The sequence below is a fragment of the Falco biarmicus genome, chromosome W, assembly GCF_023638135.1.
Source record: "Falco biarmicus isolate bFalBia1 chromosome W, bFalBia1.pri, whole genome shotgun sequence".
Classification (NCBI taxonomy): Eukaryota; Metazoa; Chordata; class Aves; order Falconiformes; family Falconidae; genus Falco; species Falco biarmicus.
The window spans coordinates 9,239,308-9,443,064 of record NC_079310.1 but is presented as its reverse complement, the minus strand read 5'-3'; the positions used below and the strand labels follow the sequence as shown (position 1 = coordinate 9,443,064).

The 203,757-nt window shown below is 39.4% G+C and overlaps 1 protein-coding gene and 1 long non-coding RNA gene across 2 annotated transcripts; one reads left to right on the top strand and one right to left on the bottom strand.

Annotated features, from left to right (window-relative positions):
• Positions 1-19,856: 19,856 nt before the first annotated feature.
• LOC130141940 (protein mono-ADP-ribosyltransferase PARP8-like) lies at positions 19,857-179,983 on the bottom strand. The gene is made up of 26 exons (XM_056323237.1): positions 179,704-179,983; positions 178,732-178,786; positions 98,114-98,151; positions 91,735-91,824; positions 90,355-90,425; positions 87,902-87,979; positions 83,338-83,432; positions 75,951-76,011; positions 74,795-74,885; positions 71,771-71,837; positions 69,917-70,042; positions 67,252-67,816; positions 64,726-64,779; positions 64,527-64,622; positions 40,104-40,196; positions 35,423-35,548; positions 33,835-33,900; positions 32,442-32,509; positions 32,041-32,089; positions 30,684-30,796; positions 30,462-30,534; positions 27,330-27,399; positions 24,322-24,398; positions 23,326-23,395; positions 21,411-21,495; positions 19,857-20,241 (listed from the first exon to the last, which is right to left on the bottom strand). Exons 1-26 carry the CDS (start codon positions 179,978-179,980, stop codon positions 20,139-20,141), a joined length of 2,757 nt encoding a protein of 918 aa, XP_056179212.1. The 5' UTR covers positions 179,981-179,983; the 3' UTR covers positions 19,857-20,138.
• LOC130141953 (uncharacterized) lies at positions 124,015-129,489 on the top strand. The gene is made up of 2 exons (XR_008819229.1): positions 124,015-124,856; positions 129,007-129,489. It is a non-coding gene; the product is annotated as an uncharacterized LOC130141953 (long non-coding RNA).
• Positions 179,984-203,757: the final 23,774 nt, after the last annotated feature.

Below are 203,757 nucleotides of genomic sequence, written 5' to 3'. Positions count from 1 at the left end.
ATTAGCAATCTAGAAGCAATGTGTGTGCTTTGTGCTAGTGTATAAATTGCTGTGTATCCCTTAATAAAGTGGCACTAACTTGATCACATTGGTCTTATAAATTGTGTCCGAGCCTTCCGCGTCAACAGAGCCGGAATCCACTTTGGTCCCGAATCTGTAATGATACACATATAACCTCTGCCGGTTAATTATACTTCTGCTGGACTTGTCCACTGACCAGTTTTTAGATCTTTATACATTACTTTGACTCGTTTAGTATTTAGTGTTGATAAATCACTGCTTAATGCTTTTCCGTGAACAACTATGGGTGGATTTTCTGCTGTACCTGCTATGCACAAAAAATTAATGACATATAAAACTTTCCAAATATGTTCTTGGAGGGATAGACCCATTTCCCCCCTTTTTTGTTTTGCGAAAAAGCTTTTTAAAACTTGCTGTGCACGTTCAATGATGGTCTGACCAATAGGTGAATTTGGAATACCTGATTGATGTCGGACACCCCAAAGTCGACAAAATTGAGCAAAGGAATGTGAAACATATGCTGGACCATTATCCGTTTTAATACACTGTGGAACATCCATAACTGCGAAACATCTGCGTAGATGTTTTTAACATGTTTTGCTGTCTCACCTGTGAGAGAAGTGGCCCATATAAGGGAAGAAAAGGTATCAACTGTGACATGCACATATTTTAGTCTGCCGAATTCTGCAATGTGAGTGACATCCATTTGCCACAATTGCGATGGTTGTAAACCACGTGGATTTACTCCAAGGCCAATTCTAAAACCAAATTGCTGACAGTCAGGACAGCATTGTACAATATCTGTGGCATCTGAATGCGTTATGTCAAATTGATGCAACAGCATTTTTGCACTCTGGTGAAAAATTGCATGTGATTGCCGTGCTTGTTCAAAGCAGTTCACTGGGGGGCCACTCCACACAGGGGTTGCTAGCATGTCAGCTCGATCATTGCCTTCTGCTAAACCCGATGTAATTCCAGAATGACTCCTGATATGTGTAATAAAATACTCACAGGTACGTTGATTTAACAGCATTAACAAATTCTGAAATAAAGCAGAGAAAACAACATTATTTAGTTCCTTTAATACTGCATGTTCCAATCGCTGTACTGCTCCAACAACATATAGGGAATCAGAAACAATGTTTAAAGCAGTGGTAGGCCAATGAGAAAAAAACCCAGACTATAGCTCTCAGTTCTAATGTCTGTAAAGAGTCCGATGATGTTCCAGGAATCATGTGGTATTTCCAGGTGTCACCCTCTTTCCATGTAATAGCTGTACACTTGCTGTTTTTACCAGCATCTGTGAAAACTGTAAGTCCTTTGGTACTTCAGATCGTACAGGGATGTTTTCAAGTAGGTTACCATGCAAAAAGGAAAAAAACTTATGTGGAGGATAAGTGTTTATAATCTGACCAGCATAACCTTGTAAAGCTAATTGCAAATCTATGGAATGCCGTATAGCCCATTCAAAATATGCTTGGACTAAAGGAATTATTATAATCTGTGGCTCTATACCAGAAATTTCTACTAGTCTGGAGTACCTTTCATAATAAGTTGAGCAATTAACTCCATTTGAGCCCACTTTTTGGGCCGAAATGATAAAAATATCCATTCCAAGATTTTTAAAAGGCTGTTACAATTTTTATCCCATTGAGCCAAAAGAGCAAAAGGGTGATTACTATTTTTTTCTCCATTTACTATGATTAATTGTATTTGCAAATCAGGATCATAACAAGTTGCTACTGAATTAACTATTTTCTGTCCAATATGATCTAAAGCTTTTTGTTGAATTTCTGTTAATTTTCTACTTTCCTCAGCATTTGTACTAGTTGACAATAATGGCAACAATGGTGTCAAATCTTCATTTGAAATTCCACAAAGATTTCTAATCCACTGGATATCCCCAATCAGTTTTTGAGCATCTGCTTTTATTGCAATCTTTTGGTGTTTTATTTGAGCTGAGGCAATAATCCAACCCAAGTAATTCCAAGGTTTTGTTTTTTGAACCTTTTCTGGGGCTATTTTAAGACCAGAATTGTCCAGATAAAATTTTAATTCTGATAAAATTGTTGTAGTGGACATATTGTTACCAGCTATCAAGATATCATCCATATTGTGATAAATTAACAATTCTGGATAGTTCATTCTAATCATTCATTTTAAAGCCCAAGCCACGTATAATTGACACAATGTTGCCACATCCACTCTGGCACTTCCTGCAGAGGGGACACAGTCCAAACACCCTACATTTGTGTCTGTGCGTGCTGGGTTCCTATGCTGTGCTGGAAGTTTCCAAGAGCTTGTCCAGCAATACTGAACTGTGACTGGCATTCTCGCAGCCCCAGTACCGTCCCATGGGTCCCGGTGCTGTGGCAGTGGCGGGGGGCACACGCACTCTGAGGGGACACACCCACTCCACGCCGCCCGGGGGGGGCACCAGTTGTCAGTTGTCCGGGGGATGGGGGGGGGGGCACAGACTGTCAAAAGGATACAGGTTGCTTCTGACTAATCGCTTCTAATTTTTCTAGGTTTTCTTTCAGTTGTCATACTTGATCTTCTAAACCAGGGTTTTACAAACTGTAAATACTAGTATATAAAAACCAAATTTGTAAAAAGGAAGTTAACAGCTTCAGGTTTTCAGATGTTTGCTAGGCTTGTATAATTAAAAAATGCAACTGAGCTACTTAATGAATAAGACCAGGGGTCCTCAAACTAAGGCCCGCGGGCCGGATATGGCCCCCCCAGGGTCCTCAATCCGGCCCCCAGTATTTACAGAACCCCCCCGCCCCCCCTCGCCGGGGGTTGGGGGGGAAACCAAGCAGCTGCAGATGACTGCCTGCCACTTCATCCGCGCAGGCCTCCGCAGCCCCCATGCACAGTCGGCAGCCTCTGCACTGCGAGGTCCAGCCAACTCGGGCGAATCGGCAGAGCCCTGGCGCAGCAAAGTCCCTTCAGTCCCTTCTGGCCACCCTGTCCGGACTGTGTGGCCGGGCTGAGGAGGGGGGGTGGCAGCATCAGCGAGGGGAGAGGCTCCCCCGTCTCTCCCTCCCTCCCTCCAGCTCCCAGGCAGGACAAGCAAGCCAGCACCAGTGGGAAGCGCGCACACCATCATGTCAAAAAAAAGAACAATTGACTCCGAGTGTGGGGTATTCCAAGAAAAATGGACTTCTGATTATTTTTTTCACGGAGTACAAAGACCGAGCTGTTTGTCTGATATGCCAAGAATTCAGTGTCTGTGTTCAAGGAATACAATTTGCGTCGACACTACAAACACAACATAAATATGATTCTTTGGTCGGACAAGTGAGAAAAGATAAAATATTAAGACTGAAACATGGATTGGCAACTCAGCAAAATACTTCTGTGAAGCAAAAGCAGCTCAATATATCATCACTTCGAGCGAGCTATCAAGTTGCCAAGCTCATAGATAGCACGCACTGGCAGAGCATTCATAGAGGGAGAATTTGTTAAAGAAAGCCTTCTTTCTGTGGCCAAAGAGATGTGTCCAGAGAAGGCGGATTTATTTAGTACAGTGAGTCTTTCAGGACCTACAATTACACGAAGGATTGAAGAAATGGGGGAAAATTTGAATCGGCAGTTGCAAAACTCCTCAAAAAACTGCTATTTCTCATTGGCACTCAACGTAAGCCATGATGTTTGTGATTCTGCCCAACTTCTAATTTTCATTTGTGGACAAATGATTCTTTTGAAGTCACAGAGGAGCTTGCTGCACTGAAAAGCATCAAAGGAACAACTACAGGAGAGGATATCTATGAGAAAGTTTGCCAAACTATGAACGATTTGGAGCTGGACTGGGGTAAACTATTCAGTGTGACAACTGATGGTGCTCCTAGCATGGTGGGAGCCGTGAAAGGAGTGGTTGCACGCATTAACAAAGAGATGGACAAACGCAACCATTCACATCCAATAGCCATACACCACATCAATCCACCAACAAGCCCTGTGTTGTAAGTCACTGAAGCTGGACTCTGTCATGAAAACTGTGGTTTCTTGTGTTAACTTCATTAGAGCTCATGCACTAAACCACAGACAGCGTCAGGAATTTCTGTCTGAGCTAAATGTTGCCTATGAAGATACTCTGTACCACACAGAAGTCCGTTGGCTGAGTCGAGGGGGAGTTTTGAAACTATTTTATGACTGACTTCCACAGGTTTATGATTTTGTGCTTTCTAAAAACAAAGAAGTACGAGAGCTCAAAGATGCAGAATGGAAATGGCACCTTGCGTTCCTGACAGATGTAACAGAGCTACTCAACAATTTCAATGTCCAGCTTCAAGGAAAGGGGAAGCTCATCTGTGATACGTATTCACATGTGAAAGCATTTCAAGTCAAATTAGACCTGCTCATTAACCAAGTAAAGGAGGAAAACTTCTGCCATCTCCCCACAACTCAAAACCTGTCTGCAGAAAAACCAGCAGTTGCATTCCCAAACAAAACATGTATGGATGTACTAGAAATGTTGCAAAAGGAGTTTCAAATCAGATTTAAAGAGCTTTGTCTCCATGAACAGGACATACAGCTTTTCTGGAACCCATTTTCTGTTGACATTGAAACTGTTGATCCGATTTACCAAATGGAATTGGCCAAACTACAGACTTGTGACTCGCTGAAAGATGCATTCAAATCAAGCAGCCTTACTAATTTTTATGCATCTCTCCCCTCAGAGACATGTCATAATCTCAGGAACCATGCACTCCAAATTGCAACCATCTTTGGCAGCACCTGTCTGTGAGCAGACTTTTTCCCGAATGAAACATCTGAAATCTCCAGTCAGATCCAGACTAACTGATGAACACTTGCATCACTTGCTACGACTGGCAGTGACAAATATGGAACCTAACATTGACCATCTCATTAGCCAAAAGCAGGCCCATAGTTCACATTGAAATATTATTTGTTTTTGTTGATTACAATTGTTCTTCATTTTAAATATTGCATTCTTTTTCCTGTTTTTTTGTGCACTACTACAAATAAAATATGTGCAGTGTGCATAGGAATTCATTCATTTTTTTCCAAACTATAGTCCGGCCCCCGACAGTGTCTGAGGGACAGTGAACCGGCCCCCTGTTTAAAAAGTTTGAGGACCCCTGTTCTAAACAATCTGTCTTATTACTGTTTTTATCTGGTGTAGGTGGTGTTGCTTGCAGTAAAGGAGGATACAAAGACAACACTGCACCACCAGTCATCTTGATATCCTTCTCTGCCACCCTTCTTCTCTAATTGGATTACAGAGTCTGGCGGTGGGGGTGGTGGAGACAGAGTCTTTGGAGACAGAGTCTTTTCTGCCATCTTATTTTCATGCAATAATTTTGCAGGCTCAATAGTCTTATTTTCATGCAATAATTTTGCAGGCTCTACAGTCTTAGGGTTACATGTGGAGGGTTGGTGCCCTGTCAGTTTGTATGCAGTAGCAGGCAAGAATTGTTCCAGTCCTTGCAGAGCAACTGCTGGTGCCGGTGAAGGCGGATCTACAGCATCAAAAATACTAAATCCTCCACTTGCAGTTTTTGGATGATCTCCAGTATTTGGAGACAAGGCAACAAAGGCCGATGAGGCAGCAGTTCTTTCTGCCTTCATTTCTTGCAAGGTCAATGTAACTTACTTCCAGAGGGTAGCTAACCCTTTTACCTCCTTAGACCCGTCACTGATCTTATCCCACAAAGCAGCTCCAATTGCTTCCCAAGAACATAGTTCAAAAGCCGTTCCTACTCCAGTTAATAAATTTCTTTCTTTACTCCATTCAAGTAGTCGCTTTAAGCAAGATTCATCATAATTAATTGCTCTCTTAGAGAGAATATGGAGGAGTTTCACAATCACTTCTTCTTCTTTACTCAAATTATTTCCCATTTCTCTTTTCTCCTCCCCCCCAACTGCTCACCTCGCTGGGTGATCCACTGCAGCAACTTTCTCCGAGCTGTCCTCCGACTCCCCCATACCAGTCCAGCTGGTTGGTCCTCCTGCGTCCTTGCTTGCAATGCAAGCTCGTTTTCGATGCGAAAATGTAAAGCCACGTTCAGGCACCAATTGCAGGAGCAAAATCACGACTCAACGACATATCAATATGATCCTAGTTGAAGCCACTTAAGTTTCTGCAAACTTATATACAATATTAATATTCATACACACGTCACACCTTAATTCTATTGGTTACATACACTGTTCACACGCTGCTATACAGATACTAATTGGTTAAAAACATACAAGCAGTTAGTCTCATCATTAAAATTGTTGACATTCTTGCGGTCATCAATTCCCAGCTCATCTCCTGTTTTTCTGCCTGCTTAACTGCCAAAGATCCTGTTTTCTTCGTTCTGGGTCTTTCTCACATGACTGTGAGGCCTTGCTGAGCAGATAAAACTTTCAATCATATCAAGCTGCTAAAGCAAGAGTGACTTTTGATAGGCCACATGTCCCTTTTCTTCCAAATACATTGCCACATTGTCCCACAGACTTCATCTGTTAAAAGAAAAAAAAAAAAAGACTCGGTCCCAAAGGAACCGGAATCGAATCAACATTAATAGGATGGGAAAATCCATCTTGTATTAATTTTGTGTCCTTTCTCATGGGCATTTCTTGCCTTCCAGGTGTACCTGTTCATGGAAGCTTCAAGTACCAATGGTACAGTTCTAATGGTGGGTAATTTTACCAACACTGTTTGGCCTGGGGAGTGAGAGGGATTCTGGGGATGGTCAGAGCCATTGAGATTTGGGATTAGGTTTGGGGTCTTTGAGCAGAATGCCGTAATCTTAGGGCATCCATTTACACCCCATTGATTGTTCACATGAGTGACTGAGTCCCATAATTGCTCTGACCACCCTGTTTCATAGGGTTTCAGGTCATAAGACCATTTGTTCTTTCCACTGTCTCATTTGCTTGTGGATAACAGGGTGTGTGGAAAACCCATACAATCCCTTCTCCCACAGCCCAGTCCTGAACTACTTTGGCTGTGAAATGGGAGCCATTATCTGACTGAATGGAATGCGGTTTGGGGAACAAAGCTAAACCACATTTTCAAGACCTTCACCATGCTCTCCCCCTTAGCTTGTGCAAATGCCACAGATTGAACTAGGCCTGATACTACCTCTACCCCCACTAAGACACAGTGTTTTCCCTCTGATTTTTGAAAAGGGCCAATATAATCTACCTGCCAGGCCTCCCAGAGCCTTTTCTCCGGTCTCAAATGTAGGAGAGCCTCTTCCAAAGGATGTCTGTCTAAATGACTGCAGCACTGATCACAGGCAGAGATGCCAGTGCAACAAGTTTCTCAAGTAACCAGCCAGCCTATAGTTTGAGCTTCTCAATAAAGATCTTTGGCTCCACTGTGTCCCCTTTTGATGTGTAACCATTCTAACAATCTCTCCTAGTCTTCCGATTCAAGATAGCTTTGTAGGGGAGCCAGCCTAGCTTACTCATCTGCCCTACCATTCCAATGACTGACTGGAGTTTCATCCTTTTGGTGGGAAGCTACCCATGCTACTGTAAAATGTCCCTGTTTCACAATGGCCAATATGTCTTGCCATTTTTCCTTTTGCCATTCAGGTACTCGATTGACTTCCCACCCATTCTGTTCCGAGAATGGGAGCCATTCAGTACATCCCTTGAAGACAACGAAAGAGTCAGTATAGATATAGACAGGAGAAGGAGAATGTGCCTCATACTGGAAAACACTCCATACTGCTATCATTTCTCCTACTTGGGCGCTTTTTTTCCATTCACAGGTGCTTTGTCCCAACCATACCACTACCAATTCTCCCACTTGAGTGTTACCTTCCCCCTTCAGTGATTTTTTTTTTTATTTGGTTTTTATTTGCAAGGCAGCAGCTCAATATTTCCATATATTACCCTCTCATTTAGCAGTGGCATCTGTAAACCAAATATTCTGGAAACAGGGGGGCAACTTGCACCACAGGGGAAATTGTACTGTTTTCAGTTTTCAAGGCAGCTTCTTCCTGAATAGCCAAGGTCTTGGCAGCACCCTCTGAAACCTCAAAAACATTGCAGTAATGTTCTATCTGAGCATACCATTTCCTCACCAAGGCTCATTGTGCCACCCTGTCAGGGGGTGGTGTCCCAGTCAATACAGGTTTTATCACCTTAAAAGGACCTCTGAGCGCTATTGGTTGTTTATGTATGGTGTATTTGGCCTCTTTCAGGGCTAAGCTGACCATAAACAAATCTTTTTCCCAGATGGAGTACTGTTTCTCAGAAACCTTAAAGCTGCAAGAGTAGAACCCAATAGGTCAAGTGGGTCCTTCAGGGCCCTTTTGCCAAAAGTGTATCAATAAGCTCGACTGGGCAAATCCCCATTCAATTTGGACTGGGTCAGAAGGGTGGACTGGGCCAAGAGCCTGATGCTTAGCAGCCTTAAACACTAACAACTGCAGGGCTTCTTCATGGAGTAGGGTCCAGTATCACTAAACTCCTTTCCATAACATAAGGCCATATAAAGGCCTTGCGATGATAGAAAAATCAGGAATATGCTTTCTCCAAAATATGAGCAATCCCAATGCATGTTGTAACTCTTTGTTTTGGGTATTTTCATCTGGTCTAGGGTGGAAAGAGTATCTTGAGGAATGCACATCATTCCTCCCTTCCACCAGATCCCCCAAAACTTTATTTCATTCGCTGGTACCTGAACTTTCTCAAGTGGGATTTTTAACCCCAAGCTTTCCAGGTTTTTAATAATTTTATCCTGCATTGCTTGAACCCTATCTACCTGACTTCCTCCTATAAGCACATCATCAATATATTGGTAAATTTTAACCCCTTCCTCCAAAGGAATTAATTCTAATTCTCACGCTAAAGCATGGTGAGCTAGGGTAGGGGGATGCTTATATCCTTGAGGAAGTCAGGTGAAGGTGAACTGTTGTCCTCCCCACGTAAATGCGAAGCATTCTTGGTCCTCAGATTGCAAGGGGACCATGAAAAACACGTCTTTGATGTCAACAGTTGCCATAATGGGATGAGCTTATTCCTGGATAGATGCTATAAGCTCGGCAATGTTTGGCACAGCAGCTGTTAACAGGCCTGATGTTAAGGCATTAAGCCTTCGATGGCCTATGGTTAGTCTCCATTTTCCATTTTGTTTATGAACAGGCCATACTGGGGCGTTAACAGGAGAGTGGGCTGGCACTACAATTCTCTGTTCCTTTAACTTCTCCAATACTGGGGTTATCCCTTCCCATGCCTCTAAGGGTAACAGATATGGTTTGACATTCATCAGTCGTGAGGGAGGGAGCAATGGTGCAGCGTGTAACAGCCTTATATGTATAGATGGGGTGCCAAATGTCCAATTCCTCCCCTTATCATCAACCTACACCTTACCTTTCAGAACATCAAGTCTTAAAAGATTAAGTGAAAATGGTCCCACAATCATCGTTACTGAAGTGGCTGTATCCTCCCCGGGTAATTGCAAAACAACAGCAGCCAATGTTTGCACTTGAATATTACCAAAAGCATCTGCAACAAACATATGCCGCTTAGACAAAGTTATGCTGCTTTGTGCTGCATCTTCAGTTTTAATAGCCGAAATTTGGGCTCCAGTATCTACCAGGAATGTTATTGGTACCAACTTAGGTTCCACAAAACAAGTAATTAATAAATCACCTCAGTGATTTTCAGTGAGCTGCCTAATGTGAAGCCACCCTTCACTGCCCTGCTCACTACAAGGGGGCGAAGGCATTAGTTTCCCATTGGCCTAGGGGATGTGGTTGGCTTCAGTAAGGGGGCACTAGGAACAGGATTCTCATTCTTAACCAGTGGACTTTCAGGCCATCCTAACACCAGCTTCTCCAATTTGTCAGTCAGCAACCCATTCATAAGATCTTGGGGAATACCTTTCCACCACCCCATGGTCCACAGACCCTTTTGTCTGTGTCCTTTCTCTCTCCCACTTGGTGATGCTACAGGAGACATCCTTTTATTGTTAGCTGTTTGTGGGGAAAGTTTCAATTCTGTGCACCTTAACCCTTTTGGGTCCATTTTGGTGGATGGAGTGGTGACAGCCGTATTTACATTCATAATTTATTAATTCTTGAGCAACTTCTCCCCAAGTCCACATTTTCTTTTCCTGGGGTTTGTGATTAGGGGTCACTATCCCTTCTAATGCAGTGATAGTCCTTTTACCCTGGGACATCACCTCTATTTTCCCCTGTAATTCAATACCAATTGCTTTTAAGGAGTCAGGGAAGCCCCTTATGCGAAAAGTCATTCATTCTGGGTCGACCTGTATCATTGGGGATTCCTGCTTAGGTCTAAGCTCCTGGTCATACATCATTTGCAGACATGCTGCCTTCTGTACGTTTTCTACTAGTTGGTCAACTGTCCCCATAATAGCAAGGGCATCCCCCCTTTTCCAAAGGGTTATGACCCCCAGCCCAACAGGCTGATCTTTGGGTCAGGGACCAGGGTGCACAGTAGTTGCCAGTGGTTAGGAACACTCCTGGCCCCCAATAGCCCTTGGCTTCCTTTTTGCTCAACAATATCTGATCCCCCCCAGACAACGACACTCTCCAAACATATTCCATCTCTGACTCCTTAGGAGTCCAGCTGAACTCTTTTTTCAATTTAGCCAATTCAGTAGCAGAATATGGAGCTTCTTTAGTAGTAGTTCGAGGAAATTCATGGGCATCATCCTCATATTTAAATTCAGTCTTGACCAAGGGCTGCAGAGAACAGGTGGGGACATCCAGTTTGTCCAACTTTGATTTTGCTTCCTCTAATTTATTACTGGGATATTCAATATTTTTTTCAGGGAGCGGAGAACTGCCCTCACCTGTGAGGAATTGCTCTTTCAAAGCAGATTGTAAATAATTTGCTGGGTTCTTTCCTCTTTCAGTTGTCCCTTTAAGTTCTCTACTTGCCCTTGCAAGGACTGGACCAGGTCTTGTAAAGACTGGATGATTTGGGATTCTACTATGCGTTGTTGTTCTCTGGCCTACACAGCAGTGACTAGGCTAGCACCCAATACAGCACGAATAATTGTTTTTCCTTTTCCATACCGAAGCCTTGCATCCTTTTGGAAAGCACTGATTCAGTCGGTCACACTTTGCAAATTATACCAATTTTTCTGTGCCCAGTCTGTGCCCAGCACAGAGGGGCAAGCATTATGTTTCTCTAAGAAGTTGTACAACACATCTTTGCCTTCGGGGACAGTCTTTTTGTCATTCATATCTAAAAGGCAGAGTGGTCGTCTCAGGGAGGCAACTCGTTAGTTTCTACAAACTCCAACTCTTAAATTCCTGTGAGGTGCACACTTGAGTCAAAACAAGTAAAATTCAGTACTCGTACTTCAGGGTGGTCATCTCAGGGAGGCAACTTGGCTATTTCAACAAAATAGCATTTACATCATGCTGCATTTTCCAATACAACCTCACTAACAACCATCACCCTTCCTATCCTTTTATATAGTACACAGATATCATTCCCCTAGTCTATGGACCACCCCTGTAAAAATATCCACAAATGTCCACAAAATGTCTATTGAGTTCATTTAGTCCATGAACATGATCTCTTATGGTGGTCACTCAGGATAAGAGAGGTTGTGTGTTGTATGGGGTTAAATTTAAATATATCTCTATGTACATCTAAATATATATTTAAAATTACCTTGGATTCTGACTCCTCTTATCCTCAAAATTCTTCATACTAAATTAACCTTGGTAGACGATTATGGGCTGAAATCCTCCCAACCCCCAAGCTATTTGTCTAGGAGAGAAGGAGGGAATAATTTTTTTTTTCTTAAACAGTCAGAAAAACTGTTCAACAGCTCACATGGGAAGAATAATTTGATCAGAGTTGAAAACCAGCAAGGAAAATATCAACCACCTATTCCCTTTCTGGACTGTTTTACCTGTACAGACTCCATCAGAATATGTAATTAAATATGAGACAGGTGTGAGAGAAGAGGATGGAGACTGTCTGATCGTTACCAATGGGAAGTAAGAAAACAGCTGGGTCTTATGAAGGAAGAAAGAAAGAAAAACATGTTTATCTGGCCAAAAGGTCTTTGCCTGTTTATAACCATATATGGCTATGTAACTGCATGAACAGCTTCTGCCCTGAGCCTGGTGTAACATACAGCTGGAATTTGTATCCAGGCTCAGAGATAGAAATATGACCTTCTTTGCACAAGAAAACATCTCTGGTTGCACCACAACCTGAGTCCGTGCCTTCATACGCCGCAACATGCTCCAAGGAAATGTTGGCTAAGTGATCCATTCTTCATTCTGCCCAAGAGCTGTAAGAAAGTTGCTAATGCTTTAAGTAAGCCTGCTACATGCAAGTATAGTGGGATATTGCCCCAAGCATGCTGTGAGACTGAGCTATACAGCTACAGGACAGCAAGTTGAAGAAAAATAACTTTTTTTCCCCTTGTTTCTCCCAAACAATGGAAAGCTTTCTCTTTAAAAGTTACAAATTTAAATTGCTTTGCTGATGATAAGCTCTGGCTTTTAATGAGCAAATCTTAAGCCAGAAGATCCTGTATCTTTTTCCAGACATGATCTATTGAGACTTGTGCTGCTTGTGCTTCTGCAGCAGTCTCTCTTCCTGCCACTAGTGTTATTCCCACTACTTCAGCAATTTGCAAAAGGACAGTTTTCTGGCTGAAATCCAATAGCTGACACCTTGTACAGGGGCTTGCTATATTCAATGCTGCTACTGAAAGGGTCTTATGTCCAGAGGCTTCAATTTCCTTGTGTTGAATTACACTTCTCTCCCTCAAATGTGAATGGAAAATGTTTGCCACATTTAAGAAAATCATCCCGAGGGAGCTATTATGTGGGCTAATAAAAAAAGCCAATTTAAAAACTACTGTGGTGGGTTTTTTTTTTCACATGCTGTTCCTCTTTTTCACCTCTTTTGACACTAAGCTTTTGCAAGGCACTGAGCCCTAAAGTAAGCTTTTGTTATACTCTTTAAGATTTCTTCTCACTAGTAACTAAAGAGCTTGCACTGTGCTGAGAGCTGGGACATAGCAAAGTTGTGGCCTCAGCTACTATTGGCTTCATTCATTTACTGCAGCTATTTTTAAGCAGCCTCACTATATTTCAGGTGGACAGATTTCCCTTGGAGGGGGCCTCAGCTGTGTGACCTGTGCAAAATTATTTGCTGCAATCTGCACTGCACAGTAATTAGCAAAAAAGATGTTGGCCAAGTGTGAAAACACAGTTTAATGAATACAGCATGTACTCTTTCCAATGGCTATAAGATCTTTTCTTAGCAGATTTTCTGTTCTTCCTCCTGTGAAAAAGGCAATGTGTGCATTTGAAAGCAGCTCTGGTCCATTCCAATAATTTTGTATTGCTGTCAATTAACATTTGGATTATTAATCTCTTGGGTCCCACATTGAACTGTTCAATAGGTGAATACAATATGCCATAAAGCTTCTCAATGGAAAATTGACTATTGATGCATATTCAGAGAGCTTGCAATGCAGCAATTTGGAAATGGAGTAGCAGTTAAGCCAAAGCTGGTACAAATTCTGTCCCTCCTGCTATCTATGAGTACTGATTTCAGTGGAATGAGATTTCACCACTGATTCAACTCTTGGCTTGCAAGCTTAGAAGTTGCTATTTCTTCCAACCTTAGGGTCTCCAAATATATGGAATCTCTCTTCCATTATAGAATTCAAGCTCCAGCTTGTAGACTCCAATCAAAGGCAAATTATTAGTCATTTAGGGTAGCAACCATGCATTTTTTCCTCTCTCCTATAGTTATATTTGTGTAAAATACTTAACAGCATTCAAAATAATAGTATCACTTTTCCAATCCAAAATCTGCAGTAAACAATACATTTTAAAAAACAAAAGCTAAAACTTTCAAAAGATACAAGTTAATATCGACCCATATAATTAAAATGTGCTCATAGGCAGTAAAAAAAATAGTATACTCACTGAATAACCAGTCCCACAAATGTCTGCATATTTTATGAGCTGCAGATATGCATACCCATATTAAAGTATGACATGGTTCTTCATATATTTACTATGTTTTCATAATAAAACAAATTCTACAGAAAAAGAGACAGAGGACTTTTTTTTTAAAAGCAATTATAAAATGCATCTTGAAACATTCTTATGCATTTTATATGATACTGTACTTGCAAAATACTGCTTTCATTCCAGTATCTCTGTTTCAAACTAGTCATGTAACCCATTCAGATAAAAACAGCATGGAAATCTGGTTTTACAGTTCATCTAAGTATTTTTAAAAAGATCACTGCAGAAAAAAATTACTCCAGTAATATGTGTAAAAGCAAGTCATAACCTTTACATGTTGTTGAGATTAGCAAAAATCAAGAAACTGCTTCAGACTCAGTTTAATTCTTAGATGACTGTTTTAACTTCGAACAGAGTTCTCAAAATACTGCCCAAATGCACAGTATTTGTTGAAAAAAATCTGATTTATTGAAAGTAAATATTTACATTGGCTACAACCTTATAACTGTTACAAAGTTGGATAAAAGAGGCTTAAATAGCAATAGAAAGCAAGTGCAGTAAAAAGTGAATAGAGAAAATATTTGGCCTTAGTGACCTTCTGGCAGTATTTACATTATGTATATTTTGTTAAGTATTTGTAATAACTCTAAGGCACTATAGGCAAAATAGCAGGTTGCTATTTGTCCTGTGCACAATAAATAAATAAATTTATTTGGAGGAAAAAAGGCTGTAGAGTTAAAAGAAACAGGCATCTTATGTTTTTACATAAAGGAATGGCTACTTTTTAAAATTCAAAGATACAATACGTACTGGGTAAATTTAAAATATATTTTTAGAACATTAAATTATATTGAATGTCTGTGTATAAGGACTATTTTTACTGACTTGCTGGTAAATGTTTAATGTAATTTATTCTTAAACAGGATATGGTCATCTAAAAACTACTTGAATTCTTTTTTTTTCCTTACAAAAGTCTTACCTAGTATGACATACTGTATACAAAATCCCAATGCAAAGTGCAATGGGTAGTAATTTACATCATAGCTATTCTGTGGCAGACAAAAACTTAACAGGAACACACAATCAAATATTAAGTTTGTTACACAAAACAGCAGTTCAATGTATTTTATTCCATCTTCTATTTTCTGTGGCTGTTGCTTCAGCCTGTGAGCAGAGTAAGAAACTGCCATCCAAGGAAAGACAAAGGAGCTCAGCACTTTCAGACCTAAAGTTTCCAAAACCAAATCTGGAAATTCAAAGTACTGGTGACATTCTTGTGCATTTTATATGACACTGTGCTTGCAGAACACTGCTTTGTTTCAAGTAAATCTTCCCAATTTTATCCCATTCTGAAGCACAAGTTTCCCCCCACTCCTGATTGCTTTAATGAACAAATTTGATTATTATTACAGCCTGGTCTGACTAGACTCATACATTTTGAACAACTTTCAGCCCTACACATATTTTAACCTCTCTCTAAACAAGAAACCTTGCTTAGTTTAGTCAACAGGCTCATCTTTCACCTTGAGGTAGAGTTTTTAATGATTAAATTGTACAGGACACCAAATTAACAACTCAGTTCTGAAAATAAAGCATCGCAGAACCCTATGTGCCCCAAGAGACAAGTGGAAATGCAGCCAGTGCTAGCCAGGTCACTGCACTGCAGTGTTCCTGGCATGCTGCCCAGTGGCAGTAGCCGGTGGAGGGGCTGTGTGATGGGTGGAGGGGTTGCGTGATGCCTGCAGGAGCGTGGCAAGGCTAGGCCCAGTCTTCCAGGCCCCTTCCAGCCCCGGGGGTCCTCCCAGACCCTTCTCCCCCTCACCTTCACTACCATAGCTGCTGTTCCACCCTCATGCAACCAAGCAGCTCAGTTTTGCTAGATCCTGCCCAGGCTTACAGGCCAGGCAATGCACAGGAGTCTGTACACTAATCCCATCTGCAATAGGCCTTTGCATCAGAGGCTTTTAAAAAACTTACCATGAGAGTGAGGAATGACTAGTACCAAAAAACACTTAATGTTTGTTCAAGGGCCTAACCCTCAGCACCTCCAATGGGTGTTCAGCACAACACAGGATCAGACCCAAACCTATATGTTGTGAAAATGCTGATTACAGAGTGCTTTTGCTCCTGTAGTTACTTCCCTGCCAGTCATGACAAGTATTCTTTGTATTTGACTTACATTTTCCAGAGCCAAAAAGAAATCCATCTAAATTAATATAATGCTTAGGTAACTAGATAATGTGTTTATATTTGTTTAGGGGTTTTTTTTAGTGTTTCTTTTTAAATCATGAATCTCTTCATTCAGTTGTCCCTTTTTTTTTGTACTTTGTACTCATCCATGTTGGAAATATGCTAATTATTTCCGCAGTAGGAAGTGGTTTGTAAGCAAAGTATAATTGACTGAAGCACAAAGTCTTCATTTGGAGTGATCTTACATTTGTATTAACAAAAGCATAATCTTAGCATTATTCTTCAGATGTATTTTTAGAACCAACAGCTATAATATTAAAATTATACAGCGTCAATAACAGTTTTTCAAGGACTTTATAGAAAAATACAAGCATAAACCATACCGGTGCAATTGACTAGCTCCTGTTAAACAGAATATTACACAAACTGGCCATTTTATGGTAAGTAATACAGAGCCAAAGACTCAGTGTAGTAGTACAGCAGTGTAGCACTGCTGAAGAAAAGAGCTATGCTGATTCATAACATAGAAGATAACTCAAATTGTTTAACCCCTTGAATGCTTAATATCTGCCTGAATTTCAAGAAAGGTTTAAAAGCATCTTTTTTGATTCCTTTCTCAATGTTTAAAGTAGTCATAGAAATATAAAAATGGCAATTTATAATTAGGGTACAATATTAAGATATTAACATAATTTTTCCATCAAAACTTCCCCATTTGAGGGCTTGTAATTTGTTGTGGGATGTAGGAAGAAGTTAGAAAGTTCTTTCCCAAGAATTCTCTCGGTTGCTCTGTGCTGGACATGGTCACAGCTAGATATCTATGGCTTCATGGAGATTTCTACCAAGAAAGGTAGTAGAGCCTGGGGCTCTATTTTCTCTCTGTGATTAAAAGCTGTTTGTGAAAAGCCTACATCTTTACTGCAGGAGTTATAAAGATTGCTCTCTCACCAATGTGTGGATGATAACAGAGGAATGGAAATGCAAGGGCTTTACGGATAACACAGGGCCTTTGCTCAGATGAGCCTGGCTTTTTATTTTTCATGCCCTGGAATCCATGCAACTATAACTATTTGGAAGAATTTGGCAATATACAACTTCTACCCTTGTAAAAAACCACTAGGGAAAAATCCTTCAAAGAAAATCTCCTTCTCAGGCTTTTTCATTCCAGTTCTTGGTGATAAAGTCTTTGCTTCAATTTTGAAGTTTGCTATAAAAGGGCTATTTATTTTTGAGTAACAGACCCCCAAAGAACCTCCCTCTTTCCCTTCACCTTTTAAAAATTATGAGAACCAATACTTTATTAAAGGAATGATCTTAAAACTCATGCTCACCTGCAGATAATATAACAACTTAGAAGAAGTTTCCTGTTACTATTTTGGCTAAAGAAAAAAGGTGACTGAGTTACTGTGTAGCAAGTGAATTTTGGTTTAATTCCATTTCTGTTTCTGTGTAACTCTGGGCTTGTGTCCTTGCACTGTCCCCTACACCATAACACCTCCTCAGGTGGCTCAGTTGCCCCAGACACGGTGCTGCCAATGTGCTGTGCTCTCCCCACACTGCAGCTTTGTTCTCCCACTCCTTTTTCCTGCCATGCACTGGGTGGGACCTGAAGTGAGCACCTTACAACAGCAAGGCCTCCTCAGAGCCCTGCTTTCCTTCACATCGTCCCTTACTTCTGCTCATCCATTTAAACCAATCCTTGGAGCAATCTTAAAATTTGGCAGAGTTGTATTTTCCCTCCTATTTCCAGTGGTTGTACTTATGATGGCACCATGCATGGCCAGTATCATGACACCACTGTGCAAACAAAGCCTGACTTGCTGCCATAGATACATTCCAGGTTTTTTCCTACAAGGTGTTCACTTGTGACCCTGCTGCAGCTTGAGGAGACAGGGAAGATGACTGATAACTTGGCTTCTCCAGTTCACTCATAGTCATCTTTCATTTCTCCTAGTTTTTTGAGGAAGCCTCCCAGAGTGGTGGACTATCAGCCAAGCAATTTAATGTAAGATATCTTTGTGGCCTTGCTTCCTAGTTTCTTTCTGTTCTGCAAAACATAGTGATTCAGACACATAAGGCAGGACAAATTATGGAGACATGATCGTTACAGGGTTTCAGCTCCACTTCTGAATTATGCTGATTTTGTGCAGTTATACAACCTAAGGCAGTCCTTACATAGATAAATTACAGGAATCTTCTTTGTTTCAAGAAGTTAACCTGTGTCCCAACACAAAAGATAACAATTACAGTGGTACGCAAGTTAGGGGTCCACCAAATGGGGGTGAAAGTCAACATAAATTCAATAGCAAAATTGGGATTCGCAAACAGGATAGGGTTTACAAGTCAATGTAAAAAACTGAGGTCTCCACCAAATAAGTCTGGAATGCTAAAATAAATCTCCAAGTATGTGCTCCTGGACCCAATAACACTATTTTACTTGCAGGGTACTTTAATTACAGTAAGGAATAAGGGAGTGCAGAAAGAAGGAATCACCCATTATTGCATATCTAATGCAGTTCTGTTTAAAAGAAACAAACACCAGCCTGTGCTCTGTTGTACTGTTATTTGGCTCTTCAGTATCTTTATTATGAAAATAACATAATAGAGGTTTCAATCTATTTTTACTTTCTGAGGTGGCCTGTAATAATTGCACAGATGTGTAAGTTGAAATCCTTTCCATATTTGTGTGATTTATGCCTTGGAGACTGGTGTTGCCATCATGCTCACTTGGAAAAAAGTTGTTAAAGGACAGAAAGATAAGATTTGATTTGATTTGTTTTGTTTTCCCTTAGGAATAAATTTTTAAAAATATTTCACCAAGAGAAAAATCAGCAAAATGTTGCATTTGTTTGCATTTTCTGATGTATGAAAAATCAGTCATGTAAAAGCCCTAATTCAGCAGGTACTTTTAAATATGTGGCTAAATTTAACCAGAGAAGTCTCACTGAAGTTAAGATGAAAACATTAAAGAACCTTGTTGATCTGAAGAAACTGTAAATTCTAGTATATAAAAACCAAATTTGTAAAAAGGAAGTTAACAGCTTCAGGTTTTCAGATGTTTGCTAGGCTTGTATAATTAAAAAATGCAACTGAGCTACTTAATGGATAAAACCAGGGGTCCTCAAACTACGGCCTGCGGGCCGGATACGGCCCCCCAGGGTCCTCAATCCGGCCCCCGGTATTTACAGAACCCCTCTGCCGCCCCCCCCCCTCCCGCCAGGGGTTGGGGGGGAAACCAAGCAGCCACAGATGACTGCCTGCCACTTCATCCACACAGGCCCCCTGGTTAAAAAGTTTGAGGACCCCTGGATAAGACAGTTTTTCCAGAGAAGATAAAGAAAACTAAACATACACCATCAGTCATTACTTTTTGCTTTGTTTCACTCATTGCATCAAAAATGTACTGTTATTTTAACCTTTGATTCTAAATCCTAGCTGCATCTGTGTAAAAAAATCAAAGATATCTGCAGGTAACCAATCTCTTTAATTTGACATGTTCCAGATAACCTCTTATTGTGTTTAAATATGAAATAGTTACTTATTGCAAAGTATCATGCATGATACAGGTGCTCCGCTATAAAATCTTCTCTCTTGCTTATAATTAAGTCATTCTAAACTTAAAATACTAGTGTACAGTACTAAAACCTCCAATTGAAGTTTAATATAAAAATAACAGCAGAAAGCTCCTTTTTAAAGTCTGTTTATTGTGAACAATCCAAATGCCTGTTTAATTATTATTAGTGTAGTATATTAATAGACTTTGCACCCCTACAGTTGCTAATTCATACCATCTCAGGTATTTTGATGAGATAAGAAATACCAAGTAAGAAAGCATTAAGTATTCAAAGGGTTAATTTGCTTAGAATAATAACAATAAATTAGTTTTTGCATCTTCTTCAGTTCAAAATCCAGCTTTGAGACAGAGGAAGGCTTCGAATTCACATCAATTAAATAAGAGTGGCCTTTTTAACCAGTAGCAGTTTGATTGCCAATGACTCGAAGAATCTCTTTATGAATGCTTGGTTCCTGTGTATTTATACTTGTATCACCCACTTGACCATCTTCATAACTAAAAAAAAAGTACAGAAAATCAAATTAGTGTTTTATTAAACACATCCAAAACTGTTTCATTCAATAATCAAGAGTGTTTATTCCATATGTTAACATTTTCTATTAAAATGCTCTGTTGCACTTCACTGTTATATGCAGATCCTAAAATCTAGAGTGAAGGGTGGTAGGGCTGCCATTGTCATCAAAACCCTGAGGTTGAATAACTCACTAGGACCCAAAGGGGACTTCTGCCAGCACCTGGCCCACCAAGGCATGTTAGCAGCTTCCCTCTTACTGGAGATATAAAGGAAAAGGCTGTTTCTGCAGCTGCTCCCAGACCACCCTATGTGAGGCTGGTGCCAAAGCATGCACAATGTATCACAATGCCTGCAGCACCCAAACTGTCACAAGTGGGCCTCCACTTAGTGGTGACACCACAACAACCTCCAGGGGTTTTCTCCTTATGAGAAATCACCTGTATTAAGGATTTGCATGGATAAAACAGTCCTGAGCACTGAAAACCCCAGTGCTGGTCAATCTGAAGTCAGCATGCTCCTCCAACTGGTCTGCATGATTCTCTTTGCAGGGATGAAATCTATGCTGATATATAATTACAAGTCATAGGTGAGAGGGGAAATGCTCACATCATAGACAGGAAGCCTTTAACAAATACCTCAGCTTTAAAACATACATCCAAATAGAAGAGATTTTTTACAATATATGGATAGACTTACTGTAATGCTATTGAGTGGGAAAAATCAGTAACTCTCCATTAATTTATTCTATAACTAAACATCTACTAAAACTTTGTCACTAACTTATACATGTATTTCTTAACAAAAATACAGAGATATATAAAAAATGAAGTGATACTTTAAAGCAGGGGTCCTCAAACTTTTTAACCAGGGGGCCAGCGTGGATGAAGTGGCAGGCAGTCATCTGCGGCTGCTTGGTTCCCCCCCTCCAAACCCCGGCAGGGGGCGCGGGGGGGTTCTGTAAATACCAGGGGCTGGATTGAGGACCCTGGGGGGCCGTATCTGGCCCACGGGCCGTAGTTTGAGGACCCCTGCTTTAAAGAATTAGGAAGAAACATCTTTTATCTACTTAATTTACAGCTATTGGAAGGAACATGGGGAAAAAGGCTTAGAATGGACAGATGTTGAATGTTAAAAGCAGCTTTGTACTCACACAAAGAAAAATCTTGTACACACATGATCCGTATTGGGAACTACCCATATCTCTCCATGCTTGTGCAGATCGGATGAAGTTATCACTATCAGGGAAAGAATAAATTTCATAGTGATGAAAACACGCCTGGAAAATACTGTTTTAAAATATTTGGTTTTTTAAACACTTTAAATAGGCTTCTGGGAATGTGTAATTTTCCAGTGCATGTTTGTGGCATGGCATAGACTCCAAGTTGGCTGCTAGTACAAACAGGGAGATGAACTTGATTCTTGTTTCCAAAATATATTTTCCAGAAAACACAGATATATGGGAGCCAGTTCTTCACTGGAATGAAAAATTAAAAAGTATATTTATTAAAAACCAATTTTAAATGGCCATAGGGCTGCTAAGGAGCATATGAGTCAACTAATCAGACTTTGGAACAGAAATATTTGTGTTTGATGATGGCTGAGACAAAAATAAGATATGAAGGATAAAGCCTGAAACTGAGATACCACAAATTTGAGATTTGCAATAATACCAAATATTAAAAAAAAAGAAGTATAGCAATTATGACTCAAGGAGATCACAAAGCCTGTGAAAACTTGTTCAACATTTAGAAAACAACAATGTATCTGATGATAGGTTATTTACCAACAGAATTAGGACAACACGGGAAATAAACCTTTTTATTGCTAGGTAGAATCATTACTATCAATCTGTATTTGAAAAGATTTTTATAAATGCATTTAAACACTGCTATGAATAAAAGCATATTCAATTTTTATACCATATCTTCCATGAATTGTAATTTTTAACAAACATTTTTCTCTTGTAATTAATTTTAAAATCTATATTAGCCACCTCCCCTAAACACTTATTTTCACAGAAAAATGAAGTGAATATGAATGTCATAAAATATATTTTACATTTATTTAAAATTCACCCTTATAAGATCCATGATCTGTTAATAAATTTGAGGAAAGAATGACATAGATGAAAGTCCTTAGGAAAGACGTAATTTATATTTAGAAAGGCCAAGTAAATTCTAGTAAATCCTAGATTAATTTCATATCTTCTTCTGAAAGTTTTAGAACTTATGTATTTTTCTGTTCAGATCAAATTGTATTTTCATGTTAAATGACATCTTAATCATATTAAATATTTCACTTGAACATTCTCAAAAATATATTAAAAAGCAGCATATATAGCTTAAAGCTTCCGTTTTGAAATAACATCTTTTCCACTGTCTGTCTGAATTTTTACTTTTAAAAAAACCCTGAATTTAATTTATTTTCTTTTTGTTTGGCCAGTAAGACTACTTACCAATTACTGGTATAATTCTTATTCACATTTTATAATTTGTTGTTCTCAAAATCTGCTGAGGTTTCATTATAACTAAATAAAAGTATAGCCAAGTCTTTCAAGAACTACCATACTCATATGCACTGGATTTTAACTTCACAAAATTTCTGAAGCCATCAGAGAGAACAGACTGGTTACCAGACGAACAGTATATTTGCCTGAGAAGTGAAATATTATTTGGAAATTCAATAGGAAAGCTGTTTTTTCTGACTTGTAGGTGTTTAATGCGTTTGTCAAGAGCTTGCAAGAAGTCACCTTTTAAAATAAAGACCATGACTTGGGTTATATTGATGGCTTAGGAATATGATCACATTTGAAAGACAGACCAGATGAGTCGTCAGTACGTGCATATTATTATTTCTTGAAAATTCAGCATGTGTTACAAATTTTGTTTGAAGAGGGAAACATTCTGAACTGAAATATAAAGGTCAGCTATTAAACAAGTACTGGTATGCCTACCAGTAGTCTCTTAGCTAAAACCAACCAGTACTGGAACTAAAGGTCTCACTGATTTGCATCCAGTAACACCACGTCCATGACTAAAACAGTTTTTCAAGGGCTTTCAGCTTACCTTCACATAAGGCTATGCATTTTAAGTTACGGCTTTGCAAAAATTGTGACTGTTGTCCTTTCTTCTGTGTCTGAGATGTAAAAACATGAGAAAACTTAATTAGTGCAGTAAGACAAACTGAGTGAAAAAGTAACAAAGGAGAGGGCTGCTATTTTCAGTGGTTTGTTAATGAACAGAGATAGAGGCAGTCTTTCTAAAACATTTCTATTTTATTTCTAAATGTAATAGAATTTCTAAATACATTTATATTATTTTTCTGGATTATTGTAGGAGGGATTTGAACTCCTTTATCCAGAAAGAAAAGTCCCTATTATTACAGAATGAATAATATTATTGGAACTATCAGACAGCAGAAAAAAATAATTACAAGGTGAATTTGATCATCAATTCTTTGGCCACTACCCTGATATTTTACTGGTCTTCTCATATCTGAGGGCTTCTGCTGTTACATACCAATCTCTCTCCAAAGCAAGATTATTCTGTAGTTTTTACATGTTAACGATGGAGACAGATGTAATATTTCTTTCTCAAAATTTATCCCTACACATAAATGCTATGTTTGCTTTAGATAAAGCAGAATTCTAATGGTTTAATATCTTAAAACTACGACAAAGAAAAACTGACTTGCTATCAATGAAATGCTACTCCTTTCTCAGCAATAACCACTCTCAACTCCTTTTGCATGGTTCTTCTGCAAGTCTAGAACTCAGAAAGCAAGGGCTTGCTAAGGGTAATAATGCAATCTGTACTTTGTTTTCTTTCTCTTCCCAAATACAACTACTTGAAAAAGAATGGCACAGGTACCTGCAGTACACTTTGTAAATTGTTACTAAAAGCAGTTGGGCTGTATTTGATGGTTGCAGTCTCTGAAGTTCTTGATTGCATTCAATGAAATAAAACTTTTAACTTTCACAAAGGGAATACTGCCTCTTTTTCAGCTACCAAGTTCCCAAACGTAAAACCACAAATCTTCCAGAGATAGTTAATGTACTGTACCTGTGATGTATTACTGCCCTTACTGCCTGAAGCTGGTTCATCTTTAGCTGACACTTTCTGCTGCTTCTTGTTCATCCCTAAGAATATTAAAATCATGTAAGATACCCTGGCGTATAAATACTTTCACAAGCAAAGTATGGAGAATGAAACAGGTAGCACAGTGGGAATCACAATCCTCTGCATGGCAGTCAAAAAGCTAGTTAATTTTGTCATAGAATATTTAGATTTAATCCTGCAAATTGCCAACACATCTGCATGTGTTGCAAAGACCTTAGGAAAGTCAAATTAACATTAAGCAGATGCAAAAACAGATAAACATGAGCTTAAATGCCACTGAATTCAGCTCTTAGGTGGTTGCTTAAGAGTTGCATGTCAGCATGTCTTGAGTTTAACTGACCCTATTCAGGTTGAAATAACAGTCTGATTTACAGTGGGTAGAACAGTAAAATCATGAGAGAAAAGACTTTAAATATTAATCTTTAACACTTTAGACTTATTAAAAGTCTAAATTTTTAGGAGTAATTAATTTATTTAAAGGCAGTTTAAAAGTCTACCTTGGTTTAATTAATTTATCTACAGGTAAAAGTATTAAATTATTTGTCACCCACCTTTGATCCAATTTCCATCTCAGAAATCTAAACACCTACATTCATGCCTTACATTTCTCTTATAGTCTACACGTTAATTTATATAAAATTCCTGTATTGTATGCTATTACAGGCTTCCTTGCTTTTCCAGTATCCCATATTTCTTGATAGCTTGCACACACAGACTGAATTACAGAGAAGTTTAAGTCTATGAAGTAACAGGGAGTGTAGGACTCCTCTGTGGTTTTTAATGGCATCAAATATTATATACTTCATGGGAATATAGGCCTCCTTTCTGGAGGAAACTGGGTGGAAAGGACCAAAAAAAAGATAGAGATGAGAAAAAACACATTGAAGCTTACAAAGCAACATTGTCCAAAAGGAAGGGCATTTTGTGACATAATGATACTGCAACCTGCATTTTTAGTGAGTCCTAAAGAGCTTCCTTACTTGTGTAATCTTTGAAAAGCTAAAAGGGCATTTAGAGATTACTGACACCGAAATTCAGTAAATACTAGTAAAAAATACTGAACTCTAAAAATTAATTGTGACATTACCTAAAAACACTGAAAATCAGAAAACATAACTAAAACTCTCAGAATTAAATTTACCTACATGCACAAAAACACACATTCAACTATACCAACACTTTAATATTTGAAGAAACATAGACATTGATTTGATGGATGGACCACTTGGTGGATAAGGAATTGGCTGGATGGTCACACTCAAAGAGTTGTGATCAACAGCTTGATGTCCAAGTGGAGACCAGTGATGAGTGGTGTCCCTCAGGGGTCCATATTGGGACCAGTATTATTTAACATCTTTGTCAGGGACACAGACAGTGGGATTGAGTGCACCCTCAGCAAGTTTGCAGATGACACCAAGCTGAGTGATGTGGTTCATACTCTAGAGGGAAGGGATGCCATAGAGAGGGACCTAGACAGGCTAGAGAAGTGGGTCTGTGCAAACCTCATGAAGTTCAACAAGGCCAAGTGCAAAGTCCTGCACCTGAGTTGGGGCAATCCCAAACACAAGAACAGGCTGGGCAGAGAATGGATTGAGAGCAGCCCTGAGGAGAAAGACTTGGGGGTGTTGGTTGGCAAGAAGCTCAACATGGCCCAGCAATGTGCGTTTGCAGACCAGAAAGCCAATTGCATCCTTGGCTGCATCAAAAGAAGCGTGACCAGCAGGTCAAGGGAGGGGATTCTGCCCCTCTACTCCACTCTCATGAGACCCCACCTGGAGTACTGCATCCAGCTCTGGGGCTCCCAACATAAGGAGGACATGGACCTGCTGGAGCGAGTCCAGAGGAGAGCCACAAAGATGATCAGAGGGCTGGATCACCTCTCGCATGAAGACAGGCTGAGAGAGTTGGGATTGTTCATCCTGGAGAAGAGAAGGCTCCACGGAGACCTTATAGCAGTCTTCCAATACCTAAAGGGGGCCTACAAGAAAGCTGGAGAGGGACTTTGTACAAGGGCATGCAGTGATAGGACAAAGGGTAATGGCTTTAAACAGAAAGAGGGTAGACTTAGATTAGATATTAGGAAGCAATTCTTTACTGTGAGGGTGGTGAGGCACTGGAACAGGTTACCCAGAGAAGTTGTGGATGCGCCCTCCCTGGAAGTGTTCAAGGCCAGGTTGGATGGGGCTTTGAGCAAGCTAATCTAGTGGAAGGTGTCCCTGCCCATGGCAGGGGGTTGGGACTAGATGATCTTTAAGGTCCTTTCCAACCCAAACCATTCTATGAAACTGCAAATACAACATAACTAAAGGAAAAAAAATCACTGTAATTTAAAATCTCTATGAAAGTTTCTTAATATACACATTGGTGTATCATGTTTCTATTTTGCTTCTATTTTTTATTATTTTTTATTTTATTCTTACATGGAAAACTCTGCAACACTCACTCATGGATTTATTAGTGGGACAAATTAGGTTCCCTCCCCTTCTCATGCTAAAATAAACACACTGTCCTGTACTTTCTATGTAACCTTGACATGGTGATACTTGAAAATATTTTTAAACATATACAGTTGAACACGTATATTGATGAATTATTTATTTTGTCAGATCAGGTCCTAAAAGCCCATGAATTCATGACAGACATTGACAAAAAAATCACAAACCCGAAGTTGGATTTCTACTGCATAATCAGGACCTGCTCCATTACACACAGCAGCCATTATTAGCTACTACTTACTTAACGCACAGTATCAATATACTCAGTACCTTGGAAAATGAGGACAGTTATTAAATAAGGGAACTTCAATTTTTTTATTTTTTAAATAAATTAAATCTTGGCCTACAAAGATAAGATTTACTAAAGTGTTGTAAACAGTGAAGCTGGTAAGAAAAGCAGTAGACTAAGATACTCCCCTATATTTCTCCAACTTTAGAGTGATTTATAAATATCACCTGAGTAACCAAATGATATGCTTGACAATGGACTAAGGTAGATTCCACTTCCAAACATTGCACCATGGAGCTGAAAAAGAGCGGAGTGATTGTTTAACATTAATTTGGTTATCTGGAAAAAATAATAGTGATAGGCACAAGTCCTAATGTAGATAAGCATCTGCCTCACTGCACTAATTTATTGTCCAGTGTTCAAAGAAGTCTTTAAAAATAATCATGCTGTGAATATAAAATTAAACGTATATTCTGGAAACCATGTCCAAATACCCAAAGATAATTTTACATCAGATTTATATTAAAAAATTGCATTTTCTGTTTTTAAATCTAATATTACCATGGAGGATGCTTCTGTAGGTGGTCAAATACACTTCAGACTTAACAAGGATGAGCAAGCTCAGCATATCTCACATAAAAACCTTGGCAGGAACCACAACCTAAGCCACCCTTTGTGAATTGCCATCAACAACAGCTACTTTTCTTTAAGGTAACAAATGAAGACACAGTGATAACACTGCACATATACTATAGAAAAATTCAGTCACTAGTTCAGCCTGAGTACTAAAGGAATGGGTTCAATCAAGCTTTTGCCTGAGCCAATTCAGACATGCATATCCCATTACTACTGGACTGTGCTTTACCCACAAAGCTACCAGATGTCTGAAAAGAAGAAAGGAATGGAAAGGGAAGACTCTTCAACATCACTTTTCTGCATCACAGAGCTTGGTCTAAGCAACAAAACAGCACTTTTTATTAGTGCTGTGGCCATTTCCTTGTCTGGAATGGGGGGAAAGCATGGGTTTCACATCTCCAGGGACTGACTGCTTTATGTGGAAAAGTCTTTAAAGAAAACACACAAAGTAGTTGTTGGAGCACAAACGAGAATCCAGAGTACCTCCTACCCAAGTAGATATTATGACCACTGGGCTTTAGAGTCATGCTCACACTTACGTCTTTCCTCTGACCCAATGACACATTGTCTCTGCAACGTGGCAGAAGTCCAATAGGAATGTGCAATCATGCTCTCACCCCTTCAGATCCTACAGTGCTGTATAGGATCCTTGGTGAGTAGATATTTTTTCCCTGACTGGTTCTATATTGGGTTTGTGTGGCAAAGTTCTGGTAGCATGGGGGCTATAGGGGTTACTTCTGTGAGAAAATGCCAGAAGCTGTCCACATATCCAATAGAGACAGTGCCAGCTGGCTCCAAGATGGACCCACCTCTGGCCAAAGTCAAGCCAATCAGAGACAGTGGTAGTGCCTCTGTGATAACATATTTAAGAATGGGGAAAAAACCTGTACAACAAACTGCAGCCAGAAGAGAGGAGTGAGACTATGTGAGAGCAGCAACTCCACAGACACCAAAGTCTGTGAAGGAGGGGGAGGAGGCGCTCCAGGTGCCAGAGCAAAGATTCCCCTGCAGCCCATGGTAAAGATCATGGGGAGGCAGGCTGTCCCCCTGCAGCCCATGGAGGTTAATGGTAGAGCAGACATCCACCTGCAGCCCATGGAGAACCCCATACTGGAGCAGGTGGATGTGCCTGAAGGAGGCTGTGACCTTGTGGGAAGCCTGTACTGGAGCAGGGTCCTGGCAGGACCTGTGGACCCATGGAGAGAGGAGCCCAGGATCAGGTTTGCTGGCAGGACTTGTGACCCCGTGGGGCACCCATGATGGAGCAGTCTGTTCCTGAAGGACTGCACCCTGTGGAAGGGACTCATGCTGGAGCAGTTCATTAAGAACTGGATCCTGTGGGAAGGACTCACATAGGAGAGCTACCTCCCATGGGAGGGACCCTATGCTGGAGTAGGGGATGAGTGTAAGGAGTCCTCCCCCTGAGGAGAAAGGGGCAGCAGAGATAATTTGAAATTAACTGACCACAATCCCCATGACCCATCCCGGTGCGCTGCTCAGGGGGGAGAAGGTAGAGAAATAAAGGGTGAAGTTGAGCCTGGGAAGAAGGGAAGGGGGGGGGGGGGGGGGGGGGGGAAGGTGTTTGTAAGTTTTGGTTTTATTTCTTGTTATCCTACTCTGATCTCAGTGTCAATAAATGAAACTAGTTTCCTCAAGTTGAATTTGTTTTGCCTGTGATAGTAATTGGTGAGTGATCTCCCTGTCCTTATCTTGACCCATGATATTTCTGTTATATTGTCTGTCCCCTGTCTGGTTAAGAAGGGGAGCAATAGAGTGTCTTCGGTGGGCACCTGGTATTCAGCCAAGGTCAACCCACCACGGGCTTGTACTGTGGTAAGCAGAATGAACTGGGCTCAGGATATGTCCTAGTTGTGTAAGAGATTTAAAGATGTTAACTTGTGCAAAAGTCTTTACTGCTTCCTCCTCTTCCCAGTATCTCAACTCTAAAACCCTTTGTTCATGCTTACTTTTTTGTCTACTTTGGTGACTTTTGGTGTGTAAATCCTGCTTTTTGGGGAAAAAAAAACAACTTACAAAGATGCCAATAGAGACAGCCAAACCATTAAGAGGAACAGCAGATATTTCTATTCCCTTTTTTCATTTTTTCCTATTCCCCAATCCTTAGTAAGCAGTCTAGGATCCTCCTTCAATGTCTCGTTGACTCAGCTCCAGGGAATGACCTGTCAAAACCCTGATGCTAAAATACTCAGAATTACAGCTCCCCAGTCCCTCTGATACTGCCTACTTTGCTCTGCAATAGCGTCTCCTGATGATTCAGTCTGAAAAACTGAAGTTTGCAATAGCTCCCTCCTGGCCAGTACACTCATATCCCCTTCCCAAAGAAACCAGAGGAGAATAGAAGATGCTGTAAACCCAGCTTCTGTAAGCCTAGTATGCTCTTGGGTCCTATAACAGGCATAGATTACATAGCTCTAAGTTTTAATTCCTGAGACTGCTTTTAAGCAGTATGGAGCTAAGGCTCCTGGAGGTGCTTCTGTGTAATGTAAAATTGAAACACTGATTCCACCAATGGTATTTTAGCAGACACATTGTTTTATTTTAATTGCTTCAGAAATTTTTCCAGGAAACAAGGGTATTTGAAGTCACCCCTTTTTGCCATCTGTAAGGCTACCAGAACCAAATCCCTTGAAAACTCACCTAAGCTTAATATGTAACCAAACATGCACAAGTTAGCTAAAGTCTATAAGTAGTCTGCTATTTACCTGCAGCCTTGTATTGGAAGCAACAACTAAACCGTTCCTCAGGATGGAATGCCAATTTTCAATGTGTGAACCACTGAAAGAGTTAAATGTGTTAAAATGTACAGTACAAAATGAAATCAGTAATCCTTTAAAACAATAGATTCCCAGCTGTAAACATCAAATTGTGAGAACAAAAATATAGCATTTTAGTAACCTTTAATTAATATGAATGTATGTACTCACTGAAATGCAAAGGTACTTCCATAGAGATTTTTAGCAGCTCGGAAATTGGATTCTTTGGCTGGTGGACTACTGAGAAGTAGGAACTGGTGGGGAGTGTGCATAAACTTGAGTTGCTGTAAAATATAGTAGCGTAAAGTTGATTAACACAAAAGCATTGTATTTCCATAATGATAGTTCTTAAGATGCCATACTATTTCACACAATATATGACTGCATTTAAATAACTACATGAACAAAGTTGAAGTTGGTCTCATTTACTGTCGGATTTCAGGTAAAAACTATGGTAAAGTGCCCTTCAATTTATGAAACATATAGAGGTTTCTGAAGCATACTTCAGCTTAATATGGCTCTAGTAAAGTAATTAAATTGAACAATTTCATTATAGTATTCTGATCAGAGCAGGCTTTGAATTAAGATATGAAAGGCTGCAGATTACTACACCTTTATTCAGAAGATCAGCGGCACACATACTCAGAAATTAATCTCAGCACCATCCCTCTAAAGTTCTAGAGCTATATTCTTTGTACAGCATACTCTTATGCAGATCTCCTGATACATCATGCTTGTATACTGCTTTTTGTACACTTCATCTAATATTCTATGGGGTAACAAAACAAATAGTGATGTTCTTCTCAGATAGCTGTTATAGCACTATCAAAACTAGCCAGTTGCAACAAGGCTTTTACCATCCCATACCAGGTTAACTTCAATAAGTAGTTCCCAAGCCTTGCCCCAGCACAGCTACCAATCCCCCACAAGGTTTCAGAAGTTCATTTACTGTCCATGCTGTTTCTTCAGGCCAGACCACCCTGCTTCTTCCCTCTCTGGGCTCTTCTTTCAACCAGCCTCTCCTCATCCAGGCCCCCTGCTTCTCCTTGGGCCTCTCCTTATCTCACCTACATCCCAAGCACCTTCTTCCAGGTTTCTCTCCATCCACAGCTCCCCTCCCATACCCCTTACAGCTATTTAACTACTTAGCAGGAACTAGCCACAGCTGCACATTATCCACATCAGCCAACCCACTGCCACTGAGGCCAGCCCACAGCTGTATATTATCAATGCTAATTAACCCAGCTTCATTCCTCTGTAATTCCTCTACAGATGACTATAAGGTAGACACTTTCATTTGAGCTACTCATCTCAAAGAGGCTTTTTCTGAGCATTATTCCTTTGACCTATTTTAGATATTCACAACATGGTTCTATGAGTTATGACCTGAAACTGCCTATTTCTCTCCCCTGTCTATTAATGGAGCCCATGTGATTAATTTGAATGTAGACACATTTGGACAAGAGAGTCCCACCTAAAATACTAATATGTGCCATGAGAAAATAATAAAGAACCTACAGACACTTACCCTATTCACTGGTAGCTTCACAATATGTGATCTATTACTAGAAATAACCCTAAAATAAGAAACAGTTAGATGTATTAGACATAATAACCAAAGAAAACTTTTCTTCTTAAGCATGTGTTATGAATGGCCACCACAAATTACCCAGCTGCAGGTCTTTGAACCTATCAATTGAAAGCAGTCCAAAACTTGACTACAAATCAGATCTGAGGCCATACAAATAAGCTGGAGTCTTTCCAGTGTTTTCAGAGGGCCCAGATGAGGTCCAGAAACAAATGCAGTTGCAAATGTCAACCCTGACATTAATTCTTAGGGTGAGTTTATACCAAATTAAACTGGTGAAGTGATTATTCATTCAACTTGGTACTTTAATAATTATCATCTCATGTGAGTCAGTTTTATACCACTGTAGAAGAGGATGTGCAAGCGGGTCTTGTTTATCCATCTGCTTCTTTATTTCCAAGTAAGGTGCCTAGAAAAGAGTAATTACACTCTTTATTTCTAGTTGAAATCATAAGGTTAGATTTTATATGTTATATTGCCCATGATTTCATCTATTAAAATGAATCCATGGGACTCATTATTAGGCTTAAATCACAGTTTTACTGATATTTAGCATTGTACAGTTATAAATGTGTTTTGACAACAAGAATTAATATAGCAATTATTTTCCATGGAGTAAAATATTAAGCATATAATTAGCATAAAAATGAGTATATTATAGCAAACATTGGTGATCTCAGGGAGAACAGCAGAAGATGTCTATTTATGTTTGGCTCTTAGAATAAGAAATTGGACTGAAATTTCACAAAATTAAGTCTCTCAAAATACCCAAAGATAATCCACTCCAATTTGTTAACTGTTTTATGGTATAAACTGGTAAAATACTGTATCAGTTTATAATCCCTTTGAAAACCTGTCTTGATTTCAATCACAGTGAAAAGCAACCCTTTAAAAATTTTCAGTCCAAGAATTATTTTAACATTAAAAAAAGGCCAAATGGTGGTTATTTTTCTTTTTAAAAGGCATTATATTAGGTAACAGAAATACCTGATTTTTAAAATTTTTACAAGATGTTACATTAAGTAACAAAATATCTGAGTTTTAATTTTCAATGTATTTTACTGCTCTCTATACACATCATTCTTCATTCCAGAATGCCAAAGTACTTTACGAATACATATAGAGTAAGATTTATAAACTCTTGTGAGGTTACATTTATATAACAGTTGGAAAAGCAAGGTACGTGGGAGAGGTTTCAATAATCACTTATAATCAGCTGGGCTGTTTGGGAAGTGTAACAATAAACATAAGTACAGCTATCACGTTCTGTCCCACTTGTGAATATTGAGAAATCGTATGGTAGTAATCCCAAGAGATTCAACCTTCCAAGTCCCCAACCATACTTAGCTGATCTAGTGCTTTGTTATAATAGAAATAAAGCTATCATTCAGAAAACTATCACAAAATCAATTTCTTTTGCTTTGGAAATAAAAGACCCAGTTTAATATTTCCAGAAATGCAGCAGTTGGTGATTATCTCGTTGCAATGTCCCATTTTGCTGTTATTATCTCTTATTTAAACTTCAAATGATCTGAGTTCTATTTCAACACTTATATTTGACTGCCATTATGGATTCTATAGGTTTGTTATTTTTAACACACATTTAAATATTATTACAGCTCTATAGGAAAGAGATGATACTATTCACTTCCCCACTCATCATAGGCAAGCAATAAAAACATCTTCCTAGTTCTAAAAATAGTGATTAAGTTATGTATAGATTTTTAAACTCACCTGTGTCATCTCTCTAATAGAAGTGATACTATCCAATGCTTTCATGACTCGTTCATAATTCTTCTTCTGATGTAGCATAAAATAAGCAAATAAATTAAAAGTATATTGGTCTTTGGCTCTACAAAAACCTGAATTCTTTGAGTGTATATAAAACCAAAGTTAGGATGAATGTTCAGCAAACCAATCCTTTCAAACATTTCTAACCATTAGCTTCCTTCCACTTTATACACGGACTCTCATTCATATTCCAGGAAAATTCCCTGAAAAAATATTATCATGATGTTTTTTCTTTGAATTTCACTGGAACCCCCAACACACAACAGTGTGACTTACTTTAAAAATTAGGTCTTTTTTTAAACAAATATTTGTAACTAAACACAGGCTCTGCCAGTTATTTGGACAATATGCCATTAAGTTAAATAATATAGTGAACAAATAGATTTTAAATAAAATGCTAAACAAGCAGATGTGTTTACTTTGCTAACAGGTCCTTCAGTTGTCCCTCTGCCTCACCCTGACCTTTGTCTACCTTCTGACTGGGAACCACTACCAGAGGGTTCCACCTTTTCTGAGAGGATGAAATTAACAGTTCATCCTTCACCAGCTCCACATGCCATGTTGCCTTCAGGAGCCTCATTGTTCTCCATCTTTGGGTCTTGCCAACTTCTGCCCATGGGCTTTCACCTCACCCATGCTGGCAAGAAGCTGGGAGGAGATGGTGTGGGTCCTATCAGCCCAGGGCCTCTCTCCACTACTCTTCTAGTGTGACCACTTTTCACAGTCCCTCATCTGCTTCAAACCCCCACCCTAGCCGCCAGACTAGCTGTCTCCTTATCAGTCCCTTTCCAAGCACCTCCGGGCAAGTCCTCCTTCCCATACACTACAGAATACACTCGTCCCGTCCCTTCCTCTGAGAAAGACCATCTCTAACTGGCCTTTGTTCAGAAAAAGTGAAATGCATCACAATGCAGGGCATCCAAAGTTCTTGTTTACACCCTTGAGGATGTCTCAAGTGAGCTGTAATAGTTCACAACTTCCCCAGGGCTTCCCTGAGAGGCAGCATTTGCAGCCTGAGGAGCAAGTAGTGCAAACACAATTCTTCAAAATTTGATGCTTGTATAAAACTCGACTGTTATGTCCAACATTTGATAAAATTAAGTTTAAGGCCATAACTGTTTGCAATGATAAAATGAGATGATAGCAGTAACCACTTTAAGAATAAAAAGATGGACAAGAAATCCCCCAGTCTACATCGTCTACACCTCCCAAAGGCCATCTTTCTCTTTGTGTCCAATGTGTACACTGAGAGAAAGACACTAAGAATATACAATTTTGCACCTATAATTTGTACCCTAAAAGAAGGTCTTGGCTTCAACATAACTTTGAATGCAATTTACAGTTTATTCACAAATACCTTCTCAGAGACAATTAAAAAACCTACAAAGTTCCAAAAATAGTCACACACTTGTGCTATATTCTGGAGCTGTATCTCTTACAGTAAAGGAGACTCCTCCAGAAGAAGGCTTTGCTTTGAAATCTAACACATGACTGAAATCAAGCTATGACATAATGAAAGATAACTACTTACCCTGGGATTAAAGGCCAGCATCTGAGGATCATTAGGATCAACTACAGAAGGATATGGCTCAAAAATGACAACTTTCCTAGGTGACTCTAACGCAGACCGACACATGGATACTAATAGATCAACCACCTAGGGATAAAGAAAATAATTATTTATTTTATGTACTTTCATACTGTGTCATCCAGTCTGCTTTTTTTAAACATTACAGTAATACCATATTTAATTGTTATCTATATTACCCAAACCATGTTATCCACAGGACATAGTTTAGGACTGAAAATTTTCCATTGACCTCAACAGGCTTTGGGTCCAGCCCTGGTACATTATTCCAGGTTCATAAGTAGGACCAGTATCCGGTCCAAAATATATTAGCATGTCAAATACATTGCTTGCAGTCCTGCTTTCTCTTGTGTACATGTGCTAATTCCTGGATGAAATTAATTCTTTAGGGAAATGAAGTTATGCTGAATCTGTGTATCTTTCTGCAGTAGATGCCAGTGAAAAATGTTGCTCAAGAAAGAGGAAGGGATTGTCAATCTGTACCACTGCCTGCTGTTCTCCTGAAGATTGTAATCATGGAAACACTAGGAAACATTGCTTCTGCTAAAGCCAGAACAGTGCAGTGATTTAACGGTCATTTACATGGCTCACACTGGGAGATCCTCTTCCTTCCTTCCTGTTGTACAAAATTATGACATGGTTTTGAATATCTATGATTTCCGAGGTTTCACTGTAAGATCATGCATGTAATGTGTACACAGGCATGTATTTACATATGTGCACATAGACACATATTCAACTTAGCAACAGATTTCTGTATAATTGTTTCAAAATTTGTAACTCGGAGGTTAAAAATAGACTACAGCAATCACAAAACAGAGAGAATGCAGCTTTTTGGCAACTGTGAAACCAGCTCATAATGAAATCCAAAGTTGCTTGCTGCATAAAAATGTAGCTGCAAATTATCTCATTTCCCCCTGGTTTCTCTGTGCCTTCTGACAACATTCCTGTGTGAAAATAGACTTTTCCATGACAGAAAGGAAAAGCTGAGATGAGCCGTACTTACTAGGCATCCCTGGTTCCTCCTACAGTTCCGCATAGATCAGATCTCATCTCACAGCTCAAGCTGTTCTAGAATTTATCATATATTTGACATTGTATCTGATCATTTGGAGTAAAAAAAAAAATGATGGTCCTTTAGAGAAGCAGAATGAAAATAAGAGCCGTGATGAAAGGGAAAAGGAACTGCACTGCAGTGAGTGATACTGTTGCCATTCTCCTCTGCTCCTTTGGCATAAATGGACAATTTTCTCCATCAGTTTAAAAATATTCTGTTAGCTTCAGTCACTAAATCTCTCACATATATTGAAAAATGAAAATTTTAAAATAATGGTTCCTTCATCCATGGTGCTCTGAATTCTTTCCAGTTTATAATACCAACAAGTATGATGAATGTTTCAAAATAGGGCATCCACATTAGCATTTGCAAAGGAGACCAGGAGTCTGCATATACAGTCAGGTCAGGCAACAGGCCTGCAAGTGTGTAAATGTATCACTACGAAATTGAGCCTGAGTTCTACATCCTGCTTCTCAGAAGCACTTCTTAGCCTCCAGCTGCAAAACACTACTAGGGAAGAGTTGTTTGAGTCCCCAAACCTCTTAATACAGTGACCCAAAGTTGTCTTGCTTTATGATTTGCACAACGGGACTATGTCTTAAAATTGGCACAGTTCTTAGAACACCATACCAAGGCCCTCCTTTAAAGCAACTGTTGACTCCTATATTGTTTCTTACCATAATACCAACATATTGTTCTGACATGGGGGAAAACATGTACAGATGAGGCTTAATTAAACCATTGATTTCACCTGAGATCATTGTTTTGAGTTGAGAGAATGCAGAGCAACTTAAACTGGGAGGTAAGTCTAATACAAGCATTATAATACAAACTTGCGTATGCATTCCTTGGTAATAGGAAGTGCTGTGAATCTAGTAAATGTCCTTATAGTTGGGCCTGAACTTCTCCTTAACAGTAGGTACTGAAGTTCATAAATTAGGATTTAAATATTTTCAAGGAGGACAAGATGACACTTGCTGATGACAATTCTCTTATGACATCAATCTCTTAGTGCCTCTCTCTCTCTCTCCAGAGGCTCGCTACAGGGTGTCTGAACTATCAACAAATCAGACATTTAATTTTCAGGCATTTTGACTATGTGACTGAAATAAGGCAAGTAGAGTTCAGGACTGAAAGTTTTAGAAAGTGCTATCTCTCACTATTAAGAAGGAGCCATCAGAATATTGGGAGTGACAAAGTAGGGGTATATACCTTAGGAAACTATCTGAAAGCACAGCTGAAAGAACAGAATGTGATTTGTAATAACGGGAACCTATATTTAGGCTCTTTCGCTACACAAAATGGTTCAAAGGAAGATTCATCTGACAAAATTTAGAGATTCGCAATGCAAACACCTACCTCTTACTAGTCAGCCTAAGCTCTTTATAATCAATGGAGAAAATAACCACTGTGCTGATAGTCTATGATGTGAGTCACACCATCCTAAACTAATATCATACCCTAAAAGTGTTAATTTATTTCTGCAAACAGGAACAGGATCTTGACCAGATAAGATATAGTGAGCTGAGTGCAATGCTATCACTAGAGTGAGACTTAGCAAGATTTAGTCATCTAGGTCCAGTGGAACAATCCACAAAACCTCTTATCTAACTCTTTTAAGTACCATTAAGGTTGTAATCACTTCAGTACCCTGCAGCAAAGCTCTGTAGATGTAGAGGTACTCTAGAGATCTTGGGCAAGCTCCCCATATGCCTGCAACCCTGCAACATTGATACCTATGTAGAACACGAGTGCTAATCAAAACCATCTCTCCTGTCAGCTGTATTTAAAAAGAGAAGTGAGAGCTACTTGTTTGTACCTAAATACCATGTAAGTGCCTACATTCAAAAAATAAAACTCTAGCTTCACAGAAACACATAGCTGAGGTGTCCAGAGGACTTCAGGCTGGGGAAGAGGTGGGGCTTCATCAGCACACCTCTCTAAATTTCTTACAAGCCTGCACAGGTATCCCAATGTTTGGCATGCTAGATGTTGCAAATATAGCCATCTGTCTTCAGACATCAGATGAGCTGATGTTCACATCCTGCAGTTATATACTCAAGTGAAGAAGCTGGTGCACACTGCTGCAAGTTTCTTCCTTTGAGGATATGCCCGTAGGTGGTGTTCAGGCACTTAGCCAAATAGTTTATTTCCAGTGGCTAGACTTACTAGTGCTAGTTAAAGTTAACTTAACTGAACATTTGGTCTTCTAAAACCCATGTTGCTTACTACATAAGTGCACAGTGAGTGACATGTTTAGGAAATTGGAGAAAAATGCACTTTTCCGTGAGATGTGTAAATTTTTAACTTAAGATCTTAAAAAGATCTTAAACATAAGTTCTTTTAATTTTTTTAATTTACAAAGTCCTGTAACTATTGCAATCTAAGGTTAAATGTGATTTGGAAACATAGTTTAAAATACTTTGTTTTAGGCACATACACAAATTATGAAAGAAAACAATGATATGGTTATAAATACATTAATGACTGAAATTAGAGTCAGGAAGCAAGCTTTCATTAAATTCCTGATCCTTGAGAAAAGAGAAAAAACCCTATGTAGCAAAATCGGTAAGGACTTTCCCATTGTTATTTAATGATCAAAACAACAGATACTCAGTGGATAGCTGCATCCTAACACCATGAACAGGAAGTAGCTTATTAATTGCATGAGAGTAGTAATGGCTCATTAGGTGAATGTTAAAGAAAATGTATTTTGAATTAAGAAGTTTTAAGTGCTGAAGCTGCTAAATGGCAGAACCAGGCCTTGGCCCTTGTATAGTCCTAATCCAAGGCTGGTTTAAAACCCAGTCAAGTTAATCAGTAGGAGAATAGAGAAACAATAGATGATCAATTTGTATACACAGCTGCTCTCAAAAATGCAGGTGTTTTTAGAAAAAAATAGTATATGTGAATAGGAATTGCTTGCTCAAAGACTAAGTGTGCTTGAAGGATTGTGTGAGTTAAAGCAGTCAGAAAGAAGATCATGATCCAAGGAGGACCTTGGAACTGAGGCAGAGACTGGAACCGAATAGATGAATCAGCTGGGACAGGGTCAGGTGATGGATTCGCAGAACTGACAAGACCAAAGGAAACTTCTAAAAATTTCAGACACTGACTAATGATTTGATAAGTGTATATAAATTGTGCTGTATCCCTTTGTTCTCTGCCACTCACTGAGGTGGTGGCCCAACTCTGAGTTGTGATTAAAGCAAGCCTAGTGGTACCCATGTCTGTGTAAATTTTTCCTTTAACAGTGAAAATAAATGGGAATTATCTCCAAATGACAATGTCTGCCTTTATTAACAACCCAGGTGACCTAATTGAATACAACAGAACAAGAAAACAGTTACTTTAATAACATGGAAGTAAAAACGGAAGCACCTCATTAGAACTGTTTGAAAATGCCATGCATAAAATAATGTATTTACAGGTATAGTATAAGAGTGGAAAAATACTTACCAAAGAGTATTCATAATGGGTATACATGTTAATAAATACTAGGAGAAATTGAGAAGACTAAGTATACTATAAAAAATCAGGCATGTAATAAGCATTAGATAATTCTACCTGAGCCCCAGTTGCAATTTCATCAGCAGCTTCATTCATGACTCCTAATGTTTGGAAAGCAAATACACAGAGCTCCCGTTCACAAACAGTGGGCTACACAGAGAAAGTAAGTTAATTATATTTTTGTTCTAGTTTTGGGTTATTGGTTTTATTATGCAATACCTACAAGAAAAAACAAACACATTTTATTTGAATTTTTTCTTCTGACATGAAGTGCAACATAAATTTCATATTATGAATACACGTAAATTATTGAGGAAAATACATTAGAGAAGCATTTTAATAATCTAAAGAACAAGTGTTAAGAACTCTGAAACTAATAAGTATTCACAGAGGCTAAACTTAAAAGAAATCTAAACAGATTACAAAATCAAAATTATATTCATAGTACCCAAGTGTCCTTAACACTGTCCTATCAGACTCTGAAAACTTCCTACATATTTAAAATTAATAGAGAACAAATCCAGATACTAATGGGGGCACCCTCCTTTCATAAATGAAGGTTTGTTCTTCAGAGAATGTTATTCTGCTGTTGAGAACACACATGAAAATATAACCCAGAAGACAAATTTCTTGAAGAAGCCACTTTTAATTTAATTTTTAACTAATTGTATTGGGTTTGTGTGGCAAAGTTCTGGTAGCATGGGGGCTATAGGGGTTACTTCTGTGAGAAAATGCCAGAAGCTGTCCACATATCCAATAGAGACAGTGCCAGCTGGCTCCAAGATGGACCCACCTCTGGCCAAAGTCAAGCCAATCAGAGACAGTGGTAGTGCCTCTGTGATAACATATTTAAGAATGGGGAAAAAACCTGTACAACAAACTGCAGCCAGAAGAGAGGAGTGAGACTATGTGAGAGCAGCAACTCCACAGACACCAAAGTCTGTGAAGGAGGGGGAGGAGGCGCTCCAGGTGCCAGAGCAAAGATTCCCCTGCAGCCCATGGTAAAGATCATGGGGAGGCAGGCTGTCCCCCTGCAGCCCATGGAGGTTAATGGTAGAGCAGACATCCACCTGCAGCCCATGGAGAACCCCATACTGGAGCAGGTGGATGTGCCTGAAGGAGGCTGTGACCTTGTGGGAAGCCTGTACTGGAGCAGGGTCCTGGCAGGACCTGTGGACCCATGGAGAGAGGAGCCCAGGATCAGGTTTGCTGGCAGGACTTGTGACCCCGTGGGGCACCCATGATGGAGCAGTCTGTTCCTGAAGGACTGCACCCTGTGGAAGGGACTCATGCTGGAGCCATTCATGAACTGCAGCCCATGAGAAGGACCCACATTGAAGCAGAGGAAGAGTGAGGAAGGAACAGCAGAGACATGTGATGAACTGACCGCAACCCCTGTTTCCTGTCCCCCTGTGCTGCTGGGGAGGAGGAGGTAGAGAAACTGAGACTGAAGTTGAGCCTGGGAAAAAGGGAGGGGTGGGGGAAGGTTTTTATAAGATTTGATTTTTATTTCTCATTATCCTACTCTGACTTGTGATTGGCAATAAATTAAATTCATTTCCTCACGATCACTCTGTTTTGCCTGTGATAGTAATTGGTGAGTGATCTCCCTGTCCTTATCTTGACCCATGAGCTGCTCTTTTTATTTTTTCTCCTCTGTCCAGTTGAAGAGGGGGAATGATAGATCGGCTTGGTGGGCACCTAGCATCCAGCCAAGATCAACCCACCACATTAATTTAACAATTTATTTGTAAATTTAAGAAAATGCATTATATTTTTATAGAATAAACACTGTATTTCGGAAGACCACATGCACATGCGTGCACCCTTTTTTTGGATATATATAAAAAAAAAAAGAAAATAACCTTGCTTTTGAACCATTTTTTGCCTATCTTTTTGAAAAATTTAATTCACAGTTGCCATCACAGTGATCAAATAAAGCAACATATTTAAACTTCTGTATATTGAGTGAGAATTGAGTGTTCTACCTTCATAAAGTAAAAAAAAGCAGAAACAAAAAAGAACACAGCTTAAGTAAAGAGAATAGGCATGTCTTCATAAGCTTCCTAATTGCTTACACACAACTTACAGCAACTCCATGCTTATTTACCAAAATATATATATATACTGAAAATTCTGAGTCTAGCTGCCATGATAATCACTAAAGCATTCATAGCAGTACGCTTTGAAGCTCAAGTCAATGTCTCCAGGAAGCACTTGCAGAAATGAAGAAAAATATTGAGCACACAAAGAAAACATTAAATTTAGTTGAATTCCATTTCAGGCAACAGCTTTGTCAGTAATAAGCATACTGCTGTATTTTTAATCACTTGTTTCATATGCATTTGTTGGGTTTCAAATATTCTAGACTTAATAAAATTCTGAAATTTACTGCATTGACATATTCTCACATCAGTTGCTTTACAAGAGCTATCATCTTTCAAGTCTAATTGAGTATTTTGATTTATTTTATCCGCAATGTTACATTGCATTAGGCAGCATACGAAGCCTCACATGATCCAATCCACTGTGCCATGGCACACTAGACAAAAAATATTTTTTATTGTCATTATTCTTAGGTTTTCCACATTCAGAAGGTGGCTAAATCACTTGCTTAGTTGGGAAAGTATGGTGGGACTACCACCTTGACTATCATAATCAACAGTATACTGGATAGCAGAGCAACCTAAGTTTAACCATGCTTGCAATGAAGAAAAGCATTAAGAAAATACTTATTGTTGTCATTTTGTTTATAACCTCAACAAAGTAAGTTACCCTGAAAATTAAGGATGGAAAATGGAATATTTTTTAGAATAAAGACTTCACAAGACAAGACAATGTTGATAAAATAACATTTTAAGCAATGGAAAGAGTGATGGATCACTACATTTCCAAATTACAATCTAGTATCAATTTTAATATTCAGACAATACATGTACAGAAAATACCTTGAAATTGAACACAAAATCATTCAAGAACTCCAAAAACATTCACTAGAACCTCACATTCTAGTAAGCATGATATAATAAACAATAAATGATGTGATAATAAAAACAGAGGAACTCCTTTGCTATCTTTGTCTACCTCATTCAAAACGCAAGAAAAAAAAACTTTTCCCAGTAATGGGAATGAGTTTCACCAAACCAATTTCTATTTGAGAAACAACATACTTCAGGAAGCCACATAGTTTTGCTGCACAAAATTCTAGTAAATAATAAACACCATTTCCAGATTATTTTGTCAAATTTTTAAACTTGCTATAAAAGAATTTCAGGTATCTCTACTCTGAATTTTTCTCCCTTGGTTCAATACATCTTTAAAGCATTTCTATGGTAGATTCTGTCTAATTTCAGGAATCATTAAATCCCTGTTTGAAGTGGCATTGGTTAAAGAGAAAACAGAACAACACAACAAATTGAACTCTATACAATGTCTACATTCTACATACTCTCTTCAACTAAAAATTGAAGCAAATACATAGTTTTGCATTTGATGAAAACGTATGGGTTCTGCCAGTCTAATGGGGAATATAACCCAAATCCAGACACTTCAATAGCCTGCCTTCATATATCCACCCTGGATGCCTTCTTGAACTCCAGCCATTTTAAGAGCACTTTTGGATCTTTGTTCTGAAATTTGTCCCAGTTTAACCAAGTCAGAAGCTTTTAACTTTAATTTCCCACAAGTGTTAGTAGAGTGTTCCAAGACATATTGGTATGGCCATTTCACTGTGCTCTACTCCAGTCATTAGTTAGGTTCAAGCATTTAAACTCATCTCTTTCCCTCCAAAATCAAAAGATTGGCTTACAATTAAGAAGCAAACGTTTGGAGGGCTTTTGTTTGTCACATGATGGTGACTTTTCTATTCAGTGTCACATTTCTGTATTTTGGTTTTGTCTGCAACATTGCATGCTAGAACCAATGAAGACATGAAAACTAAGTTAATAAATCAATTCTAGAAGACAGATCCTAAAGAAAATCACAAGCTTTATGGTATGGGATTTATGGGATTCAAGGCCACTCTTACACTGTTGCTAGTGTTTTGCATACTGCCAGTGTGTTTCCCTTTGTCATCCATTTGTCTCTTCTCTTATAATAGGATGTGAGCCACTGGGACTGGAGCAGTCTTGTTCTGACTTCATATCATAAATATGAGAAATTTCCCTAGCCATAGTAAACAAAACAAGAACAATAACAGTAACACATTTATAAATGTTAAGTTGTTCCAATGTCATTTCTGGATGCTCTTATTTTGATTCAAGTCTATATACTATTCATCAAGCTGAAGTATCTGAGAACTTTTGTGTATGTACATGAAAGTATAGACATGTTCTTACCACTGTGGATCAATATCCAGAAAGGTACACAATAGCCAACTTCTATTAGATTACTAGTTTTTATTGTTTTCAATACATGACTAAATAGGATATATACATTTAAGTATACGTTTCTGGATGCAAACCTCATCTTAGATGGACGCAGAATTTTATAGATTACAACCATCACCTTGAAGGCACGCAGAGCTGATTAGCTGGACAACTTTGTTCCCAACTACTTGTAGAGGGCAGCTATAACTCCCCTTTAACAACAGCAGCCAGTGGTCTCATATATACTTTGGTTTTAACTTGAAAGGAGAAAATCAACATACGATCATTGGCTTCAGCAAAACTATTAGCTAAGTAAAGATCATTGGTGCTGAAAGACTTTTTAGAAGGATAATTATTCCAGTGTGGAAAAGCCAGAAGAAAATAAGAGCTGGACAGTTAACCAGTGTCCACAAATGCTCGGAAGCAGAAGGCACTGACAGAAGCAGAAATCATTTTTTGAGCAGAGTAAGGTTTTTGGAGGTTTTATTTAGCCACCCCCATTATTTGCATGCTCAGTAGCACCCACCTAACCATTGCTGTGACAAAAAAGCACTCAATCAGAGTTTTCTGCATGTGACAATGCAAGTGTCACTTCTTACAACAGTGACTGTGAATGGCAGACAGGCAAACCACTTTGCTACTATGACATATTCTGTTTCCTGGACTCATGTATTACTTGAAAAAGTTTCCAGACATTCTTTCAATTTGAAAAAATTGAAACTTTCATAGTCAATATTGATCTATCTTGCTACTTGCTAATGTGTGCTGCAGCTGTGCTCAGAGGAGCAATGTGACACCCTCTCCCATATCATGAGGGATGTCACACAGACACTAATGAGGCTGCAACATGACTGACACACATAAAAACTCTTGATCTAAAAGGAGAACCTCAGGGAAGGCTCATAGCTTGACTTACAGAATATGTAACAAATGATAAAAGTAAAACCATTAGTGATAATCTCACTTCTAATGAAAGCAACAGGCAGTGGAGGTTAAACATATCTTCAAATCCCTGTTCTGTTTCCTACTTTCAACCATGGTAACTGTCAGTTTTTCCATAGGAAAAACTTCTCTCTTTCTGTTCATTATACTCACCAGAAGGATGAGGATATAACACAGCAGCAATAATATTGAAAATGTGGATGGGGGGGAAGTAAGTGAGAGAGAGGGAATGGAGAGAGGAAAAGAGTCTGGTAGGTAAAGTTTTATTTTGCAAGGGAGCTTTCAAGTTTTTGAGGTTTATTTCACAGTTTGTGTCAGTTATGGATTTTTTAGATAAATGTCTGTCTTAGCTATATTTGTAAGAAAAGGCAAAATAAGATTGGTTGCCAATTCTCTACCACCTGAATCCATATTACCTGAAGGGTCAATTATATTTGGACCAATAAGGATAGCATTACCACATCTGAAACAGAATCCGGAGCTGTAAGAAAGGCTCTCTTCTGGCTGTCTCATATCTTACATGTGTTAGTCATGCTTTTAGATGAATTAACAAATGCTACAGAAACTTCTGTTGTATCTACAGATCAGACATATGAGGTAAAAACAGTATTTGGAAGGCAGGCACTAGCGAGGTGCTTGTATACTTTCTACCAGGGCTACTTTAATGTCATACATAAAATTGTTATTCTTTGTAAGATGACTAGAGCAAAGCATGTTTATGAGTTTAAGTTTTTTACATTTCCTATAGTATAACACAAGGGTCATTTCAATTCAAAACTGATAAAATAAAAAGTATTAGATAATGTGTATCTTAGAACACACTCCCACAGAATTACAAGATAAAGATTTAAGAGTCAAAAGTGTATGATTTGTGTACTTAAATCACTACTGAAACCATCAGAGCTACCATTTACTGTAACATAAGGTTCATCAAGCTTCAAAGTTTAATAAATTTTTAATTATTAATGATCAAGATTATTTTGAAAGGCAAGTTAAATGCACATCTGCCTACTCTGCCATGTTTTATACTTCTGAATGAAGCATCTGGCACTTACCAAGAAGTATACCTGTGTCTTGAATTTTCAAATGAAGTTAAACTACTGACTCAAGTTCTATATGGGTATACACACTGCCAGAGAGCAGGAATAATTTATTTAATAACCTGTCTTGCTATAAATCTGTAAGGTAAGGTGTCTGAACAATCTTACAATATTCATGTGATATGTGGAACACACTGTTGAAAGACATGGGAGATACCACTTGTTCTGTTTGGTTTTATTTTGGCTGATCCAGATTTTATTTTCTACTTTTCATTTTTTCTACATTCTTGGACAATTTAAACACTTTTAAAAAATTATCTTCACTTGTCAGATATATAAATAGATGGCAAATAAGCATTATGGAGTGCTAGCTGGGCAAGGCAAGATTTAGTAAGATCTTGGCAACAGAACAAGCTATACTGCAGCCATTTTACTCTCAGTAATCATTAAAGTGATTGAAGTCCATTCTACTAAAGTACTGATTGTAACTGCAGAGGGTTTGGGGTTTTTTTATAAAAAAGAGATAAAACCAGGTTATATTGTGGACTAAGGATAAGAAGGATTATGGCATTATTCCACAAGAATCTTGGAATTCCACAAGCATCTTGGCTAAACTCCAGTTTGGCTAAATATATTTGTACAACTACACTTTTCTCCATAGTTCAATGATGTTTACTGTACTCCAAAAACCTCCCACCCCCAAGTGGTGCACTGTTTCTGGACATCATTGCTACTGTGTTTCAATGGTGGTTAAGAAACATATTCAAAGGACAGAGAAATCCAAGAATTATTCAAGTCAGCAGGAACTCAATAAGGCCAAGATTTCACCCATAATGAATAAATCATAACTGAGCACTTTGGGATGAAAAACATACTAAAAGTGTAAGGTTACTAATATAAGTACACATATACCAGAATTACAATATTGTACTTATTTTTACAGCTAAATACAAATAACAGGCATTTCAAATATTGTTTTACAGTATTTTACCATTCATATTTTATGGGAAAAACTTTAAACAGCAGAGATGTCTGTACCAGGGTACAAATTTCAAAGAAACTAGCTCCAATATTTAGTTTTGCTTTTTTTTTTTTTTTTTTTTACTATTTCCTGCTTTGTTCTAAAGATGCCTCAGTGAGGTTTCAACACAAGATGGCACTCTAAATAGACTTCTTGACTGACAGAAAAACTACACCCAGAGGGGTTTTTTTATCAACTTAGTGAATACATTTTGAGAATTTTTTGTTCTGTATAATGCAGGAGGGGGCCTGGAAATCAGGACCATGGGTGGCAATCAGTTAGCTGAAAGGAATATGCTCGAGCTTGTAGGCCACAAACCCTGGGAGGACAAGGAATGTGAATAGATAAAAATTAACAGGATGAGTCATGCTGAGAGAGGATAGGGGAGTGGGGAATGGATGGTGCCAAGAAGTAACAGGTTGCTGTTAATTGATAACTGTAAACACTTACTTAAATTGTCCTTTGTTTGTAGTTAACCACCAATCAGGGATTGCCTAGTATGTAATGCTTAGCTTAAAGAACCAATCTGTTTAAAGCGCCCAGCTTCTGAAAACATATATAAACTTGTGATTGTGTACAAAAAATTGACATTTACTTGCATCAAGCAGTGTCCTGTCTCTCCATTGCAGAAGTATAATTGTTTCACAGGTCTTTAAAATCCATTCAATGTTGATGTTTTACCAATGGCTTTAGTATTTGTAAATGATGAATTCAGGAAGGTATACAGACAGTAAGATAGTCATCGACTACACAAATTATACTATGTAAAAGCTGAATAAGATCACAGAATTACAGAATGATTGAGGTTGGAAGGGACCTCCGGAGGTCATCTTATCCAACACCCAAGCTCAAGCAGGCTCACCTGGAGCCAGTTGCCCAGCACCATGTCCAAATGGCTTCTGAATATCTCCATAGATAGAAACTCCACAGCCTCCTGGGCAACCTGTTCCCATGTTCAGTCACCCTCAGAAAAGGTAAAAGTTTTCCTGATGTTCAGATGGAACCTCCCGTGTTTCAGTTTGTGCCCATTGCCTTTGGTCCTGTGTAAGGAACCAATATATTGATAATTGCCTTAATCATTGCTTAGTGCACAAATTCAAGCAGAACTGGTGCAAAGCTGTTCTGCTCAAATTGGAGAGGAACCGATACAAGCTGCTGCTGCAAAGTGAGCTGCTGTTGCCTAACTTGGTAACCACAAGTTGGTATAGGATGTAAAGGCTTTAGGTCTCGTAAAGGTGAGATCTAGCTAGTGCTTCCTGGAAGAAATTCTGTGGTAACATAAGGCAACTGCTCATGTGCACAGCAGGGGTTGCCTAAACCCCTCATGACCACCAATGAGGACACCCTGTGATCACTGCTCATACATTGAGCTCGTGCAGACACAGACTACACCCACCCTCACTTTGTATGTAAATGAGGGGGCATCCTTTCAAGAGCATAAAACCCAAATCGATGAAAGCTCAGGTGGGATCCCCACCACCAAGACACCTAGAGTGAAGAGGACCAACAAGATGCTGTGACGTTCACGCTGTTGTTTGGAGAAAAACAACAAAGAAGAAGTGTGCTGAAGAAGGGAAACAGCCATTGAAGCCATAAACAGAGGAGCAGGACTGGGTATAAGATGGGTAGTTTCTCCTTTCTGAGGCTCTCAATCCATACTGTTCATATGTGATGACACTGCCTCGCTCACACCCTCCGTCTCAAAGGGAACAAAGCCCAAAGATAAAAATTATCTATCAGCCAAGGGGGAGCACACATACAGTGTTGCAACATCTCCATGTTTTGTCTAAACAGATAAAAAAGGCTTGCCTATCAAAGTTAAACATACGAAAAGCCTACATGACTGTAAGGGTATAAAATCTCAAGTCGGAGAGTGCTCTATGGAGCTCCCTCTCAGCTGGCCTGAGATCCCTTATCATGCAGTACTTTCCTTCTGAGCAGGTTGTGTGTCTATTTACTTTTTCCACTTGTAGCTTACTATAATGTGTTGTTCAACTTTGTAGTCTATTTCTTTACCTTTCCGTGTGTTGTTTATTATAATACTATGAAGGGTGGCCAACATATGATCACTACCTCCATTATATCAACAGGGATAGTGGTTTGCTTGTGAGTATTGATGTATGGTGTTTGTTAAAGTAATCATTAATCACACGGTGAGTCCTAGTGTTTGTTTGCACTGCCTAGGTCTATAACTGGTGAAGTGGATTGTAGAGAGCTTTATGGCAAGTGCTGGATGCCATGATGCCTGTGAAGGACCTTGAAGGCTGAATGCCCAGAAAGTAAGATAAGGCTGGCTGAACGCCCAGAAGAGAAACGGGATATGAAGCAAGGCTGGAGCGGATGTGTGATGCCACGTCAGCGGCTGGATGAGAACATGAAAGACACAGAGATAAGAAGGAAGAGAGAAAAAAAATGCAAGAAGTTCAGTATGTTTGTAGCTTAGTAATTAACCAATTATATATAGCTAAGAAGTGTGTGAACAGTATTGATTAACCACTGATATTTTAGTATGGTGCACGTGAACAGCGAACAAGGATATATAAGCATGGGTTTTGGACTAATAAAAGGTCTTCTGGTCGGATTCAGGAGTCCGTGTCTTCATCTCCTCAAATGGTGACCCTGACGGAGGAGTTCCAAGACTTTGGAAGGATAAGGACAGAACTGGGCGAAAAAGACAACAGCTTGCGGAAGGGGGCTGTGTTCCGGAGGAGACATCTTGGCTGATCGATTGTCCTGACGGCTGGACCAGGTGGACAACCCAGACCCTGGGGGCTAAGGAAATAATGCCTGTACGCATCGAGACAGGTGAGTAGCTTAAAAACTAGAAACTGTAAGAAATTTTAAGAATGGGTTCAAATATGTCTGCAGAAGAAAAAAGTATATTAAGGATGTTTCAGCATATTTTGCAAAAAAGAGGAGTTGTATATGAAAAAAGTAATCTGGGACTGTTGCTAGCCTGGTTAGAGACCCAAGGCACCCCAGCAACCTCTACACAAATATTTGATGTTAAAATGTGGGAGTCAGCAGGAGACCAAATTTTGGAAAAGGCATCTCGAGGGGACTTTGACACTAGCCAAATTATGACTACTTGGAGATTAGTGATTGAGACATTGAAAGAGATGTGTGCAGAAAAACAGCTTGCAGGAATTGCTAAGGAGGCTTGGTCGGAGACTGAGAAGGGGCAGGAAGCCAGTGTAACAACAAAACAAGATGTTGCTCAGCAGACGGAGCCGAGTGAGAGCGAGGCTGAAACTGAGCATGTTTCTGATGAACTAGAAAGAGCAGAGTCAGAGGATTCAGATGAGGATGGACAAGGTGAAAATCTTAAATTTACGATTGGAGGATTTGCAGTTAAAAAAGGAACAGTCAAAAGTAAGGAAGAAGCAACTGGTGCGGCAGAGCAGTAATAAGGGAAGCAGCAATGACGAAAATTATATCAGGAGACAGGTTAAAGAGGAGTGGAGGAGAGTGCACTTGGAAAGTTTGAAAGAGGGAGTGCACGTGTTTCCCGTGATATTACAAGATAGACACCCAGGTCAATATCGGCTGTTTCACTGGGAAATGATTAAAGAACTACGGAAAACTGTAATGTAAAATGGACTATATTGTTCTTTTACACAAACTTTATTAGGGAATGTGATGACAGGACGATTAATAACACCATATGATTCTATGCAATTAGCAACAATGATTTTAACACTGACACAAAGGTTGTTGTGGAAGGACAAATTTGCTGAGCTTTGGGAAATAGCCGCAGTTAGCAGTTTGGATCGGCCAGTTGCTGACCCCCTCTGTAGGGTTGAGACTTCACATTTGCTTGGAACAGGTCCCTTTGCCACCCCTGAGATTCAAGCACGGATGGCTCCGGACATTTTGCAGGAATCCACAAGGCTGGCACTGTGAGCATTTGCAATGCTGCCAGAGTCAGGGAAGCGATTAGAGTGATAGTGAAAAATTTGCATTTTCAGTGCCAACCAAAAATAAGGGAGTGCCAATGCAGTGGTATCAGTGGACTGTATTGCCCCAGGGAATGAAAAATTCTCCCACAATATGCCAGCTATATGTCAATAGGGCGCTGAGGCAATTTCGACAAAATTATAAAGACTTGTTGATATATCATTATATGAATGACATTTTAATTGCAAGACCTGACAACACTGAGCAATATTTGGTAGAACTGTGTTGTGGTTTAGAAGCATATGGTCTAAACATTGCACCTGAAAAGGTGCAGAGGGAAGCATCATGGAATTATTTGGAATGGAAAATTTTGCAGTGATGTACTGAACAGCAGAAATTAAAAATCAGAATGGATGTACAGACACTGAGTGATGTGCAAAAGTTGTTGGGCGATATAAATTGGATAAGAACAATTATAGGAATTGATTATCAGACATTACAGCCGTTATTTGATCTCTTGAAAACGGATAGTGACTTGAGTGCCCCAAGACGATTAACATCAGAAGCAGAAGGAGCTTTAAATTCTGTTGAGGCATGTTTAAATAAAAGGTAAGCACATCATGCAGTGATGGGACAATCTATACAGCTGTTGATAATTAACAATGAATTCCAGAAAAAAAAAACTCAACAAAAAAAAAACAAAAAAAAAAACAAAACAATGAGTTTCAACCTCTGGCATTGATCATGCAATGGCTGGAAGGAGAAGCTGAACCACTGATCATTTTAGAATTGTAATTTTTGTCAAATCAACCACATAAAACATTGATGACAAGGGTAGAGATGTTTGCTGATGTTGTTATAAAGGGAAGGCACAGAATTGTTGACATGTTGGGCAAAGAGCCAGAGACTATTGTTATTCCACTAACAGAGCAATATTTGCAGTGGGCAATGCAGAATAGCATACCATTGCAAAAAGCTTTAGCTGCATTTGATGGACAAATTTGTATGCATCATCCAGGACACAAGTTGTTGACATTTGTTCAACAAGAAAGGTTAGAGAAAAGATCACTGTGTTCAGAAAGACCTCTGTCAGCATTGACAGTGTTTACTGATGGGAGTGGAAGGACAGGAAAAGCTGCAATTACTTGGAAAGAAAATGACCAGTGGCAAAGTCACGTAGTATAAATCATGGGATCACCACAAATAGTGGAATTGCAAGCATTATTGAGGTGTTTGTAAAGTGGAGAATTGTGGCCATCAATGTAGTTGCAGACTTTGCCTATGTGGTGGGTATAGTCACTAGATTGGAAAGGTCATTCTTAAAACATGTCAACAATGAGTTATTGTTTAACAAACTGAAAACCTTGTGGGTCTTATTGAATAACTGAGAAGAAATGTATTATATCTGTCATTATCATAGTCATACCAATTTACCAGGATTTTGTGCACAGGGAAATGCTGAAGCTGATCGACTCACACAACCTGTGTTTGTTTCACCAGTTCCTAATTTGTGGCAACAGGCTAGGCTATCACATGAGTTTTTTCACCAGACCACAAAAGTGTTGCAGAAGCAGTTTAAAATTTCAATTTCAGAAGCAAAAGCCATTGTGCAGGCTTGTCCAGGTTGTCAGTGTGTAGTGAAAGGACCTACCGCAGAGGTAAACCCAAGGGGCCTAGCAGCGCTCCAGTTGTGGCAGACTGATGTTACTTATGTAGCAGAATTTGGGAGACTCAAATATGTTCATGTATCAGTAGACACCTTTTCTATGGCAATGTGTGCAACTGCATTGTCTGGTGAAACTGCAAGACGTGCAAACACACTTTAGACATGCGTTTGCCACCTTAGGGGTACCAAAACAAGTTAAGACTGATAATGGGTCTGCATACATTGCAGGATCTACCAAACGATTTTTTGAACTTTGGGGAGTGATGCATATCACGGGTATTCCACATTCACCTACAGGTCAAACAATTATTGAACGCACCCATTTGGTGTTGAAACAATATCTGGCTAAACAAAAACAGGGGGAGCTGCGAGAGTCACTGGGGAACAGATTGATGAAGGTTCAATATGTAATGAACTTTTTACGTTTGACAGGGGACAATGTAGTACCACCAATTGTAAAACATATGCAGACTATGTTGTCTGGAATAATGTAGCACAAGGAACAAGTGAAAGTAATGGTGAAAAATTATGAGAGAAAATGGGAAGGACCATTTTTGTTATTAACCTGGGGACGAGGGTATGCTTGTGTACTTACAGATTCAGGAACAAGATGGGCACCAGCAAAATGGGTCAAACTGGCACTGGATCAAGATCTTCCAGAAGATGGAACATGACAGTGAAGATTTTAATGGTGACAATCATTTAGAGTCTGGGGAGCTGTGACTTGTGGAAAGTAGTGCTGAGAAGAAATATGTGGGTGACATGCAATTTTGACAGAACAAGATTCAATGTGTTTGTCTTTAGTGACCCCAGAGGACCCCTTTAGGACGTTTGGTAGGAGTAGGATTAAAAGATGGACAGAATTTGAAAGCAATTTTTGTAGAACTGCTATTAAGACAATTATTGAAGCCCTAAATAGAACAAGTTTAGAACCAGAAGAATTGGATTTATTTGTTACAGGTGGAAACCAGAGTTGTGTTACATTTATGAAAGACCAAAAGAAAACAACGGGTGCCGCAGGCGCGCTCGCCACACTTTTAATACAGCTTGTTGGAGAGGAAAGAGTGAGGCCTCGGCTCAACGATGCAGATATGCAGAGGATAAATCCAGAGAATAATGCATATAAAAGTACCACTTGGTGGTGTGGGTCGCCAATGGTAGCACCATCAGCAGTGGTGGCCACAAATGTCAATCAATCACCAAAGGTTCTGCCCCCGGGAATACTTTTAATCTGTGGAGACAGGGCCTGGCCAGGTATCCCATCTCGACCAGTAGGGGGACCATGCACGCTAGGCAGATTGACAATGTTTGTACCCAAGATGGCAGAGCTGTTAAATTACACTAGAAGTAAGAAAGATCAAAAGCGACGAGATCTAGGGGTGTATACAAATGTCCTGGTTTCAGCTAGGATGGAGTTAATTTTCTTCTTAGTAGCTAGTACAGTGCTGTGTTTTGGCTATGACGTGAGAAAAATGTTGATAACCACACTAATGTTTTTAGGTGTTGCTAGGTAATGTTTATACTAAGTCAAGGACTTTGGTTTCTTGGGCCTTGTCAGCCAGAATGTTGGGGGGGCACAAGAGACTGGGAGGGGACACCACCAGGTCAGCTGACCTGAACCAGCCAAAGAGGTATTCCATACCATAGGGCATCATGCTTGGTATATAACTTGGAGGGTTGGCTGGGGGGGAATTGTTGCTCAGGGACTTGGCTGGGCATCGGTCAGCAGGTGGTGAGCAGTTGTACTGTGCATCACTTGTTGGGGTTTTTTTTCCTTTTCCCTTTCTTTGGATTTTACCCTTTTTTCCCCATCGTTCCATCCTAATTGTTATTATTATTGTTATTGTTATGACTGTTATTCTTATCTTTTTATTCTGTTTATTCTGTTTAGATTATTAATTTTTTCTTATCTCAACCCTCGAGTTTTACATTCCTTTCTGATTCTCCTCCCCACCCCTCTGGGTGAGGGGGGAGTGAAAAAGTGGCTGCATGGTGCTTGGTTGCCGGCCGGGGTTAAATCACGACAACAAAAAACTGCAAATCAAAAGTACAGACTTGGGAAGAAGCCTCACGAGTGTTAGCAGCCATGTTTATCCCCAATGTTGCAATATGTAAAGCATTAGGAGACATAGATAAAATAGCATGCTATATGGCAAAGCAAACTAACTTGACAGCAAATATGATCTTGCAATTAACCGTAGATGTAGGATCAATAAGACATGCAACGCTTCAAAATAGAGCAGAAATAGATTTTTTATTATTAGCACAGGGACATGGGTGTGAGGATATTGAAGGAATGTGTTGTCCTTTCGGACCATTTGGAGTTGATTCACAGTCAATTACAAAAACTGAAGGACATGTGAAAGGACTTTACAGCATGAACTATTGGGAGATTGGTTGCGGAATCTTTTTATGTCATGGGGAATCACCGGATAGCTGCAGGAGCTTACAATACGCGGAGGAATGTTGTTATTGGTAATTGTGGTTATATTGATGATTATTCCCTGTATGTTGAATTGTATAAGATCTATGATTCAAAAGCAGTTTAACCTGTATATTGTTTCTGTTCAAAATAAAGAAGGGAGAATTGTAGAGAATTTTATGGCAAGTGCTGGAGGCCATGATGCCTGTGAAGGACCTTGAAGGCTGAATGCCCAGAAAGTAAGATAAGGTTGGCTGAACGCCCAGAAGAGAAATGGAATAGGAAGCAAGGCTGGAGCAGATGCACGATGCCACGTTGATGGCTGGCTGAGAACATGAAACACACAGAGATAAGAAGGAAGAGTGAAAAAATGCAAGAAGTTCAGTGTGTTTGTAGCTTAGTAATTAACCGATTATATGTAGCTAAGAAGCACATGAACAGTATTGATTAACCACTGATATTTTAGTATGGTGCGCGTGAACAGCAAATAAGAATATATAAGAGTGAGTTTTGGACTAATGAAAGGTCTTCTGGTGGGATTCAGGAGTCCATGTCTTCATCTCCTCAGTGGATTCCCTGCTCTGGGTAGCAGGAGGGAAGTCTGTCAAGTCACGACAGATGCTACTGGATCCATGGGTGGTGATATCGCCTTCTCTTCCCCCCCCCCCCCCTTTCTTTTTATTGAATAGTGACCAAATCTAAGTAACAACGTGTGGCACAGGACTTATCCAGTTAATCACCATTGAGCTATCGTATCTAACCACGTCTTGTATTTTGTATTAATAAATCATAGAACTGGTTAGTTGGTGTCGTTTCACCTTAATTCAGTCCAAGGGTATTACAAACTTGGTCATTGGTCCCAAAGGGAGGGAGGTCATCCTAAACAACTCCTTTCGGGTCATGACAGTCCTGTCACTGGGCATCACTGAAAAGAGCCAAGCTCCATTTTCTTTGTACCCTCCCTTCAGGTGTTTATATATATTAATACGATCCTGCCTTCTCTTCTCCAGGCTACACAGTCACAGCTCTCTAAGATTTTCCTCCTATGTGAGATGCTTCAGTCCCTTAATCATCTTAGTGGCCCTTTGCTGGGCTTTATCCAGCATGTCCACAACTCTCTTGTACTGAGGAGCCCAGAACTGGACACAGTACTCCAGGTGTGGCCTCACTAGTGCTGGGTAGAGGGGAAAGATCAATTCCCTCCATCTGCTGGCAATTTTATTGTGTAATGCAGTCGAGCATACTATTAGCCTTCTTTGCTGCAAGGGCACATTGCTGGCTCATGTTCAACTTGGTGTCCACCAGGACCCCTAGGGTCTTTTCTGAAAAGCCTCTTTCCAGCTGGGTGGCCCCCAGCATATATTAGTGCCTGGTGTTGTTCCTCCCTAGGTGCAGGACTTTGCACTTCTTGTTGAACTCTATGAGACACCTGTCAGCCCATTTGTCCATCCTGTCAAGGTCCCTCTGAATGGCAGCACAACCCTCTGGAGTATCACCCACTTCTCCCAGTTTTGCATCATCTGCAAACTTGCCAAGGGTACACTCTGCTCCATCATTCAGATCATTAATGAAGATATTAAACAGGACTGGACCCAGTATTGACCCCTGGGGTACACTACTAGTTACTGGCTTCCAACTAGACTTTGTGCCACTGATCATCACCCTCTGAGGCCATCCATTCATCCAGTATTCAGTCCAACTCACTGTCTGCTCATCCAGTCCATGCATCAACAGTTTGTCTATGAGGATCTTATGAGAGACAGTGTTAAAAGCCTTACTGAAGTTTAGGTAGACAATATCCACTGCTCTCCCCTCATCTACTAGGCTAGTCAATTCATCATAGAAATTTATCAAGTTGGTCAAGCATGATTTCCCTCGGTGAAGCCACACTGACTACTCCTGATGATTTTCTTGTCCTTAATGTGCCTGGAAATGGTTTCCTGGCTTAGCTGTTCCATCACTTTCCCAGGGATTAAGGTGAAGGTGACCAGCCTGTAGTTCCCTGAGTCCTCCTTCTTGCCATTCTTGAAGACAGGAGTGACATTTGCTTTCTTCCAGTCTTCAAATATGATAATATATGATAATATATTTTTGTTATACTTAATCAGATCTTAAATATAATAACCACTTTTATTAATGACTCATGATTTCATTATATTTAAATGTTTATAATAAAAGTTCTGTTATCACATGGTGAATTTCTAAAACAAGATATCTCTCTACTAATATAGCAGCCAAACTGTTGCATTATTAAAATGCAACATAGTCCTTCCCTAGAATATTATTACCAGCTCTAAAGTAACAGGAAGAATTTCATATGGCATTAAAAAAATGTTAATAGTCTTTTAATATAGAACCAAATAATTTTGAAGTTTCTTTAGTACATTATTATATCTGCTTTGCAAAATACATTTTTTAGCTAGATGAACCAAATTATATAGTTTAGAAAGACCTTTGGAAGTCAGTTTGTCCTTTTATTCTGTCATACAGGACTAGCTTTATCAAAACTTTATCTTAAAGTTTTATATAAAGTTAAAATTAACTTTCTCTAATGCTTTATCAAGCACTGGAACAGGTTGCCCAGAGAGGTTGTGGAGTCTCTACATTTGGAGATATTCAAAAGCCAGTGAAAAGCAGTGGATGAAACAAGCTCCAGTTTCAGGGGCTTTTCACTAGATATACCTGCCCCATGGGAGAATATCTTAGTACTTCAGAATGGGATTTGTGGAGGTCAAAATTTCCTAAGTTTACCTCTAATATTTAATCTGGTAGTTTGACAGAAATCAGGATAATCTATTTAACTATTTTAACAACACATGTGAATGAGATACCAACTGTTTGAAAATGTCAGAGAAAAGCATTTTGAAATATGTTTTTGAAACAATTCAAATCTAGCCATTAATTGCAAACAAATAATAGTCCATGTTTCACTCATCTAAACAACTTCTCTGTTGAGAACAAATTCAAAGACAGTAACACGAGGTGCTGTCTAACGATTCAAATGAGCAGACTCTTACTGTTTTCAGTAGGTTTACCAGGTCTGCCTTCTCCATCTCTCCTCAGCACAAAACCTTGTACTTCCCACTGTTTTTCAAAGTTGAGCTACTTCAGAAGACTGATGACAGAGCTCCTGAGAACTGTGCAGCACAGATCACCTTGCAGGAGGATGCAGCCTCTTTCTCTGTGATTTACACGAGAAACAGGAACGGTTTGGATATAAAGGCTGCAGTCCCAACACTTGCTAATGTTTTCAAAGCTGTTTCTTAATCCTTTTATGAAAAGTGAAATATGTAGGATTCTGATCACTGTTAGGAATAACTGCATGAAATACTATAGTCTATGCTATTCAAGAGGTTAAATAATACTTTTTCTTCTTAGTATCCATGTTTTCATTTAATTTTGTCTGTGCTTTGCAGAAAGACTGCATATCATGCCATGCAGTGATTTCAGGGGATTTGCAGTTTTCAGTGGCATTCTATGTAAGTATGTATCTCTAAACATCCAATTTAGCTTTTATAACTTTGGGTGCACTGTAAATAGTCATTAGATCTCACTGTGCTCTTGAAATAAATACTAAAGGAACATGCTATGATGAGAAATTACATTCATCCTCATATCATACAGGAAAGGTGTGAATACCTACAGGAATGCGTCACCTACTTTACTGGCTTTTTTAAAAAGAGGATGGAATGAAGTAATGGATCATGGACCTTTATAAAAAGAAGTGTATTACGGTACTTTTCTAAGACTCCTTCTTCCATTCCAGAGAACCTTTGTCCTTCCCCTTCACAGTAATACATCTGTAGTTCCTTATGAAAGCATGAAGTTTGTGTTTTGAAGTTACCCCATCTACACAATGTGTTTTTATCTACACATGCACTTGGAGAGTACACGTAGGGACTGTATCTGTAATTCTGGTCTTCTGTATTTCAGGGAACTTCTGGATCTCAAAAGAAAACTAGTTGTCCTGAAAGATCCATACTTTGTTCTGTAAAGAAATTCCCAAGAGAAATCTAAGAATTTTGTCTTTATGCATCTTCAGTAAGTAATTAAGAGAGCCTCTTTATTTACCCTCAATAAGTGACTAAGCTGTGGGAAAATCACCTTGAGGGGGGGAATTAGAGAAAAATTGGATCCTAATAGAAGCATAGTATTACAGAAAGCTTTTTAGGGTAAAATACAGCTATCGCCTTCAGGATGGTCGGCATGCACGAAATCTGCTTTACCATGGCTCCCTAAGTAACACGTCCTACCAGCTCAGCACATGCTGATAGGAGTGACAGAGGATGGAGCTGAGTGGAGACCCTGCGGCAATGCTCTGTCGTACTCCCTGCAGTAAGGGGAACTTAATGGCACCACACAGCTGATAAGCTGCATACCAGTTGTCACATGAAGAATCCATGGGTTGTCCATGGCTGAGCCAATTGTGGTGAAATGACTTTCCTCAGATGAAATAATCTCATTGTAATACTAACACACACCTCCCTCCCAAAGTTACCTGCCTCCAAGGTACTACTACACCTCACTGGGCACACAATACCAGTTAGTAACAACAATATGTATGACTAGAGTCACTCAAGCTCCACCTAAATGTGATGGAAATGGGCTAGTCCTGGACTGAAATAAGTCCAAAGGGCAGTGGGAACTGTTGTCTAAACTCCTGGATTACCCAACTCTGATTTAGTGTTCACAAGGCTAGGTCAAGCTGACTCACTCTAAAATTGTTATGAATGAAGGGACTTTAATCAAGGGAGTCAGCCTTGGGGAGCATGAGAACAGACAGTGAAAAGAACACCATTATCTAAGTTATGCAGAAAGAAGCCTTCAAGTGAGGAAAGTTCAGGCTATGAGAGGAAACAGGATGATAAGATGTTGCAATCCACTGACATCAATAGAAAATTAGTTGAAAATAGGACAAAGATAATAGTGGTAGTGGGAGATCATGACCTCCAACTCAAATAGCCCCCCCAAAAGAGGGCAAAACCCTGCTTGAGGAGCATGCGTAGTTAGCAGAGAATTTCAATAGTGCTATCTGAGGATGCGTACTGATTTGCATTAAAGTGAGAAACTTGTAACCAGTCCTGTGTATGATGAATTAATATGCAATGTACGATGAAGTATAAAAAGTGGACAGATGAGGGGAGAAGTTAGGGGAAGATTCCATCATAACTTCTAGGATCATTTGATGGGCTGAACCTGTCTTCTCCCCCATAGGGATGCCTATTGGGTAAGAACTTTGACTTATGCATGCTAAATAACTAACTCATTCTAGCTGTCATTAGTAATTAAGGTTTTGGTTGTATATAGTTAGGTTGTGTATCATTTCAAGCTTGTTTTTGCAGACAGTCCCTATCACTGGCAATTACGAATCTTAACTTGTCACGATTTCATAATAAAGAGTGTTATGCCGTAAACTGTTAGTGTGAGTCCTTTGTGGGCACTAAGTTGCCAGCAGCAGGTAACACATTTAAACAAAGTGGGAAGACCCACTGAGGGGTCCCCCTGATGCTGTTGGCTTGTCTCCCTGAACAAGGCAGTCAAATTGCCCTCTGATCCAGTGGGACTGTTCAGTGAAGGATCCCTGTAACGGGACGCTGACAGACTGGTCAGGCACAAGGGTCTCGGCTTTCCTGGGGTGCTAATAGACAGATAAAACACCTGGGGTTGAGAGGATTTCCCCCCTCCCCCTTTTCATGTGACAATAGCCTAACAACATCCAAAGATTCCAGTGTACAATAGGATCCCTGAACCAACAAGGAACATTTCATTGTAGGGCGGTTGGATTAGATGACCTATAAACATCCCTTCCAACCCACACTATTCTATGATTTGCATGATTATATTAGTACCATGGGCTCTGGAGAAAGACAGGCATCCAAGAGCATAAAGCCAAACATATGTAATTGTGTTATGAAGCTGTTCTGCAACAGACATCTTCCATACAATGGTATGTCTGTCATATGGATCTAGTGTCTAAATTAAGTTATACAAAAAGACACATCTTCTTGTCAAGTTGCTCTTATCTTATTAGAAAGAAGATGTCAAGTTTTTAAGAAAGCAAAGCAAATTGAAATAGATATTAAAACCAGACCACACAATACTGAGAAGAAAGCTTGTGCTGAAAGAGACTGATTTAAAGATATTGCATAACTAAGATAAAAACATAGCCTGTAGAGCAAATCTGCAGAAAGGAAAAACTATCTCACAGTTTCACTTGCTATCTTCAGCTGTCCTGAGGATGAGACATAAGGATTATGGAAGTCATTAATAACCAGCACAAAAAGTTATACCCAGTTATGGGAGTTTACAGTATTAAAATAATGTAATTATTGTGTGATGGCAATTGTTAAATTTTTTAAACTGCATTTCAAGACAATTAAACTACGCTATAGTTCATGAAAGGTGTCAGGCTGACATACTGGAGAATTACAGAATCAAATTCCTTACTGGCATCAATGAATATGGCTTCTTTTTAATTGCGTAAAACTCCATTAAATACCAGAAAATCAAGACTAAATACATTTAAAAAGAACTTCTCAAGCAATAAATTTTCTATGGTTTTATAAATTCATATGCTTTCTTTGTTGTTGAAAAAAGGTCCAGAAGGTAGAAGGGAAACTCATCATTAAGGATACACATATCCAGACAGTACCCTGTGTGCATCTGTGTGGAGGAGCTATTCTTTAACAGAAGAGACTGTTGAACCATCCAGAACTATTTAGTCTGTGGCATCTCTTGTGATACAACCAACTACAGTTAGAGCCTAAGTAATGCCTTTGAGATATGGATATCTGTATAAAACAGGATCAAAACACGGAATCTAAAAATATAAGCAGATCATAGCAAGTTTCTGATCATTATGAAATCTGATGAAGTTACTGTGGTATCGAAATCATGAACACTCTAAAGCTCTTTATGAAGGCTAGGGGTACATCATATGGGATCCATTAAGTGACACAAGGCTAGATTGCATGTAGCATTACCTTAAATGAAAGCACCTTGCATTCTGCTTAATAAAGTACTGTATTTCTGAGATCTGCTGTTGCAGCAGTATTAAACATAAAGTGCTTTTTCAGTTGGGTCATTCTTTATTCCCTTTACGTACATTATATATGTATGTATGTATGTATGTGTATGTGTGTGTGCAGCCGAAGCATGTAAACAAACCCTACAATTAACTACTTTAGGCTGCCTCTGCCAGAGCTCTCAGTAGAATAAAGCATAAACTTCCTTAAGACCCTTTGGCAAACTCATGCTATATTCAAACTGAGATCCTTCCTCATCTTCTACAGAACTGCAAACTCATTAATGGATATATGTTGCTTATTAAGTCATTCAAGCATACACAGAGCATGCTAGATTTCTTCCTGCTATCTCCTTCTCCCTGGGTTATATAAGGACACCCTTTCATTTTTGCAAAGCTTGCTAGGTTATGCTGCTTGCAAAGGCACTGATGAATATGTGTTTAGTGGCAAACATGTTTACACTTTCCTCTGTTTGAAGCACTGGAAGACTCTCAAGCAGATGGCTAAAATGACCCCTCTTTAAGCTGAAGACAGAGAAAAGTCATTCTGAGGGATTTTGCTCTAAGGTGGGAAAAAAAAGAAGAATTAGATTATTTTTTGAATTTAGAGCAGATTACTTTCCATTCTGTTTTCCTTTAATAGTTCATCACATGAACAGGAATAAATCCTACTGTTTGCTTTGTCCTATGGACAACAGATAAACCCCAATGATTTAAATAATTATATTATCCAAATATCATATATTATTCAATTTGTCTTATCGCATCCTGTCACAGGTAATATGCATAGAAGTGCATTCAAAGATGAATGACAAGGAACTGGTGCTTTTTCTATAGGTTTCTAATCAGGGTTTGGTTGCTGATAAATCTGGCAGAAAAACATGTTTTTAAAATGTAGATATAAGCTTGAAGAGGCAAATAAACACCTGATAGGATTTTCAAAAGTACAGAGGTTTAACCATGACTTAAAATGGTGTTAATTGAATATGTAGATGCTTTTGCAAATCCTATTAGCAGCCTATTTACATACCCCAACTGCAGTCAGAATGCCTGACTGTAGTGCCACTGAGTGTTATGGGGGATGATGCTGAGGTGACTTTTGCTATCACGTAAGCAATAACCTTCCTGAATTTAATTCCATGGAACTATCATAGACGATGTCTGCTTCATTTTATGTGTAGTTGCTCACCACACTGTGAAGAAATTGGCAGATGAGGTGTCAGACCATTCACACACTGGTATTAACTTTCCATGGCTTTAGTCTTTTAAGGTTACTCAGGTTTCAATAGGATTCAGGACAGGTGAAACAAGAAGGATTCTAAACTGCAAGGTCAGTCCTAAAGGTAAGAATTTTATTCTCCTACATATTCTTTTATAAAGCTGCACTGATCCAGTAGCTCCAGGCAAGGTGTGTCTTTCGTGACCAATCTTAATCTTTTTTTACTATGCAGTCACCAGCAGCATGAGAGGGTGCAATGTTCAGTATGCAAAATTCCAGGTTCCCAGTTATACAGGAATGAAAGGAAGGAAGAGCTGTGTAACTGTCCAGTCCTTGGGCATACTGAACCACAACAATGCCCATGGACTAGGTAGGTCACTCCTAGATCAGATACATCCCCTTCTACTGCCTTTTTTATCACATTATGGAGGATGATTCATTCCAGTAGCCCATGAACAAAAGAGTTTCAGAAGAACTTCATGATCTTGTAGCATTAACACCCATGTATCTGAATACCCTGGTCATGGCTTGATAGGAGTGAAAGGACTGAGATGACCCTGAGCTTTTAAGAGAGTACCAGAGGACCAGGAAAGCACTCTAATGCACTTCCTCTAGCTTTTCTGGTTATGACTACTCTAGCACAATAGTGTTCAGTGAAATGCAACCCTCTTTTATGTTTCTGCTTTCCATCTCCCCTGCAATACATTTTTTTAAATTTAAAGTAAAATCTAGTTAATATGCATTACATTTTTGCATCTTAAAAGCATATTAGGATTAAACAAGTCTAAAATAATGTAATAATTTTATAACAGGTTTGTATAATCCATTGCTATTTAAGGCATTAGAAAATGCGTTGTTTATCCCAGCAAGCACACCACTTACCCTCAGCATAGGACCATTCTGGAACACATGGGGTTCATCACAAACTACACAGTATTCATTCAATACTGGTATACGCTGCTCAGCAAATTCAATAGTCTGAGAACAATGAAAATGAGAAAAACAACATCTGCTTAAAAATAATTAACAGTCAGCTCATACTCCACAGTGTTTCATAAATGGGTAAGATATGACATCCTACCTGCACAAGAAAGCCACGATCTTGTACCAGAATGCATCTTGCACCATAATTTTGCTGCAAGGAAAAAAGTTCAGGCAACTTCAGTGTTGGTAGACTAATTATTACGAAATGGTAAAACATTTGTATTTTTGCATGGAAATATGTTAAACAATATTTGCATCTAAAAAGATCTCTTATTTGCATAAACAAACCATTATAAATAATCAATCCTTTTACTGTTTTCTGAGTGTGGGATAGACTTTTAGCATTTCTTTTTAGTTATTAAATCTGATGAGGTTTTGTATCTCAGCATCCCAAAACCTTTAATCTCAAATGGAAACACCAGTGCCTTCACTCCATTCTCATAAGCTGGCATTTGGTAATTTCCTTTAAATTTTAGCTTCGTATTGTCTGTCCAAATATGTGCTATATGCTTAGGCTTCAATGACTAATATAACTCTCAGAACAGCTGAAAATCTTTTTCTTTTATATATTTACTAAGATCTCACTTCTGTAAGCATCACACTAACAGATCTCTGTGCTCAGATCCCACTGAGATTCTTTCTGCCTTTTTATTTCAATGTACAGCAAATAAATTAGAAGGAACTTTTTTTATAGGAATCACTAAGGTACAAAATTCCCTCTGGGCTGATATCTATCTCAATCAACCCTTGTTTTGCATAAGTCAGATCATCTGCATTTACTTTTTTTGTTTGTTTTTTTTTTTGTTTTTGTTTATAGTCTTATTTCCTTTCATTTCTCTAACCATTTATTTGGGAAACTTTTTCCTTTTTTCTCCTGGGAAATAATCCTCCTAATTGTATTCATATATGAGATTCAAATATTTAAGCTGAGAACTGAAGAGAAGTTAGGGTCTTGATCCATCGCTTCCACATTCCACTGACTTCAAATTGCAGTTAGGCACCCAGGTTACCCATATATTTGGTGCCTGCATGTAAAATGTGAAACAGACTCTTGATGCCCTTCTACTAACATCAGTCAAACTGCACCTGATGATGTATGTGATGATTTTCCCTCAAAATAAATACATTATGGCAATAAATTACTGGTAGTTTTTATAGACTGTCAAGCAGGGCTTGCATGTTTTCCATATCAGCTGATAACTTCAGTAAGAAAACCACTTAGTCAACTCTTTATTATCTTATCAAAACCAATGAAACTTTTTATATTAACTTCAGGAGAGAAAAGTCTGCGAAGTTAAGACATCCTATGCTGATTCAGAAAAAAATTAATCTCTAAACTGTGACAAGTAAAAAGTCTATTGGCTCACCTTAAATTAATTTTGCTGTGTACATTACAGGAACCAACCACACAGCATGTATATAAATGATTTTATGATAGTATATCACTGCTTTTAGATTTGATGAGTATAGCTTGCAGCTTATTAAACTAATTTACTATGAGACAGAACACACTCAACTTCATTATTCAGAAGACACTATTTTGAATATATGTATGGTATTTCAAGCAAAAATCAGCTTTTGCACACTGAGAACATCAAGGTACCACCAAGCTAAGGGAGTGGAGAGGACTGTCTCTTACGTGTCTCTCCCCAGGTCTAACACAGAAAACAGGTGGGTGCCTTGAAAGAACACAGACAGACCCACTCTTTCCTTTAAAGCAGGGGTCCTCAAACTATGGCCTGCAGGCTGGCTACGGCCCCCCAGGGTCCTCAATCTGGCCCCCGGTATTTACAGAACCACACACACACCCCCGGGGGTTGGGGGGGGAAACCAAGCAGCCGCAGATGACTGCCTGCCACTTCATCCGCACCGGCCCCCTGGTTAAAAACTTTGAGGACCCCTGCTTTAAAGTATAAAAGCCATCTTTTAAGAGGCAGAAGAATTAAGTTTGAGCGCTCTCTCTTAAATTTAAGAATGTGCACTACCTTTTGTTTTCCCAATTGAACATGTCTGGGGAAAGAAAGGGGGAATGTCGGGCCTAATTCCTTCCCCAACCTCCGGCTGCCACCAGTGCATTTGAAGGTTAAACCTTTCACAAAGCACAAATGTGCAAGAGGTGAGCTTAATCATGACTGTATTCCTTCCAGTATGATGATGATCACAGCTGAAAAGACCAGGAGAGGTGACTTGGCACCCAAACAAGCCAATGGACAGTTGCTTCCCCCACAAAGCAAACAGGGAAATGAGAAAAGACCTGTGTGACCAAGCCAATTTTGCAGCACAGAAGCTCACACTCTCCCTTCTTCCTGCAGCAAGAAAGGAGACAGGGAAGGAAGTGTATGACTGAACATTTCCCATGGCCAGCAGCTGTACGCTGAGCTGTATCCAACATGAGATGTAAAATCTCTGTCTTGATCTAAGCAAATTCTGGTTTTATAACTTCAATATATGTGCATGCACAGTTGTGTAAATCCTCCTTAAAAAGCTGAATCCATTGCTCTTGTCTTCCAATATATTCAATATATTCACTAACATATGTCCTAAGCATTAATGCCTTTGCATGATAGTACATTTGGAAAATAATAGGAGGAAAATGAGCAGAATAAAAAAAATTATTACGCACAGCAGCTTGTGAAGGTGACGATGAAGATGGTGTTAAGATACCAATAAGCCCTGAGGTAAGAGAGAGACTCCTGCCCTCTGCTACGGTGGACTCCTTGAAAGGCTCCATTTTGGATGATTTAGGGGCATTGGAGTAAGTCTTGCTGAGTAACTTGTGATTCTTCAATCCATCCAATTCTTCCATTCTAAGATTACTGGAGTAGGACCTGCTTAAAAGTTTGTGGGGTTTCAAGGTGCTCTTGTGCTCACATCGAGGGCCCCCAGAACACGACCTACTTAATAGCTTATGAGGCTTTAAAGTGATGCACTCCTCCCGCTTGATGGCTGCAGAGCAAGAATGGTTTAACAGTTTGTGTGATTTAATAGCTATTGTCTGTTCAGCCCTAGGGTCACTCAGTAACAAGCGGCCAAAGGTTCTGTGAGATTTTGTGGCACACATATCCTCTGCCTTAACTGTGCTAGAGTAAGTCCTTCTGAGTAGCTTGTGAGTTTTGGAGATCCCATCCTGTTCTGACTTCAGTTTTGATTTATTTTTACCACAGCCAGGTGGAGGATAACTTGGTGACCTTAAAAATAAAGAAGGGGAAGATGTAGTTGGAGAATAATCAGTCTTGTGCAAATTAAATGAGTAAGTTCAGGCATATTTACAAATTTTTAAATGCCACCTGTCTTTATGTATTTGACTAGTGATAAACACAGCCCAACATTAAAAAAATGAGCAACTGTATGTAGGAATAATTTCCCAATACCAAATAGACATCTCATTCCTATTTATACACAAATTCATCCATTGAAAAGATGACTAACTACTTTTAAAAAGTTAGAGGCTATATCCTTACAGTTCTTCGTAAAGGTCCCCATGTCTCTAAACAAACCATTTATTCAGGAGATTATCTTTGAAATGAAACCCACATATTTCATGCTAGATTATATCATATTTTTCTTATCAAAATCTATATTTCCTATGTAATCATCATGGCATGATCCCATTAAAGTTATTGTCTTCTGGACATGACAACAAATTCTATGTCTAGATCCAAATGAAGATATAATGAGCAGTGAAACGTGCAGGCAGTAAATCAAATTTAATTCAGCTGAAATGAACATTTTTTTAAAAAAACATCACAATAATCTGGGTGCTTTGTGGAAGAAAATTTGATGCCCTTCTCTCCTGTTTTAGACAAACTCTAGCTCTGTAACACTAGAAATGAGAATGTGAGGGATCTAAATTATGAATGCAGAAAGTAAAGAACAAAAGGTTTTTATGAAATAACATTCACACGAACTGTCACATTTCTATAAGGTTCATGTTCACCTGTCCTTGCAAAGCAAGAACCAGTATCAGGTATGCTGAATCATTTTTCTACACTTTACAAGCAACCCTAACTTTGCAGCATTTTTTGGGTTTCAATCAAACAGAAGAGTAGTGAAGCCCTAAGGGGAGGTTTCCCCACCCTGTTAGCAAGTAGTGACAGTGGAAAATGCACATGGAGGTCACTGACTCACTGTTGCAGTTAGCTCATTACCAACCTTGGGCAGACAGGAGGTAGGAATGGTGCTCTAGGGAGAGAGAGAGAGGGTTCCTGTGTTTGGGCTGAGTGGTCTTTGGACGGGCACTGCAGCAGCCCAAATCAAGAGGAGAAAGATTGGACTGGCTTTTGTATGCCCTTTCTGAATATAACCAAACCCCAAGTTACAGCCTGCGCTAGGAAATGGTGGGTGGCATGGTAGGGAATGGGTAAGCTTTCTACTTAAAACACCATCTTCCTCTTCTACCTTTGAGAAGACAATATTTTGTTACTTTTGGCATCCCTCCTTTCTTCAAAATGAGTGATTGCTGTACTCCCTCTATTTTTTATACATGGAATTTAGAATAACAAAATTCATCCAAAAGAAGGAATTTTCAAAGAAGCATTCAATTCAAATGTACAGAAGGGGTGATCGATCAACCTTTCATAAGCAGGAAACACACTAGAGTAAATAGTCACATTCTTGAAAGATGTAAAATCAGAGCCTGATTTTACAGACACTTAAGAGTATGAGCAACTGGCAGAAGTCATAATTAATTCAAATGAACTATTCACAAACTATTTCTTATGGTTTTAATGCCTCTGTTCTTTGAATTTCTGTGCCTGCATTTCAGAAATGGTGAACATTATTGTACTCGGACAGTGGAGAGGGGTGGGTGCTCATCAGCTCTAAAGATCAGTCTTTCATTAATGACCATTCTAGTTTTAAAAAATTAAAAATATACACAGCTGTGGAAAGAACAGCTGGACAACCACAAAATTTTTTATATATATTATATATATATATATATAAAATATATATTATTCCTATTGAAGTAACAGCCAAATGCTACCAAGCTAGCAAAGATACAAATACAACCAAATTAAGTAATATAAAATTAATTATTTCCAATTCTAGATGAGTCATGGTTGTTTCAGAGAGCAGGGCACTGAAATGCTCTTTCTTCAAATAGCCTTAAAAGTTGCAAGAGCACCTAGTTCACTTTTGATGTCATGCAAGGCAAGGACTGGAAACCCATAACGTAAGATATAAATAGAGCACTTCTCTGTGAAGAAAAGTCAACATTTCACCTTGTGATATCTGCTGTGGATTTTTAACAGGATATGGTGGTAACAGCTCATTTTCCTTGCTATTACCTGCGCAATGTAGAAAAGATGTGCAGAGGGGATTTCACCTTTTTGTCAGACACCTTCTTATTGTGAGTACAATTAGATTTCTCTTTGCTTTTCTTCCACTGTTGTGTAACAAATGTCTGTATGATTCTGCAAATTAAGAAAAAAAGATTTTCTTATCCTAGCCAAGACATACTCACTTTAATACTAGGGTCTCAGTTCACCAATGCAATTGGTTATGCAATGGTTATGCAAAAGTTATGCAATGTCCTCAGAATTTCTCTGTCACATATGTGGACTGACAATTGGGTGCTTCAGCTCCTCAAAAATGCTTTTTTTTTTTCCCCCCACATAAAACTAATTCACACAGAACTCTTATTGAGAATACAGTCTGTGTAAACAACCCCTGTAAGATTTATATAGTTAATGCCATTCATGCAGATCTAGAGACAAACTGATTCAAAGGCATTCTATTCAACTATAGGCGTCTGTCTTTCCAGTGACTACAGAGGTAGGCTACAGCATCCACACTGCTCAAGTAGGAGCATATTCTCCTAAAGCACAAACATGAATGTTGGGATGTTGAATATTATACTACTCAAAGGGATTTACAAAGAAGACAGAGCTAGACGCTTCCTAGAGATGCACAGCAAAAGGCAGTAGTCACAAGTTGTAGCAAGTGAAGATAAAAAACATAAAGGCTATAAAGAAAAGACATCCACAGAAGAGTGGTTAAGTACAACAGTTTGCCCACAAAGCTGGAGATTTTCACAGCTCAGCTGCCTGAGGCCCTGAAGTGAACTAATCTTTGAAGTCAGCATTACTTGGAGCAGGAGGTTGCACTAGGTGACCTCCAGCAGTCACTTCTAAGCCAAATTACTGACTCTAATCTAGCAGTGGGGGTCTATGAGTGATAAAGTCAAAGTGGAAATTGGTATGGACTATATAAAAAATGTACTGACTCTTCAAAGATTAATATCTTGTTGTTCACAGCCATGAGGAGCCACAGAGTTCATAGGTATTCTGACTTCCACTCAACTATGAATTATGCAGATAAGTACCAGAAAATGTCTTACGGGAAACTGGTAATTATCCAGTGCACAAATCAAAGACAGTGTAAGTACTGAAATGTTTTAAGAGACTTTTCATGCCTGGGGAGCTTTTTTTTTTTTTTCTCTTCAAAGTCATGTACCATAGAAATTTTAATAACATTGCTTCATTTGTATGATTACAAAAAAGCTGCACTGAATTTCTTTAAACACCAAACAGCAAAAGATTTTTTTTTTTTCTTAAGGGATTCTTACTGTTGTAAGGGTCAAATATTAAAACCTATATTCTTGTCACTTTATTACACATACACAAGCATATGTGAAAAGATGACTCAGAAAAATGTTATTAAATTGAATTATAACATGAACACATGAAACTGCTCATTTTTTCAACTATTCTTCCCTCTTTGTCCTCAAAACATGGATGGCCTAATTACTGTGGTACATCCTAGAGACCACCATGAAAGCATAGTCCCCTTAGGGTATGCATGATGCTAAAAAAGATTCCTGCTCCAGAGGCTTCATAATCTAAGCAAAAATATGAAATGGAACACTTGTAGCTATAGTCTTTTTTAACTTTTCTAGCTTACTTCCTAAAAGGCAGTAAAGTGACAGAAAACCCTGGCAGGCAGCACAAATCAAGTTCTCTCCAACAACTGTCAAAACTGAACTTAAAAAGGCAAAACCTGTTATTTTTTATTTAAAGAATAAATAATATTTGATCTGACTAACCTGACAACCTGTGAATTTTATCCTTCTTAACATGGTCTGGGAATTAAAGAGTGTAATATTTACTTAAAAACAGGGGTTTACACTTTTCCAGACTTACTTTTTCAGCTGATGTCCCAGCCCAAATCTCTCTTTAGTAGAGATCTGAAATACATCCACAGTTGGAACTATGGAAAAAGGAGATATTGTAGATATATGAACTTAAAGCAATAATCAAGAACTCATGACCATACAAGTCATATTTAAAGACCCTTTTCTATCTGGACTTTTACTATAGGCAATGCCATTGAAGCAATGGTGAAAGCAGACATGTCATCTAAGTCCATGAAGAAATGAATGGCCCTTTTTGGAATATTAGACAATACAATTTGCAGTTTTACAAATGATTATTTTAGAAATTGAACTCCCCAAAATTTATCTCTTCCCACTAATTTGAATTACATAAATGTATCTCTTTTTTAAAAATATTATGGAAGTAATAGCAGTATCAGATTAAATGTATCTGGAATAGTAATTCATCTCATCTAATCTCTTGATCTTTCTTCCAATTAAGTAGTCTTTACACACTACGGTTCCTGTGACTATGAAGAAAACCCAGGGAGGAATAAACTGAATTGACTAATATCTGGGGTTTCTTTCTGAGGGCATTTTAATACAAGTTTCATAATCATAATCTAAGTGCCTGATGTACGAATTCCAATGGCCAAGGATTACCCTGAATTTTCCTCAAGACTTGTCCTAATGTTAGTATATCCATATTCATCTGTCAGAAAATTGAAAGTGTAAGGGGTGAAGGCTGGAAATTAACTCCTGATATTACTAAAATCCTTTAATAACACTTACTAGATATAAGCGGCAGATGAAATCCCACACTTGTTGAGACTCTCATGTCCTTGAGGCAGGACAACAGCCAACACATATTACAAGCATGGATAGACTTTATACTTTGTATTACATAAGGAAGTAATAACTATAGTAAAATAAAAAGGAAGGAAAACAAAAAATCTGGGGTAGGTTCAAATTTCATTAGGAAAATAAAATAAGTATTTTAAAATCTATATTATTCTGATCACTCAGAAAGCCAGATTTTATTCAGAATGTCAAAGTCTATTCTTTAATTTCACTTTAATAAATTATTTTTTAAAATAAAATACAATATATACATATATAACCTGGCCATCCAATTTCACTTAGTTCAAAGCACTGTAGATACCCTTTCTCTAATGTCATTATTCAAATATAATCTCATCTTTTAAAGACAAACTGATGAATTTTTCAAAAGGGATAAATTATTTGATTAGGGGTAGCAATGTCTTTAGATTATCAAATTTAGGACAAATAGTAGAGGAAGAATATTTTCAATGAGAATCATCATTTCTAGATCAGCAATCTTAAAATCTGACATCTAGACTACAATTGTTATCTAAGCTCTACAGCCAGAGGAGACAGCCCAGTACCTCCAAAGGCCGATTCATCCTAATGTAAGACAGGTTTCTAAGGCCTGTGGGAGAAACTGCCCACAGGTACAATAATGAGATAAGGTATTAACTAGAAAAAATTACTATCTAAAATCAGGATATTAAACAGCTACAATGTGGTATATATACCTCCATTGTGCTTTGGAGTTTACTGCATTTCTGTTTCTTTTATCAATGAACAGAAAGTACTATGAGAGAAAAATATGTAGCATAAGGTTATGGCCCAGTAGTATCAAACCAACATAATTAAGGGGGAAGAGGAATACACAGAGAAAGGGTTTTGTTAACACAAAAGATGGTGGATCTCATTGTCCTTTTCTGGTAAATAAATAAACATGGCTGCAATGGCAGCTGAGCTCATAAAAGCCAGTAGCAGCAAAACACTTTCCTCTGGCCCTGATCTTGCCTTTCTCAGTACTCGGGCACTCCCACAATCAATCAGCTGCAGGACTGAGAACTAAGCTTCCCATTTTTACCTTGTCAATGGTGCAAAAGATATCTTGTTGCTACTTCTCATTTCACTGGATCATTTCCTACTGCATGCTGCTCTTCACACTTCACCCTCTCTTATTTGCTGCACTTGTTTAATTTTTAAATTACGTTTTAATAGAAATATTCTGAATACTAACACTGCTACCTGCTATGGCAAATACATATTTTAAGATCTGCATATTTACAAAAAAGATAGAAGCAATAAAATACTGACAAAAAGACCCAAGTCAAGCAAAAAAAAAAAAAAAAGTAATGAAATGATTATTTGAATGAACAGAATATAGCTTATAGTTAGAATCAGCAGACAACATAACCTATAAAAATAGTTCATTGGGACAGATTTTTCTAAACATATTATGAATGGAAATAATCTATTCATTTTCCAGAGGCAGAATTGTCCCACAGATACAAGCCTGAACTGACAGCTTGCACTGGAAGCCTCCAAAGTTAGGCAAGTCATGATCCAAATTACACACTTAGTTCTGACTTCCTATTGTAAAAATATATCTGAAGTTGACTCTTGCATATGAATGTTTCCAAATCTTGAGTCTCAGTTAATTCTTCATGAGTTTGACCATTTTTACTCTCATGATAAAGCTTTACTGATATAACAACCAGAGAGTAGGATGTCAACATAACATTTAAAATTCTCATTCAAATTTAAAGATCCCCAGAGGTCACACAGTAATCAGAAGCTGGCAGGATAATTATCACTGCCTGATTCTTCAAAGGTGCATGAAAAAGGGCATATTAATGTGCTGCACAGATCTGAGTATGTATATTTTATCAATGATATCTGCATCTGTGAAGATGATCCCTGATTTTCAAAATCAGGAAATCACTTATTAGAAACTGTTGATCTTTATTCCTTAACCCCTGGTTCCTAGGGGAAGCAGATGAATTTAAAGGATTTCAAGAAAACAAGTTCCAAAACTCAACCCATGAAAGTTTAAACTAGATGCCCATGTCATTATTGAAGGCCTAGCCATGCAAATGTATGGAAGCATAATTTCAAACCAGTAGTACTGCTCTAAGCAGTAGATTTAAGCACATGCAGGGTCAAAGATTTGGCAGTGAATGAGTATCTATCACCTAGTACATGGCTCAGACCAAGACACCATACAAGGCACATGAAGAATACACAGGTGACCAACCTGGACCATTTAAGTATTGTGTAAGTGAACAGTGCAATCGCACTATTATAGGCTCTGTGCGAATTACATCCCAAGCCACAGCAATTTCTTCCTAGTTCAAAATAAAAAGAAAACAACAGACACCATTAACCATCATGAGGAACCGTTGCATTTTGTCAGTCTACCTTAGGGTTGTTATAAACACAATCCATCCATTTACTCAGTCCTGGAATATCTACTCCAACTTTAAACTTGAAACTTATGACAAACTCGTGCCTGCTGATGCCCCTAAGAGCAGTGTTAGACTGCTTCCAGTTCTTGAGTATGTTCATTTAAATTGAGCACAGGATTCTACACAATATATCTGCAGCGCAGGCAGACGTGTTTCCATCTATTAAGAGATATTGCTTCAAAACTGAGAAGCAAAGGAACAAATGAAGATGGAAAGGAAACTCATCCCATAATATAGGGCAAAGGAAACGTTTGCTCCTTCCTAAGACTGGTTAAAATAATTCAAGCTATAATGAGATTTTCTTAAATTTTAGAAGAGCCTGAGAATTTATGTGCTGTGCTGACCTGAGAATATGACATATCTGTGCAAAAGCTAATGATGTCCCCAAAAGCACTAATTTTCATTCTGCATCTGGAGGACAGGAAGTTACTGCACAGATGGGTGAGGAAGTATGGAATTAATGGCAGCATAACTGTTACAGAAGCCATGCTGCCAGTTGACAGCACCACTGTCATGTCTCCTTTGCCACTCAAGCCTCTCCCTAATCAGCTGCAGATGTTGAGAAGCACACAGGAAAGCTCCAGCCAAGGTCTTCTTCCCTCCAGGACTCTATGAAGTGCTTTCACCTAACTAATATCCAGGATAGCAAAAAAAAAAAAAAAAAAAAAAGTATTTCATTTATATCAGTTAAAACATTTACCATTCACAAAGCATGTTTGAAAAGAAATACATATGCAGTAAATAAAAGCCTACAAAACATTCTAACAATGTGATCATAAAAGGAAAAGGAAACCTTTCCACTGAGTAGCAATCAATAATGTGACAGCCACTTGTGAAGATCAAGCCTCTGAAAAAGGGATGTCTAAGTGGTTGTCTAGTCTGATGTGCAGCAGAATTAAATAGGTATTAATGTTCATTATGCAATCCTGTGATTAGATTACTTACATCAAGAAAGCTAACATCAATATGCAGATCAATATCTACATCATCAATGGCTCCATATTCCCTGAAAGGAAAGAATTACATTACATTACAGCTCTTTAAGATACTCCTCAGCCCAGAAGTACTTATAACAGAAGATTTTACAAAGGATAATCTTGTTTGTAAAATCAGAATGGTGATAAAATACACATTTACATTTGGATCAATATTCCCAGTGGGTGACTGTCCGCTGCACTGAAACCTTCTTTCAGTAGATCTTGCTTAGATAGGCTAAATCTTTTTTCTACTAATTCCCCCAAATTCTCTCTCAATTGCTGCTATGTATTTTTGTCTCACTTCTTGCACAAATAAATCAAGAAAACAATAATGGCTACATGCTGCTCCTATTTATGACAAAAGAAAACCCTAGTTAATTTTCAAAAGTGTTTTAGGTTAACAACCAGCAACTTAAGGAGAGGCTTGAGATAAATCATTGACAACAAATACAACATAGCCCAGAGGGTGGCATATTATACCTGTGGTATTGCTTTATACATTCAAGAATTTATCAAAACATAAAGACCACCTTGTAATGTGCTCAAGGCAATAGTTACCTTTTTTATGTGTTACGTGTAGTATTGCTGGAATCTCCAAGGTGCAGATTTAACTTATGTTCATAGGTGTTTCATTGCTGTCTGAAATATTACATTTAAAGTGTGACTTTTCTGACTCGTTCTGATTGCCCTCCCCCAACATACTTGAAGACTTTGGAAAAATAGGGCTAGAAACTTTTCATATACCTAAATAAAAAAATACTTTCCTTTTCATTTAAATTACTTAAGTGGACAATTCTGTAAAAGTGTGCAATCACTCAAATTTTCACAAATTAGCTTCTAGTCAATAGGTTTTTTGCTTTACACTGCATTTATATGCTTGTTCTCACAATGACTTTGACATTTTTCTATTAAACTAGACAGTGCACAGTAGCAGTTGTGCATAAATAAGTTGATAAGGTAATTTTGAAATACAAAAATATTTTTGTGAATATAACTACCTTCTAACAAAGTGGCCTCTCAGCCCATGGTAGGACCTAGCTCGCACTGGAAATGCCTTGACTTCTTGTGAAATTTTGTGGAGAGAATCCCTTCCACCAAATCTTGGCATCCCAGTGGTTCTTAGTAAGGTCAAACCCAAAGTCTCTCTCTAGATCAGATACGTCCACACATGGCATACATGGGGCAGGTGAATGGCTGGCCAGGGCTGCATTACCTGGAGGCTTCCCAGCCACCCTTATGGCTGTTTCAGTCTGCTCACCCAGAGCCATAAAGGCACTTGCTGACCTCCTACAGCTCACTGAAGACCTTACTTTGAAACAGTGAAATTCTCCAAGTACTGAATGGATAGCCACTATGCTATACAATAGTAGCCTCAGATTTTTTTTGGTAAAATTTCCAGAAGATCCACAGAACAGATTGCTATGAACTCCTAAGTAATATTTATGAATGCAGGCTGGTGTTACATGGCTGAGATCCAAAAGGCTATGAGCAGGCATAATTATAAATTAAACAGAAACATAATTGAACTAACTAAAAAAAGAAATGTTAGTGGAAGAAAGGATAAGATAAAAATAAGTTTCAACTGTGGAATTTCCATACTCATTGAAATTCCTTTGCCCCCACTCCATTACCATCATAGAAAATGGATTTTAGGCAAATTATGCTGACTTTAGTTTTACTTCTCCAGGCTGAAAGGGAGGAAAAAAAATCACGTTTTTTTCCAGTACCTGAAGCTTATGGTCTGCTGCCTACAATGGTTCCAAGAACACATCTTGATTTTGAAGCTCCCAGAGGTCTTTTGTCCATCAATGCATAAGCAATGTAAATGGATACTGAAGAGTTTGGATCAGTCAGTCTAGAGGTCTTTCTCATGGCTATGGTGGCCAGGTATCAAAGGGCAGTGGTGAAAAGCATGCAGATATAGGAATTTCCCTTTTATATGTACAGTTGACTCCCTAAAAGCAGGACATTACTAAAAGAGGGTCAGCTGTCTAGGAAATACACATCTTAGTAGGTGACACTTTCAGACAGACGCTGCAGTCACAAAAGTGGAGCTGCAGGAGAGGGATGAAACTGAATGCTTAATGCTGTGTTTGTCATTTCCAAGAATTTATTAATATTTTCAACAGCAACAGAGTGGAAGACGCATGAAAGTTTTCCACATGCCAAAAGCAGTCATAGATGCCAATTTCTACTGCAGTGAGCCCAGGGAGATCACAATGCTTCCAATGAAACAGATGATTCAATAAATTAGATGCATTAAAGTTTTTGAAAGGTTACATATAATGTTTCAATTTTAGGAGACTGAGAGAGCCTATTATCAAGGTATTCTTAATTTCATAGTTATCAGTTTGACAACAAAACATTTATTCATTTGCTTGAATATCTAATTCTTTGCTCATGAGCAAGTGGGGTTCATTGTCAGAGCTTTAAACTAGACTAGAAGGGGGAGGAGAGAAATATCAGGCTTGCCCATGACAAGCTGTGGGGTGACACACCAAGGTTAGAGGGACAGGGTACTAGTGAGGGCCCTCAGCCTGTTGCTCTGAGACTTGCTGTGTATACTGGAGCACACTTGAAGTCTTATGGAGAGGAGCCAGGCACTCCTGAAGTAATAGGAGCCAAACAGGGAGCACTGGTGAAATACATCAATGGAATTAAGGGGTGCTCCTCTAAGAAGGTGACATAACCAACAGCCCAGCTGAAGTGCCTCTATACCAATGCACACAGCATGGGCAACAAACAGCAGTAGCTGGAAGCCACTGTGCTGCTAGAAAGCTATGACCTAGTTGCCATTACTGAAACTTGACAGGACGAATCCCATGACTGGAGTGCAGCTATTGATGGCTACAGGCTGTTCAGAAGGGACAGGCAAGGAAGGAGGGGCGGAGGGGTTGCCTTCTATGTCAAGAAATGGATAGATTGTGAAAAGCTGTCTCTGAAGAATAGCCATGAACAGGTTGAAAGCTTATGGGCAAGAATTAGAGACCGAGGAAACAAAGGGAACCTTGTGGTTGGTGTCTACTACAGGCCACCCAATCGAGGGGAGCCTATTGACAAAGCTTTCTTACTCCAGCTGCAGGAGGCATTGCGCTTGCAGGCTCTTGTCCTGCTAGGGGACTTCAGCCACCTCGACATCTGCTGGAAAAGTAGCACGGTGATCTGTAGTCAATCCAGGAGACTCCTGGAATGCATTGAGGATAACTTCTTAAGCCAGGTAATAGACAGCCCTACCAGAGGGGATGAGATAGTGGACCTGATGGTCACCAACACAAGCGAGCTCATCAGAGGCATCAAGACTGGAGGCAGCCTGCAGTGATCATGCACTGGTGGAGGTCGCAGTCCTGAGGGATATGGGACAGGCAAAGAGTAAAGTCAGGACCCTGAATTTTAGGAAAGCAAACTTCCAGCTGTTCAAGGAGTTAGTCAATAGGACCCCCTGGGAAACTGTCCTCAGGGACAAGGGAGCAGAACAGAGCTGGCACATCTTTAAGGATGTTTTCCATAGAGTGGAAGAGCTCTCGATCCCCAGGCGTAAGAAATCAGGAAAGGAAGGCAAGAGACCAACATGGATGAGTTGAGACTTGCTGGCCAAACTAAAGGGAAAAAAGGAAATGCACAGGCAGCGGAAGCAGGGTCAGGTATCCTGGGAAGAGTATAGGGACGCTGCCTGGTTGTGTAGGGATGGGGTCAGGAAGGCCAAGGCACGGCTGGAGCTGAACTTGACAAGGCATGCAAAGAACAATAAGAAGGGCTTCTACAGGTATGTCAGTGTGGTGTTGCATCTCATCCCCTCCCCTGGGCCGCACTATAGTCTCAGGAATCCTTGTTAGGCCTTATCCTCTGTGTAATGAATTAGGTTGTTCAGTGTCCCTTGACTGTACTAGCAACTTTTGCACAGCTGAGGTGGGAAATTGCACTGGCTGTACCAGATACATCCCTTATCTGAACAACAACACCTGCTAGACTTGAAGCATTCCTTATCTGGACCATAACATCCCTTAACAAGCTTGAGTACACTATTATGACTATGAGTGGTATAGTGCCACCGTCACTGGAATTTTGAGAAAAAATCCATTAATTACTGACTCAGATTGTGGCCAGGATGGAAAGTTACTGATGACTAAGGCCAATCTTCTCTGAACCTATAAACAGCAGTCCTAACTGAGGCCCTTTGAGCTCTCCTGCACTACAGTAGGTTGTGAACAGCATCTCCCTCTGGCTGGGACACCTCTCAGAGCTCACAGTCTCCCAAGCCTGTGATACTAGGGGGATTGTTGCTGAAAGCTGACGACGGGGCTTGGGCTGATTTTCCTGATTCTTGAGGCTCAACCCTTTGCCCACTAAGAAATGCAAAGTCACTTGGTGTATTTAACTGAATATGAGGGCAACTTTCAACAGGTATACCTTTGTACGTTTATATATATATATATATACATCTATCTATTTCTGTCTGTGTGCATGTGTGTGTGAACTGATTTAGGTACCTCATAATAAGTATAGTATAAGTATTACCATTCTGAATCCATAGTTAATCCACTTTATAATTTCAGTAAATCCCATTTGATTCACTTTGTAAATGATATATTAGTTAATCATTAAGTGCTGCTAACATCCTATGATCAACCTCAAACTGTAAATGTTCCTTATATCCTTTTGACATAAACCATTGACCAAGTCTGAGACTAGGATTGGATCTAGCCACACCTAAGCTCTATAAAGAGTTTAGAAAGCAAGGGGGTCCATTCTGAACCTCATGACTCAATGGGGAGGGTCTCCCTTACCCTTTTACGTTTTTAGTCTCTGTATAAATCATTCCAGCTTAATTTTAATTTTATTCTTCTTTGTGTGATTTATCTATGTAGTAATAGAGTGTACCTTGCCATCGAACTTTGTGAAGTCTCCTTTCACCAATTCTTATTAAAACTTTTTTGCTCATACCTTTGATGGTGATTCTTTAAGCAACTTAACCTAAACTACTCATTTGTGACAGTCAGCCAGAAAAGGTCAAAGATAGTCAACCCCCACTGATGAACATGACTGGCAAACCGGTAACAACAGACAAAGAGAAGGCCAGGCTACTCAACAACTTTTTTGCCTCAGTCTTCTCTGGAAACCTCTCTTCCCACAAGTCTCAAGCGGATGGACTGCAGGGTCTGGGGAAGCAAAGTCTCTCCCACTGTAAGAGATTAGTTTTGAAACCACCTGAGGAACCAGAACATACATAAGTCTATGGGACCTGACAAGATGCATCCCAGAGTCCTGAGGGAATTGGCTGATGTAGTTGCCAAGCCACTCTTCATAATATTTGAAAAGTCATGGTAATCAGGTGAAGTCCCCAGTGACTGGAAAAAGGGAAACATTGCACCCATTTTTAAAAAGGGTAGAAAGGAGGAACCTGGGAACTATCGACCTGTAAGCCTCACCTCTGTGCCTGGGAAGATCATGGAACAGACCCTCCTAAAAGCCTTATGAGGTTCAACAAGACCAAGTGCAAGGTCCTGCACCTGGTTTGGGGCAACCCCTGGTATCAATATAGGCTGGGGGATGAAGGGATTGAGAGTAGCCCTGCAGAGAAAGACTTGGGGGTACTGGTGGATGAAAAGCTGGACATGAGGTGACAATGTGTGCTCGCAGCCCAGAAAGCCAATTGTATCTTGGGCTGCATCAAAAGAAGCATGGCCAACAGGTCAAAGGAGGTGATTCTGCCCCTCTACTCTGCTCTGGTGAGACCCCACCTGGAGTACTGCATCCAGCTCTGGAGTCCTCAGCTTGGGAAAGACATGGACTTGTTGGAGCAGGTCCAGAGGAAGGCCACAAAAATGATCAGAGGGATGGAACACCTCTCCTATGAAGACAGGCTGAGAGAGTTGGGGTTGTTTAGCCTGGAGAAGCTCCAGGGAGACCTTATTGCGGCCTTTCAGTACTTAAAGGAGGCTTCTAAGAAAGATGGGAACAAACTTTTTTAGCAGGTCTTGTTGCGATAGGACAAGGGGTAATATTTTTAAACTAAAAGCAGGTAGATTCAGGCTAGATATAAGGAAGAATTTTTTTTTACGATGAGGGTAGTGAAACACTGGTACAGATTGCCCAGAGAGGAAGTAGATGCCCCATCGCTGGAAACATTCAAGGTCAGGTTGGATGGGGCTCTGAGCAACCTGATCTAGTTGAAGATATCTCTGCTCATTGCAGGGGGTTGGCTCATGTGACCTTTACAAGTCCTTTCCAACCCAAAATATTCTGTGATTCTATGATTTCCTAAACCCACATACAACTATTTGGATTTTAATTCCCCAGGTCCTTGAAATGTAATGAATTTCCACTTAATTTGAAAAGGTCTAGTACACCACAGTTGTAGACATGCTCTCTCCTTAGACTAAAATAACAGAGCTTATTGTTTAGAGGTTAATGGGAATTGTTACTTGGATTATATGTATGCCTAAGGTTATTATCTTCTCTGTATTTTATTACTTGGTTTGCATGACAACTTTGATATTTTCTTTGTAATACATCTGACAGGTCTGTTCCATCTTGCCTACCTGTTATTTTTATGAAATTATTAAGATTACGTAGATGGAAAATGAAGTTATAAAAGTCCTGAAGTATATTAAAAATATTATACAGCTATGCCCTATGGCAGAATCATGCACACTCATACATGCCCAACAATTTTTGTGTAAGTACTCTTTGCAATCCACCCTTGACTGAGGTTCCACCACTTCTCTTTGTAAGATTATTTAGTTTCCCACAATTAGAAAGCTTTTCTAAAATCTAATCAAATTCTTGTTTGTTGTTAACAAAGATAGTTTCTTATTGTCTCTCATGATGACAATAGAGAATGTTTGATCACTCCCTCTATCTAAAAACAGCTTTATCTTTTGAAGAACTGTTATTATGTCCTCTCCTGTCTTTTTTCCAGACTAGACAAATCCAATTCCTTCAGTCTTTGCCTAGGGAAAACATTTACAAAATCTCTTATCATTCCTTTTGTTCACCTCCAGGGTAAAAGATGGGATATGACAGAAAAGTTCAACAAGGGTTTAAAGTAATGCTGAACGGTAATTTTCAACAAAATACAACAGTCTGATCAAATACCTACTGAACTGCAAAAGACAATGATGTTTTAGAACAGGCTTCCAGGGCTTGTTCTCAGCATAGCCAGTTGTATCTGTGCTCAACCACAAAAAGAAAAAACAAACCCAGCATTATTGCTAGCCAGCAGTGCTCCTTCCTTTTGCCACAATATACAGAAATCATCAGAAGAGACTTGTGTTTTGGCAGTGAGAGAAGGTCCACATGGAAGTCAGTCTCCAAAACATTAAAGGTTCCACAATACAGAAGACTCAATGACATACCTGAGAGATACTGCATTAGGTCCATAGATCTCTCTTACTGCTGTCAAATCAGCTTCCAGCTGTGGATGCTTGTGAAGTTCTCCATCATAGCTAACCTACCAGGAAAAAAATATTCTAGGAGTTCTTATTTATTTCATTACTGGCACCTAATCCAAGGTCTTGAAAGTTCCCCCTGCAAAATATGCCGCATAAAGATTCCTTAATGCCATGCTCAGAAAGTACACTGTGTTGATAAGCTGAACCAATGAGGTGGTCTAGCTCTCCTAAGCAATGCAATTTGCAAAGCAGGCACTTCTCCATCAAAATTCCAGAGTCCTGCTCCTGCTTGTGGGAAGAGAAGCTGCAAAGGACTCATCCCTCTGTCCTGTCTTGTCCTGGGGTCTGTTCTGGGCCACATGTGCATTTTAAAACTGGTAAGTAGGAGAAGAACCAGATCTCAGTCCAACTACTACAGGACAAAGGTTTGCTTCTTCTTGCTTGTTGTCACACTCTCACATATTTTAGACAGAGAATGACTTGAGCTCAACAAGGGATGCATGAGAATATACTATATACCAAGTGTCTTGTCTCAACATCTAAGGTAATTTTTCAATCTACTCATTGGCTGTATTTGACTATTCTATCTACCAATGCAATTATATCAGATCAAAAAGAAAAATAATTAAAGAACACTTTCCCATTTAAAATATTTTAGCAGAGAATGTGTAAAGAAACATGTGTTTAGACATCATCCCCATTTTTTAAAACTCTGCATGGAAAGTGGAAACAGTTATGTTAGTGCTTACACTATAAAGAAAAATTGTGAGCTGGTTTGGTTGGACTGTATGAAGTCAAGAAAATTAATATCCTCCTATATTCTACAAGGACGAAAATACCTTTTTAGGCTTATAGCAACCTATTAAAAGTCTATTACTACTTTCTCTTTAAGCAATATGCTCCTGATTGTATGAGCCTAATTCTACTTCTTTACACCAATTAGAATGGCCATGATTCCACAAAAAATCAATGAACTCCCTAGATTTGGACAGATTCAGAAATGAGAGTACGATTTGGCTTGTACCTTTGACAAATTCTGAGTGCAAAGCACAAGACTGCAATTTATCCCTTTAGACATATATACATCCTTATACAGGAATTCCCGCTGAGAATTCTTGCTGTTGCAGAATTGTATCTAACTGCAGTACTATTTCTTCCATTTGTGCATCCAAATCTGTAGGAGACCAATGCTGTGACACTTTCAGCTCTGATACCTAGAGATGTACTTTTCAATCTAATTCAATAAAATTCAATATAATTAAAATAATAATCAGCTGATCACTTTTTACATGTGAAAATTATCAAAGAATAATTTGATTAGATTTAGAATTCTTCAAATATAAGGCACAGAATTCATCAGCATAGCATGGGCATGTATTTATGAGAGATGTCAATTTTATTCATGACAAGAAGGGTATAAGCCAAGTATCCCTGCCTTGTTTAGGCAAGCATGTCAGAATAATTTCCCAAGTAGAAGAGCACAGGAAGAAAACGTTTATTATAATTTTTTTTCCACTTAAGGTAGGAGCAAACCAATCATTTTTACATGCTCATTACACAAAGATGAATTCTTTAAAGATGCATCAATAACTGCTGCCCTGCTTTCAAAGAGAGTGCAACGATCATTTGACAAATCGTAGCTGCGGCTCATCTGTCACCTTTGCTGGTTCTAAACCACATTTTTTAAGCAGTCTTCTGTATCAATAATAGTAAAATCCAAAAGGAACACTATGCAGAACACAGAACTGCTCAACATAATGCTTTCTCCAATCTATTTTCTGATGGTAAGAGGTTATGAACTCGTAAAAGGAAACAAAGCAGTGTTCTGGCAAATTTTAAGATCACAGCGTGGTATTTTCCATCCCTGAATTAGTGCCACAGACATGCTGATGTACGCAGAGGAGACTGCCAGAGTTTTGTATATCTGCATTTGCAAGTATGTCTTATAACCGAAGCACGAGAGAGAGAGAGAGAGAGAGAGAGTGCTAAAGGCAGTAGTATTACTGTTTCATTCTCCTGTTCTCTTTTGCAAATATAGGAGATAGAGATTAAAAGTAAGAATTAAAAAAGACTCTCAGAGAAAGTGAATATAAAAGCTAAAAAATCTGATAACTGCTGCGTCTGATAAGTCTGTGTTTAGAAAGTCTCAGTATTTAATCTGAGACCTAATTCAGATTGTCACACATAATGATCCCCTGAAAATCAATAGGACTTGGGCTATTGAATCACTTAGCTACTTTAAAGTATTTATCCATTAAATCCTTAGGGAGGATTACAAGCAGGTGCCTAAGAAGCAAACATAAACATTTAATTTATGACCAAAAGGTCATATCTTGTTTTCACTGCCCATCAAATGCCATTTTTCATGGTCCTTGTATCATCATCAGTTGCTCTCTTGTCTTTCCAGCTGCAACCACTTAGAAATGTTAGAATTATCCCTGACCTCCACCTTTTCAAAGTGTATTGCACACAATTACACTAGCATCTATTCCTTCTAGTTGCTAAAGTCAACATTTTTGTCCCCTTTCTCTGTGGGCACAGCACACACTTGTCTTGAAGCAGCTTACCTTACTGGTTCCCCCCATATACAGTCAACTACTTTGTTTTTCCAATACACCTGATGATCACTTAACTCTTACAATCGATTTCTTTGAAAAAGGACCATACTTTTTATCTCTCAAGGGACTTTGCTCATTATCTGATTTTCTATTTATTTCCTAAGTCCTCAATATTTTTTTAATTCTTCTTTAGAATTTTGTATTTTTGACCATGAAGTTTTAAATTATAAAAATTCCTATTTTCTCTCTTATTAAATATACTTTCTGCTATGTCTTTGGGTTATTTTGTTTGTTTGTTCTCCTTATTTTGCTTTTTGAGTATTCTATACTCGAGACATTCACAGTCATCTGGTATTTTATTTTTGTTGCTGATTTTATTGTAATTTTACTGCTCCCCCCCCCCAGTTATCATTCCTTCAATTAAATATACTAACTTAAAAAAATGACAATGCAATATAGTGTAGTTTCTACTTCAAATATAAGGCAACTAAATTCTAATTAGTATTTCCTATTACACAGATCTTTTACACCTTGCAAAATGATTTGCTGCTTTCTGTGTTCATATCGCATAGGCAGCGTTAATATTTATCCATTTGGGCACTGGCAGGCATGCCTTACTAAGTGTATTTGCGCTGGTTTAAGAAGTAAGCACTCCCAGTCCTTTGCTGCCTTTTCCTTCACCTTAAGGTTACTGCCCTTTCTGCAGAGTTGAAAAATTAATCCAGGACACACAACTCATCACTACAGGGCAAAATCAGATTTTTCCTTTCAGGCAGATTAAAATAAGACACTGGTCTTTACACTGAAGTATGTGTACATGGTCCTTCCCAGCTCTCCACAGGGCCGTAGGAGTCAGCAGCTGAAGGGAGGCATTTCCTGTAGTCATTTCTAAAGTGAATGAGTCAATGCCCCATGTCAGTTATTTTCTGACACTAAAAATACATTCTTTCAGTTCCAGTTTCAATATCACTTTTAATAGCTTTTTAGGAGCATGCTTTTTTAAGAATAAAGCACCTCAACGTGTATTTTGTGTTCCAACCCCACCACACTGTTGGCTCTGCAAGAGAAGAGGCTTGACGATGTCCAGCTCAACAGCATCCCATGCTCTCTGCACTGTCCCAACTGGCTGGCACTGCAGCCTCAGCTCTGCACGCCAAGGGCATGGATGGCTTCAGCCTCAAGGCTGAGATAGTGACAACTTTCATAAACAGCGACTGTAGCTTGTTAAAATGTTCATCAAAATAAACAGTTCTAATCAGTAAGAAATTATTCCTTTGGGGCAATAGACTAAAAAGATAAGAAAAATCTGAATAAAGAGACTAGCAGCATGAAGCGCTCTTTTGACACTGAAAAAGGAAAAGGTATTAATAAATTTTATTTCCCAATACATAAGAGAATTTAATAACTAATTCTGATAAGGGAAAAAGAAGTAAAGACACAGAGCAGTACATTAATCTAAAAATATGCAGCATTTTTCAAGGTGAATTTAACTGTAGAGCTCAGAAAAAGAATGCACTATTGCCTAGATCAAAACTGTTTTGTAATAATCTTTTTACCATTAAATTCCAATGCTCTTGACTTTACAAAATGGTGATCCTCCAGAAGGAAACAGATTGGGATACAGTCTGACTTCCCATTTGTATCAATAATGGGATATGCTTTAAAGAGTGAATATCTATTTCCTGGAAGTAAGCAACTGGCTTCTATTTTCAAACATCCTGAAGAGCACTTGTTTTTTCTATTCTTAGAGCTTTACAAATTTAAACAAACTCATATTATTTTAAATTTGATATAATTATAAAGTATAACATATTCAATACTTCTACTATAAAATACTACACATATATACACATGGCATTCTATTCTATGTTGAATAAACATAAGAAATTATCATAAATTTATAATGGAATGAACCACAGAAGCTTTGAAATATTAATTTCTTGAAACTTGTGCAAAAATATCCCCATTACCTGTCCTCCATAATAAAATTCCTCAGAATCATTATCTCCTTCAGAGTCATCTTCAACTGTGGTGTTGTGCTGTGACTCCTTAATGGAAAAGGAAAGTTAGCAATGATACAAGCAATATGTTTATCTTGCATTTATAGTTCTAATTATAACTACAGTAATTATGTTTTTACAAATAAGCTCTAAGCACCCTTTATTAAAAGATCTCAGACAAAACAAGCACTCACTAACTAGGTACATAAAAACACCTGGAATATACGTTGGAGAAATCATACTTTGGATACAGACACAGTGTGATGTTTTATGGAACTGGAGAATTCAGTAGACTATGCAGGGGTACTTCACTATCTCCTTTTGCTAAACAAAGCATAATTTACCCACCAAGAAAGGTTCTGGACCTAATTCATTTGGCATTTCAGTGACCAAAAAAAAAATAATACTTTATTCTGGTAAACCAATTCTAATAGATTAAGGAAATAATTCAAGTCTGAACATGGGATCTCTTAAGTTCCTTTATGTGAAAAACTCTGACACACTGCTGCATAATTATTATTTTTAACAGTACCAGCCTGTTGCCAGAAAAGTTCAAACTTAATTTTCTGACTTGCTCTGTTCTATGACTTTGACAATTAAGGATTAGAAAGTAATATGCTTACCCAAGTAAAACCTGCTCTAAATAGGCTTTTCCGTGAATAATTGCACTCAACTAAATAGAACTGATCATGCTACAGACTGCAACTCAGCATGAGCAGAAGTGTTATATTCTGCTTCCTACCAATGGAACCTTTACTTATAATGATGTAATTGCTTGAAGATATTAAATCTTGTTTCCCACAATCCATTTATTATTTCTAGACCCTATGCTGACAAGGATCCCATAAAGAATACTTGATAAAATCATAATTCTTCACTTTAATCTGATCATGATGTATATATTGCATACTTTTTATTTATGTCCTGCACAGAACTGTCATAATGGAATATAAATCAGATGTATGAATCAAAGATTAAAAGTTACCTCTAAGTCCCATATATTCATAACTGTCAAATATACTCTTATCACCAATTTCTATGGTCAGACATTCTAATCCCATTTCCTTACCTTTGTCTCTAAATTCCTGCTCTATTCACTGTATGTATACATAGAACAAAAATTGTATTTCAGCCAATTTCACAGCAATTTTTTAAGACAAGGAATAAAAATAATTTCTGCTTCTACTTTACTGAAAAGAAACAAAGTGACATCAGTCTTCATTGTTTTATAATAACTTTAGCTCAAGGGGAAGCCTGTGTTAAAAGAGAACTCAACTGAACAAAAATTCAACACAAAGCAAAGAGAAATTAAACTCTCACACTACAAAAGTGACAAACTCATCCTATCCTAACCAAAATGTCTAACTGTCTAGACAAATGAAATGGTCAGTCTTTTATTTAAAGGCTTTTTTCAGTACTTCCATGCCTAAGTAAGTACCTTGTTTAATTGGAAAAATAAATAAATAAAAGCTCAAACTCTTTCCCATAGAAGCTAACTGTATCTCAGGCTTTTAATCAAAAGGGTAAATTCTTACTGTGCTTGAATTTATAATGTTTACAGAGCAATGAATACAATTATGAGGCAGCCAAAGCAAAATATTTCCAATGCAACTTTTTACGTCAAATCAGGTTTCATCTACAAAAAAACCCAGCCATACCCATTATCGTATCTGAACATGCTTATCTGACTTTTCCAGGATCAAATACAGATTGGAGCCTAAAAAGCAGTAGTCAAGAAACAAGTATTCTAAACAAAGCAACCACCCTTAACAAAGGAAGTCTTTAAGTCAAGCACTTGAAATCTTGTTACAGTGCTCAATTTCTTGCTTGGGGTGGAAGCCTATGTGGTACTTTCTTTGAGCCCATAACACTGTCAACCCCTGTATACCTTACGTTAGTGCCACTTCTTTCTTGAGTTAATGTCAAAGTGATACTGGTCAGGGACCCATGCCAGAGGTACAGCACAAATACAACTGTGACTGGAAGGCTTTAATACTCCAGATGCTACTTATGGTGAATAGTGTCATGCAGAGGTCCAGAGACTCCAGTGGGACTGCTGTAGGCCACATGATGAAGCAATGAGCTAATAAATGGGGTGTGGTCCTACATGCAAGACTAGGTTAAAAGGTAATGGCATCATGATCTACTTCTCCAGGAGAGCTGTATTTTTAGGGCAGACAGGGTCTATGCCACCACTGAACAAAAGATAAAATAAACATCTCCAAGATGGGAGCATCCCTATCCCAACTAAGTGATTTGCTGGTTAATCCACATATGAAACCCAGAGAACTACACTCACCTTATAAAATGTGTAAACCTACAGTTTGGGTTAGATTTGACAGGGAATCTATGGTAAATATTCATATTTTATTATTTTGTTGTTTCTTAAAATATCTTGTTAAAAAAATCCAAGAAATACATACCTCTCCATTCTCCCTCTGTAATTTTGATTTTATGGATAAGCAATAGTTGACATCACTGGTTTTTCTTAATTCTTAAAAGAAACAGGAAAATAGGGAACACGTGAAAAATGTGAAATAATTTTGCATATGCAGACTTTAAAAACTTGGAGTAGTAGAGCAAATAAGGAACAAAAAATTACAGATAGGAAAAGCACCAAAGAGATTACAATACAACAGTCTAAAATTAAGAAGCCCCAACATCTCAGAAGACTCATATTTTTAAGTGTGAAATGAAACTCGGCTGGTCCATCTAGGGCATTTGTTTTTCTCAATCTGTAATTTACACTTCAGTGTCATTCATTAATTTTGTATACTTTATAAAAGAATAAAACAAAATCCCTCAGCAAAATTAAATCTAATAATCTATATAAAATATAGGGTTTGATCCTATTTTAAATGACAGGCTGTATTTGTCTTTAAATTACAGAAATATTTGCAAGTAAAATTTATCTTAAACTTCTAACTATAATGGCCAATTTTTGTTTGTGTACCACTCCAATGATTTCAATAAAATTATTTTTTATTTACATCAGTATAAATGAGATCAGAGACTGAAGATCATATTGGTTTTCCAGTGAAATTCAAAGTAATTCTGTGTTACACAAAGAAAGCCCTAAACTATTGTAATAAATAAAAAAAGTCTGCAAAGTCAAGTGTTCCTATCTGAAGAATTTCCAGAATTAAGACTGCTCTATGCAGTTTCTCCTGCAGCCTGAAACCATCAGGGAATTTGACTGCTAAAATCTAAAAAATCTCTATGGAGTATGCACAAATCTCGATTATATATTGTATAAATGTGTCTAGATGTCTGAAAAGCATGACCTTTCATGTATCGAATAATTTTTGAAAGTATGGAAATAATTTCAAATTAACAGGTTCCAAAAATCACCGGGAAAAAAGATATTTTTTTCTATAGTCTCATTTCGTGAAACAGCCGAATCATTTTGTTTGAAATTTCCTGAAATAATTAATTAGAGGCAATGGTAGTTATAGACTGTTTCATCCCCAGTGGTGAAGATTTAGTGAAGTTTTAAGCAAGTGAGCATGAAAACTTATAACTGGGAAGTATTAAGCACCTCTAACTGTATTCAAGGAGAATTGCTTTATCACAGACTGCAAGACATTAAAAGAATAAAATACATTCTGCCTGTACAATCATGTTGATCCCCAAAAGAAATATTTTAATTTCTTCTATTCTGAAATGTAGGACAATTTACTACAGCAAGACTGAGAAAATAGCAAACTGTACACACATCAACATATCTCCCTTTAAGTAAAGGCAACATCTTGTCTTTCCTCACAAAATATGAACTTGGTAAAACACTCGGGACATAAGATTACCTGTAGCAATTTGGTCGAAAATTACTGGAATTGGCTCTGTTGTAACTACCACATCTTCATCATTATCAGAAATGGAAACATAAGTGTTATCTACAAAAGAAAAACACCTTGCATGGTGAAGTCCAATTTTTTTTCTGCCAGCATCTTCCAATGTTGCCCATTCCACCCTTGTAACATAAGGAACCACTTCCCATTAGGGAAGCCCAGCACTACCATCTTCCTGGTGCATTTTTTTCAGCTGAGATTGCTAATGAAAAGAAAAATACCAAAAGAATGGAAGATTTGGTCCCAAATTTTATAAAAGCAAACCCCTGGAGTCTGATATCGTGGCTTTCAGGAATCACACCAAGGGCTGCTCTGAAGTGTCCCACAAGGCTTATGAGGGTTTGAGACAACCTTTTCCAAAATTAAGACTTGTTCTATGATTTTTGTCATGCCTGATACTAAAATTCAAGCTAGGTCTGGTGTGCAGAGTGAAGGCTGCATTCAGACCTAGGTGTTAACAGCCCATTATTCAAAATACCTATGCCTCATTTTGCCTAGTCATGTAAAGGATGTTTGAAGCATCTTCTAATCAGTGGACAACATTTCTTGTGCCTATATTCAGAAAAAAAAATATCTTTCCTCCCACTTAACAAAAACATTAGGTATGGATATGAATATGGAAAGTCTATTCCAAACATTCTTACAAAATGTGGAGATCACGCTGTGATTTTTTTTTTCCTTCCAGCCAAATGTTTAGTAACAATGAACAAGGGGAAGCAAATTTTTATGTAGTATCTGCAGAAGCTTATTTTGCATTAATTGCTGACCTGTCTGTGAAAGTAATAAAATTTTGTTTTCTACTGATCTGGGCTGAATTGAAATATATACTCTAGAGCAGAAAGGCTGATGTTGTGGTTTAACCCCAGTCAGGAACTAAGTACCACACAGCCGCTCACTCACTTCCCTCCCTCCCCTGGTGGGATGAGGAGGAGAACTGGGGAAAAAAAAGGTAAAATACATGTGTTGAAATAAGGACAGTTTAATAATTGAAATAAAATAAAATATTATAATAATAATAGTAATGAAAAGGGAGACAACAAAAAGAGAAAGAGAAATAAAACCCACCAAAGACAAGTGATGCACAATAAAATTACTCACTACCCGCTGACCAATGCCCAACCAGTCCCCGAGCAGCAATTGGCCCCTCCTGACCAACTCCCCCCAGTTTATATACTGAGCATGACGTTCTATGGTATGGAATATCCCTTTGGCCATTCAGGTCACCTGTCCTGGCTCTGCTCCCTCCCAGCTTCTTGTGCACCTGCTCACTAACAGAGCATGGGAAACTGAAAAGTCCTTGATTTAGAGTAAGCACTACTTAGCAACAACTAAAACATCAGTGTGTTATCAACATTGTTCTCACACCAAATCCAAACCACAGCACTGTACCAGCTACTAAGAAGAAAATCAACTCTATCCCAGCTGAAACCAGGGTAGCTGACAATTAAGTAATCACAGATAAAGAGACAAATAAGAGAACTGAAACAAGGAATTGATCTATCATAATTTTGAACACTCCATTCCCACATCAGCAAAGTGTGTAAACTCACACATAATTTTAAGCATACTGCTGCATGCTCAAAGCTTTTGACCACAGTGCTTCCAGTGCAATGTTGAAAATGCTAACATCAACTGATCAGTAAATTCAGCAATATTATTACTTGTATTATTGTGGGTTTTAGAAGTCTCTATCAAGACCAAGCCCTGATGCTGCTGCCCCTTTCTTGCACAGGTGTGCCACACTACCTTTGCAGACTAGCAGCTGCACTGCCACAGACAGACAGGCACATGAGCAGCCCACTGCCTGTGAAACAGCCTTTCTGCCACATTCACGTCTACTGAGTCTGACACTATCCCACACCTTCGCCTACTTCCACTCTTGCACTGTCCCATGAGGTAATCTGTGCTCAGCTCAACAAACATATTGCGAGCGGGCAATTGCTGCAGGAGGCTGACACCACTTTTCCCTGAGCACTGCACTCCAGTGGGCATAGCAACCTGCTCTATCTGCTCAGTTTGTGTCTGCTTGGCTACATGCTTGGCACAGGGATGTGTTTTAAAGCCACAGCATTGTGCAAATAAAATGGGGTCCCTCCAGCCATCTACCAGCATTCACTCCTCCTCCTCCCACTTTTGCCTGTCAGCAGGACAGGCTGTAAATTGTGCCTCCAAGACAGTTGCATCTCACCCCCTCCACAAACCCCTGCCTTGCCTCTATTTGCATGTTCTACCTTCCTGCCATCATTTCAGTGTCAGCCTCACCATACTGGATGGCTCTGGGTATACAACACACACTCATTCCTTTCCCAGGTTTGGGAGTGTAACTTACTGGTATAGAGTCTAATGAGCTGGAATAACCAAGGTCAACATTTACCCCTAAATATACCTAACACCATATATATGGGTGGGAGAAAGGAAATCCATGTGCTAGAACTTATTGATGTGTGAAAAAGTAGGAAAAACAGCAATATGTGCTGTTAAAGAAAATGTATTTTGAATTAAGAAATTTAAAGTGCTGAAGCTGCTAAATGGCAGAACCAGGCCTTGGCCCTTGTATAGTCCTAATCCAAGGCTGGTTTAAAACCCAGTCAAGTTAATCAGTAGGAGAATAGAGAAACAATAGATGATCAATTTGTATACACAGCTGCTCTCAAAAATGCAGGTGTTTTTAGAAAAAAATAGTATATGTGAATAGGAATTGCTTGCTCAAAGACTAAGTGTGCTTGAAGGATTGTGTGAGTTAAAGCAGTCAGAAAGAAGATCATGATCCAAGGAGGACCTTGGAACCGAGGCAGAGACTGGAACCGAATAGATGAATCAGCTGGGACAGGGTCAGGTGATGGATTCGCAGAACTGACAAGACCAAAGGAAACTTCTAAAAACTTCAGACACTGACTAATGATTTGATAAGTGTATATAAATTGTGCTGTATCCCTTTGTTCTCTGCCACTCACTGAGGTGGTGGCCCAACTCTGAGTTGTGATTAAAGCAAACCTAGTGGTACCCATGTCTATATGAATTTTTCCTTTAACAGTGCTATAAAGAATAAAAAGTTATCAAGATATACATATATGGATTTTAATTATATTTTTATGTCCACTGTTTGTCATTCTTTCTTGGCAGCTGGATAATGTACTTTTCACTGCCAAGTATTTGTTTTCCTTTTCTATTTGGCAACCATTGGGTTTTTTTTTCTTTCCTTCCATCAGTCTAATGAAACTTGAAATTAAAATACTGGGCTTGCTTTCTTCAACATCCAATTTCTAAGGCACTACACCCAGGAACACCTCTCTTTTTAAGTGGAGTCTGCCTGAACCTAGTGTAGGGATGCAACAAACCACTTGCTGCCAAACTGGTTGTCTCTCTCTGTGCTGCAATCTAACAAGGTTTAAGAAAAAGATGTTTCTGTTAACATGTGTGTAACCCACAAATCACTGGGATAAAAGACTATAGCAGTTCTACAAGTTTATGACAGCCAACATGTATCACTCAGAATGTACAATCATTAGCATAATGCTTGCTGTTGTAATGGTTCTCACAGGAGTCACAATCCACTCATATTAATGGAACTTTAATCTACTCACTGATGTTATATTCTATAACTGCTCCTTAGGAGCATTATTTTCCCCCAGTTGTGTCTATGTTATGAGAAAATGGTTACAAAGATATATTACTGGAACTGATATTACCTACCTCTAAATTTTCAGTGATATTTTCACAATTTCAGCAATGTATATATAACTTTGAGACAATATTGTCTCAACACTACTCCTATTAAGTTATTCAGTGTGCCTTTGTGAGCATATTTTTAGCTTTCACTCATAATTATGAAACATTCAAACACCTTCCATTATTGAAAGTTGTCATGTCATATTGCAATTCCCATAGGTATGATTTAACACTCTGTAATCTTTTGATGTTTTATGAAGCAATTCAGCAATAGTTACACAGTGTTATCAGTGCCAATGCAGTGACACTGCATATATAACAACAATGCATGGAGCTAGAGTATACACAGTACCCAAAGCTCTTCTTATAATATCTAAAAATTACTTGTGGTGGTATGACTTTCAGCTGAATGAACATAATTTGTATGGTAACTTAATCTCTTCTATTTTCATATATTTATTGCATACATTAGAAATTTATCTGATGATCAACTCTGACAGCCTTCTCATGATTTCCAAATTTGATCCAATGTGTATTACACACTCTTACTCTCCAAAGGATATGACTTTGATATAGGTACACACTAATGGACTTAAACCTTGATCTGTAAAGACTTAACCCATGATAAATTTAATTTGATGAGCATATCCTGCTCTGAACTCTAGCAGCTAGTAGCAATACTTGAAGATCATCTTCCAATTGAGGAGGATACCAGCACAGAGCTTCCCAGGCTTGACACCATCACACCCTGATATGTCCGTGAAACATCCCTTAAAATACATGCCAGAGAAGAGGTAGACACAGTGAGCAGTAATGTTAAGTTATAGATTTAGCACAAAGAGGAGACAAAGAATCTGGCTCACCAAGCCAAAGGAAGTATTTTTAGGATCAAAGCTGTAAAATGACAGTCATTATCCTTCTTAACACACTAAACACCTCTTCATCACAAAGCAAACATACATACTGCAAAAGCTTAAGATATGAATGAAATCAGCTCTTCCAAAGGCTTGAAGGGTTACATTTGCAATCAGTAAACATGCATAGCTGGTTTACCTCCCCCCCCCCCCAGGTTCTATCTGGCTTTAAAATATAGGGGGTGATGGCAGAGAATATTTATTAGGTTTTAGAGCCACCAAAGTCACTCAGGCTTGTAGGCCATCAGAGCATGCTGGAAACAGCATCTGTAAGGGAAGTTTGAGGTGTGCCTGTCAGAAGAGCTTGCCAGGAGATGAGATCTTATGTGCTGTGAGAGTAACTGCTGGTTCAGTGCTCCAGCTTGCCATTTAGTTTAGGGGCTCATAGACATCAAGTTCAGTGCCTTCATAATAGCTTAATCCCTGAAATTAATAAATCCATTACTGATGTCTAATAAAACAAAACATTAATAAAATATGATGTAGATTTTTTTCCCAACGATTTGTCCCTCCTTTCATTGTCAGGTCAATGGAGTAATCATTGAGTCACTGATTTATCACTGGTATGACTGTGTATTTTATGAATCTCAGTTTTTCTGCTTACTACATGTTGAATAGATTATTATTAGTAGTAGCTTTTCCTCCAGTTTTTACTGGTGAAAAAAAATATCTCTCACAAAGGTTGTGAGCATTCTTTCACATAATCCATTGTATTTAGCATCACTGCTGATACTGATTTCTCTCTGCATCTGCTTCAAACACTCTGGTGTTTTGAACAGGCATAGTCTACTGCTTATCAGTGAAGATCAAAGCCTCACTTCTTTAGAGATTCTAAAAGAAACAAGAAATATTTATTTTAGAAATATAACAGAGATGTTACAGATAATGATAAAAAAAGGCCAGAGGGTTTCATATAATTCACAGTACTTAGACTATTAAATACTCCCAGGTGCAAAAATACAGAATGTGGTGCAATCCAACAGTACTACCATGTACCTTTACTTGCACAGTGCCTGTCTGCCCTCACCCTTGCTTCCCTCTCCTGCTTCTGCTGATCTCTGTGCCACCTGAAGTATCTATGCAGTCTCTTTGTAAAGGAAATCAGGGAAACAAGCTAGTAGAAAACTAGCTTTTGCTCTTTCCTGGTTGTCTTTCATATGGATAATTCCCCTTGTCTGGGTTGGCCACACAGTAACACAAATAAATATTTTTGACAACCCAGCTCAGGGTATGACAGGGAGGCAGGACTGAACAGCTTTGCAAGCTTATGTTACCAAATACATACCCATACACAAACCCTTGGCTGCAACAGACCCTGAGAAGCATCAATGCACAGTCCACAGGCTTAACTTTAAGAATGTGAATGTGAGTAGTCTCATTAAGGTCTAACACAGAAGTGCTTTGCTGGCCCCATGCCAGACTGTGCAGCCTCTTGAAAGATCAAGCTTTATCTACCATGCCAAAGAGGAGTTGGGCAGTTTCTCACTCCTGTCACTGTTGGCTCCAGACACAGAAAGCATCACAAGCTCCAGTCTCTGTAAGCTTGTGAACCAGGTTTTCTCACCCTGACCTAGTTGATAAATGACACCTGAAAAGGAGAAATGACTCTGAAAATAATCTAACTAATGGAAAATTATTAGCATAAGGGTGCACTTGGAAGACATTAACACCCTTTCAGATATTTTCAGCTGAATATTGCAAATTGCAGTATCATGCATACAAGCGTCACAGACAAGAACGTTGCACTGTACCTGGGTAATCCTCAGAGACATGCACTGAATAGGATACACTGTAAAAAGAAAAAAAAAAAAGAAACAACAGAATTAATAACAACAACATTAACTGCTGGCATAAGATTCTTTTCTTGCTCCTGTATTATTTTATGTTTATTTATAGGTTCCTGACAGTTTCCAGGACAGAAGGCAACAGCTATTTTGATGGCTTTTGAAGCGTGCAGCTAAAAAAAGTATCATGCCCATTTTGAAAGCTTACTTTGCTAAATTGGCACATCCCTATATCAACCTTCATAAAAAGAATATCAATACTGCATTATATTCACTTTAGAGTAATATTTCACAATGTCTGTACTTAGTCCTATTAAAAAAAAAAAAAAAGTTGCTCTTTGAACACCAAAACTAGAAAAGCCCAGTTTTCTCTGCATCTGTTTCTGGGGTTTACTCAAGGCTCAGTAGTACTTCTGTATGTTCCTGTTAGTCTCAGCAAAGGCTCTGTATGGTTTGGACTCCTTCCCCTCATCAAACCCCCATATTTATAACAGTTGTGGCAAGCTTATTTGATACCTCTACCTCTCTGTCAAACTGAGTTCAAATCAAATTTGAAAGAGCCACAGTCAAACTGAAGGGTAGCTTCACTACATGGATTACCCGAATCTGTTTCACCAGAAAATGAACATACATACTGTGTCAGTCCTCCAGCTCAGTCCACATGTGCTTTCACTGTCACCCAGTGAGATGTTCACTAAACTCACTGCTGAGAGCAGGACAAATGGGCATGATGGTCTGCTCAGTTATATAAGTACCCACCGAGTCCCTTTGATTTTTTTTAAGGTTAATGTGTGTCTTCATTTTGAATTAAAAACATTCAACTATGCAGCATGCTGAAAGCTTTCTGTTGTATAATTTATGTTCTTTCCACTTCTAAAACCTAAAAATTGCATGTGTCAAGCTACACATTTAAATAATACATGATGTGTGTTCATGTCTGTAGTGAGTTAAGCAGACAAAGGCAGGATAAATAAATTTGGTGTATGTATTCTACATTGCTGAAAATCGATTCAGTGGATCTTTCTAAATTACATGAATATAACTTCCATGTAGACTATAAAATAAAACCACAGGTGATTTTTTTCTTTTTCTCTCTCAAGGACTTCTGTTAAATGAGGTCTACTTTCATAATCCAATAACTGGAAGAGGCAATCAATATGAAAAAGTAGGTCCCATACTTTCTTCTGTAAGTCAGTTGATTACTGCACCTGTTTTTACACACAATCTATTCTAGCACAATTAATTTTATGTACTGTTTGACTAAGAAGCAAAGATGCCTTTTTCTTCAACAGCTGCAAACATTCACATAGATTGAAGCAGTGTTTATTACAGCTGACAATGGATTTAGCCACACAACTCTTGATAGCCTCAGTCAAACCAGAATTAAATCCCATCACTGTGTAAATTCAACATTTTGTGATTTTTCTCTTTTAGTTATTTTTCAGACATTTGGAATAGGCATCATCTATATCCTCTCATCTTGGAGTATTTGCCCTAAAGACTGGGGTATTTAAATCTAATTAATCTGTAATGGCATAAAATATCACTATTTTAAATAGGGAAATATTCCAAAATAAGGAATATGTTATAGCTCAGTGCAGTCATGTGTGGAGAATTTTCTCCTGTGGTACAAAAAAAAACCCACCAAAAAAGCCCCCAAGAAGTTATCTAAGGGCCCCTTCTTACCAAAAACTATCTTCTAGACACTGTGTTTGTAACCATTTCTTCCTTCTACTACCAAAAGAAGTACTTGAGTCTTACTCTTTCAGACTGACTGCTTGCCACACCTCTTTGCTGCCTCCAGAATTGATGTGTATAGGTTTGTTTGACTATTGTTATATAGGATTATCTTCAAGTGTGGACTTTATTCTAAGAAAATAAAACCTTTCTAGAACTCAGGAATTATTCCATGTTCAAATTTTAAAACTATCTCAATCCAATTTAAAAGCTGCAGCAAAGCAGGGAAATTCCACATACATATTAAAAAAAAGTTCTTCATATTGAGGACAGAAACAGGGGCTACAGAACTTACAGAATTTCTATCAGTGAAGATATTCAAAACTCAACTGGATAAGGCCCTCAGCAACATAATCTAACTTTGAAGCTAGACTTAAGTTCGAAGTTGGTTCTGCTTTGAGTGGGGGAGTAGACCAAGTAGTCTGCACAGGTCATCCCCTCCACATAATTACTCTATGTTCCTATGTGCAGAAACCCTATGAAAGTGTGTTTCTCTTCCTTCTTCTTCATTATGTGGTATCTGTGACAGCACCAGTTGTGGCGACATTGAATGGAAATTAATGAGAAAAATATATACTGTAGATCTTGTGAGATGGAACTAAAATGAAAAGGTTTATGAAGATGCAGGTTAGAAATAGTGTCAAACCAGATCTTGTAATGACTGCAAGCAAATTCAGGATCTGATCCAAAGCCCACTAAATCCAGTAGTGGTCTCAGTACTAATATGAACATTAACAGAGGGGAAAGGAAAGATAAAAATTATATAAAGTAAAATTATTCTGTGATCCCAGTAATAAAAAGTCTCCTTACAGAAAAAATTTTGCCACCAAAATCTGATGCCACCTCCATCTGAAAAGCATTAATAGTAAATCTATCTGCCAAACCAAAATCAAATGGTAATATGTTGGAAATAATAATAATGGAATCTGATAAGCCTATGCTGCCACTTCAGAGGAAAGCATTTAAAGGAGATGTGAACCAAAGATTAAAAAACAAAATGCCTGAAAATGGGATATTTACTTCCAATTAAAATAAACCATTTGTTTTTATTAGAAACACTACTTATTATGCTGGATGTGTTTAACCCTTTACACTATTACACCCCCACCCCCCCAAAAAAAAGGAATGTCTAATTGTCTTCTTTCTATCTAAATTCACATCTTCAGTACATGTTGGGATCTCTGTGCTGTCCTCTCTTAAGTGTCACCAGATCAGTGTACTCTGAAAAGTATTAGTGAAGTATTATGCCAAAGAAAGTTCTCATGGGAACAGTCTTTTAGATAGGCCATTCCTCTCATACATATTTAAACTCATATTTGGGGAGAATAAACAGATTGTTTGAGCCCCCTGAGAGAGACGGTGGTGCTTTATACTTGGGCTTGTAATCATGTTAGTTATGTGCAGGCTATGGAAGTAAAAAGCTGAAATAAAACTACTGAACAGAATAAAACTTGGGTTTGTGTCCCAGCTTGCCATTGTGATTGTCACATATGATCGCGTTTTGGCACATTTTTCTGCACTCAGGATAAACTGCTTCCTAATGATCGTGCACCTGATTTGTCAGAAAGCAAGATATACCAGGCTAACAAAGGTCTCTTAAGAGGTTCCAGTCATGCAGCCACACAAGCATTTTCCTGCTGACTTCAATGAGATTTAGAGCCAAGACAGAAACACAGGACTGTGATGGCATACAACACCTTCAAAAAGCACAGACTTCAGTGAAGATGCAGATGTTCAACACCTCTCAGTGTTAAAACCTCTCAGAGCCAAATCAAGCCTTTACTGAAGCATCTTTCTTGTTTAAGTACTCAAAAATGCAACTGGAATTAATTTAGGCCTGGCCTCCACATAGAAGTACAACATGATTATTCCAGTGAAGGATGTGATTTTTCCTTCTGGCAATGCAGTTCCTCTGTACAATCCTATTGCAGTTACATTGCTATAAATACAGCTTATATCACTATAATTTATTTCCATTCCCATAAACAGATTCTAACCAGCCAACATCATCCTTGTTCGTTCAGTTATATTGCTTTAGCTACATAAACATAGTTAAACTCTTTGGTGTAAATAAAGCCTCAATGATCATGTTATTTGTTTTATTCAGCTTAGGCCCTCTGCAGAAGGCATCCTACAGTACATACATTTCTCAACCCTTAAGCTCAGAACAAGCTCCATACTATAAATGGCCTTGTAAAATTTTTGTGATTTAACAAACAATAAAGCATCACAGGAGAAACTAGTGAGACTTGTCATGTCTCATTGTTTATGAGTTTTTAATGTAAACTTTGTATTGTTTGAAATAATATTTATGTGTAGAGCCCCAGCCTCAGCTTAGTATGGTGGGTTGACCTTGGCTGGACATCAGGTGCCCACCAAGCTGCTCTATCATTCCCCCTCTTCAACTGGACAGGGGAAAGAAAATACGATGAAAGGCTCATGGGTCAAGATAAGGACAGGGAGATCACTCAGCAATTACCATCACAGGCAAAACAGACTCAAATTGGGGAAATTAATTTAATTTATTACCAATCAAATCAGAGTAGGTTAATGAGAAATAAAAACAAATCTTAAAACAACTTCCCCCCATCCCTCCCTTCTTCCCGGGTTCAACTTCACTCCTGATTTCTCTACCTTCTCTCCTCGAGCAGCACAGAGGGATGGGGAATGGGGGCTGGGTTCAGTTCATAACGCTTTGTCTCTGCCGCTCCTTCCTCCTCACACTCATCCCCTGCTCCAGCGTGGAGTCTCACCAACGGGAGATAGTCCTACACAAACATCTCCAATGTGAGTCCTTCCCATGGGCTACAGTTCTTTGTGAACTGCTCCATCCTGGGTCCCTTCCACAGGGTGCAGTCCTTCAGGAACAGACTGCTCCAGCGTGGGTCCCCCACAGGGTCACAAGTCCTGCCAGCAAACCTGATCCAGCATGGGGTCCTCTCTCCGTGGGGCCACAAGTCCTGCCAGGACCCTGCTCCAGCACAGGCTCTCCATAGGGTCACAGCCTCCTTCAGGTGCATCCACCTGCTCTGGCATGGGGTCCTCCACAGGTTACAGGTGGATATCTGCTCCGCTGTTAACTTCCATGGGCTGCAAGGGGACAGCCTGCCTCCCCATGATCTTTTCCACAGGCTGCAGGGAAATCTCTGCTCTGGCACCTGAAGCACCTCCTCCCCCTCCTTCTTCACTGACCTTAGTATCTGCAGTTGTTGCTCTCACATAGTCTCACTCCTCTCTTCCAGATGCTGTCCTGCAGCAGTTCTTCCCCCCCCCCCTTCTTAAATATGTTATCACAGAGGCGCTACCACCATCACTGATTGGCTCCACTTTGGCCAGCGGTGGGTCCGTCTTGGAGCCAGCTGGCACTGACTCCATTGGACATGGTGGCAGCTTCTGGCATCTTCTAACAGAAGCCAACCCTGTAGTCCCTCTGCTACCAAAACCTTGCCACGAAAACCCAATACACATAGCAACAATTCTATTCACAGGGCATTTCTTGCAAGCTTTTTCTAATGTGTTTTAACCATTTATGTTCCTTCTTCAGAGAGATTATCCTACAAAGGTCTATCTGCTTTTGGGAACTAATTCTTAAAGTAGATGGGGATCCACAACATAATTGCTACTTTTCAGATTAATCTGTCCCATTTTGATATAGAACAAGCAGATTCACCTGCATTTAACATTGCTCTAATTTCTCAAAGCTAGTTAAAAATGAATCCAGAAACCAAACTGATTATATTACCAAGCAAAATATTACCCCAAAATGTAAGCTCTTGGGAAAAGGAAAAAAAATCCATGAAAACTGAAAAAGGCAGCAAAACTAAGGTTACTGCAATATAGCATGTTCATAAAAAGGAAAAGTACCAGCTTCATCTCTTTACATCAATTTTTAAGATTGTTTTCTGTGCCTTGGACTGCAGTTTTTACCCATCACAGTATAAACCCCAGAATCAGACATGCATCTTGAAGCTACAACAGTGACATGGAGCTGGAGTGTATGATGTATCTTCCCATCAAATTCACGTTATCTCAACTCTGCTACTTGCAATTCCTCTTTAGAAAAGAAATCCTTTAAATCAAATATCGAGCTGTTTTGCACAGCAGGAAAGCATGAAGTATCTGGCACAAGTCTAAGATTTATGTCTATGGAATGCCTATGACAATTCAGCCAGCTCTGTCCCATGGCAACAGCTGACTTCCTGCCTTATTAAGTGTGGAAATTGTGATCTAGTTTCTATTCCAGTTTTAGCTGCCTCTATTAGAGCCAGAGTTCCATGTGCTAATGTTGTAGCTCACAAACTTGCTGAAGAAACAAGATTTTTTGTCATGTGGAATCTTATGATAGACATGCCAATCTATAACAAGAGATAAGAAGACAGTAAATAAGACTTTCTTAATGCATCTGGAGGTACAGAATTCAGAAGATATTATTTTTTGTTTACAATATCCAAAATCATAGATCTAACTCATCAATGAAGTAATGCTATTAAAGGATGCATGAAGCCCTATAACTGAAGAAAAAATACTAAGACTAAGCAAAGCAAGCTATGGACAAATATGTAAGATTAAATGCTACTGTCGTATTGATTATATGTCAGGGGCAACTTCTGAACAAGTTGGTGAGCTAAATAAAAGATTAGTGAAATCTTGATAAGAAAAATAAAATTATATGTTGAGCCAAAGGGCCTTTTAAATGATCTGTATAATATTTTTGAAAGCACAGCATGATATAGACCTGATGTTTTTACTCTCTTCTAGATGAGACAATAAGAAGGAATAAGAACAAGGTCCAATTGAACAGAAGCAACTGAAATTGTATTCTTTTACCAATTTCTATCTATAAATTCTCAAAATTACTACTCACCTTTAGTATCTACACATAACATGTAACAGGAGAACATTTCATGAATGTCCACTAATTGTACAGCAAATATTTCCACTTCCATCTTCACTCCTTTGTTTCCTTATCTTTGAAAATGCTTCCAAATCTTTCAATGGATTTCAGTTACTTTCATACCCATTAGCCTCCTCTTCTACTTCAACAAGACTATAATTTGATCCTGAAGCCAGACCCTTCCTACTATTTTACTTTTGACCAGCCTTTTTCCTCAAATGAAAGAAAATTGTTCCCAAAAGTATTCCACCACAAACACAGACACTCTCTTCTCTAGTAACTGGTCTGAGATTGTTTGAAACCTAATAGCTTGGCAATAAACCACATCACAAATACAGGGTGGAAATTATGGTTTTCAGATGTACTGTGGGATTCCATCCAAACAAAACTTAACAAAACTTTCAAATTGCATTCCTAAAATGTCTGACCTTTGAACAAGTGTCTTGAGAACTGGTAGGAGATGAAGGCATTTAGGTATTGGCCAGCTGAAAAACTAGGTAGGCTATTTACACAAAAAAAATTGGAATACTTAACAAGAAACAAAATTCATTAATCTTTTTCCTTTTTTTGTAGTTGACCTTATTTGAATTAGGAAATTTTCTGAAGAGAATTCCAATTCAAAAACACACTGCAAAAGGCTTCAAAATCAAGTCTGTCTTCCAATTTGTACAAAGATGACAACCATGCAAGTAATAGCAGATGAGACCCAGCAGCCATAAGCAGCAATTTTCTATGGCAAAAAGATCTGTTCTGCTTAATGGACACTGCCAAAAGACAAACCTTCCAAAATCGCATTCTGGAGACAACCATTTTGTTTCATTTGAAAAGAGGGGGGGGGGAAAAATCCCCAAACCGCTATAAAAGCAATTGAAAAATAAGCAAAAATTACTACTATGTTACTTACAGTTAGGCCAGAGAAATTTAATGCAAATTCTCCTTTTGGTGCTTAATTATCACAACCGTGAGTGAATGATAAATGTTATTTGACAAGTAATGAACAAGTGAATTAGCAAAATATTTCATCACTTGGTATGTACAACTACTGTGCTATTAAACATTTCATTACCTTTCTATGAAAAAAGAATGCAGTCATGCTACATGAAAAACAATCCTGCTTTTCCACTCCGGAGTTTTTGAAAAAAATCCATCCCACTCAGCACACATCAGTTAAGGAAGCACTCCGCTGAAGCCCATTTTCAGAAATATACATAAAACTATGGCAGCATTCTGAATTATCTTATTAGGTAAATTATTTCATTAACTATTTCTACTATTCACTTCATAATGTCTTTATTAAAAAATATAGGAGACTTTTAAAACGTATTTATAAATGTATATTTATAATAATACAACACACATTTTTAATGTATTGCAAATCACATTCTTGAGTGAAATAAATACTATTAGCAAATACAAGTGTAAAGATCAGTAAGTACTGTATTCCATTCATTCATGATTATGATTCTATGATACCTTTACAATACAGTCCCAGTAATGTGACAAAAATATAAACAGAACTGGAAAAAGTTCCAGTTGCAAAAAACACTAACCACAAAGTGATGTTCATCTGCCCTGGTTTTGGCTGAGATAGAGCTGATTTTCTTCTTAGTAGCTGGTACAGTGCTGTGGTTTGGATTTGGTGTGAGAACAATGTTGATAACACACTGATGTTTTAGTTGTTGCTAAGTAGTGCTTACTCTAAATCAAGGACTTTTCAGTTTCCCATGCTCTGTTAGTGAGCAGGTGCACAAGAAGCTGGGAGGGAGCAGAGCCAGGACAGGTGACCTGAATGGCCAAAGGGATATTCCATACCATAGAACGTCATGCTCAGTATATAAACTGGGGGGAGTTGGTCAGGAGGGGCCAATTGCTGCTCGGGGACTGGTTGGGCATTGGTCAGCGGGTAGTGAGTAATTTTATTGTGCATCACTTGTCTTTGGTGGGTTTTTTTCCATTGGGTTTAATTCCTCTCTCTCTCCCCTTTTCATTACAACTGTTGTTGTTACTAATTATTTTTATTATATTTTACCTTATTTCAATTATTAAATTGTCTTTATTTCAACCCATGGGTTTAACCTTTTCCAATTCTCCTCACCATCCCATGGGGGGGTGGGGGAAGCGAGTGAGCAGCTGTGTGGTACTTAGTTGCCAGCTGGGGTTAAACCACGACAGCATCTCCAAACACACAGACAAACAGTACTTAGAATCACACAAGTTAGAAATACAGAAGATAGCACATGACATGACATAGTTCTGAAAATAAAAGTTTGCATAAGGCTTTTTAAAATACAAATAAATATACAGGCTTTTTGCTCTTTCACACAATGAAATAACTATTGAAGCAGAGGACTTGTGCTTTTTTTTAAACATTGAAATAAAACCTGATGTATTTAAACAAAATAACAATTATTGAAAACAACCTTATTAACTTCTGGAAATGAGAATTAGATGTCTCCACAAATAAGACAAAAATTAAAAGGAAGTGGACCTAAGTTTTCATGCACATACTAGCACAGCTATAGAAAAAGTAACTGTTAATCAAGGGCAGCAAGAATATTCTCACCATATAAAAATTTGTTTTCTTTTCTGTTACAGAATTTAGAACTTGAATTAAACCCCACTGAAATCCAAGGGAGTCTTTAATACTTGACAAAGAATATTACAGACAAGTTGCACAGAAAATAAAAGACTTCTGTCCCCTGCCATGCTTCTAGTATTTCTAAAAACAAGTACTTAATCACTTTGCTAAAAATTTCAAGATGTATTCCAAAATGGTGCAAATTCTGGTCAGCAATTTTTTTTCTTTTTCTTTTTTTTTTTTAATATTTGCAGCTTGCTATACAATTGGCCTGTGAAACATTTCACATCTGTGCTATTTTCTGGGTTCCTGATTAAAACTAGGTTCATGAATTTCTAAAAGGCTTTTTAAGTACCCTTTTAAATGTTTTGAATGTGCATGTCTGCATCTCAGCAATTTGTTTTCAGATATATGGGCCACCTTAAATGTCTTTCTGAAACACATTAGTTCAATGAATTCCTGTATCCCCTGTGATCAAGTAACTGATGACCCAGCATCAGTCACAGCTAAGTTTGCTGCTAGATAGAACCAGATGCTTGTAAAGAACTGAAATTTGTCCATACACTCTTTCTTCCTGTCCTGGTTTCAGCTGGGACAGAGTTAACTTTCTTCTTAGTAGCTAGTACAGTGCTGTGTTTTGGCTATGATGTGAGAACAATGTTGATAGGACACTGATGTTTTTAGTTGTTGCTGGGTGATGTTTATACTAAGTCAAGGACTGTTCAGTTCCTTGGGCCTTGCCAGCCAGAGGGCTGGAGGGGCACAGGAAATTGGGAGGGGACACAGCCAGGACAGGTGACCCAAGCTAGCCAAAGAGGTATTCCATACCATATGACATCATGCTGAATATAGAAACTGGGGGAAGAAGAAGGAAGGGGGGGACATTTGGCATTATGGCATTTGTCTTCCTGAGTAACTGTTACGCATGATGGAGCCCTGCTTTCCTGGGGATGGCTGAACACCTGCCTGCCTATGGGAAGTGGTGAATGAATTCCTTGCTTTGCTTTGCTTGCATGCGTGTCTTTTGCTTTACCTATTAAATTGTTCTTATCTCAACCCACGAGTTTTACATTCATTTCTGATTCTCCTCCCCGTCCCTCTGAGTGAGGGTGAGTGAGAAAGTGGCTGTGTGGTGCTTGGTTGCTGACCGGGGTTAAACCACGACACTTCCTTTCACTATAAATCAAAACTGCCCATGGTGTACCTGCACTTATACAGAAAATAACAAGTGACTCTGGGTAATCTTTTACTCTAGATGTTGGAGAATGTGCATGTGTGATGACTTATGAAAAGTCCCAGGCAAATCTATTGATGAAAAATGAGGACTATTCCAAAAATAGCACCTATGAAATAAGCAAATCAAAGACACTTGGGGGGGGGGAAGTGTGTGCTGTGTGTCACTCATTTTATACATAGAAAGAGTTACACTAAAATATGGCTATGTGTGCAAAGCCAGGTTGTCCACAATCAGACTATACCAGAATCAGGCCATTTCATCTAGAACTACAAAAGCAGCTTCCTGGTTGCAGTCCCCCTATCTGACCAGTCCCAGCTACCTCCTGTTGACAGATTCTCTTTAAACTTCTCTCCTGTGTTCTTCCTTCTATTCACTGATTCCACTGGTTTGAATTCTCCATCCATCCTCCCCATTAGCTCTTCATTCAATTTCAGTCTTCTCCAGGATACAGAGCACAAAAACTCAGGAAAGTAACCTCTTAACCCAACTCAGCTGCAGCCAGAGCAGCATATATGATCACAGCCTTCAGGCACCTTATTTCCAGGGTTGGGCACATCTTCTTCCACTATGTGTTTTCTACAGTTTGGGGTTTATTTTGTTTTTTATTGGTTTTGGTTTTTAAGGAAAAACATTTTTCCTCTCTTCAGTTTCTTTCTTTTCCTTTTGGAGGACTGCTGTCAGAGGCAACCATGATATGCTCTTTTTGGAGCCAATTAAGAATTATCTTAAAGCCATGAAGTTTTGGTCCACATTGTTCCTATTGGAAGGCTGTTCTGAGGTTCTTGTGATTGTAATTCTAGTAACTCAGTTTTCAATTCAGATCAGTTGAACAGAAACCCTTTGTCTAACCCCTGTACAAAGCCTCTGTGTTGAAAGCTTTCAAATTAAAATAAAAGGACACAAAAAGAAACAACCATTATCCCAAGGCAGAGACACAAGGCAAATTGCAAACTGAACAGTTATAGTTTAACAATGATCCAAGCAACAGAAGAGAGTGTTGTCATAGGAAGGTTTGCCCAATCATTTTAGCAGATAATTCCAGCATCTTACCAATCATTAAAAACATAAATAAACTCATATAAATTCCTGGAGACATTCACTGTTTAGCTTCATTGTGTCCCTATGTCGTGGTCAGACCCTCTGCCACTATCTGCCCCTTGAAGGAATAAGGTTCCAAGTCCAAGTTACAAAGTGAGGTTTATTGAGAGAAGGCACTTGTTAAGTGGATAACAATTACACCACTCTGTGAGTGAGGATTATTCTGCTTCTATTCCAAATTCCTTATAATCTACCTAATAAGTATCACTCAGTTCCCAGGAAAGTATCCTTACCTGGTGTCCCAAGTAAGGGAAGATCCACCAAGGTGTGGGCCAGCTGTTCCTCAGGAGAATTTGAATCAGGCTCTCAGGGAGCAGTTTATATACCCTCCCTCAGTGGTTTCTGTGGTTACCATCTAGGGCAAACTCAGGCCCAGGACAACAAAAGGTCAGACCCCCAACCAAAGCACTACCACTTGGACTGAATCATCTCCCCACTCCCTAAGAAGTGAAAAGGTTCCTTTCCTTTACATGCAGTGTTTGGCAAAGTAGAAAACTGCTAGGCAACCTTCTTCGACCACTCAACACATTTATTAATTAGTTGGCATTTTGCTTGTTTATCTAATGAGGTGTGTGACAGCCACTGCTGTGCGGGGGAAAAGTAAATTGAAACACTCTTGCTCTTCAGGTCTTTGAGATATCTGACAAAATCCAAATTTTTCCCCCTTCCCTCCCCCCCCCAATTAAGTCCCAAATGCTTCTGGGTATAGCTGAAATATTGTATTTATGGACTAAACCTGATTTTTTCTGTTAATCCCATACATACAGTTTCCATTAACATCAGTACAAACTGAATATATAACTTTCAAATATAGAATTTGAATGCCAAACTATAGGTTTCTTTGAATACTCTAAAGTAAAATGCATATTCTTGCATACATCCAACATAAGAAAATCACATACCGCAAGTTTTTCAATAGATTTTACATATGAAATTGTCCAACCCAGTTTATTCATGCCATTATAATGCATTCACATAATTGAGGACCACTGGCATACCTACAACCAGGTATTTATCTGTTGCTTACAGGTACACACAGTCTCCTGGTCAAGCCAATAAGGTGGCACCCAGCACCTCTGAAAACTGCTAGATTATGATATACCATGGACCCATATCCTGCCTACATTTTAATCCAAGGCAACAATCGCTGTTCCCGACTACTATGCTACACAGCTGCAAGGATTGCTTGCAAAACTGAGGTGTTTGGCTCATCCTGCTGTCCCATTACACTAACACAGTCAAAACCACACCATTGGAAAAGGAGGTTGGAAAAGGAGCTTAAATAAAATTTATGGAAAAATTTTGCATTGGCAAGGTTTCCCATTGCTAGTTTCAGTGAGTTATGAGTAAAATGTTACTTCCCTTTCTTACTAGTATCTCAGAGAACAAAATTGTAGGTTAAATATGACATTGATGACTCTCGATGTTACTCATGGAAAAAAATTCAAAGCATACCCCTGTACTGTATTTCAATATTGTGCAAAATAATAGCAGCAGGGAATTTCAGTTCAAGAGCTTTTTATGCATTTGAAGTGGCAGCATTGGCTAAGATCTGAAACAATTCTTCCACCAACTTCTCATTAATTTTATCTGTTCTTGAATATCATACTCTGATTTCTTCTTCCTAACAGAATGCAATAGAAAGCATACTGCACTTTTTTTTTTTTTTTTTTTTTTGCATTTAGGCATATTTAGTAACAGCCCATCTAATAAGGAACAATTCCTAAATATATGGACTGTTCTTGGGCCAAAGAATGCCTCTAGATGCATCACTGCTCACAAAATATTAATTTCATACTATACTCAGACAACTGTACCTGAACATAGTCTGGCAGACATTCCTACAGAAAATGCTAAGCAAACTATAGAACAAATAACAAAAGATAATTTTAATTTTAGTACCCTACCCCAACATGTAGTTAGATTTTGAATACCATTTTAATTTGTAAAGATACAATTTAAAAAATCCCTCCACGAGTCTTAATTAGATCCTGGTCTTACCATAAAACTAAATACTTAGGAAGCCCCCGTATTCCTGCAGAGGTAGTTCTATTCCCAGCTCTGTTACAGTGACTTGCTATATGTCTCCCAGCAAGAAAAAATGCACACATTTTCAAAAGACGATCAGTAACTACAAAGTGTCCTAGACACTGATTTACCTTTCATGCATGCTGAACCTCTACATCTCCAACAGAAATCAGGAGGAACCATCTGCAGTTTTGAAAATAAGGCTTTATAGTCCAAATTTAAAAAATAGGCAAAAAAATGCGCAGAAATGGCAATTAGACACTTAAACTGTTTATATTCCCTTAAAAATCCCATCAGTACATATTCACCATTTTAGATAATTCAATGTACTTACAAAGGTATAAAAAATATCCATTTAATCATGGATTTCTATAGAAATTTAGTTCTCTTAAAAGGAATTTGGCTACCTAAGCATCTTTTATGAAGCCAGCATGTAAATATCTTTGAAAAACTGGTAAAATAAGATTCATACTGAGGCAATCAAAATTGATACATACTTTTCAAAACACACAATGAAATCTCAGCCCCATTCAATTGGCAAAACTCTCACTGACTTCAAAAAAAGTGAAGGTTTAGCCTTATAGCAGCTTCTTCACCAGCAAATCTGCAATAAAATAATTTCAGAGATTATGTACTCCATCCCTTTCTTATTCCTTGCTCTATCTGTACAGTTTAGCACACACAGCCACCAAAATTTGTAAAGCATCCTGAAGATGGGAAATTACCTCCAAATGGCAAGTTTTGTAATCATTCTATTATGAAGTATTTCCAGTAAATATAGAGAATGAGTAAACATGAACAGAAAACTTCAGTCTTCTGCTAATGTGAGATTAAAACCAGTAAGCCTTTCACTAACACAGACCTCTCAAACTGAAGATCTCCTCAGAGCCTTTAATAGTCAGATACTAATGTAAAAAATGAGATAGTATGAAGAGAACAAAAACAATTAACCTATAGAATGAAATAAAAAAGAAAAAGGATCAAACACAAAAGAATAGCTCCTTCTTTCTTGATGCTTCACTGACACCACATACACTTGCAATGACTTGAAGAATTGTTCAGCCAGCAGTGCTCCAGACTGCAGAGAAGTCATCAATGGAAGCAGTAATGCAGCTGCAAGTGCTCATCACCCTGTTTACTGAGGCCATTGTACTGAGAAACCTAAATATAGATTCAAAAATCTAATTCAGATATCTACATCTTAAAAGCTGGGCCAGTTTTACCAAGATCCAAACTGCCTTCTCAGGCATGTCGGGATACATAAAACACAGCACAGTAAGCAAAATGCAAATAGTTCAAAGTAGGTAGAGTCAAAATAATGTAAACATGAATACTTGGGAAATTTTTTATTATGTTTTTTTAGTTTGAGGGTTGGGATCTCAGGTTTTTCTTGAGGAAAGTGAGTTCACAAAAAAAAAAACAACAAGTAATATTGCCCCAAGTGGGTAGGTACATTGCATTTTAATGTCCTCAAAAAGTTGCTCTGAAAAACTTACCAGCAAACATGAGTCAAACTGCTCACCTGTTCACACAATTGTTTATCATCAGATGCATCAGTGATGTGAGTCATGCAAGTACCTAGATCAATAAACATCCCAATTTCTTTCACAGCCCTGTCAGGTGCTATGGGGCTACTGCAGAGGCTGCTCCTCCAGAACAGAAAATCAGAAGCCTGGTGGCAAAGTGAATATTTCACTCCATGTTGAAAGGTCACTCACTTTTCATCATCTCATAGCATCATTAAGCCCAAAAGAAGTGGGATAACTGTTCAAAATTGCTGCCTGTGTTGAAATGGACAGTAAAACCATATCACTTATTTGCACCAGAAAAAATTAAAAGGAAAAATTGCAGTCTCCTTTCACAGCAGGACATGTATAGCAGAGGGCCTGAAAAATATAGCAAGATTTTACTGCTTAATGAAATACTTATAGTGATATATTAAGGCACAGAAATTATTACTGTGGGAGAGTTCATGATGTATTAATCAAAACACATTTGAAAAGCTTCATCGTATTTTTAAATTACGCTAGAATCTGTGCGATCCAGCCTCATGAGGACCCAGCCACCTCCTGGGACATGCTGTGTTCTCAGCTCCTACTGAGAAATCTGTGGGAACAGAGGATGCTTAGCACTTTGCAGGATAGAGCCCTCAATGCTCAAAGGAAAATCTAACCTAAATGTAACCTAAATGACTCAATCAGATCAAGCAGCATTAATTAACAACATCTAACAAGAATGTGTTTAGCAACGTAAGCAAATAAATTTCAAGCATTTTTTTTTTTTTTTAAACCCCAAAACTTAGCACTGACTAATTCCCTTCCCATATTACTCAGCAGCAAAACTCTGGCTGAGTTGAAGGAGACAGAAATATGCCTCTTCCCCCCCCTCCCCCCCCTCCCAATTTCTCTAGTTGCTTGACCACCAGAAGACATACCTATTGCTCTCTTTCTTAACTGCTTTCTCTCTGGGCATCAGCACTTGTGGAAACACCATCAAGAGTGCTGGAACAATGCTTTGATGGGAAAGCCGTTGATATCCCTCCTGTTTTATAAGTGGGAAACAAATACCCAGGAATGACACTGAAGTGTTTCAGCTCACACAGATAGTCAATGGTAGATAACAAGGGATCACAAGCACCAGCTGGAAGACTATCCTTTCTCATATAAAGGTTTTCAATGCTGGAAAAACTATTGTTATCCACAGGATATGAGTCTTTCTATGAGTCTTTCACATTGGAGTCTTTGTATGAGTCACGTTGATTGACAGGTATTTTCTATATCAGTAGGTTTAGAGTTAATGGAGGTTTTGCTACATTTTTCAAGTCATCCGCCATATAATCAAAATGTTACATCTATTATTTGCCTAATTAAGCTAGGTATATCCAACCATGAATATGTTGTGCAATGAAATTCCAATACATACAACACTGCTTTGTTCTCTGCAAACTGCAAAATCCTGCCACTTCCCTTTTTGAAATAACAAAGTAGAAAGAATTACGTCAAGGCACCTACTATGCATTTTCAATAAAATAAATATTTTGAGTTTAACTTTTGGAACACCTGCTATACTTTTTTTTACCAAACTTCCACCAAACATAGTCACAGCAGTTGACCATTCAATTGCCATTGCTTCCCAGAGCAAGGGGATTTTACTGAAGTCAAATTTGCTAAACTGTCTACAAATAAAATTAGAGGAGCGGTAATCAGTTTGATTTTTATAAAGCTTGAAAACTTTACAAATATTAAGGTGCTGTAAGTAGTATAAGAGGCAATGGGAAAAAGAGACACTTCAACTGGGAATAAGAGCTATACCTCTTATAATTAGGACAATGCATTTATACAAGAGTTTACTGAGGATGAGCACTCTTGCACAGTGCTACCTAAAGGACTGATCCTAAAATCGTCATAAGCTTTACAGGAATGGCAACGCCAGTACAGAGCTTGCAGATATAAGAATGCTATAGAAAACTGATGTCGTGGTTTAACCCCGTCTGGCAACCAAGCACCATGCAGCAGATTGCTCACTCTCCCACACCCAGAGGGATGGCAAGGAGGATCGGAAAGGAATGTAAAACTTGTGGGTTGAGATAAGAACAATTTAATAGGTAAAGCAAAAGACACGCATGCAAGCAAAGCAAAGCAAGGAATTCATTCACCACTTCCCATGGGCAGGCAGGTGTTCAGCCATCCCCAGGAAAGCAGAGCTCCATCACGCATAACGATTACTTGGGAAGACAAACGCCATAATGCCAAACGTCCCCCCCTTCCTTCTTCTTCCCCCAGTTTATATACTCAGCATGACGCCATATGGTATGGAATACCTCTTTGGCTAGCTTGGGTCACCTGTCCTGGCTGTGTCCCCTCCCAATTTCCTGTGCCCCCCCATCCCTCTGGCTGGTAGGGCCCAAGGAACTGAACAGTCCTTGACTTAGTATAAACATTACCCAGCAACAACTAAAAACATCAGTGTCCTATCAACATTGTTCTCACATCATAGCCAAAACACAGCACTGTACTAACTACTAAGAAGAAAATTAACTCTATCCCAGCTGAAACCAGGACAGTATCCACCCCTTATTCCATACAATTTACATCATGCCACACTCTCCAATACCACCTCATTAACCACCATCACCCTTTCCATCCTTTGACATAATACACAGAAATCATTCCCCTAGTCTATGCACCACCCCTGTAAAAATGTCCACAAAATGTCCACACAATGTCCATTGAGTTCATTTAGTCCATGAACACGAGCTCTTATGGTGGTCACTCAGGAGAAGAGAGGTTGTGTGTGGTATGGGGTTATCGGGCATCAAAGCCAGCACAGGTCAGGTCACTGCTGCACTTGCACCGCTTCTTGTAAGGCTTGTCCTCCAATGGTTCAGGTGGTTGCTGCTATAGTCATTCCTATAACATGAAACTCAAATCATGGATTACAACCATTTAAAGTTATATCCATTACAATCTCCAACCCCGGACCCTTTATATACTCAGCATGATGTCATATGGTATGGAATACCTCTTTGGCTAGCTTGGGTCACCTGTCCTGGCTGTGTCCCCTCCCAATTTCCTGTGCCCCCCCAGCCCTCTGGTTGGTAGGGCCCAAGGAACTGAAAATTCCTTGACTTAGTATAAACATCACCCAGCAACAACTAAAAACATCAGTGTCCTATCAACATTGTTCTCACATCATAGCCAAAACACAGCACTGGTAAGCAAAATTGGAAGAAAAATCACAGTCAGTTAAGTGACTTTAGAGACAAACAAAGTCTCTGTTATGGATTTTCTCCTTTTTTTAAAACACTTTTTGCAATATGAATCACACTGAAATATGAGAATGAAAACTGCTCCTGTACAATATGCTTCACAACATTAATGAATTCTAGCTTTAATGAAAATTACTATAGTTCAAATTCAATTTTTTAATTTGTTGTTCCTCACCTTCTGTGAATTCACCATGGCATTTTAACCTAATGAACATCAGTGTAATGCATGCTACATCTTTCTAACATCAAAACCACTAGCTTACCAAAATAATAATTTGGGGGGAAAATAAATTATAGAGAAATAACTACGTTTTGTCTGATTTGTTTTAAAAATAAAAAGCAGATCTTGCAGGACACTGGATCCACTACTGAGTAAGTGTGAAATGAAGCTAATTTCATTTGATTTACTATATTTACTTTATTAGATCAGTAGAGAAGTGGAAATGCAGTAGCATACTGTAAACATGCCTAATAAAGTAGGTAAACATAGGCATCAACAACTTAGTGTATTTCCAGTGAGCTGTATTTGTTTTTATTAAGGTATTTGTGTAAGCAGAAACTACAGTCTAAATCTAAAGCTAAAAACAAAACAAAAAAAAAAGGGCATAGCTCCTTCAGGCAACTAGAGGTCTAAACATGTAAACTATTTAATTTAGGAGTCTATTCTTCTTTTCAGGGTCATGCAATCCTCCCATTGACCTTGGTGGATCTTACACTGTCAGAAAAACAGAATTCTAAGTCAAAGTTTGTTTGCCTTTCCTTTTACAGCTTCTTCTTTCAAATCCACAGGCATAAATTAACGTCCTCCTTAAGAAAGAACTGAAAACATACCAGCCCTTCTTTTATAGGAGAGGATGGGAGGGGAAGAGAGGGGCAAGGACAGGGTTTGCTTTAACCTAAAGAATGTGTGGATGAAAACATGGAGAGCGGCATGAACTGAGAATGCTTAGCAATTACATTTCTAAACTGAAATGCCCCTAAAACAAGTGGGAGCCCCAATACCCATTTCTATAGGGGAAGAATGCTTCTGTGCGGTTAAAAAGCTTCATAAAGAATCAAGCAAGTAGAGGTTTCAATAAGTGAGCATCCAGTATGAGAGATGAAAGTGAACTGGCTCATTGCTTTATGATCCATTAAGGGATCTAGCCATACAGAAAAAAAAAAGAAAAAAAAAAGATAATTTGCCCAAATCAGTATGCCCTCAAATCATACGTAATTTAAATAAACAGACAAAAGGGTTCAAGGAGTTCAGCTCTGCCTAGGCACAAGTGGAAGTAATTCAAGCTGGTTTATTAATAGACAGATAAAACCATCCGGAAATGGCCTGATGAGTCAGTACAACTCAGCAGCTGAGGGAGATCTCCACAGCTTTCACACATGATGAGTGCCTGTGACAACAAGATCTACAGCTGAAGCCACTGGCAGCAGCACACTCTGGAGCTGGCAGTGGGAAGCATTAAACAGCTGTAACGGAAACGGGGGCACTCCACATTTCACTCGGGTTACTGGCAGATTAAGGTGATTATCTCCACACCCACTCAGGAGCACGCAAGTATGACAACCAGCAAAGGAACCCCAGTAGCCATGTCCAAGCAAGGGAGTCCCAGGGGAGCTGGGGTTGGCCCAGGGGGCCATCAGCCCCATGGGCTGGGGCTGACACCCAACACGGGAGGTCAATGGGAGAGGCTCCCTGCAGCACCCTATAGACTGAGGGGTTACTGCCAGGGTGCATGGGACACATTATGGGGTGCTGGGGAAGAGCAGTTCAGAACTGTGCAGGACTTATGATGGGTTGCTTAAGTGAAGGACCAAAGGTTAGGAAAGGTGGTTTGGGGGGAACAAACAGTATGGTTAAGGATATTCAAACTCTAATCCTCACAGCTCACAAACTTCCAAAGATCAGTTATCATGGAACAATATAGAAAGCTTTCCAGATGTTCTACCTATGCAAACCTGAAATCTGAGAGTAAATGCTAACAAATTTAATAAAAAGAGTAATAATGATGTAGAAACTGTAATAAAAGATCTACACTTCTACTGGGGAAAAATATTAACACAAAAGTCACATTAGCTTGCCAGAAAACAAGTTTGGGATGATAAATACTGGTTTGTGGTTGTAGGTTTGTAGTTTTACAGTCAGCTGAGCCATCAACGTCTTTAAACAGCTGAGACTGATAAAAGCGTGGCCCAGTGAAAACAAATGAGGATGAGTTTTGAGCTTTGCACCTGGCAACTAATAAACTCCTTCACATAGCTTTGAGCCTCATGCTTCCTATTTTCCTTTCTGCAAAATGCTTTGAAAACTACAGCCTGTTTATTACACATTATATTGAAGCCTTATACTCCAATATAAAATACAAAGTAAAAGTAAATTAGCAGCTGAGTGCTTAGTAAACAGCAGCCTCCTCCCCAATCCCAGCTCATAATTTTCTCAAACCAAGAGGCCAGCTCACAAATCAGTTCATAGAATCACAGAATCAATCCTTTAGGTTGGATGTAACTCCATTCACCACCACTCTTTGGGCTCGGCCATCCAGCCAGCTTTTAACCCAGCATAGAGTACACCCATCCAAGCCATAAACAGCCAGTTTCTCCAGGAGAATGCTGTAGGAGACGGTGTCAAAGGCTTTACTAAGGTTCAGGTAGACAACATTCACAGCCTTTCCCTCATCCACTAGGTGGGTCACCTTGTCATAGAAGGAGATCAGACTTGTCAAGCAGGACCTGCCTTTCATAAACCTATGCTGACTGGGCCTGATTCCCCAACTGTCCTGCACATGCCATGTGATGGCACTGAGGATGATCTGCTCCATAACCTTTCCTAGCACTGAGGTCAGGATGTAGTTTCCCGGATCCTCCTTCCTGCCCTTCTCGTAGATAGGTGTCATGTTGGCTAACCTCCAGTCTTCTGGGACCTCCCTAGTTAGTCAGGACTGTTGATAAATGATGGAGAGTGGCTTGGCAAGCTCCTCTACCAGTTCCCTCAGTACCCTTGGGTGGATCCCATCTGACCCCATAGATTTGTACATGTCTAAGTGGAGCAGCAGGTCACTAATCATTTCCTCCTGGAAGTTGTTAAAAAGTACTTTTAAAAGTTCTTAAGTTCTTAAAAAGTTCTTACTTTACTTTTTACCTGTGACAGAAGACTTCTCAAAAACTGCTTGCAAAGCTGTGTTATGTAAAAGCCTTCACCCGCAAAAGCAACTAACATCCCTGGTTGCATGACAGAGCTGTGGCAGAGCCAGCGAGCGAGCCCTGTCCTGGCAGCCCCACCATGCCACTGTGAGGCGGGCTGGGGCAGCACTTGCAAAAGGCCTGAGACAACCTCTGCAAAGGTTCTGCCCCAGTTTCTTCCAAACACAGAGACTAAGATAGCCCAGCAGGTTGGCACAGCCCTCACATCAGCCATGTCATACAACTGCCAAAATGGGAGCCACATCTGAGATGCTTGTGAATTCTGGGCAGCTCAAGTTGGTCACTTCTTGCTGTGACTTCCCAACGGTTTCAAAGAAAAGAAGATCTGTGTAAGGGCATGCAAGCAGGATCAAACCTTTTGACTGCTAAATCAATTGGCACACAGTTTTTTTGAAGATCAACATTTCTCTAATGTCTGTTGCAAAGAAAAAATATCTTTTCTTGATGACTCATTTTCCACACTAAAGAACGTCCGTGGGTTGAAGAACAGAGCTGAAGCAATTCTATTTTTTTCCTCCTGTCACTATTGTAGCAGTTCTAAACTCCAGCATGAAATAGAAATGAAGCACTTGCAAGATGTTTCCACCAAGTGAACTGAACAACATTATTTTGTTACCACTTTTGTCATTATTTTTATCTAGATGCACATTATTTTCAAATAATTTCAGCACTGTTACTCTCAGAATCTGACCTTCCAAACACAGAGGCAGAAGTTGGGATTTTATTGCATCCATCAAATGGATGGTGCGTTATTTGCAAAAACTTCTTTGCTATTAGTGTTGTGAGTCCAGTCATGCTTTAATTAAATTAGGAATGAATTAACAAGAATATATTTATCCCAAAGTATTAGACTCTAAACAATAGCCTCTCAGTCAGGAATGCCTCAGAAAACCTCTGCAACATTGCTGGACTCTGAAACTCTATAGAGCTCGTCAAGGGCTTTCTGCCTCCTGTCCCAACACTCCCCTACTACACTACACTTCAAGTGAAGATGATAACATAATCCCTTTTGTTCTAGATGACAAAAGGTGTGCGATATTAACACCTAGAATCAGGAGAAGTAAGTGATCCCAGCATCTGCTGACGGCGAGGGAAGTCAAGCAGGCAAACTCAATGTGAGTGATAAAACAAGCTTCACTTTATTACGGCGCGATTATGTCTTATATACAGTTCCAGCTAATTATGCCTACTAGTCATCTGCTGATTAGTTAAGCTCTAAAGGGTTACATTTTCATACGTCCTCCTACTTGCGGTTTCTGCGGTTAGCTCGCTACATATTTTTTTTTCTCTCTTGTCTACGCGACTTCCTCAAAGTTATTTACAACATTAGGCACAAGGTCAGTGTGTTTTTCTCAGCTTCCTTATCAGCATGCCTCAGCATAGCTGCAAGGCCTGCTTCAGCTAACTTACGCTAACTTTGTTTCACAAAGATCTTCAAGGGAGTCATGGCCATGATCACGCAGCCATTCTGCAACAATTCCCCCTTTTTCTCTTTGCTCAAGCAAAACTTGTCCAGTTACACGCTCGAGTAATTTTCGAATACAAGAGAGAGCACAGCTTAAACATACGAGTGCAATGATAACAATTATTACTATAAGCAACACACTTTGCAACAGCCCTTTTAGACTACCAGAAGACCGCCCTAATAATAGAGCACCATAACTTTGTCCATTAATTATCAGAGGTCCTCGGACACGAGTTGCGATTTTTTGTGGTCGGTTGTCAATTAATGTTGTATCTACTGCTGTTGCCAGGTCCAGGCCGAGGCTCCCTCGGGTGGCGGGTTGTAACATGGTGTCTGCCGATAAGAGTTGGTCATGTCTCCTGGAGGGGGTGTCATGAAGGTGACAGGAGCCATGATTGGGGTCGACGCGCTGCGGCTCCTCGCACTAGGTTTCTCGTTTCCCGTCTGCCGACAGACATTGGTGTTGTGGGTCCCTCACTGACAATTTTGGCACCACACTTGATGTTGTCGACAGCGGTCACGGGTATGTCCTGGTTTCCCGCATCGATAACAGAGGAAGTCTCAGCGCTTGGTGATCACTGGCTTTGGGGGCGCGGTAGCCCCAGGGGGGCGCAGAGGCGCAAGCGCTGCAAAAGCCTGACTTTGGGCTTGCACTAAATCTCTCCCTACTGCTTGGATTGCTTCCACTAGCAAGGCTTGCTGACCTACTGGCACCCGACTCATTCGCTCTAGCATTGTTTCTACAGAAGAATCTAAGGGCAGGGTTACTAAAATGCCTTTGGTGTAACTGTTACTATTCTCCAAAATACATTGGCGCAATAACAGCCCTTTCATAAAGGTAGGCATATCGGCTAAGTTGATAGCTTCAGTTACTCGGTCAACAAAGGATGCAAAAGACTCATCTCTCCCCTGTTTAACAGATAAATATGATGGTGAGGGTGGCGAAGTTTTTAGTCTCTGCAGGGCTTCTCGGGCTAGTCTCATGGACTCGGCTGCTACCTCAGGGGTAAGGTGCAGTTGAGCGTCGACACTTTGAAATGGCCCTGTGCCCATTAGCTGCTCAACGGTGACTCCTAACAGAGGGTCACCCTGCTGCCTTGGACTATGTGCAGATACTTCACATAGCCGCTGCCAATGGGCTTGCCACAACAATTGCTGGGATTGTTTCAAAATGAGACGCATTATGTTTTTAATATCTTCGGGGCACAGTATATCACTGCTCCAAATATAATTTAACATTTGTCTGGTGGGCTCACTGTGGAGGCCTGACTCATTCACTGTACTGCGTAACTGCGTAACTTAATATTTTCCAATCAAAGGCCTCCCAGGTTCCTTGTCTTTGGTTAGCGGCATTTATCTGATATGTTACAGGGAAAGCTTGTGGGGGGTTGACTTGCTCAGCAATATCAAATATTCCCTGAGCAGCTGCTTCTTGTGCTATTTTTTGCCAATTGATGCGCGTAGAACACAACAGTTTGTTTACTGAATTTTTAGAATTTTTAGAATTTTGTAATGACTGCCCACTGCTATTTTCTTCCTCAACAGAACTTTCGTCAGATGTGTCTCTGCCCTCTGGCCCCCCCGAGGCTACTGCGCCGGAGGGGGGGGGGCCACCCGAGGCTACTGCACCGGAGGGGGGGGAGGCGGAGGACACGAAGGGTCTGGAGGTGGTGCAGTGGGCTCTATAGGTGGTACAGAGGGCACTGTTTGTGATAAAGGGGGTATTGGAATGTGATTTTCACCTGGCATAATTTTTCCTGCATTAGGATTTGCGCTTGCAAGTCGGCTTGTTGCTGCCGCAGCAAGGCGCTTTTCTGCTTGATATCTTTTTATACAATTAGTTACTTCACGCCATGATTTCATTAACTTTTTATTTTTTCTTTTTTTCTGCCTTATCGTCATCTATAACTAAGTCCCACAAGCAGTCTCCAAACGCACGCCACTCCTCTACTTCAAACATTTTTTCGGGATCTGTAAAAAACCCTTTCGCTTTTCCCATAGCAATTAACCCGGCCAGGTCTTTTAAAGGGCCTACTCCCCGCTTTTCTAAAAAGCGTCTTAATAATTCAAAGGCTACCTCTCTTTCCATGATGCGCGCACTCTGTAATCTCGCCCCCCTTCTTTGTCCGGCGAGGTTGGATTTCCGCGACCTCCTTGTTATCTGGTCCGGAGCAGCGATTTTGCTAGGTAGCCTCTTTCTCGGCTGGCAGACCCTGCCTTGTTGCCGAAGGTCTAAGCGGGGAGACGGCGAACGATATCTTCGGAGCCAGTCTCCTGCTTCCCGGACGCTGCAACCGGGGCCTCAACGAGCACGCTGTCAACCGGAGGAGGAGTGGGGGTCCTCTCTTCACGGGAACATAATGAAGGCGTCAGGTCCCTGTTCGGGCGCCACTTGCTGACGGCGAGGGAAGTCAAGCAGGCAAACTCAATGTGAGTGATAAAGCAAGCTTCACTTTATTACGGCGCGATTATGTCTTATATACAGTTCCAGCTAATTATGCCTACTAGTCATCTGCTGATTAGTTAAGCTCTAAAGGCTTACATTTTCATATGTCCTCCTACTTGCGGTTTCTGCGGTTAGCTAGCTACATATTTTTTTTTCTCTCTTGTCTACGCGACTTCCTCAAAGTTATTTACAACATTAGGCACAAGGTCAGTGTGTTTTTCTCAGCTTCCTTATCAGCATGCCTCAGCATAGCTGCAAGGCCTGCTTCAGCTAACTTACGCTAACTTTGTTTCACAAAGATCTTCAAGGGAGTCATGGCCATGATCACGCAGCCATTCTGCAACAAGCATCCTCATAGGGAGGGAACAATTTTCATACACTCAGAAGTTGGGCAGAAAACTGCCCACAGCTTCTGGTACCAGTGTTATCGATTTGTTAATAAGTTAAAATTGATTGATTTTATTTGATTGATTAATTGATTTTATAAAATCATTTAATAGAATTAAAATATAGAAGGAGAAGAAAAAAAAATAAATTTTTATAGGAAACTTGCAGCTACGCAGTAAGAGTTGTTATGGAATCTTTTGTACGTCTTGTACCAAGGCTAGAAGAAGGGCCTGGAACTATTGTAATAACTCTAGGGTTGAAAGGTTCCATTGTATTTAACCAATCTTCTGTACGCAGAGGTGTATTGAAATGTCAGAATATGAGATTAATGGGAACTGGGGAGAGTCGACTGGAACAGCTTGTAGGTGCCTGCCAAGAAACCGTGAACTTTAATAAAAGGTAATTCCGGCAGGGGGAGATCGCGACCACCGACTCATATACCACCTACCCAAATCGTACCCTAGACCCATTTCTAGACCTTTCTAAGCTTTACTGCGCATAATCGGATATAGGAGGAGAGTATGTAAATAATTTACAGGAAATGTTATGATTATGCATGAATAATTAATGAATATGTATGAATAAGTTCTATATATGGAATCTGATTTTGGGACCTGGTGTGCGTTGATCGTGAGAGGACTCGCTCACGCACCCGGCCATTAATAAAGAAGTGTCTGCTTATCTACATCACATTGGTGTCGATAAGTTCTTCATTCCGAGATTTCGGTAACAGTTTTGGCGACCCAGATGGGACCTCGCTGAAGGAGACCGGAGGAGTCGGGGACCTGATCGGTTCCGGCCGGCACCGAGGATTTCTCGGGGACACCCATCGATCCCCGATCCGTAAGGCTCTTCGCGACGTTCCCTGGATTTTTGGGTAAGACACTTCTTTTTTTAATTGTAGTAAGTAAGTGCACTATAATAATTGTATGGGAAAGAGTGGGATAGAGTCCCACCAGTGGGTTGGAGTCCCACTGAGTAAGTCTACCTGTCAGACGCGGTGAAAGAGCTGCGCAGGGTAGGACTAGGAGTCTGCCCGTAAGACATAAGTGAAAGCTATTGCAGGGTTGGACTAAAAGGATCCTTGTGGAAGTGGAAGCCTAGGCGTCTGCCCGTAAGACATAAGCGAAAGCTATTGCAGGGTTGGACAAAAGTGTAGACAAGAGAAACTATATGCTATAGTGTTCTCTAAGGTAGTGCCTCTAACACGAAGTTAGAAGAAGTTTTTGGTGTTCTTTGTTGTTTTGTGAGTTTGTGTTATTAAGAAGAAAATTAAGAGGTATAATATTGTGTTATATGTTTGTTTAAAGTAACTGTGGGAAAGTGTGAGTGTGGCTGTAAGGGTGAGACGTATAATTGAGAACGAAAGCGAGTGTGGAGTGTGGATCTGCGGATCGGAGTGACAGAGTTGAATAATTGTGTATTGTACTGTGAGTAATTGCACCATGGCAACTAAGTTAACTCGGTTGTTTAAAAGTAAAGGCATGGGTAATCTTGCTGTAAATGACAAAATCCCGAAAAATTCTTTGTTGGGATGTTTATTGGCACATTGGGGAAATTTACAGGATGATCTGCAAAAGAGCCAGATGATTGAGTATTGTAATAATTTGAGTATTGTAATAATTGGTGGCCTTTGTATATATTGGATGATCAGGAAAAGTGGCCCATGAATGGGACACTGAATTATAACACTATTTTGCAGTTAATGCTGTATTGTAAAAGAGAAGGGAAATGGAATAAAATGCCAGATGTGGATTTGTTTTTTTTACTTAAGACAAAGAAAGGATTGGCAGGATGAATGTAAGCTAACTATTAGAGATAATTTGGTAATGGCTACAACTTCCGATAATAAGAAAGTGGAAAAAAAATGTTGTTTAAATTGTGAGGTTGGGAGTGGATACAGGAGCAACATTTTTTTATTAAATACCTGTAAAGGAAAAACTGGAACAAAAATAGGCCATTCCTGAAACCCCTGGATTTGAAATTTGGAAATAAGATAATTACACATGATTTTTTGTATGTACCAGAATGTCCGATACCCTTCTTAGGAAGAGATTTGTTATCCAAATTAAATGCACAGATTGTTTTTGACGAAGGAGAACTTTTCTTGAAAAAACCTGAGTCAAAAACGGGAGAAATCCTGATGATACAAGAAAAGGTAAAGGAACAAGAAATTCCACCGGAGGTGGATTTGGCAGTGATCCCTACTGTATGGGAAACAAATATTCCTGGTAAATTGAAACTAGCAGAACCTGTTAAAATAGATTTGAAGGAAGGCGCAGGAACAGTGAGAATTAAACAATATTCAGTCAAACCAGAAGTGAGACAGGAATTGAAGAAATTGATTGATAAATTTTTGGAGTATAAAATTTTGGAAGAATGTGAATCTGAGTATAATACTCCTATTTTACCAGTCAGAAAACCTTCGGGTGAATATAGACTGGTACAAGACTTGAGAGCAGTAAATCAAATAGTTAAGGATATTTATCCTGTAGTAGCAAACCCTTATATATTGTTAACAGCATTGAGGGAGAATTATCAGTGGTTTACAGTGCTTGATTTAAAAGATGCTTTCTTTTGTATACCTTTGGAAAAGGAAACCATAAAACTGTTTGCTTTTGAATGGGAAAATCCTCAAACCAGGCAAAAGATGCAGCTGACATGGACTAGATTGCCCCAAGGATTTAAAAACAGTCCAACTATTTTTGGAAATCATTTAGCAAAGGAATTTGAAATCTGGAAACAGGACAAACCAAGACCTGGACATTTATTTTTACAATATGTGGATGATATATTGATTGCTATAGAAGAAAGATTTATTTGTATACAGGTGACTATTGACCTTTTGAATTTCCTGGGACTAAATGGGTATAAGGTATCCAGGAAGAAAGCCCAAATAGCCTGCCAGACTGTGATATATCTCGGCTTTGAGATTTTAAAAGGACAACGACAATTAGGAAAAAATCGCAAAGAAGCTATTTGTGGTATACCTGAGCCGAGAAATGTTCATGAACTCAGAGCATTTTTGGGAATGACTGGGTGGTGTCACCTTTGGATCATGAACTATGGGCTAATAGCTAAACCGCTGTACGAGGCCCAAAAGAACTCTCCCTTTGTATGGGGCCCACAACAACAAAAGGCTTTTGTAGAGTTGAAACGTGCCCTAATGTCTGCACCTGCCTTGGGACTGCCGGATCTAACCAAAGATTTCCAGCTGTTTGTACATGAAAGACAACACCTTGCACTGGGCGTGTTAACCCAGAGGATAGGAAGCTGGAAACGACCAGTCGGATATTTCTCTAAACAACTGGACACAGTGAGTAAAGGGTGGCCAAACTGCCTTCGAGCAGGGGCCGCAACAGTGATGCTCATACAAGAAGCTCAGAAATTGACTTTGGGAAGAACAATAACAGTCTATGTTCCACACATGGTGATAACTGTCCTAGAACAGAAGGGGTGACATTGGCTGTCCCCCAGCCGAATGATGAAATAGCAGGTGGTATTGACTGAACAAGATGATGTGATTCTAAAGACAACTAACCTGGTAGATCCTGCAGTATTTTTAAGTTCCATACAGGAAGAAGGACGACTGGAACATGATTGCTTGGCTACCATCGAGTATGTTTATTCCAGTCGTGAAGATCTGAAGGATGTGCCATTGGAGCGACCAGACTGGGAATTGTATACTGATGGAAGCAGCTTTATGGAACAAGGAGTCCGATACACCGGATATGCGGTAACAACAGAGACTACAGTTATAGAAGCAGGAGCATTGGCGAGTACCACATCAGCCCAAAAGGCAGAACTCATCGCTTTAATTCGAGCCTTAGAAATAAGCAAAGACAAGAGAGTAAATATCTGGACTGATTTGAAATATGCCTTTGGGGTAGTGCATGTCCATGGAGCTTTGTGGAAAGAGAGGGGGTTATTGTCCTCTCAAGGATCAAACACTAAGCATCAAACAGAAATTTTACGATTATTGCAAGCAGTTCAAAAGCCAGATCAAGTAGCAATCATGCACTGTAAAGGCACACCAGATTGGGAATACAAAAATAATACCTGGGAATAATTTAGCTGATAGCACATCAAAATAAAAAAAAAAAAAAGGTAGCAAAGAAACAAGCATTGCAAATGGCAATAATTCCTTCTAAAACAGTAACCCTTCCTAGGGAAAAACCGAGATATTCAGAGGAAGATGACAAATTGGGTCAGTTATTAAATGCTAAGAAAAACTTAGCTGGATGGTGGATAACTCCTAATGGGCAAGTAGTAATTCCACCGCTTTTGATGAGAGAGATAATTCAAATGAGACACCAAGAATGTCATTGGGGGGCAGAAGCCTTAGTAACATTTTTACGAAAGCAAGTAATACCAGTTAAGATGTTAGGAATAGCTAAAATGGTAACTGCAAAGTGTGAAGTATGTTTGAAAAATAATCCAGTGATTAAGAAAAAGGTTCAAATGGGTAGGCTGAAGTCTGGTACAGAACCTGGAGATTATTGGCAAGTAGATTTTTCAGAGCTGCCTAGACAAAATGGGTACCGGTACATCCTGGTAAGGGTTGATACTTTTACAGGATGGCCAGAAGCCCTTCCCTGTCGCACCACACAAGCAAAAAGAGGTTGTGAAGTGGTTATTACATGAAATAATTCCGAGATTTGGAGTTCCTATTGGAAATCCTCTGACAGAGGTCCACACTTTGTTGCTGAAGTAGTCCAAAGTGTTAGCAAAGTATTGGGTATTAATTGGGATTTGCATGCGTCTTGGAGACCACAATTTAGTGGAAAAGTGGAGAGGATGAATCAAACTTTGAAATGACAAATAAGTAAAATTTGTCAAGAAACCAGTCTAAAGTGGCCTCAGGCACTTTCATTGGCATTATTATGAATCAGGGTACAACCAAAGAGTGGAACCTCAGTCAGTCCTTATGAATCATTATATGGAAAACCATATGAATCTCTAGAACCAAATCTAAACATACATGTAAAAGGAAAACAAGATGTGTATAACTATTTGCTTTTTTTAAGGAAAACTTTGGCTGTGATTTGGAGTGTAGTAATTTGGAATAGACCTTTACCCCTGGAAAATTCAGTGCATGATTTCCAACCAGGAGACTATGTCTATGTGAAGACTTGGACCTCCGAACCTTTGCAGGAGCACTGGAGAGGACCCTTCCAGATACTGCTAACCAGTTTTACAGCTATCAAAATTGCAGAATCGGATGCTTGGATACATTATACTCTAGTGAAGAAAGCACCGTGAAGAAAGCATCTACTCCCTGGAAGATTGTGAATCGTGACCCAGAGACTTAAAAAATTGACTTTGAAACATGTCTAATTTTGCATATCAGGTTATGATTGGTTTTTGGATTTTTTTTTTGGTTGATAGTGTTGGTGGGATCATGGGCTGACTTGGTGGACAGGAACAAAAGACAAATAGAAACAGAACAAGTGATTGACATTCCCAAACAAATGGCTGAGGAAAATTTGATGGTAGGATTGATTAAAGAATTTGCCAATTTACAAAACGTCATGCAGATCACTGCTTGTTTGCCAGTACCGAGGGCAGTAGGTGAATCTATTCCATGGGGAATTTTAACTATGAATCTGACTAATCTGGAACATAAAAATGAAACCACCTATTGTGAACAAAGGCCAGTAACTCAATGGTATGAACAAGTAAAGGTTATTAGAAAACAGTGGAAGTCGCCAGGTAAAGAAACAGATTGAAAAAAAAAAAAAAAAAACAACCAAAAAAAAACCCCCAAACTATTGAATTATGATTTTATAACAGGATCCCGACCTAATTCCATAGCTTGAGTTCTTCTTCCTGGGGGTCCAAATCTCCAGTTAGGATGGTGTTCTTATGATGAACAACTTAAAACCAATGTGAGCAGAAGTATCATGAAATGGAAGTGTAATAAAACTGGCCAAGGTACCCAATTAGTAGAACAATGGGACTCTATATGGTCTATGTCCATATTTTCTCATTTTCAGTATATGGCAAGAACTTCTTGGTGTTTTACCTGGGATGGGAAAGTTTTTTCAGTATTACCCTGGGTCAATGATAGGTCAACTTCATCGGGAGAGAAGGAAAATAAAATAGTGCCATGGTGGAAATGTGAAAAAGTGTATGATTGCAGTAATGCAGACTTAGTAATCTAAAGAATTCCTCCATAGGCCACTGTTTTAAAATATGGTTATTTTGTCGAGGTCTTAAGAACACTCTCAATTTAACCAGCACTTTTACAGTTAGGAAAGGAACTTTGTTTAGTTATAGCAAAACTACTATTTGAAGTCCAGGACATTTAGTTTGGGCATTAAGTGATGGAACCTGGACCACACATTTACCATTAGATGGTAAGGTGAAACAAATTATTTTAGGCATGCCAACATTGTGTCCATTTTGAAAGAAATCACCATTTAAAGGATCCTTAGAGAACTTAGAATTGAAACGAATAAAGAGATCTGGGATAAATGATGATATTTGGAATGAACCATTTACAGGAGTGAAAACTGGTTGGGCACTTGAATCACTTTTAAATCCTATAGCTTCATATAGAAACAGAGCATGGCTCTATCAGTTAACTGGTCAAGTGGAAAAATTAGCAAACGTTAACAAAAAGGGGTTTAAGGAATTGAATATATAATTACAGGCGACCTCCAGAATGACTTTACAAATAGAATGGCACTAGATATGCTCCTACTTAAAGAACATGGAGTATGTGGATATCTCAAGGATAAATTGGACCACTGTTGCATCCACATTCCAAATGTCACTCAGGATGTGGAACATGATCTAGACCTACTGGGAAAAATTGAAAAAGAAACTGAAACAATTCAAAAGGATATGTCAGAAGATTTGCTTGGGAAAATTTTTAACAAACTGGGATGGAATTTGAGCTCTTGGATACAATCTATAATTAAGACTTTGTATCTGTTACTAGTTGTCTTTTTGATGAGCATGCTAGTATATGCATGTCTGAAGAAACAGTTTACCAATAGAATTGCAGTGAGTCGTATGATTATGAGAGAAGTACCAACTATGTCACCAAGACATGATCCATTACCCAAATATGTTGAAACAAAAGATATATGAATAATGTGAAAGTATTGAAATAATGATTTTCAACACTTTCAAAGGGGGGAAATGTTATCGATTTGTTAATAAGTTAAAATTGATTGATTTTATTTGATTGATTAATTGATTTTATAAAATCATTTAATAGAATTAAAATATAGAAGGAGAAGAAAAAAAAATAAATTTTTATAGGAAACTTGCAGCTACGCAGTAAGAGTTGTTATGGAATCTTTTGTACGTCTTGTACCAAGGCTAGAAGAAGGGCCTGGAACTATTGTAATAACTCTAGGGTTGAAAGGTTCCATTGTATTTAACCAATCTTCTGTACGCAGAGGTGTATTGAAATGTCAGAATATGAGATTAATGGGAACTGGGGAGAGTCGACTGGAACAGCTTGTAGGTGCCTGCCAAGAAACCGTGAACTTTAATAAAAGGTAATTCCGGCAGGGGGAGATCGCGACCACCGACTCATATACCACCTACCCAAATTGTACCCTAGACCCATTTCTAGACCTTTCTAAGCTTTACTGCGCATAATCGGATATAGGAGGAGAGTATGTAAATAATTTACAGGAAATGTTATGATTATGCATGAATAATTAATGAATATGTATGAATAAGTTCTATATATGGAATCTGATTTTGGGACCTGGTGTGCGTTGATCGTGAGAGGACTCGCTCACGCACCCGGCCGTCAATAAAGAAGTGTCTGCTTATCTACATCACATTGGTGTCGATAAGTTCTTCATTCCGAGATTTCGGTAACACCAGTGTGCCCATAACAGAAACAGCAGGAAGTGTGGAAAGGCATAAAAGGAGATTTCCTAACCTCTTCCTCCTTCTCTTGAGTAAGCTGACTCATGGTTTCTCAACAGCACAGAGACAGAGTCTTTCTCAGCAATGGCAAAGAATGCATCCTGGAGTGGCTGTAATGAAACTCCAGTGGGTTGAAAGGGGATGACAAAAAAGTGAGGTTTTTTGGAAAGGTAGGGGAATAGGAGCTAGTTTCAAGGGGGATCAGGTGGTAAGCAGCAGTGGACACCTCTTGACCTCCAGTATCCCTTTCCTCCAGCAGAGATGGGGACTCCAGCCCACACCTGTAACCCAAAGAGACACTCTGCCTCCTAGGCACTGAGCATACATTCTTCCCTTACCCACATATGCCTCCCTTCCTGCTGCAGAGGGGAGAGGCTGAGGCTAGCTGAGGGGGAGGCTAGTACACTTTGTTCCTTGTCACCACAGAAGAAGCAAGCATTAAAAAGAATAAATTCTTCTGCATGGAGGAGGCAGAGGAACTCTCTCTGTACAGGAGGCAACCAAAACGCAGATTGCCCAAAGTCCTATGCTTTGTACATAAACATAAATCAAAAGTTGCCTTGTTCTTAGCTTAAGAGGGAAGGCATTTATGCTCATTTTCAGTGAAATATATTAATTTAAATTCAACTGTCTCTTGTTATTTTGAGGCCATTTTCTCTAATGTTTTGCTGTATTGCAAAAGTCATTACATTATAGGGTCACGTGTGATGACTCAGGAATTCCTTCCTGTGTTCTTTTCTTATTTGCTAGGTAAAATTATATATTTATTCAGGTGTAAACATTACATAGCACAAGGTACACACTCTATTACAAACATTAAAAATGCAAATGTCCAGTAAAACCTGTCCAATAACAAATATTTGACACGGTTCATAGATCTCTATCTGAGCTAGTACAGTCTTGCAGACTGACTTTGATTTTACATGTATAAGGGGAAAGGATCAAGGTTTGCTCATACAAAGAGAGAGGACAGGTGCTTTCAGGCAGACACAAAATTTTTCACAAGCAACTACAGGTATACCCAAAAGAGTAGTGCTTTCAGAGAGCATTAGTGTGAGCAGCCCTAAAGATACAGACTGAATAATCAGTTGCCTGTGTATATAAACTCCTCAACTTAGCAGCTGCTGATCTGAGAGCAGATCTGAAGATGCCTTTTCAAACTCTTCTTCTCTAAAGCCAGTACCAAATACACATTTACAGATTTATTTCCTAACACGAGAATAACCCAGGCACTTTTTACTGACCACAGACCCAAAGGTAGATAACACAAATGAATTCACTAATGTTTGTATGATTTGATGAAGAAACAAAAAAAGAAACAACAGAGGCATGAGTACTACCAAACTGCAAAACAGTGCATCAGAAGAGGCAATAAGGTTTTCTGTTCACTGCATTTCCAATTCAAGTATGATTTTCTTGAAACCTGCTGACACAGTCAAAGAGCTGACAGCTGTCATCTATGGATAGTTGGTGAACCTTTTAGCTTCTGAAATCTTGACTGTTCTGGTTTTGGCTGGGATAGAGTTAATTTTCTTCTTGGTGACTAGTGCAGTACTGGTTTAGATTTTGTGTTGGAACAGTGGGGTCGGGGACTTTTTGGTTTCTCAGGCTTGCTGGCGGGAGGGCTGGAGGGCCATAGGAATTTGGGAGGGGACACAGCCAGGACAGCTGACCCGAACTAGCCAAAGGGATTATTGCATACCATAGAACGTCATGCTTGGTATATAAACTGGGGGGCAGTTGGCTGGGGCCTGCTGATCATTGCTCAGGGACTGGCTGGGCATCAGTCAGTGGGTGGTGAGCAGTTGTATTGTGCGTCACTAGTTTTCTCCCTTTCCTTTGGATTTTATTCCTCTCCCCTTCTCCTTCCTTTTGATTATAACTGTTATTGTTATTATTATTGTTCTTTTGGTTTTACTTTATCTTCATTATTAAGTTGTTCTTATCTCAACCCTTGAGTTTTACATTCCTTTCCGATTCTCCTCCCTGTAGAGGGATTTTTAAAGGACCGAGGACATATGTTACCATTATCCGGATTGGACAACCCAGGCCTGTTAGTTGAAGCTGCAGAGCAGCTTTAAATTGCCATGGGAACAAGTGGTGGGAGAAGGAAAACAAGCTATGCACAAACAAGAAGCCAGGTGCAGAGCAAGCCCTGGGAACTGCGGAATCAGCACACTCTCATCGGCACACTCTGATCAGGCACCTGCAGCATGCCCACCAATCAGCGACACGGACACCCACGTGGCCAGAGACTTTTATCCAACCACCTGTGTGTAAAGTCGGGTGAGCGGTCGGTTTAAGTTATAAATATGACCTTTTTGTTTAATAAAGTGAGCACGGCATGTAGCCATATTGGTGTGATTGTCGTGACTTGGCCGACTCTCCACGGGGGACCCTCTTCGTCTGGCGCCTGAACAGGGACCCATTTATTCACTTAAATGCGGTTTAGCTTAAATGCTGTTCGCTTAAATGCGGAAGTCTCCGTGCATCTGATCCGAAGGGACGTTGCCCGATTAGGGAGCTGGAGGTCGCAGGCGGGCGGAACCTGGAAGGCGAAAAGCGGAGTCTGGAGTTCGGTGTAGAGCTGCAGATCGCACCCCTGCCGGTGGTAAGACCGCGTAGAGTAAATCGCGGCAGGACTCTCCGCTAAATTCCTCTCGGGGGGGGGCGGGGTGGTGGCACTAAGGAAGACCGCAACGAGTGTGGCGAGGCTTCTCCGCTGATATTCTTTCTGTGAGAGGGGGGAGCTCTGAGAAGACCGCGATGGAATTAGACGCGGCAATTAAACTGTTAACTAGCATCCTCCTTGAGAGGGGAGGACGTTAAAGAGACAGAAGTGGAGACCTTAGTTCGCTGAGCACGAAAAAAGAATAAGATCCCCGAGCCCGCGTTATTGTTTAGTATTGCGGAATGGAGAGAAGTGGGAAACTGCCTCTGGGATACTACTGATTTAAAGAACGAAGTCAGAATTTCTTAGTGACTAAGTATCCTTTATTGGCAGCGCAAAGTTAGTTCACACTACATCACTACGATCGAGGGAGGCAGAGAAGGCAAAGAAGCTAAAGCGTTAGGAGCTACGTGGCGGTCAATAGTTAACACTCTGGAAACTATGAAGGCAGAAAAAAAGTAGCGGCAGCAGCTATAAAAGCCTTGGGAGGAGATGTGGTAGAAAAGCCAATAGAGCAGAAGGGTGATTCACCTAAGCCCTCTCTCTTGGCTACACTTTTCGGAGTTGGGCATACTCGTCCTATGAAGGGTATGTCCGCCCCTGCGTGTTCAACAGTGCAGGAGCTTTTAGATAAGACAGAGGACAAACCGGAAGTTACTCCTCGAGAGCCTGCGGTAACTGACCCGAACCCGGAAGAGGCAGCTGAGCCTCCCCAGGAAGGCGGGGCAGCGAGTCCTGCTGCACCAATTGGAGCTGTGGGTGGAGCAAGACCAAAACGGAGAGTGGTGACAGCTCATAGGTCACGTCAGGGCGGGCAAAAGCGCTGTCCGACGTCGTATCCTCCTCGTCCTGAAACCTCATCAGTCGAATTTGAGGAAGAAGGCGGGGAGAAGCGGGGAATGTGAAAAAAAAAAAAAAAAATAATAAAAAAAAGGTGGAAATTGTAGGACTAAACATGTTTAAGTGGTGACTTGGTTTACGGTCTTGATGAATTTTTTACCCATGGGCCAAAGTATTTTTGACATCTTACCTAGGACAAACATATGGGTGACATGGGCAAATATCATGGGAGTAACAGACTTTTGTTTAAGTTTGCAGCAAGCAGACAACCCCTTTAGAACTTGTTTAATTGGTATTCCCCTGCAAGAGAATGAAACAAATTTTGATGGTTTTTGGAATGTTAAAACAGTGGATCTGACTTCCAATCAGAATGGTACATGTATGAGTCCAAATGGGCAATATGTTTGGCATTCTATGCGTAATGCAGCGTGGCAGAAGACGGTTATTGAGAATTTAAATCAGCCACATCATTTACCTTTGCAGGAGTTAGACCTATTGGCTAGCGTTGTACCTGTTGAATATGGTAATGTTACTGCAACTGATATGGCAGACTGTACCCACATGTCATCACCACTTCAACCCATGAATGGCACTGGAGTAATTTGGTTTGGTGACCCGTGGCAGTTATGGCTTACATGTCAAGGTGAACAGGGGTTTTATACAGGGTTTCAAAATCTAACCGGTTCACCTATTTGGCGTGAATTGAAAACCGGGGGTTTCCATATAGATGTATCAGGGGGTTATCGGTTGCCACCGGGAGTCTTTCTGATATGTGGGGACAGAGCGTGGCCAGGAATAAATATGCATCCTGTCGGTGGGCCATGTTATTTAGGGCGTTTGACTTTGTTTGCTCCACATATGAAAGACTTATTAAAAATGACTCCACAATCTCATAGATCACGGATGGCACTGCGCACCTTTGATGAAACATGTAATGACCAAGTCGATCTACATTCCGTAACAGCAAATGTCCTAGCCTCCATATTTATCACGGGGCAATGGCTGCATTAAATGCTAAGAATATACGAAGGTTAGCGGGCTGGGGAGAGAAACAATTTAATCTTACATCGCAGATTTTAAGTTCGTTATTGCTTGATGTAGATAGTGTTGGGCATGCTACATTACAAAATAGGGCTGCAATAGATTTTTTGTTATTAGCACATGGACACGGTTGTGAGGATTTTGAAGAGATGTGTTGTATGAACCTTTCCCATCATTCCATATCAATGCACAAGAAGTTGTCACAACTGCAGGGAGACATGAAGCATATTCTTGCCGAGGATAATCCCTTTGATGAATGGTTGAGAGGATTGGGGATAACAGGTTGGTTAAAGATGTTATTGATGGAAGGAATACGCTTTGTTATAACCATTGTTGTAATGTTTTTAGTTTTTAGCTGTTTATTTTCTTGTTTGAAGAAAGGTTTAACATCTATTGTGAAACAGACATGGGTTGTCCAAAAAGATAAAGGGGGATATGTGGAGGGATTTTTAAAGGACTGAGGACATATGTTACCATTGTCTGGGTTGGACAACCCAGGCTTGTTAGTTGAAGCTGCAGAGCAGTTTTAAATAGTCCTGGGAACAAGCAGGGTGAGAAAGAAAACAAGCTATGCACAAACAAGAAGCCAGGTGCAGAGCAAGTCCTGGGAGCCGTGAAATCAGCACACTCTCATTGGCACACTCTGATCAGGCGCCTGCAGCATTCTCACCAATCAGCGACACGAACCCCCACGTGGCCCAGAGACTTCTATCCAATCAGCTGTGTGTAAAGTCGGGCGAGTGGTCAGTTTAAGTTATAAATATGACCTGTTTGTTTAATAAAGGGAACACAGCATGTAGCCATATTGGTGTTAATATCGTGACTTGGCCGACTCTCCATGGGGGACCCTCTTTGCCTCCCCATCTCTCTGGGTGAGGGGGGAGTGAGTGAGCGGCTGTGTGGTGCTTGGTTGCTGGCTGGGGTTAAACCATGACATTGACAAATGCAGGCACTAGGCCAAAAAAATCTGAGTTACTATTCTATACTGAGTCCAGTGAAGAAACTACCCTAGACATAACTTCCAGGATTGGAGATATAGCCACAATAAATAGAGTACATTCATCATGCAAGTCTAAAGTCATAAACATGTCCATATCTGTTTGAGTCTGAATACTGGCTAAACACAGATCATCTGCCAAACAAGAGACAACTGTTTTTGAAAGATGTGTAGAACTTGAGGGAGCTCAGGTTTCACTGGACCATTGTCCAAGGACAATGTCTTCACTCAGGATTCAAATTCCATGTTAGCCATAAGTAGGCATAACTCATCTAAAATATTTGCAGGCTTATCAAACCTCTCCTTAGTTGTGAACCTCCAAATCAATGTATCAGAAGATTTGTCCTCACAGGGCTTAAAGATTTGTCTGTCTTTCAAGGCATTGTATTATACTTTATTTCTTTTATTTGCAGGTCAGAACAGAGCCCTCAAGAAAAATATGAAACATCTGCAAATTCTTATCTCAGAGGGCTTTTTAATCCATTCATGCTCTACACCCTAACGCAAACAAGAATGGAAAATGGTTTCTTTCTCTTTCCCTTAAACGGACACAGATGACAATCTTGTACTCTCAGTGATAGCTTGTTACCTACTTTGCAGAGAGATACTTTTCACTCTTGGCACTTCATTTAGATATGCTAAGGTCAGGAGTCTGGCAGAAATATCTTTGCTGATATGTATTTCACAATGATCAATATGAGAAACAGAAAGGAAATAAAAGGCACTGGAATAAAAATAGAAGAAAGCCAATGGCAAACATGACACACAGTCCTGTAGGGGCCTCAGATATTATTTTTAATATTAAATGAAAAAAAACCACCACTTGTACCTCTCCCCCAATATAAAGTATTTTGTTTAGATGAAGTGTAACGCTTGGCTTTCTGTAAAGAATGCCAACTGAGCTCTCCCATGTGACCTAGGGGCCTCTGCCACCCTCAGCCACCACCTAATCTAATTCTCAGGACTGAGCAGCCTGGAAAAATACTATTAATATTCCATACCAACTTGCTTCTCTATCCTGTGGAAAAACCTAAGCAACGATAAGTTCAGGACTATTTTTAATTCCAGCATACAATTAAAATATGGTTGCATTAATTTGACAGTTTCTAAAATCTAATTTTCAAATACAAAATAACACTAGGAAAGCGTTGTTGCCCATGAAAATAAAAGCCTGCAGATTTTGTGGAAAGCTAAGATTTCCAAAGCATTTTTCTTATAATTTATGGTTACAATTTTAAATTGCACATTTATTTATGAAAGAAATTATTTTAAAGACTTTTCGTAAGGATTCCTGCACTTCAAATTACATCACTTTAAAATTAATGAAGGGTTAATTTTTGTTTCTTTTTGTTCTGTTCTTTTAATCACTCATATACAGACAAACTTCAATTCATTCTAATATGGCAAGACAGTCAAACCCTCCATTCCCTCTCTTCCCCAAGACTTATTTATTCCTGATTTGCCTATCAAATTTTCTTCTTCCTTCCCAATTATCTTCTGCATTTTATTTTCTCACCTTCTCTTCACATCCATTTCTCCTCTCTTGGTCTGCATAGAGCTCTAAGAGGGCTATAGTTCATTATGCTAAATAGAAAAGGTTTAAAAATTCCTCATTAATTATTTAAACATTGAAAATCATGTCTCCATTAAACCAAAAAATTCTGTGAGAAGTATATGCTTCCTACAGATGAGTTTTCAATCAAAATGGTAAATATCTTCCAACAGAAATAATTTTATATGCCCTCAGTGCATCTTGGAAATTGCAGTTGAGGAATCTCATGTCTTCTGTGGCCTGAACAGATTAAGTATCTGTCATTTAACACAGTGGCAGACCCTCTTGCACATGATATATCACCCAAGGTAAATAAACAACCAACTAAACACACGTTTCATTGCAAAGAGATAATAAAAGGAACTCTAGAGGGAAAACAGGAGCAGAAGCTCCATGGAAGCCAATGTGCAAAATGTTTTGGGCTGAAATAAAAAGTTTACAATGGGGCAATTTTGCCACGTTGAGCTGCTAGGTAAGGCAAGCACAAAGGACACAGGAGTCCAGGGGTCACCAGGAACATTAATGTTTACTTATTTTTCAATTTCCTTGCCAATAACACAATAAGGAAAGCAAGAAATATTAGGCCAGTATCTTACTATGTTTACAAACTTCTACAATTAGACAATTCATTATGAAAAATCACTTCAATTGAATTTAATTATGAACAGCTTTAAATACTTGTACAACTAACTCAGACAAGAGTAGGGCTCCCTGTGCCTTGCACAGAAATATATTATGGGAGTACTCATCCAAGCAAAGATATAATCTCATTTTGATCAATGTCTCATACTACAGATACACACAAATATGCAGCAAAACTGGACTAAAGTTCATGGATTTATATGTGAGATCCTACATGTAAGCGGAGAGGGAATGTCCATATTGGGACTTTGCAAATACATAATGCATAAGACAATGTGACTTTTGAAATGGGAGTTCGGACACTGCTTGTTAGTTTGGTAATAATTGCCTGACAGTTGAAATACAGTGTGAGCGGAGCGAGATAGATAGGCGTAACATGCTAGCATGACTTTGCAAGTAGGGGCCTATTTTGAAAACATATTAGGTGCCAATGCTTCTGCTTCTGTAAATAAGCTTATAAGCAGGGATGGTATTCATAAGATAAAAGTAAACAAACAATAAGAGATTAGCTACTGCCACGTACGAGGCAAGCAGGGCCCGGGTGAGGGGAGGACCTCCACCTAAGTACCAGAGGTCCACCTGGAGGTCCACCCTATATGGACCCTAGAGATAGGAACCTCTGCCGTTAGTATGCATCGCGTGTGATAACTATTATCAGATAACCAAAAGGTATAATTGTCCTGTAATTTCGAAAATCATCAGACCTGTATGGGGAAGTGCTACCTCTACGTGCTCCCGGTGCCAATAAAGGTGTGCTTTACTTTACAGTTGTGGACTGTGAGGTGATTTCTTTGAATCAAGTTGGTGAGCCAGCCAGGAGACTCTCTATTTGGCTGTGAGACCCTCTGGAAGTGGGGACCCTTGAGGCGCCCACTGGAGATTTCTCCAGAGAGGCTCCCTGTCTCTGCTGGATCATCACGGGAACAGACAAGATCCTGAGAGAGGTACACGACTTAAAGCACCCCTTAGTAATAATAGGAATTGGGTCAAGGTAACCAGTCTTTGGGGTTGTACTTGCCATAACATGTACGTGGGATAAGTAGCTCCTGACCTGCTAGCGGTACTTGGGAGATTGGGGCTTGTGGCATATTAAGACACAGACCCCAAGTCAGTGAAGAAGTGAGATCGTGTATTGCATACATAAGTGCTGGTTATATACAATCACTTATCTACCCAAGTTCTGCCCTGGAATGTGCCTATGTGCAGCAGAGCACCTGGGAATTTGTCTATGTGTGTAGCAAAGCAGTTGCTCATTACAAGCTGTTCACATGCTTGAGGTTTCACTTCCAAATATGGCCGCTTATCTGTACACTAACAGTTCTGCCAATTCAGCCTTGTTTCTCTACAGGGTCAACTTATTTTCATCCCTTACAGGAGCTTGCTTCCTTTATTGGGAGATTGGGACAGGAATAGCCACTCTGTTGATGGGACTCAGGTTATTCTGGGACTGGAGGCTTGCTCCCTTTATTGGGAGACTGGGACAGGAGTAGCCTCCCTGTCAGTGGGATGAACTGTTGATCTGCTCTTTGTATGGGGATCATAGATTGTAAGCTAGAATCACTCTTGATAACTAGGGTCAGTATTTCCTTTGGGGTTGGGACTGTCTTTGGTATTGCTCTTGTCCTCGTAATCTGTCTCTTACAAGATTGGGAAGAACCTTAAAAGGTGTGAGTGTGATATCAACAAAGACGTGAGGGAGAGTGTCTGAGATGCGGAGTTCTCTGTGAAACGAGTGTGGAGTCTCAATCTGTGGTTCCATTCTCCCGCGAGGGAAATGGCCAGAGACAGATGAAGTGAAAGTAACTTGGCCTAGCGGCTGTGAGTGTATTGGAGTCCTCCTAACTGCGTTTCCACCCCTCCACGGGGAGGTCAGCCAGTGAAGGGACGAAGCGGATACAAATAGGAATTGAATTTGGTATTGGGGTGATTATAGACATCATACTAAGTTTGATAGTATATTGTATTTGGAGGTCACTCTCAGGGCCACCATGTGTTTGTTAATTAAGGGTCTAAAGGGGAACCCATTAGACCAGGGCAAAAGTTGAATACTGCCGTTGGTAATGGGAACAGGACTCCATGAGTGCAAACACCAAGAGAATAGAGCTGTAGAAACCCCCATATTAACAGGGCTTGGTCAGTGAGGCACATAGCTGTACCAAGAAACACTGTTATTATATGGGAGGTCAAAGTAGGCAGACAGCACCTGATGCAGGTTGAGAACAGAATGGAGTGATCTTGTGCCCAGATTGTAAACAGTGTTAGACGTTACTTGTGGCACAGTGTGGTAACTGCTGACATAATTTAAGCATGTTTTCGAAATGAGTAGAAGATACTCTCAGCCTGCTGTGCTTGTGGTGTCACAGGACGACATCAATTGAAACTTGTTATCGACCATTATATTTCTGTTGTATTGTGTCGCATGAGGTGTTTTTATAGGTGTGTAGTTTGTGGGGATGAGGGCACAACAAAGTACTGAAAACCCAGCATGAAGCCCATTAAGATGCATTTTAAGCCAATGGAAGGACTTAGGGGGAGGGCCCGTAAGAAGTATCAGCAAGAAAACCTTAAGTAATGTAATCAATGGTGACCTTTATATGAATTGGAGGATGGGGAGAAATGGCCCCTAAATGGGACCTTGAATTATAATACTATTTTACAATTAATGCTTTTCCTCCAGAGAGAAAGAAAATGGGACAAGAGAATGCATGCGGATATGTACTTTACACTGAGAAATACTCCTGAGTGGCAGAAAGTGTGCAGAGTTAATGTGGCACCTCAAGCCCCCCCTGTCTTAGCTTTGGAAAAAGATAACAAGCAGCAGGGAATCAGGAAATTAAAAAGGTATTGTTCATTGTGTTCTATAGGACAGAGGTGTTTATAAAGAGGAGTCAGAAGAAAGACTAGAGGATTTTGTCTCCCCTATAAGGGAAGGGGCAGGGGAGGGAGGAAGCTCTTCGGAAGAGGAACATACCTCCTTGGGGGCTAAGAGGGGAAGAAGGCAAGATCGGGGCAGGATGTCAGGAACCCCCTCCCCATCATTCTCACCACTGAGTGGGAGAACTCAAGCTAGGAAACGGGCTAGGTCAATCTCCTCCTCCACCAGAAAACGGGAAGTAATACAAGCTCCTCTTTATGAAGCCACTGGACCCAGGGGGCACATAAGGCTGAAAGTAAATTTCTCTATGGGGGATCTTGAAAATTGGAAATTAACAGCCAAAACATATAGAGATGACCCAGAAGGGGTATCCAAGAAATTTAAGGCATTTACCAATGCGGCGAATGAAGAGACGGGACGCAGCTTGATGCAAGCAAATGTCCATTTATTGTACACAATCGCGGGTTTATATATGTTTTCAGAAGCTGCGTGCTTTAAACAGATTGGTTCTTTAAGCTAAGAATTACATACTAGGCAATCCCTGATTGGTGGTTAACTACAAAGGACACTTTCATCAATTAACAGCAAGGTGTTATCTTTCCTTGGCGCCATCCTTGGCGCCATCCGTCTCCCACTCCCCTGTGCTCTGCAAACATGCCTCATCATGTTAATTGTTGTCTAGACAAGCTCGAGCACATTCCCCTCAGCTAACTGATTGCCGCGCATGGTCCTAGTTTCCAGCCCGCTCCTGTATACCAAGGCCTTGGACCCTGACTGGGAAGATACTGACTTGATGTTGGATCAGCTTACTGAAACCGAAAAGGAACTAGTACTCAAGGCTGCCAGAACACATGTTCAGGCTTTAATAAACGCACAGACCTTGAGGGGAAATATAGATTACTATGTTCCCCTCAACAAACCCCTGTGGGATCCTAGTGACCCACAAGATTATCAAAATATTAAGAGATATCAAACTTGGATTGAATTTGGACTACAAAATGCTATCCCGAAGTCTGTAAACTGGGAAGTGCGCTATGCGGTAAAGCAAAACAGCACTGAAATGCCCACCGAATTTCATGACAGACAGTGGGATGCTATGCGAAAATATACCACAATCGACCCTTCTGGAGACTAGGGAAAATTACAGTTAATTTCCCTTTTTCTTGGGCAGTCTTCAAATAGTATTCAGAGGAAGCTACAGAAACTTAAAGCAGAAGACCAGAGACATTGAGAAACTCCTTGATGAGGCCTGGCGGGTGTACTGTAATCAGTGTAGTGTAGATTGGAGAAAGCTGGGTAGGGCCATAACCCACGCTGCCCTCATGGCCCTGCACACAGATGGTTCACAAGGAGTGGATCAGAGAAGGGGAGGAGGACAGAGAGGACCCTTTAGTCAACCACCTGCTAGATTGGGAAATAATCAATGTGCCTGTTGTAGGAAGGAGGGACACTGGAAGCAAGAGTGTCCCCAGCTAAGGAAGGGCAAACCTCAATCTCCTCTTCTCCTATCAGAATTAAATATGGATTAGGGGAGACCAGGGAATCAATCCCCAGTAGGTCCCCTTGTTATAATGGAGCTGGGGAAAAAGGATACAAAGGTTAAATTTTTGATAGATATGGGGGCAACTTATTCGGTGTTAAATCAGCAATTAGCAGTAATTGATAATGAATCTTTAAATGTAATAGGAGCAACTGCCCAGCAACATAAAGTATCGTATTTACAACCCCTATCATATAAGATTGGGAAACTAATGGGAACACATAAATTTTTATATATGCCCAATGCACCAAAATCATTACTGGGGAGAGATTTGTTAGAAAAGTTGGGAGCAGAAAATAAATTTATAAACAATGAAGTGAGATTTAAAGTAAAAGATGAAAAATTAATCGAATTATTAAGCTTATCTTTGATACAGCCAAAGAAGGAAAACAAAATTCCTCCAGATCTATGGAATCAAGTGTATCCAGGAGTATGGGCTGGTGGAACCTCAGGTAGGGCTAAATATGCGAGACCTATACAAATAAGACTCAAATCAGACACTAAACCAGTAAGGATTAAACAATACCCCCTGAAGACAGACGATCGGAAAGGAATTAAACTGATCGTTGACTCATTCCGAAAATTTGTTTTGTTGATAGAATGTGAATCAGAATATAATACCCCCATTTTACCTATTCAGAAAGCTGATGTTAAGGGTTATAGATTAGTACAAGATTTGAGAGCAATTAACTGAATAATAGAAGATCTACACCCAGTTGTGGCTAACCCTTATACCCTCCTAACAAAGTTAAAAGGGGATTTAGTTTGGTTTACAGTCATAGATTTGAAAAATGCCTTCTTCTGCTTGTCCTTGGAGCCAGAGAGTCAGAAGTTATTTGCTTTTGAGTGGGAAAATCCAGAGTCAGGTTGGAAGACCCACCTAACCTGGACCGTGTTACCTCAGGGGTTTAAAAACAGTCCCACTCCGTTTGGTAATCAACTGGGAAAAGGAACTCGAAGAATGGACTACCCCGGACGAAAATGGTGTCCTGCTTCAATACGTAGATGATCTTTTAATTGCTACAAACACAGCACAGGCTTGCACAGAATGGATGGTAAGCCTATTAAATTTTCTGGGGCTAAGGGGATATAAAGTCTCTCTGCAGAAAGCCCAAGTAAGAAAACAAGAAGTCACCTACCTTGGGTACGAAATTGTGAGAGGAATGCGGAAGTTGGGGCAGCAATGGAAAGAAACAATATGTAAGACATCCCACACACACCTGAGACACATAAGGAACTGCGGATGTTCCTCAGAATGACAGGTTGGTGCCATCTTTGGATACATAACTATGGACTTTTAGTGAAACCCCTATATGAACTCTTAAAAGGCAAGGCGAAGGTGTTACAGTGGAATGGAGAGGTGGAGAGGGCCTTCAAAACCCTGAAAAAGGAACTAATAAAAGCACTGGCTTTGGGACTTACCGATATTACTAAACCCTTTCTGTTGTTTTCACATGAGAAACAAGGGATAGCCCTGGGAGTCCTGGCCCAGAACCTTGAGCCTTATAAGAGGGCAGTTGCCTACTTTTCTAAACAACTGGATGAAGTAAGCAAGGGATGGCCAGGATGTTTACAGTCTGTGGCAGCAATGATATTGAATATACAGGAGGCTCATAATTTCACCTTAGGACAGAAGATAACTGTCCTAGTCTCTCACACTGTTTCTGCTGTATTAGAGCAGAAAGAAGGACACTGGCTATCCCCATCTCAGTTTCTCAAATACCAGGCAGTATTGGTAGAACAAGATGATATAAACATCATTACTACTAATATTGTCAACCCAGCCTCTTTTCTCAGTGACACCGCAGCAACATGGGAACTGACGGTCCATGATTGTCTAGAAATGATTGAAGCAACTTATTCGAGTAGACTGGATCTTAAGGAGGAACCCATACCAGGAGTGGAAAATTGGTTTACAGATGGAAGCAGTGTTGTTAGAAGTGGACACTGAAAAGCAGGATATACCATAACAATGACATGAGATGTTATCAAAGCCCAGACATTGTCAGCTGGAACCTCTGCACAGAAAGCTGAAATTATTGCCCTGACTGTTATCGATTTGTTAATAAGTTAAGATTGATTGACTTTATTTGATTGATTAATTGATTTTATAAAATCATTTAATAAAATTAAAATATAGAAGGATAAGAAAAAAAAAATTATAAGAAACTTATAGCTACACAGTAAAAGTTGTTATGAGATCTTCTGTACGTCCTGTATCAAGGCTAGAAGAAGGGGCTGGAACTATTGTTAAAACATAGGTAATAACTTTAGGGTTGAAAGGTTTCTTTGTATTTAACCAGTCTTCTGTATGCAGAGGTGTATTGAAATGTCAGAATATGAGATTAATGGGAACTGGGGAGAGTCAACTGGAACAGCTTGTAGATGCCTGCCAAGAAATCGTGAACTTTAGTAAAAGGTAATTCCGGCAGGGGGAGATCGCGACCACCGACTCATATACCACCTACCCAAATCGTACCCCAGACCCATTTCTAGACCTTTCTAAGCTCTACTGCGCAGAATCGGATATAGGAGGAGAATATGTTCATGATTTACGGGAAATATCATGGTTATGCATGAATACTTAATGAATATGTATGAATAAGTTTTATATATGGTGTCTGATTTTGAGACCTGGCGTGCGTTGATCGTGAGAGGACTCGCTCATGCACCCAGCCGTTCATAAAGAAGTGTCTGCTTATCTACATCACATTGGTGTCGATAAGTTCTTCATTCCGAGATTTCGGTAACATGACCAGAGCGCTGGAGATAGCAAAAGGGAAAGACTTTAATATACGGACTGACTCAAAATACACTTTTGGGATAGTAGATGCTCACGGGGCTATATGGAAAGAGCATGGGCTATTAATGTTCCATAGAAAACAGATCAAGCATTCAATGGAAATCCTGCAACTATTAGAAGCTATAAAACTTCCCACACGAGTAGCAGTAATGCGTTGTCAAGGACACCAGAGGGGTAACACGGACCAAGAAAAAGGGACCTAACTTGCAGATATAACAGCAAAAAGGGCAGCAACAGAAGAAGGGGAGGCAAAATTGTCAGCTCTTATACCCAACGGGAACCTAGTAAGTCAGAGTTCTAAATTTTTATATTCAAAAGAGGACCAGAAATTAGCATGCAATCTGAATGCCACCTTGAAAAACTAAATGTATATTCTCCCTGAAGGGCAAATATTAATATCGGAGAGAGCCTTGTGGAAAATAATACAGGAAGAACACAGTAAAACACATTGAGGGGCTGACACCTTATATAATAGTCTAAAGGAGCGAATAGTGGGGCAAAATTTGTACACCATGATAATACAGGTTACCAAACAGTGTACAGTATGTCTTCGAAACAATCCCCTGACCAAAATTAAGACTGGACTGTGAACAATTGGCAAGGGCAATAGTCCTGGACAACAATGGCAAATTGTTTTTTCAGAATTGCCAAGAAAAGAGGGGTATCAGTACCTCTTGGTCTTAACAGATACTTTCTCTGGCTAGCCAGAAGCCTTTCCTACCCGCAGCAACAAAGCCTGAGAGGTAATAAAAGCACTACTTAATGAAATTATCCCCAGGTTTGGGGTACCAATAACTATCTCATCAGATCGAGGGACACACTTGTGCACAAATCTTGCAGAAAATTAGCCTACTGTTGCAAATTGATTGGTAACTGCACACTCCATATCAACCACAAGCCAGTGGACAGGTAGAGAAAATGAATCACCTGATTAAATTGAAACTTGCTAAAATTTGTCAGGAAAATAATTTGTGATGGGACCTGCTGTTACCACTAGCCTTGTTGAGGATACAAGTAAAGCTGAGAATAAAAAAGAAACTAAGTCCTTTTGAAATGATCTATGGAAGACCATGTGGTACGACATATGCAGGGAAAAATTTACATGAAATAGGGGAAGGATATGTAAAGGAATATATTGTACAGTTAGGAAAACAATTATTGGCCATTAACAAACGAGTAATGCAGACCAGGGTTAGAGGTTTAGATTACTCCCTACATGATATTAACCGGGAGACTGGGTTTATGTAGTCTTTTGTAGGTCAACCTCTAGAAGAAAAGTGGAAAGGACCCTTCCAGACACTTCTCACAACCCACACTGTCATAAAGGTCAATGGAAAGATACCCTGGCTTCGTTACTCAAAAGTTAAGAAAGTGTCTGCTCCTCCTCCTCCTCCTTGAGCAACAAGTAGGAGATGGAAAATAGAACAAATTGGACCAACCTCCATACTTACGGCGATACGTATAATTTTCCTTTGGATTCTCATCACTCACTCAGCATGTAACTCCCAAGAAGTCATAAGCCATTCTTATAATTGGGAATGGGAAGACCCATCAGTATATACAGGAGAGGTGGGCCTCAATAATTCAGATACCAAGGGAAAAATAGCAGATATTGTGCACACCTTCTTGGCAATCAATAACTTTAACATTACTCAGGAGGAATGGGAGAGCTCGAGTGATACTACAATTATAAACCGAGAAGAAACCATATATAATGTAACATTAGCTTGTAAATTTGAAGTAAGTAGGGAGAAACAAACATTTATGGCTAACCTCATCATAAGTCTGGTTTCTTGCGCAGAGCCGTACCAAAACATCAACATGCCTGGGACCAGAATGCGAATACACTTTTAAACTCCTAGAATCAAGCACCCTGACATGTCTTGCGGTCATTCTAGATAACGAACATCGGACACAGGCATATAGAAGAGTGCGAGTTAAAAGCACAAAATTTGACAATCCACCACCAGCAGAAAATGTAACCTCCTGCCCAAGTATACCTGATGAACAAATAATCAAGTTTATAAGGAGTAATATAACTAAAACAGATAAAACTGTTGTAGTATCCCCTGGTGGCCATTTAAATGTCTCCTGTGTAGACTCACTGAACTCAACCCTACACATTAATGATGGCTATATGCTAGAATGTGGGTTTGGTCCCGACGGAGGTTACCAACCATGTTATGTGAGGATGTGGATTAATTGGACTGTAGAAGTGGCATGTTAAAATAGAATTACCAGACAGAATTGTTCTATTACAATTACCCCAATCTCCCCCACCATGCAGACTCCCATTACATCAACAATGACTTCCAAGATGGGGCCATTGTGTATAAAGTCTCATAATCTTTCCTTTGTAGGACCTTACGTTGTTAGATCAAATCAACAGAAACTACTGCTGGACCCCAGATATGCTTTAAAAAAAGGACAAATAAAGGTCCAAGCAGACATACTCCAAGTTAAGGAAGAATGCAGAGCTTTTATTGATCAAAGTATGCTAGGATGGAAGGCTTGGTTTCATTCTAGAATATCCCATGCCCGAAATAAAAGAGATTTAATGGGGTGGTTTGGCACAGGAATGGGGGTTCTAAACTTGGAAGATCAAGAAATATTACTAAACAAACTTGGGACAGTGTCCTGGTTTCAGCTGGGATGGAGTTAGCTTTCTTCTTAGTAGCTAGTACAGTGCTGTGTTTTGGCTATGATGTGAGAACAATGCTAATTAACAGCACTGATGTTTTTAGTTGTTGCTGGGTAATGTTTATACTGAAGTCAAGGACTTTTCAGTTTCTTGGGCCCTGCCAGCCAGAGGGCTGGAGGGGCACAACAGACTGGGAAGGGACACAGACAGGTCAGCTGACCTGAACCAGCCAAAGAGGTATTCCATACCATGGGGTGTCATGCTTGGTATATAAACTTGAAGAACTAGCTGAGGGGATCATTGCTTGGGGACTGGTTGGGCATCAGTCAGCAGGTGGTGAGCAGTTGTACTGTGCATCACTTGTTTTCCTTTCTCCCTTTTCCTTTGGATTTTATCCTTTTCCTCCACCTTTTCATTCTAATTGTTATAATTATTATTGTTATTATTGTTGTTCTTACCTTTTTATTCTGTTTAAATTATTAAATTGTTCTTATCTCAACCCTCGAGTTTCAAATTCCTTTCTGATTCTCCTCCCCACCCCTCGGGGGGAGGGGGGGGGGGGGACGGGACGATCGAACAAGCATCTGCATGGTGCTTGGTTGCCAGCTGGGGTTAAACCACGACTGACAGTTACCTCAGACCTAGGTAAATTGGAGGTCCTGCTAAGATCGTCCCTTTTAACATTAGCTGAGATGCAACAACTGGTGAGCAATCTCACCATAACCTTGGACAAGCATACTATAGAGGATTTTAGGCATACCATCCAATTTGTAGATACATTGCAAGAGAACACTTCTTTAGCTTTACAGTGTGTACAGTCAGAACCTTGGTTACAAGATGTAACAGCAGCTATAATCAGGGAAGGAGAAAATGGAATTTTACCTAAAGAGATACGGATGATCATATTAAAGAATGGTAATACAAATGAATTTGAGAAATGGCATTGTGCATGGTGGAAATTAGTGAATTTTACTTATAATTCCCATGCAACCGTGATTGTGGCCTTTGTCCTAACCATCCAAGAGGCCACGGAAATTAAAGTTTCTTCAGTTATGGCACTAGAGAGTCTTCATGAAGATGTAGTCGTAAGGCACATTAGACGTAAGTGTAGTCCACTTTTAACAGACTCAGAAATGGCAAACTATTAGCACTGAAGCTTGCACCCAGTGGGGTCAATTAAGGTTTGTTTGTGAAAATGCAGCTATCGAAACGGAAGATCTCTGTTTAGACACCGATGATAGTACTTGTATTCTTGAAATGACCCCTGTGGGACATGCCAAATCACAAGTCTATTATGTAGAACAAGGGTGCGCATGCATACGAACTGTGTATCCTAATGTAACAATTGATGAGTGCCTTGAAACAACTAATTGAACTAACTTTTGTGTTTGTAATTTTACTAAGACTAGTGGATGTGATTTCAATTATTCTGTCTCGGTAACAACAAACCAATTAATTCAGGACGCATATGTTCTCTATGATGAGATACCAAAACTTACCATTGGAATGGATATTGGACTCCTGTGAAAAATGTTGTACCACCTGGATGTCAAAGTACTAATCCAGAAAGTTAACGAAAGAAACCGAAAGGTGGTCTGGACTGTGAGACATAATGTAGAAGAAATTAAAGAAGTCATTACCAAGATTGAAAAGGAAGGAGAACATCATTGGTGGAACATCTTCACTACTTGAACTAAGTCATCTACAGCCACCCAAGTGTTCTACACCTTCGTTCACCCTATATTAATATTAATATTAATATTAATATTAATATTAATATTAATATTAATATTAATATTAATATTAATAGCTGTCCTATTGACTGTAATTAATATCTGGATGTGGTACCAGATTCGCTCTTTGGTTCAACAAGTTAATAATCTATGGAGGGTGTGGTTCATGCAAAAGAATTTGCATTAGTACAGAAAAGGGGGGATTGAAATGAGAGTTCAGGCGTTACTTGTTAGTTTGGTAATAATTGCCTGACAGTTGAAATACAGTGTGAGTGGAGCGAGATAGATAGGCGTAACATGCTAGCATGACTTTGCAAGTAGGGGCCTATTTTGAAAACATATTAGGTGCCAATGCTTCTGCTTCTGTAAATAAGCTTATAAGCAGGGATGGTATTCATAAGATAAAAGTAAACAAACAATAAGAGATTAGCTACTGCCACGTACGAGGCAAGCAGGGCCCGGGTGAGGGGAGGACCTCCACCTAAGTACCAGAGGTCCACCTGGAGGTCCACCCTATATGGACCCTAGAGATAGGAACCTCTGCCGTTAGTATGCATCGCGTGTGATAACTATTATCAGATAACCAAAAGGTATAATTGTCCTGTAATTTCGAAAATCATCAGACCTGTATGGGGAAGTGCTACCTCTACGTGCTCTCGGTGCCAATAAAGGTGTGCTTTACTTTACAGTTGCGGACTGTGAGGTGATTTCTTTGAATCACTTTTCTGACTTTAATGTAAGTTTGCATATATATATATATATATATAAAAAAAAAAACAAAATCAATTCCTATCTAAGTGTCAGTGGTAATAATAAAACATAATAATAGCAGTGCTCGTGTGAACATAGAAAACTCTCCACAACCTGAGGGTACAGAAGGTATATTTATTGTTCCCTTGAGACATGTCACGTAGACTATATTGGTCAAGTAAGGAAATAAAGCAGAAAACCGTCCCCATAATGATTAAATTATAATATTAGTGCAAATCTATTAAGGCCATTTAATATGATCCTCCTAGAGTTCCAAACAAGTTTCTCATTTTGCCTACTTACAAATACACTAAAATGGATCCTAGCTAAATTATTGTTTTGGTTACTTTGGGGTCTGTTCATTAGCAGAACCCCTACCTTCTCCATGCATTATTAAAATTCCTTTCTTAATTAATCTTTCTAAAAAATATATTGGAAATATATTATTGACACAACTCAAACACAAGCATATACTATAATAGTGCTAAATTATCTTCATTACACAGCAATGAAGAACTGAAACAAAAGCTACAGCACTACATCATTTAATACAGCACGCTAGGCTAAAAAGTCCCACTTCAGTAAACAGTCTAGAAATCATGGATTTCAAAGAGGAGAGCATCTATTGATATAATACAGGAATCTGAAAGGCTTACACAAAGAAAGATTTGTAACTCTGCTTTCTCTAAAATGCAGAGTGGGGAAAGTAGATTTTTCTCTCTGAGGAAAACAGAACAGCTGAAGACAGAATGCATGAAGAAAAACAGCTTATTTTGACCATTCACCCTTCACATAGTCAAATATCACAGATCAAACAACCAAAACCAGAAGGCAAAAATATGAGAGAGTAAATGTAAGAAATAATAAAATGCTATATTAATGCAAGAAAGTTAGAAAGTTATATTAAATAAAATAGTCTTCACATCAATTCTACCTGTTGGAGCAGAACCATCAGTTCCAGGTAAGTACCTAATGCTAGGTGGAATACATCTGTGTCCATGTCAAGAAACCCTAAAAACTTTGAAGACATGCATTGAGAAATGAAGGCACGCCCTTACACAAAGTACACGCATGAAATGAATCTTGGCTGAGGGCACAGTCTGCAGCTCATACATCACTGTGGCTCTAGTGAAGAATGCAAGCACTAGCTTACTCCACTCCTTAATATGCAAAGTAGAAGTAAATATAAATCCAAGTATAGTTTTATTATATATAGCATATCAGGTGCAAGTACCAAATATACACCAATGAAAAAAAAAATGTTGCTGGAGCTTTTATTTTTTTAGCGTCAGGGGAAAACAAAGTACTTCTACAGACATTTTTGAGCTATGTCTATATGACATGTATTGAGACTCTCCACCAAGGTCAGAAAACCAACTATGTGAAATATAAAGTATTCATATATATTTGCATGTGCTTTAATTTTATTATAACATTTCCATTTTTTATATAAAATAAAAAGAAAGTGACAGCCATCCCATCAATCATTAGGATAGATTTTCTAGATACAATTTTTATTAGCAGAACCCAGTGCAACATATGCTTGCATTAAAGTACGTCTTCACAGATTTCCACCTCTGCCATATGTGAATCTGCAACTAATCAAACTGTATTTGAAGTAAATTGTTACAATGGAACAGCCAAGTCTAACAAACAAGACTGTTAGACAATACTGGGAAACACCGAGCTCCTTAATTTTCACTACTGTCTGATACTAAAACAGATGGCTCAAAAGAAAATGCAAATATTTCCTTATGAGATGCCAGGTTAACAGCTGCCGCTTTTTAGATGACTGAAACCTTTTCCAGCTGAGCAGAATAAATTAAATGTAGCCATGAATAAGAAGCTATGGCCTTCAGTTACAAACCTCTAATTTAGAAGTATCTTTTAATATACTTGTCAAAGTGAAAGTTAATAAACATTTACTACTGATTTAATAGGCCCTACCTAACATAATAAGCCAAAGTGCAAAGATGAAGATGGGAGTTTATTTTGTGGTCTGAAATCAGACCTCATGTCCCAGGTTCTTCACAGCTGTTCCCAAACTGAATGGTTGGGTAGAGGGAGGATTGTCCTTACAAGACAGATCCAACCAGGGAGGCCAAGAAAAACAAAAGGTTGAGATGAGCATGGCAACATTCCAAAAGAAAGAACATCCATTTAATGTAAAGGAAAATGTTTGTGCAAGAACAAGTGGGTGGGCGCTGCTTCACTACCTACAATTATGTTGGAAATGGAAGAATTTCTAATAATCAAGAGAAAGGTGGCTGAAACTGTCTTTCAATGTAATTAATTTACCTTATATGTAGCTTTATACATCTACCAAGTGGATTCCACAACAGGGTTGCCCAGAAATACCTTGGATTCAATCCTACAGAATCTATTCATTTTTATATTCAAAGCTTTAGTCAGGTCTCTCACCAGAATACATCATCTTCAGTAAGTCTGTCTTATTCTCAGCAGTATTATTAGGTAGGCAAACCCCAAAGCATGTCTAACACATGCCCGTTTCTTTCCCAGTTCTTATCTTCAAGATAAGATCTTGGCTGCCTAGTTATCACATTTGTCTGCTTTAGCAGATAAAGATAGTTGGAAGTCATAATACCATAATTGCTGCTTTACAGTGATTAATATTAAGGCTAAGGAAATTTTCTGATAGCTAATTCTCAACCTGCCGGCTATAACCAGAGCCTAGTAGGAGCAGAATTGCTCATGAATCCTTTACTGGTCTGCATGCAATAGGGATGTGCCTGCTCCTGCCACTGCAGCAAGACAGTGAGAGATTGTCTTAACATGCTCTCTGCATAAAAACATGAGTCTGAACGAGCAAATGTTACAGTGTGTATTATACCTTTTCTCGAGCATCATAAGAACTAAACACCAGAAGGTGCATGCCTAATGAAATCCAAACCAGACCACAGGGAAGCAAGGCAAGATGCTTATGGCTCTCTCTATCAGAATGTGTATGGCATACATCTACATCTGGGGTGACAAATGTATAAATACAAGGGATGAAGCAAAATCAGCTAAAACCAAGGGGGAGTGAAACGTTCTGACTGACGGGAGATACATGGAATCAAGGACAGTGAGTTACAGTGGTACTAAAAGTTCTCACAGTTAAATAAATATTAGATCCCTGAGAGAGCAGCTGCATATTGTGGTTAATTCAACTTAAAGAGTGGGCTGCCACCAAAAAGACATCCCTTTCTCTCCCCTCCTCTCACCATTTTCACTGTTCTCAAGATCCAGCAACCCATTTAATCTCCCTCTTGTGCTGCCTCTAATGATTGTGCAGCCATAATCATCAATTTCTAACAAATCAACTCACTGGTGGAAGGGAGGGGATATTAATTTAGCCACATATCCCTCTTTACTACCAGGCAATGAGAAAGCTACCTTTGGGCAGCAGTCTGCAGCTAGGTTGGATTACATACAACAAGGAACCGAACTCTAGAACTACACAGCCTCTGCACCTGCACTTTCCCAAATGTTTCACCTATTTACACCTTGAATTTGTGTCTTCTGACTTAAATTTTCAGATCTGGATAGCTGTACACATGAGAGATTACCTTGGTTATGAAGACATTTTCCCCACTTAGCCACAAAACTATAATTGAAAACCTTTCAGATATATCAAGGGATGTCAAAGTTCCCAAGGAAATAGCTAGCGTGGCCACAAGCATGAACTGTGCAATTCTCTTCTTGCAAATTATGGAAAAGATAAGCACTGAAATGTTAAGTTCTGAGGTATACATCCACAAAGACTTAAAGTACCAACTGCATATGTAGTTCAAAGAAAAAAGAAATGTAAATGCTGAAGAAGAAAAGGAAAAAAAAAAAAGAAAAGAAAAAAGAAAACACGATGAAGTTTGCTAGGCAGATAAATGGACTACCTTATAATTTTCACACTAGTTATGGCAGGTAAATATATAGAGTTCAGCTGTGGGAGCAGAGATCATTCGATGCTGAAACTGCAACTACTCTTGCTGCCTGAATTTCAGATATCATAATGATGGTAAGCTTTGACAGTTTTCTAATATTGATTTTGATAACACAGTCTAATATTGATAAAGCACCATGAACTAATTAATCTCAGAATACTACTATGAAGTAAAGTAACATTATTCCCATGTAATACTGGTGAAATTGAGATACTGAAAGAGTTGATAGTTAAAACGCTGCTTTCTAGCTTTCAGACATGTACTACAGACTTGCTTTCACAGACACAAAATAATACTTTCTGCAACAAACGGAACTCACCACACTGATCATTTGTTCTGTGACCATACAAAGGTTAAAGATGTGACAGATGAAAGGCACAAAACATGAAAAATAACATTTGCAATTTTTGCCAGCACAGTCAAATACTATATACTACTGTCGTGGTTTAACCCAGGCTGGCAACCAAGCACCACACAGCCGCTCGCTCACTCCCCCTCACCCAGAGGGATGGGGAGAAGAATCAGAAAGGAATGTAAAACTCAAGGGTTGTGATAAGAACAATTTAATAGGTAAAGCAAAAGACATGCATGCAAGCAAAGCAAATCGAGGAATTCATTCACCACTCCCCATGGGCAGGCAGGTGTTCAGCCATCCCCAGGAAAGCAGGGCTCCATCACACCTAACGGTTCCTCAGGAAGACAAACACCATAATGCCAAACGTCCCCACCTTTCCTTCTTCTTCCCCCAGTTTATATACACAGCATGATGTCATATGGTATGGAATACCTCTTTGGCTAGCTTGGGTCACCTGTCCTGGCTCTGTCCCCTCCCAATTTCCTGTGCCTCCCCAGACCCCTTGCTGGCAGGGCCCAAGGAACTGAAAAGTCCTTGACTTAGTATAAACATCACCCAGCAACCACTAAAAACATCAGCATCCTATCAGCATTGTTCTCACACCAAATCCAAAACACAGCACTGTACTAGCTACTAAGAAGAAAATTAACTCTATCCCAGCTGAAACCAGGACAAGTACAAAACAGGAACTCTTTGGTGCTTAAAACATACTAGCCTTTCTGCCAAATCTCTATTGTAAAGTCACTGTGTAAACAGCTATACATACGGTAAAAGTAGCCTTTCAAAAAATCTTCTGTGCTCATCAGATTCATTTTGGCAACATATTATGATGTCCTACCCATACAGTAATCCCTCTGAAACTGATAGTTTCCTTCTCCAAAATTATGTTCAGCACACAGAGGTAGCATCATCTCTGACAAGTATGTCAGCCTTTCTTTCTGCCGTCACACATATAAGATCTGTGTGATTCATGTGGGGTTTGCTATGCGGGATAGCACTAACTGCAGCTAGAGGAAGAAATGTTGAATAATACTAGGTGCATTTGTCCCCCCTCGTTTCAAATCTCCACTGAGTCACGAAAAACCCAAAGAAAGCCAAGACAGCAGAAAGTAATGTGCAAGAGAGAAGGACTTAGAACAAAAGAGTATCTGCATCGGGTATCTGAAGCCTGTATTTCTGTAGATTAAAAAAAGCATATACAATTGAAAGCATGACAAACATTTTACAGCAGTGTTCAAACCCCTTAGTTAAAAACGATCAATACAGAAAAAAGGAGATAGCATAAGCAAACCTTGAAAATGCTGTCTATAGTGCCATGGATGAATCTGTATATATAAAACACATGAATTCTGTTTTGCCTTTATGAACTGCCTATATTTTTATGTCTAAGCTGCTTTTCACTCTCACAGCATATTGAATTGTGTTACCTCCACAAAAAAAAGAGCAATAACAACTACCAATGTCAGGAAAAAAACCCCACCACAGTAATTAAGAGCTAGTAAGTAATGAGTAAGGTTGCTTCAACACAAAATGGATTTTCTCTTTTCTTTGAAAAAGATGTTACATTTGGAAATAAATAATTTCCACAACAACAAGAGTCCAGGCTCCGGTGCTGCCTTTTGCAATTTCCAAGGGACTGAGGGAAAGGACATACAGACAGAAGTGCCAAGATGAACATAGACTGGGAGGTAGGGCTTTCCCAGTAGGCAGGCAAGCCTCAAATATGGAGGTCAGCCTGGGCTCTGGGAAGGTGGTTTACACAGACAAGAGCCAGCACAGAAGACCCTGACCCAGGGCCACAAGATTTTTCATAACAGCAAAGAAATAAGCCACTCAACCTCTGTTTATAATACAAACTAAATTAAGCAAAACTGAGACAAGAAACCCATGTTGAACCTACCCTTCTACTTGTTTCCTTTACCTCTTGCTTGACAGCTACTTGTTAAAGCATAAATCCACCCTGCAGGAGAAGCTCTGGAAACAAATGTTAATAAGCAGTGCAGAGCCTGAGGCATCAGCAGCAGCATTGGGACCTGTAGGCTACACAGTCCCAAGCCTGGATGGGTAACAACAAAGTACTCATATTCAGGGAACATGTGGAGAAAAAAAAAAAAAAAAAGTAGTAGCCACTACAAAACCCAAAGAAATGTGGAAGCTGTAATTTACATAACCGAAACTCCATCTCCCACTGACCATACAAGAGGAGGCTGTGATAACAGCAGCCCTGCAGCTTTGCTTGTTGTGTCCTTGCATCCCACTCTCTGTCCTGGTTTACCACTTTCTCACCCTCACCACTTCACTTTTGGAGGAGGACCCACACCAGTGAAGATATGAAGCTAGTAAGTCTGATCTGTTTCTAAAAAGCCTCTACAGATATAAAGTGTGTCCCCCCAAAAAAAAATGCTTTGGTTCTTTGAAAGATCAGGATCTAGCTAGGGAGACCTATTAAATGCTACTCAGACAATGGTGCTTTTTCAAAAACACAATGGATGACCTGGTAGACCTGTATATGACAGCCAAGAACAAAACACTCATCTGGGAAAATCTGACTTCCCTAGGGAAGGTCAGCTGAATTCATACTCTGAGCATCTTTAGGATACGTGATAACCCTTTCCTGTCAGACAAAGCATTTCTAACACACCTAAAACAACATTCACAATGCAAAATGCTTTCTATGCAGAAGGCACAGCAGTAGAAAAACTTCTCGCAAAGGATGGACTATTCAATAATGAAAGGTACTTTGTGCAGAACACCCTCGGGTTCCTTAGAAAAAGAAGCCAAGAATCTACAGATATTATTAGATCATATATCTACAGGTATTGTAATATATATATATATACAGGTAGATAGAGGCCACTTTCACAGCAGAATCAGAGCACTTATGCTTAAATGGGAGCAAGGTTAGGAGAGTCTAAGCTTTGGTACAGAGAATATTTGGTTATACCTCTGGGCTTCCTATGCAAGACAGCAGAGTAGACTAGGAGCATGACCAGTATATCCCACCATTCAAATGCAGCAGTTCTGCACAGCAGAAACACAGAGCTGCTGCTCTGTCTGCAAATATGACTACCTACAGACCTCAGTGGTCATGCAGTTTCAGCAGCAGATCTTAATGAAATGCTCTGGAAAGGAGGCTGTTAAGAAACAGCATTGGCAGCATCCATTTACATAAATCTTATTCCTCTTTCAGAGAAGAGGAAACTCTTCAAAGAATGAGAGCTAAGGGGCTGACATTCCCACCACTGCCTCCAGAGAGTATACAGATGACTGGCTTTAACCCACAGTCCTGTGCTCTCTAAGGGTGCACATCAGAAACTTCTTTAAGAAATGTATACAGTAAGAAACAGTTAATGGGACCATATATTTTAATTTTGAAGTGTCTCAGCACTGAAGGATTAAATACATAACAGTGTAAAAATGTAATTCATCTTTCTTTCAGGTCCACTGAATATCTCTGAGTTCCCATTGCTACCAGAAAAAGGAAGAGTTGAATTAAATCAGATTCTCCCTCAGACATACTTTTTTCCATGTCTGTTGAACAGAAGTGCTCAAAGGTTTATTTTAAAGTGAATCAGTGGAGGCAAAATAGCTTTTGGTCAGGTAAATAAATCCTCTGAAATAAAAAATGCAGAATGCTATCCTGACCTGACTTAATTTCCCTGAATCCGGAAATGTGCCCTGGTGTCTCAGTTCACCAAAGATGACCTTTGTTTCATGCAGATTTAGTGGCTACACCTATATGAAACATGAGATATATAAATTAAAGCGATCTTAGGAACATATACAAGTATTTAAGATGCCTCAATTATACTTTAAAACATTATTATGGATTTTATTCAAATCCAGGTAGGTAGGAATTGTTACAATTTAGGATCCAAGTGATCTAGAGTCTGAGATGTGGGAAAGGAAGCATACAAAAAGATTAAAAGAGAATGAGTTTCTTCTTGTTTGCTTGGTTATACTTCCATCAAACTTTATTTATTTCAAAGGAAATTGTTTGCAGTGTCATTAGTAAGGGGAGAAAGGAACTTGCTGAGCTGCAAAATAATTAGTAACTTATTTCCTTCTTCCTGTAGGAGGAAAAATTCCCATAAATGACAGTGTCAGTGCAGACCGACATACATCCTCTTAGTTTGTGTGTTAGATATTCTTGAATTATCAGTATGAAAGTATGGTACTCTACTGGTTTTGGCTGGGATAGAGTTAATTTTCTTCCTTGTAGCTTGTATGGTGCTGTTTTGGATTTGTGACCAAAACAGTGTTGATAACGGATATTTTAGTTATTACTGAGCAGTGCTTAGATGGCATCAAAGCCTTTTCTGCTTCTCACACTGCTCTGACAGTGCGAAGGCTGGGTGGGCACAAGAAGTTGGGATGGGATACAGCTGGGACAGCTGGACTCCCACTAGGAGGGAGGGAGCCAGCAGCTAGCTGTGTGGGGCTAAGCTGCCCACTGGGGTTAATCCACAACAGGTACAATGGTAGGAAACAGGTCATAACAGTATATGCTGTGAACTTTGATTTCTTGTAGCAATATGAAGGTCTCCAAATTCAAACATTTCTGTCAATTTTCAAATCCATCCAGATCCACTTCTCTTATCTTTTTTTCTCCATTTTAACTCATGTAGGTCCCAGCAAGATTGTACATCTCCACTTTAAAAGGAACTTTGGAAAGCATCAAGGATATTACCTTTTAAATGATGCCCAGCCTTGTCTCAGTTTTTTACTTTTGGAATACAATGAGCTGCTTTTAAAATATGCATAATAGTAGCATCAACAGACCCATGCCTCACTGCAGCTCCTGTCTGTAACTCTACCTACCACAGTCCCCACATACTTCTGCAGACTTAATTCTGAATCCTTACCTGAGCATCCCCTGCTGTAAAATACGAGTAAATTTATGTGAATTTGGATTGTTATCCATATTTAAAATCCCATTGACAATTAGACAGATGCTACAAACTTCTTCATTTTTATGCATACAAGTATGCAAGTATTTAGTTTTCAGACTGAAGCCAAAAAGTATTTTAATAAGAAATCTAGGCCATATACATCCAAAAGCTATTCTATAATGAACACAGTTTTAATTTGTTTGCCTGAAACAAAAATGCTAGTTCTGAGGAAATTTGCTCTATTTTATTTTTCTATAGACTGTTTTGTCCCTGTAAATATAGCAAAAAAATGTATTTTTCCCTTTACTCCTATTCCTAGCCTATTTTAATAAATTTGATGTGGTATGGTACATTTCTTTAGAATATAACACATTTTAAAATCCTCTCCTTTTTTCTCAAGGTTTCTTATTTTTTCCAGACATGATCATTCCTCACATGCTCTTATTGGTGGCATTTTCTCTCTGACTCAAGCTCTTACACGTCTTTCCATTACCCCTTCTAATGTACGTGTGTATCTTCTTGTCACTCCCTCTGTCCTTTCTATCAGTATCAAGCCATCTTCTGCTCCCCATTCTCCCCCACTTTCTCCCCCACTGTCTCCTCATCACACCGTTCTCTACACCCATTTTGACTCTGACTGGAGTAAGGCAGCTCCAGCACACCCAGCTCCCAGCTGAGAATTGTTTTCGTGTATATAGGCTGAACTATGGCCCAGGCTGGATTTTCAATCATAGAATCATAGAATCATTTAGGTTGAAAAAGACCTTTGAGATCATCAAGTCCAACCATTAAACCAGAACTGCCAAGTCCACCAATAAACCATGTCCCTAAGCACCACATCTATGCATTTTTTAAACATCTCCAGGGATGGTGACTCCACCACCTCCCTGGGCAGCCTGTTCCAATACTTGACTACTCTTTCAGCGAAGAATTTTTTCCTAATATCTAATCTAAACCTCCCCTGGTGAAACTTGAGGCCATTTTCTCTTGTTCTGTCGCTAGTTATCTGGGAGAAAAGACTGACCCCCACCTGCCTACAACCTCCTTTCAGGTAGCTGTAGAGAGCAACAATCTGTAGCTACTGGAAGGCATGAAGCTGGACATGGGACAGTGAAAAAGCATTATTCCTGCAATGTCCCAAAGCATTCCAGTGAAGCCAGTGACATCCTCTGATGTAACTAAACATTTGCATTTGTAGACTTCATAATGAAATGTTGACAACAGCATCCATTTAGTTGCAAGACATACACCAAAGCTACATTAGGGCAAGATTTGCATAATCATATTGCTTTAAAATTGACCTAAGAGCATTCCTAATTGTTGAAATCCACAGATGTCCATGCTGCTGCAGCTACATGTCACCCTCCCTTATGTCATTAAGTAACACCTTAAACATGATTTCAAATACCTGAATGCAAGCATACATATTCATACAGTACAGAATCTTGGGTTCATAAGATCATGAGTGGATTACATTGTTTCAACAATGCAATACCCATCTGTGAAAGATAATCTAATCTAGATCTTCTCCTCCATTCTCTCTAACCTTTTTAAAAAATACCATCTGAGAAGGAGAACATATGAGAGCAGAAACTGGCTATAAACCATGTTGCACCAAGGTATCTTGAGGTTAAGTTGTAAGAATGAGATATATTTATTTGGGGATCAAAATACACAGACTTTACCAGTGAAAAAAAAAATCTGTTTTTTTTCTTTACTGATGAAATATATCCTAGATGTCAAGTTCTTGATGTTTCCTTCACAGTTCAGCAGCTCCCAAATCTCACACAGATGGTATGCTGGAGATACAACTGTCATTTTACTCGAAACACCACAGTGAGGCAAGAATCTCACAACTGCTTTATAATAAAAGATGGATTTAGAGCAAAATTCCATTGAAAAAGCTATATCAACTGTAATCACGAGTTTCATTTCACAAAAGGAACTCGTCTGACAGAAGATTGAATGCTCATTAAAAAGTCTTTTGACATCTCTATTCCTAACCAGCCATGTCCCCTAAGCACCTATAGTTCTGCTCCAGAGCCTGAATCTAAGCAGTCTTACACAATTAGTCACAGGCATACAAAAAGATTTAGGGATTTTGAGACCAAATTTTGTAAATCTCCATAGCTAAATGACAAATGAGAAGGGGCCTGGACAATGCAGAGGTTTTAAGAAACTTTTAGGTGCTGGGTTCCTCCAGTGGCTCCAGCTCTGTTTTCAGGCCAGAGTAGCCTAATTGTGGGGCTGGAAGTACTGTGGTGTCTCACAGTTGAACATCCCGATATCTTTACCCTTGGGACTAGAGCAGGAATGCACTCTCAAAGTGGATTGTATGCTACTGAAGGAAAGGGAATCACTGCCACAAAATATTTAGCTGTATTTTGGAACAAAAGGGCTAGCGTAGATATTTAACACTTCAGTACTCTGGACAGGAGGCAAGTACCTAAATTCCCTGAGAGTGAATGTCCCCACACACACCTGGCAGCTTTTCCTACCAGGCCCCTCAGAACATTCCCTCTTCATTTGCTGAAGCTTTGTAAAGCCTCTTCTCAGCAGCCTGCCAGTCCTCCCAGGATGTGGGTCCCCACACTGGCAGCTCCAATGCACAGGAAACCAGATACAGGGCCAGTACATGTTGTGATAGAGGTGCTATGAAAAATGAATAAATTTCATTCCACAGGTACTTTGAGAATGGTTCAAAAGATCAACAAGTATGTTTCGCTGATGCAAATGCATCACTGCATTCTTACACTGGCACTTGCTTGGTATGTTCATCCATCTTCACTTTCAATGGAAATAAAAAAAAGTTCTTAGATGTTATTCTTAAAGAAGAATTTTTTTAACATGCTTTTTCTCAAGACAGTTCTGCAGGATCATTTGACATTTTACTGGTATAACTGTGAAGTAGCTGGTTATGAAATAATGTAAGCTTAAAGTTGAGTGAACCAACTTCCCATCATCAACATGAACATATTCTTGTATCAGGAACATAAACATGGCATGTTACAAGTTGGAGAATACTGATGGAAATCTCAGATAAAGTAAAATCCTTCACAAGTTTAATTAATGGATAGTCCCTGTGGGAGAGGAGGATAGAGAATGTCTGAAGAGAGATGTATGAGAGGAGGATGGAGAATGTCTGATCTGGCAGGAGATGAGATAACAGCTGGGTATTGTGAAGGAGAGTAAGAAAGATAAGCATGGTTATCTAGTAGCAAAAAGGTGTCTGCATGTTTGTAGTGATATATAGCTATGTAACTGCATGAATGGTTTCTGCCCTGAGTCTGGTGGTACATACAGCTGGAATTTGTATCTGGGCTCAGAGATATAAATATGAGCTTCTCTGCACAATAAGGTGTCTCTGGTTGTACCACAACTGGAGCCCGTGCCTTCATACGCCACAAATGGCATCCCAATGTGGGGTTTAAGTAGGAGGATCACGGAGCCCAAACCAGTGGCATAGTATGACTGAACCAGGATCCATGGAAAATTTTGTACACCCATCACCTACAAAGAAGGTGAGCAGTCAGGAGTGATGGGAGGGAAGTTATTCTGAGATCAACAACTCAGCCTGGACGTATTGCAACGGCTGCTTGCAGCTCAGCAACGAGCTGTGACGGGTCCACAGTTAGTGACTCTGTTAGAATGGATCCGTGACAAGTGGTAGGCAGATGATTGTATGATGCTGCCGCAGAGGGGGACTCTGCAGTAGGAATGCATTTAGCAACTTGGTGGCAAATCCTGACTATTCTTCACCAACTGTCGACAAATTCTACTAACAGTGCTAAACCAGGGGAGGCTGTAAATTCCACTGACAGTGCGACTCTTCTCAACACACTGTAAACAATGGCGACTCCGTCCTCACCTCCTCTGCCCTCAGAGCTCCTGTGTCCGGTTGCAGCGACCCTCACAACACAGGACCAAATGCGGGAACAAGACCACTCAGACAATGATTCCATTGACACTGAGAACCCTTTTGATCCAGGTCCTATAGATCTGGAAAAGGAAACAGACCTTTTTCCTTACACACACACCCCCCCCCGATGACTTGACTGTGTTTTCAGGGAGGGTGAAAGGGGGTCTGAGGGATCGGTGGCAGGAATGCAAGCGGGAAGCACTTAAGCGAGGGCATTTGGGAGTTGCTATGGCATGTCCAGTATTATATTGGCCAAATCAGCCTCCAGAGTGCCAGGCTGTGCAATATGAGGTTATAAAAGAGTTAAGAAAAGCAGTGCAGGAAGGGGGGATTCATAGTACGTTTTCTGTGTCCCTTCTTGAAGTGATGGCAGAGTATTTTTCTGTGTCCCTTCTTGAAGTGATGGCAGAGTATTATACACTTGCACCGTATGACTAGAAGTCATTGCTTCGCATGGTACTAACTTCAACACAGTCTATGATGTGGTTATCTGATTTTTGTGAGCTATGTGTAGTGGCCTTGATTGAAAACCTTAATCAGGGAATTGATGTTAACTATGAGCAGTTGGCTGGAGAAAATAATTATGCCGCTTCCCTGATGCAGGCAGGGTATACCAGGGACGTCTATTTGCAAATTAAGGAGATGACTATTAAGGCAGTCCTGAAGATACCAGAGTCTGGGCGAGCCTCTAGTGAGTCATTCACCATAGTCTTGCAGGGTCCTAGAAAGTCATATAATACCTTTACTGATCGGCTTCAGAATATTTTGCAACGACAAATTGAGCATGAGGAAAATTGAGGATTTCTCTTAAAACAACTAGCATATGATAATGCCAATGAAGATTGCAAACAGGCATTGCAGCCCTTTTGCAATCACAACCCCACCATGTGTCAAATGTTTATGACACAGACCTCACAGCAGACTGTAACTCTCAGGTTGAGTTCTGGAATGCAGCGCAACACATTTTTGCTTCTCTAATCTCTTCTGTAGGAATAGTACACGCTCTTAACTCGCTTAATAAGTTAGACTGCTAGCTTGCTAAAGAAAGCAATGCTACAAACAATGCTCTTTCTGGCTTATTAGTGGATGTTGATTCTGTCCATCATGCATCGCTACAGAACTGAGCTGCTATTGATTTTCTTATTGTTAGCAGAGGGACATGGGTGTGAAGACTTTGATGGGATGTGTTGTATGAATCTGAGTGACCACTCTGAATCAATTCACAAAAGCATACAAAACTTAAAAGCCTTAAACAAAGATCTGCAGCAGAGCCAGGGGTGAGATGCCTTTGGTCTCTTCTCACGGCTGGGAAACTTTGGGCCGTGGATCAAAAGCATTGCAGTATTTATTATAATTGCCTTAACTGCCTTATTGATGTTTGCCTTATGTCTCCCATGCCTTTTTTCCTGTATTCAGCATTTAGTTGACCGTAACATAAATCAGGTCATGGTCACCCAGCTACACACAACCTTTGCCTTGTCACAATTAACAAGCAAAAAAGGGGGAGATGTGGGAGAGGAGGACAGAGAATGTCTGAAGAGAGATGTATGAGAGGAGGATGGAGAATGATCTGGCAGGAGATGAGAGAACAGCTGTTTATTGTGAAGGAAAGTAAGAAATATAAACATGGTTATCTAGTAGTCAAAAGGTGCCTGTGTGCTTGTAGTGATATATAGCTATGTAACTGCATGAATGGTTTCTGCCCTGAGCCTGGTGGTACATACAGCTGGAATTTGTATCCGGGCTCAGAGATATAAATATGAGCTTCTCTGTACAATAAGGTGTCTCTGGTTGCACCACAACCTGAGTCCATACCTTCATACACCACAGTCTCCTGACCATTTATTCTTCTCTCAAAATCCTATTGACCATGACATTGACCATGTGATATGAAAATAATACTAACAAAGCAATTAACGAGTATGTGAAGCCTTTTTAAATAAATATATATTACATATATAGATAGATGGCCAGGCAGATACATATGATTAAGATCTTCAAGTGTAAATAAACCCAGTATCATTGCTTCAGCTTTATGCAGATAACTGCAGCTACAGCTATTAAGACAGCAAAATACATCAAAGCAATTCAAACTGTAAATAGAATTATTTCAAAATGAAATTTGCCCAAACATCAAATATTTGCCTCAGTTACTCCAATAATGTCTAACTGAAATCAGTAGAATATAAAGGCAAAATATGACTATATGAAGGAAATTATACTGCACTTTCCCTTTTAGTTAGGCTTATGTCACCTCATCAATTTACAGTATTGAGGTGGAGAGGAACAGGTTAAATGTAGAAACCTTTTATGTATTTAATTTCAGTCAAAATAGCAATCAGCAGCAAAATGAAAATCTTTATGCAATAATCTCCTGAAACTTTTTTCAAGTACAACAATAAAAACCTCCACAAATCTGACCAATTGACTTGAAAATATAATCTACAAAGGAAAGTCCCTACATCACCCCAGCCCACTCAGCCTTTACCTCAAAATTCAAGAATTTTTCACTAGAGTATATTATCTAGTTAATCATGAGCATATTGCAATCATTAGACACTGAAATCACTGAAGTTTGAGAGGTGTAAAGGATTCTCACTCAGTAGCAGCTAATGTCCCAATCAATGTACTGTCACTGCAGAGCCATGGGTAGCATCCAGCAAGGAACTTCAAAATACTAGGGGCAGAACAGCTTGACTGTTTTACCTACCTGAGCCTTGAATGCATGTCAGTCAGATGCATAAATTATTTTTTTAAAATTTTATTTAGAAATATTAGAATAATGTGGTATTGGCCATCCTCAGTCCTTCAAAATTATATGAAACAAAACCTGTCAATGTATCTCTGAAGGAAATAACACTACCATAATATGTAACATGCCCAGTTTCAACCTTCTGACAGAATTATTCATTATCATTAAAAATAAACGGTAAACAACTCTTGGAGAAAATACAGAGGTAAACAGAAAACAAGAAAACAGATATTTACATTGTGGTTATTGTTTTTTAAATTATTTTTATTGTAGACAAAAGTCAATGACAACAAATAACATCTTATCTTGTCTTCAGTATTTAACACACAATCTCTTTAGTAAAGATGCCGTTCCATACATAGCCAGACTGAAGTGAATGCCATTACTTCTACTTTGCAGTGATGTAACTCAGAGCTGAATGCAGACCCATGCTTTTTCTTTTCACCACTCCTTCCAGATTTTTCTTCTATAGTCCTCCATGAAACAGCAGCAACAACAAAAAGGAAACAGTGAACCTCTTCCTGTGACAAGGCTCTGCCACGCTCTGTCACACATTAGCACTCTCCCAAGCAATGGTGCAGAACCTCTGCCACCCTCCTGGCCATTGTGGCAACTTACCAGGAAACTGAGGGGGCAAAACTCATTTGCATGCACATTTAAAAAATGTGCATATATTTGAATCAGAGGGAAAAAAAGAAAAAAGTGAGCTCTTCTTATGAAGCACTACAGATGTATTCAGAGCTATAAAACCTCTGAGAAAGAAGAAAGGACAGAATGCTAAAAAGAAAGCTGACACCGCTTGTCTAAAATCAACATGCATGCATGCACTGGATATGGTCTGAAGTGGCTGCATATGCTGCAGGTTTGTGCACACTAGATTACTATATAAAATTAGCAATGGAAAAGAAATACTCTCTGCTTAGCTCCTCTCCAGGACAAAATATTTTATGCTCAACCTGAAGGACTCAGAGCCTCTGGGAAGCAGAGGCAATGAGAAAGGCCTGTGATCCATCTTCAACTCTTCTTTTCAAAATTTCCCAGATACTGAACTCACAGAATTCCTTCCATTTGCCTGATGATCATTTTGCTGGCAACTAAAGGTTTTCCCCTCATATTATTTCATTAAAGTAGTTAATTATTTATTTTACCTGACCAACTCCCACCAAACAGTCCTGCAAAGCTATGCTATCTTTCAGCCTGCCATGAGTCACACTTTTCCTGACATGGGAGGGCAGTCATTCAGACATGCATGCTCCTGGCAGCCTGCAGTGGGCAGTTTTGCGGAGCGCACCAGGGCACCATGCTGCTCCACCTGGAGCAGCTTTGTGTCCTGCTCTGAAACCTCTCTGATCAAAGACAGTTATTTCAGGTAGATCCCACATGTGTACATAAGTCTGCTAAAGTCAAGAGAGTTTGCATCTTTGGTAGGCTGATTATTGTGACCCTGTACTCTAGAGACCAATACTACATTTAAAACTTCTGCTAGCCTGAGTTAACAAAACTAATGTATGCCCAAGGAAATCTTGAAGAGATTCCTATTGCCACCTAAACATATCCAATTTCACTCTTCTTGTCATCCGCTGATAAAACATGAGTCCTTTTTCAATGTATAAACCTACAAAATCCTACTACTGAAATTTTATGCCAAGCCTAACAAGCCTTGTTCTATAAGATAGTTAAAAGTCTTTATAACAAAATAATTCTCTAACATTATACCTTCTTAAAAGAAAAGAACTAATAAGTTCAGTTTTCAGCTATAACTCCATTAGAGCTGCAACCATGTATGAAAGTTTTCATGTAATATTCATAGAACCGTATTAAGCCAGTAAACAACCTTAATTTATATAATTCCCTATCTATAACAGAAGGCTGTTGATAGCGTTCATAACTGCCATACTAAAGCATTAACAAAATATGTTTTCCAGAAGTTTTTAATACTTGAAGGTTATATTTTTTGTTCTGAAGTAGTGTAAAACTCTTGACTTTTTATGTTCCCACTGTTTTGTACAAATATATATTGAAATGACCAGATTTCACACAGTTTTAATCTGGACAAAGTTAATTTAATATTTTTAGGTGTTTTCACAGAATAGTCCTCTTGAAGAAATCACCATTTCTATTTCAACTAATGGTTATAACTACAAAAAGCTCGTGAACCATTTTAGGACTCAGCTTAATACTGATTCTGAATGAGTGACAGGTAAAGACATTTTCATGTGGCCTAGCAAATTACCTTCTTAAAAGAGGACTCTGTGACAATCAGGTTTTCAGATGCTAAGGCTAAAAAGACACAGAAAGAAAAGCATGGAGCAATTGCAATTGACAACTGGCCTTCTATCTGTGCCCTCTGCAATACCAGTGACTTGATAAGAATGCATGAAAGCAAGCCTTTTTCCTTAGATAAATTGCAGCACTCCCACCATCATGGAAAATGCTCAAAATGAGAATACATCTGCAAAGATGGCAGAAAAAAGAACTCTGATCTTCATAACTCCCCCCAGGTGAAAAAAATCACCTGGATTGCCATTCACTAGGAATAAGGGCCAAATCAAAAAATCATCAGTATCACTGAGGACCCAAGTGAGCCCCATCACATCAGTGGAATTATGCTGGATTTATACAGCTGTAGTTGAGATCAAGCAGTTGACTATCAGCAAGTATTTTTTTGACAATGAAGTGCTTCCTGGTTTAGACACCTTTATCAACCCCAGGTCCTAATCTGACAGAAGATCATCCTAATTATTTTCATATCTTACTGTATGTATGATCATTACAGGGTGAGAACTCCTCATCAAAGATTGATTTTTCAACATTAAGGAAAAAGAATGAACAAAACCACAAACACCCCTAAAATTAAATATTCTGTCATTTGCAAAAAAGTTAATGACCTGGAATACCATCTCTAACCCATAGGCTTTTTTTTCTACTTGAGAGAAAATTCTGTCTGTCACAAATACCTTATTGGATAGAAACAAGACAGTTAAATGGTACAAAGTTATCCTTCCTTCTAGCTTTGCTCTTAAGATATGAAAAATTCTTATCTATAAACATAAAATGAAACATTCTTTTAAAGCAACAAGATTTCAAGATGGCAACCTGTAATATATGAGATAAAATGCAGAATGCTACACAGTTTAAAAGGAACTTATTCTTTAATTATATACTTCTTTTTACAAATGGTATATCACCATTTTTTGTACTCTCTTACATTTCATTACACAGGAGACAAGCTGTTGCTCCTTTTATTTCTGATCAGTGCCTCGAGTCTGGAAGGAGACATCTGGAGGGACTGCTAGTTTGAGGTTCCTCTTTGCCCTCAATTCTTTGCTCTAGACAGGCTCCCACTGAGCACCACAGAAGTGTCCCTCAGAAGAACTTCATCAAAGGGATTCAGCTCAATCCTAATTGCCAGGACATGTCAGTATTCTACAACAGCAAGGAGAAGCCAAAGCCTTGTACAGGGCTCATGCAGATACTCTGCCTTGAAGTAAGCTACAGAAAGATGCTCACCCTCCAACTTTTACCTAAGACTGTTTTCTCCCTATTACCTTATTTGACCATGTGCAAGACCATGACTTACTCCCACAGGATTACATAATGCCAAAAGCATGTATGATGATGTTTAGCCCTTGCAGTAGAGGAACACAATATCTGATATAAAGCTCCCTGGAGATAATGGGTCCTCCCAGGAGAAGTCTGAATCAGAAAAGCTACAATTTTTTTCCAGTCCTTAGGCAAGGCTCTTTCCTGTTCTTCCTCCCATAGAAATAGGCTGGATGCAATCTTGTGTGAACATGCAGAAGGATGTCAGGGGAAAAAGATGTATTTCTCTACCTTGTTTAGTCCCTTGTCTTTCAGTGAGATCTTCTAGCTACTGCTACACAGGATAGTAGGCTTATCTTTATGAGTCAATTTTACCTTGTTAAACAGAGTTACTTTTCCTCAGATGAGGCCAGCTCAATGAAACATCTGTAAAAATCTTCACCCTCCTGTAGCAAGGAGGACATTAATTCTTAAGAGCTGTCCTCTTAAGTGGGATTTATTTCATGTCAAGGCAGAATTATAAATTGGACTTTTTTTTAGATTTACATCTCATCGCTTTCTTAGTTTTAATTGTAACTAAACTGAATTCTCCCAGCAGTCTAAAATTTACTTTCCCTCTAGATGCTGAAGCTTATTAAAGTAGGTATTTTGACTCAGAGTGATTAGATTCTGACACAAATGAGAATTCATATTCTGCACAGTAAGTAATCCATGGAAAAGATATGCCAACAGGTATCTTCAGCTCTTTATTTATGAACAATGAAAAATATTGGAAATTATTAGACTAGTAAAAAAAAACCTCAGAAAAGTCATTAGTCCCAATACAGAGAAAAGTGATCTAAAATTAATTTTGTCAGAGTTAACTCCACTTTCAAATGTATTTGTCTTATTACATTAACACACTAACAATGACAGCCTACAGGTCTATTTTTAGGTACTTAATATGTTAAAATATGCGATGAAAGCAGAGAAAGAAGTTACTGAAAACATTTTCTGTTCATTCAAGCACTCTTCCCAACTCTGTGCTGGTGAATCATTCAAAAAACAGTGCATACATTTGTATGACAAAACCACCTGCATAAAAAAAACTTTTTTAAAAAGTGCTAAGCAATGCACAGTAATACTGAGACCACTATGTGGTGTGGGAGTTTAGCACTTCTGAAAACTAGGCTGTTTATTTAAGTGCCTAAACCCACATTTTTCTCACAGAAAAGTTGATGTTCACAATTTGAAGGAATTGTTCTTAGTACAGTTTGCAGCTGAAAGAGGAGAGCCCCCCACTTCACCAGACTAGAGATTTTCACAAGTCCATAATATCCCTGAAGTGTGTAATTTTTACAAGATGCACTGATTGGGATTGGGTTAATTTCAGACACCACTGATTTTTTAATAGCAAGGCAAGAGGATCTGTCAAAAACAAAATCATCAAAAAAAAGTGAGCTCAATGAGACTGTGAGTAGAATGGTATTTATTTTGCTTTTCACAAACCCTCAACGTTGCCTAATTTTTAGAAGTACCCAAGGCTGTATTCAACATTACTTCATCTACAGAATAATTAATGAAGAAATTAAAATCACAATGCTTTCTATGTTATATCTAAACTAGATTCCTGTCTCATATCACAGATTTCTCTTACAGGAAATGTTGCTGTCCTGGCAAAAATGTTAAGCCCTATTTGATAGGAAAGTTAAAATTGAAAGATGATGTGCAATCTTCCAGGTATTCTGAAATAGCAATAAACAGAAGTCTAGGTACAAGCTGTGTATCTAGTTTTCATCCTTAACTTACTGTAGTAGAGGTAGATATTAGGAATGCAATTATATATTTAATAACCTGAAGACAAAGTTAAGCACAACCATCAGCAACAGAAAAAAGAATTACTTCAGACTAAAATTCAACTTTCCTTGTATCTGCAGAACCGCTGTGCATTTAGTTCTTACAGGTCTTACCTAGTTTCTTTACAATATGCTGCAGTATTAGATCTGTTCTCATGCACAGCCTTATTGTCCCTCACTGCCAATGAGAGTTAAGTACATATTTGAATAAAGAGGTATTTCAAAACTGATATGAGGCCTTGTTTAGCCTCAGAAAAAAAAAAAGTGAGAAAAAAACTAAAAAAAAGGAAACATTTTTTTTTAAGGACAAACAATACTGCTTTTATGTAAACCATGTCAAATGACGTATAAAGTGAAAACATCAGGGCATCATGCATACCTATTTGAAGGATGACAGATCAGCAGTTCTGTTTGGTTTACAGGGTTTCTGGAGGAGCAATGTTTAATATAAGGGCAGATAATCAGAAAAAGGAAATGAGATTATTGGAAAAAAAAGAAAACTCGACATGTTCACACTGTAAAATCCTTTTTAGATCCTGCAGTAATGTCCTGGTTTCAGCTGGGATAGAGTTAATTTTCTTCCTAGGACCTGGTGAGGTGCTGTGGTTTGGATTTGGTATGAGAACAATGTTGATAACACACTGATGTTTTAGTTGTTGCTAAGTAGTGCTTGCTCTAAATCAAGGACTTTTCAGTTTCCCACGCTCTGCCAGTGAGCAGGTGCACAAGAAGCTGGGAGGGAGCAGAGCCAGGAGAGCTGACTTGAACTAGCCAAAGGGATATTCCATACCATAGAACATCATGCTCAGTATATAAACTGGGGGGAGTTGGCCAGGAGGGGCTGATGGCTGCTCAGGGACTAGCTGGGCATCAGTCAGCATGTGGTGAGCAATTGCATTGTGCATCACTTGTCTTTCTTGGGTTTTATTCCTCTCTCTCTCTCTCTCTTTTCATTACAATTGTTGGTTTTGTTAAAATAATAATAATATCTTACTTTATTTCAATTATTAAACTGTCCTTATCCCAATCCATGGGTTTTACCTTTTTCTGATTCTCCTCCCCAATCCCACTGAGTGGGTGGGGGGAAGCAAGCGAGCAGCTGTGTGGTACTTAGTTCCTGACTGGGGTTAAACCATGACAAGTAAAAAGGATAAAGAATCCAGCGATTTATTATATTCTTCCAGATGCAGTTAAAGAAGAGTAAATCTTGCACAGTCATAGCACCTGAATGCACATCTCACTATAAGAATTCTAACACACTACCTATCCCTTTCTGAAAGCAAAATTAAAAATTATTAAATTGATAAACAATCTGCCCCATATTTAGAGCCCACATTATGCACAAAGATGTGCTTCACTAATAAATTTTTAGTTACAACCTTCCCAGACGAGGAAACATCACTGCAGTATCAAATAAATCTATTAATTTAGAAGTGTGAACACAGTGCATTTAAAAAAAAAATTAAATTTTTTAAAAAGTACAGTCTGAACATGAAATACAGTCCAAAAAGGATTAACTGAACTACATAGGCGTCCTGGTTTCAGCTGGGAAAGAGTTAATTTTCTTCTTAGTAGCTAGTACAGTGCTGTGTTTTGGCTATGATGTGAGAACAATGTTGATAGGACACTGATGTTTTTAGTTGTTGCTGGGTAATGTTTATACTAAGTCAAGGACTGTTCAGTTCCTTGGGCCCTACCAGCCAGAGGGCTGAGGGGGCACAGGAAATTGGGAGGGGACACAGCCAGGACAGGTGACCCAAGCTAGCCAAAGTGGTATTCCATACCATATGACATCATGCTGTGTATATAAACTGGGGGAAGAAGAAGGAAGGGGGGGACATCTGGCATTATGGCATTTGTCTTCCCGAGGAACCGTTACGTGTAATGGAGCCCTGCTTTCCTGGGGATGGCTGAACACCTGCCTGCCTATGGGAAGTGGTGAATGAATTCCTTGCTTTGCTTTGCTTGCATGTGTGTCTTTTGCTTTACCTATTAAATTGTTCTTATCTCAACCCTCGAGTTTTACATTCCTTTCTGATTCTCCTCCCCATCCCTCTGCGTGAGTGGGAGTGAGCAAGCGGCTGTGTGGTGCTTGGTTGCCGGCCTGGGTTAAACAACAACAATAGGTAAAGGATTATTTATGATAATTCACACAATACAAATATGTTTGTACTTAAAAAGATTCTTCCCTTCTAACATTTCAAGAAAAATCCTGCAAATGCAGAATGTCCTTAAAGTGTATTTATGGCCATCCAGTGTTCATTTACACACATATTATTTATACAGTGTAATAGCTTAATACCACCTAAAGGTCAAATGTTGGAACAGGTCTATATAATGAATGAAAAATAAAATAATTCTCGGTTGGTTTCACTGGAACCTCTGTGCTTGAACAAAAGCTAAATCATGCCCCCATTGTTTGGTTCAGAACTTTACTGTGGGAATACAAGTTAACTCCACTGAAGCTATGATAAATGTGCTCCAGATCAGGCCTATCTATTTGGATTGATATGCAGCATGATTTTGTACCACCTCAATATTTGAATAGTACCAACATAAGAAGGGGTTGTGCAATCCATACAAGCAACAGGGAAAAATCAGATAGTCAGTGAAGCTCACACCAAGAAGAAAAATCTCACACAGATAAACGTAACAGTTGTGGGAGAGGAGAATAGAGAATGTCTAAAGAGAGATCTATGAAAGAAGGATGGAGAATGATCTGGCAGGAGATGAGAGAACAGTTGGGTATTGTGAAGGAAAGTAAGAAAGATAAACATGGTTATCTAGTAGTCAAAAGGTGTCTGTGTGCTTGTAGTGATATATAGCTATGTAACTGCATGAATGGTTCCTGCCCTGAGCCTGGTGGTATTTGTATCCGGGCTCAGAGATATAAATATGAGCTTCTCTGTATAATAAAGTGTCTCTGGTTGCACTACAACCTGAGTCCGTGCCTTCATACGCCACAAACAGTTTAAAGAACAAACACAAATATTAGGTCCTCATTGTAACTGAAATAATACTGGTACACTGACTTCCATGGACTTACTCTGATTTGCAAAGAATCTGGCTTTCAGAGGCCTCTGCTCTTGTATCTAACCACTATGGCTAAAACAAAGCCATGCTACACACTGACCTAAATGAAGATCTGAAGGAAATAAAGCATGAAAAAGACTTTGTTCCAAGCATGGCTAGTACTGTAATCTTCCTTACACACCATTTCAACTCTTACTCATTTTAATGTTTCTTGGTTTGAACATCCATCCAGTAAACATCCACCCCTTTGCCCATTACTCGAAAGCCTGAGTTCCTGTTGGTTCAAAAAACAAAGTAATCAGGCTAAATATCTGAAGTAACAGGACAAGACCTGTCAGCTGATACTCAAGTCTATGATCGCAAGCTAATAGAGGTTTTGTCATTTAGGGACAATTCCTGAGCGCAATAGTAAAAAAACAGGGTCACTACTCAGGAAGTCCACAGATGCAGCAACAGTAGTAGGAAAAAAATCATGGCCAAATGCAAGAAAAAGATCCTTAAATAGTCTTGTGCTCTCCTAAATTGATACCACATACATGCCATCACTGTTGACCCTTGTAGAGCTTGTACTGGAGACCTGCCTGAATGCTGCATACAGTACAACATAGCTGTTGCTCAGGAAACACCTTCTCTAAGAAACCACTAACTCTTCTTCGATGTGAGAAAGAAAGGTTTGGCCCTTAATGGTCAAGACTTAGGGTTTTCATTTTATGTACTTCACAAGAGAGCTTACTACCATAAACTTGCCACTCAGTACACCACTATATACTAAGAATATTGTAAAATATCTTTCTGAAGCGAAATACAGAGAACATGAAACCCTTCTCTCAAAGGATGACTTTTAAATGTCCTTAAAATGTTAAAAGGAAAGTGAAATTTGAGTATGCTCTAAGTAACAACCCACTCTCACCAATTTCTCTAAGCCTAACTTTTATTTCTCAATTCAGTTTGAATTTTCAAGATCCTGAGACTATTTTGCAGTCAACAGTTTCCTTAAGCAAATGTTGACCTCAGTTAAAATTCAAGGCTGTGGGATGTAAGGCAAACTTCCATCTCTCATTGTAGAAGTGACAATGCTTTGTTTCAACATTCATAAACCAGTTTGGTTTACATCAGTTATGCCCTTAGGCTTTTTACTTTATTCATCTTGGAAAATGGAAACAATAAACAGATTTCACTTCCTGGTTTCTTGCTGCAATATTTGGTTTAGAAAACAGTGCAAAGAAACTTTCAAATTTGATTGTTTTAATTATATGATAAATAATATAATATTTCTGTTAGATAATTTTTTATTGTATCAAGTCTTTCAAAATTGTCTTTTAAAACAAGATCAAAACAATATACTAAAATCCTAAATTAAAGAGTATACTACAAGCAAATACATCTGATTTCCAGCTACTGGGTGAGCTGAACTATTCTACTCCACTGAAAATGATAGAAGTTGTCTTTTCCTTTAGTAGGAAGAAGCAGGGTAGTGAAGTGGGAAAGTGTTTTTCTGAGCAGTCTCAAAGCCTGGGGACCCTCTGGGAGCCTGGTCCTGCAGCCAGGCCCTTAAGCATGCACAGGGGAGAACCAATGGCTGTAGGAGCATTGCCTGCACTGAAAGGTTCACTTGCAAAGAATACAACACTTTAATTTGTGTACCCTGGTAAAAAAAAAGAATCACCAAAGATATCAGATTAACTGTCTGAGAAAAAAAATAAAACAAAAAATATAAAACCAAGACATCTTGCCAACTCTAATAAAAATCAGCTAAAAGAGGGCAACCTAGCATATACTATAAAGACCATATTAAGTAAAAGGTAACTAAGAGCTAGGGAAACAAAAAGGATGTGTGTTCAAGCTTTTACATATATTTCTTTTTGAAAACAAACACAACAAATGGTGAAATATAATAAAAAAATGTGTACATGCACAATCTAGTTTATAATCAAAAGCTCATAACCACTTAGAAATAATATTTAAAGTATCATTCAATAAAACATTTTTTTAGCCTTAGAAGCTATAATGACATTTCATTTACTGTCTCAGTAGTTTAATTTGGTCAACTGCAGACAGTCTTGCATCTGTCATGGGACTAAATATGGCTCTCAAATGCAAGAGAATAAGGTGTTGATGTGAAATTTGGCCTATTTGTTATTAAAATCATAACTTTTTCCAGTTTTTTAAGATGAATTAACTTTATATTTCATATGTTGATGCCTTTGCTGTACTTCTGTTAAGTTTACATACAGCAGAAATTCTACATATACACATAAATTAAAAAAAGAGAAACGGTGAAGTGCCACAGGGCAGCACTCAGAGGAACAAGCCTCCAACAACTAGGACCACCTTTCTGATCACCTTCCTCGGCACTTCCTCTCAGTTTACGCTTGCGCGAAGGCAAATGATTTATCAATACTCCTTGAAAAAGGAAAGAAAACAAAAAAGACTGCCACAGTATTGAACCATTGCACCTCACTGCTAGCATGAAATGGAGTCATTACTGTAAAAAGAAGTACCTTTTGGAGCCTCCAATATAGGTGAAGGTAAAGGTGGAGTCTGAGTACCTGAAATCTGAAATACAACGAGCTGCGTTATTACAACTTGTCTTTATTTTAGCTGAAATAGCTGAGATTTTGCAGACCAGCATTCTGTTACCGACAGGGAGTGTGGGGAAGTATCGGCATTAATCAAAGGAAATGCAGCAACTCTTCCCCCAGCCCCTCGCAACAAGTGCCTGGTGTTATGGCAACGGCAGGGATTTCCATTGTCAGAAACTGCAACATCCAGCCACAAGCCGACGGCAAATCACAGCCGGCACCACACCGTCCCCGGCACGGAAGTGGCGAAACCCCGGGGTTTTTTTTTGCACGGAAAAGAGAACGTTTACCGCTTGCCATGCCCCCGGCCCTGAAGCCGGGCGTGCGTGTGAGGATAAAGGCAGGCACCGAGGGGGGCAGGAGCCCGGCCGCCCGGAAAACAGCCATGTAGTGCCCGCCGGAGCAAAACGCACCAGGGCATCGCTCGACTGGGCGCTCGCACCAGCAGCTGCGGGCTGCGGCAGGCAGCAAGGGGGTCACGCACACTTGCACACACCTGCCCGGTTTTGCATGTGGCCACTGCCACGCTCCCTGACTCGGGATGCGCGCGCGCGCGCACACACAGACACACAGACACACAGACACACACTCACACACACACACTCTCTCTCTCTCTCTCTCTCTCTCTCTCACTCTCTCTCTCTCCCTCCCTCCCTCCCTTCCCAACCGGCTCCTGGTCTCATCTGCCCTCAAATGCCCTCGGAAGGAGAGGAGGAAGTAGGGGACTGAGGGCAGGCACAAGCCGGCTCGGCGGCGGCCCCTGCTCCCGGGAACGGCGGCGAAGGGCACGGGCACAGCCCGGGCAGCCGCGCCGCGGCGGCAGCGGGGCCTGGGGCGGCCGGCGGCGGCAGCCTCCGCGCCGCCAACCTGGCGCCCAAGAGAGAAACTCACCTGCAAACAGGCAGTCCTTCTCCGCCTTGCACTTTTGGATCACAACGTCAATATCCTTCTGAATCCTCTCTTGTCTTGAACACATCCCCATGAAATAAATCCGGGGGGGGGGGGAAGCAGCTTTTATTTCCACCCCACCACCTGCACTACCAGTTGTAATATTAAGTCCGAAAGATGGACCCTGGGGCTGGCGAGCAGGAATCTCCCCGCGCCCCAGAGGGATCCGCTCGGCCGGCTGGAGGACGGAGGAGGAAGGCGGTGGGAGCCGACGTTGCATGCCCAGATGTGCCCGCCCAGATGTGCCGCCGCAGCCGGCGAATGGCAATTTCCTTCACAATAGATCCAGCGGAGGGTGGTGGCGGCGACACGCGATCCCCCCACTTCCCACACCCTCTGGGGTTTTGAGGGTTGGTTGGCTGGTTTGGTCTTTTTTTTTGGAAGGAACGAAAAAATAAAAGGGAGAGGAGAAGCCGACCCGACCACTCACATCCCTGCCCCTCCCGCCAGCAGCGGCGATCGCCGCGTAGCAGCAGCAGCAGCAGCGCGGAGAGCCAGCGGTGGCACCCGCATCCTGTCCCTGGCGGCGCGGCGGGGCCAGCGCTGCTGCAGCGACGCCAAACCGCAAACCCTTCCCTCGAACCCGGCCCGTCACATAAGGCCCCCGCCGGCTCCCTGAGTGGAGGTGGCGCGGGGGAAGAGCCGTGCGGGCAGCTGTGAGGCGGAGGCTCGATGGCCCCGGCCCCGCTGCCGGCCCTCGCCTCCTCCCACCTCCCCGGCCTCGGGCATAGGCTGCCGCCTCCTCCCGAGCAGCGGAGAAATGCAAATGACAAGTCATCCGGGCGGCGGGGCGGCTCCCAGGCCGGCACTGGGGAGGAAGCGAGCAGCGCCGCGATGCGCAAGGCCACCGGCGGCGGGGCTCCGGGGAGGGGGGCACTTCCCGGACGGGCAGGGCCCCACGGGGCCCAGCAGTGGGAGCCGCTCGCCCTTTGTCTTGGGGAGGCGCCGTCTGGCTCCCAGCGAGGCGGGCACTGCGGCTGGCCGCAGCTCCCCATCTCCCTGCATCCGCGCCTTTCCGTCTCCGCGGCGGGTGCGCTCCTACCCTCCACTGAGGGTGGGCGTCGGCTACCGGTACCCCTGCCCCACCGCGGGCAGAGCTCTTCCTGGTCCTTCCCCAGGCAGGAAAATCGGGCAGCCCACCCTTACCAAAGTGCTATCCCTAGCCTGCCTCCGCGTCCGTCCTATCGACGGGGATGCGTGCCCATTGAAACAATAAAAAAGGAATTAACGTTTTTATAATCCATCTCTAACCACCATGATTTTTAATCACGCTCCTCTCCTGTCAGTCTTCAGCAAACCTGTCTCTCAAACCTAAGGGCTTCGGGAGAAGACTCGGGCTGCCGGTACAGTGCCTAGCAGCCAGCACTAATCCAGGCTAGAGGCTTTGGGCGCTAATGCAATACATGTAATGACCGTAATATAACACAGAAGGAATGGTTAAGTCTGCAAAGCCAAATATTTTTCATCAGCCAAAGAGCAAAAGGAATTAATAAAAAAATAAACAAGTGTGAACACAATGGAAACAGATTTGATTAAAAATTTCAAAAGACTATTAATAAAAATTATTTTTTTATGTATTCACCCAGCTCTAAACAGCTCCCATGGATTATTCATTATTGACCCCAGTAGTTTTAGTGGTTTTTCATTAAGCAAGTCTATATTAATCATGTATTGATTTCAAACACAGGGGAGAAACACAATCATTATTTTATTTGTTCTTAAGTGGAAATAGCTTAAAAAGTGAGGTTAAAAAGATTCCATATTTATTCCTATCTTGAAAAGATTTTGTGTCTGGAGGGAACAGAAGGGAAATTATAAGAAAAAGAAGGTAGTGTTTAAAGAGAACAGAAATCTATAACTCTCTGCCTCTAAGAAAATAATTTATCTTTGAAGGGAGATTTCCAGACTACTTTTCAGTGCTGTTTACTAAATTCTCTTCTACTGCAGCAAAACTTTTCCAAGGTAGGATACAGAACATGTCACTGTAGTCAAAAATACAGTGTAATACAGTAAAACTGTCATTCTGTCAAGTTATGCTACCTTGGTCAACAAGTGATGCTTTTCTAGAGGTTTTTTCTAGCTATTCAAGCTAGGACATCAACAGCCATGCTTGTTGCCTTCCCCTTAATCATAGTTAGAAGATGTAATCGGATCTTGATTTATTCTGGTGGGATTTGGGTCCTGAACCTTGTAGAGAAAGGTCTCTGTTATCCCTCTGTTGCATTATGAGTCTGAAGAGTGGTCGTGGGGTGGGTGCAGCCCTCCCATTCAGTCAAGAGGTTCAGAAAGGATCCCCTTCCTTTCTAAACACCTTCTCAGAGAGGAGTCTAGGTGTGGCTAGATTCAGTCCTAGTCCCAGATTTGGTCAATGGTTTAGGTCTAAAGGATTATATGTACAGCCACTCATCAGAGGTAACATTTGCCTGTCAGAGCCCAGTCTAAGGACTTTCCCTGAAACAGCTTTGCAAAGTTTGCAAAGATTATTTAATAAGGCAATAGATATAACAACTTCAGAATTGCCATTGGTAAATGCACTTACTTCAAAAACTGATCTTAAGAGTTTAGCAATTTTTCTTAACAATACTGTCCCGGGTAATATCTGACATAGTCAGAGACACAAATGTTACCGAGCGAGGCATGCCTGCTTGGGTAGGAGAGAGGTCCAGGCCTTTCAACCTGCCTGACAGTTGGAGTTCTCATCCTCAAAAATAGAGGATTCTAAAATGCCAGATTTATACTCATGGTAAGGTGGGACTAAGTCAATTATTGTGTGCTGATTGGCCCTTAGCAAGGTTTATCAGTTCTGGAAGGTCAGTGAGGCCCTATGGTTCAAGGAGGGGTGTGGTGTGGTGTGGGGTGGTGTGGGGTGGGGTGGTGTGGGGTAGGGTAGGGTAGGGTAGGGTAGGGTGGGGGGTGGGGGGTGGGGTGGGGTGGATTTGGTACAGACAGATTTATAGTACACAGATGTAGGGGGGTCTTCCTGGCCTTCATTGAAGCAGCACCAGACTGTGAGGCAACGGCCTTGCAGGAGGAGGCCTGGAAATCAGGACCATGGGTGGCAATCAGTTAGCTGAAAGGAATGTGCTCCAGCTTGTAGGTCACAAACCCTGGGAGGACAAGGAATGTGAATAGATAACAATCGACAGGATGAGTCATGCTGAGAAAAGATAAGGGAATGAGGAACAGATGGTGCCAAGAAGAAGTAACAGGTTGCTGTTAATTGATGACTGTAAAAACTTAAAGTGGCCTTTGTTTGTAGTTAACCACCAATCAGGGATTGCCTAGTATGTAATGCTTAGCTTAAAGAACCAATCTGTTTAAAGCGTGCGGCCTCTGATAACATATATAAACTCGTGCTTGTGTACAATAAATTGACATTTGTTTGCATCAAGCAGCATCCTGTCTCACCCGGGGTGTCACTTGGTTTGCTTGTTAGACCACATCCATTATCTGTCTGTGAGATAAGCTTGCTGCTCAAGTCAAATCCCCAAATCCTCTTTGAGCTGAATACAGTCCTTGTTCATTGTTAGGTGGGGGCGGGGGATGGGAGGGGGCCCGAGGAGCACACTGCCACACCTTCCCATGTGAATCAGGAAGGGGGAAAGGTTATTAGATAGTTATAGGATATTTATGCTGACAGTTCTGTTCACAGCTTATTTTGACCACAGGATTCTTTTCAGTGTCATGTCAATTAACACAATTCTTGACTGCCTTTTTAAGCCTTAGACTATTTTCATAGACTTGGTGAGATTGAATTAAAACGTCATCCACAAAGAAACACTACTGTCTTCAGGAAAACTAATATAGTTGGCGTCTGATTTCACAGCATCAACTGAATAGAACAAGAAGTCTGGAAATAGTCCCAAATGATGCCACAATTTATTGTAATTGTTATAAATTGAGACCACAACGGATCATAATCCAATTAAAATTTTATTAATTATAGCAAGTAGAATATGAGCAAAAACAGCGCTGGACGGCAGGGGAGTCTGCGCTCCGCCAACTGCCGTCCTGAGCAGTTCAAACAGTTCCTTTTTATACATCTTTACTTCCGTGTTCATGAAGTAGTGGAGGCACTCTGCGCATGCTTCAGTTGTTGTTAGGGGGTCGTTTTCTGCCTCCTGGTGGCCGTTGAGGCCGAAGTAAGAAGTCTTCCTCCTTTGTCCCATAGTTGACCCCTCACTCATATGTCCTTATATGGGGTTGTCTGTCCTGTTTTCTGTCGGTTCCTGGACATCTGGCGGTTATCTTATCTTGCACAAACAGTATCTGGTTTAGTTTGTGTAAGCGATTGTGGTTATCCTATCTTACACAAGCGGTGTCTGGTGGCTGTTTGCATAAGCGATTTCATATCTTTTGTTGCCTAACCTTTACATTGGGCTTAACATAAATCTTAATAAACAATACCCTAGTCCATAGTTTCTTACATAATTCTTAGCATAACACTTTCTAATGATGGTTTTAACTTGTTTCTCCTCCTTCACCAATGTCATCTCATTGAGGGAAGGGGTTAAAGTAATTTTAGTAGATCAACAATTGCTTAACAATTACCTAGATTGTTGTTGATAAATAATGCTTCATTTTAATAAGCATTTTGTAAATTAACTGAAGCAAGGAGTCTGCAGTTCCTCCTGAAGGACAGTTTGTGATGAGAACTAGCTAAAACCAACTCTATAGTTTGGACAAAGACCAAGGAACAACTGAGTCTGTGCGAAGAGAGAAGGTAAAAAGTTCAGAGTGAGACTACCAAGTCTTCATTCCCCATGACCGCCACAATCACCACCAAGAGGCATCACGCAAGCACAGTTGGGAGGGACTTATTGAAATGACTTCTTGGAACTAATTTTAGTATGAAGCGGGGATAGGTTATGAATATGTATAGGCATATCTGGAAACCTTATGTATATGCAACATTTGATTGTATAAATTGAGGCAAGTTGTTGCCCCTGGTGGGCATGGCTTTGGTGGGACTACCTCGCCCCCTCCCTCCCCTCCCCCATGCTGCCCAGCGCTGAATAAACATACGTACTTTGCAATCTGATAAGATTGCAGAGTCTGATTCCACACATCATCATCTTTCAGTCTCTGCCCATTAGCCTAATTTCTCCTATTGCCTGGCAAATTTCTCAACTGCTGAGCAAATGCATGGTTAAAATAACCATTAAACCCAAACTCTTCTGTTGGCTATATCCAGATTGCAATTTCTTAATTGCAAAAAAGTCATGCCAGAAAGTACTCAAACTGTAAAATACTTACCTTGCTAAAAATATTCCATTTAGTCCATTTTCTGCAACAGTAAATATGAGTCACCATGTTATCAGGTAATGATGCTTTCCTGCTATAACAACCTCCATTGTAGCTAACCTGTGCATGATCTTAAATAAGAATATGTAACCCAAAATTAAAAGGAACTGCCAAGTGCTCTCAATTTAGTTGAAATTTATAGGGTGAGAAGTACTCAGCACCTTGCAAGATTATCCCTTAGAAACTGAGGACTAATTCCATCAGTAGACCATGTCACATACTGCAAGTGGTAGGGTACTGTTTTGACTCTGACCTAACTGTAAATGACAGGCCAAGAAAGAGGGAAAATTAGCACATGCAGAGTTTCATACAGCTGCAACTACACTGTTTCCTGTGCCCAAGCAAACTCATTTAGCGTTTGCTCAGCTATTGCTGCACAATCAATTGTGTTTAACCGCACAGATGTAGATTTGGGTGCCTGTATTTGTTCCCTTCAGAAGATTGGGACCAGGCATTAATGCAATAGTCAGTCAGTCTTCTTAAACCAAAGCACTCTTTAATCTTAAGGAACTAAACATAAAATAAAGTGACATTTGCAATAATTAATGTGTATACAACTATCTCCTCTAACACTTACCAAAAGCATCCCAAGTTTGCATACTGTGGAGTGGCTGGAAGAAAATGGGCATATTATGAGCAATCCAGACCAAATAACTTGGTTGTAATAGCAGGCCGCAGCTCTAACGAGCTGCAGGTGTTATGAAGGACATATGCAAGGCCAAGGGAGACAAAGAAACTGTGTATTCACAGAGAGATAAGAGAGTTGGACAGAAAGATGATAAAAAACAGGATGCCTACACAAGGGAGAAGCAGCGTGTGGGCACCACACCAGGACCAATCATAGGGGAGGTGGAAGCGTGTAAACAAGTAGTTTTAACCTATCACCTTTTACATAACAAAGCGTGCGTAGCGTGTGTATTTTTAGCTGTAGAGTATAAATTGGTGTGAGTCTATTAATAGCACCTGTAGAGTATAAATTGCTGTATATCCCTTAATAAAGTGGCACTAACTTGATCACATTGGTCGTATAAGTTGTGTCCGAGCCTTCCGCGTCAACAGCATACAACAGCCTAACTTTCAGACTCCATAAGGGTGTCTTCTTTAGTTACTTTCCACAGTCTCCTGTCCAGTGCCCCTATGGTAAGAAAAGGGTTTTGGCTTCTTAGCTGTTTATAGGCCATCTTTTATGGCTGTTTCTCATCTGATAAAACAGTTGTGTAACCTGGCAGGAGCCAGAATAGTGGGTTTTTTTCTTTATAAATAATAGCTCAGGTTTTCTATTTAATATTAAACTTATACAAGGGAGTACATTGTATGGGTTTTTGCTTGTTTCTTTAGCTGCTAGGGAACCCAGCCAAATGTGTACAGTCTACAGTATTCATCCCATTGACCATTTCTTTTGGTAGCTATCCAGATATTTTTTTTGCAAGCCATGATCATGATTACTACAAGTCAACCTGCTCCCTGTTTTCCCTGTTATTTTAACCTTGAGGTACAGTGTGAGCCAACAGTATCCAGAATGCCAAAGTCACTATTAAAAGCTGAATAAAAACCATAATATAAACTAGTAAAAATCTTTAGTCTTTGCTATACCCCAAACAGACTGGAACAATTAAAAAGTTCTTAGGCAAAAAGGCTGTGGAGTTATAAGTCAAAAACATCAAAGCATTTGGAGAAACAAATCCACTCCCTCTTATGTATTTGAGGCACTTTGTACAGTTTAAGTACAAAATCATGTGGTAAGCCCACATATAAAGTAGATGTCTTTCCTTTTAAAACCATGTGCTAACTTCAGAAGGTTTTTAAGTAGATGATCAAGGTTATATCCTAAAAGTAAAGAAAAGCTACCCTATTAAAGGCAATTCCTCTACCTTAGCCTAGAGGAGTGGCATATTACTTCAAAACCACAAAATTAATGAGGAAAAAATGCAAAAAAAGTTTCTGGATTTTGTGTTTTTCAGGTCACCTATGTGACCTTTTTCTCTTTCCTTTTCTTCCTCAATTCTGCTTTTATTTTTCTCTAAAATGAGATTTAGGCTGCCAGCAGTGAAGTAACCCATTTTACAAATCCTGTTGGAACCCCATCTGTTTTGGTTGAATTTCCTATTTATTTTGTCCCATCTAACACCCATAAACACTAATTCAATATATTATAAAATGTAGATGAGCTGTCTTGTGACTGATCAGGTTGTTTTACAAGGCTTACAGTGTGTTTATACTAAAACTTGTGTAGTATGAGACTAATTTTTTCTAAAATTCATAACATAAAATATATATTGTGTAAACAGACAAACTCAATTAGTCTGTGGGAATAATATAGAAAATCAGCTACAGTTGAAACTATGTTATTGTTATTGATTTCTAGATGTAAATTTTAGTTATATATTTTTATGTAGCATTTTACATTTGATGCTTTCCTTTTTTTCTTTCAAAATGGTAAAAACCATGATGCTAATACATAAATCTTTAAAAATTTTCAATGTTGCAAAGAAATTTCCAGTAAAATAATTAGTTGATAGTGTTTCAACAAACTTTTCTCTATACATTTGCTGTTCCCTGAAATCAATTATTAATATGTCCATTATTGTCTTTAAACTATTTCAATTTTATAGATGCTCTATAAGGTTTTGGTATGCAAAACAGTGATAAAATGTTACATAAAGAGATTTATCTTAGCTGTTGTGAATTGGTGGGTTTTTTTATGCAGCTACAGACAGTTCTATACTATAAACCCTATTCTTTATTTTTTTATTAAATTAATTTTTTATCTTACATAATTATCTACATTCTGTAAACTAAACAGATATAGCTCTTAGAACAATATTTCATAATGACAAGAGAATGCTGAAAGAGAAATGTAGTTGGATAGATTCCTAGAATACTCAGCACTGATTTATGCATTTTGGTAAACTCATTCACAAGAGCAGAGCTTGGTAAATTAATAGGAAAAATTATTCATGGAGACATTTTCAAATCCCTTACAATTCGGCTATCATCCCACCCCTTATACTTGTTTGTTTTAAAAAATATTCAGCAGGATTGTTTTATTGGATGATGTTAATATTCAGCCATGATAATTCTTGTACCAATATTAGTATTTTCATTTGAGCCAGAAAATTATTTTCTTCTGTTTACATGGTCAAGAAAGACACAATATAATGTAACATAATTCCAGCACATATCATAGATAAAGTAATTATAATTGATTAAAAATATGATTAGAGTGAACAGTTTTCAAGAAATACAGTTCTTGATAGCTGTTCACATAAAGGTGTTTAAATAATGAAGAAGTGATAAATATATTCATTAAAATGACAGGGCAAAGGTTTTCAGCATTCTGAGGTCCTTTCAACTGGGACTTCTGCTGCTGAATCAAAGAAAAAGGAAAATCATATTTGGTTTGTATCAAGCTAAAATTATTTTTGTGATCTCTCTTTTGTCATTGAAATAGGAGACAGAGGGGTTCTGGTCCATTTAATACAAAATTGTTCTTCTCAGCCTGAAACAAAAAGTTTCATTTTGGGATACTCATTATAGGAAAAACAGGAAGTCAAAAACCTGCACTATGAATAAAAATAATTTTATTCTATATCATACAAGGCGTGAGGAGACCTCATGTCATTTGTCTCACATCTTGGCCTCTCAACATTTATTAAAGTATTTTACAGAAGGTGCAACAGCTTCAACAAGAGCACCCTGCTCCAGAAATTTCCCCCAGCTTCTAGCTAGAATACTTGGCAGAAGCCAGGTTTGGTTTTGTTCCTGCCTTGAGCGGAAAAGAGCTTTTATTTGAGCTACATGTGAAGGGAGAAGCAATGAGCCTTTAGCTCCATTGTTTGAACAGTCAGTCAGGAGGATTCCAGGCCCCCTTGCTCAATGTACTTCTAGTTTAGACAAACAGCTTTACAAGCACAGAGCAAGAGCACTTGTCTGAGAGCAATATATTTATGGCACTCTGTTCATAAGGGTAAGATCTAAGTCTTCTGAAGAGGAAGGAACTCAGTTTAACTTTCCCATATCTTGAGTGAATGCACTAGCCACATTACTCAATGAAGAAGATTATTTTCTGCTGTGAAAAAAAATAATCTATCAATTTGTCCTGTTTTCAGCTGGGATGGAGTTAATTTTCTTCCCAGTAGCTAGTAAAGTGCTGTGTTTTGGCTACGATGTGAGAACAATATTGAAAATGCGGTGAGGTTTTTAAGTGTTGCTGGGTAATGTTTATACTAAGTCAAGGACTCTTCCGTTTCCTGGCCCCTGCCAGCAAGAGGGCTGGAGGGGCACAGGAAATTGGGAGGGGACACAGCCAGGACAGGGGACCCAAACTAGCCAAAGAGGTATTCCATACCATATGACGTCATGCTGAGTATATAAACTGGGGGAAGAAGAAGGAAGGGGGGGGGACATCTGACATTATGGCATTTGTCTTCTGAAGTAACCGTTATGCATGATGGAGCCCTGCTTTCCTGGGGATGGCTGAACACCTGCCTGCCTATGGGAAGTGGTGAATGAATTCCTTGCTTTGCTTTGCTTGCATGTGTGTCTTTTGCTTTACCTATTAAATTGTTCTTATCTCAACCCTCGAGTTTTACATTCCTTTCTGATTCTCCTCCCCATCCCTCTGGGTGAGTGGGAGTGAGCAAGCAGCTGCATAGTGCTTGGTTGCCGGCTGGGGTTAAACCACGACACCATACAATTAATCAGAATAAATAATTCAAGATCTCCCTTAGAAGGCATTTTATAACTTGATAAAAGGATCAATTGGTCATATATCACTTCTAAGGAGGAAGAAGTAAGAAGTAAGAAGAATGCCCAAGGAAAAAAGTATAGTTTGAGCACCTCTTCAGTTTGGAAGTCCTTGACTTTCAGAAAAATATTTGACAGTCATTAGTGTTCTCTAAGGCCATGTTTCTCAAACAGTGGTCTAGGGTCAAAATATGATCAATGAAAATGGCTGTAAAATAGTAGCAGGAAAACAAATACAAAAGAGGATAAAGAGATAAAAGCAAAAAAAATTAGATTAAACTTTAAATATGCATTTATACATAATCGTACATAAAAAACAGCCACTGGAATATACTGTACAAAGTAGTTCCTTCATTCCCTTCCCCTACTCCTCCCCCAAAATGATGATGAAATTTCACAGATTAAGTTCAAGCTTCGACAGTCTACTCACCTTCTACCTTTGGCTGAGTTTTAAGCCCCTTTGCTAGGCCAGCATAGGAACTTGTGCAAACCCACAATGAGATGGTGTGGGGAATGAAACTAAAAATCAGGTATACATGAAAAATTATATTGGGCAAGGTCAGCTCTTGAAGTAGTTTATTACAGAACTATACATTAAGCAACATACTGGTTCAAGAGAGGGGACAGGACCACAGCAGACCCCATTGATAAGTTGTATTTATTCTGAGAAGTTTCCCAAGTCCAAATCTGATCTTGTATATATTGATTACAGTCAAGTAGTCTACTTCTTGCGCAGGCAAGAACATAAATCTTGTAGTCTAAAACATAAACCTTCTGCTGAAGTACAGAATATGTCACTTCGCATCAGTGGTCCTAAAAAATGCCAGTTCAGCTGTACTGAATGAAACACTTGAAGTGAGGACACAATAATTCATCACAAAGTAGAGTTTTAGAAAACAAGGTCAAATAACCTGAAGCAATTATCTCAGTCACTTTACCACAGAGGTGACAAGGGTAGCTCAGATCTGGAGAGGGGGAGGTTGCCAAGTGGGTAAGGTCACAAACTAACCAGGAAGGAATGAATGCTCACCATGGTAGTGTAAATGGCAGTCACAAAACCATTTTGCAGATAGTCTGGGAACGGATCTATGGGTCCCAGTTTGTGAGGGTACAGAGCCCCAAGTCAAACAACTGTCTTCTCATGGCCTGGAATAACAAATGTCACCATTCTGTCTAAATAAATGCCACCATTTTTGATGAGGCAAGTTTCCTGACTGTGTGATCCATAGAAGCAACCCTTGTTAAGACCATCCCTCACTTCTGTCCTCCTACCCAGGGAGGAATGGTGATACTATCTGATAAATTATTTTAAACACTTGTGAAGAATATAACTCTAAAAAAAAATTGCAGAAAAAAGGCAGTTACTCTCCATGCAAATATTTGATCACAAGCTCAGAAACTCATTTCCTTTAGCAGCATATGGCCCATTAAATTCTTTCACATTTTAAAACTATGTATTGTCCTATGGCCATATTACCTTTTAAGAAAGTAATACAGCATTTTCTAATTCTTCAGGAAGAAATGAGTGTGGATATCTATATCCTTGTATTCTTTCTTTATCTGATGTGGTATTCCGCTTTAGTTTTTAGTTAATTTATCCAGGTTATCCTGAAATATTTTGTACTAGTAAAGAGTATATTGGAATCAAAATTCTTCCAGTGAGTCCAAAGAATAAAGCATGTTATGTGGCCTTTTGCAGCTTTCATTAAAGATTCTGTGCATTTACTTTCTGATGTACATCCAGAAATAACTGGGAGAAAAGGAGTAAGTTTATGCCTCATAATTTTATACTACAAAATATAAAAAGGATTTGAAGTGATAGGATTTGCTACATCCTACCTTGCTATCTTATTGTCTCTGAGATCATAGCAAATAATAAACATCCAAGTGAGAAAGAAACTGTGCAAGGTGTGTACCACTGCCTTCTAACTGTGTATAATCAGAACTATTCAGTTAGATGTTTGAGGGTCTGTATATATTCAGACATCTGAGGCCTTGTACATTCAAAATTTTTCTAAGTTAAAAATTGCTTTTGAGCTATACAGATTCTTTGGGTTCTAGGACTGCTCATCAAGTTCAATTTTGTTTTGTTTGGGGTCTTCTGTGAGATGGGTGGGGTTGAGGGCTTTGGGGAATGTGGGGGATTAAACACAACAGGTGAAAAAGAAAGGAAGTGTGCTAGGTACATAAACCAAGTAGACAACAAAAGTGGATGGTTTAATTTTAATTAAAGTTTCCTCCCATCAGATTTTTTTTCCTAGGCAACTGTGCTTCTATAGCAGCAGCTGAGTTTTAGATTATTCCTTCAAAGAAACATTCCCCTTGTCTCCCCATCAGTGAGTGTGCTGATTGCTGCTAAAGGTAATAGCACATGGCAAAAAATGTTACAACACTTGGAGCTGGGGGGTAGCTAATTATAGAGGATGAGGCTCCTGTAGACAGCCTCAGCTGCTCCCTTAACAATTGGAGGCAAGCTGTCTGTCCTACTAAACTGTGTACATGTGGGAGAGAAGGATCATTACTGACAGAAGAAAAGAGAACTGGGTCTTATGAAGGAAAGTAAGAAAGAAAAACATGCGCATAGCCAAAAGGTGTGATTTAAAGAATCGGTTCACCATTATACGAGTGAGCAGAGGTTATCTTTATTCGGCAGCGCTGGGTGCATGGGGGAATCGCTCCACCAAAGTCATGCACACCAAGGGAACCTTTCAGCCCCCTCTTTATACAAGTCACTCATGTCTTTTCATTAACTTTCCGGGAACTCATTAACATATCTTGCACCTGGACAATTAGCACACTCCCATTCAAGGATTTACTATATCTTCAAGTTAACAATATTAACATATCTTGTGCCTGGACAATTATCACACTCCCTATGTCACCCATTTAAGGATTTAGTACATCCTCAAGTCAACAATAAGGCTCTCCTCAGATAAACATGAGCACACCATTCTTTAAATCATATATGGCCCATTATTCAGGTGTTTGCACGCTTGTAGTGATATGTAGCTATGTAACCACATGAATAGTTTCTGCCCTGAGCCTGGTGGTGCATACAGCTGGAATTTGTATCCAGGCTCAGAGATATAAATATGACCAACTAGTTGCAAGTGTCATCATGTAACCAGAGCTTCCTCCTCTGCTGTAGGCTAGAGGTGTCCCCAGACTACCTGCTTGTTTCTTGTAAGGGCTCTTTCTGAAATCTGTACAGGCTTTTCCTGCTGGTTTCTGAGCCCTGGATGTGGAGATAAAGAAAAGGCTTTGTTCATTGTCTGGGTGCCAGGCTTCAGAGTGATTATGCCTTAAACTAGCACTAAATCTGGCTCTGAGCTCATCTGCAAATCAATTCTGTGCACACCTGTCTGCAATGAGAGGCATGCCCAAAGCCTCCCACATCTTAAGTATCAGGGATGAAGAGATCTCCTTAGATGAGCATGGAGGGAATAAACAGCTTGGTGGAGTGTGAGCTAGCTGCAAAGGGGCTTTGCTGCACACATGGGCATATTCCAGGGCAGAACTCTAGCATATAAGCAGTCATATATAACCAGCACTTATGTATGCAATGGGGATAATCTCACATGGGGTCCGTGCCTTCATATGCCAGTTTCTGCCTGCAACTGCCTTCAGTTTCTTAAACTCTATTGTTCCTCTTCCTGTTGTCTGCCATGCTGTGAGCTCTGCAAACAATTGTAAAGACAACTTAAACTCCATTGTGCAAAGAGATTTCCATCAGAATCCAGAAGAGGGAATGACACAGCACTATCAAAACTAGCCAGCTGCAACAAGGCTTTTACCATCCCATACCAGGTTAACTTCAATAAGTAGCTCCCACGCCTTGCCCCAGCACAGCCACCAATCCCCAACAAGGTTTCAGAAGTTCATCTACTGTCCATGCTGTTTCTTCAGCCTCTTCAGGCCAGACCACCCTGCTTCTTGCCTCTGCTGCATCTGGATTCTTCCCTCTCTGGGTTCCTCTTCCAGCCAGCCTCTCCTCACCCAGGCCCCCTACTTCTCCTGGGGCCTCCCCTTGTCTCTCCCACATCCAGGGCATGCACACTCTTTCTCCTCCCTCTGCTTCTTCTGGGTCTCTCTTCATCTGGTGCTTTTCTTCCATACCCCTTACAGCTATTTAACTACTTAGCAGGAACCAGCCACAGCTGCATCTTATCCACATCAGCCAACCCACCGCCCCTGAAGCCAGCCCACAGCTGTATATTAATGTTAATTAACCCAGCTTCATTCCTTTATAATCCCTCTACAGGAGAAAACCAAAAAGCAATGACAGTTTTTCTTGAAAAGGCATAAAGATAAACTCATACAACTGAAATATGTAGCAAACAAAGGTATGGACAGTGTGATTACACAATTTCCAGGCCAGTAGAAAATACACTGGAGGAATAGTTGTAGAAAGAAGCTACAAATACCCTTTTTGGCTGCAAAGTCAGTGCTTTGAGGTTAAGGAAGCAAAACCTCCTATAGACACTGTATAGGATGGAGGACCAGAAGGATTCTGACCCTCTCATTTGTGTCATACTTTAACCTTACAACTTGTATTTCATTGGTAAAGTACTTAATATATTATCTTTCAAAAAATAATATAGTTCAATACCTCAGACTTCAAATATATTTGTACATATCTTTCATTCTAAGGCAATATTAGTTTATGTTCTCATATCAAAGAAGGATTTCCTCTTTCTGAATTAGATCATTACTACACTATTTTCTGTTTTGAGAAAGAGAAAAATTACTCTGGTATCTGAAGAAATATGACCACTTGTTTAAGCAAAATCAAGTAGGAGGGGTTTATGTTAAACTATCATCTTGTGGTTAATAAACAGCCATCCATATATACAGACTGTGCTGTACTGGGTTGCAATAACTGTTCTGCTTAATTATGCTGTAGAGCAGCCTAAAATTTGATATTAACACTTTATCCAATTTTGAAACACATGCAAGATTTATCACTGGCAACTGTTTCTGTATTTTATATAAGGTTGACAGTATGTTGCATATATTTTAGCAACACAACCTTAAAGAATGAATAAAAAAATGAATAGGTTTTAAATATATAACAAAAGAAAGAGTCATAATCCAAGAGTGCCTTGACAGAAAAAAAAAAATGGGAGAGGAAAGAATGCAAGGGATAAGCCAGTTCAGAGACTAGTAAGAGCATAAAACATAGTAAACAAGCAAGGGACAGCTTGCCTGTTTGTTGTTTTACATTGAAGACACTAATTTTGCCTCTGTAGTTATATTAATATTCTCTCATGCCTATTTCAGAAATTGGCATCTCAGATCTAATATTCTGTTCATCCCTAAAACTACAGCTGATTATAGTAATTATTTTACCAACGTCACAGCAGCACATACTTTATTCCTTCTCCAGAGTGAACTATAAGCAGTTTTCTCTGGTGAAATAGAACAGTCTTGAAATTGGTGCTACAGATCATTAGAAAAACCATTAAATTTGTCACAACAAAGTTTATTTTACCTTTAATAGTGAAGAAATTTATCCTCAAATGACCATGATGTATCAGTCAAAACTGATTTAATCACGTTATTGATAGCTTGTGACTAGGGGGGGAAGGAGTCAGTTCAAGTCTTCTCCATATCCTGATGTTTCAGTATTTGGAATTATTGTCTCTGAGCTACATGAGAATTTTAAATATGGTCATTGAAAAGGACTAGACATGTCTTCAAAAGCATCAGCCAGCCAAAGTCCTTACATTAGATTATTTATTGACCTCCCCAAGTATTCCCAGTCTGGAATGATTCTATCCATCCATATGTTATTTTACTGATGCCTTCTTAAAGGATGTGAAAATCCTTCCTTCTGAAAAAGTCTGGTTGATTTTCAACGTAGTACAAGAAATGCAATGGGTTATGGGGCAATTAACATTGTGTTCAAGCTTCATTATTTTCTCTGAAACTGAAATGCCATCTACTTTAGTTTATAATACTTCTGCCTCTATAACTTCTTCTGCCTTTTACCAAGGAGCCTCAGGAAGGAAAAAATTTTTGAAAGGAATACTGCAACTAGAAGAGACTATTTAAGAAATGATTGCCAAGCCCTAAAGAGACAAAAGCTGATGACAAATTGCATGCATAAAAATATAGGCATGATGCTGACTATTGTACAACATGAACAGTTCTTACTGAGGCTTAATAGTAGTGGGTGAGCAAAATTGTACGTACAGATGTATTTTTACTCCAAGAATCGCTATAACATTAAAGTTACAGATAAGATGATTTTACTTCAATTATACATTGGTAGCAAGAATTCACTGTTCTACTTCAGAAAACAAAATCATAATTAAAGAAATAAACTACCATTTTTTTCCTTTGCCATTTTTTCTTTAGATAAAAGGAAATACTAAAATCTAGATTTTCCTGAATGAGAATGAAAGAGGACATTTAAAGACTGAACTATGTAAAAGCACTATGGTTTTAAGGAGATTCACAATAACAAAGAAGTTTAATCTTTCATTGCCTCAAGACAGGCAATTTTTTAAATAGATTATGCGAGTCCTTTAGAGAACAGGTAATTATTAGTATGTACGTAACAATTAAACAACAACTGGTATGAACCTGGGATAGATCCAGGGAAGAGAGAGGTCCTTCATGTAGGAGTTAAAGAGAAATTATCTACTCGGCCTGAAAAACACTCTTTAGTTGGCACCTTACCTTGGAAATACCCAAATGCCATGGAGTGCCATGGACTGTGCCTTTGAGGGGCTAGTTCTGCACATCATGCATTAGTTTTGACAGGACTGACGTGCTCAGCCCCTCCCCCCCCCCCCAGCCAGACTGCGCTGTAATCCACACATGTCCTTCTGTTTTGGGATGTTTTTTTTTTTTAAGCACTTCTAAAAACCAGTTCCCTTCCCAAGGGGAGCCAGTCCCCTAGCACTAGCTCCATACAGGACAGCCATGGGACAGTCACTCCCTAGCAAGTGCTTTGACTGTATGGCCACAGATTCATGCACCCTTTCAATCCATCTCTTTAGCCCAATTAATCTTTAATTATGCTGTGACAAACGTAAGAGCTATGGCTGAAGGGGCAGGGACATACTGGGGGGTTAGGGAGTGAGGGATGGGGCTGGAGCCCACCATGGTAAAAGAGCAAATCTTGTCTCAGCGCTACCTTGACAAGGGGATTTTATCCTGTTCTGAATGTTGAGAGGATGTAATTTCACAATTTCTCATTCATCAACCAATTTAGGTCAGGGTCAATCCCTGGGACAGATAGATCTACATCTGTTCTAAACTATAGATGTAGTAAGCACAATTTAATTGGAATGTTGGTATCAATAACTCTTGCCTTGAAAAGGAGCTTGCAATATCTGGTTATGTACTTTTAGTACTGTACTAAAGAGACAAAGGCAGATTTGCTTTACCTTCTTCTTTAAGGGAATCAATATATACTGAAGTGTCTGTACGAGCATAGCTACCAAAACAATGAAAAAAAAAAATCACAAACAATGCCAAGTAGGTACAAAAATAAAAGCATTGTCTTAATTCTTGGACCTGGGACAGAAGGGAGTCTGTTAAAAGGACAAAGATCTAAGAAGCACCAGGACAAGCCTAATGGATAGGGAGGAGAAATAACAGTCCTTTGTTGAGAGGGGGGAAGTGTGAGCCCTGAGAAGATACAAATGATGACAGCTACATGCATAAAAACATAGGCAAACCGCTGACTGTAGTACTGAATAGGCTGTTCTAAATTCAGCACAGTGATAGATGAACAGATTTTCATATGCAAAAGTACATGAATTCCTTGCTTCAAGAAAATAGGCAATTGAGACAAAATCTAGAACAACATTTAAATTATAAACAGAGAGAACTTAGTGCAAGCAACAAGAAAAAAGGACACTAGTCTTACCCGGGGGTATAACTTTCTCAAGTCACAACTGTTCTCATCATGAAAAGGGAAAAACATTGAATGCATGAAGGTTTAGGTAGATACAGCAAAAAGGAAAACAAACCAGGAATAAGTAGGTGCTGACTTTACACATATGGAAAGGCATACAAAGAAATTGAAAGACACACAACAACCACTATTTCCCAGAAGTGGTTTCTCTAGATGTTGTCTGCAACGTGAATCATATAGTACTTAAATATCTTTAAGGTGCTGTGCCACATGACCTTTAAGGACCTAACCTAAAATTTTGCAATTTTTTTTTCTCCTCTCTAAAAAGAAATGAAAGCTCTCATTTGTGATTTACCCTCAGCTGGCAGCTAAGCACCACACAACCACTTGCTCACTCTCCCCTGGTTGGATGGGGGAGAGAATCATAAGGATAGAAGTCAAAAACTTGTGGGTTGAGATAAAGACAGTTTAATAGGCAAAGCAAGAGCCACACATGCAAGCAAAGCAAGGAATTAATTTGCTACTTCCTATCAGTAGGCAAGTGGTCAGCCATCTCCAGGAAAGCAGGGCTCCATCACGCATAATGGTTACTTGGGAAGACAAACACCATAACTCTGAGTGTGCCCCCCTTCCTTCTTCATCCCTCAGCTTTATATGCTGAGCATGATGTCACATGGTATGGAACATCCCTTTTGTTCAGTTGGGGTCAGCTGTCCAGCTGTGTCCCCTCCCAACTTCTTGTGCACACCCAGTCTCCTTGCTGGTGGGGTGAGAAGCAAACAAGAACGTGTAAGTACTGCCCAGGAATAACAAAAACATCCTTGTATTATCAACACTGTTTGGTCACAAATCCAAAACATATCCCTATAGTAGCTATTATGAAGAAAATGAACTCTAGCCCAGCCAAAACCAGCACACTCTCAAAAGCACCCATGCTGAAATTTTTCATGATGTATTTGTCACCATCACTAGAACTCTGGAATTATCAACTACAACTGAAAAAAAAGAGGTCTTTGCCAACATTCAATGTTCAGTATCCTCTCAGATTTCTAAGCACATGAAACAGACCCAATACAGTCACAATCCAATTTACTATTTGTAGCATACAAGGCACAGACTTCACAAGGATTGTGAACCAAAGACCTTTACTATTCCATAGCCACAGCTTCCATAAGTTTACACTCTACACATGCAATCAAAAGCTTTACCATTGGTCAAACTCTGCTGTCTACACTGTTTTCCCCATTCTCCAGAAGCCAGTCCACACCCTTCCTTGTCTCCACTTCATGTAGGTTCTCTCATACACTCCCTCAAAGTTATTTAACCACTTTGCTGCAGGATCACAGCTGCACATCGTCAAAGCAAGGCCACAGCTGCACATTATCAATGTCAAACAACCCACTGTCTTTGTCCCCCTACAACTATTATAATAGGCATAAGAGATGAATATGCTTTAATGAATGCTTTAAAAAGTTTAGGTGATGTAAGCATTATCAGAAATAACAGCAAAAAGATCACACAGACCACATTAAAACATTTATGCTTCTTGATCTAGTCACATGACCAATATTCATCATCTTACAGCTTGCTATCAAGACGAAATGAGACATTCTTAGATGCAATCCTGCATACTTACAATGCCCATTTCTCTTGACTGAGCAAAATGCAGGGGTTTGATACACATTGAAAAGTAGAAAGATTTTCAACTGTCACAAAACTTCTATCAAAAACATTTTGTTTAACAAAGTTAATTTTGTTTCTTCATGGTTGTATAAGTTCTTCATGTATTTTTGCTGCTTTTTTTAAATTCTCTGCAAGCTTAAGTTCTGTTTCTTTATTAGAGCTCACTATGAAAGTACTCAATATTGAAACTGCATCAAATCTAGGAATAAAAGACCCCTATAAAAATACACCGCTCATTTCTTATTCTAGCCTTTCCCTTGTTTTGACCATAAACTCTACACACCTCCTTTTAAACCACCCATACAATAAAGTGTTCATTTTCAAAATGTCTTGTACTCTGTATCATAGCTTCAAAAATTTTATGCAATACTCAGCAGAACAATATAATGCAAGTCAGAGAAAACTGACACTTAAGTAGTTCAATACAATCAGTAAAGTTCAGTTATAAGGAATGTTCATGCTATGACTATGACATTTTGCTAAATGCATCAAATGCATCATTTACCACAACCAGTCTCACCTGACTCTTGTCTCCTCCATTTAAAAAAAAAAAACAAACCGCAAAAAAACAAACTCTCCCTAAACAACCAAACATGCAGTATCTTTTAGTGAGGAACAGTGATGGTTTTTTTTACATTTAAAACTACAGAGTTGTTTAGGTGTCTCCAGAGAATGATTACCTCTCGTTTTATCTTACAGGTCAGCAGTTCAAGAGTAGCTTGTCACAGCAATGAGTGAATGCTGTTACATTCATAAAAGTATTCAGTGCTTGATATAATGCACTATAAAGCCTTGTTGCATTTTAAACTTTTTACACCAAAACATTATTGCACTATATAGAGTGCAACTATATTGCAAATATATAGATAATTTTAGCACATTTTAAAACAACTGGAATATTCACTTTTAGACACATCCTATCTAAAAGAAGAAATAGAACAGAAAAAGTATGACAAACATAGGCTGCTCAGCTATTTGTGAAGGGACTAAATGTGTAAGTGTCCAATGACATAATAAACCACTGTAGGAATCTAGAACTGGTTGGAGACTATGTACAAAAAAGTACAACAAAGCTATTTATTGTAATAGAGGAATGCTATCAAATTCTTAGCTGTGTTTAAAATAGTACCAGACATTGTAGTCCCAGGAATTTTTCTGCAGTCTGAGACAAACATGAACAAGGGAACTACAGTTCAAAAGTGCATTCACAGTGCCTGCTGAGCTTGGACCAGCTACAAGGGCCTCCAAACCTGCTAGTGTCTGGTGTCCAAATGCAGCCTGGCTGCAGGGCTGTTTGTTGCAAAGCACCGTGCCTCTGTTGTTTAGAGCTGGAATTTAGGAGATTCACAATTTACACTGTATATCAGGGGGAGATCAAGCTCCCCCAGGACAGCTGGCTCTACACTGAGATTTCTAGTCATAATAACAGGGGAAACTAGATGGCATGCTAGGAGTAGGCTATTCCTCTAACTCATTAGGCACAGCTCAGGTTCAGACATGCACTCGCTTATCCAGAAAGCATAAATGTGCCCAACATAAAGTGCAGCAGAAAGTCCAAAGTCAAAACATATCCAATTTTAATTTCTAATTTTCTGTCAGAGTAATGATAAATACTTGCAACAAGAATTGGTAAGAACTCACAGAAAAGGGCAGATTGCATATGATTTTGAGACGGATGTTACTCTCGTTTGTCTATAAAAGGTGTTATAAACGATAACAATTAAAACAATTTTATTTTGGGTTCAATCAATTTAGGTTGAGAAACAATAAGCAAAAACAGCACTGGGTGCGCGGAGAACTCAATTAGTTCCACCACACGCACACCTGAGTCCTAAAAGCAGCATCTTTTATAACAGCATCTTGACCAATCTCTTCTCGCCGGATATTCGTCCTGCTCTTTCTCCATTGGGTTGTTGTGATAAACACAGTTATGATTCATGTCAAAAATAGAATGTAGTGTGATAAGTGTAATTGTTGTACCCTGTGTAAATCTAAAACCTGTATCACAATTGTAATGAATGGGCGCGTGTGATTCTCCTTTGAGACAATGTAAAAGCTCCCCCTTCCCCTGAGCCAATCGATGCTTAGAAAAGCCCGCCAAAGGAGACAAGGAAAGCACGCCAAGGAAAGCCCACCAAAGGAGACAAAGACCCTGAGACTTTGAAAAGCGCGCCAAAGAAGACCCAATAGGAGGAGAAGGTGTACCCTAACGACCCAATGGAGAAAGAGCAGGATGAACATCCGGCGAGAAGAGATTGGTCAAGATGCTGTTATAAAAGACGCTGCTTTCAGGACTCAGCTGTGAGTGTGGTGGAACTAATTGAGTTCTCTGCGTACCCAGCGCTGTTTTTGCTTATTATTTCTCAACCTAAATTGATTGAACCCAAAATAAAATTGTTTTAATTGTTATTGTTTATAACAGTTGTTAAGGTACACCTTCTCCTCCTATTGGGTCTTCTTTGGCGTACTTTTGAAAGTCTCAGGGTCTTTGTCTTCTTTGGCGAGCTTTCCCTGGCTTGCTTTCTTTGTCTCCTTTGGTGCTTTTCTCAGTAGCTATTGCCTCAGGGGAAGGGGAGTTTTTACATTGTCTTAAAGGAGAAGCACATGCGCCTAATCATTACAATTGTGATACAGGTTATAATGGTCACAAACTATTTTAGATTTACACAGAGTACAACAATTACACTTATCACACTATATTCTATTTTGACATGGATGTGCGGAATTAGACTCTGTAACTCGAAAGTTATAAAGTAGGTATGTTTATTGCGCGCAGATGCACGGGGGATCGCTCCTCCACAAGCGTGCATGCCCGAAGTGACAAACCATCTCACACTTATACAATGAAACAAATGAATATTCAATTAACGCCTATACATATTCGTTACCTAAACCCCGCTTCGTATGTTAATTAGCTTATCAGTCCTTTGCCTGGAATGTGGTGGTCTTGCAGGTTTGTAGGTGATTCATGTCCTTGTGACCATCTGATCTTCTCCAGCAAGGAGACTTAGCACTCCCTCCCTCTAGATAGCATTGGAATATCTCTCATCTTTTTCTCATTCTCTTTTAAATAGCCCCTTTGTTAGAGGAAGAAGGGCAGGCGTCTCCCCTTTGTTAGAGGAAGAGGGGCAGGCATCTCCTCAAAAATGTAGTTGTCTCCTCAGAGCTGTGTGCCTATGTGACCAGACACCGCACCCATGACTAGTCACCATCCCCACATTCCTTGAGCAGACACAATCACAATCGATGTCCATTGTCCCCATTTCACACTATTTCTCCATATCAACATGAATCATGACTGTGTTTATCACAAAGGGAAAGTTTTTTTTTTTTATATGTATCAGTAATTTCTTTATACACGAGTTTAACCCACCATTTAATTGCTGCAGACGTGCACTTTTTCCTATTGTTAGCTTAACAGAGCTTACTTATTTGAAAAACAGAGCCTGCAATTTAAAAATATGTTTAGTGGAAGATGAAATGTGATAAAAGTGAATTAATTTCCCAGCTGAGCAGAAACCATTCTTCCCCAAAATAAAACAGCTGCCACTACCCATCTACCCTCTCTACTGTCACTGAATCCAGCATGCTTGTCCTGATTTCAGCTGGGATAGAGTTGGTTTTATTCTTAGTAGCTGGTCCAGCGCTGTGTTTTGGATCTGATTTGAGAGCAATGTTGATAGGACACTGATGTTTTTAGTTGTTGCCGGGTAATGTTTATACTAAGTCAAGGACTTTTCAGTTCCTTGGGCCCTGCCAGCAAGAGGGCTGGAGGGGTATGGGAAATTGGGAGGGGACACAGCCGGGACAGGTGACCCGAACTATGCAAAGAGGTATTCCATACCATATGATGTCATGCTGAGTATATATAAGCTGGGGGAAGAAGGAGGAAGGAGTGGTGGTGGGTGGTGTATATCTGGTATTATGGCATTTGTCTTCCTGAGTAACTGTTACGCGTGATGGAGCCCTGCTTTTCTGGAGATGGCTGAACACCTGCCTGCCAATGGGAAGTAGTGAATGAATTCCTTGTTTTGCTTTGCTTGCATGTGTGGCTTTTGCCTTACCTATTAAATTGTTCTTATCTTGTGGAGTGGCTAGAGACAATGGGCATATTATGAGCAATCCAGACCGAGTGGCCTCATTGTAACAACAGGCCACAGCTGTTGTGAAGGACATATGCAAGGCCAAGAGAGACAAAGAAACTGTGTACTGGCAGAGAGATAAGAAAGTTGGACTATTAAGGAACTGCACACGGGGTAAAGAGATAAAGGAGTTGGACTGAAAAATAAGAAAATAGAATGTCAAAACAGAATGTAGGCGAGGAGCATGGATACCATGCTGTGACCAATCATAGAGTGCAGGAGAGTGAATAGACAAGCAGCTTTAGCCTATTA

Bases quoted from the DNA above. Each gene is read 5' to 3' on its own strand.
- LOC130141940 (XM_056323237.1), bottom strand. From the start codon at position 179,980: ATGCAACGTCGGCTCCCACCGCCTTCCTCCTCCGTCCTCCAGCCGGCC. The intron at 70,043-71,770 runs GTAAGTCTGGAA...CTTAATTTGCAG, and splicing joins CTGGGACATCAGCTGAAAAA to AATCATACAGACATTTGTTA. The intron at 32,510-33,834 runs GTGAGTTTAAAA...ACTCTTTTCTAG, and splicing joins CTATTAGAGAGATGACACAG to GCACCTTACTTGGAAATAAA.